At 45.1% G+C, this 288358-nt stretch overlaps 6 protein-coding genes across 6 annotated transcripts; 3 read left to right on the forward strand and 3 right to left on the reverse strand.

Moving 5' to 3' along the window:
- Window positions 1–101699: 101699 nt before the first annotated feature.
- On the forward strand, window positions 101700–105581 carry LOC107187726. The gene is made up of 5 exons (XM_015575884.1): window positions 101700–102089; window positions 103026–103358; window positions 104081–104629; window positions 104995–105331; window positions 105410–105581. Exons 2-5 carry the CDS (start codon window positions 103152–103154, stop codon window positions 105532–105534), a joined length of 1218 nt encoding a protein of 405 aa, XP_015431370.1. The 5' UTR covers window positions 101700–102089; window positions 103026–103151; the 3' UTR covers window positions 105535–105581.
- Window positions 105582–107016: 1435 nt separating this feature from the next.
- Window positions 107017–108000, reverse strand: LOC107187746. The gene is made up of 3 exons (XM_015575911.1): window positions 107927–108000; window positions 107507–107668; window positions 107017–107417 (listed from the first exon to the last, which is right to left on the reverse strand). Exons 1-3 carry the CDS (start codon window positions 107991–107993, stop codon window positions 107188–107190), a joined length of 459 nt encoding a protein of 152 aa, XP_015431397.1. The 5' UTR covers window positions 107994–108000; the 3' UTR covers window positions 107017–107187.
- Window positions 108001–113412: 5412 nt separating this feature from the next.
- LOC107187761 (venom prothrombin activator porpharin-D) lies at window positions 113413–130449 on the forward strand. Its single transcript, XM_015575926.1, has 10 exons — window positions 113413–113613; window positions 127794–127890; window positions 128046–128167; window positions 128251–128352; window positions 128435–128568; window positions 128649–128779; window positions 128858–129057; window positions 129125–129259; window positions 129509–129733; window positions 129910–130449. The coding sequence occupies exons 1-10, from the start codon at window positions 113413–113415 to the stop codon at window positions 130201–130203; spliced, it is 1641 nt and encodes a 546-aa protein (XP_015431412.1). The 3' UTR covers window positions 130204–130449.
- A 299-nt stretch (window positions 130450–130748) lies between these two features.
- On the reverse strand, window positions 130749–216715 carry LOC107187762 (nuclear migration protein nudC). The gene is made up of 7 exons (XM_015575927.1): window positions 216551–216715; window positions 216363–216440; window positions 216046–216246; window positions 215780–215971; window positions 131984–132178; window positions 131347–131549; window positions 130749–131239 (listed from the first exon to the last, which is right to left on the reverse strand). Exons 1-7 carry the CDS (start codon window positions 216623–216625, stop codon window positions 131188–131190), a joined length of 996 nt encoding a protein of 331 aa, XP_015431413.1. The 5' UTR covers window positions 216626–216715; the 3' UTR covers window positions 130749–131187.
- On the forward strand, window positions 198872–214621 carry LOC107187764. Its single transcript, XM_015575928.1, has 4 exons — window positions 198872–198937; window positions 212840–213025; window positions 213828–214092; window positions 214596–214621. Exons 1-4 carry the CDS (start codon window positions 198872–198874, stop codon window positions 214619–214621), a joined length of 543 nt encoding a protein of 180 aa, XP_015431414.1.
- A 59868-nt stretch (window positions 216716–276583) lies between the features above and the next one.
- On the reverse strand, window positions 276584–288079 carry LOC107187738 (netrin receptor UNC5C-like). The gene is made up of 13 exons (XM_015575900.1): window positions 288019–288079; window positions 285781–285995; window positions 284811–285024; window positions 280994–281332; window positions 279882–280049; window positions 279486–279650; window positions 278862–278897; window positions 278520–278790; window positions 278297–278445; window positions 277491–278221; window positions 277002–277390; window positions 276834–276935; window positions 276584–276755 (listed from the first exon to the last, which is right to left on the reverse strand). Exons 1-13 carry the CDS (start codon window positions 288077–288079, stop codon window positions 276584–276586), a joined length of 3012 nt encoding a protein of 1003 aa, XP_015431386.1.
- Window positions 288080–288358: the final 279 nt, after the last annotated feature.

Genomic DNA, 288358 nt, shown 5'->3' on the forward strand with positions numbered 1-288358 from the left:
TGCCAAAGTTAGATACTAACCGGCGATAGAATTTGACGCACTTTTAAAATGAGTGGTGCAACACAGGAAAAGTTAAGCAGTTGCTTCAGCCACAAATGTTCCTCATGCGTGCCTGCATAGACCGAGCATGTACTTTCTTTATAAGTATAATGCACCTGTTCTTCCGTTTCAAATGAAACGCCCCGATTCCTTTCCTCCAACAACCCGCGAGCGACACGAAACAACAGAACGTAAACTTGATTCCATGCCACGGCTTCGAAGTTTCACTTCTGAATGCCGCGTTCGTGTGACGCGAAGAAGTCAATAAGACGGTTTAAGACAGCCGTAAAAAAAAAAAAAGGTAACCTGCTGAAACAGTGGCACCGCGTCGGATACAAATTTTATTCGTGCGGCACGCAAGATACGCGGGGAACAGGAGTCATTTCATTTTTATCGAAATGTTCGTGTATTTTTTCTTTTTTTTCTTTTACGGCGTGATTCACATGGGAATAACAGAAAACGGGGACACGCGTATCCGGTATTCCTATCGGTGGACGCGTCCACGGTATACGTATATATCGATATTCGCGACACGTAAACGGAATTAAATTTCCCGTCGCGTGGAAATAAGGAATGTCTAAATGAAAATCGACATTCCACCGGGGGCGTCGTAAAAGTGGATAGGGCAATCCCGGCAGACCTGTGTGGAAATCAGGGTAGACTCGCCTTCAATATATATGTATACATATATAGTAGTACTAGCGCGGTGATCACTCACACATTCCTCTCGAGGTAACCCTTTTCTCCTCCTGTTCATGTGGGTCACGCCGACCCAACTGGATTCTGGGTCGTTGGAATTTCCGGCGAGCGATCGAGTAAACGCTCGCTCGTGGCTGTCGTGACACGATAATGGACCGTCAAAGACGTTCAAAAATTCCGGAATGGAGGGGAGGCTTCTACGACGACAGAGTGCATCGATAATTCCGTCGATGTTATCGTATGGCGGTGTTAATAAATGTTTTCGAGCGTGTCGACATGGTTTTTAACGCAAAATGTGCATTCTCCTCGACGCGGTGAATATCAAAAGGTCTTTTAGCCATAGGCGTTTGCTTTCACGATATTAGAAAGCGTTTCGAGAAGTGTCTGAATTGAAATCGACAGCTCAGATCCAAGGATAATTGGTATTGAGATAATTTATACGGGACATGGCCACATTGGTCAGGAATCGAAATTTGACAGCTGAAATGGTCAAAAACAAATTTCTTTTTACTATACTTTCCCCCCAAAAAAATCATACGAACTTATTAACCATGCAGTTTTACCCATGCGTTAGTGTTCTGCCCAAACTTTTCCTTATCACTGAGCTCGGTCAAAAATAGATAGTAAATTAACACTTAACACTAAAACTCATTAGCGTTGAATGTATACTGCATTAAATTGTATACATAATATAGCAATCCTATATATAATACAATCTAGCTTAATGTAGTATAATATAAAATGTATAGTAAATTAATAATCAACATAAATTCGGACGAAAGCACTATTGCAATATCATTAATCGCAATTTGCAATCCATTATTTTGACGGGTTTGGTGGTTCTAGTGTTAAAGTAGTCGTACCAAATACAACACCGGTGATATTAAAACTATGTTTAACTAAATTGAATCTTACTGCAATATGTAACTACCATCTGTCTTTACGTGTATCGTTACGTGTCTACTCGAATGTCACAATCCCCTAGGTGCCCTAACATACAATCTGTCACCCCGAACTTATCGAATATAAAATTTGCAACGGTAAACAATACCCACCCTGCATCAAAGAAGAAAGCCCTGAAAGTAACAAACACGAGTCGGAAATAAATCACCCCGTACTTTATCGCCGCCGGATACCACGAGTGGCCGCACCTTCGGCCCGCCGCAGCGTCTTCACAGTCTTTTGTTTCCCGAGAGTTCGCGAAAGTTACCGGCAATTTTCCCCTCCTTTGGTTCGACGGGGATGCACCGGCGCCTTCACGCATATTGTATATCGGCGCCGGCCGCTTCGAGCACCCTCCAAGCACGCGTCGTTTTCTTCGCCCTCGTTGTCCCGCAGCCACGGTTCGCGCCCCCTGCTACCATAGCTTGTTTCGGGGGTTGCTGCCAAGTTCGACGTCGCCGCCGCCACAACAATGCGCCGAAAAGTTGCCGGAACTTCTGTTCGATCTACCCCACCGTCGTTCGACCTCCCCCCTGGTTCGAGGAGGGTCAAAAGAGATCCAACGGGGGTGGGGAAGAAGAAATGCCCTCGAGTTGGCCGCGATCCACCCTCCACGGCCGCGAACACAGCATCGTAAATCGAGAGGCGAAGTTCCGTTCGCGCGCTCCGCCTCCTTTTATCCTGCACAGTCCCTGTACCACCCCCCCACTCCCCTTGGAAGACTGTAAAAGTTAAATTAATTAGAGAAATCTATCGCCGGCGAGCGCGTTCGGAAAAGGATCCGCCATGTTTTTGAACGGCGGAGTTTGATCGATGCCTTGGACCTCTTCGCTCGTGAAATTAATTTCGCTCCCTCCCCTGGTCACGTCGGAGAATTAATAAACGAGGCTCTCTGTGTTCTAGGGGTTCTCTGCCACGATTACTCCTGATTCAGTCTATACATTTTTGATCGTGTAAGAAAATATAATATTCGGCTGTGGAATGTTTCGATCGTGACACGAGGGTCGATCGAATGGTACTTTGCTCTCGTTCGTTCGCGAGTTCGTTGGTAGTTCTAGACACGACTGGAAAGTTTGGGGTAGTTTTCTGGGTTTCTTATTGTAGGAAGTTGACCTATGGATTTGCAAGGAGGAAATATAGGGAGGATCAGCTAAATCAGATCACCTAAGTATCTATCTTATTTGTTGAGGTGTATGAACAAATTTGTCATGACAAAGTTACTATATTTCCAGGGGCATATCTAACGGTGGAAAGAATTGCTTTTTCAACCAAGTCATCGGTGTTTTTTTCATTGGAACCGTACATTTATTTTCGATATCCTCATAGAGTGTGAACAAAAATTATTACATTTAATCTCAAGATATTTGTGTCCAGAGATAATTAAAATTCCCTGAAGATTCCTAAGAAAGAATTATTTTAGATAATCCCATTTAGCTGGTCCACCCTGTACAGGAAAACAAGAGGGCGTAGTAACGTTCATTTTTCCAAGTGTCATACATGAAATTAAATGACAAAGCCCAGTTTAAATATTGCATCGAAAATATATAATATCTATTTTTTTAACATTTTATTTATGAATATATATATATATGTACTATTTAATGTACATTGTTGGTAGGAAGGTCCAAGTAACCAGTTTTCTAGTACAGAGAGAAGACAAGAATAAAGAATGACGGCCATCAGTTCGAGTACCACTGAAATTGTTTCGAAACACGTTGCCCGTGACGCGTGTACCCCCTGGACGATTGCGCCGCACGTCCGTGGTTCCGCTCGTAAAGTTCCTTCGCGGTTCGCTTCGGAGCATGATTTAGAACCCCTGGTAATTCTCCCCGAAACGCTTGGCAAAAATTTTTTCTCTACCCAGGCGGCGCACCCTGCGACGGAATTTATCGCGCTGTAACTTACGAGAAGTAATGCGCGTTAAAGACGCTCCCGGCGAAGGAGGAACGCTCTCGTACGTTTTCGCGTGTTAATTTCCTCGTTTTTTTTCTCTTCACGACGGTAGTTACCGGTCTAATTTATTATTTGACTACGGTGTATGCCTCCTTCCCCCTACGTTTTTAATCCACGTACAAACAGCGGTGCCTGGGTCCGTTTGTACCCCAATGATACCTTTTTATTCAAACGTATCTTCCATAGCAATCATCAAGGAAGATCTTCCATAGTATTTGATTTAATACGAATAACTCCTGACAGAGATAAAATTAGTAACCCGATGAGTTAGATGGAGCTTCTGAAAACTCGGTTCCAAATTGGACCCAGGCACTACCTGGTTCTCGAGACAAGACACGTTAACGCGAATATCTCCGTATGTTGGTACCAAATTGTTCGAGGTTTATCATTATTTTCCAGCTAGGAGGAACAGCGAATAAATTCGTCGGATAGAAGGGCGCGAGAACTCGGTTGGCTCCTCTCTTTTTTAATTTCCACGATGTTCAGGGAGCAGAGGAGGTCGCCCCACTAATAGGAATTTTCGACCCTCGACGAAACCCAGTCATGGAAATGGTAGAAGAAGACGCGTAATGAGGCTGGGGAGCCGGTTTCACGAGGACGGAGAGTAGACGTGCTCCTCGCGTCGGTGCTAAGAAACTCTCCTTGATGATTCAAGTCAAATTACCCTCGAAGCGGCGTGTAAGCACGCCAAGACACATTTTTCCCCTCCACTGCCGCTGGTTATTTTGCTCAGGAGTTGACGCGGACCTCGGGATACGTTCGCCGGGATTTCGCGTACAATTTTATCCGAGTTAATTTCCTTCCTGGCGGGTACGTCTCGCGAAAGAGGCGAAGAAGAAAAAAAAGAAGAAGAAGAAAAGTTCACCAGACACTGACGTCGCAGCGGCTAGCAGGAGGTGGGGGAACGTAATAAAACGTGAAAGCAGCGAACAGCGAAATACGCGACGAGGATTGCCCCGCAGTCGCGGAATGCTCGAGGCTTCGGAGCTAACCGCGATGGCTTGGAGAGAGAATCTTGTCTCGTTTGACAATGTGACTTTAAACATCGTTAAAACAATCTTTGTTTTTTTTTTCAAGGTTATATGTAGGGTAAATGCTTAAGAGATTTTATAACTATTATTGTTGAATTTTAAATGATAATTATATTTATAAATATTTGGCACATAGAAATTAGAGTCTTTGATGGGTATAAATATAGGTAAGTTCAGACTCATCGTGATCTGAGAGTGCCTTTGACCGCTAGTGTGAATCTGGCGAATGAAATCTGCAAGAATTTAAAACTGTTCAAATAATCTTCTCTCAACGACCACTTTAATCTAACCTCGTTAGATCATAAAGACCGTTTCACCCTTTCAGTACAAGACAAATTTTCACAGGAATGCAGAATGACTTTTCGTGGCGCCGCAACAATATATTTAAAATTTTCTTCAAACCACCCGGAGAGAAAGGACTAATCCAGGACCTAAATCTGTCAACTAAGTCGTTCAATCATCGACGAAAAGGGGGGTGGGGGGGGTGAACTTCGATACGACCCATCCAGAAACCGTTTCTGGCCCGGTTCCAAATCGTCGCTCGATCGACCGAGGATCGTCGAAAAGTTGAACAATATTCGCAAACGATCCCTCGACGATCCTCTCGCGCGCTGAGGCTCATTATCGCCTCGCCCCCTGGTTCCCCGTGCGTTGGCAGCGGCAGCCGATCGTTCTCCAATAATTACCCAAGGTGAAATTCTCGAAACAGAATTAGCGGCTACGTAGTCTAGCGAGAGGCTGCGGGAAGAGAGAGAGAGAGAGAGAGAGAGTGAGAGAGTACATTAACGAGGAAAACGCAGGGGGGTGGTGGTTGGGTTCGTTCACCCGGGAATTAATTAACGAGACCGGTGCGCGACGTAATGAAGACTCGACGAAGAGAGGCGCTGCCGTAAATAGTGGAGCAATTAACGAAACGTTTATCTCCCGGCGTGACGAGGACAAAAAGGAAAGAAACTGGGTGCAGTGAAGGGGGTGGGTGGACGAAACATGTCAGTCGCGCGGCATGCGTGCCTCTACTCCGTTGGAAACCCTTCTCGTCTTCGTAAGCTTACAGTCTCTTCCCTCGGTGCTCCTAAACGCATCACGGAGGGATAGGGGGTGAACACCCCGTGTGGCTTTCTTCGTCTTCGACCCTCCCCCGACCGTGGAACCAGCGACAAGCTTCACTTACCCGCCACTTCTTTCCACGAAACCCCCGCCGCCCCACGTCGCTCAGGCTGCTACCCTTAAAGCGCAACGGTACGCGCCCCCTCGACCGAACCAGCCCTCCGTTTTTACGCGAAGATCGCAAGCCATGCGCGTAACGAGCTTCCGGACTGTGCGCCGACAAGAATCTCGCGATTTCTCGCTCGGCCGGACCTGTGGAATAACGTCGGGTCGGATTCAACGCGTACCTATTCGTGAGTCTGGAGCGATTTGATCCCGTGGGGTTGATAGTAACTGGCAGAAATGGTTAGATTAGACTCGACGTAGTCCTGAAGACTTTCGTGCGACTAAAGGGGGATTACACGTGAATTTGGAGATCTGAATGTGTCGGGAGGTTTTGATGACCTCGAGTGGATATATCGTGGCTGATGATCTAGTATGTTACGTGGAACAATAAGCATTTTTTTTTTTTTGCGTATGAAATGTTATGAGGTATTACGAAATTGCTGACAGTCTGAAATAATGTTTAAGGGATATGAAATCTCGATTGACAATATTTATACTATGTAAAAGTATGTAAGTTTTACGAATCGTTGCAATTTTCTTCGTACAGACCACGTAACCTGTTAATTATGAGTGGTAATGTAGAATTTATTTCAAGTGGAATGTTGCAATGATAGTTTATATCGTTAACTCTTTAATATCTGTCAAGATTAATTCATGACCAATTTCTGTAGTCTTTTCACTGAAATTCCACTTGATATTAGTGCCCTCAATCGAAATAGCTTCTTGGTAAACCAGTATCGTAACTTGACATGTTACAAATTATTCGAAACGAACGTCTATTCAGTTGCTTATCCCCCTGAAACCTCTAAAATTTAAATGAACCCGTCAGACATTCAAATTCTGTCTCGATCCTCGTTATTCCGAACGAACAGCCAAGGATCTACGATTTCGTTACCTGCGCGAGTCTGGATTATTGAGCGCGTTTCCACGGAAGATCGGAAAATCTGGGAGCCGTGCGTAGCCGGAGATCTCGCAACGCAGCCGGGAGATTTGAAATCTGGGTTAAACAGGTGTCAGGATAAATTTACGACGATAACGTCAGCGAGAAATTGCATTTCATTGCGGCACCGACAGGGAGAGCTCGTGTTATTATCATTTATCGATCGAACGGCGTGCGGTTGTCACAAGCAAAAAATCGGACGTTTCAGCGAGCGTCGGCGCTACGGTCGAATCGATAACGACGATTCGTCGATCATCGTGCTGAACTGGAAGCTTCTTTCTGCATGAGCAGACACTCTGATAAAACCACTGATGCGTCGAGGAGAATACCTATATTACCCATAATCTTCTAGGTATGATCTCGTAATAATTTATCATGAGCAAAAATAATACTGTAGAAGTAGAAGAAATTAACAATAGTCAGACACATTGGTTTATGTCTCAATCTACTGGAAAATAAACGAGAATTCTGAAATTTATTATAAATATTTCTAGTAGACTCCTCAACAAGTGGATGTTGACGATCAAGAAGACAAGACAAAGAATTCAATAATTCAGAAGTTCTATTAATCAAACTTGCAGTCTAAATAAAAATCAAGCCTCATCCGTCCATTGTGTAAATTTCATACATTTTTCGCCTGAATAAATTCAGCTGAGGCCACGTGACTTTTAGTTTAAAGAGTTTGCAAATTTATTTCTCTTATCATTATATCATTTTTTTACCACTATTGTCTATTTCACACCGAGGGACAAACTAAGTTAGGAAAATGAGGGATCGCTGAGGGTTAAAGTATGACCGCCCGATGTCTGTCTATAACTTGCTGTATCTACTTGAAGAAAAGACAAAAAGTAGTACGGTACAGTCTGATACACCGTCACCGATGTCACACCATGTACTTTAGATCATTTACAAGTCTCCTCGAAACCATCAGCTCGAACGTTCAAGAAACCTCGAACTAACCCACTCTATCAAAGCTCGCGCGTCCAACGAGCTCGAAAGCTGTCCTTTCCAAGCTTTTGCCCCAGGGCAATCCCCAAGAAATTCCCTCTCCAGCGTGACATTAATTATCACCGACAGATTTCGAAAAATCCTAGCGGTGTGCATTGATGTTCCAGGTGCCAAGGGAATAACAAACGGCATGAGTGATGACATCATTTGTATTTTCCGTGGCTAGGGGAGACAGAGAAACATCTAAGTGGGATGGAATTAAAAAAAACATTGCCGTACAGAGAATCGTCGGCGTTTAGCCGGAAGATTCACGACGCGATAGCAGGGGATTACCATAATACGATTAGAGGGAAGACGTGGTCGGCTGGCGAACGTGCGTCCAATCAAGAGTGACGCCGGGTGAACGGGAGGGAAAAGGGAAACGAAAGCGACGGAGACGAGGAGGTCGAAGGGCGCAATAAAATATCCCCGCCGACATAAAGAGCGGCCGTAAAATGCAGCACAGGCGTTCGCTCTAACGGGTACGCGAGTTTAGTTCCTCTGTTTCCTTCGTTCCCTCTCCCATTGGCCCCCGCGATAGATCCCGAATCGAAGCAGTTCGCCGATCGTACGGGATTTTGTTGAATTAAAAGTGCACCCCTATTGATCTTCCACGAACCTTTCGGTGAGATACTCGTGTCTCTGGTTCGGTGCTTCTGTTGGGATACTGTGCATCTAATTTTCATCCTTCTGGTTTTATAACCGGCGGATACTTCCGAACTTCGAGCTTTTCTATCGTTAAATTTTGTCGGATGAATCACACGTTGAGTTGAATTCATCCTATCGGTGGAATTTTCTGAGGATTCTTACAAATTTATCCGAAAAAGGATACTCTTCGTTAAAATAGAGTGATATCTACGATGTCTACGATACACAATTTTAACGAAGGGTATACTTTGTTTTTACGATACATTTTTAAGAATACTCACAACTTTTTGATAACTTAGTAATTAGGTTATAATGAGGATTAAAGTCCATTGAAATTACCTAGACCAGATAACTATCTGCGGAAATTTCAAATCAGGTGGAATATAAGCATTCGAAGTCACCAGTCAACTTTCGAGATATCGAAACGTCGACGATTAGGGTTTGTAATATGCGATCGAATAATAGATTCGATGAACGTGTTTGGAACATTGTCGACGATAACGCCGGCGAAATTGACAGAGCACTTTTTACGGTACAATTGACAGGGTTTTGATTCATTGGACCCCGTTCGAACGGAAACAGAAGCTGAATATTTGGTTACAAGGTGTGTGTTTTTTAATTTGGTCTCGAAACTCGATCCATTATACGCTGCGATTATTCGAGACCTCGAAATGTTCTATCGACCGAGACGTGAGAGAACAAAAAAACATTTTGAAACATAGTCGGTTTGAAAAAAACACCGTTTCGGGGAACAGTTCGCTCGACCCGGTATCGTATTTCGCATCGGTGCCGGATGATGAAAGTTCCAAACGAAAAATTTACACGGAACAGAGAGTGCGTGTACACGCTCAACTTTTTCTCCGTTCGTGCGGATAGGGTGGTTAAAAGATCTATGGGGGTTGAATGCATTCCTCGCTGATTGCCATCGCGTAATTAGCCGACCACGCAACTACAGAGTAATTATTTATCACGACCGTTATTGAGTGTTTGTCGAACTGTGTCCCTGAAAAAACAAGGGAATTTTAGCCTGTAGAATTTCTGTTTGCTGTACCATCGTCTGCCCCAAAAAGGAAGCAACTCGAATGGATTGTACAAAGTTTGTAAATATGGGAAAACTTGTGATGGAGAAGCTAGAACGTTCTCCGAGTGCATTCGAATATGAAGGGTCTAAGAATTCGACCTAAACTCTTCAAGTTTTAACGTAATTAAATTACACAAAGTTCCCGGTGGAAAGAGAACTAAATAATGAATTAAGGTCTTTATTCTGAAAAAGATCCAAACCTAAAACTTGTGACGTGGATACGCTAGAGATGACTTACCCAACGTGTCTGATCACTACAGGCTTAATCTACTAGGCACCTACTACTTCTCGTAATTCTCAAGAATGAAGTTTCGTACAGAAAAATTCGTTGCACATTTTCTATTTATTTTTTCATGAAGAATCATCTGTGATGATCGTTGTTACATTTACCAACTCATCCTCTATATTATCGGTATATTTATTAATATATAAAGAAGAATAAATTAATCCAGAAGAAGTTTCAATTTATCCGGTGAATTCCCTTGAAATTCGGGTGATCTAGCGGATCTATTGCGCCAGGGAGGTACCGAAGGGGGTGGCGGAGGGTGGCGAGGGGACAATGAACGTTGGGGGGTGGGTGCAATTTAAAAACGTTAAAACGTTGCAACGACGCGATTGAGGGGAAATAAAATTAAACGAGTACCGGCTAGAAAATAGAAATAAAACGAAGTGTCGCCACCAGTACGCGGATGGAAGGGTAGGCGAGGGCGGAAGGGGATGGGGCATCCCCCAGGGAGGGCAGCCGTGTACCGCGGCTCTGTTCGGCCTCTATTTATCGTCCGACGTTTCTGCCAGTCGTATTTGCAATTTTTCCCCGAGCATCTTCGGCCCGAACGGGCACACTTACTCCGCTGTTCAAACAACCCCGGCAAACTTTCCACCCCCAGCCCTTCGAAAAATAACCGAGAACCTGGGACTGGAAACGTCAACGAGATGCTTCTCTGTTTGCGACCTCTCCTTTTAGAGAGGACCGAGGATGTTTTTACTTTATAAACAGTGTAGCTGTTCGGTGTGTTGGCACGGACCGTGAAACAGAAAGTTCAAATGTAACATACAAATAGAAAGAAGGGATTGCTTTGACGGAGTTTGCTTGAACAATGGGAAATGATTTGACGTGCCCCTTCAAAGAGATCTTTGGTTTGTCTTCTCTAAAGTGCCTTGCCACCATTGCTTTATAAAATATTCCTTTTCTAGGTCACTGAAGGACATTCGTGGGGCTTGTTTTTTAATGGGGTCTAGTAGTCTTTATAGTATCAGTACACCGACGTTGGGGTTTTATAGCGTCGTGACTATTCAAGTGAATGGAAATTTGTGGTAATGAATAGTTCATGGAGCACAGGACCAGCAATATTAATAATTTCATTACTTTTAGTTTCATATCTCATGACTGTATCCAATTTTGCAATTAACATTCACAGGAATACTTCCTTCAAGAAGAACCTGACTCAACGAGAGTCAATCTATAATATTTCTTCGAAAGTGTATTTAACAAAAACGGTAACATATCATCGAATGACCGATATCGTAATGTTGTTTACGGGGAAAACCTGTATTAGAAAGCGCATTATCCCGATAGACTTTTCACCTAATGCTCAAGGTCATTAAATCGCGGATATCCGAGAGTTCACGGAGGACAGGTCCGCGATTCACCATTCGCCGATGCCGTGTAACGAGCGTTCAAAGAAAAAAAATCACCGATTCCACTCGCAATCGTTCCACGAACGATTTTTCAAGTCGCTCGGTTGACTTATCTATTCGTAACTCCTCGGGTTTCCACTTGCCCGCATATTTGAAAAATGTGCCGTATAAAATGGATCGGGCAAAACACCGGCCGTTATACGGGGAAGAATAATGGCGAGCCGTCACAATACTCCACAAGCCGTTACTTCGCTATCGATGGAACCCCAGCACGCAGAAAACGTACGGCTTTTTATCCATTCCGACTCGAGACTCCTCCGGTACTCGTGAGAAGACGAGACCTATCAAAATGGATATTCGATTTTCGGAAAGACTTGTTCTTCATTGTAATGAATCTAAGACGCGAGAGAAAAACTCTCTGTTGTTGGCTATAGCCTAACATTGCAAGAATTAAGTAAACTCTAAGGATGTATTAATATATGGGCTGAATAGGCGAAAATACAGCAATTCATGAAAAAGTATCGAACGAAGAATCGCTACCTTGATTCGAAAGAATGTTACATCCAGGAATAATTAAATTTCATCTCAACATTCATAACTTTTACGTCAATTCAAGGAATCTTTACTCGAAATTATCGTTAGTACGAGATAATAAAATATAAGCAGCCATACGTTCAGATGCTGTGAATTACAAACGAATTTCACAACCTAGTAGTAGATTCAGTCAGCCACAAATCAGACACGTCTTCCAGTCCGCAATAAGCGCATCTCCCTTCAACCTCATAATTAATACGTTCACCCTGTATATCATTAGAATCTTTTTCCCTAAAAAAAGGTAAAAAAAATTGATGTAAAACAGAATCCAGAATATCCAACAGTACGGTAAACATTTCTTTTAAAGAGCGGACCGAGAGAAATGGGTGGAAAGAAAAAATGCTAGGACAAAAATGGGACCGGAACAATACCTTCGCAATCGGGTCACCGAAAACCGATATAGGCTCAGCTGTGGTCGCCTCCATCCTTTCGATACACGCTCGCAAGTTTCCGCCATCGAATGAACATTCGCTGATCGTTCCAGTATCTCCCGAGATCATTTTTTTCCCAACGATCCCAGCCGGCGCAAACGCCATGGCGATTTTGTTCGTTGATCCTCGATCCATGTCGCGCGTTATTACGAGACCAGCCGGGATTATTCAGACCGAACGGAATTTAAGCGGCTGTGTCTTCGTGTCGAGAACGCGCGGCTGTTTGCCCTGGAAATACGATACTCCAGCCCACTTCCGGCACACGCGTGTACGTGTCGGTTCGGCCGAATCGACGGCGGTTCGGTTGCCGTGTACACTGATCCCTTTATTTACAATTTTTATTGCGCCCCGGATCAATCCGACTGCGTTTTCCGAATGCAAACACATCGAAGGGAAGAGCGATGGGAGATAAAGTTCGCATTCGCCCTTTGATCTTCTACGTTCGGGAGGTATTTATTTATTGTAGACGCGGCGGGAATTTGTTTTTGTGCCTGACGCTGCTTGCTTTGGATTAACTGAGGCGTGTTTTACTGATCGATGGACATAGAGGATTATGAGGTATGTGACTGTTTTAAAGGAAACGTGCATTACGATGGTGATATGAACTTTGGCAGATATTAATCTAGACAAATTCATCAATTTTTGAACAATTTTCTTAAGAAATTATCAACAAATTCGTCCTTTCTATATCCAAAAACCATCTTCCAATATTCTAATAACGGACCTTAATACGGACGGATAATTAACCGTTTATTAAACTTCCAGTTTCCCGTTACCATCCGCATCTTCAGAACCAACAGAATCACCATTTCCGTATTCCAAGATCCCTCCGAAACAGGTTACCGAATCTTCGCCGCCATCAAAGTTCTGGAACGTTCATCGCCGCCGGAAGCCCCCCGTCCGTATGCACGAAGGTCAAATCTAATCCGGGCATGGTGTGCATCGACCATCGTCGGCCGTGTGCATAGTCTGCACCCGGGGGGTAGGTGTATACGCGGTGGGACGACGTCACGAGCTATCTCGAGTGTGTCAGGTCGTCGGTTCTTGCTCGCGTCAGAAGCTAGGCGGTCTGTACGAGCGTTCACCGAGACGAGGTCACCGCTATGCATATTCATGAAGGCGTTCGCGGCGCTCAAAGGAGAGAGATGGGCGAGGGAACGAACAAACACGGTGGTATGGGGAAGGTGGGCGGAATAGGGGCTGGAAAAACCGTGGATAAAGAATCAAAAAGCTTGGGGGTCTGGAAACGAATCCAAACTAGCATGGAGGAGGAACAAGATAAAGGAAGAAGCACGAAGCATAGGGATGAAAGGTCGTTGATGGACAGGTAAAAAAAGGGGGAAGGAGAACACGGTGATTTTTTTCAGTCAGATTAAAAGTGAAGCTTCATCCTGGAGGCGGATCAGCAGTGGGAGTGGAGGAGCGCACACAAACGTCCTGGCACGTGGGTACTCGCGGAAGGAAACGACCGGACGAAGGTAAGGACGATAATAACAGGGCCGTCGTCGTCGGTGGAACCGCGCAGCAGTCGGGAGAGGAACAATAATCGTGAAAGCGCGCCGGGAACACGGCCAAAAGGCAAAAATGTCGGCCCCGGCCCGCGCCAAGCTACGCGAGGGAACCAGCTCTTTTTTTGCTCGGTCTCCGCTGTTGCTCGCCGCGGCGTACGCGATGCACACGGGTCGATGGACCGTTCCCGGCTGTATGCTGTTTTCTTTTTTTTTTTTTTCATTCTGGGCATCGAGGGACATCGCGTCGCAGAGAGTTCCGAGCGGTGAAAGCATGGAATCGTAGGATCTTGCGAATCGACGGGCTTTCCGGAATTACTGGATACACGAACGTTTCGTCGTGTTTGAACGTGGTTTGGAGATTTCGACAGTTTCAAGCGATTTTTTCGAATTTACTTCTACGTTAGATCCTTAACTCTCCGTGAAACCTTGGGTCTTTTAGGACACAAGGAAATTTTGCGCTCGAAATGAAGGAAGTGATATTTTAAAAGGAACCTTTTAACATTTAACTTTAGAAAATATTGGATCGTGTTATAGAGACCCTGGGAGGATCCTTGAATTTGTTCAGATTTTTGGAAACCTATAAGACCAGGTCTGGACATAAAAGACCAGGAGGTGACGCAAGTAGTATAAATAACGGAGGTCACGTAGGGTGAAAAACATCTTATGATACAAGACTGCCTATTGTAAAAATTGATATTATTATTTAATGTTATACTACATAGCGTTTAGTAAACAGGAAGGGTCAATTTCAAAGTTGAGTGTAAGGAAGGGTTAATTTCATATTTTAAATCTAAATACACGTCATTTTTATACAGATCACAGTCAATGGTGGAGGAGTTCGTGTCACTCCGCCCTCTGGACGTTAACGTTGCCAGCGTGGGCCCCGCGATCTATCAGTAAAACATCCGAGCGTTTTAACGACGGACTCCCAACAGGAACCGATGCGCCTCGATCCGAACGGTGACAATAAAAGAAATACGAAATCGGGTTGCCGGTCGCGTCCGAAGTATAAAAGTGAACGACGACAGATATTTCGCAGAAAGGAGACGGGGTCCGACTGCTGATTTTAGCGATGTCAACGGTGGGGTTTATGACGTTCAGCCGCGCCGGGACGAACGCTTTACGGGCGAGACGCCCTTCTTTCGGTATCAGACGGAGGAACGCCAGGCGAAAGGTAGACGCGCAGCGTCACGACCGTGCTTTGAAGGGATGTTTGAGAATGCATGGAATTTTTCGCCGTACCGGATTGGCCGCGCGGGTGTATCGAATTTTTTTATGAACAGCGTCTCTTGGCACGGTATGAATGATCGTGAGACAGACGAACGACAACGGGGGAATCGCGAAAAAGAGGACTAAAGACGATGAAATCGTGAGCAAGTAAGTTTTTAATCATTTACTTGTGGATATGTTGAAATGTTTATCGTAAATATCTTTAAAGAATTAGTTTTGTGGTTTGAAGAAGAGCCTGATGTGGATTATCTGTGATTCAGTAGTATAAGAGTGTATGTGGTCAGACCAGGATTTACTGCTATAAATTCTTTCTGTATTCAACCTCTGTCGTTTGATCTTTTCTGTTTTTATGTATGCACATAGGTGTTCAATTTTGTATGACACATTTCTATTGAATTAGATAATAGTATATAGTAATAGTAGCCAAACTTTGTTTGGACGGGAGCAGTATATCGTCTATCAGAAATACTTGAGAGCCGCATCCTCTATTGGAACAGTATTAAATTGTGAGTTACGCTTATATTGTGTGTATATCACACTGTATAATAGAGTCAGCAAACTTTCAAAAATATCATTTTACAGTCGTGTACGTGGTACGTATCAGGGTTGTAAAAAAATATTATATAAGTATATGGGAACCGCGGTGAGGGTTAAAAGAGCGGTGTGCGGTTCGTGAGCCATAGTTTGGCCACCCTGTATATAGCATATACAGGGTTAATATAAAAGCACATGTAAAACCACGTCTGACACGAGTAAACGATTTCAACTGAACGTCTAACACCCCGTTTACAATGTACCGGACATAGTGTACGGTCTGACCCTTGCCGTCTGTTTCTACTAAACGTCTATCTCTTGTCATACAACCTACATGCACGGACAGTGCCTGGCTCTCACGTACCTCTTCTACTGCATATTTAATCCATCTAATATAACCATACAAAACTAATATCCGACCTGCATCAATTCTTTCTACTGAATATTGAAAAGACACACCAAATAATTTCCACGAAAATGCATATTTAATCTATCTAATACAAGTACATAAAACCCATGTTCGACTTGCATCAAATTTCTTCTACAGAATATTAAAATTAGTCTCCACTATCTGTACACGAAAAATCGTGTTTCAAAGAGGCAGCAGATAGGAACAAGGCAGTCGAACGCGCTACAATATGAAAATTGTATCCGCTTTGTCCAGCTGGTGCGCGTCTGACAAAAGGCTCGCGTATCTCGACGCGCCAATGTAAGCGCGGTAATCCGGTTTACCGTGGTATTGGATAACAGGCTTTCCCGGCACGCGCGCGCGCGCGACTGAACGCTCTGTAACTCTGAAATGTGGGCCGTCGATTCATTAGCGGATAGGACAAGGGTCCTATCGTATTTCGTAATCCGGGCGTAATTTTTAATCCAGCCAGAAATAATCCGCTGTCGATGCATTCTGCCAATTAATGCCTCGATATTCATTGAATACCGACCCTGCCCGATACACGCTGTCGTAATTATACAATTCATCCGTTTTATATCTGACTCTCGATCTCACGTTCTTTTCCCCTCATTATTTTTCTGTCCGTCCTCTTCGTTTCGAGACTAATAGGGAACATGCGCAGCGAGCAACAATTAATCCAGGTATCATCCCCTGGCCGCCCACGATCTCATTTCATGGGCCACTTCTTCGTGCTTTTGCTCTTGCACAGCCTCCTCCCCCTGTCATTTTTACTTCTTTCGTTTCAGCCGGACATCGAGACGGTAACTAGCCGTCGTCCACGGTTATAAATTGTTATTATCTCCCGCGTAATAACCGGTAACGTTCGTTAACGAACGTGCGCCCTGTCTGAGAAACAATGCTGGACATCGAGCTTCCGGTAAATTATCTCGCGTCAATTGCGTAAGCAACAAGTGCTCATTATGCGTTTATTCCAGCGAGATACGGCCGTTGTAGAGAGGTCAGGTGGCAAACGATCGCTGACGGGGTCGCTGTGCTCACAGTAGGGAGTTTGAGACCTTAAACCTTCGTGGCAGGTGACGTTTAGGTGTTTACACTAATTGCAGATTGGAGTTGATCGTAATTGATATAATTGCACGTTGTAGATTTTGTGGGTCATAATTGTGGGTTCTAGTTGATCGTAAAATTAACATAATTGCAGGTTGTAGTTGACGAACCAGAGGAATAATTGTTCCTGAGGAAAAAAACTGATAACACCGACCTGTTCGGTTGAGAAAAACTGGGGCAGTCGTATAGAAATAATTACGCGATATATTTACAAGGAACTCTAATACTGTCTCAATAAGCATTTTGTATTTTATATGCTAACCTCCTGCACGAAATGCACATAATTACTACATTCAATTACGTTCCAGGCTTACTCAAGTAGGAAACCCTTCCTCCAACAAAGTCTGGATCATAAACTATCTATTCCACAGTGTCTCCTGTCCCATCAGTTCAACTTATTTAAAAAAATACAAAATCTTCCAAGGTAACCATAATCTACATACATACCAATCTACCTGATATCAGTCTCATTCATCAAAATCTTCACCCTCATAGTAACCTCCTATTCAAGGTCCAAAAACCTACATTTCAGATGAATCAAACATTACCCTCTGCGATCTAAATCAAAACCATTCGTTCGAGTAATTCGAACCCAGACGTCTCCGATCAAGTAAATGTATTCCCATACTCCCATAGCCCGGTCACGATGGAAAAATCGGTGGATGCATCGTCGCCGCGAGATGCACGTCAGTAGAGGAGGGGAAAGAAATTCGAGAATGAAAAATGCTGATGAAAAACGGGAGGGGGTTGGATGCGAGACGCGCGATCCGGCCTTTGGATAACCATGTCCCATATCACGGAGCGTTAATGTATTGAAATGCATGTACATTTCGGCGGGACGTCCAGTGTGTCCGCGCGTCGGTACATTGCAGCGTTGGCTGTGGACGGAGAAAGGAAGACGCGTCAGCAGTGTTCCTCTTACCCCCGGGGAATTATGCATTTTTGCTGCTTCACGCTTTTGAATATTTTTCATAAATATTCCGTCCTGTCGTGATTCCGTTCCCTTTATTCCAAACGTGGTGGTCCACGTTTAATAACCCTTATGGCGATGGTGGACTCCCCCATTTGCGAACGACTCGCTGTCGGGCAAATAAGCTTGCTTCGATATTGCTTTGGAAATTGGAAAAATTCTAATTCGAGGTTAAACAAAATTAGAGACTCGATATTGTTTCCTAACTAGATTTGAAAGAAGTTGCAGTTTAGGAATATTTTCCACTGCTTTAAGAAAATCTAATGGCTCTTTACATGCTCATTGAACACTAGTCTACCATTTTATTGATTACACCTATTACACTGTACTTTAAATTACGTCGTACAGCCCACTCTTTTTTCAACTGTAATCGCAGTTACTTTCTTATGCTGGGTACGGAATCACCGGTTACACGTCACTATCTATAGAGAGAACGCTATAAATGGAAACAAAATCGATCCAGCTTGTCGGACGTCGTGGAAGCGCATAATATTGCGTCAGAGGTCTATTATCGTTCCATAATATCGATCGGATCCTTCATTAGAACGACTGTATCCTCACCGGCCCGTGTCACTAAACTCACGAACACAGTTAATTTTAATCGGCGTGTTACTTGTCGTTAACATCGTCTAATTCAAAATCAACCCGGAATCACATTCGGGCGAAACTATCCTCTCAAAATGGCTGCGATCGATGCTCTCACCACACTACACAAAGAATCTCAACTTCGATTCATTCTCGAGGAACTTTTCATCCCGACCAAACACATTTCGAGCATCCTCTCTGGTCGTTTTCCTTCGCACTCGTGGCAGTGGCCTCATCCCCAGCCGATACCGAAACGTCTGCGTTGGCTACTTCAGAACATCCTTGGTCGAACAGCGAGTCACGGAAATACCAACGGACGGTGGTCCCCCCTTTTATTCGACTGTTCGAGTATTCAAGAATTGCCGGCTGGCTTAAATCCCTCGAATCGAACCCACCCCTCGAGCAGATTCGAGCGGAAAACCACAGCGGATTCCGGGAGTCGATGGCCTCTCTTCTTTCGAATTGACGGAAACTTTCTTCCCCTTCTTGTTCCACGTCTTTTCTTCGTCGTTTCGAGGCTGGGCGGGACGGTAATGCCGGATAGGAGGATTGCCTATGTGTCATTTCGACGCCGGATAACTGTCAAATATCCATCGGTTCACCTGCATCGCTGTCTTCCGCTCCACGCGGTTGACCTTGTCGCGGAAGGGAAATCGGATTCGCGGCTCTTCTTCCGGATGATGCACCTGCATTCGGTATCGCCGCTACTGGATGCAGATTTCTGTCTAGATGGATTCTCTGATATTCTACTCTCTTTAATCATTTGACAGTAGTGTCTTCAATTCGATGGTCGATTTATCGGTGATTTTTTTTGTACTTGGATCCGATGGTATTAGTAATTGTACCAGGTGTACAAACTTCTTGGATAAATTTAACAATTACTTTGTGAGTTGAAACTTGTACTATTTCAATAGTTTTTACGACCTGCAATTTTATCTATCCTTGTTAAGCAAAAAAAAAAAAACTTAAGAGTTCGAAAGTGGAAATTAATGAATAAACTTATGTTTATTAATTATTAAACTTAAACAGTTTGAAAGTGGAAGTCTTGCGTGCCTTAGTAAACAGACATCTACGATTACATTGTTTCAAGCCGTTCTCGTAAATCAATATAATACACAGGTGTGTAACATCTATCGTATCTACTGCCAAAGTTCCAATGAGCGAGCCTGTAAACTATACAGTGGTTACCAAAAGTTCCTGGCCGTACTGTAATTTCACCATGTCTTTGTCATAACTTTTGTCAGGCCTTATCTGTTGGAACAGGGGAACAGAATATTTTTTATGCAAGCAAAATTTATAACATCACCAAATCTAAAAAAAGCAATGTATCCTCAATACGTGTATATCAACAATTCATTCGTATTATACATTTCTAAAAAGATATGTTGAAAAATTACACTTTAGCCGGAATTATACAGGCTCGCGTATCCAACATTAGTAATTATTCCCAATTATTAAAAAAAACCAACGAAGACTATATTTTTAGCAAAATCACACAGAACAATACAGTTCATAAATACATCAATCACCAGCAAATCCTTCCAAAATAATACCTTCATTCGACATCTACCGTCCAGAACAACATCCCTATTTCTCCTCATTATCTTTCAATAACATCTCCGGACCATTAAACCAGCCAGACACCGCAACGATCCCAGATTATTCACCCCAAATTCCCCAGCCATAAGAAGTCCGTCCACGTCCAGGGAACTTAATCCACACGTCAAGGAAAGTTTGCCGGGGCTCCCGGCGATCCACCGTCGCCAGGCCAGTTTACTCGTGTTTTCGTTGGTGGCCGTCGCCGCGTCGAAAACAAAAATCCAACTGGTCCGGCCGAAACGAGCCATCGGAAGTTCTGACGATATACGCGTGTGTGTGTGTGTGCGCGCGCGTGGTCGCGGTGGGCGTTACGGCCTCGAGGAATCAGTTTCCATCCGGGGTGGATGGAAGGGAAAAGTTTCACCGAGCTGGACACCTCTTGGACGTATCCACGGTTTTCTTTCGGTCTGGGGGACGGGGTAGGAAAAGTTTCGCCGGATTTGCGGTGCGGAAGATTCTCTGTCCGGGTGTTCCGGCCGCGAAATGGCTTTTCGGGGTTCCCCGTCGCAAAAAACAACCCTATCGAGTAACGAGATATTGTCCAACGTCCGCGTGAAAGCTGTCTCTTGCCGGGCCGAGAGTTCCCTTAGCTCGTAGTTGTGTGTGTCTACGGGTCGTTTGCCGGGTCGAAAGACGATTTCGCACTGGTGCCACTGGTGGTTACTACTAAGACTCGTATTTTTCGGTTCAAGACCGCGTTACTTTGATTTTTTAACCCTTATAGTACCTTATAAGTTTTACGGGTACAGTCCAAAAATCTATAAAAATTAACATATTTCTCTTACAAATGAAGATACTTTAATTTTTGTTTTCAATTTTATTATTCCTATCCCGTAAACGTATATTCCACTATATAGACTTATTTATAAAAATAAAGTGTCATCACATGTGTTTGACCAAAAGAGTGTCTCTTTAGATATATCATGATTTCAGCAATTTTCTAAAAATCATTACACTCTGCTCCATCTGTGCACTCAATAATGGAGTCCGAAAATCTCATGGAAACGCGACCGAAAAATGAATATGATCGTCGGGGCAACCTTTACGAATGGGAGACGCTATCATTGAATTATATCAATGGCGCGCTCCGTCGCTGGAAGCAATGAGCCGTCGCAATCATTTTCCGCGCGAGGATTTGACCCGCGGGACTCGTAAAGAAAACGTCGTTAACCCTGCAGGATTTCAGAACTCGGATACGGCCAGACACTTCGAAAACTTTTCCACTATGTCACCGACACGCGCGCACACATATACACGCGATCCGGTGTGCCGCAGTTGCGCCAAGTGACGCCGTTTTACGCCTTTCGAACTGTCTGGCAAGTTCCTTTTTATGCATCATCCTCTCTCTCTCTCTCTCTCTCTCCCCTGGCTCCGTTCCTCCCTTCGGCCTGTCCCTGGAAAGCCGGACGACGGACTTTTAGTGGAGTATCGCGGTGGCAGCGGTTGACCGCCGAATGCGCACGATAATTCTCCGCAGTGGCGAAAGAGTGACAGTTTGGCCGGAGTTCGGCGACAGTACGGCCGGAAAATCGCGTCGTCGGGGTACGTACCGTCGACTTTTTAAGTCCATCGTTTTTCTCGTAACGCACGTGACAACCGGCACCGCCAACTGCTCGCGACGTCGGCGAAATCAACCGTTGGTCACTTGCTCTAGCAGTTTTGTCGGTTTAGTAGGGAGAGGGGGAAGGATCCTTCGAGAGTTGTTTAATAGAGGTAAAATTTATGTACGGTTGAAATTGAAGAGTGGCAAAGCGAGGGGTGGAAAGACTTGTTAACACCGTAACTGCCACAGTGAAAAAGGCCATACGTAGCCAGACACGCTTTAGTTTTTTTTTCAGTCACAAATTGTCGAAAGCGTATGTGTTTAGTTGATACAAGCTGTTGTTTTCATGTTAATTTTACGCAAAATTTAAATAATCCAGTAGATACATAATACGTGTCACTCATGTTTGGGTGACGTGGCAGTCAAAGTGTTAATTAGAGATTTGTTCCACCATTCACCTGAAGATTTTTCATTAAATCAATTGTAGTTCCATGATCATTGAATTTATTACAGGAAAAGATGGAACTTTGACAAGATTCATCGAATCCAAAGGTAAACTGGTCGATGGTGGTTATGTTCCATGGAGACTAATTAAACTCAACTGTACCTCAGGATTATTTCTTGTATTCGTATCTTATCTACCCAAAGATTCTTACATACAACTGTATCATAATACATATGTAATAATACAAATCACATCCTTAATCAATTCGTGGAATAACATGGTGGACAGATTAACCGTACCGATACAGGTATTTTTACCGAGAGAACGTTCGGTAAACAGGACTACACTAGAGAAAGAAAATCCATGAAACACCAATGAAAGAGGACTCTAAAAGTTCCAGAGTAATTATTGGAATTGAACGGACAGTTCGACGCGGTGAAAAGTTCCGGCGCGAACTCGTCCAGAGAGGGGCGAAGTCGTTTTTCGGTTTATACGAGCCGTGTAAAGTCCGGAATGCTCCCCCGGTGAAATACGGGAACGACTGGCGGCGTGGAGACGTAACGTCCCGGCCACCGGCCAGAAATAACGCAACTGACATAACCGTAACGCGGTTTAATTGTACGGCCACCTGTTAGGGCCAGGGGAGGGAGATGCTAGAAATGTTGCGCATGCAGGCCAGCCATTAACTGGCCTGTCCCATCCTAAACCATTTTACAGGGTTACAACCGCCCAGCCGTTCCCCGTGACCACGGAAAGTAAAAGACGCGCGCGCGGTTATATTACTAAACCACCGCTGTGAACCGATGCGGTGCGCCACGGGCACCGATTTTGACATTTTGACGTAATACAGAGACGCTTAAAGCCAATTTACGATACATTCGAGGACGTTTAAAAGGATCCTATAACTGTACGTCTCTTGGAAATAAAATTAAGAGTGCGTTTATTTTAATACTTTGCTGGCGGGAAGATTTTTGTGTTTGCAAATATACAACTTCGGGTGTTGTAAAAATATTTAGAAACTACTGCTTCATTTTTATTTTGGAAACTTTACATATAGGAAACGTGATTTTTCCCTATTTTTTACTATTCTAGTTCTTATTTTGAAGACGTACTACTACGTTATTTGACGTGAAAGTGTTAATATGGTGTGCAGAAGATACACTGCTTATTAATATTTAAAGTAATTAATATAAATTATGCATATTATTTGTAAAAGAAGTTCATTGTGACTTTTGCAGATATACTATATACATGTTATTAAATATGATTTGTATAACATGTCATTGTTGACTGATTCTACTTAACCCGGGAATATTAACGTGAGTAATATTGACTCACCGAGTCTATCTTATTCCAGCACCGTTACCCAAAGTGAGAAGACAGTAACCAGTTTATGTCAAGGCAATAAATAATAAGGGAACACTACAATTACCGGTGACAAAACAGTCCTCCGAAGCAGCCCCGTTGCGGATCGAAACTTTCCCCCGAAAAGGTGCAAGTTGGTAAGCAAACCTCGTGCCTTGCACTTTTCCGACTCCGTAAATCCTCAAAGGGTTAAATATTCCGCGAGGGTAGAAACTAAGCAATCCAATTTGCCCCGGTTCGCGGGGAAAATTTATGCGTCCTGCGCTATTTAAAGTCGGAACGAGGTAATCCCGATTTCGGGAAGGCAGAAAACGAGATAGAAAGAGATCGGTAAAACCATCGAAACCAAGACGATGATATAGGTATAAACCAATCTGAAACAGACGCGAATCGCTCGTGTCTCGTTCGCGAAGTGGGTTACTCGATCGATCGACGCGATATACTGGGGCTCGCCCTCCGGATAAACAATGGAGCGCAAGGAAAATTGAAATAAAAGCTGGAGATACGAGGGTGGATTCCGGTGCGCCTGGTCCATTCAGGGAACTCGAATCGAAAAGAGGAAATCGTAACGGAGGTAACACAAAACAAAAAAAAAAAATAAGAAGAACAGGGGGGGGGGAGGGCGAGAGGGATCAACCGACGAATGCGTATCTCTGGGCCCGTATGATGGCGAATTTTTTCACGCGTATTGCACGTTGGCATAGAAATATTTATATCCCCCGCAGATAAGCGCGACGGGCACCAGACAAGTCTGGCGTAAAATACGGCCCATAATCGGCCCCTTACTCGATGATCCGTAATCGTACCCACCCCTTTTGATGCTGGTTCGCTGAAAAATTTTCGAGCGTGACATCCCGCCGGAGCTTCATCGTTCGAGGAGCCTGTTTTGTTAACCGTCGACCGAGAAAAAAACTGTGGCACTGGGAAACGAGCAGATTTTGTCAGGCGAGAGCAAACTGAGACAATAAGAAATCCATAGAATCCAGTTCGCTGCTCTGTAAATGCCATTCTGGGACATTATACATTTTGTGTCATCGATAAAGACTAGGTACCTACTATTCATTTTTGTCTTCATGCCTTTGGTGGCTGACGACGTGGTTCATTCAAAGCTAAAATTGGTTGCTGGTTATCCGTAACATTTTAAGCTAGACGTTCCAGATTTCTTAAAATATACGGGAATTTTACTTTAGGGGACTAAGCACGTAGATTTGATTCAAATGTGACTATTATCGAGAATTAATTATAAGGAAATGAATATAATTAAAGTCCAAAAAAAAAAGTTACATTTTTACCAAATCCTGTTTAGTCCCCTTAATCAGTCGAGCTCGAATCTACGTCCCAGAATTACAGGTTACGTAAGCATATAGCATAACAAACGTTGAAACGAGGAAAGGACCAAACGACAGTAACTGTATAGCAATTTGATACTGTTGAAAATTATCCGCTCTAAATTACCGTAATTGCATTAGAGGGGCGGCGTTAATTTTATTTCAAGCTATAAAGCAACCGCACACCGGTCAACGCGCATAATTCCCCGGATAGTCCATCGAGCGGAGCCGTAACCCAGAGGGACGCAACGGGACGAGGACATCTTTACATCCGCGGGACACCAGTTTCAAACGCGCCATCACCGTCCACGGGTATTGCGAACAATTGCACTCAAAGGTATTACATTCGTAACGATACTCAACCCGTCGCGTTACTACGTTCCGCGATCGCCGCCCCTGTGCACCATCCGTGAAACAGCTTTTAACCCTTAGCAATCGGAAGTATTTTTGGTAGCACCTTTTGGCCTTGGATAAATAAGAGATAATATAATTACATTTAATACGTTGATTGGATAATATATACATCTATACAATTTAAAATAGTACTTACACGATGCAGATGGAATATTACGAAATATACCAAAGACTACTAGAGTACGTAGTGATTGCACTAAAATTGAATGTCAAGTCAGTATCGACATAGGACCGTAAAGAGTTAAATCGCTGCTCCCGGATTTGTCCAATCAACAAACAAGCAAACGGGAGGGGCAAACAATAGGAAAGAAATAATCAAACGTCCGAGCAAACACAGCGTTTTTCCCGCCCTCGGGAGATATGGCGTTAAAACGGGAAAGACGACAAAGATGATTCCTTGGTCACGGCCACAGCTGCGGGTCACCAAACCTCGCGTTTCATGGCTCCAAATAAATAGGGCAATTAGAAGACTCGCGATTTATTCTAATTGCCCAGACCTGTAATTACTGTCGCGGTCCTGGAATGTCTATTTTAGCGGGTGATCGGTCGCCTTGGACCGACCGAGTGACCAATCGTATGCTCGAGTCTAGAGATCCTGTACAGAATTTTTCTACGAGTTCGCCGTCCACAAATGGATAGGTAAGATAAACATTTAGCGACTGAAATGGTAGAAAATAAATTTTTTTTATCTTCCAAAAAACTCAGATCAACCATTAACAATAAACCATAAAAACAAATCTCCATTAACCATGGAAGATTTGTTTCATGTATTATTGTTTTCCTCAGATCCTTTCGTATCATCAGTCAAAAATAAGAAGAATTCCTAAGAATGCAGACTTTCATGAAGATATTAAAAATTGATCAAATATGTTCATGTAGCTACTTCCACTTGAATAAATATTATAAGTTTCAAAATTTTGGATTCCTTTAACTAAATAAGCGTACGAGCTGTTAAATGTTGATTCCCAACTATACGCTGCTTCCCGCGAGCAAACATCTCCAGAAATCTCTCTTAGACTGAAATCTGCATACTAACAAAGACTATAATTAGCATTTATCGTCACAAACCAAACCACAACCAAAGTGTCTGTCCCGAATGGAGGATTCCAGGCGGAATCTCTTTCAAGAGTGTCTACCATCATCCAGCCACGGAAAGACACGCGATATCGTCGAGAAACTCGTGAAACGTTATTAGACTTCCAGCCAATTTCCTGGCGGCTCCTCCGCGGTGGCGTGAAACATTTAAAATGGGGAAATCGGCGGAGCGGAGAGAACGATATCGTTCGAGCGTGGGGTCTCGCGGTCGCATCCGTGGCGCCGTCCGTGAATAAATAACGAGCCCTCTCCCCTCCCTCTGCGCGGTTTTATCTCACCGGTAACATTCGGCCTTTAACATTTTCCAGTCGCATTAGCGCTTGGGGATGACAGTGGCGTAACGGGCGCGCGAGCTGATTTTCCGCGCGTCGCCGAGCGGAATGGCTGCCAGCCCCATTGCCCCGCATCGTTGACCGAACGAAGAGACCGAACGGGGGTGAGTTACCCAAGAGGGGATGGTTTGGGGGAGGCGTTTCGTTTACGAGGAATTCCAGCTGGCGAAACGGAGGTCTGAACGAACGATTATTGGAGGCTTTGATATATTTCAACGGCCCTGTACGCCCGTTCGAAAGTGTCTCACACTTTTTCTAACTATCACCCCGAAATTCTGTTATCGGAATCCGAACGTCCTCTGTTCGGAGTGACTCGGTACAATCTTTGTTGTCGTTGTAGAACAGTCTGGTTTCAATTGGATTCGCTGGAGACAATTTCTAGTCGATCTAGAAGAGCCTGTGTTATATTGGTTTGAAGGTTTCTGTTCTGTTCGGTGCACTTTGAACGATTTTTAGACTTGTAAGAAGAGTGGCAGACGCAATACGGATAAGAAAAGTAAGTTTCATAAACTGCTGACTTTTGCCTTCGGGTGAGAATTCTGGTTTCGATATTAGAGGAAGTTTTCTACCGTGGGAATCAAGATTTCTATTGAGGCATAAGCGAATGCAGCAGATAAATCTAAAGGAAAGAGAATAAATTGTTTTCGGGTAATGCTTCGTTTTCGAGATAATCGAATTTGACAATTTGTTAGATACACGAGCAGTAGAATAAGATTTGGCTAACGTGTCTGGTCACTGCAGTCTGTTTCTACTGATTGACAGCATAAAGACACCTGATTTTGATGAACTTTAAAATTCATTCTTCGCGAAAAGTTAAATGAACAATGTTATCTTTTTTTGGATTTATTTTTGCATGTAGAATCACCACTCGGCCGAGCATACCACGATTTTGGTGACACTGTTATCAATTCTTAACACGGTGTAACACCAAGAATACTACACAGAATGAAAAGAATAATCAAATATCGATAGAGGTCTTACCGAAATCCCTCCGAGTAAGTGGCAAGCTGTATCTAAAATAACGTTCCCTGCCTCCCTTAATCTGAATATAACTAGGGTCTCGCTACAAATTGTCTTCGGATCGAGGGAAAAGGGGGCGGAAGAACCGCAAAAAACGTCGAGATCCTCGTCTTCCGAGCTATTTCATTCGTGAACAAGATTCCCCCGGAAAATGGTACTCGCGCAGGATAATGAGTGGAAACGAAGGGATGGAAAAAGGGTTCAAGGGAAAGGGGAAGACTTCCGTCTCTGTCGACTGATCGATGAAAATGTGAATGGGGGAGGGGCCTGGAGTAAACCAAAGTGTAAGGAAGAAATGCCTCCGAGTTAGCGAAGAATGAACGCGGTTGTCAGTGTTCCATGGAAGGTGAGTGTCGGTCGTCGGAGAGAAGGGGTTGCTTTCGAACGGGGGAGAGTCGGATGCGAAGCAGGGTTGGGAAATCAGCGTCTGGTATATCGCGGAGGGTTGGAAAATTCGATTTGCCCCCGGCTGGCTGAAGTTTGCAAAATCATTGACGAGGTTACGCTCGGAGATTCCCGAGTCGATTGAGACGAGGGGTGGTGGAAAAAGGGGGGTTGAAATGAATCGGAGTCGAGAGTAAAAAAAAAAAGGAAGAAGAAAGAAAATGTTACACCGCGGAAATAGCCAACTTAATTCCTACCGCACCGCCACCGTCCATCTCGCTTCTTTCCTTGCGGCGGCGTCCCCTTGGTACCAGGCGACGCTCGAATAAAATATGCGTTTTAATTTGCAATTTAATTGGGACCTCCCCACGGCGCTGAGCGGTCCGCGCTCGAGAGGACCGCTCGCCCCTCGTGCCCTGTTCTGGGATTCTTTTGGAGAACATCTCTCGGTTGTATCGGGAGGATTCGTAATGACCGTCTTTGGGACTAATATCCGGCGTCGTCTGGGAAACCTTAGTTCGTGAATTTTGCAAAATTAAGGAAAAGGGAAGTTTCATTGTAGAATAACGCGACTGTGGTCTTGTAACTTTTCTTTGTATCTTGATCTTTTGTCTTGATGTTTTCTATCTTTTACAATTTTTTGCGAGGGAGGGAGAAGAGTATAAGTACTCTGATTAGCAGCGATCTGATCGTAACTCTGTGGAATGCGATGACCAGAGCGTGTGTAATTACGAAAGACATTCAGTTAGTGAATTGAACACGTTCATAATATATCGAACAGAAATGAATCGGGTATCCAGAAGAAGGGCGTATGTTACAAGTTTTTCGAAAGGTGTTATTCGTGATTCAAAAGCCAGTGTAATGTAAAAGACGTTTTTGCAAAGCTTTTTTTAATACTTAATGGCACTAGAGGTAAAAAACAGCACAGAAAAATTTAATTATTATTATTTCTTAAGTGCTATATTGAGTAATGAATTGTTTTTACAGTTTTCATGTGAATTTTATGAAATGTAACATATACTGTTCTTTTAGCCACCCCCTTTCAATTAATTTAATTAACCTCCCTTTACGGTAACAGTGATGACTGTAATTTTTGGCATCAAACAATGTGCGAGTTATTACGATTCTGATTCGAGGAAACAACGGATACATTTGAGTACCAATAATTAGGATTGTTTGTTCATTGTCGGTTTCGTTTTTGTATGAAACGCGAATAAACAGTTCGATGCAATATCCGTCGATCGACGGGACCGAATTCTCGACTCGTTCCGACCGGTGCCCGACGCACACGCTTTAAATATTTAGTATAGCAAATATTTGCTTGACCAAATAAATTCTGTTCTTTCGTTGCGGCGCGTACGCGCGTGGCGCCAATAAAACGATCTGTTTCGTTGATTTTTAAATGCGAACGATACAGCCCGGCTAGCGGATTCGTTTCGATATTCAAAAACCACCGTTGAGAATTTAATTTCTGCGAAAACGAAGCTTTATCGTCGAACGCGCAAGGCGCGGCGCGCGCGTTTTTCGCGGGTTCGTTGGACTGCGAAAATTTCCCCCGGATATTCGAATATACTCGTCAGTCGAGCTAGTAACACCTGGAAAACTGAAGCGTTTGAGTCGATGAATGTGTAATTACAAAGGCAACAAACATCGAAATTTGATAAACGTGTGAAGAAAAATGAAATGTTAACTGACTAAGAAAATTCGTGGCTTTTGTTAAATCCTTGGGAAAAGGCAACAGAAGCCGAAGGTAATTTTTTTGAATAAAATATCGTTGATCCCTATCGATTAAAATGGTAGAAACTTTCTTGGTCACCTGATATTTGCATAATTTCTTCGTTTCACTTGGCAAACACTAAGAGCTGCTATCGTGAAAAACGTTACATTATTCCAAATCAACCGTATTAATAAACAGAAATTTCGCAACGATCATGGAGAGAAACTTTCTAAGAATCCTACCTCAGAAAAACTCGTCCCTCAGAATTCTCGTGGTCCCACTAATTCACCAAAAGAAACACCTGGACCAATTCACGTGCAATTTCGACAAGGAAACCGTCGTCCCTAATTATTCTCCGCTCCTAATTCCTCAAAGCGCGAAACTCCCACCAACGTGAGTCCCCCTTCGAACCATCTATCCTTTCACGTTTCTCCATTCCCTGGCTGCGAAAAAGGCAGCGGAGAAAAACGGAGCCTGGACTTTTGAAAACCTGCGCCCGAATTTAACCGGCCCCCGTTGGCTAACTTCCGCAATTAAAATCCGGATTCGGTGGACGCGACCGGGATGGATAACTGGAGCGCGAGGAAAGTATACGTAGCGCCTTTAAATTGCGGGATTACTTTCTAAGGGTGGACGACTTTCGAAACTGCCGAATGAGCGGCTGGGGGGCCATCGTTCTGAATCGAAAGGAATTCGTTAGAAAGTAGACACGCTTGGAACGTTTGCATCGCGCACACCGCTCTGTCCCTGTTCAAAGCCCCCTTTTCGACCACCATGAATCATTCCCTTTCGCGATCCAGTCGGTAATTAACGCTCACTGGCGCGCGCGCGTTCCGTTCGAGTAATGGGGACCTCCAGCCACACACGCGAATTCGTGCCGACACATGGGTGCGCGTTTCCCCTCTGTCTGTCTTTTTCGTCTGGTCGCGAGGGACACGGTGCTGTTCGTTTGTTAGAATCCGTGGCGCGCACGTGCTGCACGACATTGGAGGACTCTGATTGATAGAGGAGACTCTGGCGGGCTTTCTTTGTGAATTCGGTGACGGGATAGCCGGCTCGAGCAGAACGAAGGGTTCGAACGTTTACTTTGGGTGGACACTGGAGAGTGTACTATTGGTGTTTAGACTGGGTATATTGATCGACAGACACTGGAGATGATCGAACGTATACACTTGAAACTGGAATGTCTGGAAGTGTGATCATTTAACCCTTGGTGGTAGTATTTATTTTTTCGTATCGTATCGAAACAATTGATTTTCTTATTATTTCTACTTTTCCTGGGCACAGAAGGTTCTCTACAATTTTTATTAGCTTTTTACAATTTTCTCTATCGTTTCTAACCGAAACGAAAAATGGTTTATAACTATGAAAATATTACTTTTTTCATTAGACATTAGAATACTATCTACCCTAGAAGTTATGAACCCTCTTTTATATTACCCTGTATAACTAGCTGAGTATAATGCCTAGAATACTTCGGCCCGCAAAGGGTTAAAAAATCTGCTCCAAAAAAAATCCTCGTCGTCTATCCTCGTACAAGCCGTTGATCCGTACGAGCGTTTAATTCGCCCCGAACATATACGGCTCGTGTATCGTCGCGCTTTATCGCGCCGTTTTAATCACGGGGAAAGTTCACCGCGGCTAGGGCGAACGCTGATGTATTAAAGCGTCTAGGACACGTGACGTTCGTATTTTCGGACGGTCCTTGGCGCGACGACGGACTACATAAGAGTGCAGACACAGGAGGGAGGGGACAAGGGACGAGGGGGTTCATATGCTCGGCCTACTTCGCAGGCTGGCTCGTATTCAAAAGGCAAAAGTAGCTGAAAACCCGGCCGGCGGCCATTAGGCGGATATTTAGCCAGGGCCACGAATTCGCGATTACGTTCTATCCTCCACCCTCCCCAAAAGCCACGGGTCGTCCGGCTAAAGTAATCCCTTTGAAAGACGAACGAGAATACCGACGGGGGCGCGCTCGATTCACGGTGAGTGGCCGCCGATAAAAGCGACTCCGTGTAATTTTGTGTCACTGCAGGACTCCATGTTCAATTTACTGTCTGGGAAAAACTTTGTTTCCACGGGGCACTGGCTACATTACTTCCTACCATCGTCCGGCGACCAACCTATCTCTCTTCCTCTGTCTCATTCTCCATCTCTGTTCCCCTATTTCCGCCGAGCTAGTAATAAGTACTCGGCCACGGCGCGAAACTGTTCCGCCGGTGGCGGATTAATTCAGCCTGCTTTATTACAACATCCTCGCGCATTTATACTCGCGGAAAGTTCGTCGCGTACACCCCTCGACCCTCCTGGAAAAGAGGGTACAGGCGTACACCGGACCGTGGCGATCGTCGCAAATTTTTAACCGGGAAAATGGCTTCACGGAAACTTTTCTTCTCCCATCCCCCTCTTTCTGGCCAAGCGAAAACATTTGAGGCTAGGGCGAATTTCCGGGTACGGTGTGTGCTCGATCGTTTAGACTCACGGGGGTATGGGAGAGCTGGGTGAATTACCGGAAACTGGGGGCGATATGGAAGCGTTTTTTATATTCGTTGATGAGAGGGGATTAAGGGAGAGAGCAAAGTAACCGCAGAGTTGACCGTACACGAGGTGAAACAATGTAATGTTTTGAGAATAATTTCGTTTCTGTCAAGGTGGACGTGACTGTTTACGTTCCTGCCACTTTGATGGGGACGATATTTTTCTCAAAAGTTTGTTGTCACACCTTGTACCTGAAATGTAATGTAGTACATAGAAAGTCTGCGTCGCTCCTGCGGGTTAATGGTTAACTCTTTGAAGCATAGTGGTAAGAAAAACAAACCACATTTTTTAATCGTTCGTGTTGGAGCTTTACGAATATTCTGTGAAATACTATGAATACTAGAATAATGAAGTTGTGAATACGAAAGGAGAACAAGTCACCGAATAACTCGGGCGAAAGATCTCCCCAGTCCAAGTAGGTATATTTATCCTAATACAAAGCTTCGATAACCCACTACTTCGTAAGTTCCCCGGTTCCTATTTACCATTTAAACGGATTCTCCGCGGTAGACAGTAAATATCAACGGTTTCACGGAAAGAGAGACGAGCTGGAGGCACCGAGAGCTTCCCAGTCTCTGGTGTACACCCCTTTTTCCAATCTTACACGAGGCTACACCTACTTTCGGGGGCTGCCGTGACGCTTCGTATTTCGTTCGCTCGTTCGAGAGATGGAGGGAAAAAGAGAAGAAGCCCAAGCTCCCTCCTGTGTCTAGGTGTGCAAGCCCCACGGCATTACCACTTTTGCCGAGCCACAGGGGCCAGAACTCCGATGGAAATGCTCGTTGAAGTCGTCAGAAGGAAAATCTCCGGAGAGAAAGAGGTCTGGCGGGCACGGGGCGGTGTTCTTCTAAGGGTTCTGTGCTTCGTGGAAGTCAAGGGCAACGGGGGACAGAATTTGAATAATTCAATCGAGACGGGGTCGGACGCGGGGGTTAAATAAAATAACGTTGGAAAAATGTTGGAATAAATTCGACTCCGAAGTCGGAGCGAAGGAAGACTACGGGCCACCGGGCGCGATCCAATTTTCTCATAGCTGGAAACACCATTTCCTGCGGCTACTCGAAAAGTGAACCGGTTGTTAAACGATGGCTTTGGGCGACAAGACACACTCGGTGTGAAATACCTCGCTCGTGGACGAATCGTATGTTCTTATTGCTTTACTTCACCGAGACTTGGAAAATAGTCGAGTGTGGATTATGACGTGGAATACTTGGATTATGAGAAACTTCCGTCTAGAATACTTTCATTTCCGATTTTCCGTTGACTTGTTATGATACACCTGTTTAATCCCCGATAATTTTGAATATACTAGGTGATTGTAGTAACTGGGCTGGACTACAGCTCTGTTCTAAGTTAGAATAGGATCGTAGTGGAAAATTTTGCATTCTTTAACAAACTCTGTCATCCGAATAAGTAATTTGCTGCTTGGCACTGGTCGTGGCTTTTTAAAATTTATACATTTGCATAGCTAAGGCCTACTTGACAGCGACATAACTGCCCTTTGACGCAAAACTGATAGAATTACAAACATACTGTTCTAGAAATGAAAATAGAAACACAACATAAACCTTGTATTCAATAAAATGAAATTTGAAATTTCTTGAGATCTGCCACTATCAATGTCAAACGGCGATATATTCCCATTACACAATACGTTAACAAATCTATGGAAATTAACGGATCACCCTGTATATCCACCGAAAGATCCGCGAATCCATTACAGGCCGTGCTGTTTTCAGACGGAATGACGATGATGGAACGGGTTAATTCTCCGAGTTCCTTGTTTCGACAAGTGCGCCCGGACATTCCGACGAAATTCACGACGGCCAGGAATCCGTGGGTACGGGACACGTTTCCCCTATAATTTCAAATTTCCCCGGGACGAGGTCGCGGCGTAGGAGTTCTTTACGGGCGCGTCGTCATTCGGCGCACGCGGCACACGTAAAATGTGGACCGTCGCGACGACGTGCGAATGTCTTACATATTTCGGAAATATTAGAAAATACGGGGGGTCTTGAACGTCTCGACGAGAGGCCACCCTCTACGAATCGAGTATACGTCGCCTCCACGCGAGGAACACGTGGTCGCTGGGCGACACGTTTTCATCTCACTCTCCGCATGAAAAATTCCGCTGTCCCCTTCCCTTTGCCTGGATTGCACCGCGAATTTATATTTCTCCGTCGACCGTCCCTTTTCACACGGGCTTTCCGCGCGACTTGAGCCGTGTTTTATGGGACCCGGAGAAATTATAGCTCGCAGGGCCGCGTCAAAGGCTCGCTCGCAATTTCCCTCGGATCCGCTCGAGCAATCGGGATATACGCGGGTACATCGATACCTGTCCCGTTCCCTTGAAAAATTTGGAAACAGGACAAAACCGCGCAGATAACGGTCCGTTGCGCACCGTTCCGAGGCGACCTTTAACGATTCCCTGATAGTGCGACAGGGACGAAACAGGAAGCGAGGTAGATCGTAACAGTCGTGTGGAGCTTCCATGTGTCGTAAAAATCGTGTGTTTCCCTCGAACGCGTAAAACGAACCCGGTTCGTCATAACGAACCGTGGCCATGGGACGGACGAAGCTGGAATCCGCTTGTGCTGCGAGCACGATCCGAACGCGTATTAACGCCGGCGAACGTTGGATTTCCAATGCCTGTTCGGCCGTGGGGTTTTCTCTGGGACTGGTCTGTGCAACCTAGAAACGATCGAATACACCGTCCGGAATGGAACTATCTAGCTGGTAAACTCGACGCTGGTGGACCTGGACTGGTTATTTAAACCGTTCGTTGCTCGTGAACTACACCGGTGACTGGTGGCAGATTTTCTTTGTACATTTATACTGAGAAATAAACCAAATTCAATATTGATTTTATTGCGAGAAATTATTCTAATACGTAGACGTACCATTAAAAGAAAATATTATACAGACTCTTGTCGATTATCGTCTCGAACTTGGGTTTGCGCCGGGACAATAATCGTGTAGGATATGCGATTGACAGGTTTCACGGACTCCCTCCACCCAGTGGTAGGGGTAACACCTGACAATAATCGTGTAGAACAAGCCAGACGATAATCGAGAGGAGTCTGTAAGCTGAAAATCCAATACACTAAATCCTCGATGAGTGTACAAACGTTCCTCGACTGACAAGGACAAATCCCCACGTGTAACGCTGACTGTTTAATGAGGTTTATCACAGTAATAAAGCCTGGAATTCTGATGCCATTTTTTCACGACGAGTATATTCGACATAAACATCAAAAGGGTTAAGCCATACAGGCAAAAAATCTGGCGCCAACGTGTTAGAGTGTGTCAATAGACAGGTAATAGGTACAGTTCGAACGAACCCAAAACCTTACCAATCGGCTAGAGTTGATTCTAAAAATTAACTCTATCCAGATGGAACTATATCGAGTATCTCTACAGCACGCTCAATTTATACGCCGCGAATTCAAGGTCCATAACTATTCCAGCTCACTACACCATTCCCGAACAACTCTCCAACAACTTAATACCACAATCTGCGCCCTCGCCCTCCAGAATAAACAAAAAGTTACCCATCCGCCAAACAAAATCGCACCCAGACCTCCCGGCATTGTCTCGCTACCGTGACTCATACCCCGTACAATGAAACACGCAGCACGACCTTTCCAATAAAAATGCCTCGCTGTCGGCGTAAAAATGTATTACTCGGAAGGGGGTGGTCGTCGAATAGTCGAACGCATATCTGAAGGGGAAAAAGGGAGCCAGAGGGCCGGCGTTATTTTCGCGTCGATTTTTGTCCACAGACGACCGTCCGATCGTACGTTACACGTTTACGCGCGCTGCATTATCATGAAAATTAGGAGACCCCCCTCGCGACCACCCGTTCTCCTCCCATCGGCGGTACATTAATTTTTCATAATTCAACCGGCTTTAATCGGCGCCCAGCAATTTCCGTGGAAAAAATCCTGGCGAAAAAATGGGGGCCACTGGCGCCTCGCGTTGGTCAAAATTGAAATTCCACGGGACGTCCGTTCGCCCGATCGATCGCGGTTTAATTGCCAGCCCCGCGACCCGTTTCGACGCGTGTACCCTTCCCCTGTTCCCCCCTCTCGGTTAATCCCCGAATATCATTCCACCGTCCCTTCGCTTACGTTCCATTTTTCGGGTCGCTCGAATGGTATCGTCCCAGACACCGTATCCGGAATGAACGCCCGAGGCTCCCGGAATTCCAAGTGATTTCGGGGGTCCCGGGGGAAAATCCGTTGCAACAAAGGAAGCACGTAAATTACATGTGAATTCCTTTGACATAACTTCGCGGGGAGAGTAATTGCGCCACGGGAGGACACGGCCCGGGCTTGTCTCGGTGCGCGCGAAGTTCAATGCCAGATTTCCCAGGGAAAAGTGGCCTAGGGGAATGCGCGTAACGGAAATGACTCTTACCGCGGTGAACACTGGTGGGAAGGGTCTGTTGAGATCTTGGCTCATACTTTCGGGTAATTGAATATACACCGAGTTGCAAACAATTCGATGTGGTTCAAGTATCTTGTTTAATCTTCTACGGTGGAGTCTTTGAGATTCCAAGTAGTAGGGTTCTACCATTTAAATATGATACCTCGACAGTAACGGATTAGTATTTTGATACTCTGATATCGATATCGATACTGCAATATTATTAACAATTCGAGGTATGTGCCAATAAGTCATGGACAATGCACTTTAAATTCTAATTATCTACCTATCTTGTGTTTAGGGACGTTCGAAGATAATAGAGACAAACAATGATTATTATCGAGACACTATAAGGATATAAAAGTACTCCGGAACAAAAATATAGAATTTCACAAAAACCAGTGAACTACTTATTAGTGTATCTAGTACAAGTCAGGGATAATACGATCCTCAACTATGTCATGATAATCGATCCGTTCCCCCAACAATCCCTCTCCCGAAGATCTAAGCGCCGGCAAGCAACATCGTTCACAAAACCTCGGCTCACGGATCCACAATAGCTCGATGAAATACAACCCCGCCGGAAGGTTGTACCTCGGAACAGGTCGCGGACTATGGCTCGAGGTAGCCGGAAGATCCCTTTTAATTCGTGTCAAAGTCACCAGCGAACGGGCCTGGTATCCGCAAGCTCGACCTCGGTTGGATGCGTATCCTGTTCCGTGGCAACAATGACTACGTAGAATTTGCGATTCAAATGCTGCCAGGAAGCGCGGGATAGGCCAAGACTTCTGTCATTCTGTTAGCTCGTTGTGCAACCCCTGTGGCCGCTGACACACGGCTGCACAACGGCCCCGTCGACCATTTTCTCTCCTGGATGCATCGTGTCGAGCTTGTGACTGGGCCCCGTGCCCGTGAAACTCGCTCGGTTTCGAATGTCCTGGGCCAAACCCCCAACGTCAGCAATCAGACGTCAGCGTAGTAGCGTTCACGCCACGTGTTACGGTGGCGGGTAGGCGTCGCGGCGGCGGCGTCAGCGTCGCCGGCACCCGCTGCGGTCGGAGCTGACGCGGTCGCCGGACCTCGACGCTTTGATACCGTCCCCCGTCGGACAATGTTGCCAGGGCGTGTGGAAATGCACGAAACTCGTGACAACGCTCTATCACGGGAACTGGGAACGGTGTAACTGCGACTATGTGCACGCTTCGGTACGCGTGTGAGGGATGTCGGTGAGAGGAACGACGAGGGCTGTGGCGGGTTGCTAGAATTTGTCGGGCTGTTAGTTACGGGATAAGGGATCCGGTGGCTAGACAGCGGGTGAAGTGATGGAATGGTGTTGGGAATGAGTATTCGATCATTCTTTTGAGAGTTGTATAGTTTTGTTAACCCTTTAACGGTTAGACCCCTAAATCTGTATTTCAAAATTACAGTGACTCATACGTACGTTCTTATATTTCTGAAATAACAACTAAGTGTAAAAATTTGTATGTAATTTCTGTTGTATGATTTTTTAGATACGACGTAACGTCACACTGCGCGTTAAAGGGTTTTAAGTAGTTAGAGTCTGGTACGAATAGATAATCAGACTTGGAAATCGCGTAGAAATTTCTGGGATTTTTCCTGTACCTATTGACTTTACGTGGAAAATATTTCTATTAAAAATACATGCCATAAGGTTGTGAAAATGTATGGCAATTGACTACTTTGACGGGGTGAAGCTTGGTCTGGAACTGTAGTTAGATCGCAGTAGTATTAGACCGTTCGTAGCCAGACATGGTCTATTCCCTCTCTATTTCGACAGGAATGTATATTACTTTCAAAACTATTTTAAAAGCGAATGATTACACTTACTACCGAACAATTGTAAATGTTTTAAATTCCGAATAATTTTTTGGTCCACAATTCGACGAAATTTCTGTTACAATAATGGAACGTAACAGCGTCGAAATGCGGCTGTAGCAACCATTCCCATCGACTGTAATCTACTTAAGTACTTAAAATTGAAACAAGATACAGTAGTGACTCAAAAATTCCGGGATGGCGGACCGCGGTTATTCTTTATTCGATTATTTCACGCGGGAAAATACGCAACCGCACGGTAATCCGTGAAATGAATTGTTAAAAACTGTGCGCGAACCCGTTATAAATGAATGAAAACCATACGCATAAATTTACGCATGGGGGTGTAGATACTGGCGACCGATACACCGGAAGTGTCTCGTAATTTCGCCGGTTTTCGCACGGTATGAAAAAGCCGTTTTGGCCAATGAGAGAGAGAGAGTGGTAACGGCGCCGTGATAACAGAGCGACCGAGGTGGTTGGAGCGGCATAGGCGAGTCCATGATAATAATTAAACGAAAGTTAAATGGGAAATCTCGAATTCCGCGATAACGGCATGTGCATCGAGACCGGTAGCAGCTTCGGAAACTAGTTTCGATTCTGTCACGTAATTCGCCATCCTCCATGCCCACCCTCTCCGCTCCTACAACTGCTGGAACCACCCCACTTTCTGTCTGGCTCACGGAGAATAACGCGAAATTAATTTTCGCTTCCCTGGATTTAATGACTTCGCGTTTCGATGCGTCGCCCGTTCCTTCTGCGCGGTTTCGACCGTTTCCAGGATAATCGACGATTTATTAGTCGCGAAACGCGCGTTGACTGTTATCTATCCGACGAAGAAATCGTGTGATCGATGTTTAATCGTTTCGAACTCAAAAATTCGATCCTTATGACTCGTTAATGACGATCGGTCGCTTTCGAAACTTCTTGTGAGATTGTTGAGTTTGTATTTCGTAATTATTCAGATTCGTAACAATGTAATATCATACGCAATGCAAATAGAAAAATCCGAAATGTGCTTTTTATAACTCAGTTAAAAGTTCTCTTGGTCAAGGGTCCACTGCAATTCGAACATTCGATGCTCCACACATCGTCATCGTATCACGCTTTTAATTTTATTACGAAAAGTTCCTCCACCTTTGTATTCGCTACCAGAGAAATCTGCGATACAGTATCTAGAGCGTCCATACCACAAATTCAGTCAGAGACGGACACCATCATCGATCGATCCCGACGTAAGTTAGCGCGCTTGGTCTCGTTGTTTCGACGATACATTAGTATTTTACCTGTTGCCCCAGGGGGAAGTGTCTGATGTGATTCGAGACCAGCTGGCATCGTTTCAATTCCCGACCGCGGATTATAACTTCGTAAAAGTGAATAACCGCTCCGTTGCGTCGCGTTTTGACGATTTCCCGCAACGTTATTCCGCCGTAGTCGTCGTCCGAATGATTATCGCGTCTGACGAGCGATGGTGGTTCGTCGACCAAACGAAACAGCCTTTTTCTTCGCAAGGGACGGAGAAAAACCGTGGATTGTCCCCCTCTCGTTTGAAAGAGTATTCCTTGCTGCTGCCGCGAGCTTCAAATTCTTTTTCTTTCTACGGGCGCTAATTAAAGATACGAAAAGGAAAAGTAATGAGACACCGCAGGGACCATTTCGCGTTATTAATGGCCACTTCGTTTACGTCGGTTACGTCGTCTACCACCGGGGCTCGCCGCCGTACGTACTCACGGCCAGAATTTCATTAAATCGACCGACTAACTACCGCATGGGCAACTCTTTTTTCATTTTTTTTTTCTTTTAATTTTTCCTCTCCTCGACGCCTCGTCGTCACGGATTACGATTCGCGCGAGTAACGAACCGGGATAATTACGTCGGGGCCCTCCGTAATTTTCGATGTCGCGCCTCTTCACGTTGTTCGCGTGGATCGTTGTTGCACGGCATCGCGAAGACTGTGCACACTGGTGATTGCGTGTTTCTTTAGAACGTTCTAGTAGTGCTAGCTGACTCCCACTGGTATTTTGCACTTTGAATATGAAAGAGAAGATTCTCTTGAATTCCATCTAGGAAATTATGGGTTGTTAGAACCAATTACTGTCGCCGTAGTCTTAAGAATTTTATGCAATTACGGTTTAATTACTGTGTAGGGATGGCTGACATATGTTAGGCTGTTCTACTTGTACGAAAGAGGTTCGATTTATCGTTTATAAATATAACGGTATTGGAGTAGAGACTCTAGTATCCGAATACGAACGTTCTGTTATGCGAACAGAGTATCCCCTCGCAATAGATACATTCTTCTGTTTTAAATACAATAGAGTGCTTACAGATAATGTAAACTTCTCTCTGTTCGATCGAAACCAATTCTGATCAGAAGGATTCAAAATATAATCAACATTCTACGGATACCCAAAAAGGTATGGGATCTATAAATATTTGAACAAAGTGCAATTTTTCTTGATTTCCATTGAAATGAATAAAGTTTAATATCGGAAAACTGTTCTATTCTTTGAAAATTCCTTTATCCGAAAAATCAATCTCCCTATTAGTTCGGATACAGGATACTGTACTAAGATTTTTTTATACAATAACTGTATGAGCAGACATCAATCCGGTGAACGGTAAAAAAAATGATCCACAGATCCAGGGTCTAGAAACAACATCTCCGTTTTGTAGCCCATAGAAGTCGAAAAGAACCGGCGTAACAGTTCCCAGAACCTGCTTTTAAGAAGCTTATTTATTCGAAGGAACATACAGAGAGTGGTTGGAGCGCAGTACCGAGCATCTGCTTCCAGCCTGATATACATTTCCCGAAAAAGTCTCCGACAGCAAGTTTCCACGGTCCCAAAAAGAAAATTAAAACTCACGATAGAGGCCAAGGGGGAGGAACTCGTTTAAGTATACATTTAGTTAGTTTTAGTTTTAGTTATGTATAGGTAGCACGTCTACTAGACCCTCTTCCTTCCCGCCATTAGAATTCACTGTTATTTGTCGTTAGCAGCCATTTGTTCGCTGCACAGCGAAAACGTTTGTTGCTTCCTGTAGGACCCCTTGTCACGGGGAAAAAGAACCGTTGTCACGTACCCACCTCGGAATCTCGCTCTTCGAAACGATCGCGCGTGTCACGTGTACGCTTTCGAGTTCCGCCTACTGACTCGAAGCGAGTACCGTCCCGAAAGTAAACGAAACTGCACACCATCGCCAACTAATTATTTATTCATCGCCAGGCACGCAATCGAGACTATAATGGTTCATTTCGACGGATTTAGTTCCTGTGTTCGCCAATTACCCAACGGTTATTCCCTTCCCCGAATTGTTCGCAGTCGAATTATTTTCGGGCCGTAACGTCGGTCGTTTTGCGTTTTTCCTGTTTCGTCGTGATACGAGGTTATCCAACGAAACCGGTATTTATGAAATTTCTCTCCCGTCACTTCGTCGAGAAACACGCGGGATAATAATCACAATCCTCTCTCTATCTCTTGTGAAACGACGAGCATCCCCGATGTTTCGTGTTATTATACGCCAGTCTGTCGATTTAACGCGCGTATACTCGCAACGTGAATGACTCGATAAAATGAAGTCTTTCATGAAGATTAATGGAGTTCATACACAGACCCGAGTTTAATCGAATGAAACACCTGAAAAATAAAGAACAGTTAAGTGTCCGTTGAATCTCCACGTTTTATGAATAATTACTTTTATGGGCAGTCATTGTATTCACAATCATCATCATTCGCGCCTACTGATGCTCTAATTGGACGGGAGATTTTAGTTTTTTTTTTTTTGTTGCGATACCCAGGACACGGAAATTTGACAGGGCAAGGGAATTATTAGTCAGCCACGGGAATTCGATTCACCGTGCCGCGAGACGGAAACCATTTTTCCGCGATAACGAGAACTATCGAGAGTTGGGGGACAATCGACGCAAGGGCGGGCGAAATAACGCGTGACAGAGAGTAACGATTATCGCGTACTTTCGGGCAATCAGCGGCGGGAAACGCGGGTCCCGTTCGAAATTTCGTCATGGAAATTGGCCAGGAGGAACGGTTTATACGGTCACGAACTTCGATGACATTATTATTCCATACCCGCGTAATCCGGCCGTTCGAAACGCGCGCGCACTGTTTGACGAATATTTGACGCAGCCGGCACTCGATTCGATTGCATTTAAAATACTTCATTCGATCGGCAAAGAAGGAAGGCACAGCACGAGGAAGGTACAAGGGAGAAAGAAAAAAATACGTTTCGGGATTGTTTATGAATATCGCTGATCCGAACGGCCTTGTTTCCGCGATAAAAATAAATTGGAACACGGCACGACCGGATAAAAATCTATTTAATCGGAAATTCTTCCACGGAATCGGCCGTAAAACGAACTTCATAAATCTTCCTCCTTTTAGTGCTCTCCGGGCTGAATTTTGTTTCAAATGGAATTGATTATAGAATTAAATTATTATATATGTAGTTTAGACAGGAAATCGATTAATTAGACGAACATTCACTTACACCAATTACATCTTACATCGAATGTAAACATACAACGTGTCGAAGCGTCAAAGTTAACCCTCTTTTGTTTAAAGTTGTATTTTCAGTAATTGTAACGGAGTAGACTCGTTCACCAGAACCGTACGAATTTCACCTCGACTGTTTACGGAACGTCATATAGTGAATATCTTAATTCCATTATTCTCGAGCCATTCTGTTTCGCTCTTGCGAAAACTGCCGCTCGTTCCCCCGAGTGGCTTTGATTTACAAATTCATTACAACGGGAATTCACTGGCTACTGTAATGAAACGAGAATGAGTTTATTCGGTATGAATTGCAGATGGTAATTTAGATTTAATTAATGTACTCCGGGGGTGCTGTTTCTGGTTCGCTAGAAAATTCCATGATTTATTGAAACGTACAAGAGCAATACGAAATCCAAGGCACAGACAATAGAATTTGAAAGTACCGATACACATCTAACGAAACGAAATTACAGAACGGTCGATATTCAACCAACAATTCCGTTTGTATTACCGTTCAAAGTCTCTTCGTGATAAACGAAAAGCGATACAATCGATTCCCTGCCGCTGAAATTCAGGAGACACTGCGAAATCGTAAGGTAGGTGGATTGTGGGGGAGAACGGGGAAAACCGCGAAACAGAGAGCAAGGATAAAAATCCTCGGGGTGAGAAATAAAAAACGTCTCCACGAAACCGTTCTTCCCCTGTTTTTTCTGCTCCACGCCGGCCACCACCGCTTCGTAATTACGGAGCAATTAACTCGGCGACAATGAGAACATGTTTCGCGAAGCGAATTCGGCGGTCGCGGCAACCAGAACTAGAAAACGGTGAAACGAAGAGGTTTGAATTTCAATTCTCCGCGAAATTAACCGGAGTCCACGATCAGGGCCGACTACGACGTCCCTTTAAAAATTCCCTTCGAGTTCCACGCGTAACGAGCCGCGAATGGCCGGAAATTCTTTGCTGGCGCGTTTCTTCCCAGTCTCGCGAACAAAGCATTTTTAATTAAGAAGAAACGCTGAATACCGCGCGCGTCCTGACTGAATCGTTTTGTCGTGATAGTTATCAACGGTAAGCATCCTGACGGAACGCTCGGAATATTTGCTGATCGAAATTTTACTGGCATTAAAGAATAATGGAAGAGTTATTATGTTTTAGACGAGGGCAGGTTCTGTGAAAAGTGTTTGTATAAATAAATTTGAACAATGTTATCAATATAATTTGTAACTTAAATATAACACACAAAGACAAAAATCTAAGATATCATGGCTTCCTTTAAATTCGTCATTTTGTTTTGAATACACGCGACAGGACCTCCATTTTAAATAATTCTTTGCATAATAATCGTTCGTTCTTTCATCCGCAATTAAAGTTTCAAGAACGGTATCTATGTCATTTCCCTCCACCTTCTCACTTGAAATGAAAAGGTGATTCAAACGGAACAGTACCCAGTATTCTACAAACCTGCAAAGTTCTGTAAAGCCTGTTTCGTTTAATGGATAATACGAGTCCGCACGCAACGGAAATAAAAGTCGAGAAGAGTATCGAAACTAACGAAGAAACTAGAAAAACGCTCGAGCCTTGATCACTCCGGGACACGGGCTCGTTACAACGAAGTGGAACAGAAGTAACGTAATTAGATACTTCGGCCTGTAAATGCGAGAGTGGCAGCCAGGAGGTAGAGAGAAAGAGCTCGTGAAAGAGGAACGGGGTGAACGACGAAGAAAAATGAACGAAACGGTATACCCTCGTTAATTAACAGTTAAAATTGTCCGAGTCGTGTCTCTTGCGGAATAATTGTTTGATTCTGCGATTCGCCTTCTACTCGTCGTTTAAAGGGCAATTTTCAAGCACTCCGATTAATTAAGTGGGAGTGTCCTTGGTCTGCGAAACGTATGGGAAATCGATTCCGGCAAATCGACCGAAATAATTCGGTCGAGGAGTCGCTGAGATATTAAACTAAATGAACGAACTTGGTCGAATCGATGCGTGGCATGATTGAGGAAACAGATGCATTATGAGCCATATTTAATCTATAATAAATTCTTTTTTCTATACACTCGTGCTATCATTCGCAAAGAATTTTGAGTTAATAAAAACGTTTCTGGATGTAATAACGCTCAATGTGAAAATTGTGCATTTTTACTCAAAAGAGAGATTCAACTTTGTTTAAGGATAAAAAGCTACAAATGCCAAGTTTTTATCGGTCAGTCCAAAAAGCGAGCATTAATTTGCAGGTTCATCGAGTTTAAAAAGTAGTATGGGATTTAAAATAGCTCTATTAATTTTCAAATAAATTTGTAACCGAGGTTATACCAGCCGTTAATTAAAGTCACAAATATCCACGTCGAGGCGCAGGCAAAGTCGATGTATCGCTATTGGCGGTTCACGGACCGCATCGTACTGCATTTAGCCATGTTTTGTCGGTTCTCGGCCACGCCGCGATAGAATCGTCGTCCATATTGGGCCACGAATAAACACGGGGCGGTGATTAACACGCAAAACAAATAGCAATAATAAACTCGTAACCTGGGCTCGACTGACGTAACATTGACTCTTACTACTGGCGTCGACGATTCACCACGATATTCCATCGATCTTCCCCGTTAGAGTTTAACGTTTCGCAACAAATACTGTGTACCGACGTGAACTTATAATTGAGACCCGAATGGACGGTCGTCAAGTCGAATGCTGACTACTAAAAGCTAAGAACGGTTGACGTAGAAGGTAGCACATCTTTCCCAAATAAAACTAGAATAGTAAAAAATAGGAAAAAATCGCTATTCCATTATGAAAAGTTTGACAAATAAAAGTTAAGTAGTAGTTTATAAATATTTTAACACACCTGAAATTGTATATGTGCAAACACGAAAACTCTCCAACCAGCAAAGTGTTAATTAACATCCACTTACGGTCAAACATTGTAGGGGCTGTTCAATCGACGCTTAATTATTGCCTCGAATGGTGCTTGTTCAGGGAATTCGTTTATGGAAAGTACTACTGAATTCTACGCAATAAATCAACTCTGATTTATTTTTAGCGTAATATCATCGACCATTGGTAATTATATTTTTCATTTTACATTTCCCTTTATTTGCTCTCTCGGAAGGTCCCAATAAGATACCATCGCGTATCACCAAGACACCCAATATATTGCTCGCTTCCGAGGTTTCCAAGGAACTCGTTAAAACACAATCTGCCTCGGTCCCTCTCCATTCGAATTAATTCTTCAGCCTCGACGATGTCCAATACCGGCGGGATCGAGTTTCGCCATCGTCTCGCTGGACGCGACGTTTCCCGCTACTTCAAAGAGTTTATTAAAACAGAAGTCTACTATGCATTTTCATTCTTCGAAAACCGGGCGAGGGGATCGAGTGTTCTTCAATTGTACTGCCAGTAAACCGTAACCGGATGTCGCGAACGCGCGCCGAGTGGTTTCACCGTAGCAGTCGAAACGGTTCAGATTGCTGGGACTCGAATTAATGTCGGAGCGTGGCGCCCACGCGTGCACGAACAGACCAAGCAAGTTCGCCAGCCGCGAGATTTCGCACGAGTTTTGACTACGGTTCCGGTTCCCGAGACCCGTTTCCATCCCCCGTTGTGTATATCGCGCAGGGCGTCTCGCAGTTGTTACGCGTTTAATGCAACTCCCGCTTGTACTCGCAACCTCGGAATCCAAATAAACCCCTCCCTGTCCCGAGATTCAGCAGACGTTTGTCTTCGGTGTCCTGGTTACGAGATTAATTGTTCGTTCGTCGAAGTGACGTTAAATAAGTTAATTAATTCGGTTCGTTGACCCGGAAGAATCGTCTCTAGGGAAATTGTAGTCAATACTCAAAGTCGATTTACTCAAACATTGAGCCAAATATGACAGAATTTTATGGTATCTATATTTTTTTCTTATCTTTTCATAAGGAATCACGGTCATGCCCTCTTTTACCTATTATTCGGTCGGGCCCTGTATATAGTTTTTTTTAATTTTAATATCATCAACTTTACCAAAGCTGTATTTGAAACGCCGATTTGAAGCGGTATTTTTAATTCTATATTCGTTGAAAATCAACCGTCCGGCTGGCAAAATATCCCCATTCAATCATCCAGCGAAATGTTGGGAACAGGATAGACATAATCCACCGGTTAATAAGGCATTAACACGGTCCATGTCACTGAATCGCGGAATTTTCATCGACGAGGAGCACACTAATTTATGAAATCAGGGAGCCAAATTCGACGCCCAACCCATCCAGTCTATCGATTCACGTTTCCTCCTGAAATTTTTAATCCGATAGACGTGCTTGCCTCCCCATCTGATAATACAAGAAAAAAAAAGAGGGCGAGGGTAAAATCCATTGAGTAATTGATCGACGCCAACGATCGGTTCCCTATTAGACGGGCGTATTCAATCAGGACCCAGCAGCCAACCGATTCATGCCGGTGAATAATAAGAGGCTTAATAGGTTCGGATGCGGAAGAAGCATTCAGAGCATCATCGATGATCTAAATCCCTCCGGCGGCACGGCGCGTCGGGGAACGCGTAAACCGTTCTGGCGTCGCGACGGACGTTGACATACAAACGAGGCGACCGGGCCTAATTTAATTGGCCAATCACGATACCCAGCCCCACGGTATGGACGTCCATCGTGATATTCGCGAAGCAGTTGATGACACTATATAGGCAACGTCGAGGCTCGTTGTGCACGCGGTTTGACGGCCTGACCGGCCGGCTGGGCCTACGATTTATCCTCGGCGGACGGTAAATTGCGAAACGAGGGGGAAACGGCGGTTCCGTGAAACCCGATGATCCGCATTAGACAACAATACCGCGCGACCCAATCACGAAGCCCTACCGCAAAATACACAACATTGTAAGCCACAGGCGAAATTTCAGGGCCTGTCGGGGAAAATATCAGGTATGTCGTAATAGTGGTTTACCTGCACCGCGATATGTTTATTTGAATAGTTAATATTAAAAACAATGTTTACAGGATTGAGAAAAATGGTGTGATGGAACTATTTCCAAGTAAAATATATAGAATATTGGGAGGGGAGATAATTGAGAGGAGTCGTTGGAAAGAATGATCAAAAGGCGATGGTACCTTTAATGAATTTACGACACCTGTGTGACTATTACAGTAGTGCTTTAAACATAGACGAAGATAAACAGTAACACGAACTACATCTATGGTCGCAGCTTTCATTGCCAATTGTTACGAGGGAAGTTATATCGAAGCCTTGTCGTGGTTTAATTAAATCACCGGCAGGGGAACGTGACGTTTTGCGGGGCTGGAAAATTAACAGGGGGCCGGGACGATGGAAGATGCGGGACACGCGTGATTTCAAGTAGAAACAGAAATCCATCGGGCGTAATTTACCTGTAATTAACATTATCGATTTCCCGCCGCCACCGCCGCCGCCGTATACCGGTAATTATACAGAGGCATCGCGAGCATATTTACGCGGGAAAATACAGTAGATCGTAATTACACACAACAAACGCGACGGAGTATGTTAATCAGTTCGGACGATTCGTCCCCAGTCGATCGCGTTTGCCAAACAATAACACTTCGCAACCCACGGCGGCCGATTCGTGACGATACTTTTTAATTGATTACCTACTAAATTATTATCGTACAATTCCGGCTGGAAACGACAGGTAAAAAAAATATTTAAACACTCTCCTAATTTAGTTCGAACGAAATAATTATTGTTACATGATCAGTTATGAATACGTCGTATGGATTCCTACACGCTGGTACCATAAAATCTACGACCTCAATTTATTCAGATTTTCATCACCTAGGGCTGTTTTCGAACATGAATTGTTTATAATTTCTAAGATATCTTCCACCCTTCCTCATTTACTAGTAGTACAATCCAATTATAAAACTACAGTCACTCACAACTTGATCCTTCTTCAACCTCATTTTACTGTTCAGACCTATCTCCCAACAAACCAGATATTCACCTCTCAGATATTACACACATTTTCCTTCCTCGTTTATCCCGACGTCTTCCATAAAGTCAATTATATTCAACACCGTATTACCATAGACTACACAGAACGGTATTCCTCCTCGTCAATTAATCTTCATCCATCTACAAGGCGAATCATTAAAGGGAAAGCACGAAGAAAGATTATCTTGCGATCGTAACGACGCCGCCGTATCACACCCACCCTTGTGAAACGATTTTTTCCTCCCATCGTTCTACCAGGCTGCCGATAACTTCCGGCGGAAACGCGGCCGGGAAAAGAATTTCACGCGCGCCGCCCCACAGAGCGTTCTCGCGCTTTATCGCGAACGCAAGGACACGCGTCGTCGCGACGAGGGAAACGAGTCGTGGCACAGGCCACACGGGACCATGCTAGGGTAGATAAAAAAAGAAAAAGGAGGGAACGTGGTGGTGGAAAGCGACACAGAATTTTCCGTAGAGCGCGTGAAACGTATCACGGGGCGGTAAATTCAACAGACGACTTTTCCTGGGGAAATTATAATTTTCCCCCTCGTAAAGAGCGACTCTCTCTCTCTCTCACTCTCTCTCCACTCGTTGACGCTAATGCGAGCGTGCATTAGGCGAGAAAAATAGCCGGGACTGCCGCGGAGACGAGGAAATTTGTATGAAGGCAAGACCGCCCGCGGGTTAATCGCCGGGAAAATGGCGACAATGGCATCCCGTCGCGAATTAAGAATCGACGATGCGAAACCGCCGGGAATTGAGGCCAGGTGAGAGCCAAGTTCGGTTGCCGGGGGGGGGACATGATGATTCGTCTGGTGGCAGATAACTGGGAGCATTTTAACCCTTTTTACTGGGGTCGAGTCAATGGTATAAAATAAGCAGCCTGGGAAATTTCTGATCCCATTAGAAAAAGTGATCAATGTACGTACAGGCAATTTTTTTCTCTGTCGATGGATATATTTCGTACAGGATATTAGGATGTTCCAGAGAAGATTAACCACTTGGAACATTTGTCGTTATTTATCAACATTTAAAAATAATTTACCGTCTCTATCTTATACTGTTCTCATATTGCTGTACTAGATACATCGTCTATTTCCATAGACAAGAAATCTGGGATACCTTCGTGTAAATATTCAGATCAATATAACAAATCTTAATAGTATGAACAGAGTTATAAATTCTGGATAATCAAAAACAGAGAGGGTATAGTCATTCCAATATAGTCTTCTAATGGCAATTGAACTGATAATACATCTACTTAAGATTTAAACTGAAATCACAGCGAACTCAGTCGAGGTTTTACTACCCCCTGATCCACATTATTATTTTTCTCAATCCTTCCACTCTTATAGAAAAAGAATGCACAACCCTTAAAAGGTCTGAATTATCCCTCTACGACAGATTGCACACCATACTTTATACTTATTGCTTCCATCGTGATCCCTCTGACGTGATCCTGATGAACCCACCCCTCATTCTTTTTTTCCCAGCCAGGGCAAAAACCACGCGTAGGGATGCTGTACACGCCGTATCCTATTCGATTAATGATCGTCACGTTGCCACGATAAACCATCGCGTTTTTTTTTTCGCTGGATATCAACCATCCCCCGTGGTCGCAGATAGGAATTGTTGGAGGGGGATTGATCATCTCTCCAGGCCTTGGTTGCAAAGCCCCGAGATTCGTCGCGTTGGGCGGATGGAAAGGGGTAGAGGGCGGGAACAAACGACTATTCGAAAAGTAAGTGGATCGGGTAAGGTCGAGCACGTTCTCGTTTCCCTGTCGGCGCATCGACTCGCGCGGGAGCCGCTTACCTTCGAGAAGTAATTGAAGTGGTTTATCGATCGCGATGCAATGAGCAAGCACGCGCCCGCGAGGCCTCGAAACAGCTTAGAGCATGAACTACGGGACCATCTTCGAAGCGGCCCTCTTCCCCCCTATAAAAGAGACTTAAGGCACGAGTGGATCATTTCTGTGCATGAAGCACGTACTTGTTTAGGAGACAAATTGGCTTAACTCTTCCGCCGTTGCCTGTCCCTACGGGTTACGTCGGGCAACTCGATAACTCTCCTCCCCCCTGCCCTCCCCACTATACAACCAGCTCCAAAAGTACCACTCAAGTCCCTGCGGCGAGTTTTGCAATAAACAAAGTAACGCAAGCATTACATCGTCCCACGACTCTCGTACCGCAGAGTTTCGTTATCAATGGAGTTCCTTTTGCGGTGAACCGAAACGATGTCATGAGCAGTTCGAAAATATTTCTATGAAAAGGGTAATATGAGAGGAACACGGTAATGTAGGAGAAAAAAAAATAGTTCGGATTTCTTTTTCTCTTGATTCGTATAACATAAATGTTTATACTTATAATACAAGGTTATTTAGAGTCCTAGACTGGTCCACTAGGTTATTCAGTCTTGAATAAGTACACCTTGCTAGCGGGTGCACAATCTTTTTTCACGCAGTTGGCCGATAGGCCAAAGAAATTATTTTCTGTAAACTGGTGAAGAAAGAAGCAGCAGTAACATTTGATGTTTAATCGACAACCAGTTCCAAACATTAATTCTAACCAGTCACCACCATAAAACCAAAGAGCAACACAAAGAAAAAGAAGCTACTTACGGAGTCAGCCTAATATATTCCATTGGAGCTGGATGAAAAATGTAGTGTCGTTCTCCGAAGATATGACTCATCGATCAATCCGTTCGACGAGCGTCTAAAAACGCGACGCCCGCGTTAAAGCGCGGCAGGGTAGTTAACGATATCGCGGTCCTGGGTTTCCCCTTCTGGAAAGCAGATACACAGAGGGAGGGAGGGAAGAGGAGGTCGAGTCACGGCGATCTTTCCAGGAAAAATCCACGGAGATCGAGTACACGGGACCGCTGGACAAAAAAGTCGTCTGCCCTCGCCGATGCTGATAGATTCCTGATGTGCTTCCCGGGGATAGGGGTTTTTGCTCTAGCGGCTCACTCTCGAAACCTCTCGCATCGGGACCGCCGGGACGGAAGAGATAAGAAGCCGTATATAATTCGACGGATATATCGGAGCCCGGAAAGATGTACGCGTAAACGAGATTTTAATAGCCTTCGTATCCATGGGTCGCTTGGCTTCTCGTTACTATTCGAATAGGTATGTCTGAATTCGAAGAATTTTCAAAAAGAGGTGAGACCGAATAAATGTACAAATTGATCGAATCTCTGGTAACCTGCGATATTTATGGTATTTCGATGTCTTTGAAACGAATTATTCTTGAATGAATTATTATCATATGAAGAGATAATTGACACTTCGATAATTGAGTTTCATTTTAAGAATGAGTTTCAAGTCTATCTGTCCTGTTACGTGATCAAAGCCGAAAATATGATGTCAGTTCGGAATGGTTTAACGCGTAATTACAGCGAGACTGGTAAAATTGCAAATCGCGGAATTGTGTCATGGAGATGGTTGGTTTTAGTCCGACAAAAACACGGCGATCACACAATGGAACAGCATTTAAAATCACGTAAAGACCCGTGCTTTCTCTTCCGTCGAGCGGCGCTTTAATTTATTCGTCAGCCATTAGTTTCGTTAATCTTCTTTGCCAAATCTCCGCGAGAGGAGGACAGGCCATAAAGGCCATTATTCAGTCGATTCGATAAAACGCGTATTATTTACCGTAAAATTATCGCATTACAGAATATAAATTGAATCCCTCCCCCTTCATGCCGTGGAATATTTTATTTCGTTAAGCCGGGCGCGCCGATAGTGTTCGGAATAAATGATCACGTTTGGAGTCCTTTCGATGCTTTTTACCTGATCGGAAACAGAAGAGATGAAAAAAAAGCGTACTTTCAGAGGTGGAAGAACCGACGGAAATGAAGCGAATATAAACATGAAAAGCATCGCTCAATTACCCTGCATACTTAATATGATTGATATTCTATGAAAACAAAGTTTATTATTCAACGGTCTCCAAGTCCTGTCTGTTTTCTTTTAATTTTACAATCTCCATTTATGAACAAGTACGAGCTACTATTCCCATATTACTGAAATTACCAATTGTCTCGTGAATACAGTGACGATGTACCAATGCAAGGTAATGTAAAAACGAAATCAGAAACTGAATCGGTTAAAATCACCTTTTTTTGACCGAATAGAGCAGAATGGCCTCGTTTTCGAACAAATCTCGATCCCTCCCTCCAAACAGTCTGGACATAATCCGACCGGAATGCTGAGTGAGCCATGAATTTCGAAAGAAGTTGCCAGGGAATGGAAAGTTTCATGGCTGTTGGAATGCCATTTAATCGTTTCGCCCTCCGACTTCCTTAACCCCTTTCCTCTCTCGATAGTTCGCGATGCTGGAATTCGCGCAGCAGGAAGTTCCCTTCGGATCGCGGCAAGTGTTCCATCGAACGAACGCGGAAAGAAGTCCGCGTTACTCCGCGAACTTTCGACGAGCTGCGGAAATCGTCGTTTCAGAACGATGGCTCCTCGGTCGATCTATCGAGTACTCGTGCCACCCGTGCGCAGTGAATTATAAATAATATTAAGAAATATTACAGACTCACTGTATAGGATGTGTCACACTTCAACTCCTTCGTAGTGTTCAGATGGATTGCAATATTACAAGCACTGATCGACAATAGACACAATACACTACACCGACAGTAAGTAATATAGCGTGGCACAAAAATTCAAGAAACTACAAAAGTATATAAGAAACAAATTCTCCGCGCGAAAGTTCGTGAGCAACTGACTGTCCGTAGAGCTTCAAGGACCACCGCAGGTAGTCACGGTCAGAAGAGACCGACGAGTATATTTACCACTCGACTGTCGATTGTTTGCATGACCTCGACTCTTGATCTACACAAAATACATCTAAAACGGAGAAACAAGCTTCTAGAGGACATTCGAATGTCCACGAGGGATCATTTTCTTATACTTAAATCGTGAACCGACTATTGAAATAGACTTTACCTTTCAGTACACACCGAAGTCGAAATTAACACCGTCACGAAACAGAATAATAGATTTGGAATAACGAGAAGTTAGAAGAAGAGGGAACCGATTCGTCAAGGGAGCCTACGCAAACCTTCCGTGGAACGTCGGTTAACGAAGGAGGATTGGTACTTGGATCGGCTGGAATATCAACGGCCCCCGCGGAAGAAAGGCAGAGCAAATCACCCAGGGCTGGAAAGTTTTCAGATCGGATATTTAAGCCTAGACATACTTGCACGTAAAGGGACCGCGCGAAGGGCTGAGAAATCGAGGAGAGGGAGGAAATCGGCGGGGTAGACAAGGGGGACGTTTCTTTGGTGTTTTAACGGTCGGAACAGGAAGGACGGGATCGCGGGTCGCCGGTGGAAGGTCGCGAGTACTTTCCGATAGTTCTCCGTCATAGAACGTCGGGGAAGGGGGGCGGTGCGCTCGTTTTCGAAGTAAAATATAAGGTTGATTCTGGGAGCGGGTAGTTAGAGCGCAAGTCAAACAGCGGAACACAAAGCGCCACGGTAGTTTCAGAGCTTTCGTGAGGATTTGAGAGCGAGCAGAGCGGATGGAAAAGAAAGCTGAAGGAATGGCGCACCGGGCATCTACGGGACGGAGGGAGAAGTATCATTGACAGACGCGTACATCGCAGGAATAGGTACCGTTTTCTTGAGCGGTGGTCTTTATGATCGTATTACTACTGTTACATTGTACATTTCAATCGGTTTTCCTTTATACTTCGAATTTCGTAATATATTGTAAGAAATTCACAATGTTTAGTCGGTTGTTTCTTTAGTCGAATGTGGACATTTAATGTACTTGTTCATTTCCTTAATCTGTAGTCAATATTTCCGTATACTTTTTTTCAGAAAGCAGAGTATCTTCGTTGCCAGTTTACTGGACGAAGGAAGACTTAAAAGCAGGTTCGAGTTTTTTTTAGCCAAAACAATAGAATTTGTGTACAACTGGTACAGTGAAACGAATTCAAAAATAGAAGAAATAACAATAGTAAAAAAAGTAATGAATAGAAATATGCCCTTATAAAACGCTACGCTTTCCGAACAACCCAATATATTATGTTTTTGTCAAGTAGCTGAAAAGAGTTCCAACTACTCGAAATTACAATTTCGACTGAACACATGGGTAACTAGTTGGCTTTAAAACAGAATAAAATATGAAACAGATACTTAGTAATGGAATTATGTGTTACAAAGCGTGCTATATGCATCTATAGCTGAGTCGAAGAAAATCTAGAGTTCACACGATTGCACTACAATCCGATTACAATTTCCAATCTTTCGACGTAAGGAGTTTCTCTCCGAATCTGATGTACGAGTCTTGGCCAGTGATTCTGATACTTTTCCAAAATGGAAAAGGACTACAGCGTCCGCGTCGACCGGATCCAAGCCAATCTTGTCCTTCGAACAGCGCAAAGTGTCCTTATCTCGGCTCGCGTTTGCAAACCGTCCTACGGTTCGTCCACCCAACGAACATGCTTTATCGGAAACCGATTACAGAGGCTGTTTCGCGAGACATTTTATGGTCGTCTCCGAACAATAAATTACCAGCTGTTGCCTCGTCCATACGACAGAATCGTGTCTCCGACGTGGTCTGATCGTCGTCGCGGGAAGATCACAGGTGACATTTTTTTTTATTCCGGTTGTTCGCCCGATTCGTCGGTTCGAATCTATCCACAGGAGGGGAATCTATCTTCCCGCCGTTAGTAATTCCGCCGGATACTATTATTCGGAATAATGCCCGGTCGGCCGGCACAGCCGCAACATGGCCGCGAAATTGATAACCGAGAAACAATGACCGTTTATATATCCTCCGGTTGACGTGCGGTTTTTTAAGAGAAATAAAAATACGGTTACGTAGACAACGGAGAAAATTGATGGCCGCGTCTCGTAGGTGCACGCGAACGGGTCTCGGCGGTGGAAAAATGGAAAAAGTCGATCCCCTTTCCCCCCTCCGTTGGCAACAATGCTGCCACGGTCGCGTCTTTCAAATCGCTGGTGTATACGCCACGCTGGCTGGATATTTAAGGATTTTATTCCGGGCCGTCATAATTCACAAGTTAAATATTTGGGAACTGCGAAAAATAAACAATCCCTCTGGAGCCTGAAGATAGGCTTTCCATCCTCTCCAAGTTAACAAGAAATTTTTATTGCCTTAATCGGACACAATCTATAGCAGCAAAACAAACTGCATACATAAATCCAGCAATCCCAGAAATCCCATCCGATAGCAACAAACTGGTTGAAAATTCCACCTGATCCAATGAAAACGTGTCGTCGTTTTATTATTTCACTTACCCGGAAGTGTTTGAAACTTCAGATCCACTAGTAATGTCCCCGTGAATACACGTTCCGTTAAATGTTGAAACGGACACAAGGGGCTTGTGTGTGCGTCGATCGTAATAAATTTTCAGCGAACCGGGTTCGTTACCGATACATCGATACCCCGCACGCGATACACCCTAACTACGCTTTGCGCGATGAAAATCATAAAATTTCGTGTGGCCGGATTAAATCAACAAGTCAAATTGCACGAGGTTCGTTGCACATCGCGCGTTCGATGATTGCCCGTGGCGATCACCGATTGGTCCGGCCGATCCGCGTACCAAATATTTCGTTAATGATGTTTTCGTTTCTCGATCAAAGGATCGGGGCAACACACGCGTCGTACCTATAAAATACCGATCGTTGCTCGTGAGGGGAACGGAATGGTTTTGTTAATCGGCTTGGAAAGATTCGGTCGGAGAGGATTAAATTTTATTGTCGGCGAGAAAGAAATACAGGGCCGTTTCGTTTTGGAGCACGGAATAAAAGTCCTACGGTATGAACGGTACATTCATATTACAGCTGCGGGGAACGCGGTGAACAAAATAAAAAAAAAAAAAGAGGAGAAAAAATAGCGTGTTGGCGGTCGCAGCCCCCCCCTCCCCTTCCCCACCAATCGACGTTCGCCGAAAGCGTGGGGATTAAGCGGAGCAATGACACTTTCAAAAAAGCCCCCGGGCTATTCGCGGTCGCGTGGGGCTTTTACAATAAATATCCAAATTATCGATCGCAACCGTTATAAATTAACCGGACACAGACGCGGGTGGTTCGTTCTCGGCGGGGAACGCCTACTGGCGGCAACAGCGCGCTGCGCAGCACGGTGGGACGAACAGTATAAAAACTGCGACATGGACGTAAATTTAAATTTTGGATTTTGATTTTGCTAACTATCTCAATGTAATCATTAGACGTTAGGCAACAAGGAATCGTAAAGAAAAAATTTGTCTAAGTTGTTTAAAACCTGATTTTTTTATTAAAACAACTAATATTTGAATACAAAGAAATTATTTTCGTTTATACCATACCACGATAATCCCCAAAGTATCTATTTTAAGAAATTGACTCCTGTTTAAATAAACGGAGAGAGTCCGTAACGCGCTTAATTTATGTTTTGCACAATTTTTACAATTTTGTTGTACAAATTATATGGATTCAGACGAATTTTTATTTTACATATCAGTCTTTTAATTTCAGAAATGTTACCCTCTAGATACACACAACATTAGAGGCGCATCGTCTATACAATAACATCGTTTTAGAGCTGCCACATATTTGACACCATGGAAAAACTCAGGTTCAATTATTTAACAATGAAAGCTAAAGAAAAAACTAAAATATTTAATATATCATTGAAACAAGTGATTCTTTTTAAAAATATTTATATGGTTGAATTCCTCAGTCGAAAGCACACAATTTAAAAAGAAATTAATAAAGACATGATTAGTCGTTTAGAAGAAAATTGGATGTCTATTGATTTACCCGTTTCGTCCCACTGCGTGCCGCTCCGGCTAAATTCGCGTCACGAGGAGAGGGAGGAGGCCAGCCGGAAGAATGGAGAGAGGTCTCGTCGTGTCGACGAGCCGGCTCGTATTCACAGGTTTTTTAGCAGCTTTGTGCGTGAGACAGGACCCTATCAGGGTCTAGCACCCTTGTCCCTACGCGTGCCCGTGCTCCTGCGACCGAACGGGAATGAATAGCAACGAAGCGTTTCAGGGAGCCGGCGGGGAAAGAACTTGGGGGACCTCGAGGACAATGTCGCGGGGGCCGTCTCGATGACGACATCTGTAATCAACGGGTGTTCTCTGGGTGCTTGAAAAAAAATCCGTGAGGTTCTAGAATCCTTTGTTGTGCGTCGGGCGCACTTTCTCTCCTCGTCGCCTGCGTTTGATCCGGGTCCCAGGACTTCGTTTCGTAAGTTTCTGAGTAACCGATTTGTCATGATGTGTCAAGCTATTATTGATTATTTCGAATTGTGTTTACTTGTTATGGTATTACTCATTTCCGTAACGATTGGATATCAATTTATTATCAGGCGACTGGACCAATAAAAGGAAACATACTTGTGGTATCACCGTCTGTAGAACTGTCTATTTTAAGTAGAAATGGTGAGCAATGGCTAGACATGGGAAATAAATCTTTAAGTCCCATTTTTTCGAATAACGGAGATAATATTTTGACTTGTTTCGCTACTGGTTACCACATAGTCCTCGTTTATATCATAAATTTTGGCACACTATATAATAGTTTTAATGGTGGAAGAATACAATAGGTGTTTTATAAATTCATACTCGAGAATCTACCATCTATATTACTCAAAGGAGAAATCAGAGATGAAAGTAGATTTAGTTCGTGCATGTACAGGTTCGTAGGAGTATATAATTGTTCGGTGACTTCAAAGCGTCTTCAAGTTCAATTACTTGCACCATTCGCTAACAATTTAATAATATTGCACGATTACGGGGCCGAGCCTTGTAAAGCGTCGCGCGATCCTTCCGTGAACGTAGCGTCGTTAATAAAGACGTTGTTCGATAAACGCCGAAGCAGAAAATAAAATTAAGGCGCAATCTTTATAGCCGTCGTTGGTGCTCCACGGAGCAGGAGGAGGGTGGGGGAGAGGAGTGTCCCAATCGAATTTCAGGGTGGCCCCGTAATGACGTTACTCGATCGCAGAATTGGTAGCAATCAGAGAACTTTAATGACGTTAACGAGGCTATTAGATAACCGGCTCCAAGGCAAAAAAACCTCCCCTTTGTGCTCTGTCGATTGACAAACAGATGTCCGATTCGCGCAGCCGACATCCCACCGACATCGCTGTCGTCGTTCTGGGGGAGCAAAATCTCGGGCTCGGAAAATGAGATCGGGTTTTTCTCCGTCGTCGTCCCTTCAAAGAGACATGTAGACGTAGATTCTTCGAGTGCAACGTGAATCGAAATGCTCGTGTGCACGAAATAGAAATATGCAACACGTCTTCTTTGCCCTGTCACGCGGAAAAAGTGCAAATATCCGTAGAAGGTGGAAGAAATATTCTGTTTCCGAAGCTGAAAGAGATTTATGTATAAATTTATTGCGATTTTTATTTTACACGATCATCGTGGCGTATTATTCTATCATTTCTAAGCTGTTTATTCTTACAGCATACGGTCTCATTCTACTGCTTTCATTTCTGAATCATTTTGAAAATTCTATTTAAATTTGTCTCGTTGCGTTTCTGAATTCTTACAATTCATAGATTCTTTAACAGTAATGATTACTCGAGTAACAAATGGAAATGTCGCTGAATAGGCTGGAACAGCCGGTAAAGGGTTAACCAAGGAATTAATATCTTGGCAACGCGGCTGTTTGCCGGAATCGGCGACAGGGGTTGGCAGAGGGGTCGCAGCTTTCCATTATACACTCTTTTTTTTTTTAATCCTCCATTTCTCCTGTACTCGCGAGGGCACGTGATAAATGAATTGGATGTAATCCGAATGCCCATTGTTTCGGTTTAACGAGGGTCCCGGGGAACGCGTTATGCTGGAGAAAATACGTGAAAGCGTCGACGCCTTTAAACGAGATATCACGGCCCATTAGGAGCGTCTGTGTGACGACAACTGAATGAAATTCACGACAAAAACGCCTGAACACTTTGCCGCTCTCTCGCTTGTATTCATTCAGGGTCTTGATCGTGAATGCAGGCAGAAAGCGCCTTGACTTTCCACAAATTGATATTTCCTTAATAAAAAGACAACACCACACTGGTCTCTTGAAAGATATTGCCTTCTGTATTTATGACTGTAACTTGAACTAATATTATACATCGTGTTTGATCACTGGATGTGTACGATTAACATTTGATAAGACTGAAGTTCCAATCGTATTTAACCAAATTTTAATTGTATTTGTATTCTAGTCGAAAGGACGTGACTCTATAAACAAAAATAAGTTGAAAATGTAGACTAATATTTTTTCATACGACGCTTTGTTTTTGACACAAATTTTGCCATCTGCTGGAGAGGCGTGCAATTGAATAGGACTTCGCCGACGCGTCTGTTCATTACATACCGTTTCTACTTACTATCAGAGTGAATGCACACGTGTTCAGTTTCCGCATATCCTTCATTTTTGACAATATTTTTGCACGTAGCATGACATCTTTTCGGGTTGTACCACCAGTTCGAAAACACTCTGCATATACTTCAGGAATTTTTGTCATAAAGATTCCATGAAACGTAGAAAAAAACACCTGTCATTCTCATTGTTCTACAAGGTGAATTTAAACAATAAATTATCAGAAAATCGAATTAATTCCGTGAATAGATCGAAGATATAATTGACAACTGGAAAAAACGATATTTATCAAGCGGATATTGAATTCTGTTCATCTTGAGCCCCGGACCGATGTTAAATCGTCGGGTGTCGAAAGGCCGAGTCGGGGCGCGGAATGGCGGAACGATGGCCGATAATAAATGAACGTTTGTTTCTGGGCTACGTGTCCCGCGTCACCGGCACGCAATTTCGATGAGCACGCCAATTCCCACCGTGAAAGTTGTTTACGAGGCCGCCGAAAAATAGCCAGGCCCGGTGGCTGGTTATCGTTCGAGAATAAAATATTTTCGGTGAGCAGAGACAGGCGGGTGTGCTGTCCCAGCCGAACCCGTCGCGATTTATTGGTTTTTCGCGGTTCCCGCGAAATTTCGTGGTAGCACGCCGCTGTTTTCTGTTCGAGCGTCGTTCCGATTCATTAGAACGATCCACGGCAAAGGATAAAATAAAATTACGAAATTAAGAGGAGACCAAACGATCGTATCTGAACCGACATTTTCAACGATGAACCGGCTACAGGATGTGATTATCATGAACATCGTGCATCTTTTTCCCGCGAAAGTGGGTCCTGACATCGCGTGGCTACCGATAAATGTCATCATTTCGTCCTGGAGGCTTAATACGAAAGAAGTCGTAGGGCTGGTACCGACCGTAATTCCTCGAAACTAGTCGCCGACGACCATTAGGGAGGATTTTATGGCGATCGACGATTTCCTACGGCAACCACCGATAGCCACCCTTTCATTACCAGTCGAATACTGTCATCACCGGGAATCTATAAACGAACTACACGAACGATTACTTATTAACGACTGGTTTCAGTGCCAGGCACGAGGGGCATACGTTCTGCTCGTTTGATCGATGACGATTTTCGGGGGTGAGGAGAACCAAGAAACAGCACGATTGCAATAGACGATTAATATCAGCATTCACGAATAGTACCCGTCTACAGTTATTCGTATTGCAATTATTTTGTTGTAATGTACATTCGTACCACCTTTATCGATCTAGTAGTGATACAGAAGTTAAGTTAAAATTCAGAAGTACTTCTCCGATCTTCTGTTTCGACAAAGTCGCACAGAGTGATGAAAAAAACAAAACACAAACGTTAATAACATAACGTAAGTATTCCAGCGCTCTCGAAACAAGTACGAAACCTACCAAAAAAAATAATTATTTTGCTATTCAGTTTACTTTAAGTTTGCCAACAATAACTTACAATAAACTTTTTATCTCACATTTTCAGTTCACGACAATTATTGCTTAAGCGGCCACAAATTACACACCCTCTTACCCTACTCATGACTAAATCTTACACCTCAACGATTAAAGTCACGTGCCACCCAGAAACTTTCCGCAACAGACACACACGTGCAGAAATCCGCGTCGGATACTCCACTTTAGCCCGCACCTCGATCGAACTGCACCGATCAGCATCGCCCCTCCCCCAAAGAAAGATGCGCCGGAACGCAATAAAGTCTCGTAGCTCGTCCCCACGACAAGGAAATCGGCCAGGAAAGGGGGTGGGGAGTCCAACGCGTGCGTCAGCTATTATCAGAGGCAGAACGCTCCAGTGGAGTCGCACAGGTGTTCCCGCCGCGGTGTAATATTCGGTCTCGAGTAGGCACTTATTAATAACAAGATTCGCGGAGGCGTTACGGCGAAAGTGCGGGCGCGGCTTCCCGTAAACGTGCCAGCCCTGATAAGCGTCGAATTAGCGACGCCGCCGCTGCCTCCTCCTCGGAGCTTAGCAATTAGTCAGGGGATGTGGATGGGTGGGCCACGGACGTGCCCAAAAAGCCCCACGTGAACTCGTGCCCCGGAACTTCGCGGCGACTTCGCACGTAAATCACACGGTGGCCCTCTTCGAACGGGACACCCGGTGTACATCCAACCCTGGGAGTGGGATGGAGAACTATGGTGGGGGTGGTTCGCCGCGCGGCGAGTTGCCCGCGGATTAATATCCCTATCTTCTGTTCGTCTCCATCCGTACCCCCTTTTCAGGAGCGCACGACCGTGCAACCCCGCCGCACCGGTGCATTTTGCGTGCATAGAACCAGCTTACCCGACCGTTGGTGCTCCGTGGAACGCGGAGCCTTCGATTTATGGCTCCCCGCGCACGCAGGGTAATTTCGATGGCTCTGTACACCATTCAGGGCCTCCTTTTCCCCGTTCTTCTGTTTGTACTTCGACACTTCAGCCTCGGAGCACTCTTTCGACCGGGTCTTTCATCTTTCCGCGTGCTGTTTTCTTTCGGCCTTTGGGGTGGAGGGTACCCTGAGGGATTCACGGAGCAGGGGGTAACACGTGTGATCAATGAAAGGGGATTGATTCTTGGGTGTATTTTTCTGTGGTCCAGGGTTCTTGTGATACGATGATAGTGTGTTGTTAATGGTGATGAAGAAGTATGACTGTTTTCTGTCGGGAAGCAATTTTTTGATGTTATCGCCGTCGTCAAAGGATTATCTCCGAAGTAGGTGCATGGTTTTGGTTTCTTGTAAAAGTAATAAACGTTAATTATCAAAATGATTCGTTCTGACTTTTTCATACCTCTTGGTTTTTCGTTTAATTCTACAAGCGCAGGGCTTTTTTTTTATTTAAAAAAGATTTTGCCAGTGCGTCTACATAAGAGTTAACAGTTTCGTTTCACTATTGACACCACATATTTTGCTGTGATAAGGGCAGTTCATATTTTAATAGTTTAATATTGTCGGGAATATCGCAAAGTGGTACGCAATAGTTAAGAAACAAAGCTCCAATGTTCCCCTGGTCCTCTTTCTATCAGCTTTAATGGCAGCTTCTATTCGGGCTGACAGCCTCTGGCCTTGACGTCCTTCACAAGTGCCGACCACTCGGGAGTCCGTTTTAATGGACACGCCGGAAAACGAATATCCCCTTACATCCGTTTTATGGAAGTGCCCAGGGGGATGACTGCTTATCACCGCCGCATTGTAACCGTGTTTTCCTTGCGCATTGTCCATCGACCTGACAATCGGTGTTACGCCACAAGGCGACTCAAAGCTATCGCGTCTGCTGCCCAACTGAATTCTAACGAGACACGATTATTCCATTGGAAGCGAACAAAAGCAACAATAATTTCCCTATTTTCACGGCTAACCAATTAACTACCTAATGAGGTTTAGCACGATGACAGAGCATGGAATTCTGAAGCCAATCTTATTCCATTCAGCATCATAGGGCCATTACTTTATGAAATATTTATTGTTCAGTACCAAGGACCCTTCGAGCACTCATCGACGCTTCACTGTACTATACCCCGGCAATAAAACAATTTCGAGCTAGTCGATACCCTCCTGATCTCGTTCGCCAAAATTCCCCAGGCTAGTACCAAGCAACGAAACTTTCCAGAGGATTAAAGGCCCGAGAGTCAATGAGTCCCTCGCCACGAAAACTCGTGATGGACCGATTCCGTGAAACGGTGATGTAGCCGAGCACAGGGCGCGAGTGTTTTTCCGACAAGGCGCGGATCGATAAACCGTACACACGCGGACGGACGTGCAAATCACGATACGAGCCATTTGCAAAGTTCCACCATCGGGAGAGGCCCCGTGTGCTTGTTGTCAAATTAATCGGCAAACTCATACGGTGGCTCAGCAAACCGTACGTCTCCAACGTTTCCAGATTGTCCGCCACGAGCTGCCGATCGCAATGTTCTAAACCACTTAACCGCGGCCGCGGCGGCGGTTAGACGAGCATCGAAAACCCGGCCAAAAGCGCGCGCGCACACGAACAGAGCTGGCGCGTACCCGAAACTACCGAAACGCTGCTAAATCCTGGGGGACTTCCGGAATTCGCGGTATCAACCGTTCATCCCAGCCATCCCGAATTCGGGGATTAGCAGAGACTCCGCGGCGTATGACTGCGGACCTCGCCAGTGTCGCGCGACGATTCCGTGTTCGTTATCCATCGTTAGAGGGATAGAGAAGAACGGTGGGTGTTTGTTAGTTGCCAGAGGAGTTAACGTTAATCCACGTGAAGAGCGAAACGCCGCGGATAATTTCTGACTTATTACGACCGCGTAACCCGATGGTACGCGGAATTAGATAGATTAACTTCGGCTATAAACTCTGGGCTTCTCTGTTCCCCTATGTTATTCACTCTTGAATGAGTAGGCCTTGCTGGCAGGTGCTCAATCTTTTTTCACGCAGTTAGCAAATAACGGAGAATACAGTCAATCATCGAGGAGTGTTCGAAAGCTCCTCGGCAGTGACAAGGATAGGTCTTTATGAGGTATTTAGAGCTTGGAATTTTGAAGCCGATAGTATTTGTTTCAATCGGATATGGTTATCAGTTGATGAAATATTTAATGTTCAGTGCCGATGAGCCTTCGAACACTCATCGATGATTTACCGTAGAAATTTTCACCTTGATATTTTTACGTATAACAGACTATCCAGGGATTTTGGACACCGGTATTAGCAACGGAATGAAGAGGTTTCGTATCTCGCCTTTCTGGTGCTCTCAGTCGTGAATTATCGTCAAGGGCACACAATACCAACCGGTTAACTCCACTCGACGAGTCCGCAGAACTTCATTAAAATCGACGTTTGACCACTTCGCGGACCCGTGCCCCTCGCAGACTCGTCGCCTCGAAGCACAAGGTACACAGACGTCGTTATCAAGGTAATAGACATCACCGTCGATTGCTCTTTGCCGAGTGTCGCGTAGCGGAGTATCACTTAATTTCTCGTGGAAAGGAGGATAACAGAGGGGGAGAGAGAGAGAAGGAGAGGGTCTCCTCAGTATTGCGGCAGGGTCAGGTGTATCCATGACGACGCGATGACAGCGTCTTCGAGCCAGGGACATCAAAGAGCCCCGGTCGGGCATTAGTCTCCGAGAGGACGGCAAGAATCGAAGCGAACCCTCGGTTGGAGAAAGATGGACGAATCCGGTGGGGCGAAACGCGACGACGTGTGAGCGGGAACTGGCGAACGACAGGCAAGAAGGACAAAGAGGGCCAGGGGATCGACGGGGCACCCCCTTAAGCTATTGATCAACGACCAGCCACCGACAACACGCCCTCTTAATTAAACCCTCTGGGAATCCGAGAATCACGTCTCTGCCGCTTCTAAGTAGACGGACATTCTCGGACGTCCTGCGAACCAACTCGTTCGGCAAAGAAACTGTCCATCCGTACAAACTTTCGAGAGTCCTGGCCCCTTTGGCTTGGACGAACTACCGTCCTCTGTCAGCCCGTGGACCGAAATTAATATTCTTTTCTGACGATGCTTGCGGAGATTTAATCGTGAATACTTGCGTATACATGTCGATCGAAAGATTTCTATTTCATGGTATTGGACGTCGATTATTGTCTGGTATGGACATAGAGGTGTGAACCTAGAGGTCCTATAGGCTGTCTAGATGAAGATAGAAAGGTGGTGAGGATACGTTACCACTTCTTAAAGATAGAAGACGAAATTTCTTATCTAACAGTGTAACGGCGATGAATGTTCAATATTTATTGCTGGCAGAGTACATCAAAGAAAATTTACGTTTTCGCATAATATAGAATCACCTTGCATAAGAAAAGCAAGTCTAACAGTAGTATTCTACTTCCAGGACATGATTCCTTCCGCAGCCGACACGATGCAAAGTTTCCCGAACGATCGAGCGAAATTTTTTAATAACTCTCGGGGGTGGTTTGTCCGTGGGGGTGGTTTCAGTTTCTTCCGGGGGCACGCGCACCAGGTATCCCGAAACTCGGACTTCTTCATAATACGTAACTTTGGCGCGAAAGGAAATTAGCAGGGGAGTGGTGATCCCTTTTCTCTTTCACCGGCGACTGAATTTAATATTAACGAGCGCATCGTACCGAATTAAAGGTACCCGCTGCCTCTCGCTACCCTTAATTATTCGAGTTGAACGTCTTCCGCTCGTACTCTCTAATTTCTATTTCCCCATTCCCGACCAACTCTTGTTCCGTTCTTCTTGCGCGCCAGGACGAAACTTCTGACTCGCCGCACCGACCCAACGATAACTTTCCGAAGAGATTGTGGTTTGAAGCAATGCTGATCATTCGACGATAGACCGGTCTTGGGTATCGATAATTTGTTATTCACCTAAAACGTCTTAACCTTCAAAGACCGCACTATACACATGGGTTGGCGTAACCTAGAGCGTTATTGTGCCTGTGTCTCAAATATATAAATAATTTAAAAATCTTTTGATAAAACACCACAGCCCTAATTTCCCACCCTTTATTTTTGTTTACTGTTCGGAAATACCAGATGTCTTGCGGACGAACTGGATTACCGTAACTCAATATGACCTTAGAGTGTTCAACAAATTTCGAATTTTCCAAAACACCCTGACGTATTTCCTATTTACGAAACATACATCCATATCCACGCACCATTAACGCACAATATCCATGCGAAACCTTCAATCTCCCATTCGATTCAATTAGCGTACCACCTATGAACGACGGAATACGCACAAACGCAGTATTCGCCCTGAAACCGAAACCCCCTCTAGAATCCCACAATTTTCCCATCGTCTAGGCAACTACCCTAACTTTGGAGGAGGCGCGCACGACTAGAGAACGTCGGTGGTGAAACCATCCGACTGATTAGCGCGGTAATCATCGGCTTTGTTCTCCCTTCCTGTAAAAGACAGCGAGCCAGCCATTACTGGGGGTATAAAGGGGGTGGAGGGGCGTTGTCGGTTTGGAGAACGGAGAGAAATTGTCGGGAATATCTTCGTATCCGTCGGTAAGGAGTAGGTAAGACGGTTCACGAGCTCAAAGGGACGCAGGATTCGAAGGGAGAAACGGCGATGCTTCGGATGGCGGCGCTCGGCAAGGGGCTGGGTGAAGGTCGTTTCCGGGGGTTCGTAGGGTTCGTTCGTCGAGTAATTAGCGACGGTGGCTGGGGGAACGGTTTATTAGCGCGGAAAGCGGCGAACACTGCTCGGGTAAATATTCTCGCGCGACGCAGCCACAGGGGATGGGCGAACCAAAGGGAGAATGGGGGTGGAGGGGGATGAGTTTCCGTCAGGTATCCTGCTTCGCGCCCGACTAATAATGGATGCGCGTCGTGTCGAGGATCCTGGTAACCGTCGCCCGCTACCGATGCACCATACCGGAAGCAAAGGCCAATTATGGATCCAGAAGGGAGGCCCGCCCGCGTTCATTTATTCGCCCCGCGATAAGGGCACAATTGGCTGCACCGTTCCACTGTTACATGGATGGAAATCGAGGAAACACTTTGCCTTTGGCAGAACCATATTTCTTTACTGCTGGCGAGGCGGAATACTTTCTGACCTTCTTATTTCATTATAATTGAGTTCGATAGAGAAAACAAAAACTGTAGTGCTGAGGGAGGTTTCGTTAGATATAGTATTCAAGAAGTTACTGCCCTGCTAAGGCTAACTGATGTATCTACAATTTCAACATATTTTTGGTTATGAGCAATTCGGTTACTATATGTTATTTTTTAACTTATTTCTAAAGCAGATCTGTTGTTGCCGTGTTCTCTGATACGAAGTTCAAAATTCTGTGTCATATTTCAATTATCAAATATTAGTGTTTCAAACTGTGAATTTGCATAAATGTCCACAGTCTAGCAATAACTCTAACTTTGAATAAAATACTAAAGAATCGTCAGAACTGCATCAAAATGCACTTGCATTCGTCTAAGAGGCCGACACTGACGTCTCGATCTAATTCATTTTTCCACAACTAACACGGAGTTACTACACGTTTCCGGCTGAAGTCTGATATGCAAGTAAGATGAATCGCGGACAATTACCAGCCCTTTCGGTCTCGGACCAGGTGCTCTCTGTTTTCACAGCGAGATATTCCATTATGCAGATGCGGTAAGAACCGCAGGTTTAAAAGAAGGGATCGCCTGGGCACTTGTTGCCCGTGAAATTTTTTCCCGGCTAAGTGTCTCAAGTAACTCAAGATTATACCATGAAGTGTGGCGTATCTGTCATGTAACTACTAATACGGTTTAAGAAACCTTCCGTTCTATTGTCGAATCGCTGAATTCAGACTGAATTTTGACTCAAACAGCGCTAAATGCTTGTTCAGAGAAAGTTTTTTCCGAGTGCTCTGACCCGGTACTACTCACCCTTTTCACCCCATCGCGATGCCGGTCCCCGTTCGCTTCCTCCGCTGTGAATATAACTCAAGCCATTCAGTCTGGAACAGAAAAAGAGAGAAAAAAAAACACGATCAACCATCTCTCGTCGCACGTGTCGCTGGTAACGCGCGTGTGTGTTTCAAGTATCAAGCCCGGTGAAACGCGCTCGGCATGGAATACCTCGTCAGAAGGAGCCAAACCTCGCGGCGAGAAGGGAGAGGGAGGGTGGGGTGAAAATGAAGCGGAGCATGACGCATTAGAATCTCGTACGGTAACCCTCCCCCTGGTAGCGAAGGGGTGAATTTCATAAAAGTTCGTTTCCTCCGTAACCCCGTGGAACCAAGTAGAAGACCGTGGCGCTCGGTAACCACGAATGAGTTTTACATGAATCCTCTTTTTCCCGTTGGGCCGCGAGCGACGAAGTTAATAGCTGGCAAAAAGAACTTCGTCGCTCGACCGTCTCGTTAAACGAAGCTCGCGATATCACCACTGCCATACCCTGATACGATGTCAGGGAAGTCTCTTAACATTTTTCCAACTCCTCATTGCCTCTCGTTCGATTTTATTTCGCGTCCTCGAGCCTAACCAAGTGGCGAGGGTGAACGGTAGCGCGAGCCTTTGGCCCCGATCCCTCCGGGGCGCCCTCGAAACCAACCCTACGTACTGGGGCACGTTCAGGGCCGGCACCCGAAGGGAGCAAATAAAAGGATTTCCAAGTTTCCGGCAGGTAGAATTCCCTCCCTTCAGATTAGAGGGGGAACACACCCTCCTTCCGTTCGTTTCTTCCTTTCACCGCCCCCCTCCTCCCTCTATCACGTTCAACGAGTCGATGAAAGAATGGTAAATTCTACCCATCACCCCTTTCGATATCGATCTGACCTACGCTTCGTTATCGGCCACGTTTGTATCTGGCTGATGGTCTTGTGTACACACGTATATCCTCGTGATAAGGGAAAAAGAATATTAAAAAACTAGTAGTCGACGCAGCGCGTGCTTTGTTGCGACTCGCGCCTTTCGTTCCAACCGTTTCGCCGCGTGTTTCATATTTATTTTCTGAACGACACCTTTTTCCTCTGCGCTCTTGTCGATTTAGAGAAGTCGGTACAATACAAGACCTTTGTATTGTACCGATGGCAGGATGACCGGTATGATTTTATTTCGCCTCTGTACATTTCAATCGCGAAAGTACTCTTGTGAAGAAGTAATAATCGTAATTGTTGTGTATTTTTGCGATTGCGATGCTCTCCCATTAAAGAGATAGAATTAAGATAAAAGAGATTACAGAGAAAGAGAGATAGAGGTAGAATAATATATCAAGAAACTCTTTTTTTTCTTGGGTAATTAACGATAGTACCGCGCTACAGTGCCCTTTTTAACCTAATTTTAATGTTCCAAGGGAAGCCCTAAATATCACGAAGTACCATGGTTAGATTAAGAACGATTAATCGTGATGCACAACGTCCATCGGTTACCAGTCTTTTTTTTTTAACCCCCGATCGGCACGCAATTAGTCGGATTACCCGAGCGTCCTTGCGTCAAGGGGTTACTTTTCGGTATAATGGGATTTATTTAATTGCGTTTGCTGGAACAGGACCGGGGACATCGCTGCCGCACATTTTTTATCACCGTGCGAAAATCGCCGGGGCTGCGGTTTATTTTTTATCGGTTCGGCTTCTCTTTCTTTCGTTTGTTTTTTTTTCCAGCGCTGTTAAAAAAGAATTTTAACGAGACACTGGCACACGCTAACGATGCCATATGCGTCCAATTACTTTCACACCTCACGCCCCCCGTAATTGTTAATCTCGTTTGTATTTGCCGCAATTAAATGTTTAAACCCGGGCACAGTCGCGGATTTTTCCCGCTAATTTTTTGTCGCAGAAGGTTTCTCACATTTCAAACGCATGCGACTCTGCGTACCAGAAAATCTGCAACTCGTGTTAACCATAGGTTACTAAACTACCATGTAATTTACGTTATTAACAATTATTCGTAAAAATTACGACCGAAAGAAAACACGTAACATTTTTGAAAAGTAAAATGTTTCAAATAAACAAACAACATTACACTCATTTTACACGAACCTGTCGTTATCAATAGGAATTCACACTCTACGATGACAGAATTTCAATTTATAACGAATGGGACAAGTTCCATTTCGCGTCAAGATTGCCACGCATTGTTTCCCCCTCTCATTAAGCGTCACGCGTTAATCTCAACTGACGCCTCCGACCTTTTGCACGGTTCAGTGATCCAGCAACAAGTACTCGCGATCGCGACGAGGCTGCGGAGCTTCCCAGGGAATCGGTCCGGATTGCCGAGCATAATAAAACAGATACAAATCGTCTGTAAGTGTGTATAGATGTTAGACGAAGTCGCATGCAGTTGTTCGATACTCACGAAAACGGTTCTCGAGGGCGTGCATTATTAAGAGCAACCCCTCCCACCCACTACTACCCCCTCCCCCCTCGCCGGTTATCCGGCTCGGAATTGAACCAGTCGAATTCATGAGACAACTTTCGTCGAAGTTCCCGGCGACGGCGGACCTCCGCGAAGTTTCGGCGCGCTAAGCATCGAAATTTTGCAATTGGAAAACTGTCGTTTCCCCGCTCGCCACCCCGTGCCGCTACTTTTTCCCCCGTATTTATCCTCCCCACCCCCACGATGAATGCAACCACCACTAGCACATTTCCGCAAAATTGCCTCATTAAAATTTAACTACGCGTCCTCCTTCCGGCGATGCTGGGAAATGTCACTCAAACGCGAGGAATTTCCTTTTTTTCCTTCGCATAAAAACGATCCTACCTTCCGTCGAGCATTTCCCAGTGCTATCGAATGGACACAGATTGCTGTCTTACCACTCGTCTTATCGATTCTTGTTCTTTCCTTCACGCTTCTCATTCTCATCCACGATTCCGGTAGGTCCAAATATTCCGAGGTGTGATATAACAAGCAAGTGGTATCGAACCATCACTAGTCAGCCACAGGACGGACCATACGGTATATCACCAAGAGGTAGGCCACAGACCATTACAGTCCGTCAATAATCGAACGATGGTCACGGAGCGATGATTCTCCAGCCGAAATAGGACGACACTTATGACCATTCGAGACGGTTATTACGATCCAGACTGCCTGGACTACAATTATACGCTGATCAGCGTAGATAGTCACGATTTACTAGCGTTCCGATCGGTTGACAATCGGTCGTGTGCGTTGAACAAACAACGTCCGAAGGAAAGTGGCCGGTCAGTGTGGGGAAAGCTCGACTTGAGCACGTCCAAGAAGCCCTGCCCTCCGAGTTTCAATCGAGCGAACGTGGCCTGAACACTGCGCGGGGGGCGGGACTAGACCTCCACCGATTTCCTTCTTTCCTTTTTATTGGACCTTCGGCCGTTTAAATAAGCCCGACGTTGTGATAAGGATCGCAGGCGAAGTAAAATAAATTACATTCGTAATACCGAGTGGCCAAACCCTATTACCCCCGGGGGCTGCTGCGAGCCACTCTCTTGCCACCGTGTCCGTTCCCCCCTCTTCTTCAACCCTCAGGGTCCGTTCGGCGGAAATAGCGGAAGCGGAACGGACTCGAACGTTGAAACGACGAGATATTTTTTCTCAATTTCCTCCTGGCCGACCCTGCGCCGAGCCCAGAATCTCGTTTGATTCCGCGCCGAACGAGAGGGTTGTTTTTTTTCTTGCGTTATTGGTTTCCCTTAAACGAACCCATGCGCCGGCTTATATTCTACAACCGTATTTAACCACGATCGTTTCGTGATTGCGCAGGGGAGTATTTTGCGTGTTCGATGCACACTTCGCCGAATCGAATAATACCCATTCCGTTCGTGGACAAACAGGAAGTGAAAAACGTGATCGTTTGTATCGCGAGCGGTTCGATGTGCTGCCGATTTATTCGTCAACCGTCGAGAATTCCCGAATTTCTGTAGGAACTCACGTCGAGATCGTACACAAAGAAGATCGTAAGATTCAGGAGACCAGTTCCCGTCACGAATCGTGAAAACATCGCAAGGACATGCAGGACGCCCGAACTTATGCAAGATTCAAGAAATGTTTGAGAAATCTTCGTCGTGGCGACACGCGGTGAACCTTCTTCGAGGCGGAACGCGAGTTTCGACGTTGCGTTTACTTAGTCAAGATTAGGGCGATTCGAGGAACCCCCGCTGGAACTCGGTTGCCGATCGAACTCACCGTGAATCAGAACTTGTTCGACTCCTCCAACTACCGTAACATTGAACTTAGTGTCGTGCCCTTGAACTCTGTATCTACAGTGTTCTTGGTGTTAATCGGAGAAGTTTGATCGCTGACGCTTTAGCGGACGATCAGATTTGAATATTAAGCAAATATCGATGTACCAGTGGGGAATTTGTATTCTTAATTCACAATAAATATTCTCCTCTTTCCTACATCCATTCAGCAGAGGATCAAAGAGCAAGCACAACGATATGCAAGGAGGTCAATGACGATTATACAGGGTGGTCGGTAACTGGTGGTAAAATATACAATAAAATTTTTCATTTGAGGCTTCGTTTTCGAGATAATCGAATTTGAAAATCTATTGGCATGCAATTGAATAGGACTTGGCTAGGGCGTCTGTTCATTACATTCCATTTCAACTTACTATCAAAATGAATACAGTTTCAGATTAATTTTGAATGTCGATTGTTTCGAGAACAAAGCCTCATATGAATGCTATTCTACATTTTCGAGTTCTTTTTTTACATAGAATCAAACCCCCAGTCCGGTTGTAGCACCAGTTACCAACCCCCTGTATAGAAAAATGGAATGATCGAGTGAAAATTTGTACTCTGCAGTAAAAAATTTAGTAATTCCATCACTTTTCAATAATTACCAAACAAACCATTCTCTCCAGACGTACCTGGTATGTTACAGACCCCCATTCCATCATCGGAACTCCTGTATCGCGTGTCTCGTAACCCATTCAAATCCATCCTGACACTCTAAATCCTTCCCCAGGAGTGTTATCTCGTGATCTCCGGGAGAGGGGTTGGCCAGGCCCACGAACGTCCGTTACAACTTGTAATTACGACGCGGCGTTAAGCATTTCTCCGTTCTCACGACGACGTCGAGGTGTGTACACACGTCTCGGCGGTTAATGGACCGCGGCAATAAAGCGGGCGCGGTGTTACATCGATTACAACTACGGAGCGGAAGTTTCCGCGATCGGGCAATAACTCTAAATATCGAGGTATCGACCCGTGTGGCCCCGTTTCTACGGACTAACTGCCGCGTGAATAACGCTCGACGGATATCACGGGAAGGGATCGTTCGGTGCTTCGAGGGTAGAAGAATTGCGTCCGAGAATTACCTATTGCCGTGATGACCATTGTAGAAATTTGTACACTATTCGTGTCGGTTAGGACAGTTATTTTAGAATCGATATTTCACATTTGATTATACCTTCAATCTACGTATGTATGTATTATAATATCTGAGTTTCATGAGAGAAACCTCGTAGACTATACTTGCAAAAACTAACAAAAGAGCCACTCAATGACTCAACCCCATTCGATAAGTAGAAATGAAATAAGATTTCATAAGAAAGCCAAAAAAGTAGGTGTGTATCTAGACCAGGTACTCCTCCTATTCAATTATCAAAAATTCCGCCTTCCTATGACTTAATGTCGATGTTATAATATTTATAAGAAAACCGAGAGTGCAGCACAAAAATTTTATCCCCCGAATTCAATTGCATGGTGGGGTAAAAATCATAAAAATCATCTGACCGCTGCGATGTTTTTCTTTCAATCGAAAATTCACGATATGTCGGCCAGTCGATTTTGAGTCGCACGGCGTATCGTAACACGCCGCCATTAAATGAGATATTTCCCGTTCGCGTAGCCACGTAGTCAAATGGATAGAAAGCAGCAGCAGCCGGGCACACAGATCAAGACTTTGCTCCATAGGCAATGGTTGGGAGCGTCGACGATATTTGCCGCGCGCTAATATTGGTCTTTGCTATCGGCTGTTTGCCGGTAAATAGGAATTTTCTCGTGGACGCCGGATACTTGGTCGACGTGCACCGGCAACGGGATTCGGCGACCTCCTCCTGCCCCCCACCGATAGTTTTTCGCGAGCGTTCGACTGCGACGAAAAGCAGAGAACCGGGCGAGGAAATGTGCTGGCAAGAGCGACCGTCGGAAAATCGATGCGGAAACGACCCTTTAACACGATAATACGAGCGGGGATTCTCTCTTCAACTGGGCTGGCCGAGAATGACATCGCGCCGCGTGCTTTTCCGTATCGCGGTTTAATCTTCGACTCGCTCTACTTTTTTTTTCTTTCATTCTCTTTCTCCCCGACGATTCTCATCGCCACTTCTTTTGTTGTCTTTTGTCGTCTTTTGTCGTCGTTCACGGCACGCCGATCCTTTTTTTCCCACCAACAGCTCCGAGGTGTTTCCCCGTGGCTATGTGTATTCAGCGATCGGTCATCGGAAAGTTATTAAAAACACGGAAATCCGCTCGCGTGTGGCTTTCAATGACTCAACCCACGGTTCGACGGAAGAACGAAGGAAAAAAAACGATTGGAGGACCGGTTATATTGTACTTTCGCGTATATGTCGCCATGACATGCAGCCATGTTAGGCGACTTCGGTCACGTGATATACGAAGTCTCTCGTCCACCCCCCCCCCCCGCACGTTGAATGTCTTTATCTGACCCGTTAACCGTAATGCTTCCGTGCCACGCATTAAAGGCTGAGCAATTTTCTTCTCGAGAACGAAGACAGTCCCCCGTCTCGAAGGGGTGGGAGGACATGGAAATTAATCGTCCGCGTAAAACGACGTGATTAACGAGACTGCCACCACCCGAACGATAAATCATTCTTTGGCACTGTTTGCCGGCAGCGGTAACAGGACGATTGCGATCGGAACGACATTGTAAGTAGTCGAGGTCGAGTTCGGTCAGACGTCGACCGTTTACGGTCTGTTAAAACCACGTTCGATGGAAACTTTACTAATATTGTCCCGTTAACGCTACAGTGTAGAATTATGTCTATTATAACGGGTGATTTATAAATGTTGGTTCCTACAATATTGTGGAATTTTAATGGGCTTTGTGAATCAAGGCTAGTCAGGTGTAGTATAAAATAAAATATATCTAACTCTCGAACAATCGAGCTGAGACTTCATGATAAATTTGTCTTAATTTTGCATTAAGATTCCTGGTTTGTTACGTAATCTGGTGAAATAAATGTGACAGCCTTCCGTGAACAAATTTGTGGGTCACTGTAAGTATTTTAAAGATAATTCGAAGCTTGAGAATTCAATTAAGATATCAGAATCCGTCAAGTCGTGGGGACATTCTCGGTCACTCTTCAAACGAGCAAATAAAGAAACCAAGTCGCGCTCACATCAGTCCGTGCTCTTCCGCTCGAAAATTACAATCGCGTGACCGCTGCTCGTCCATCCCGAGCGGCGAAGCGGGGCCACCCCGCTGAAAAATGAAGCCGCATCGGCGAGGATCGCCGCCGATAACGTTGTGCCAATGTACAGTCGTTAGCCGTGACGATGGTGTCCCATTATTTACACGAGATTGTGGGATAAAGGCAGATATGACGTGCATCTCGAATCAATCGGTGGGCGACAAGACGAAATAGCTTTCGACCGGTTACGAGCGGCTGTTTCGGATCGAAGCAGTCGTTTCTTACGGGTTGTTAGCCCCGATCCGACGAGCCATTACCGACATTACGTTATCTCGCCATGGCTATGAATGTTATCGCCACTGTCCCCCCTCTAGACGGCTCACGGTACTCGTCGAACGTCTCCCAGAGCTATTGCTCGAAAGCTCCGAGATAATCTCGGTTGCATGACTGGAGGCTCGTCATAAAGCAGCCGCGCACACATGAAAGGCACGCACGAAACTCGGGTGTCTGGGGCTGGCTTGAAAGGCTGGAATTCTAGAAGGGATTGGGATAGATTTGGGTCTCGAGTCTAACTTGGAAGATGGACTCCGAAATACTTCTCCAGTTCAGACCTAGTTTCGTTTCGATTTCTGTCCCGTGACTATTTTCAGGTCAGACAATAGGCTTGGAATGGAACATAGGTTTAGGTTGGAAGATAAATTTAGGTCAGAACATAGTTTCATGCTCGGTTTCGGATAATAATGATCATATAATCTTTGGAGGCAGCCGTAAGATAAAAACTCTTTGCTCCCCGTAAATTCTCGTATAGGAGACGGTGGCATTAGTGGTTGGTGTTTCCCTAGGACCCCCTGGGCAGATGCAATCTGCTGCGCCCCTGTGTCGCATTCACGCTGCCTTAAGTAAGACCGTTCTCGTGTCAATGGACGATGAATCTATCCACGGGTGCTTTATCTCACCGACACGCCCCTAGGTATATCCTGCGTGCAGGTTGTATCCCTTTTATGATATACGCCACGCCGCCGGACCCTGATGTCTTTCGTTATTATTGCGTTGTATCAGCAGTTTTGCCCGTAAGTTAGAGGATCGTGGAGAGTGATAGGTTGGGAGCAGGGTGCTTGTTCGGTGTTATCGGACCGCGTATCGGGTCATCCTGTGACAAATTCATGACCCGAGGGTGATTTCGATGGGTCGAGGGATGGGATGACTGGCTGAAATTTCACTGACAGGAAATTTAGACCACATTCTGACCTATTACGATAAATTTGAATGATGATTTAACTATAATGAATTTCTTGCTCGTCGTTTAACATTTGAAGCAGTAGTTAGAAAATAAATTATATAAAAGAAAATTCTCAGTTTCTCGTCAAAGAAAGACGTGACTCGAAACTCGAACGTTTGAGGCGCATCATGCGTCGCTGGTATCGACGATTTAATGTAACACGAATAGCCCACGGGAAATTAGATTATACGTTAATTATCAACATACTCGTACGGCAACAAATGAATAACGCAGCAGGATATGTCCTTCCTTTTCGACCGACAATCAATAACCCATTAACGGTCTAGGAACATTAATTAACGCTCGATGCGTCTGATCAATACATACCGCACTGATAGCACAATCCACCTATAATGTAACACCGTGTACAATGTCCGCCGATCGGGATTTATTGTATTACAATGAACGTCATTTGTTCCGAGCAATGCTCGCGAAGCTTCTCTAAAACGGAACTACCGAGCATGATACACAATTTTTGTTTCCTTGGATCAGAATTAACCCCGTGCACAGTCTTTCGAGCATTATAAATAATACACCCTTTCCCCTGTTTCATTCTCCATCGGCTTTATACGATCTCCCTACTTGCGTGGACCGTTTCTGAACCACTTTCTTTCTCAGTTTTTGCCGGGGGATGAAAAGAAAGGGGTCCGCCACAGAGCCCGACGATTAAAGGGAAGTTTACAAGCCTGAGAACTGGGGTGTATTAAAAACATGGATGCTTCAAAGGGGGACTGAAAACTTGGATCGCCTTCAGGTACCAATCACTGTTTGTTTTTTTTAAATTTTCAGATAAACCAAACGATATCTCTAGTTCATATCATAGTGTCCTACAACCGTTAAGAACTCTTAAGAATCTGTACCAACGCCTCGCAAGAAGATGGAACGTATTCTGAAAAACTTTTCCAATAAATTATTTCTCATGAGCGAAGAATGGTCTCCCGCTTCATTTATCACAGTTTCCTTGGCTTCCCAGGGTGTAAAATTCCGGTAGTAACTCCTTAATGTATGTCTATCAGGCTCGTTCTTTAAAAAAATAAAGCTACTCTTCATTTTTACGAGCATCGTTACTTCGCCGAGAGAAATTAAATCGAACAGCACAAAAAAATCAATGTAAAGTTTCAAGATTACTATAAAGAACCACGCGTTAAGTGGTTAATTAAACATGCTCGAACTGAAACACGGCGCAGCTGTGGCTCAGTCGGAAGCTATCCTGATTACGTTTCTGTCCGACCGAGAACGGCCGCCCAGAGATAGCACTTAGCATTACAGATTGAATCGCTTAGGCATTAGGCATAAACTCCAGTCACTGTCGGCCGATCCGCGTACACACACACACACACACACACACATATACGCATGCAAGCTGTCCAAGACGCATCGATCCGGCCGTGGGGCCGCGTTTGCATTCGTGCACTGATGTTGACCATCGGCCGCGGTCTTGAGTAATTAGAACGGATGAGGCGTCGTCTTCTTGCCGCGCGGCATAATGATTATCGATGCCCCAACCGGATCGACGCGATCGGTCTACGTCGCTCGACAGCCAACCCGACAAATCGACGATTAAAAAAGAAATGGGGTCGATACGCGACGCGTGAACCTCCTTCGAAAGCGTGGTGTACCTCGTCGATCAAATCGGTGGGAGGGGGAGAGTCGCTGAAAGACGTTCGCGTTATTGTGAAACACAGAGATCAACAACGCGAGCGCGGCACGGTCAACGGGGTGCGAAACATTCCCGCGATATGAAACGACCGAGCGTGAACGATCAATCTCAATTTACGGGGAAAACGTGAGGCGGGCAGAATTCTGTGCCACCGCGACGATACCGATCGGGGAAAGACACGCACGTGGAAATAGTACATGAAAATATAGTTCAGATTGTTCGAGAACTCACATAGTAATTTTGGATAAATACTCGCTGTACTCTGGTTTAAACGCTTGCGAAGACCTCCAAATGATTGCAAAGAGTTCCACGTTAAATGCTTATCCCCATTATTAGGCGGGACCTGCTTGGAACCAATCAAGCGATTAAAAGACGTGCATAATTTATGTGAGATAGAAATCGTGTCCGTACAATCGAGCCCTTGGCAAGATTTTACTGTACTACGATTTTACCAAGCGTAGAATTATTATAATTCCTATTACTACTCTGTAATTAATACTGTTACTTTCATTATTGTGTAATATCTGAATTATTTATATTATCCTGCCATGTATAGGAACGCCTTACACCAGCAGTTCTAAAACAAACAAGTATTGAACGATCATTTCACATCGATCGTGGAATAGTATAAAATGTCTCCCGGAATGACATATCGTAAAAGCTCTTCGAGCACCCGATAGAAATTGTAGAAATTCGCAGCCAGAATTACCATGAAGTTCATACCACTGATTTCTCAGGAGGTCCAGAAAAGGTGAACAGGCAAGATTCGCCCGGTGAAGACACTCCGCCGGATTCAATATTCCCCGGCGTGGCGTTGGGGAACAACATGTTACAGTGATAAAACGCGGGAATACGAAGCAGAGCGACGCGTTAAAAGTAATACTCGGCGTCATCTCACGCGTGATCGTATTCAACCGGTGTGGCGAATACGCGACGCAACGAGTACGCCCGCGACAGTGACAAATCGCTCCGAAAGACGGTACAATCGCGTTATCGCGTGGTAAATCATAGCGATACTCTCGAAGATATATCCGTGGAGGCTTATTGCGGGTCGTTACTCGCGGCTGCCGTTGCCAGTGTCATTACTCTCGCGAGATTCTATTATGCCGGTCGCGGGCTTATCAAATGCTCCCATCCCCCGTTAAAAAAAAAAAAAAAACGACGCCTCACTCTCTCTGCGTTTCGTTTCCCACGAAATAGTCGTGGCCCCCAGCGCACAGACACCAGCTCCTCGGGGCTGCATCAATGAGGTGGGATTCCCGACCTCCTCTCGCTCGAGCCACTTTCTCGACGAAAGTACGCGCCGGAGGTGGGCAGGGAGGAAACGAACGGACCCGCTACAAGAGACTCCGGGGGTAAATGGTCTCCATTGTACTTTTAAACGCCCCTGCCGCGCGTTGACTTCGGCCCCACCCTCCCGACACCACCGACGACATTCAACCTCCTTCAACCGTCCCTCCATCTCCATTCGCCCAGTCCTCCGCGATTATTCAGCGATGACAAACGACTAGCCCATCCTGCGAGGCTCGCCTGTTACCAAGACTACACGCTTCTGTTACCTGCAGCGATCTCCGACTTCACCCTCGGATAACCAACCCTCCACGCTCTTAGGATCTCGTATATACGCGCGCCCCGTTCCCCTCGCTGCGTCCAACAGGCTCCGTATTTTTGCTCCCGTGGAAGATAAATTGGCGCGAGACGCGGCAAGTTGAGACACCGGGGAAAAAGGAGGACCGGGAGGAAAAACCAGACCAGAGGAGGGGGATGGAGGACTCTAGCTGGAAGCGAAACCGATGTTTCAGTTACCGGGGGGACAGAAGGTGGCGGTGATTAACATGTTCCTTTACAGCTCGTTGGCCCCGTGAATTCGTCGGGGCGCTTGGATTTACGGGGGAGTTCGGAAGTATGAGAACAAGCAGCTTGTACAGTCCTGTCAACTGATCATCCAACGATTTGGAAATTCTTCGATGTCCCCAACTATTTAATTATTCGTACGTGATCTATGATAGAAATCTACGCGTGAAGTTCCAGCAGATCATAAACCCTTTAGGAAAACCAGGAACATAAAACACCAGACACCGCGGTACACATCAACATTCAGGTCATATCTTTCCACTACCCTTCCTGTTTTCATTTCCCCATCTACCAGCACTCTTCACCCACTTCCTAACTCCCTTAAAAATTCCTGACAACACAAGTCATCAAAAAACTTTTACATCTGCGTTTTCATCTGTATTTCATCCAAAGTGATCAATGAACAAAGTAGAGCCAGTAAAATCTAAATTCGTCTTAACTGTTTGTAAATGAAAATAACTATTGTAGCGCATAGTATCCTTAATAAAAAAAAAAAACGATTCTGTTAACTCCTCGGTAAATTTTGTGCAAGAATTCTGCGAGCTACGTGTACTGCTTGCACAGCCCAGTTTTATGGAACAATTAACCTAACGTAAAACTCCAGTAGACTACCTACCTATCCGCATGTAACGAGTATCAACAAAATCTGCTCGCGCCGCGGCATCCGTGGCCCCGATAAACCAGCAATTTCCTTATCGCCCGAGCACACGAGCGAAAACACGTGTAAGAACCGTTACCGTGGAGACAGAGAGTGGAGTGGGGCTGTTCCTCATTTTTCGGGAAACTGCTCCATTTCCATCGAGCATAATTCTCCTGCGGGACGGTAGGAAAGCTGCCCCGGGTTCCACGGAAAATTTCCCAGCCGTCTGTAACAGGGAATCGGTAACGCTGGGACACCGAGATAAGCCGCGGCGGCCGGGGGATCGATCGATATCGAACGACGTTGGATAACGCGGGACCAGTTCTCTCGCACGTGCAATTTTCGTGCTCGCGAATAGGTACACAGAGAGATAGAGGTGGAGAGGACCCGATTCGGCAACCGTGCGCGTACCTAGATTCCCGTAAAGAGATACGACCGGTTGGGCTGCCTACATAATTGTAACGTTTGATCGCGGGCCCGCGAGCTTGGCAAATTCTCTCCCCTTTGCGTTTTACGTACAACTTCGGCTCCACGGAACTGGTGGAGCTTCGCCTCTAGCTGGAGCGTTACCATAAATTAGCACCCGCAGGTAGGATAGGGACGGACACACGACGACTGTACTTACGGATTTCGTGTGCTCTGTAATTGGTAGGTTATCTCGTACGGCGACCGCTGCTTGAAGATTGTTACCCATCCCCCACCCAGTTCCCCCGAGGAAAACTGGAACCGCTGGCAGCTTCAGTGGCCATAAGAAGCTTGGACCTTTTAAGCATCGAGTAGTCGGAAACATTGGAAATTCTTGCTCTCGGGCATATTAGCGCCTGGGAGCTTCTTGAATGGCTCTGAAGTGTTTAGAGCTTAGGTTTCAGGGGGCAATGGGCAAACATTGAAATGTTTAGAGCTTAGGTTTTAGGGGGCAATGGACAAACATTGAAGTGTTTAGAACTTAGCGTGTACCAGGAATGTGTAGGATGAGTCACGGTGACTGAATGTTGGGCTATATCGTGCAAGGAGTTCAGGGGGGAATTGAGGGAGAACGGGAGGATAGAGCTTGGTGTCGACATTTTAGAGAGAACGTTAATGTACGAGGAACGGCTTGTTTCTGTACTTTTTTACCTGAGAACGTGTGAGACTGGGTCAATTTGTTGCCAATTGTTGAAAATGTTTAGTACCGTTCGAATGTACTGTTAGAAGTGAAAGGGGATTATTACCGGAAGGGACTCGGTTTTATTGAATTCTCGGGACAGTAGAAGGTGTCTGGTTCATAATTTATCGCGACTATAAAGGCTGAAGGTGACTTGAATTAATGGAAATATATTATAATCGAAAGACACTGAATACTGAGCGTGTCCGACTATGGTCGTCTGAATCTCCTTATTCAGACTCACCGATCGGTTTATTGCGAAAGGATACGGCAGCCACGGTTGTAAACCAACTAAAATACGAATTGTTTCGAGATTATCGAATTCATAAATATATACCTTCGATAGTTCCATATACTCGAATGAAGTGTTCTTTATGAGAACAGTAGACACTCTCCTCGCAGATACCTAGGCTAACAAGCGAGCTAAACATTCCGGACACGCTCGCAGCCCAGTTTAGATAAACTCGCGCGAAATACGCGCAACGATAGGTGTTTATTCCAAATTGGGAGCCGTTCGCGTAAGTAGGTGTGCGCGGAATTTGTATCAACGGGAACGTTGCAATTGGTCCCCGTAAGGCTCCTTGGCACTGAACATTAAATATTTTATAAATTAATGGCCATATACGGCTGAAACAAATATTTCTTTCTTCAGAATTCCAAGCTCTATTACTGTGGTAAATCTCATTAAAAAGACAGCGTTACACCTGAGGATCACTCCTTGTCAATGCCGAGGAGGCTTCGAACACTGATCGATGATTTACTGTATTGGGGAGTGGGGGAGATACTTTGGAGAAAATTTGGTTTAACGTTCCGTTGTGTACCGAGGAGATTGTACGACGGACTATGATCGTTCTTGAATCTCTTAACTGTTTTTTTTCCGCGAACAAAGCCGCCACCGCGATATCTACGCGTCGCCGTTCTCGTTCCATCTTTCTGCTCCTCCTCGCTATTCACCCAGTTGTACTTCGCAATTTTTCCATGTGCATATACACACGGATTTTTATATACAGCTGCCGCGGGCGAAATAGAATGGCCGACAATAGGAGCCGGGAGAGGTCGATGGACGAAAGAAAGGCCAGGTAGGCAAGTAGGAAGAGAAATGACGGTAAGCGTCTCTCTGCGATCCTAGAGCTGCGCGTTTCACTTCCACTCCGCCCAACCGGCGAATTTATACGAGTATATACACGTACGGTCACAACGTGTGAGCGTGCAGTTTTCAAGCAGCCCGTGCACACGGTTCCTCGGTCGGGCTGAAAGAAAAGCCCTAAATTGCAACGACTCCTCTGTCGTTATCGACGATAGAATCGTGGAACGACATTTCGCGAAAGTGACGATCGACTGGCTTGATTCCGCCGCCGGTCTTGATGGAACCACCGGGGGAAAAAGAGCGAAAAAGAGGATTCGTCGCGGAGGGTGTGCTGGATTGCTCGACCTTGCACGAGTGACAGAGATCGAATTCCGGTTTCGTGGAAGATAGAAGATTTCTGTAAGTCTTACGATAGAAAAGAAATAACGCCGTTTGTTGCTTAAATCGTTATGAAGTATATTTTTCATTCAGATCTGTGCTTTAAAAAATTCGAATTATAATTAACTGTAGAAATATAACTGGCGCGATATGCAAACGGTACGTTGGCAACTACTTGAATCAATTCGAAATACATATGAGGTGTCTGATTCTATAAAAAAAAATACGTTGAAAAAAAAGAATAAAATTGTCTCATTTGTAACTTCGTTTTCGAGATAATCGAACATGAAAAGTTGTTGGCTATACAAATAATACAATAGGACTTGGCTAATGCGTTTGTTCATTGCAGGCTGTTTCTACTTATTGACAGTACGAATGTCAGATGAATTCTCAAACCCAATTTTCTCTAACACGAATTAAAAAAACGAATAAACATTTTTTTTTACTTATTCTTTCTTATAGAATCACCTCCTACCCGGTTGTGTTACCAGAAATTAGGAACGATCATTTCACGGAAAGCGAAGTTACTATTTCATCGTTAGGATCGCGAAGCCGAGCGTCATATCTCGCGATCCCCTGCGACACGAATAGGATAGGGCAAGACATCGTCCAACGTTTTTGCCAGCACGAGGATGGGCGTGCACTCATGTCGTAAAGGAGTCGCCGGGCGAAGTGACAAATTACTCGAGTTTATCCGGCAGCCCTCTTTTTAAGGGGGGTATAGCATTCCACCCCCTCTGGAATCAAGGGACAGACTCGAAGCCATGGAATTCCTTTCGTCCATCCATCATAAACCTGCGGCGACAATGCTTACAATGTCCTTCCGTCACGTCCTCGAGGATCTCGGAGCGAAGCCGAGGATCATTTTGTCCACCACCCCTATCCGCCCTAAAAATTTACGACGCATTCCATCGCCAACTCGAGTCCCGGACGTCGATCGTTTGCATGTCCGAAAAAACTGCCCGCCAGATTGTCAGCGTTCGTCATCCACCTCGACGTATGTCCAGCAGGTTAAATTCCAGAGTATCATCGAGATTTATCAGCTCCCATAACCAGTCAGGAGTTGTTAAACAATTCGTCCAGATAATAATTTTTTGTCGCGATAATTTTAACCCCCATGGGAAATGTGGATCGTTAACGATCCAAGCGAAATTCTATTTTTCCCGGGACGTAATTCTGAATTTTTAATTTTACTGAAAACATTTCAAAGAATTGATTTATCCAACGAGCGTACGATGTAGTAGAGACTTCGGTAAATACTCCAGAATATTTTCAGATTTTTCGAAAGTACAAAATAGTAAAAAAAAATTCGTTTTGAACATGAACCACTCGGTTTGCCTACGGAATGTGAATAAATACGTCTGCCTACCGGAGGGTTAAATATGTTCAGCAATAACTTTCCCGAAAATCTCTATGAAATCGCGAACAGTTTAATGGTTCGTACTCTCGTCACACATTCATCGCTGAAATTGCAGGGAACTGCTCGCGGTAACCACGGTTACATTTCACCGGGTTCCTTCTCGCCGCGCGCAGAAATATCGTTTCCGCGACGGCCGAAGTGCCCATAATCGTGAAAACCGTCCCTCGCGCACAGAATCTCTCTCGGCGTGCTCGCGGTGGCCTCTATTGACAATGGGTCACAGGGCAGAGCCCAGCTTAACCCGCAAGTGTATACCGAGTTTATCTTCCGCGAACGAACGGTGGGGAAGGGGAATAGGTGGAGGGACGTTTGCCTCGAGTTGCACGAGGTATTTCCACGGGAAAATCCCAACCTCGATAACGATCTCTACGGGTTCGAATCGAAGTGGAGCCCACGCCGTTGTTTCTCGGCCGGCGGATCGATCGTCGACCTACGTCTCGTCGTTGTTTCAGTGCCCAGAAGAGGGTAGGGGGTGGACCACTGGCAGTTTAATGCCGTGCAGTTTAAGGAAAGCTGAAGTTTTGTAAAGTTTCGAGGCGTCACGTGCAGTGGTTTACGGTGATCTACGGCCCGGGGCAAAAGTTCCGTGCGATCGTGTGACACGATTACACACACTCCCTACCTTTCTCTCTGTCTCGCGACGGACAGAAGTTCCGGGGTTGTCTCGTGAGGCGGAGCATTATCGGCGGTGCGAAACGATAAGCGCCGCGTCGGTTCGTTCGTCTTGGCGCCTATTGTGCTGCGACGAGCATCGATCGGCCATTATTAAAACGTCAGGATAACGGTGACGATCGATAATCTAAACGCCGCTATACAATCGCCCGAGGCTGTTCGAAGAAAAGCCTCTTAGACCTCCCCCTCCCCTGGAGGAATTAGAACTCCTGGGAATATATCCTTCGAACGAAATTCGATCGGGGATTAAACGATACCAGGAAAGACTTTCTCACAACCATCGATTTTTTTAAACTCGAATATTCGAGATCTTCTAATTCACCCAAGCGTGATATCATCGATCGCCCCTACCCAGGGTCAATATTCAATTTTTCTTGGTAATCCTGAGAAACTATTATCAGAAATGACTGTCGAGTCGAAGTCGAGTCGAGTCGAGAAAAGATTATCGAGTCAGTCGACTTTCTTCCAGCATCCCCTAACTCCGTCCCGGAGCTAACTCCTTTTGGGGGGGCTCGGCTTTTATCCCGTTCCTTTCTCTTTTTCCCCCAGCCCGCTGTCGGATCTACTCGGTGTAACGAGGTCTAGCAGCCACCTTCCGCGCTCTCGAGATTAATTACTGGGTATCGAAGTAATTGAGGACGAAGGTAGCCGGACAAAGTCGCGTGTTCCGAGTGAGTGGGGTGTGGAGAGTATGGGGCAGGCGAGACGAAGGGGCGTAGGGGGGCGACAGGGAGTCTTCCTCTATTGTCTCTGACCCTTGCGGCACCTGCCCCCCGGCCGGCCATTCATTTCTAACGAGTTGGCAACGTTATCGGTTAGAACGGACAGCGGCACGGCGTGTCCACTGAGACGTTAACACCGATACCCGACCCAGCTATCCCAGAGCGGTAGAATCCAAACGGTGTTCCTCTATGCACGTACATCCACGCACACCGTTCGTTCTCTCGTTCCCTCCCACCCATCTCGCCCCATGGAACGGATGTGTGCGTTCGGCTCTATATAATACACCAGCTATAACCGTCCAATGAGCAACCGCAGTTCGGCCAGTTCAGTCTGGGCCAGCGGCACACATTCGAGCGATTTTCAAGCTGGCTACAATTGGGCACCCACACCCCTTCGCCAATGCCTCGTGCTGCATCGGTTAACCCGGAAAACCACCCACGGGAATGACGACCGCTGCTGACCAGTCGTGGAGACCACCATAACCCGAACAACGACGACGACGACTTGCCTGGTTCTCTATTCCCGACGTCCGATGTTTATGAGCGTCTCCCTGGCACCCTTTTCCCGCTTCTCGTTACGCGTTCTCGCGTCGTTATTACCCCCCAACCTCATCCTCCTGCTCGTGACAAATGGAAAACAACCGCGGCGACGGAATTCACCGGGTTCGTTAGAGCGAGGCTCGCGCGTCCCGCTCGTATAATGGCCCACGGTCATCTCGTGAGGATGGCCCCCGCGACCGTGTCCACGAACGAAACCGCGATGCAAACACAATTCTCTCGGTACGTCCCCCAGGGGAGAATTTGGTATGCAAAAGAAGCGCGCGTACCGCCCGGCGAAGGGTCATGGCTCCGGGGGTAATTGGGATGAGTGGGGAATACGTGTCGCTCATTTGCTGTTACGGCGACGTTGTGTGAAACAAAAAAAGATATGTGTATATTTAGAACTTCTTGAAATAGTGGCTGCAGCAATACGTAATTCACTGTTGCTCCAGTTTTGGGACCATTTATCACTTAACTAGTCGCGAGAAATAATTTTTTTCCCAGGAAGAGGTGTTTGGGCGTTAAAGTGTTAAAGATAAAGGAAAAGAAATTTTCAATAGGTTTCAGACTGCTATGGTAGTACTACCTAAAAGAGGATTAAAATAATTTCGAAATAACGAGTTAAGGGTCCGGGCGTTAAAGGGTTGAATGTAACACCACGATATTTTTTATCATTGAACACAGAATGCGTAAAATTTTCTTCTACCATTTGTCTCTAACTGCACTTGGAACAGATTATTATTCGCTCCAGTTACTAGAATTACCCTGTACATATAATACAGAATTGGGCGTAGCTATCGGTATTATTACAAGGAGTCTATCTTTAAAATTTCCGACACGTGAAACAGACGAAGTAATTTATCGTTTCGGTGGTTTCGACCCAGATTCCATAAATAACATCGCGCTGGTAGATTGTTAACGGTAAAGTGCACCGATTCCAGACGGCCAAAACCGCAGCAATCAATCAGACGCAACAGCGTGGATCATTTTGTCCCCGCCCAACCGGGTCCACGATTAATTGCCGAATCCCCAAAGTGGATCCCCGCCGACAAAGAAACATCGCGTACAAGCCGCCACCACGCGTGTATTTTGTACGATCTGTTCCCCGAGGTGAATCTGTCTGTTAACGGGCGCGAAAGCGTGAACTTTACGGACCGATGCATTCCCAGCCAGTCTTTATTCCGTGATGTTTTGAAGCCGTGGCACAGTCCAAGGGGGAATAAACAGCAGAAATCCCCCTGAGGGGGGGGGTTGGCGTTATCGTCTGTTTCGAAAGTTTCTCCCCCCGTTTCAGTCTTTTATTACACGAAAATATCGAAGGAGCGGCTAAACCAAGTAGATAAGTTGGAAGTCTATTTTACGAGCGGCACCATATTGCGGATTTTCCGCGGCATGGGAATCCTCTCTTCGAAAGATCCTCCATCCCCCCCGCCACGTTTATATCGACGTCCCTCGGCTCGTTCCGCGGAATCTCCGCGCACCACGTTCACGGATTGAAAATCTCGAATCCTCAAAGCGGCTGACAAACGCCGGTTCGCCGAGTTATAGATCGGCTGGCGCCGGGGGAATACTCCGCCCGTCGCCCCTCACCGATCCAAGGAACCCCCGTCACCAAGAAATTACTTTCGAACCCGGGAACATTATCAAAAAAGAGAGCCGATCCATCTCGAGAACGGTTTCAACCGTTTCCCGAGGCCAACCACCCCGAGCGAAATAATTTAAATTACGATCGGGAACGATTCACCGTGCCCGAAAATAAATCCTCGCCTAGAACCGCTAGGAACTTCATCCGTTCCCCTACCGCCCACACGGAATCTTCCGAAAAGCGAACCATCGACCGAGACCGAATCCTGAGAGGAAGACAACCACCCCCTAATCTTTCCTTGTTATCGTGATCCACGTGGATGCTCTCCGAGATGACGAGGGGATGAGAAATCCCTCGGACGAAGATTGAAGGATTGATGCCTAGCCAAGCTGATGCGTCGTCGATGCTTAGCGGTGCATCGTGAGAAGGTGAGGGGGGATGGCGGCAGAGGATGAGGCGCAGATTAAAATGGTGTCTAGATACGACCGTAGGGGTTATCCGTGCAAATAGAGATTCCTCTCCCGTTCGCTCTCCACCTTCACACCTTCTATTCGTCCTCTCTGTATATCTCTGTTCCGCTTTCACCTCAATTTCTCCCTTTCCCCTCTCCCCTTTGAACGCACCCCGCTTAGCAGGCAGAGGTTCTTTCTCTCCGTCTAACAGAACGGAGGTTGGCCTGGCGCCAGGGAGCAGCAATATTGTAGCAGCAGGCAACCCCGAGGGAATCTCGTGACTTCAGCCTGCTGGCATTCTCTACCCACCTCTAAACCCCCTCTATGCGCACATACACGCCACACCGTCTCTAACGTGGCAACACACAGAGACACATACCCCCGTCACCAACGGTATCATACTGTCTTACTTACTAAGCACTAGCGCCGACCGCCGACCGACACCACCGTGTGCCAGCCTGATTTATCGCCGACGGTCTAATATACTGTTTTAAAGGCGACGTTGTCGGAGAGGAATCTCGATGGATGTCGGGAAGCATCGTCCGCGGGGCGACTTCCGGCCGCGGGACCGACGGCTCGTGAGGATGCCTTCGGCAGGAAGTCGTTATCGGGCCCCGTCTGTATCCATTAATGCACGTTCATAAGGAGGGAATGGGGCGGCCTCTTTTCAGGCAATAATGTCCGTCATAAAGATGACGTAGGCTCGCAAGTGCACCGTACCCTCGAATCTTTCATCGTTTCGTGACGCTATCCGTGACGTTACGAGTCTAATTCGGGAGTCGATCAGCCAGTCGGCGTCGAAATTTTTCTAGAGAAATTGAGGATAATCTCGGTAAACTTCTTATAATGACAAAAATTAAAATTCCCAGCGAGGACAATCGACTCGAAGTTTTAATACGATCAAGTAATCGAGACGTAGTCGGGATAACGAAATCCTTTACTATGAATTTCAAAGTTCCGATTCCGGCGTACGAGGTAACCGGCCAGACTGAATAGAGCAATTGAATTCCCCGGAATAGAAGCCAGATTTGAATTCTAATTCGGCCATTCGATGGACCAAGATGATCCTCTCCTTGCCTTCCAACGCGAAAGTGATAAAACCGGTCGCGTGTCGGGTCCAAAGACGCGTGGTGGTTCGGGTCAGAGAGTTTTCGACGAACGCGAAATGGTTTTTAATATTCCCCGGATCCGATCGGATCCCGCAGCACGTGAACGTATAAAGGAGTTCGCAGTTGCTCCCGGTGCGGTCCCTCCATCCCCAACCTGGAGCCTCTCGTGCTCCACGGAGCGGAATCGATATTGTTCTTCGTGAGGGCACGTTAGCCCGACCCCGTGCAAGCAAGTTTTTGAATTTTCCCGGAGAAATACATTCGGCGGATGCCGGTTTATAGAACGGGAGACGAGGTGGGGTTGGTCTTTGTTTGCTAAATCTTAAATCGGTGGGATTTCTTGTGTACATACAGACGACGGTATTTTCTAAAGTCTCTCCTTCCTGGACCGGCCCGATAGGAAATCGATATTCCGACGGCGGCGGTGAATTGAATCGAAAGTTTCGCGCGCTCGCGGGCCGCGAGACAAGAAACGCGGAAACTCGATAAACGACAAATCTGCCGGCTTCGGTTTTTCAAAACTTTAACACTCTCGTGACGCGCGAAACTGATGTGAAACTGGAAATGCAAATATCAGTTCGCACGCTCCGTGAACGTGACAATGGGGAATTCTCGACAGACACACGTATGAAAAGGAACTAACGTTGGTTCCGTGTTAAACCGTATCGACAGGATGTTAATAGAAATGTGGGAGACTTCTACAGGGTGGATTGTACATGTCAAACTAAGATCAACACCAAAAACAACGAAATGGCGTTCGAGGTTTCGTTTCTGAATTATTAACAGGTATGAGGTGACAGGTTATTCTACTTAAGAGAAGCGCCCTTCAGTTGTTTTACGAGTTGGTTTCATTCATTTTATTTTATTTTATTCGCTGAATTTAATTATGACGTTGATCGAGCTCGTGTATCAGCGGGGATCACCTATTCAAGTATATTTCACATGTATATTGCCCATATTTTTAATTAATAACTCAGAAATGTAGAATCCACCCTGTGATAATATGTCATATTTTTATTAACACCCTGTATGGATTCCTTCGAACATTTAATGTGGCACCAAAAATCGAAGGGTGTCCCAAGTGGCGGAAATAGATTTTTCGATAAAATGTACCTCTTTATGCTGATGATATTTTAGAACATTTTAAACTGAAATAAAATGAGTTTTCATAAAAACAAAAGCATGACACGAACATACACGTCACCTGCCATACGATAGGACATATCCATGATCCATACGTTCACGTCCTCCACATTCAATGTGTTAATATCATCAACACACTCGAGTGTGCCCCTTCCACATGTCTAGCGCGTTATTTCCATTCATCAATGACTAAATTACCGTCAATTAACATGTTGACGGCCACAGTGAAAAAGGCCGTACGTAGCCAGACACGCTTTATTTCATGTTTAAGTCATAAATCGTCGAAAATATATGCGTCTGGTTAATAGAGGCTGTTGGTATTGCTTTAAATTATACTGCGATATTAGTTTCACGCAAAACTTTGTAACACAATTTAAACAATCCATCCTCTTTGCAATATATATCGCGTCACCAACATTTGGATAACGTGGCAGTCAAAGTGTTAAATATACAAATTAAACTTTATCTATCTCAATCGGTACCTTAATCCACTAATCAGAATAATCTTCCATATTTTTCTCTGCCTCTATAGATCGTTTCATATCACAGTATCATCAGTGCACCTCGATGCTCTTAGACAGTTCTCCAAAAATCTACATTTCGAAATTACCATGAACCGTAGCTAATGTGTATATTCTGAATCCGTTTCGATGTTTTCAAGGAAATTGTAGGAATCGAAGCAAGGCGAGAAAGTATACAGTAATGCAAACGCGAATCACCGTGTCGTGTAGCGATCGAGAGAGAGAACTCCTCAGCTTGTCTATCTCCGGCTCCGTGACTTAAATCACTCACGCTCGACGGAATGAAATCGATATAGCGAGGCGAACGGCCCGGCCGTGTACGCGTTTCCCTCCTTCGGCGTTCCGATTTCCAACGTCGGTCCCTGGGAAATCTCAGGAGTGCGCTTAAATAATCGAGCGTGCCTCTCGATCGTTCACGCTCGCTCGAACGGCCACTCGGTCCAGATAGGATTTGCACACGTCGACTTTCACCATGGACTACGAGAGACTCCTGCTGAGTCTCCCACACGCCCACAGGGAGGAGAGAGAGAGAGAGACGCGTTGGGAATTCGCGAAGCGTCGATCGCGTTAGAAGTTCAACCTCGACGCCTCCTACGGAGACACGTTTCGATCGGTTCGAACGTCGCTCCCGTGGTTTCGAAGACCGAAAGAGATTGTCTGCGAACGAATGCTCGCCCCCGGGTGTAATCGAGGACTCTCGATTGAACGATTTCAGCTGTTGAACAATTGCAAGCGCGTTTCGTGGGAGTAAACGTTCTCTTATGTAGGCAATTTTGCGCGTTGGGACTTTGGATTGATCTGTTGACCCGTTCCATTTAAAATACTATTCTGTTAAGTAAAATGTTAATGGAAGATGGTTGGAAAATGTTTCAATATAGGTAGGTTCAATGAACAATAAGAACACGAAATGTTTGGAGATGGAACAATTTCTAATACTTGAGAAATTATATTTTCGAACCACGAAACGTTTTCTAGTACAGTAAGTGAAATGTTCGACGATGCCAGACGACGTTTCGCGTATATATTTGCAATCTAGGGTTCGCCTCCGATTCCGCACGGAAGCAATTTCGAGGCGGAGAGCAGAGGGAACGAAAGTAGAAAATCGCTACGGGCCGGACAGATTGCCCCGAGCTAGAGAGAACCCAGTGCACGACACTGATCCAGCTTTAAGCCCCGATACGATTCCTCGACGAAGTTCATAGATGCCGCGGGGGGTCTCTGATGACATCGTGCAAATGCATTCGACTTCTTCTACGGTTAATATCGACGTGTTATAGTATCCGGTAGAAGATTACCAGGTTGAAACTACCGAACAATACTCCACTTAGATTCATATTCTCTAACAAGAAAATAAATTGATGCTTGAATCACGAAACAATAATTTAATGCTACATATTTCACATTTTTATGTACGTATTTCTATGATATCCTATTTATTACTTTCCTATTTATTGATATCCAATTTACATGTGCTACTTTTATTGTCAAAAAGATACAGGAGTCAATACGAGTGATGAATTTACGAGAAACAAACATGTTGGTTCAATAGAAAGAACACAAATTTATCAATCACACCCCGGATTATGAAGGATCGACATTCACGGAAAATCCCGTTTTCCACTGAGCAATCACGAATGATTTAAACGCGATGCGGAAAATTAATACCTCCAGTTTTTCGACGAGAAACACCACCACGCGTGGTTCCACCGCAAGGGCCGGACTAATAGGTAACAAGGAGGAAGAGCTGTTACAACAAACAGTATCGCATCGATGGGAAAAGGGCCTCCCGGTGATGAATTGCAGTGGATAATGGGATTAAGGCAGATGGCGTCCATTAAGCAATGTGGTTTTAGTCTAATATGATTTCCATGTTCATACCGGCCGGCCGGTTTTGGCATTGGTGCAGATTGTCACGTACTGGCCACTACTTGTCCACGATAATATGATTTATCTCATCGAGTGTCTGGTGTCCTGGGAGAGCCGGCCGAACGATAAATATCGACAAGCGCTCGATTGAATAAATCATCGACGATAGAGCAGGAAACGGGACAGGCTCACCTGTGGCGGAGGATTTTGTAAATGTTACTTTCAAAGCTGGGAAGAGCACCCAGTCGCATCTGCCCGACGAGAATCTCCCCTAAGGTTGACGAGCATTAACCGATCACTGAAGATTGGCAAACTGTAATTAAAATTACAAGAACTTGTCTTGTTTGTTCCAGAACGAAATTCAAGGACAGTTTGACCCAGAAGACCATTTTTTAACTTTACGTGGATCAAAATGAAATAATTTTACAAGACAGTGATGAAATTTCTGTGTATCTTAAAATATAACGTTATTCAAACAAATATAAAAAGAAATTGCCTGGAATCTCTAATTACAAGATCATCGAGCACTAACGCTAGAGCATTCAAACTTAATTAAACATTCCAATCCCACCTAGGCGAAAGACCATTCTGACGTTTGAACTTTGTAGTTCCGGCAAGTCGATAATCCGGAGAGCAATGTCTGCGATTATTTATTTAAATCGAGAGAAATCACCGTGGCGGGAGGGGGGATTTCCAACTGTGAAATTTAATCAGACCCGCTGGCAGAAACTAGATGGTACCGTCGACTCAATCAGCGTTCTCTTTGAGACGAATAATTCCCGCTAATCAATTTTGTTCCGAACTTACGAGGCTTCCGAACGACAAACTGGACCCAACGTTTTCGATCACGATAAATACACCACGCCCTTATCGCATTCCTTGCTTTAAACGATTTTAAAACGAACACTGGACAAGTGACGACGCGGGAAGGTCGGACAGGCGAGCAGAACAGAATGAATTTTCACTGTTCGAAAATTTCGAATAACGTTTAGCCGGTGGACGAGGAGGGAGAAGGGACATGAAAGAGTGCGATTCAACGACGCCGGTGACGAAACGAGTTCCAATTGGCTTTTGGTGGAATCGAAACGGCCGGTCACAGTTGCGGCACAGGTGAGTAATGGCGGTTTGATTTAAACTTTCTCGATAAATGAAATTTCTGTCTGAGCACTGCTGGCGACGATTGATGAGCCACGTTTCAACCGGGTGCTCCCCGCCTTCATTACTACCGATTGTTTATTTGCGATAATTGTCATCTATCAACGTTATGAACGCCGGCCGAATCTGGCAGCCCTGACATTCCAATAAAAATCTAAAAGAAGCGAACGTTCTATTAAATCGACAAACTATCCGACGATATTTCTCGAAATTTATTAACGCTTCAAAGTTTACCATTACAGATTCTAAAAAACAATTCCAGATCTGTGCAAACGTGAAACGAACGACAAGTACATTCTTTGTATACATTCACGCTGGCTGATCCGAAAACGTAGAGTTCCGATTTTCCCAGAAAATCTACCTTCCCTCCGCGAAAGCCTGTTTTTCCTAAAAACACCGGGACCCTGTTTAGTCAGTATTCTGCTCACGCTCGAACCATCATCCGCCAGCTCCCATTTAAACTTTCGTGCCGGCTAAGTAAACACCCGGAATTCCGGCGTTCCGGGCGATATATTTATCCATTCATATATTCATTAGCGACATTCAGAGGCGTACGGCGCGCGGTCTCGTTCCCATTCGACGCGGAAACTGGGCCAAAGTGTCGGCGGAACGACGGAAACTTAGGCACCGGCGATATTGACAGTCGCGCGGCGACATTTAAAAGCGAACGGGAAAGGGGATGCAAATACCACGAGTTATAATCAAACTCTCATCTCTGCGGTGCATAAAAGAACAGAAATAGTCGATGATATTAATGAGAATATTAATGAAAAAAAAGTCTGTTGCCTAGTTTATGTAATTTAAAATTATTATCATCTACTAGATCGGTGATACGATGTAAACTGAGAATTTCGGTTATAATTTTTTCCTGTTAACATAGGTCCCATAATCGTCACTGACATACCACAAGTTTTCAGTTTCCTTAACACGTTGACTGCCACAGTAAAAAAGGTTGTACGTAGCCAGACACAAGTTATTTCGTTTTTGAATCATAAATCCTCGAAAATATTTGCGTTTAGTCAACAGACGATGTTGGTCTTGTTTGAAGTTGTACTGCGATATTAATTTTACTGAAAAATTTTGTAACGTTATTTAAATAATCCAGCCTCTGTGCAATGTAGGTACGTGTTACCCATATTTGCGTAACAGTTAAAGTGTTAAAGATAAACGCTGACCATGGCGAAAGAATCTATAACTCCAATAACTAGAAAATTTCTCAGCAAAAAAGAGTGTGCGTACACTGAACAAATTATAACCAGTTTTACGAAAGATACTGCGTTGCATTTAGATTCTTCGTCCAATTCTTCAGAGACGAGGCACGGAGCAAGAATAAAAGGGACAAGAAGAAAACAATCTGCGAAAGTCACAGGCGGAACACGAGGTAGTTTGCAATTCATTTTGTTCAGACGATGGGTGCACAGTGGAGAGAGTGGGGAAGAGTTGCGCGCGGATGCTGCCACGTGAATCCCGGTCGACACAAAAGGGAATAGGTAATGATGCACTTAAAGAGCTGCTGGATTCAAAGAGGAACTAAATATCCTGTGAGTACGCGCGACTAATAAATACAGAGAATGGCAAACTAGTAGCAGAGTCCGTATTTTTCATGGAGCATCTCCGTCGTCGTCGTCGTATAGGATATCACGATCGGCGAACGGTTCCTCTCGCGGTGGAAAAATTTCGCTGGACCGGCCAATTGCCACAGGCCGGTTAATTAAACGAGAGCATTCTGTCGAGGGGATCGAAACGGCGGGCGTTTTTAATTTCACGCGAATTAAATACACGCCCCCGCGAGTATTTCGAAGTTTCATCGGAGCCTCGTATTCTCACCCCGCTTACTCGATACAACCCCCTTCCTATCGAACTTTCTACTCCCGCGTGTAACTAATAACGTTACCGTCCGCGCAGCTGAATAACATGTCTCGTGTAACGAAATCATTTTTCACCGGCGCTTAATGCACTTGAAGGGCCACCCTGCGATCAAAGGAGGAGCTGAACGGTCCGTAACAACCGACGGGCTGCGCCACGCGATAAATGCGGAAAATGACCTGAAGCGAACCACCCGGCTGAAACACTTTCCAGTGTAATTTTCCAACTTCTCTGGATGTTCGAGTTATGCGGCTCCAACTAGACCCCCTATTGTTACCCGTAATATCGTTATTTGAACGAGTTTTATTCTACGAACGACTGGATCTGAAATCTTCTAACCCCTCTGTTAGTATTAGCTGAAACTACTGGATTTGAAATGCGTCGAGACTTATTTTCTTATGACACATTCGCATGAGTTATAATTTGAACCGATACCGACACGTTTGAGAAATAAAAAGCGTATATATTTCTAATTCTGACGAGCCTACACAACTTGTTAATGGTTAATGCAGAGTAAAAAGTGAGGTGAGTTACGTTTCTAGTTTTTAGTTTGTATCCGCCAATTTTAATTTCAGCGGGTATCGTTACTGTTGTTGAAACTCCGCGAAAGGTTAACGGCTAATTAAATCATGCGCCAGCCACGCCCACCGACCGATGAAAAACGACCGTTTAAACTTCCCCGATAGTTTCAGGGATTCCCCAAGGCTGGAGAATCGAGGCATAATACGCGGAGCATCGCTCTGAAGAAGTGGGCTAGGAAGGAGGGTTAGGGGTTGAACTTTTAAATTGCGCTACACAAAGGAGACCATAATAAGGCGAACGCGAGAAATTCATCGTCGAAGCACTCGGAGGGTTACGGAGAACGCGAGGAGGGAGGAAAACAGGGGCATTACGTTCATTAAATTACAAAGGGTGAAACGAGGAAGACAGGCGCCGATTGCTGGAGAGATGCGATTGTGATTAAAGTTTTTCGGATTATTAGACAAGACAATAAATAGATAGGAAAATAAGTAAGGTCGATGCTGGCTGAAAAGTGTATGGATAAGGTGGTGTGTACCTGAGGAAGTAAGAAATAGGGGTTATATAAAGAAACTTTTTTCTTCGCTCTCGATGACGGTGTATGAAAAATTCTACAGAAAGCAGACATAATACGATTTAAATTATTACCACGGATCGCGATTCTGCACTTGTTTTTTAGAAACGTTTTCCTCTTATCCAATCCTTTCTCATACTACGCTGTTAGGAAATATAAAGAGAGAAACCTACGATTACAAAAATTACCCACTAGTAATTTTTAGAAAAATCGAAAAAACAGGTATAGAAAAACGTGTGCAGTAATGAATATTGTTATTAAGAAAAATTAGCGGTAACGACGGTCTACTAATTCGAACTTATAACCACGTGCTGCCACCTGACGTCAGAATTGAAGAATATGTGATACAAGATTGGCCAAAGCGTTAAGGGTAGTGCTACTTTTCTCGTACATATGCCTTCGAAAAAATTATTTTCTTGAACCAAAACATATACCGAAAGACCTAGTTTGTTGTCCATGGTACACACCTATCGATCTTTACGACTGTCACGATGCAGGGGCTATCCACGAACCGACAATATTTCTCTCCACACAAAATTTATGGACGTCCGTAAACAAAACATGGGACAATAAAGTCAAACATGACTACGTACGACGCTGTCAACAACTGCAGGAATTCATGTTTCTTTTAAATTTCAATAGTAAAACTTGCACACATCACACAATTCATTACAAGCCAGTTGGAAACCTAATTCTGCTTACATTTTGATCAAAGTGTACAATGCGGGATGTCATTTTTCATATACCATTTTGTTGGACATTTCATTCACGGAGATGTGTGACAAAATTCATAAACAATCGACTGGTGTATAGACAATTAAGGTCGTAGATAAATAAAAACAATAGAAAATAGTATATCACTTACCTGTTACGATGTGACAGCAATACCGGTGAGGCCTGCGGGGATGAAAAAAAAAGCTTCGGAAGTTCTCACTTGGACACAACACACGAGCACATTTCTCCCGCACACATTATACGCGAGGACCGTTCTACCATCGGAAATTCGCGACGAAACGCGTTGACACGGGCCGCGTAAACATTCCTCGGAACCGGTAAACTCGAGAAGGTCGAAAGCGTTTTTGATACGACGGAGTCGCGTGCGCCATGTCGGTGCAGAACAGCTGTTCGCTGAAGGGTGGCTCGTTATTGGGGTTGGAAGGGGGTTTTAAATGCACGTTTCGCCATCTACCGATCATCCAGGCAAACATTCTCCACCGGTGGAAGATCCTTCGAGGACAATGACGAGACCTGCGGTACCACAATTTTATTGATTTTTATAATATTAATTAAACAATAATTCAAATAATAATTTACATACAATAGTCTATCCATAATTGCTATTAATTTAAAATTTCAACAAAAGCACTAATGTATTTATTTTTGGTTTTTTTGTAGTATTGTGGGTAGTTATATTTAATACTTTAAACAGGAAATACAAAACGAAACCTGTCTTTTGTGCAGGCCTTATCAGAATATAAAAAGAAAACGTATGGATATATGCGCGTTATTGTACTACATTTTAGAAGCAACAAGGAATAGTTGAACTTCCTCGATAGTTCTAAAGCATAACAACAAAAGTAAGTTGCTCAACAACGAAGGTCAAACTGTCTATCAAACCTATCCTTGCATATCATCACGTGCAATCACTGTAGTTTGTTATGCGTGGAACAACATTCTAAGTGCGTATTGGAAAATAGAAGAGTGGAGCTGTAGATAATCTAAATAAATCAGCATTCAATCGAACAATCACAAAATATTGAAAACAAAAATAAAAATGTAAACAATTATTATCTGTTACAATCACAATCAACTGTATCCTATCATATAAACAGAAGGAATCGAAAAGTCGTAATAGATTGGCGCCCACGTGTAACGCTCCGATTCTTTCTCCTCAAAGTCACGTAACGCCTAACACAGATTTATACCATTTCGAGAAAATCAATAGGAAAACTGCGCCGATCAAACTGAAAGATGCATCTACCCATTGCGAATAATCTGACATGTCTATGCAAATGTCTGCTCCGTTGATTCGTTTTTTATGCAAGACAATGCACTGCGCTGCATTCCATTCTGTTGCTTATTCGATATTGTTAATCATTACAATTAGATCTGCTGCGCATCAGAAGACGTCAATCTCGACCGCAAAGTCTTTTATTCTCTGTTACAGTGATTCCATTAGCGACGAAAATTATAAATAAATATCGGTGTGCCTTAGATGTTACATAATATACTCTTTATTTTGTTGATGTTTCTTTAGCATCTGCTTTACATAATTTTCAGGTGAAATCTGTCGTCGTGTTTTGGATAAATTCGTGGTTCTACAGGAACAGGGCGACTTTCCGGTAGCGACGTTACTGCGACCAACACTCTCATTCACTACGGCGTATTTACTCGCTGGCAGATTGTGTGTACGTACAGGCACATGATCGTATACAACCATGGGCACATGAATGCGCGACCTTGCGTGCGCAACAGGCGTCAGGATCCAAGCAGAGCCCATAAAGATTATACGATGAAGTGTACGAGTGGTGCCCCTACTTCGGGTTAGAACGGCCAGTTTTTGCGACAGTGGCGTAATTACCTGCGTGGATCCTTTTTTTTCTGTTCCATAATATATTTCATAAATTATAGATTTTATTACAATTTCAATCTTTAGACCACTGAATAAGTCATAACGATTATCGTATTCTGATTTTCATTCTCTCAAAGTCACAACTTGTATTAAACTATTTATTTACCTATTTCATTTATTACAATATTGATAATACACGTACATGTTTTCTTGGTAAACACTTTAACAAGAAAGTAGTGAGAACATTCCAAAGGTAGCTATATTTACAGCATAAATCATTTTTACGAACACACAACTGTACTCCAAATTATACAGTACGAAATGAAGCTCCAAAAACACGTCCAGTTATATATATTCTAACTACAGACTATTTCAATATACCTCGAACTATTTCAAACAATATACAAATAAACATTTTCTTACACTCACAACTATAAACACTTAATCACACAATCACTAGAGACAATTAAAAATTTCCTCACCTACTTATTCACATATCCTCTCCAAAATCCAATCAAGCAATTCTTGATCCGAATTTCCCACGAAACTTCAAAGTAACGAAACTCACTCCATTTCTGGGAGCCCCGCGGATCAGCGCCCCCAAGTTGCATCCGCTCCTGGCATGCAGTTGAGTCGAGCTCTTATAAAGGGAACCCACGCTGGAGCGCGGGTCGCATACCACGGCAGCGCGTCGTTCGAAGCTCGAGGTGACGATCGTGCGCGCGTCAGATCGCGGTTGGATTCGTAGCACGCGCGTGTCCAGGTTTCCGAGAAAATTTTATCGTTTCCCGCGCGTACGGCGAGAACACGGCGACGTCTCTCTTTCGTCAAGCAAATCGTCGTCCACGATGCTCAACAGATCTGACGCGATCGTCTGGGAGACGCATGTCGAAGTTGTTCGCAGACCGTGAACAAGGAAAACAAACCAATAATTCCTACTACGTGTTTACGAATCGCGGCCTGGTGGCCATGGATACGGTGGTCTGACGCTGTCTCTTGGATACACGAAGTGAACCATTTAGACGCGCCCCAGCATCTATAGGCGTGTTGCTCCGAAGCAAAACCGGCCGTCGTTGCCAGTCGACGTCGTCGTCCCGTCTCCGCGCGCAGGAAGAGCCGTTTCCCCCTCTGATCTACCGCGCAGCCGGCCCGAAAACGCCGCCGTTATTATGGTACGTGTACTTTGGTCTTGTTTCCAAGCGGCTGTTTCTACGCCGAAGGTAGAGGATCGATCGGAACAGGTGACAACGCCTCGCGACCGGACATTCCTGTCGCGGTCAAGAGAAAGTTCCGATGAGAAACTTCCTCGAACGTTCGGGATTCGTCTCTGTGTTTGTCGGGGGGAACGGTTCAATGCCGACAAACGGGGGCCCCGTAATCACCTGCCCGTTAGAGACGAAATGGTATACCTGGGTTAATGCGCTCCGGTATATACCGGCGATGGCTTCGCAGTATTACGATCCCCATTGATATTTACCGTTAACCGTCCATGTCGAGCACCGTTTTCCCAACTCTTACGTCTATTATCGCTTCCCATTGCGTGATTCGTGAACGAGAATTTGTTACTGTGGCTTTATTCTTATAAACACCGAGCTGAATGTACACGGTCGACTGTTTATCGATTAACCGCGCACGCGGTGATAACCGGCGTAACGCGATTCGGAGACGCTCGAAATATGTCTCTGGTGCAGGTTTCGCGCCGAAAATACGCGGACAACTGAAATCCCGTGGACTGCATTTGCGATTTATTAATAGTTCAGCCTAGTTCGCGACGACGCGAATAGTTTATCGTGATCGTAAAATATAGATAAAAGCGAAGCTTCATAATCTTAGTAGTTTAAAATCGTTTAGCTTCAATACCTTTTCGAGTTGATATACTAGAATTTTAGTATCTCTGAGGTCACATTGCCGATAGATTCATTTATCCTATTCCTTTTCCGGTAAGAACTATTAAGACGATAATTCTAAATGCTGCAGTAATAGTTTTCGACGAATTTGATATACTAGAAAGAAACTTTGGACTACTCAAACATCGTGATACTCCTTTCATAACTTCCCGCAATGTCGACAAATGCCCTGGAAACTACTTTGTTTTTCTTTGTTCACAGTGAGCACCACCGTGCAGCCTGTATAATATGATATATCCGTCACTATCTGAAAGATCGTTCGTGAACGATAAGTGAAGCACGCAGTCGCTGTCGAGAAGTAATCCGAAAAACGAGTCAGTCGCGAGAATGGCGTTAGCGAAGATCAAGAGTTTCATCGACACGGGCTTGAAAACGGTGTCCACGCCGTTGGATCGTACCGTGAATTTGGAACCGGAAGTGGGCATTAGGATCGTTCATTCGAACGACGAGAAGACGTTGAATGTGACGGTACTCGGGGCTCGTCACTTGCCGCAGAATTTCGGCTTCACTAGAGTCAACAGCTACGTCGTCAAGGTAGATAATACGGGGAGTCTAGGTCTATGTAATATTTCACGTTGTTATCTTGTATTGCGTAACACGGTACGGAATGAACGCGCGAAGGCACCACTTTAGCCTCTGTGTCTGACCGACGAATCTTTGCGGACGATGGACGCGCCCGCGTGTGGGAACCGCGCGCGATGAACACGATTATCTGACGGGAGACTCGTAGAACTAATTACGGCGATTAAAATTAGATTGATCTACCAGTGTCGGAATTATCCTTATGGTTTTAGGATTGCCGAAGAGAAATTGGACGTAAATGAATAATGTTTAACGTTGACGCACCTCTGACTTAATTCGCTGTCGACATTTGACAAATTAATTCTAAAGACGTCAATTCGAAATGATGTAAAAAGATTGCATAGTGATTTAATGATGTACGCTGTGCGTAGCAGTAAGAAACAAAGAACTCTCGCTTGAATGATCTTGAATAGTAAATTACGAAAGAAGCGCATGTTTGCATTCGGACACCCTGTGAATTGGAAAGAACGCAAAGGAGTGGATCATGACTCATTCGTGATGGTCAGACTCTAAATAAGGAAATATCTCGTGGACACGCCCAAAATGTATTAACAAGAGGGATTCCATTTAGACAAGAAATTGTAAAACAAACAACGAAAGATTCCTTACTTTACAATTAACTGTTCATTCAGGAATTCATTACCAGGAAAGAAAGTAACCCGGTTCTATTACAGGTGAAGCTGATACCGGGAAAGGAGAAGTTCGAGACCACGTCGAAGAACGAGTCCTGGCCGCAATGGAACGAGGAATTCACATTCCCTCTGCGCAAAGAGACAAAGGTGAAATTCGGCAAGTCGAAAGTCGTAGAGGAGGAGATCAACGGATCCAGATTCATCGTGGCCACTCTGTACGCCATTCTCGAGGATAAACCTCTGATAGCTACCGAGAAGAAAGAAGCCGACAAGGAGAAGACAGAATCGCCGAAGAAAGCGGGCAAGAAAAAGGATGGCCAGGGTGCTTCGTCGGAGAACCAAGAATCAACGAAGAACAAACTGTTCAGCCAATTTTTCGGCAAAGGATCCGACAAAGTCGCCGAAACCACGGTAAGCGAGAGAAAAATGTACGAGAAAAGACGCACCGTTGGCGCCACCACGATTTCCCTAGACCCGAAGAACTTCACCTCGAAACCACCGAAACCAAAGCACCCCAGCGACGTGTCCACAGGCGACATGTGGCGGCCATTGCGGCCTATCGCGAGTGGCATTTCTGGAGCGGAAGAGAGGGTAAATATTCGTAACCAGACGTTCCTCTATTCAGGAAGTTCAAAACCATTCTTCAAAAAGATTCCAACTAATCCCTTCCACCTCTTCAATGCAATCAAACTCATTTTCAATTCAATTCTAGAGATACATGTATCAAAATCATTCGGGGGACAAAACAGTTCGAATAAATGTTCGTCTGAAAATATTATTAGAACTGTTACCAGGAAGCAATTAGATATACAGGAAAAATTCATTCAAGTAGGAGTTCTTCGGAATACATAGAGGTGGAGGGACATTCCATAACCTTATTGAGGAGACAAAGACAATATAATTACATTGTAAGAGAATGTATTGTTTTTAATCATTTTCATGTTACTCGTTTACAGAGGGAAAACAAGAAGGGTCAGCTCGAACTGTCCCTGTGCCAAGAAAAGACCGACAAGAGGGAGGAAGGTAGTGAGAAGCTAATTCTATCTCTGCATCGTCTGAGATGCTCTTTGCAGACGATGCACGAGCACGAGACCCTCAAAGGGCAAATGTATTTGAAGATGTCGGTGGTGGACAACGGCAGAGTCACTCATTTCTGGAAGAGCGATCGTTTCGCGCCGTGCGTATCGATGAAATTTGCGCCGGATATGGCGAGAGTGGCCGCTGACAATCCTTATCAGGGAGCGTTAAAAGATGTCAGTTTCGTAATTAAATTCGTTTCGAAAAATAAGATGGGTAAGAGACAAAGGAATTGCTTATACGTTGTGAATCATTATTGGGCCTGGCAATTTTATAAACGTCTCATGATTTCAGGAAAGAAAACGACCGTCGGTCATTTTGTGATCGGACCGGACGTAGGAGGACCCTATGGCGAACAATGGAAACAAGCTCTGGCGAAACCGGGGCAACAGATAACGAAATGGCAATCATTCGAATGAGAACATTGATTCGATGAACATCGATTTTTCATTCGATTTCTCTTCACGTGCAGACCAACCTTGGGTCTGCGCGGGTATTATAAATATTTGAACGTACCATTAAACGATCGATGGTACCATTCCAAAGAATTCTTACAAGATCCGCGCGAATGACTGTCTGTCGCGGAATTTTGCTCAGATTTTGTTACACGGAATTACTAATCACTTTTTAAAGTATATTGAACGTATGAGAATACGCACATATGTTTGTATATATTTATTATCTAGACTGTGTAACCGTCCTCGATTCCTTGGAGAAGGACGGAATTTTCTGCCAAGAATGTGAATAATAGTACCGTCCAATAAAATAATTGCCTGTCGACGTAAGATACGCGAAATTTATGAATCGTTATGTAAAAATGTTAATTCTACTGTTTTTACTGTCGACATCTCGAAATGGAAAAACGAAACTATGCTAAACTTGTGCCAGACGAAATTAAGACTAATAATGAAACGATTTTTACTTTTGTACTAGCTGTAGGTGAATAACTCTAAATCTTTAATGCGACTTGCAAAAACAAGAAGTGTTTTGTATGTAACTTTGATGTAGTATTTTACACTAGCAACGATAAACTTTGCTCATTGCTTGACCAAAATTTTTACGAAATCTGTGTATAAGTATGTATGTATTAAAAGTACTATATCACGCATTATTTTACGATAAATTAATCAATGGAAAATCTGTAAAGAATTATTTATATCGATGTAAGTACGTGTATAAGTATTTTGTAGAACTGATTATCATTCAAGGAATATTTGTAAGATCTAAACGATTACACCAAAAACATACGTATTAACGATGTTATTAACACACGTAACTGTATAATAAATATATATTTTATATCAAATACACCTATTCCTATATCTAAGGATAATATTAACTCTTATACACGTTGTTTTTAATAGATCTTTATTTATCACTCTCATACACATGTAACAGAACACATAATGGAATGGTGCGTTTCTGTACTCAACGGTACTTTATTGTCGTGCTGTTTTATAACTAACAACACTCACAGAAAGTACATATAAAAATATAAAAAGCGCCATAATTTTACACTATTTCCTAACTTCACAAGTTCATAACGGACGGTATTGACAGTCTTATCTATAAAGTGATTGTCCATAACATCAATCAACTACAAATGATGTTGTAGCATCGATCTTTTGTACTAAGCCATTTTAGATCGAAAAGTAAGTCTGGTACAAGGATACGTTTTTATATTAATAAAAATATACTTCTATAAAAAGTAATAGTATATGGAAATATAATACCGTTAAAAAAGATAAAAAGTAGTATAGTACAAGGTACAATTATTAAAAAATCTTTTATAAATATTCTCTTATTTATCTCTAATTTTTCCTAGCAAGGCACAAAGAGTCACTTCTGCGTATTCGTAACAAAAAATGTTGAGAGATATAAAATTGATTTCAAGCAACATCCTGCAATATCAATCTAATTTGCAAATTCTACTTCCCTGAAGATCAGATCATAAAATTATCAAAGAAAGTCTCCTTAGTAAGTACGGACGGATCTCTATACTGTAAAAATATATGTTCAAAATATTTGCTGTTCAGTTTGTCAGTTCTAATGGTAACCTTTGGTTAACTTTGTTAAGTGTAGACAAGTACATATCGTAGTGAAACTATAGCAGCTATTATAGAAACAATTAAACTGCCATGATTATAAGCAGCTGCATTGCAGCCATCCTTGCTATTGCAAGTACAATATTCCATAAATATGTTGTATGTCCCAGTTCTCATGAGACAAAATCTCTCATCCCCCTGAATGCCTGGTTCACCCATGTATGCGCAACTACGAAAGTACCTCCATACCCCATTGACTAAGAATGATAAAATCCATAGGATAAGTATGCCTGTTGAATATTACCTGAACTACCTAAAAAGTAACGTATTCACAATATTCACATACCTTTTTGACGAATCTTACGACACATAGTTGGCCTCACACCTGGTATATGCTCTAGATCAGGCTCTTGTTTGCAATCAGTAATTGGTACAGTTGTATTGTCAAAAGGATCTGCACATTTTGGATCTGAATCTGATCTGCATACCCAGCACTTAATAGATAAACCTGTAACAATGTATAAGCCCAGTGGTAATCATTGTTTACTGTTTCAGACTCCATAATTTTAAGGTTTGTACAATGAGACATTGTTTATTTAAAAACAGAAGTTTAATAAGTTAAAGTGAACTCTGTTGGCTATCATTTATGAATTCATTAATGAAACAATATATACAAAAACCATTCTAAAGAAATAAGGCTTCGAAAATGCTATTTAAAGGTTAAGATCTAAAGCATAAACGATCGATGCAGTGAAGTGATAGTTACCTTGATGCACACAAAAGAGAAGAAACAAGCCTGTGATTAATACACGAATACTGACTTCCTGGGCCATTTTACCAGGAGTGAACGATCACTTAATGAGAACTGAAAATAACTTCTGTCAAGACGCAACGTTAATTACTCCAACTGCCCACGCCTACGACTGACCACGCCACACGCCACTGAAAGGACCGCATCAGGGCTGACCCAATGGTGTATATATATATATATTTTTCACATCAGTTTAAAAACAAACTTTTATTTACTTCTTTTTAAATTACCACTAATTAAATGTTAAATTGATCTTAAGTTATTTATATAATTAATCGACTTAAAATAATAAATCAAAAAAATTTGTCTGTAAATGTATGTCTTAAACTACATCTTAAGAGATGTTCAACGTTTGCTTGTGTAAATTAGTGGATGAATTTTGGCTGGTCAATTGTTTGCTAAGGAAATTGTATGAAATTACGGTTACATTTACAAACAGTTAAATATGTACGGGGGGCACACTGAAGCGGTACCATTCTTCCTACGTTACTGAGATCTTCGGTTCCATTCGGCCTCGATCGGATCACGTGACTTGGTCCCGATTTGAGACCGCGCCCGATCTGCAAGATATTCAATAATATGCACCCACAATTCGATAGTTGCAATTGAAGTCACGAAATAAAAGACGATACTACATAGTCTATTAAAATACAAACGATGCACGATCGACTTAAATGACATCACTAGCACGTGACAATTTTGTCGTCCCGATAATCTTGCAACTCGTCGAATCAAAAATAACTGCGATTATTCTTATCTTAGTTAGATAGACACAACATTGGAAAAATAAGATAACACATTTACTACTACACATACACTACTATGAATTTTCAATTTCAAACTTTCATTTCTTACCAAGTTCCTTTTATGTTCTTCAAGTCATATACATTTCAAAAACTGAAAAATTTCGTTGCCTTTCATTCTTCCAATATTTCTTAATTTCTTACAGTGACAACACAAACATTTTAAAAAAAGCAAAAAAAATCTGAAACCTTTTTACAGGCTTAAAATAGCCATTTAAATATTTGAAGACTCTTTGGGTTTACCTTTTTACTTTTACTTGATCCTTACGTTAAATCATCCGCTCTGGCATTCACATAAATTTTCAACTTACTCCTTTATCGTCGCCATTTCTAAAATGGAATTCTAATACCCGCAACAAAGTGGCCATAAAACTCACGTTAATTTCTTTTTCAAGGTTCCATGACGAAAATGATCAGCGGATTAAACGAAACACTATTTCATTACCTAAGAATGAAACTAAATAACAACAGTATTCGCTGAAAAACTCCCAAAGAATAGCTCTTCGAGGATTGGTGGCCGAAATCGGGTTCAAAGACGCGCAAAGCAACGCGCCAACCGAGCATTGTACCGATTTCTGCGTCAGTCTTACAAGCTGGGGCCCCACCGAACCCGTGGCCCACAGCTGAATCGATTCGCTTTTGCGGGTGGTCCGTGACCGGAACGAGGCGCAGGCCGGGTCCCGAGGAAACATTTGAATGCTATAAATAAATATAAATAAATTGATTTGCCGGCATTAGCATAAGTAGCTGGGAGAGCCCCAGCTTGCCCCGTCTGCGGCTCGCGTCTCTTTGCTGTCTGCCTCTCTCTATCGCTCTCGCGGGGCCGGACGTTGATTTATACGCGATGTCCCTTAGGTTCCTTGCGGCATTCACCGTCCCTTTAACTTAAAAGGACACGAAGCTACGATCGGGACGCGCGTCCATCTCGTCTCGTGGTTGTACGCGTGGGAATTAATTCGAAAACCATGAGATTCTTCTTCCCCCGCCCCCCTGCCCATCGAGTGGCACTGTTTAAATGAAACGATAAGAACCACAAGGTGTGCGTGTCCAGACTTAATACAAGGGGTGTACGTATAACATTAAGAATCACGGGGAAATTAATCCGTTCAGTAGATGCTTTTTAATTCTTGATTTTTCAATAGAAGTAAGACGACGGCAGTGTTCCCAGAGGAGGTAGAGAGTTTACTCGCCCTTGGTCCTGGTCGACAGATTTATTTCAATATGAATAACGAAATTCCTGGAAATAAGCGATCAGGACCAACGGAGCCAGGATCAATGCCGCTTACGAGAGAAAACATGGTTTCCGCTATAAAATCACGGGGGCCTTTTAAGAGCCGCGCTCCGCGGTTCATTCTTGTTTTCGAAAAAATCCTGGTAATTTCGTGTAATCTTCTTGGAGAAGTTGGGCGTGGCCGGGACCGCAGAGAGATACTCCTTGGTACGGGAATCCGGCCGTGTGTCATTAACCGAATCTTCCAAACGACCCTGTCCTTCCTTTCTCCGCTGTCGGGAAGAATGGGATGGTCCCTGTGTTATGTGGCCGCTTTAAGGATCATCTTGTTGCGCAAAATTGATATACCGGACGAGCTGGCACCCTTCGTCGATTACCACGAGTGAAACGTTAGCGTGCGGCACGAAGACCACCGATCGGTTTCACGCTAAATCCCCTGCTTCGTTCGTTTCCGCGTATTCCGCCTCCGATAAAAAAAAACCGTCGCGATATCAAGGTTCAATTAAGAAACCAAGTCGCGCTTATCGATAACGCGGTGTATTTTTCTGAACGGAAAGATTTGCTTAAGATTATGGTCGACATCGTCATCGAATCATCTTTGCTATTTCTAGACACGGCGTCACGTTACTTCCACTTTTGTCGTGCTCAAGTCTCATTGTAATTTCAGAAGAGCCGCGCTCACGCGGCCTATATCGTTCGAATCGAGAACGACAGTAAAATACACAGCCAGTGCGAACGTGACCATTCGCGAGGAAAATTATTCCCTCCGGTCGGAGACACTCCTAAAACGATAACACAACGAGGATCGGTCGAAGCGACAAGAACAGAACAGCCAGTCCACTCGCGGTTTCATCGTCGGGCCCTCGGAACACAAACAGTCAGGACAAACGTTCTCCTTATTAGAGATAAAACGTAAAACCCTGTCGAAAGGACCATCTTCGGACAAAAGGCATCCTCGTCCCCCGGGCGTACGTTCCTCTGTCCGCAGACGAGAGGGATCGAACGACAGTACCCCCTATCAGAGACATGCAACCCCACCACCTCAGAAACACCCTCCACTTCCGCTTCGCTTGGTAGCCACTCCTCTCAGCCTCCGTTGATACTTCCTCGCGCGTGTATCTCGTCAGTCGGCCCGGAGCCACGTGCGTGTGCTCGAGAAGCTCCGCTAGAAGAGTCGTGCCCGCCAGGCGAAACTCGCGATCGAGGCCGGACTTCCTGGTTCGTTAATTGATCATAAGCTTTCTCGACGATCTAAATAGAAATTCCTGGAAGTTTCTGTCCACGAACGGGAAACAAACGATCCTCGAATGAAAAAAAAAAGAGACTCCATAATACGAAAAATGGGTACAGTGTTCTCCGTTGTACCAAAAAGGGCAAGAAAGTGACTGAAATGATTCGTGAGTGACCGATTACCAAGAATTTCTCCGATTCTTCATCGGCTAGTCGAAGAGACGACAGTTTAACTGAACGTCAAGGAAGAATAATGGAGTGTACCACGAAAGGCGTGAAGTGTCTACAGTAATATGTACCGATCCGTCCGCACCGTGCCGCCGAACGTACCGCGCCGTCTCGAGCGGGCGACGTCGCCCGTCTAAAACGACCAGGAAACCCAAACTCGAAGACAGATGGTGGAAGCAGGGAGGACTAAAAATATCGTCCGCTGGCACGCCGTTGGCTCGCTGTACTTGAACAATTTCTCCGACTGGAGAACGGACCGTTCCATGCTCTCTCGAGCTGAGAGCTCGCTGAGACGTTAGACAGTCGAAGGGAACGATCGCGTGGCTGACGTTTCCCTGTCGAATACCTGGTGCCCAGTTTTCGATCTCCGTCCATTGTACACTACACAGCGAAATTAAGGTGGTGAACGTCAAGAAAAATAACTGAGACCATTGTCTCATCACGACCTTGAAAAATTGTTGTGTCTGCGTATCTTCAAGCTGTTTGTCACGCTGTGAAAGAGGACGAACACAGTGCACGGGGTAAGTTTTATTACGGAACTTTAGCGGAGTTCGATATCTCGTGACCAGGGCTCGATAGTCCGTTCCCCGATGAAACAGGAGAGACACGCCAGCCGTGAATCGTATCCACTTTCGCGGTGTTACATAAAGAATCGGCAACGTAACGTATACTACTTTGCGTGGAGGCTCATATAATATCCTGGTGTACCTTTTTCCGAGGGAACGTGCCTCGCCACCTGTACATATATCCCACTCTCGACCATTTCTCGCGCGATCCTCCTACTGTAATCCTACACACCCGACTACTTCCGCCCGATTCATCGATTCCAACCGCTTATCGATCGTCTCTGCACGCTGGTTTTACGGTCTCTGTACGGAATCGTTGCCCGGTTTAATCTCGTATCCGCCTTGAGTCAAGGCTATCGTAAGTCAGTAGCCTGACATTTATCTCATCGGGATCACCTATTGAAACTGGAAGGGAAAAAAAGGAAAAGAAAAGTAAATGCCAGTGAATTACAGTGGTCGTGGCATTCTCATTCTACTTGTCGTTGATCCGTAACAATTTCCGAGTTGTCGGGCTCATTCGCGCAATTAGCAGGGAACTGTACCTGATTGCTTATCAAGGTCCTCGGCGACCGTGTAAACGAACACATCGCGAGAAATAGTATCCCCTCGGTTTAATTAACCCGTATGAAGCAAGGTAAAAAATTGTCTACCCATAAAAATTTAGTCAATCCTTTTTTCCTAAAACTCAAACCAATCAAACCCGACCAAAGAATCTCTCTATAACAATCAACCTCGACGAAATTACTTTCGCAAAGTTCGCGTAAGTCCATCAACGGGTCACGCGCGACGAGCCGATCCCTCGGAACCACCGATACGCGTCCATCACCGCAGAGTCTCCGCCGCCACCGGTTGATTATCCGGCCCACGAAATTAGCCCCATTGAACGCGAGCTTGGACCGCAGGCATCCGGAAAAAGGGTTAAATAACAGTTCTGATTCTGATCGATGGTTTCAGCGTTTGTAACCCGAAGGGAAATCCAGGAAACCAAGTCCTCGAGGGATCGCGTTAAAACGCCCGTAGCTGTCGTCGTCTTCGTGGATGATGCTCTACCATCGTCACACCGGGGGGAGCGAGTTTAGCCTCTACTCGAGGCCAAGTTCTTCCACTCATGGTGTTTTACGGCGCGCGGTTGTTTGAAATTCTTCGCGCGCGAGTCGCGGCCGTATTTATAGAGCCCCGGTGTGTGTGTGTCGGTACGCGAGTTCACGCACATAGAATCTTCAGCCACGGGGGCTGAAGGGAACACACTCGTGTAACGAAGAGGAACGGACGGAGAGACGAGGCTGCTGGTGGAAACGAGAAAACGTAGCTGCTTGCGTGTTCCGTCGACGGGAGTACACACGGAGGGACGAGCACGCGGCACGTCGCGATCATCATGAAGCGATGCATCCGCGACAGGAGCACCGGCCCGCTTCGTCGTCGAGCACGTCCTCGACGTCGTCGAACTGTCTGCGCTGGCTGCCCCCACTGGGAGGCAACGATTCACCGGGCATGATCGCCCGGCTGCCACGACCGAACGCCGCCGCGGCCCTCTTCGTTCTTGTTCTAACCATCGGGACCGCCGTTTGCGCCGATGACACTGTGGTGAGTACGTTTGATACATGTTTATCGACCACCTTTTGGTTGTGACAGCATGGTGAAATATGAATCACTCGTTGTTTTATGTACTGTGCTAATTTTCTGGGCAAGAATGTGGAACCGGATTTGCTAATTAATGAACGGGGGAAACATTCTACGAAGATTTAATAGAATGAGATAATAAGACTGATTGGAAACGATTTTATTAGACTGCGGATGTTTATGCATTTATATGTAGCATCCCTTAACTTGGAAAACGGAAGAAAGATTTTAATAACGTTGTGTACTATTTATGTGTTATTACGTGGGTAGTAAAGCCTCTAGTAAAAAATTCAAAATTCTATGCCATTTTAATTTTTAGATATTCGTGTCTGAAACTGAACTGTCATAAACTTCCGTAGTCTAGTAATGAGTTACTGTTCCATCAAACATGAACTCTGGTCCCATACTATTGGTCGGTAGGGTACGATCGAAAGAAATATTTGTTGCCAATAATTCATGATCAAGACGTTTCCTTACGTAGATACGCATGTGATGTATTAGGAACAGTAACAGCTGTTTATAAAAAATTATTTTAGTTCTCGACTTGTCCCCGATTTGTTTTAATTTCACTCTCGATCAAAGAAATTCAAGTCAACGTATCGTTTCCACATCGGTGCACGCGTAATTGTGCAATCATCCCAGGGTAAAATATTAATGAATACCACGGGGGGCGAGAGAGATAGAGAGAGAGAAAAAAAGAAGGAGTTCTGCAAATCACGGGAACGAGGTAGCCCTATCTGAACGCATATTAATCTGTTTAATTAAAGACAAGATACCCGCAGACCGGCGAGAACCATACTTTTCGCGAAGATTAAGAGCAATCCGGGACGTCGTTAAACGAAAGAGAGTTTCGTCTCGGCTGGATACACTGGTGGGACCCGACAATTCTTTTCACGGTTTCGACGTGTTTCCCGTTTATGGCCGCGATACTATTGGTCCCCCGCCGAGAGTCGAGTTACCGAACCGGGAGAACCGAGGCAGATCGATCTGGTGGATCGTAAAATCGTTTGGCGGGACAGGAGGGGATATTACGTGCGCCTAATGCGCCGTAATTTCGATATTTATCGGCTGCGTGATCTCGATACTTCTTGGACCGTTTTGCTTAACCCTTTCATTCCCAAGATATTTAACAATTACAAAGATACAAGGGACAATAATGTTTTATTTTATTGATAAACTTCTGAATGCGTGTTCTCAGATCGCACATGACGCCCAATAACGCCTTGAAGACGGCTTAAAGGCGTCTTAGACTTAAAATAGCAGTAAAATGGAGGTCTTCAAGGCGTCATGTGCTATCTGGGTTAAAGTGAGTTGCACCATCCATACATGACTAGGAAAAAACTATTACACACTCAGAGATATGAAAAAATACGATACTAATAGCTGTAGTGGGAACGAAAGGGTTAAATGCAACGGTAAGAAAAGGAAAGGAACCACGCGAGGGTTGAAAAACAATAAAGGTAGACGCGCGCAGTTTGCACACGTTGCTACGAATTCGGCGAACAGAGATGCACGACACGCAAGACGAGCACCTAATGGAAAACTAAAAATGTGCATTTAACCGTCGCGTCGCTCGCCGCCGTCGCGTTCTTTTCCGCCGACGCGCGCAGTGTGTAATTTCATTCGTCGCAGCGACTCGACGTCCCGCGAAATTGCTTGGTGATCGATGAGTGTGTGGATTTTACACTCGCGAACAGAATTTGTATGGTTAATCCTTCTAGCCTCTCGGGGTTCCTTTTCACGCGAGTTTCGATTGAGAAGCGTACAGAATGACTCAAATATCAATGGATACGTGATAAAGGAATTGTTGGAGAGAAAAATGGTAATTCAAGTTATGAGTTTTACCTACGATCATCATCTGTGAGAATCTTTTTTAATTCATGCCTTTATGATAGCTATTAATAGCTGTAACAGGATTCGTAGCGATTGTGTAAGTTCTACGGTGAAAGTTCACGCTAGAGTTAGGTGCTATACAAAACTTACTTTTTTTCTGGCTGAAAAGGGGATCCCTATTCAACAGAAGATATAAACGATTAAACCACTGTTAATTAATGACATTAAGTGTTGTTATCACGGTTACATTCTTGCGAGAATATAGTAGTCTAATGTCGAAGTCAGTAATGTTACGCATTCAATTCTGTGGAATACACATTTTATCCGTTTCGTCAGTGGAATCGGAATCGATCCCGTTCTACCAGTTTCGTGACAAGTATTCCGCCCTATTAGGCCGAGATTAAAGTCGACGGAACGTTTACGCGCCGGCAATAAACCCACAAATAGAATTCCTAGACGAGCCTGTAGGCACGTGTTTAGGAACCAGTTCCGTGGAAGCGCCGATCATCACTTGTCCAGATCAACGGAACAATGTTCTTCCGCAAATGCCAGACAATTTGTGCCGATTCATCGGGCAGAAATTGGCCATGTGCCGTTTAGTGGGTAGTTTAGAGGATCACGGAAAGCCTCGAGGAGACCGGGTCGTACGATAAAGCATTGTGTAGACACGAACCTAGTAATACCGACGCAATCCTAAGCGGAGAAACTCTGGTTCGGCTATGCTGCCCGTGGTAATTACTATAATTTCATTTAGCGGCTATCTTCGAATTCCCGACGATCCTGCATTCCAGGATCCTTTCTGGCGTGTGTGAAATTGCTTAAGAGTCTGAAATAACGGATCCTCCACGGACCGTAATAATATTGGGTCGAATTATCGCTCTGAGACATCCGGTGAAGCTCACAAAATACGGGTCTAAACAGTCTGGGAACTGATGCTGTAACTAATTCCATTCTACCGAACAAAATCTATAAACTCTGTCCAAAGATTTCACAACGTACTTCTAATCGTTGATAATTATTTTAGCTGAGATTGTAGCAAAGAATGAAGTTAGAATTTCCAATCACGTGGAAGTTTTCTATAAACGATCTTCACAAGTTCTATCCGTTTTCTCGTCTCATCTACTACTTCAAACGTCCACCTATTCATCTTCGCCTTCCTCTCCACTAAAGTTCGTACAATTAAAAACTGTCAAGTTATCCCTGTTAAATAACGGCACAGAATGTATTCGTGTTCAGAATTCGCAGCTGCAGCTCTCAGGTTACCACCCACAGACCCCAGGGGACATCAAAGACCGACGGCATTCGAGCACGACACTTACACCGAACTTTTTCGTTCCTCCGGTTCCGATGGTCCCGATAACATCTTCCCGCGAACCACGGCAGTCGTGGTTTATATTTAGGATGTCGTTTCTGTCTCGATCGCGGTGTTTTCGTGTGCAAACGGACACGGGATCGCGTCCCCCCACGGACCGTAAATCCGCGGGAAACTGGCGGTTACCGCCGGTTATCAAACGCGCCGGATTCGCAGCCGTGGACGACCACCAAACCGGTAAACACGATATAGCTCGTCACGTCAGAAATCCCTGTATGAAGAACCATCCAGAACGGGGAAAAATAGGGGCGGAGGAGGACGAGTGTGTTCGGATAAAGGATAAGCATTTATTTGAGTTCGTCCCTTATCTGGACTAACAGGCCAATTTATGTTTCGATACTTGGTCAGACGCACAGATAGCGGACAGATGTTGGACCGATGCTTCTTCCTTTCCCGCTGTTCGGCGTACTGTTATCGTAAAGTATACGTGGGAATGGCCGTGGAGTGGATGGTCGTTTCTGTAGAATATTTGAGGGGACGATACCCATATGTGACTGCTAAGAGTACAATCAAATGTACAGAGTGCGTTCCGTGGTGTGCATGACTCAATTCAGGAGTCGCTTTGGTAAAACAAAACCTTAATTCATTTTCATTCTTACATTTTCTGGCAGTTTATGCATGCAGAGTATCCTGTTGATTTTGTGAAGGACTGACAGTCCAAACTAGTGGGTATTCACTTTTGAATTCTATTAACCTTCATTCAAACAAACCTAATATCTAGGATATACTCAATACATCATCCAATGTCCCTTGATTAATACACCAGTCTCGATCATTAACGATATATCATGGTAGAACCGAATCCGTTGTTTTTCGATGAAAAATGACACAGTTGATAGATTATTCTCTTGAAAAACGCGAAGAGTAGATTATCTACTATCTCTTACAAACGTTCAAGTTATTCTTTAATTAATAGTTGTCTGTCGGTGAGTACCATGTAGGCGCGACGAAAGAAAGATGACGTGTCCCGTCGGTGACTATCCAGCAGCGGAAAAATGGCGGCTGACCCCGGGTGTACGCGAAGGCGAACTCTTGCCGCCCTCTTGGACACCCCGCGGCGAAACTTCCTGTCGCGAGGGATTCACAGAGGTCCTCTTGTCTGTTATTCTATTAGCGTGCCGGGATCGACGGAATAATTTACCGCTATCCAGACGAGATGGTCTCAGCGTTGAGACAATGCGGAGACTCGCAGAGTGGATTACGGTGATGGTACTTCTGACGTTGAAGATTAATAACCATGGCGATTCTTTATTTCGGAGCACCCTCGAAGCTTTATAGTTCGATTAACGGTCATTAATGACCACATTGGTCGGTTGATCATAGTTAATGATAAAGAGGGAATTGTTCGGTGTCCTTGAACGATCTCTGGTATTGCATTTGGACTTGGCTAATCACGAAACGTTGAGGCCAATTGCAAACTGAAATGAATGTCCATTATCCAGATCTACTTCGAACTCTGACATCGGACGAGTTACAAGTCTCGTTTCGGCGATTTTGTTCCGGCCACACTGGCGCAGATTCGGCACAATCTTTGTGTTATTAGGTCACACGACATTGACGCGTTATTTTTATTATTGTCGGTAAAGTCATTTTTAGGCACTACAAGTTAAGTGTCTCCTCTCAATGTCTGTTATGACAAGATATTCGTTCTAAAAGGTGTTTCGATACGGTCCTAGTAAGAGACGGTTGACCTGAACTTTTCGAGAGAAACTATTCGATACACGAATGATAAATGTTATTTGTCTACCGGTACAGCACGAGAAGATAACGGGTGTCACGGTTTGTATAAATTTTTGGTGTCCACTTTCGAGGCTGGTTTACAAAAATCGTGGCGCACACCGTCGGTGATCATTCGTATCACGTGATTTTTCAGAGGGAACTCGTAAAACAAGTGATAGTAGCCGTAGATAAGTGAGGGCAACATTAGGTACTAATGAGATCGATAACTCAAACCATTGACCGCAGATTCGAAAAGAGAAAGACGGTTCTTCGAGGCTGAACGAGCACGGCAAAACAAACTCGGTTTGGTAAACATCGGGATATCCGATTCGCGGGAATCGTTAAATCGGCCGACGGGCAGAAAACGAGTTGTATTTAATACACACAATATTAATGGGGACAGTTCTTTGTATGCGGGCAAGTTATACCGGAATAACTTGTTCCGATAGGTTTCCACTCGTTGCAGAACGATTGCTAAACCCCCTAAGTAAAGGTACAATGTCACGTGCACCGGTTACCAATACCGATTTCTCCCTGTCCACGATCCCGTCGAATCGAAAATGTTCGCGCCAATCGAAAACGAACTTTCTAATGGATCGACCCCTTGGGAATAAACGACACGCCCCATTTCATTAACGTTACTTCCGTCACGATCAGATACTCGATCTGTCACAACCTTTGAACAAGCAAAGGTAATTTATAATTTTTTTCGGTCGAAAGAAATCCGTAAACATGAGGAAAACATAGTATGCAAATTTCCTCTTCTCGATAAATCAACTTTTCCCCGTCACTTCGAGACGGGTACAGTTGGAATCGTTAACCGACTAACAGCGCGACGAAGAATCTGTTTCCCCGATCTCGCTCCGAGACCAGGCGCAGAATTCTAATCGCACGCTGACCGTTTCTCCGCGTACGAGACAATGGAATGGCGATCGCGCGGAATACGAAAAAGAAACGAGGAGGAAAAGCGACAGGCGGAGGGGGTGAGAGCGAAGCGTCCCAACGATTCACGGAGCTCTTCGAGACCGAGCGAACGGGAACGGCTCTCGATCGTCAGGACACCGTCCAGAAGAACTGTATAGTTTGTAGAATAAACACGGTGACTTTCTTGGGATCCGTTCAAGTCAGTAAATAATATCCTTGTCGCGTACAAAATTAATTTGCCGATTCGTACAAAAAATTAATGAACTTTGTATTTGCTGTATATTTCAAAATTCTATTGAACTTTGTATTGTTGAGTTACGGAACGATCAGAAAACTTACTACAATACATCACAAATTTCTTGAGTAGGATTAGAATCCAAGGTACGAGGTATTCAATTATTTCTTTTAATGGAATTTTGTTCAGGATTTATGCCTCCTGTTTCCTGTTCATCGAGCTTAAGGTTAAAAAATAGTTCAAGGATCACAGACCAAGTGTATTAAAAGAAAAAAGTTAATGAACGCTCGAAGAACCCTGTTGTTCGACATCTCGATGACGTTTCACGAACACACTGTATTTGTTCCGCCGAGTATACGCCGGCGTTTCTACTCGTCCTCTTCGTCCTGGCCGTCCTCCCTTCGTGCCCCCTTTCAATCCTCCCCGTCGCGACGACAACTTTTTGCCCACCGCGAGGTTAACATACTTCCTGCCCCGCAACGGGCTGAAATTCCACGCGATAGTCGTCACGATACGCAGTAAGAAGCTAATCGAGCTGCCTTGGAGCGGTCCCGTGGGAGAAGGAATCTCCACGGGGTGCCAAAGGGAACGCTCAGCCTTTCCCAGTTCCACTCCGGTGTTATACGATGAAAATCGTACGATGTGCCACTTTTAGTCCCTATCTACGACTGTTTAACGAACAGACGACGACGCTAGGGGAAGAAATTCTGTGTCTGATGAAAGTGCTGCAGATGGTGCTCCGGAGGATTAACACCCGATAAAACGAAGTTTTAATTTCTTGTTCCTGTAATAGGAGCAGATAATCCAGGGGCCACAGCTTTGGTCGAGTCGTTTGTCGAGATAAACCAGGAAACACTAAATGATCCCTCGCAAATGCAACCCCTAATATTGAATTCGTTCAATACCTATAAATATTACAGGAAATTATCGATGAGTGTTCAGGCGTCATCCCCACCACTGGAGAAGTCTCCCGTGGAAGTCAAGCGCCCAGTAGTGGGGATGACGTCTGAACACTCAGTGCTTACAGGCTTCGAACAGTCATCGATGACTTCCTGTACTCCTTGCTCGAATGAAAGAAACGTTAAGAAAACCCCTGCAATTCTTCGTGTATTTTTCTTCTAGAAAAACGTCCCCACAGTTTCATAAGCAACTATAAATCAGTTGATTCTAGATCCCCGGACGAAGGGACGATCAACTTCTGCGAGGACAGCCTCTTCTCGCTTCACGATGCACTAAACTGGATGCTTTAGTGCGCGCGTAGTATCATTCGTCGCCTGTACCTGCTCGTCTTTCGAATCATTCGACGCGTGTGCAACTGTTGCCTGGTCTAATGAAGAGCAATGCTACGGCCAATGCTGTAGCACGACGATGAAGATGTGCCCGATCCGCAAATAACCCTCGGCAGTAAACCACGAAGTCGAACGTCGTTCGTCCGAGGTAGAAAAAAAGAGGGGACAGGTGCCGTTTAACGGCGTTCGCTGTTTGAAAAACGCACAGCCAGGTGTGATTATACTCTCGGGGTGGCTTGGTCCCTTCGAGCCATTGCGACGGCGCAGCGCTTTACGGTTCGAGCCTCTTCCGAGCCTCGAACTAATCCCGCGAATTAAGGCTCGTTAATACCCCAGGCCAGAAATAGCGGCTCCTTCTGGAACGCGAAGTTCGAAGCGTCGCTGGAACGGCTGTAGCGAAATCGAGCGAACCTATGGTACAAGGCAGAACCACCGACGAATTAATTATCATCTCGTTCGCCGGCCATACGCGATCCCGAGATACCTCTGATCGGCCGTCGAACGTTAATCGATGGATGCCACTCGTATACGCGGGTCTGTCAGCGATTTGTCTTGTTTTTCGCTGCGTTACGTAACTATTATCGGCGATTTCTTCCTCATAGCTCGGGTAGATCGAGAAACGACCCAGTTGCAATCGTTAATTGTCGAACAAATTCCGAAATCCCTTTCACTCGCAAGGTAAATGTTTACAATACCATCTCTATTTTTAATCGAGTGATCACAGAGTCGAATGGACGCGATGTTTCCTCGGAATCGACTAAAACTGTGCTCGTTTAAAGAAACGTTTCTCGAAACGGGCGAAGACGAACGGTAGCCAGATAGGGTCGGCGACGGGGAAAATAAATACACGCGGGGTGGTATCTCACGGTGGGGAGGGAAGACGCCTATTTTTACCTCGATTCCCTTCAACGAGGTCAAGCAATCTCTGTAGAGGCGAAGTTCATCGCGACATGAAGCCTCAGGCGTCTCGGTGTGTTCAATGATTCTAATTTAAACTCGGCGATCGGACTCTAATCTCGGACACAATGCGCACACGGCAATATAGGGAGTTTTTTTTTTCCCCCGAGCTGATACACGGGGACAGGCACACTCGGCCACTCCTCGCCGCGGAACTGAGTTTCATTGGTCGCATCCGTTTCGCAAAGCACACCGGGGGGAACAGGAAAGTAACAAGTCGGCCGGGGTACACACCGTTTCATTAGATTCTGCGCACAAGTGGGCGGACAATCGCCGTCGTGTGTGCTCCTCATCGTACAAGGGAGACAGTAAATCACGCGATGATCTCATCACGGCATTAAGATATTACACACGGGCGAAAGAGAGAGATGCACGTGGTGGTTCCGTTGGGTGTATACTGTATACACGATAAACAAGCAGGACCGCTACCGTTGCCAGCAATAAATTCCGTGGGAGTTCTTGTTCACCGACGTTCTTCCGACACGTGGCATGTTAAGGCGGGGATAGGGACCGGGAACAGCGCAACGGTTTCGGGTTATCGTTTTTCAGTGTAAATCTGCTGCTGGATGTCGCCCCCGGTGGCTGTGGGAGTCCCCGTAGATCCCCTTGTAATCTTGTAAATAGAAGGTCCGCGGAGGTAGGACTGGTTCTGACGATCGATCTTCGTGCATTTCACCTCGGGTTCAGGCAAATTGTAGAGGTTGCGATGCTTTATTTTGGGCCACGGACACTTACGGCTATGCTTTCTGAGTATAATACGGGAAAAACGTTTCAATTAATACAACCGATCGCTCAGTTACTTCTGAGAAAACTGATATGACCGATCCATCACTTGGGATTACTGGAAGGTACTGATGTTTGTGAAGTGCTTTGTCAGTGGGAGTGAAATCAATCGACTGTTCCAAGTTGCTCCTCCCACTTGCAATTACTTCTCACGAAACGGGAAGAATATAAATTGCACGACTTGAGATCAGACTTCAATCTATTTCATAACCAGGGAAATATATTTTATTGTCTCTTTTAAAAGTATATCAGTATAATCGGGGAAATCTATTTTATTGCCTCTTTTCAAGTTCTGAAAAGGCTTAAGAATTAAGACGATATACTCGAGTCGTCTAATGACCGCGCACACGTGACAGGCCAACACAACGGATCGTTTAGATCAGTCGACCCACGGATCGTGAATCTCGAAGCGTCGTTCGGGGCCGAGCGCGTTCTTTCGCAAAACGCTCGAAGTCTTCGCGGAAGAGACGAGCATTGCATGACGAGCTCGTTCCGCTGAATCGTCGCGGACGGGATAAGCGTAAAGAGATCCGTGCAACATCGCGCGGAACATTATGACGACGACCTTCCCGATGCTCTTCTGACCGTGTCGTCACGATTGAAAGACCATTAGGCCTTTAAGGAGGAGCACGAAATCTATTTCCACTTAACGGTTACCTCATTCCTCATCCAAATACTCATCCATGCCGGAAGTGATTTAACCATTCGATACGGGAGAAGATTTAGTTGCATACATACAGTAAATCCTGGATGAGTGTTCGAAGGCACCTCAGTACTAACCAGGAGAGGTCCCCAGGTGTAACGCTGACTTTTCAACAAGGTTTAGCAAAGCGCTAGAGTTTGGAATTCAGAAGCCAATGATATTTCTTTCAGCCGCATACGGCCAGTAGTTTATGAAATATTCAATTGTTCAGTGCCGAGGAGCCTTCGAAATACTCATCGAGGATTTATCGTACAACACACTATCAAGAACAAAAAAAAACTTTCAAAGCTCATTAAAAAACTGAAATAGATTCCAGATTTCTCTGTCCAATCAAAGTCTCTACGGTCGACAAGTGGCAAGCTCCAGACGTTCCGGCAATTTCGAAGCCGTTGTTCCGTCTCGCGATTGTTGCTCCCACCTGGACGAAGAACCGTGAACAGAAAGTGAAGTAAACGTTCGCTCGCGGCGGCGTTCATTCGCGGAATTCTCATGAAGCGGACATACGCGGCAGGATTTACGCGATGTCGCGCCGCGGCCCGAGACTTCATCCTGACCATAGTAGGTGGACGGAGGACCTTGGCCTTCGGATCGCGCGCGCGCAAACGGGGAACATAAATCAGACCGGGATCTCGCCATAGCGAGCAGCGTTCCATCGAGCCCAGAAGTCCGTATTAAATCCGTGGTGTAGTCCACCAGTCGAAGAAATCCCCGGCCATTTTCGGACATTGGACACTCCGGCCGCGCTACCATCTACGGTATAGTCGGGGCGTCAGCCCGCGAAACGAATGTCATTGCTTCCGAACCTTATCCATCTTCTTCGGCATGTGTTGCCTGCACGGTTCTCCTGGCTGGCCACCCCATCCTCTCCATCGTCGGTCCGCAAGAATCCGTTTTTTCTACCATCGCCTCCTCCATCCTCTTTTTTTGCCCGATCTTCTTTGCGGCGGGTCGCTCTGCTTTGTCGAGCACGTCCCGGCGAAAATGGTTTCATCGCGGGTTTTTGGTCGCCTAAGATGGGATGCTTTATACAGTTACTGCTCCCTTCGCGGAGGTTGTTACCGGCTGATGTACTCCCTTATTGCCACTTTGTTGAATCTTGATTAAATTGCCGCCGCGTAAAATATCGTTTCTCGGCGGTACTGGCCATAAGGGTATACATGGCTTTTTTCTCTGAAATTTCTTGTATTGCGTTTTGATTTACTTCGTGTGCCATCTTTCGCTTTTTTGTTGACGATGACAGGCCTTTACCTACTACTGCAAGAAATAGATTATTGGAATCTGATGGTGATTCTTTGGAAAAATTAATATATTTACTCTGAAATAGTAACCATGATTTATTTTACTACAAAAACACTTGGTAGAGAATGTATCCTCAAAAGGTGTCCTTGGATCTTCAACGTTAATTCGATAGAAGCTGCTAAAGCAGGGTTCCAGCTCTCGAAACTCGAAAAGAATCCCGTCTCGTTCTGCTCCGAGGCCCAATTTGTCGCTTCTTCCGTGGCCAGCGTGAACAAAGAAAAAAGGTACTGGAGAGGAGGAGTCAGGCTCTTCCCTGTGGAGACAGGTAGAAGACAACAGGAATTTGTATGCGGTATGGTGGACATGGCCAAACTAAGCTGAAGTCAGCGGTGCCCTTGCATCTTCTTGTTTCCCCCGCAAAAACCGCGTGCCATGTAAAAGGGAAGTAATTCCGAGGGATGAAGCACGCAGGGTGACTGTGGCTGGTCGAATACACTCGATCGAAGACGTGGTTCACGGACGAAAGATTTCGAAAAATTTTAACGAAGATCGACCGACGGTGTCGCGTAAGGGGTGGCTTGCGCATTCGACGCGGCTCACAGTGAATTCCTGAATGCTGTGCCGCAAATGATTCACAGGCATTACGTATGCAAGTTTAATACCGTTTCGCATTCAATGCGCTGCATCCCTGAACGGCACCCTACCAAGGCACATTCCACCGGGTCCCTGGACTGTGCTCTGGCCTAGGCACATTTGCTCGTAGTTTATGTACACGTGGTAACTGTACTTAAGTGCAGAGTGTCTTTTGGTCCCGCAATATGGCGTTCGTTCCCACGGGAATTGTCCTAGAAGCGAAAGAACGTTCGAATATATTTTATTGTGGCATTCATGAAAAACATTTCCTACTGTTCGTAGGAAGAATTAGAATTTACTTGGAAAAAAGGTGCTTCGAGACGGTGAACTACTTGCACACTATGGAAGAGAATCGACTGAGGAACCTGTTTCTTTTTATAGCACCAGTGGAGAAATTAATTGTGCAATACGGGAACATCGTTAACCCTGAACTCTCTCAGACTCCGTGGATTCAAGACGCGCGTGTTTCCTCTCCGTAGAGAGCCAACCAGATCATAAACTCGAGGGGAACAACAAAATTATCGTGGCTCGTTTAAATGAATTCAACGCGACTTACAAGACCGGCGCCGTAAAATCCATCGTTCTGGAGATCTCGCATCCCATTAGCGTCTGTAGCGACAAATCGAGTATCCGTTTATCTCGAATATCATTTTTCGTTTATAACGAACTAACGATCTATCACGTTTAGGTCGTAGAACCGGGCTTTGCTTTACGATCTCTGAACAGAGAGAAAAGAAAATACATATTTAGCCTCTCTTCAACATTAGTAATATCTCTTCTTGATAAATGAGTATCTCCTCATAGAATTATCTACAACAATCTAAGAACTTTTAGAAACGTTAACCATTTACACTTATTATCATAAATGCCACAATCCCTCGAATAAAATAGTCCAAAAGGATCAAGATACTAATATTCCCGATAATAACAGACCTAGAGGACTTAGAATCTCTAACGATGCAAATACTGAAATTGGACCCTAATTAAAGAGAAAAATCCAGCCCATGATCCGTATTACAGAGACACATCAAAGGAGACCTAACAATTTTCTTTCATCCGTCCATCTAAAGGAGACAATTAGGTGTTCTGTTTCTGTTGGACCATCGCGTGCGCAATATATATTCACTATCATCATTCTCCATTCAGTCTCCGATTTCTCAAGCAGCCCGACCTCGATGAGGTAACTGGTCGCCGTGTTTCGCGTTTCCATTGTCTAGGATAATAAGGGTACGTGTGGGCCGTTCGACGGAGGGTGTGATCTGTGCCAGTTCCACTTTCGACCGAACGGCCAGATCTCTACTCGAACCCTCTCTCATAGGGCCACGGAGGCGGGGAAGGAACGACTGCGATTTCGCGGTGCCTACGCGCGTGAACACGGTGACATTGTGTAACGGATGATTAGCGACCGAGGTGGGTTACGTCGCGATGCCATTTACGAGCTAGCAAATTGAGTTTAGCGCCGTCGCGTGCTGAACGTTACAGCCTTGGAGGAATGCTGGACGCGATACTCGAGACGTCCTCTCGCTGAGACGCTGCTCTATTAACTCTTTCCTGAAGACCGGGTAATTGCGCAGGCGTTTTTTTTTCGCGACGATTCTTCTTTGCTAACGGCAATCCACTCGAGAAAACGTGATTAGTACGGGACATTCGAGTTAGAATGTATCTTTGTGAAAGAAGAGAAATCTTGGGGTTTGTTAGTGGATTGTCGTGGGTTCTTTTGATGATTTTTTGATAGTGATTTTTTTTCCGAGTAGAACGGCAAAACACAGTATTTTTTTCCAGTTATATTGGATGAGTGTTCCTTTCACTTTAGGGAGACTTGTGACCCGAAGAAGTAGAAAAACCCTGTGGTTAGGAGACTTTTTCGACGTATAATTTGTTCAAACTATATAACCTTATTACACGGTTAATCGTGGGGAACCAATTGTTTTACTAGTATTTGCTCAAGTAAGTAGAACCTGTCATCGCTGCCATCCACGAAAGACATTTTCCCGAGGTTTGAGGTAAATTCGTACGGCGTTGCGTTGGCAGGCTGCCCTGTTTGTGTCCATCAAACGATCGTCGGTTTACAGACGTTAATAACGCGTGTCCACTGCGCAAATTACGAAAATCATCGTTAACGCGTTCAATTGGAATCCACGCAACACTTCAGGCGTGCTGCGTCCATTACTTCGGTTCGCAGCTGTTAATCCCAGGTCGTTTTTGCAACGATCTGCCTACGTGACGGACGTGCACTTCGTGGCGGAATTACTTTTCCTCGTGCTTAATGTCTTGTCCGCGTCTGGAGACCACTGTCACGGATACTTTTATAAACGAGGATGGATTTTTTTATTAGATCCCCCCCCCCCTAGCGTGAAATGGTTTCAGCTTTTTAAGAAACAAATATGCAAAGTCACGCTTCGAAACTGTCGTCGCGGTGTAAATGATTAATTACGGCTGCCTTTGTGCTAATTTTAGAGCGGGAACAGGACGCTCGTGACCGACGGGAACAATAATTCGAGCTGGGTACGCGTGCTCGACGGAGACTCTGTCCTGGAACAATTACCAAATAACAGTGAGTAGTTTTGAAAATATTCTGCTATTAATTACGGAATAGTTTTCGTAAAATCGTTCGACAAACGAAGAAGAATATCAGAACTTTGTTTTGACTTAAAACTCATTCCGTTTCGATTACTGATTTATATTATCGAGAGAAATTATTTTTTACAGAGTCCTCGAGATTGTCCTTCTTCACGAACTGGAGCGAATGGTCCGTGTGCGACCGCCATTGCACGCAGAACCGCGTTCGAAGGTGTCGAGTGAAGAAGAAATGTGGAACCACGCTACACAGGGTGGGTTTAGGAAAAAAAAAATTCATTTCTAAATTCACTGCTGGTAAAACGAGTATGACATAAAATGTATTTTTTAATCGTAGGAGGAGCGTACCTGTCAGCACAACAGAAAAGGTAGATGGAGACGATGCAAGCAACGACAGAGACGGGGACATCGACGGAAGGACAAGTTTCACGTTGTACAGGTGGAATTTTAATATCCTCAACCTTCAGATTCAACAATTATTTATTATACATTAATTTTCAACAATTTTTATACTACATCAGGTACCGAAAAAAGATGCCGAGCCCAGGCAAGGGGAAAGAAGGGGGAAAGACGTCAAGGACAAGTCTGTGGGACATTATGGGAAGTGGAGCAAGTGGTCACCTTGCACAAGGCTGTGCACGACTCAACGTCACAGGTAAAACTAGTTCAAACTTCTTATAAACAAAACGAATATCGTATGAGAATAGATAATTATTCACCGAATTTTTTATGAAGGTGGTGCAAGAAGCCCGGAATTTGCGGTCGTGACGTAATAAGGGAGAGCGCCTATTGCTACGTGGAGGGTAGCTTCTGCCAAAGATGGATCCATCGGAAGATCCGTGGGAGCCAAGAAGAAGACAGTGACGGTAAGCCCAATAATAATTAAACAAATTCTACGTTCCTTGATTTTCGGTAAATAAAGCAATCCATTGAATCGTTTACAGATATGGTATTGGACGAATTCGAATTGAACCCCAATACCGTCGACAGTTTCATCCCCGAAAAAAATTCTCATGCTTGGAAGTGTGGACTTGCCAGTACCCACAAGAATTCTCGGCTCTCGTATTTCACAAGAATTATAGGCGGACGTCCAGCAACCCGGGGAAGTTGGCCCTGGCAAGTTGCAGTATTGAACAGATTTCATGTATGTATTTCTAATGGTTTAAAATATCAATAATTTGTCATTCTTACTGATAGATGAATTTTTATAGGAAGCTTTTTGCGGAGGTACACTGATCTCGCCAAGGTGGGTGTTGACTGCAGCACACTGCATCAGGAGGCGTCTTTATGTTCGTATTGGGGAACACGATTTGACTGTGAAGGAAGGCACGGAGCTGGAGATGAGGGTACTTATTACTGACAAATTCAAGAGTTCCAACAATACTACAGTCAATAGTATACCTATATCTAAAAAGTTATATTTACCACGTAACCCGACAGAATCACCAATATATCGATCATTCTTTTTCACGATTGAGCCCCATTTCTATAGAATTTTGTAAATCTTCAACACCAGTCAGATTCAGAGAAATAGAGTGTTTATTTTTTAAAGTAGATTCTAGCGTTCCTAATACATCTTTTCTTTCGAAATTCAGGTAGACTCATTCAAGGTACACCCTGAATATGACCCGGACACTGTGGACAATGACATAGCGATGCTGCACCTTCCAATCAGTTTGACCGCGTCTCCGTCGAGAGGTATCGCTTGTCTACCAGCGCCTAACCAACCTTTACCCGCCAATCAGCTGTGCACGATCATCGGCTGGGGAAAGTCGCGAGTCACCGATGACTTCGGTACCGACGTTTTGCATCAGGCTCAGGTATCGTCCAACATAAGCACAATTTATCTTCGCAGATGTAACCAAACAAAGAATTCTAATTCAGAGTTTTTGTGAAGTCAAAAATTCTGCTAAAAGGAAACTATGAATAAAAATTATCCTTAAACTATCGTTTGTTGTCTGATGGAAATAATTAATACCATTCATTTGCGTTTCAGATACCGATAGTATCCTCCGAAGCCTGCCGTGACGTTTACATGGATTACAGGATCACTGACAATATGTTCTGCGCGGGATATCGACGCGGAAAGATGGATTCTTGCGCCGGTGACAGCGGAGGTCCGCTTCTCTGTCGAGATCCCAAAAGACCCGATCATCCGTGGACCATTTTCGGGATCACCAGTTTCGGCGAAGGCTGTGGGAAACGCGGGAAATTCGGAATATACGCGAAACTGTCGAACTACGTTCGCTGGATCAGTCGAGTGATGAAGGAAACCAACGACTCTGATTAACGAACTACGGACACCTGTGTGTGCCTCAGCGTTTAATTACCGTGTTATTAATCGTTGAGAGATTGTTGCGAATTTATAATTAATTTCTTAACGAGAACAATCACCGAAATTCGATCGCGTGATAAATAAGAATAGAACCTCTTCGTGTAAGCGTTAAATCGATCGTCGTGATCTCTTAACCCTAGAATGATGTTATCAGCTCGCCAGACGACAATTCTCTTTAATAACCAGTGTAAACTTACCAACGCAAGTTGCTGTCAAGCTTCATAATTTCAGCGGTAGTTTCCATCTTTTAATTCATTTCACATTGTATTTCACCATTCAGCTCGAGAATTGGGTTTCATACGAGATCACCGGTGATCCTATGCCGTTCTCGGGTTGATACTATCGTAATGTATTATTACCACCGAACACATCAGCATCACTTTGTATACGATCGAAAAAATACCATTTCATAGAATTCGATAACATAAAGAGACTGACAGAAACGGGACAAGGTTTATGTTCATCGTAAGGTGGTAGTTCATCCCCAATGGAATCCTTGGAACACATACATGAACGCCCCTCGTAAATTGTTTTCTCGAAACTTTTTTATTCCATGATACGAAAACTTAATGTGGAAAAATCGTGAAAATACACTTGTGCTACGCGACTCTGCTCCCCGTTCCGTGAACCGACGGTGAAACTAAAGACGTCAACTGCTGGCGAATAAGAAAAAGGAATACGGCTAAGCGAGCGAGCGAGGAAAATGGAATCGGTTCGACGGCGGAGCGTGGTGTACCCATTCGGCTGCGACTGGCACAGCAACACAACACGCCTGAAAATAAGTTGCAGAGAAAGTTAAGACGCCACGAGGTGATAATTAACGAGAGACAGAGTTTTTCTGGATCTGGCTGCCTCTGACGTATCGATCGATCGATTCGTTTCATCCCAGATGATAACGACTCCCCCCAAACACACACCCCTCGATCGGAACACCAAGATTTAATTGAATTTGCACTTGGAGAAGTCCATCTCTGGATGCTGCTCCATGAACCTGCGAAAGGATTCGAGAGAACGTTTCCGATTAATATCTCGAAACCGTATATCCTTACGACGTTGATACATGGAACCATCCGCCGATTCGCAATTGTTGTGTCGTACTTTTTAATGACGTCCTGCTTTTTCTGCTCGTCGGAGGTCGGCAGACCTAGCTGTTTCTGTCGTTGATCGTACATCATCTTCTCCACCAGGCCCCTGGTTTCACCGTCGAGATCGGATAGCTTGCTCGGCTCCGGATTCACTTTCTTCGTGCTGATTTCCGGATCGCTGGTTACCACGTGAGCCCACCATTGCATTTTGTTTACCTGGGAGTAAAAGTCGGAGATGAGTTCTAGGAGAATTCGTGCGCGGGAAACCCGACGCCTCCGACGATCTTCCTGGCGTTAAAACGTGTCTGCAGCGGGATCATAGGCTCCAAAAGAACACGATTAAATCTGGTCCGATCGCTACCAGCCTGTGAAAGGCTCGGTAATAAAATAAGACCGAATGAACATCGTTAATTAAATTAGGAGTAAACGGACGGTCGTTAAACGGTCACGGCTCGGCTAGACCTTCGGCAGAATCTTCGTACATTATTTTGATCGTTCATGGCCACGTCAAGCCACCGAATTCCTCGCGATTTCGTATCTTCGGTCGGGATCTATGGTAGGAACGGCGACAGCATCTTTGGAATCATTCTACAGGCAAGGTCGTGTAGCTCTAGCGGAGGCCACGAAAAAAAGCAGACCCGATCGCTCACCTTTTCCAGATTGATCAGCAACATTTTCCCGTCTTCAATCACCCAGGTGGACTCCTCGAGTTTGACATCGTGCGGAAAATCACCGTCGATGATTGGTGGCTGGCCCTTCACGCCACAGGTGAGATGCTTCTTCGAGATCGACACCGTGACATCTCTGGGCCTGGCCGAGAAGTTCACTTTCAGTGGTACTTTGAGCTGCAATCATGAAACGAATCGAGTTCTTAGATATTTCTCCATTTTTACATATCACGTAAATGAAATTTTCATTGTTCTATTACAAATGAACTGCGGAAGTTTATGGAAATTAACAAATTTAGATACCAATGTCTCAAAATCAAAATGTAGCAGACCTTTGAAATCTCTGCTAGAGGCTTTACTATGCTGATAGTAACATATAATAGTGTTAAACTTTATTAAAACTTTGATTTTACTACATTTACAAAGTTAAAAGATGCTACAAATGCATAAACATCCGCAGTCTAATTATAAGTTACATCGGTGTATCTCAATTTTCAAAGACAAAGAATCGAAGAATCACTTTCGACGATGACAGAATATAAATCGAACGAATCGTACTTAATGCTCCAGTATACTACATAAACATTATTTTTCGAACGTGTCCTACATTATGCATTATTACACGCCGGACTGGTGTTACGACACAATCTGGGGGAAAAAAATTATCGGAGGAGATACCGAAAGTTGTACAAATGTTCATTAACGGGTTAAAAAGTCCTTCTCCCGATTACGATCTCACATTAAGTGAACCAACTGGTTACCGCTAAATGGGACTCTCTCGATCGAGCCAAGCAAAGGCCTATCTTAATCAGAGACTATCACCAGACATCGCTGAAACCACGTATGTACACCGTTCCTCCAGTTCAAGGATCGGACCGATACATATTTTTCTTCAATCTTAATCACAACCGATGGTTTCACAACATCATCATCATCACGATGTCCATTCGAAATTCACGAGTAGACATAGCCTACCACAATGCCCGCGATTCATTCGAGTGAATCGGTTCGTTGTTCCGCACGATTGACCCTTCAGTCCTCGGGATCGCGAGATCTCGGTCGCGATGATGACCTCGCGATTCGGAAGGGACCCGTGGCGTGACCTTGACGTTGGACCTTGGACAATTTAGAATCGGGCGAACGCAAGATCGAAAGGCTTTCCGCGATGGTAAAGAATGGGGCCTGGCCCGTGCAAGGCGACTCGGTCTCTCCAGAGGTCGCGCATTCCTCGCGTAACTCGTCTGATCGCGCTCGTTTTAATTGATCCACCGTATCGCTGGATCTCGACGTTGGGTCACTGTCGGGCTCGAACAGGGTCAAGAGTGGACCAGTTGCGAGTGAACGTTGAGACAGGACGCGGGCCCATGATGACTTTTCAGTGAGGACTGGAGGGATCTATCCTAGGATCTTTGGTCCTAGAAAGAATCGAGTGGTACAGGCAGCCTAGAAATGGGGCAAAAGATCGTTCCGTAATAAAAGCACGATTTTTATTATCCTTTTTATTGTGTGGACGACTCGAAATCAGGTATTTTGAATGAGAATCGGATGGACCATGGCCGACGATCGAACGTCGATCGTAATCGATTTATTCCTCGTTCGAGGATGCATCGTTCGGGCTGCATGATATTATTAATTTATGTACAACGGCAGGTCGCATTGTTGTGTCTAGTGTGTTTGCATTCCTATTTTCAAGGACTGTTTTGAGAGCCGATGGAAAGTCCGGGCCCCGAAGTCGCGATCGGTCCCCGGAGTCTGATACCACATGGCGTGTAGCTAAATATTCATGATAAACTTTGGAAAAAAATATCATTACGAAAGGAACTCGACGGTGAATGAAATTTGAATGGCAAATCGAAGCAAAAGCATAACATATCGGCAGACTCTCGGCGGCCTTCACTTATATTTGTATATATATACCGTATAAAAGATACAGCGTCGAGGAAAAACCGATGCAAGAGGGTGGTGCATTTGCGTCATTTCACGTGGAAGAATACTGTGTCCGTGGGAAAGTGATCCTCGTCTAATCGACCTAGACACTTCAAGAACAATAGTATTTTTAGAGCTTACAATCAACTGCATTCCTTCCTACAGTTCCTACACATTCAGCAATATCTAATTTCAATTTTATCAAGCAAGATGTCCTACGATTTGACTAAACTTGAAGTACTTGATTAACTCGAATTTGTAAAATTTGCTCTCATCCACTGTCTACACCAAACTGTGGCTCGTGAGTCGCATGCGGCACTCAAAGCTCCACTGCGCGGCTCCCGACACAATATTGGGTTTCATTGCCATTTTTCTTTAGTCGAAATTGATAATAATAAATTAATGATAACTACATATAATCACTGAAAAAAAGTTACTTCACGTGTAAAAACTTAATAAGTTCACCAAGGTCGACCAAGCGAGAATCTATAACGTGCACACCTCTCTCGAGCGTCCCTTCAATCTATCACTATATTCGATGTCCTCCGTCGACCATCGTAAGGGAACAATTAAATCCAAACGATTAAATCCAAAATCCCAGATGATCCATCGAGCGTGGCCGGTCGCGTGTGTCGCAACAACCGGCGACCGATCCGTTCACGTCCCAAGGAGGCAGGGCGGGAATTAACGGCTGTGAATCGTCGGTTGGTTAGTACGCGAGATACAAGTCGGGATCATCATCCTCGGGACGGACGTGTTCTTGGATTTCCAGCGTGACGATGACGGCGACGTTAGGCCGCGCGCACCGGTGCGTGGAAACGGATCATGGCTACCGAGTTTGTGCCCGTCGTTAACAAAGTGGAATATCATTACGGGGATGGAGGGAAGGAACGACAAAGGAGACTGTGGAAGATTATCCTCGATCTCGCGGGCCCCTACACCGGCGAACTAGACTGTGACACGCGTACCAGTGAATATTTCGGGGACAAGGGACTTCTTCTTTTGCAACGAGACGGTTCACGAAGCGATCGTCCAGTTTTACGACCCGGTCCCTGGATCGCCGATAAGCCGCTTTTACTTTGAATCGTGAACGTGTACGACCGAGATAAGCGACCGTTTTACGATAATTTTACGCGCCCTCGGCGGTCAGATAAAACCTTTTAACTTCGAGCTTAACGCTGCCGTGCAGACGACGAGTTAATTCGTCTCGATAGGATCGTGTTTCTTTTTTTTTTATTTTTTTTTTTTGTTCGTTGCACAATCCTTGCGGTAGACAAGCATATGATACAAACATATTTAATCGTTGATTGTTAAGTTGCTACAAGATGATTTCCCCGATTGCCGATTACGTGAATTCTTACAAGTCACGGATGATCATCGGTTATTATTGCCCGCGGTTAGTTAACGTAGGTAGTGGATTTTACGATTGGGAGGAAAGGACTGGTCACACGGGAGGTAGCTTATTTTATGGAGGTGCCGACAAGCCATCAAGAGGCTCCTGGTTTTCAGTTCGGATATTTTATGGTTATCCTTTACTTTGTCTCTGGTTCTTCTTCACGATCAAACGTTTCCGTTATGTTTACAGACGGTAAGAATATGCGGAGTTCATTATCATCCAGAGGCTGTATCTCTTCGCCGTAACGATTCTCGCAGATTTCCGTCGATACATCTTACACGATCAAGTATCATAGATCAAAGGAGTCGGTGATTTCTACTAATTCGATTGGACATTGGAATTTATCCAGAGTCTCACGAAAAAATTTCTGACACACCTACAGAGGACGCGTTTAGACACCAGTGGTCGGAGTCGTAACATTCCTGACACTTCTTCAGCAGCTTCCATAATATCAATAATAATCATGGCGTGGCTAATGACCTCCGTGGTCGAGAAGGGAACAAAAAAAATTATAATAATATCCCTCGCGTGAATAATGAAATGTTTCCGTCACTCTCAGGCACGTCAGAGGCGACTATCGAAGCCATCGACGATCCGAGGTCCCGGAGAAACTTGCGAAATCCGCGCGCGCTTGAGCGTTCCTTCCACCTGTAACCGCTCCGAGATCATACGCACGCTGCTGTTTGCCCATATGCACGTCGGGGTCCCGGGCATCATTATGTATGGTTACCGCATACGGACGACTGGGAACGATGGAACGCCGTCGACGATTCGCAGGCCGAAGGGGAGATCCTGTAATTTTCAATCGACGCTCCCTCGTGCCCATTATCCCCACCCCCGCCACCCTCGGCGAGGAGTCATCATAAGCGTTTGTTTCCCGCGTTTTTCCGAACTTGTATCATCGTGGCCTGCATCCGTGGATGCCGCGATCGAGGACAAGATGATGCGGCATCTCCTGTTCCATCGGTCGAGTTCAGGTAAAGCTTGAAAGATGTCGAGGAGAATTCTTGGAGAACTGGTGGACAGGGGTAGGATTTAAGGGAAAATTTGAGGGGTTCTAGATAGTTATGAATGAGAAATTTTGTAAAGTAGGATTTAAAGAGTCTGACAGATGAGGGTTTTGCCAGTTTTAGTTTTATATTAATAGTCCTGAGTAACCTTTGTAGCCAAAATTTGATGGAAGGACTTTAAGGGGTGAATCTGTCAGAAGAGAATTGTTTTCTGAACTTGACAATGTATAGATAGTGTATCTTGATTATAAGGAATACGATTCAGCGTGTAATAATAGATGGAAATTTCTCTGAAGCTTAATTCGATCAAATCCGAGTTGTCAGTCCGCACAGGAAGCTTGATGTATCCGAGGATAAAGATGTGGCTCGAGAACAATAAATTCCATCTGCGGAGAAGACGGTTAAGGTGGCAGCGCCGTGTCAGATTCGTCGCGGTACTGAAACGTAGCCTTGAATTTAAGAGAACAAAAGAAGTGATTACGTTAACGAAACGTACATGATACGAGAAAGTTACTTCGTCTCGCTTCGCGTCATCCTCGAATTAAACGTTTCGTGACACTGAAATGATTCCGAGGTGGGCAGATAACTTTTAGTACCGTTCGACGACTCGTTTCTGCTTGACCACGGTATTGCCTGGCGAACCGAGACGATGGAGAAACCGCAGAAATCTTCGACGCTCGTAAATTCATTACGATAATATGTATACGAGTACAAATACAGTCTTGTATAAAACTGGTTCAACCTTCCAATGCATAAACCTCATATAAAAGTGTCCTATGAATTGACAGACCCAAGAAAATAATCGATGGATCTATGACATTGTCAAAGACATTTCAACATCAATCTCGAACTGTTTAAAGAAAATCAATAATACAAACAAATGCAATATAGCATTAACATCGCGTGCATGCCACATTATTTGACAAGTTCTTATTTAAAAAAAAAAACGAAAGTGAATTGAAGTTTCGGTAAAATCGAACCATCCGGTCATAACGAACGCCGATAATAGCAAGCGTATCGTGAAGTTCGCAGTCGTTCTAAACAGCACCCCCACCAATTCTTTGAATTCTTTCTATGCTTTCCTGCATGTATATTTCTTATTTCATCTACAAAAAAAATGGACCACCCCATACAAGATGAATAATCCTAGTTCTTCAACCCCTGACGTCATTCCTTCTCCTGGTGGATGACTCAAGAAACTAGGATAATCATCGTGTAACGTTGAAATCGTGATTGTGAATATGTACAGAAGTTTTCGCGAGAAGTCTAGCAATTTCAGCGGTATATCACGCGAACGAGAGTCGCCGCGTCATCGTGGAACATAGAGCAAGGACCCATCCGTTCAACGGCCGATACTCGAAGGTTCCAGTGTCGGGGAACCGATTTATTCGGCGCTTCGCCGGAATCCTTGATAATCGAGCACTGGCGCCCGAGCTCTGCCCGATCGTTGCGCAATCGAATAGTTCGTTCGTTACTCACTACACCAACGAACCAAACAACATGTTTTTTCGCACGGCCGTTATTCATCGAGGAGACCCTTAACAGTCCAGAGGTCGTTGTGCATTCCCTTTTATATCTGCAACAACGACGACGCTTTTTGTCATGGTCGAAAAAATACCCAAAGTGGAATATGTACGTTGGCTTGCGAGGACGCGACAAAACCGACGGGCAGCGTTCTAAACCTAAAAGTCATCCCGATGATCGACTCAATGGCGAAACATTGACTTCTCTATCGCCTGTTTTGATTAATGATGCCTCGAACGCTTCGAGGTAGCGGAACTTGAATAGAGTCGGTGAGGATCTTGTTAATAATGTTTGGACAGCGTGAATAAGATTATGTGGTTCCAGCTGTCCTGAAAAGCGTAACTGCGATGGAAGAGAAATTGTCGAAATGGATAATTCTTCTGAAAAAAGGAATTAAGCATTATTAAGTTTATTTTGATGAAAAGATAGTTTTAGATTAAATCGGGTACGCTGGAGAACATTTTGTACGAAGATAAGAGCTTCGAGGTAATTATTCCATTACTTGAGAGGTAAACAAGATTCTGTCGAAAACCGTCCTTGACCGAACGTGTATTATAATGATTATCGAAATATGTAGCGATGGAAAAGGATGAGGCTTTCTTCAGGGCCCCGACACGAGGCCAACTCGAGTCGAGAACATCAAAGCAGAAGCGCAAATAAGACCAGTCGACAGGTGGATACCGTTTAAGAAGCTTTGGCAGGTTTAACGTAAGCAAACCTTATCCAGATAAGACAGATTCGAGAATATATTGTAATTGAAAACACGGCTGCAAAGGTTACATCGACGAGATTCGCATGCTTGGTTACTGTTTTCAGGAGGCATTCGATATTAGGCACGAATCGATTAGGTCGGACCAAGGCTCATGGAAGAGTTTTAACACTTTGGCTGCCATGTGATCCGTCAGCTAGTCATCTTTTTTTATATTCTAATTTTCGCATCAACAAAATACGATAAGTTGTTTTGACGGTTACATGGCATATCAGAAATGTTTATTCTTCACTACACATATAAAACGATTTCTTTTAATTTGATTGAAGAAGAGAGTGAATTTTTATTCTTTATTGAAGAATTAATGATTGGTGTAGAATAAATGGAGTAACTTTATTTATAGTTAACTAGTTATTCTAACAAAAAAGACTCTAACAATAAAAATACATCTATGGTATAATAATAAAATAAAATGAAACAATCAACCATAAAGAAGTGTGTTCCCTTAAGTATTATTAAGAAAATTAAAGTCAGAAATTAAGTATAGGAAGAAAATTAAAATCAGCTCCGGCAGCCACCGTGTTAATATTCATGGCATAGGTACACGGTGAATGAATAGTACTACGTTTAGACGCCGCTTTAAGAAGACATTGACACAGTAACACGACTACCTTAAAGGCCCATAAAATTACTTGAAGGTTTCAATCGCTGGTATTATATTGTATATTCGTTTTTATCTATGAATCTCTGTTTCATTCGTGACAGAGTACACGATCCTGTTCGACAGAGACGTTTGTATTATTTCTGATGAAAAGCGGAGGTCGCGAGTCCAACAATGTAAAAAATGTAACACTACGAATTCACATTTACGTTTTTTTCACGAAGACTTAATTTCAAAGTAATTGAGATAGTTTTTTCTCCTTCTAAAGAGATCGTTGTACAGTTCCTCTGATCTACAAGGACGCAATTTTGCTCCCCTTCACGCGAATAAATCACGATAAATACCTGCGGCAGGGGAACCAATCGTGGCGAGGACAAAAAAACCGATTCAAGCCACGACGTTAATTGGATCATTACACCGATGTTAGCAATATCAATTCATCCGGACTTATTTGAATTTAAAGGGGATTCATGATACAATGTAGTAGTCTTTAGATGAATTCGTTTATTGTCCGCTGATACTCGTTCATTGCCGACGATCGCAGGGATGAACCAGCCGAAAGAAGTACGAATCCTTTCACGGAAGAAGCGAACGCGATAAGGAACGAACCCGCAACGAATACAAGACTATCGTTAACGTCGATCGTATTCTTATCAGCACGATCGTTAGATCCCGTTCCATTCAAGGCGACCCACTGCTCTCGAATGACGGTGCATTTGCATTTATCGGGACAATCGTTCGTGCGGCCTCACGGCCGATAACGAAGTCATCGGTGCATCGTGAACTCTTTGTATTCTGAAGAGCATAAATATAATAGCATTATGCACTTTCCCCTTCGTTGGTTACGCATCTAACCTCCGTTAAAGTACCCATTATTTCACGGACATCTGCGGAGGTTAGAAAAAATTGTAATACAAGCGAGAGTAAAACGATTGATTACGAAATAATTCGCGAAACAATTGATTGATAAATATTTAGTTTCTGTCAATAGGATAAAAATGCAATTATTTAACCAGTACTTTATCCAGATAGGTAGTCAATACAAGTACTGATAAGGTGATTTCAACATACAGAAAGAAATATTATTTGGTCCGAATTCTGTGATACCAACGAGTGACCCAAGTGACTTGAATGCATGGTAGGCGCTATCGTCGCAGCCCAGAATCATTTCACCGCGTGACTAATCCTAGAATTTCAATTCCAATTTATAACTTCGATTTAAATACTCATCAAATATTCCACTTTGAGCGTTCCACGAGACAAAGTTCTTGCACCGTTACAATTACTACCAGGACAATTATCGATGATTCAGACGAGCATTTCGTAGGCGGTGAGATCACCGGCGATTCCCTCATAAAATCCCGATGGTCCGTAACGGAATCCACGAGGGAGGTAAGAGGAGAGAAGAAAAAAAGCTCGGCGATTTACGATTCCCAGAGCCAGGCCTCATTAGGAGTGCAAATGTCCGGTTGCCGCGCGCGCGGTAGACGGCCATTTAAATATCGTTAAATATCGATATGGAAACGTGACTTCTGCCCGATGCGCCGACACGGTGCATCGTGCATTTTCACTCGACGTGGACGGTAGGAGCGCAGAATGATCGTGTGGCGAGGTAAAAGCGAGAATAAAACGGAGGACAGGGGGAAGATCGATGAGCCTAGCCGTGTGCGCGCGCGTTCGACCGAGCTCTCGGTAGTTCTAACACACAGGTGCAGGCGCGACGGCGCGGCACAGGTGAACACACCACGTTTCTACGAAAGCACGTGCACACCGTGAACAACGAGGCACCAGGGAAGGGAGGAGGGGATTGAGAGAAGTGAATAGGAGAGATGCAAGGCCCAGATAGAAGCGACGCGTGCGCCTATGCATCCGGCTTAAGGTGAGCCTGAAGAGATCCGACGATCTATAGACGGCGTATAATGGTAGCTCTAGCAAAAGGGAACCCGTGGTGTTTATGTAACGTGTATGTCTAGCGGGGTGCAAATTAGAAATTTGCATCTCGGTATTCGACGATCGGGCAAACGGATAAGTTTTGTTGTTTTCCTTCGGGCTCCGATTTACAACAGCGAACGCGCGCGAGCGGCTGATTTTGTAATTTCGTTAATCGTTCGAGCGAGCGTTGGTTCAACGATACGCGGGGGATTAAGTAATGATGGAAAGCCCGGTTGCAATATCTCGCGATTTTTGTTAGATAGAGGTCGACGCAGCCTTCAGGAGTTACAGCCACAGGATGCTCGTATATATTATTTTTCATTTCTTTAACTGGGTAATCGTTCGATCGTACACACCCGACTAGGCATGATTAGAGGTGAATAGAAACGATTTAATGCATCCTGTCTGGGAATCAAAGATGAATACGATCGAAACGAACAAAGAAATTATATTCGTAGCGTTTCGAGCACAGTGTCTGATATATTTTTACTGGACGAAGGAAATGTCCTTTAATTTGGCATGTAGGTATTATTTCTAAATTTAATGTATTTGCTATACAAGTTACTCCCCGTTTTTTATTCTGTTTTCTGTGAGGAACACCGACGAAACATGTGTACAACTACAAAGTCCATTTTCATTACGTTCTGCCAAACTTGTATAAATATTACACTACTTCGGCTGGAAGATTTCATGACATCTACTTATTCTTTTAAGTCACTAGAATATTCTGTATCAAGATAAAACGTCGAAAACGAAATCCATGTACAAACAGGTTGCAGAGTTTTTCTTAGCTAATTCAATAGAAGTTATATATAACTGGTGCACTGAAATTAATTGAAAAATGAAAAGAAAGTGTATAAAAAGTCGTAAATAAGAATATGATATAAATAAAAAAATATAGATTGGAATTCTGTCCTGAAAAACGCTACGAACTTTCCGGACGACCCACTAGTATTCGATCAAAACGAACGCTCGTAGCGTATAAAGAACATTCTCAGATATGGATTATCGATACGGTACCGATGAGCGTTAAAAAGTGCCGATCGACAGGCAAGCTTGTTTTTTTTTAGGGGGGCGGACATCGATTTACCCGTGATCGACGAGCGTCGACGAGGACGCTGGTTGCAATCGATGACGTTAATCGATGGAAACCTTATAGCCGAACGATATATTAGCAAAAGGCAGGTGTTGGTGTCGGCGGCGGCGTCGGTTTCTCGGCGAAACCGTGGTAGCGGTTCGCCGGTTAAAAATTCCAGGGGGCCCGAGGACCGGTTCCTCCCGAAAAATTGGCGCCGAGCAGACCACGTTTCGGGTCAAAGAACGGCCTTGCCACCGCGTTCGTCCCTCCCTTCTTCGTCGCACGTCGTGGGTCCCATCGGGCCGCACTTTTTCGCGTCCTCGTGGTCCCTTCCCCTACTCCCGTGGATCGTTTCGCATCGCCACCTCGACGCCAGTGGCGTAACGTTACGATCGCCTCGACGATGAAGGGAGACAAAGAAACGAGAGGGGTACGACGAGAAGAGACGGAAAAAGAAAAAGGAACGATTCGATCGACTCGCGATTCATCATCGATCCATCGTCTCTATTCTGGAAATATACACGAATACGGAATCAGGCCCCTTAAATTTGGCCGACCTCTCAGGGACAGACTTCGTCGATTTCCTGATTTCTTTCGCGGCTATAATGTACACGATTACTCCGGAATTACGCTAATCGCCAGTTCGTCACCACGTAAATTCCAGCTGAATGGCAGATCGACGAGTATTGGGTAAATAGTACTTTATATGAAATCATGACGATCGTGAAGAAGCAAGGATGCACGAGCTCGAACAATAACTGCACGTATGTACTTCTGTTCGAGAAAGCGCATGTGTGTTGTAATCACGTGTAATTTCGCAGCGCGACAGAGCCTCTCTTGACCTACAGCCTTCGACATTACTAATCCCTCGCCTATGCATAGTTATTTGTCGACGTCTAATTGGATAAGGTTTGAATATAAAAAAAAAACCATCGGACTCGAGTGTTTTAACATCGTGTACCCCCTGTCTGTTTCCTTATCGAATCCATCTGAAATTATACGACACGAGAGACAAGGCAACCACAATTAATAACTACTTATTTACCTTGAAGCCTTCGTAATATATGAGGTTCGCGAAAAAAAAAAAAAAAAAAAATAGAAGCAAATAACCGAGAACAAACATTTCGAGCACCGTGCTACAAACTCGATCGTATCGGTAACACGTGTTCCGTGCCGCGCGGAATAAAGCGATACAAACATACAATCGATGAGGCATTTTTCCCTTCTCAGCACATTACGCCAGTGCCTGATACACATATTGGGCACGCGTTTGCTTCTCTGTGCCGCGTAACAGCGCAAGCGCAGATCTCGGAGGAGTCGCGTTGCGCTCGAGCCGCGCGCACAACAGGGCAAATTGCGCAACCGAGAGACGCCGCGACGAGGAGAACGAGGCGAAGCGTCGATCGGTGGCGCGGCCGCCAAAAGTGAAATCGAGAGGTGGAACATGACGGAACGAAGGAAGAGAGGGGAGGTGGGGGGGGATTTGATCGCCTGGAGGTATGAAATGAAAACACCGGGATTAAGGGTAAACCAGGAGCTAGGCGGAACGATGATCGTCTTCACGCTGATTTACTCCTTTTCGATAACCATTCTGTCAACTTAAATTACACTTTTTCGACTATCGCTACTTGGGATAACGCGGGTATACGAGAAAGAGAGAGAGCCAACGAGAATCGAGAAGATCGATGCTCTCGTAAGCGGATTTCAAGTGTGATGGGAATATTAAAATTATACTGAGAGTCGGCCACCGGACCAATGTCAATAAAAATTCTTTCGAAATCATCTCACGGTTAAATTTACAACGATTGATTTTTCTGGCTTCGCGCCGAAGGTTGCGTAAAGAGACTCTGATAGACAGGAAGCTGTCCCATCGCGATTAACTCCGACTCGGCTTAAGTGTTTCGGGGTCCCGAAACAATATAACCCAGAAGCATATCCTTAATTTCACCAGGGGGCCTGTCTGTGTGATCACCGTGACTTTCGGAAGATCCACGCGTCAGGATAGGACACCGACTGGATGACTGGTTGCGCAACCGACCCTCTGATTACGTACGTATATGTAGTTTGTGTACGATATACATGCATAGTACACTTTGGTAGCAGTGAATAGGAGCAGCACGGGAGAACGACCGGGGTTATCGCCGTTTAGAATCACGGAGAATGGCTCCCTGGGCTCGTTAAAGGACCACCGACGTGTGCAACCAGCGGCAAACAGCACGAAATGCGCGCGAGTCTGGGCCAACCGTAACTGACCGTGAGATTCGTAATTTATTTCACTGCGTCCCGTCGAAGAGATTATTTCGCTCCCTTCGTTCGCAACTTCGAATCAACCTTTCGGAATACGAAACCGGGAAAAGGAAACAAAGTGAACGAAAAAAGAAGAAAATGTCCGCGTCGATTTCCATTGTTACCATGGAACGTTATGCAAAACGCGAAGAGCAGCGCTCATTGCTAGACGCAATTTTGTCCGACGTTCCTTGACACGAATGCGCGTGGTAACGCCAGGTGAGGAGACTACGATAAATTTTTAGATAGGCTTTAATCGCGCCGCTTCTCGCCGCTCTCCACCGGTGAAATATCACCGTTATTGCATACCCTGTCGTAATTAAATACATAATAATTCTCCGCGATTGGGAGTATCGCCGCGATTACTGCGTTTACACGGTAATACGCAAGACTGACTGTACGTGGAATGCATCGAACCGTTCACGTTGGAGCTCCTCGCTTCGACGCGGTGTCTATTTATGAACCATTACGGTAATTGCACTCGCGTTTAAACAGCATGCTTCCGAAAGCGGCCAAGACAATAGCTTCTGAATCGATTTTGAACTGGAGGGATGATGATGTTTTACTGAAGGGCTTTACCTACAGGATGCCCTAAACATTTCATCGTTTCAGGTTCACTGGAAGGTTCTTATTTTGTAAGGTCTGAATAGAAGGTACTCAACTAATTTAATAAGGTTTGAATAAAGTCTGAACGGAGTTAAGGTCAGAGCTCCCCATTTCTATAATCATCTAACACAGGTTGCTATGTCTCTGTTAGTCTTGGATCGTTCGGCCGATCGCAAATCATAAAATGATCACGGCCTACCCAATTGTGTAACGATCGATATACGTGGTACAATGGTGGTACAGCCCAGAATGCTTCCACCATCAAGCAGTTACTTAAAAGCAATTTCATGTCTGTTCAAACGTTCTATTCTTCCATACGCTCGTTCCGAGCAGCTATTCACTTAACCATCTCGATTCTTGCGCCAGAGTCGTCGTCGCGGCGCATCGGCTACTTAGCCTTCTGGCCACAACCGCCATTGACATCATAATCATTACCATCATCCTCATTACGTTTACGAGAGCCGTGTGTATCGCAAGACCAACGGATTCCAGTGTATTACGACCTGGTCCATCGATCGGTTCGGCAACTCTGACCTCTCATCTCTCGATAAACTCGTGGTGATATTATGTTAATTGATAATCGAACGGGTGAATTGGGAAACGTTGTTGATCACTGGGTCAGCGATTATCACACGGTCGCCGATCGTAATCTCCGGTGATCCCTCAATACCATCGATACTTCTGAGAATTTCTCGCCGTAGAAGGCGTTCCGCCGAGAGACACGTAGATTGAGAAAGAAATCATCACCAGGTCGCGGTAGCCAAATGGAGGATTTCAAGATTTACGCAATGAATATCACCCGTATGCTATTGTGCGACGCAGAAAATAATTCGCCATTAAGGAGAAACTAAATTCCACGGTGTTACGAGGTCAGACACGTTGACCAATATCAGTTCTTATCAAAAACCGTAATGTAACGCCCATTGACAAGTCGAGGCTGTCTCGAAGATACCACCAGTGGAAAGTGGTTGACTCGAACGACAGACATGAATTGCAAATACGTGGGATGTGACAAAATAGAACCGATAAATATTTCTAGTTACTCAACGCTAGATTATTCTTGCCAGTTTCCCTGTGTCCATTTTGAAGAAGAATCTGTTACCGATTTGTTACGTCGTAAACGCGAATATTGCAGTTTCGCTGCTGTTTTAGTCCAGACCTCGGTGTCTTAATGCACACACACACACATAGACGTTTCTCACCTCGACGGACAATTCACCTAATTTTGCAACGCGTGAATCATAGACGCTATCGTTCCACGCGTTGCTCGCTCTTCTTCCTTTCGAACTCTCTCATGCCGATCTCGTCAACGAATTCATCCGCGGAACGAGACCAAGGCAAAGGTAGGTGTTACCGTAAACTGCATAAATAAAGATTAGACGTGTAACAACACTCTCCCGAGAGTGTATAAACACTTCAGTCCGGGGATGGTGCTTAACGCGGCGTTGAAGTCGCTCGGCGATGGTACTTTGCCACGCGTTGAAATCACCGGACGATACCGCTTACCGCGCGCACTGGAATCACCCAGCAGCGTTTGTACCGACATCACGTACACGATTTTTATTATTCAAGTACCAATTACAGTACACTTGAACATTTCAGATATTCTTTTTGGAAGGTTGACACAGAGAGGTTAATCGTTCTTAAAGCCTCGGAAGATTCGCTGACATTAGGGACGCGCTAAATTGTTCATGATTTCAATGATATCAGTGGAACAGAGATTCCCAACTTTTTACAGGCACTTTAACCCTTTAAGGCTTGAATTATATCAGCGTTACTTTATTTCAGATATTTGAAAACTGTTCACATGTTTTTTATTTAAAAAAAGTAATAAATACTTATAAGTCCTAGTTAGGTTCTAAGCATATTAGTTTATGACAGCATTTAATTGTAATATAAATGGCACCTACTACAAAATACTGTCATGACATAAAGGGTTCTACAAAAAACATTATTTCTTAATACATCCGGATGTTTCACGAACCATAATCGAAGAAGCATCGCCGACGAAGAAACTCTAACAAAGTTTCTCCCACATTGTATGAAATGTCCTGTAAAACAACTGAAATACATACATATGTATATATTTGTCAAATTATACCATTCCCACCTGTATCTCCCATAGACCATTGCAACCTTCGATGCAGAATCCTTGCACCATCGTATTCTCACGCCTAATACCAAACTCATAGAATACACAGAGAGACTGTTGCACGTCGGAGAACAGAAGAATCGCAAAGAAAACTGGATAGATACTCACCAGCCGGTCAGTAACATCTAAGGATCATTAACGCATCCCCGTTCTCGAGGGGGGAGAAAAGTGACGCACGACGACTGGTCGGTGAACACCATTCTTATTGGGAAACCAACTTTGATCCGGCTCCGCTTGTACGCGTTATCGTGTCGTCCCTCCTTTACGGCTCGATCGGTCGCTCGACGAGGATACCACGCGTGAGCCGGTGACACTACGTCGTCGTCGGTGTCAAGGATTCCGAAGGATGCGCAGCAGCTAGCCTATACCGAGATTTATTGGGTTATTTGCGTATATGTTACAAGGCTACGGAGCGCCAAGTGACACCGTGAATCCTGGACGATCCCTCGCGTTCGTCTTCCGCTGTGCCGATCAACAATGATGCTATTTGTTATTTTTAACATGCCGGATGGAACGGACGCCTGGGTAACCTTAATGGGTAGTGTTGCCAAACGAAAGTTTGTAAGACGAACGAAAATTGTGATTTGACAGAAAAAAAGCACATTCTACGATAACAGTCGATTCCAAATGTGTCTTTGAATTTGCCTTGAATTGGAACTTGGACTTTCCAACCGAGGCAAGAATAGGTTGGATTATATTTTCCTGATACTGCAACCTGATTTTGCCATCCAGTATTTTATTAAAGTATCCATTACAGAATACCCGAAGAATTCATTACGATGCAGTCACCGATGTGTGAAAGACAGATGTTTAACGTTCTTCGATCACCGCTGCATTCGCGTCCGCGGCAAAAACTACAGTCATTTTTATATGGTTCTTTATCTAGGAGAACACAAGCGGGATTAACTCGTCAGTACAAAGGTTAAGGCAACCACGCTCGCGCGGTTAATTAAGTGATAAATGATGATTTATGACGCAGGCTTGAGTAAGTCCTATCGAAAAGAATGATGTATGAGGCTGGAGTGCTGATAATTTTTATTAATGCGTTGGAATTAGTCGAGGGACGGGGACTTTTGTACATGTAAATATCGCAGGGGAAGGGATCGAACAAGTGTAAGTCGAATGAAATTTAAATGAACGGTAGCTAAGTTCGCGTCGTTAAGATTACACGACTCGCGAGCGGACATGTGTTTCACGCTGACCATCGGGTAATGTAGAAACATAAAATATGAATAAAATTGCCATTTCTGTGGCGGTTACGCAAAACGTCGGGAATGTTGATTATTAGATAATTTTTATAACACGAAGTGTATTGTGTAGCAATTCTGCTCGAGACATACTCTTTTTCTAAGAGGAACGTTTGTCGCGAAATGAAGAAAACAATTATATAATTTGCAATTTAATTTCTAGTACGAGGTTCTCCCGCGGAAGTCGGCAAGAAACGCGCGTGGAACACCATGCGACCAGGAATAATTCCAGTAATTAATAGTGTGTATATACTGAAAATTTAAATGATTTCGATTAAACGGACAACCGGATATTTCGAGAAAAAGCACTTACAACTTTGCTACAGCTATCATTACATGTAATTTTATTGCTTCCATTCAATTACATTCAAGGTGACCCGCTTTAGACATGCATATTCCTCGGAGAACGAATTCAATTGAACGAATCGAACGTGGAGGTCTCTTAAGGGTTCGATGAGTTTCCGGTCAGAAATTGCTAGCTTCTGTCCTTGAAGGTTATTTCAAGGTCCTGCATCTGTTTTTTTTTTTTGTTAAAATGTATTTACCGCGGTATATTAATCGATACATTCAGCATTTATTACTCGGTGTAATCAAAACAAACGTATTATCTCCTGACAATAAAAAAAAAGTAGATTTTTTACATCATTAAAAACACTGTGATTTCGAGTAATAGCGTATATTACCGTGATCCACGTCGACAATGCCAGTCTCCGTGGAATTTAATTTAACAATAATCGCGGGTCATTAGCCATTCTCGCGTAGACGGTAACCCCGTAGTCAATGTCGTTGCAAAACGGCTGGTTCTGGTGTCGAAATTAACCATTGAATGCATGGTCTAATTGCGTGGATAATTGTCAGAATAACCTTCCTGTCCTGACCTTCCTATTCCGGCGTTTCACAATTTCGTGGGGTAAAGAACAGAGAAGATATTCCAATTTACGATGGTTTCGTGTGAACCGAAAATTCGGTATCCCAGACTTCCTCGTGGTGCAACACACAGAATTCGTTGTCCCGAACGCGTTCCTCAAGGGCGTCCAAACGTTCTAAACGATGAACACTGTCTAACATCGTGGTCACGAACACAGAAACGCTGTTAAAGGCAAAACGGGTGGTCGACCGTACGTTCGCCACTGCGACCCCGTGGTGTGTCACGGCTAACCTCACCACGATTCCTGTATTTCGTAATCGACAGACACCGAGCGAAATTATAAATGGATCAACTTCTGGCCCGGCCTTTTTGCGCCACGATCGAAACATAATTACCCAGATAAGCGGGACAGCGAATCACCATAATAATCGCGCGGCTAAAAGGTCCACGTGATCTGTGCGCCTCGTCCTAGCGCTAACTGATCATTCGGTTGACGACGGAATACAGAAAACGACCGACCTTCGATTTCATCGAGGACTTCTTTCAGCGATCACCTGGTATTTTGGAATTCAGCATTCCCTTGGTCTATTAAACTTCTTGTACTTACGATGGCCGATGACATTGGACAAATGACACTCACGAAGATTCGTCCTTTCATTTTCAATGACGTTTGATCTTCAGCTATCGGATGTTAATATAAAATCTACGGTATACTCCAACTGAATAATAATGGTTAGATGACTCTAGGCATATTCCCTTTACCTCATAGTAAGTACCTCCACGATCCAACATACTTCTATCACGAACTGGTCATTACCTCAAAAACCAACTTCTCAACCGATCACTGGATCCTCAAGATCAAGGTCTTTACAAACCTAATGTCTACAACTGAAGGTCTACCTCCAAAGTCAAGCAATCACCCGGAAGACGGTCATTCGTTCTGGCCATGAACGCCTAACTCCCGACTAACCCACTAATCGACATTTCGTTTGTTCCCTCGAATGTCATTCTCCGTTCCAGTCACCCGGGGGAAAAACACGCCGTCACGAAATCCAGGGACGGTACACACCGTCTTCGTTCGTGAACGCGTTCCGTAACTGCGTGGCAATTACCGTCGACGACCCCGGGCCTGAGTGACCTTACCGGGAATGCTCCTTTGAATTCCTGCATTTCGCAATTGGCGGATGCGCGGTTGTACGCGCACCTGGCCACGTAAGTACCTACCTAGCTAGAGAGAACCAGTCGTTTTTGACGCGCGCTATGGGTCCGTATTTCAGCGGCGTATGAGACGTGACCGTCGGAGGGACAAAGATGGACGTATACAGAAACGACGAGGAGGAACAATGCGGGGGAAAAGGGGAGGGAAGGAAGACGAGCGGCCTCCTCCGGTTGCTCGGGTCCGTTGGAACGCGATACGCATACGGAAAATGTGAGTCCAATGTCAAGCCAATGGATGGATGATACGACACCGCCCCCGCCAGGCCTCCTGGAATAGTTTTTTTTTTTTCATCCGTCGACTTTGACGGCCGTGCGTCCGGAAAAAAAGGTTACGTAACGCAAGGCCTAAATACCAATCGACGGTGTCCCGAGTCGTCCGGATGCCCGACGGAGCATCTCTGCATCTGGATGCAGATCGTCTTTCCTCGATCGATCGCGTGAATCACGCCCCCGGATCGCCGTACACGATTAGAGATCGATAAACGAGGTGTCGATTGCCAGAGCGTGGACTGGAATCGCGAACGAGTAGATTAGATATTCGTTGATCGTAATGAGCACTGAGAATCCTCTGGAAGGAATCGAGGTCGGTTGATGAGGTGGACTAAGTCGTCTTCTGGCGGACAAACTTTGGTGACATCTTTTCTGAGGTATTTTTCTGCGTGTTAAGTACAGAAGAAGAAAGAATCAACCCCCGAGGTATAAACGATGTCATATAATCTTAAAAATTCGTGTAAGAAGATATTGGTAACTGTAAAGGTCGCAATAGGATAAACACAGAATATTGTGCATCCGAAATCGATACACCGGAAGACGATACACGGTCGCCAGACGACACCGATACCAATTAGGATTGCAAAACAAGGGGATCGAATCAATATCCGAAACATAATCGTCGGTGGATCGCGTGCTCTCGGCGTAACGTCGATACGACATCTCTGACGTTACATAAAAAGCGAAGAGATCGCGCGTGGAGTCGTCGCGTGTAACAGGCGTGAAAACAGGGTGTCGAGGCACCGAGACTGCCGAAACTGGACCAGCTCGCGAGCTGGAGGCGGTGAGTGCCGCGAAAATTGCAAAACCGGTTAAATTAGAATCGTGGACACGCGACATCGGGTTTGGAGATTGACACCACAGAAAGAGAGAGAGGAACAATACGGAGGATCGGGTTTCAAAGCTGAAGTTGTCTTTCGGTGGACGACTCTCTTTAGTGTCTAATCTTTCAACTGATAGATGATAGTTTTGATACAATCTCCAACCAATGATGTTAAAGCACAGAACTCGAGGAAGTAAAAAGTAAGATCGACTTCGTTCTACTTCGTGAAACTGCAAAATGAAGAACTTATCGAGGGATCCACAGTTGGATCCTTCTGGACACCCCTAACTGGTCGAACTACCTAGTCGATCGATCATCCTCCCAAAATTCAACAAAGGTCAGTACAGATTCGCGAAACAATGGTGTTTCGCTTTTCTAAAAATACACCTTGCATCAGAATTTCACTTAATTTCCAGGGTGCCCAGTTCAAACCTTCCGATCTAACGCGTTCACGAATGTTAGATCGTATCAGGCGCTGGGGTACTTGTATCGAGATAAGGCAGGGAGGTTCCTGGCGAGGAGAAAATAATTTCACGCTGAAAGCTCTGTTAAGAGACGGTAATTCGCCGGCGCTTTTGAACGCGGCCCCCGAGGACCGAATCGAATCCGTCGCCCTGGCCCTGAAGATCATCGAACCATCGTGGGGCCGTAACTTTATTAAATTACATAGTCTTAAATAATTTAAAACGCCTCTCGAGCGATAATTCTTTCCCGTTGAACGCGGCGAAACGCGAGCTGACCGCTTGACAGGCACCAGCGCGCAATTGATATTACGAAACGTTGCGAAACATTTTATCCAGCGGGGGTGGGACGGGGAGGATCGAAAGGGGAGGGAAACGCCGGAGAGTTTCTTAATTTCGCAGGGATTTCGGGCGAAACAATTAGCGACCTGTACGCGCGCAGCACGGCGAGGAGACATAAGAAGTACATACGACACCCTCGGGCAGTTGGCAATCATTCTCCAGGTTGATTCCTCTCCCCGGACGGCCATACGTCGGCTGTACGAAATTTCTGCGTGACAGTTTATTCCGTTCGATCGCGCCACGGCCGCAGGAAAAGAGAAACGACTCACACGGTACGAACGGTAAAGAACCATTTGTTGATACGCCGGTTGTTCGCGATATCCTCGAGTCGCGTGAAATCGAAATCGTTCCTGCAAGCGCAACACGGTTAAAAGAGGTGGTGGTGGTCCTGGGGTAAATGAAATTAATTATTGAATTAATCGAATCGTGGAACACACGGAAGAGATTTTCCCTTGGCTTGTTTAATTCTACAGTTTGGTTTGCCACTAGAATTGTACGACTTTCTCAGAAGATTCCAGGTGATTTGAAAAATTATGCCGAGCAACAGATTGCTCGCAATTTCTCAATCTTAAATCGATGATATTACACGAGCATATATTGGATTTCTTGCACATGCGTATATCATACGGTACAATGGACGCAGTAAGTTCGGCAATAAATAATACGGGAGCCCGATGACAATGTTTTCAGGATCGGTCAGCGGATTGCGCAAGAACAATTCATAAAGGACACGCATAAATCGGCCGCGTACAAATTAGTATCAATTGCGCCAGTAATTGCAGGCCACGAAAACTCAATTACGGTGTCCCGCGTCGATCGGCTAGGTCTTCCACTGTGGCATATACAACGCGCACCGGAGTCTTTTCTGGAGCACGAGTCAATCGATCGTTCTCCGTACCCTTTCATCATTGTGCAAAATAAAAATCAACGAAACAGAGAGATAGGGAGGGAAGGGAAGACAGTCCGCTGAATCGAGCACGGCAATCGTAGCGAATCTCCCCTCTGGCCCCTACCTGAATCGAGAGCTGCACCTTTTCTTAATCGGTGAACCGCGAAAACGTCGAGGACGTTCGTCTGTGCCAACTGACCCGTGATCGAGATCGGATTGATGGCTATCTCCGCAATTGAACGGTCTATCGAAATCACTTACACGGTCAGTCCGAAGCGGTTAACTGAATCGCCGATCCTGACGTTGAGCGACGATTTGCGAGACCGTGCAACGTAAGAAACGATTCCCCTTGGCCGTGGGTGATGTGGTTAGATATCTATCTTGGTTTTTCAGACACTGGACAGTCGATCGTGATCTATGTATATTAGTTAATTTGTATCTCGCAACTATTGTGTACCTGTTCAGTTATGTAAGGTTCTCAGGAAACAAATAGAATGGAAGTTGGATCAGTCTACCAGACCTTCCACTGACGTTGTTGTAATACTATTTTCTGTCTTTGGTAACTAAACAGAACGAACTTCAAGCTGATCAAGTTCAACGTCACAAAATCAATATTTTCTTTTAATATTTAGTGGATACGACTGGTCCGGAACATGAAGTTCACGGAACAAAAAACATCAGTAGGCATTTGATCTTTGAGAAAAATGTATTTTTGAATGAGAACGTGATTAGCATGGAACCTTTTATTATGTTCTTACACAAGGGCTTCCATGACGTGTCTAGACTAGAAAAATGAGGCATGGGAACCGTGACCAACATTCTGACGAACACATCCATAGGAAAATTACCTCTAGGAAAGCAATTTCCTGAAGCAGCTATTTGTTTTTTTTAGCACTATAATAAATTATGAACCTAATGATCAGCTTTAAATTGAATGCCTGTCACTTCCTTATTAACTTTGTTTTTCACGATGTATTCCTCGAACCTCCAGGGATATATAATTTGTAATTTAAATTGAACGTGCATCGATGGCACTTAGAGAACTACCTTATTGCTACCCGCAATGTCATATTCTATAAATAATTTGTGCAGTGTTTTCACTCAATGACGCCTACATTTTCCAGCCTTGCGAAGCTATGTAACCACTCCAGGAAGAGAGGACATATGTCGAGAAACAATCGGTGATCCTCGCGTCGCGTGTTTCACAAATGGATTTAGAAATCGAGTCGAATTAAACCCCTGGCAAATTAATTTTCAAGAGAAACAACTAAGGAATATCTATTCCAAAAATGTTGCGTTGCTTGAATTTCCTAAGCCAGGAAGATAGTTTAGACCTAAGTGAGGCCCAAGTCGCCACGTAGGTATCACATATTTCTGTCAAAACAATTTTTTTATCTATATGTATACACTGCGAACCAGTTGAACACGCGTAATTTGAATTTTCAATTGTTTAAGGTATTATTTTTCACAAAATAGATTTATGACTTAAAAACCACACTAGGTTCTAGCGCTTTGTAAATGAACAGCCAGAAAAAAATGTTTATTTGCTTAATAATAATAAAACTGGTATGTGATTTTACAATTACATTGGGTTTCTATTTAATCCGTAATTAAAAGTACGTAGCCACACAGCAATAGTGGGAACAAAAGGCTTAATATCTTGACGGTAGAATCCCCGAGTCCAGGTTCAAAGTTTGCCTCCCGCGCCAGTCCCGTAAAACCAAGCGACTCGTATAACGAAACGCATCTTCTTTCAAGCAGGCCCACCATCCATGACCCAGATACCAGCTGGTCGAACGTTTTGGATCGACGAAAAACAACCGCTGCACGGAAGGATCATCTCTCCCATGGGGAACCAGCTGGCCCCTTATCAGGGCTCGTATTTCGTCGCGGATTCTCGCGCTCGCGCGTCGGATGGGCGCGCACGAGCACGCTACTGGGACAAGGTTGCCAGGGGTCCATAACTATCGTGCGCTGACACACAAGAATGCGCGCTTCTTACCCGCAGCGATTCACTTCTCTTGGACACGGTGTAGCCTATGGTGCTCTTCCTCTGTTACACAGGCGTGAGCGTTGCGTCGTTGTCGCTCTGTTGGGTCCTCGCCGAATTCCCCCCTCTACCAGGTGTCCCAGAGGGTTCGGGGATCTCCCCTCTTCGAAAAAAAGGATCGCGGGGGGGCCCTCTTCGGGCATGATCCCCCTCCTCGTGACCCCCCGACGCACCTCTCCCAGTCCCGAGTTGGCCCCCCCTGTGGTTACCATCATGACGCGCCTCCCGCTGGATCGCCGCGACGCGTTTCGATCTTTGAATACCCTCGCGTCGTCACCGCGATGACCAGTCTTCGAATTACGGGCGAATCCCGCATACGTCTCCGTGATTAACCGAACCAGCACCTGGTGTCAGTTGCCGCTGGTTTTCGTGTCTGGGCTGTTCGTTTCTCGGTCACCACGGATCGATTCGAACGACAATCAAGTTTTGATATTCACCACCCCGTGCTTTTGTTTCTTCTTTCTCTTATTCGAGAGATAGATCCGCGTACTGGACCGGATGGAACAGTGAGAATTCAAGTTAGCTGGCGCGACCCTCGACCCTCTGGTGATCGTTCGTTAAGCGACTAGGGATCGACGGGTTTCTTGTTTGTGCGGCTGTGGTGTTTTATTTTCCAGATCTTGACTGCCTGCTGATCGCACCATGACGGTGAGTAACGACTCTTTTTTTCGATTTTGCTTTTTAGGCACACTTGCTGCGTGGAAAAATTCGTCTGAGATCAGTGGAATGAAAGTTTCGCGTGTTTTTTTTTTTTCGTTATCGTTTGTATGGATCGAACTTATTAGGATAATTAAGCAGGATACGCGGCTTGTTATGGGCGCAACAGTTTTTTGGGGAGTTCACACTTGTTTAGTTCGTGTTTCGGTGATTCTTTTATCTTGGACCTGTAGACATCCGATGGCAGTTAGAGATATTTATGTACCAGGACATTTTATGGGCTAATTTTAGACAGACTTTCTTGTTTTTATAGATCCTATGAATTATTATTGGTGACTGCATTTCTGCAGCCTTCTATCCTCTTTCACTGTAGTTGATTTATAATCGGTAGGGCTGTAGGATGAGAACGTATCCACATTCTAATTTACACCAAAAAGTGTAGGTGGATACTAGCTACTTTGAACTGTCTAGGTCAACTAGATATAAATTTATAAATAGCGAAATCGAAACTACCTCTATTATTTTGTGAAATTCCGATCGTCGATCCTTGTCACGGTCTGATACAAAGCTGAGGAATTTCAGCGAGGTTACCGTGTCATCGGGATGTTCATCGACACCGGTGCTCGAAACGACAATACGCGAGGCAGCTGGGTCAATCACACGTCGGTAGTGACGTAGCCGAGCGACGTGTGCGTCCGTGACGCTTGCTTAATCGGAAACAATGCGAGTCACATAATGTCAGCGGCGTTGATTGACATTGCCATGCGATTCGTTACGTGGCCGCGTGTGGCATCGGTTTTCCTTAAACAACTGGGTCGAAAGGGGAAAAAAATCGCGCGCAGTGAAACGCGATGCCGTGCAAAAAACGGAACCGCGACAAATCGCGTTCCGGCTTAGAACGGTTAAGCAACCGTGACAGATTACTGTCCGTAACTTAATCCACCACGATGAAAGCACACAACAATACACGCGTAAGAAAATGAAAGTGAATCGTATGGATCCCTCGTTGCGAAACATGAAAAAGAGTACGAATTCATCGAGACGCACTTCGGTGACCGATATACTTGTCTATGTCGCCGCAGAACCGTTCGCTGGCCGACAGAATGCAGCAACAACAAAGGGAAACGAATTTCTATTCGCGTTGGCTCATAAATTATTCCATTGCAAAACGCGGAGATCTCAATCTTTGGGGTAGGAACGTTGAATGGTTTTTATTTCTCCTCGCTAATTTCGCCCCACATTCGTTCTATCGTTATCCTTGCTAACTCTGTAACTCCTTGCACGAGCGTGAAAGTCAGACCATTAACGTGCTTTTTCACTAACTCTGTCGCGTGCCTCGTGAGGCGATTCGGTTCCTACCAGCCGTACGATTCGTTGTTGACTACGTGTGCCACGCGAAAGAAACACTCAGACACTTGTACCGGTCTTGAGGAAGAGGACAGTGAAAAAGGATTCAATGGTTGCGTAACTCGCGTAACGTTGATCACCGTGCGATCTCTCTGAAACATCTGTTCTTTCCTTTAACGATTCGATCGCGAAATTTTAGACGAAGATACAACTGTCATAAGATTAGTCGATCGAATGGTTATTCCGTAATACCTTATCATGGGAATAATTGCATTTAGGGCTTCAATTCTGGGTCAAATTTTACTCTTGTAATATTGATGAATCATCTGTTTACTATGTTAAATAACAAAAAAAAAAAAAAGAAGAATAAACGCATGACATAAACGTACCTCGTTTGTGGTCTCAAGTCCACAAACTTCGACATATTGAAGCGTATACGTTATCTCATTAAGTCGTTTAAGCAGCAAGAGAGAAAAATCCTTAATCTCCGACGGAGCCAGCCGTAAAATCTGTCGGGTAAAAAGTGCCGGATAAAGATCAAAAAGTAGGGCCCACCAAGTATCGATGTGGCCCCCCTTATAAATACGAGCGTCGCGTTTTACCCGCATTATGCAACTATCGGATCTGGAAGTAGGCTGACCGCACGAAAAGTCGGCTGAATCGCCGCGTCGCTTTTGTGGACGCCGTTCCCCGTGCATATCGTGGAAACATCGAAGTCACATTAAGACCTGGCTGGGACACGCCATTAACCGAGTCTCTCTCTTTCTCTTGCGAGAGAGAGAGAGAGAGAAAGAGAGCCTTCGTTAGCTGTGTCGAAAAGTCGCCCCGAAATCCTGCCACCGCCTACATTTTAATTTGTCCGCCATTCATCGACAGATCCCGTGTATCGCTCCTCGATTTTCTTACGAATCATGCCTTCGAGCCTCGTAATACCGATCATCGACTATATTTGTAACTTGTGACACGTTTCGATACTTCGGAAGAAGATCCTTTTTTAACCCGCACAGTAGCTCCCCCGTCTACACGTGTGTATACATCGTTTATTTTTTTTTTTAACCTTCAAATTGATTTTTGTGGGTACGAATGGTCAGTGCTAAGAACCGTCTGTTGCACTGGCTATACGAAACCACGGCTAAAAAGAGGAACAGCACGACGATGCGACTCGTTTATAATCATCGAATCTCCATATATGTATATATGTTCGCCTAATGAACAGAAGTTTCTCTCACCAGTTTTAATTGTATGATATTGAAAATTATTAAAATCAAACATTCAGAGGAACAAAGTTATCGTTATATTGGTCTCCAAAACGGACGTGGACTCGTGCAAAAGAACGGACGTTTCTTTGTTAGAACTGGAGTCAGACCGCCACGCGTAATCCGGTTATTTCTCGAAACCGCGACTGGGTATGCGTTCGCCGGGGTTGTGACACAATCCGTGTCATTGCTGCGGGAGGAGGAATTTGAATATGTAGATCACGCGGGACGGGGGCAGATTAAGAAAAAAAAAAAACATAGCGAGCCTCCACGCCTATCGACTTTGAAACACACGCTGCCACCAGATTTGCATCACGTGCGCATAATTCGCCACGGTACCAGCGGAGATCTCGTTCGAGCTCATTAGGCTGGATCCAGTTCTCTGTAACTCGTTAATTTCTCGGAAAGAAACGAAAACATAAGTTGACGGAACAAATGTTTCCGCCGTAGAAATAGTCGATCGATTGGCCGAACGATACTAAAGATTTTACGCGTCCCATGGTTGCTTCCTTGATCGATAATAACAGAGCTCCAGTTCTTTCATTCCTCCATCTTGTGGCGGGTTTGTTTCTTCTTTCCAGACGCTGGTCCAGCGTCACGGTGATAAATCGTGCTAACGAACCGTGTACCGGTATCGAGTTATTATATCCCTATATCCACGGAAAGTGATTAGAATAGCAGCGGGGGGAGAACGCAGAAAAGGCACGCGAGCGTCCAGTCGGCTCGTTACGACAGTTGTTCGACTAGTCTGAAAATGGAAGGGTGCACGCGCTGATGCCAAGGCTAAATTCCATTTCCATTGCAACCTCCGTTTCAAATAGTTGAATTAATGCTTTTGATTCGTGCCCGATGCCTGGTGGAGTACTTATCGTTAATGACTCGAAGGTGACTCGATGGAGTTGTTAATTGCAATTTCAATTTCACCGTTCTGTTTATCTTTACGAATGGTTTTTTTTTTCTCGTCGTATCGAAAATCTTCCGTAAGATTTTCCTTTTATCGATGATCGTAGTGGAAATGTAATTTTTGGGAACGTCGACGCTCGATTCTTCACGATCGAGAGACTATCACTCGCGGCGAATTGGAACGGCTGAACGAAGCTGTGGCCGTTACCAGAACCAACGAAGCGTGCACGCGACTTTTCCACAGTCACTTTCATAATACAAGCCACTTCCGAAAGTGAATTGACTTATCCGAAGTCGGGAGAAGGTTACACGCGTAATATTCAGCCTTACGTGTGCACCCGATCGGTTTCGCGTGAAACGCTTCGTGAGTGTGACGACCTTCTTCCGAAAGCTTGGAACGTTTTCTACTGTCGAAACGGAGGAGGTAGTTCTTTTCAAGAAGAACCATTTGACAGTTCAGTATTCATAAATAGATTCTGTAAAATCGAAATTCCATCTTAACGAACTGAGTCTGTAATTAAATTCGTTATCTTCAAATCTCCGTTTCAGACAAGACTAATTATATTTAATATTTCACAACTCTTAGGATTTATGAAATTTAGGGTCATGGGAGTCCATGTGATACTGAAAATTACAAACCTCTCCAAGTAGAACTATTACTCTTTTTATTGTACAAAGATCATTTTTTCCCCTTTTTTAAAGACACTTTTCCCGAAGAAATTCGTCCGATAATAACGTTGGCGTATTTTTAGAGCAAATCAATCGCTCGTGAGACAGAAAAGGGCACACAGAGTGGGCTTCTTACGAAATTGAATAATAAACGGGGCGATAATTAATCATAACCGAGCTCATTCTGGTCGCTCGCGCGCTCCCCTCGAAAATCTTGTACTTTACTCTCGCGATCATCGTTTTATCACATTCTTGCGTGAACAGTGTTCCCAAGGAGCCCCGTTTCAAAGTGTGCTTATTTCCAGCGATCGCGCGCGCGCGTTGAGTAACCGATTTTATGCCGGTACAACGGCGATTTATTTAACCTGCATATACCTCGCGGGATATTTAAAGTGCGGGGCCAGATTTCGAGCGTCGCCAGAGGACCCGCCAGCCGCGTCTACCGAGGGGACGAGTGAATTTTTCGTGGCCGATCAGCAAACCGAGAGCTTCGTGTGTGCTTCTGTCGTTTGCAGAGAATCTCGTCCGTACGAATCCCATGGCATAATAAAAAGTCACGATTCCACGCTGGTGCTCGCCCACGGCTCTCGCGGTTGTTTATTTGGCCAGATGCCATGACCAGATTACCCAGCCGCGTTGCACTTGGCGACTTTTAATGTCGGTCACTCCCTCCGTGTACTCTCTTATCCATCCCGAAGAGGGGGCGGGGGGCACCGACGATCGATTAGAACTCCGTTGAATGAAGCAATCGGCGAGCAACCGCCGCCGCGCCAAGAGAAACTTTTCTCTAACGTGTTATCTCTGATGAAATGCCCGAGTCTATTGTCTTTGGAATCTTTTCAAACTTTGTTCGAGAAGAGGACACGCGTTGACAAACAACTTCAAACGGATTAGGTTAGAGGGTAATGAACTTCTTGGCGATAGGCTTGGAATTGCCTTTGAAACCGTTTCAAAGGTTGGTCAGGAAGAGGACACGACAGATGACTTCAAGCAGACTAGGTTAGGGGACGATAAGTTTCTCGATGGTAGCGCTGAGTGTGTAAACAGACTTCTAAATTAAAAGTTTACACCATTTCTGTTAAAGAATTCGAGTTCTTTTGCGAATTTCTCAATTTCTATGACACACCGCAGAATGCAGGAAAAAAGAGGAAATCTTTGGTTACGTGGGTGGCCACGATCCCGTCGCAGATGCAAGTGAGCATTAAGGGAGAGCGTTGTTGCAGCACTGTATTAATGAAATCGACGTAACGGTCGAGAAACGTGGTAATCGACGCAAGATTTCAGTTGAAAACCGCCAACGAAACGGTTATAACTGCGTTTGAATCGGCAGAGGCGAAGAGAAGCGCGTTAAAGCAAATGTTTCTACGAGATTTATTGAGTCGATTAGCCGAGTGCCGCGCCGTAATTGGCGTAGAAAATGCAGTTCGGTTCTATATAACGCTCGGAAAAACTGGGCGGCCTGCGGTGAACGCGCACGTGGGTGGCTACGATTGTAGTTGTTCAACGAGTGGACAAGTGGGAGGTAAGGTCGATGGAACGAGTATGGCTAGGATTACCGCGATTTTTCTTTCTATCGTGGAATCGAGTTTAACAGATTACTCACTCGAGGACATTTTATATAGAAAAGTGATTTATCTGATGCTGGTTGTCGTAACACCAACCGTTACAAACTGAATTTTTAATATAGAGCATTTGAAACCGAAAGTTATTAGTAGGAAAGGCTAAAACATTTTCATTCTTGCTCATTAACATTGAAATGTTTAATACTAAAATAATACTTCTTTTGGAATGAGTAGACCCTGGTCAAACAATTATACAAGGTGGTCGGTAATCGATGGTACAACCGGAAAAGGGGTGATACTACATCAAAAAGTAAGTCGAGAAAGTAGAATAAAATTTGTTTGTATGAAGCTCTGTTTTCGAGAAACTTGACTTTGAAAATTAGTCTGAAACGCATACATTCATCATGGTGGTAGTCAACTCCTATTATACAGTCAATAGATTTCCAAAGTCGCTTTTTTCAAAAACGGAGTCTCAAATGAAAACATGTTATTCTATTCTTTCGATTTACATATGTATATATTTTTTTGTATGTAAAATCACCCCCTTTCTGGTTGTACCACCAGTTACCATCCACAATGTATGTATAATACAATATAATTTGCCATTAGTATAATATAACTGGTATAATAAATGAAAGGTCAACATAAACTGCAATGAAAGTGTCTTCAGGATTTCAGTAACTGTAAAATAAAAAATCTGAAGTCGGTCATTTTTATGGGCTCGGTAGTTCTACTGTCACGGTAAAGGATGAACAAATAATAAATTGCGCAACGAAGATGACGAATCAATTATGTAATTAGTTGTAGTGTAACGATAGTATAATAGTACCGCTGCGGTGATTTCAACGCGTGGCGAGTAGAATCGTCGTGTGACTTCAACGCGCACGGTTCACGATAATCAGGCGTCGAACTGACATTGATATTATCGGATTCAACTAGCAAATGCTAAAATTAAATATTCCTTCATAAGAAACACGGGATTATTTCCAAATCCTCCCAGCAAAAGTTCACGATCGCCCGAGATGTATTCACGATATTCCGCGAAATTTTGTCGATTACCTCACCTCTGGTATTTTTCTGTTTCACCTGTCTGTCAACGGCCCACTCGGATGAGGATTCTTCATCCGCGACTTGCCCCAACGGACAGGCAGCAGTATCCCGTCGTTGCGTCGGTTGCATATAAAAATATAAATAGCGACAGAGAAGACAGCCACGTTCGCGTGTGTGTGTGTTCGCGCACTCGTCGTAAAGATACACTCGTTCGCCAGCTTTATAGCTTTGCGGGTCGAACAACGTTCATTACGCGAATTTGTCATAATAATGCGCGTAAAATCTTCCCGAACAATCTGTTTCGCCCGTGTAAAAACCTCTTTCATCAAAAAATCCGCCGTGTTACGTAAGCGAAACGACGATTATGATTCGACTGGAGAGGGGAAGATTAGGTCGCGAGCGCGCACGCCACGTACTACAAAACGTCGAATGCAAATCAGGAAGGTAATAAGAGGTTACAAGTGTAACAGAGCAATTAATGACGACTGGTTCAACTTATCTTTCTCAATCGGATCGCCGCACCACGTTGGGAACTAGGAATTTCGCAAGGAACTCGGGATAGAAAGAGAACGCGTCGTAGATCGTATCTTTCTTGATTCGGTTTGCAGAATAAAACGAGTTCAATAGAGAAGATGGACAGCTATTTAATCATTCTGTAAAGATATAAAAAAGAAACAGCTGTAACCGGTGAGTGATCTTTCTTTCATTTGTCAAACCAGCAGGGATCATGGTTCCCAAAACTCGGTCACTCGTTTATAAAATACTTTACAAGCTTTTTTGTTGCTCCCAGAATTCCATTAGCATCCTAATTCCATGGGCATTATGTCAGGTAAACAAATATTTTTTTCTTCGCCTTCATCGCACGGTGCATCCGATACATCTAGTCGGAAGGTTACGACCAGGATGTCGTCGACGAAGTGCACTTCTACCAATAGTGGTTTTATCTAACTGTTACCGTTCTTCGACGGTCTTCGAGAGCAAACACTCGGTTATCAATGTCGGTTCCAGGTACAATTACAGTGCAAACTTTCGTCGGATGGTTTCTAAGCGAACGCTTTGTTCTCGCGTCGTTGTAGGCTCGAGCAGGATGCATTGTCTCGTCGTGCTACAACAAGGATACAGCCAAACGGAAAAGTGTTCAGGGGTCATTATGATCCCACGTCACCGCCGATTAAACGCTATCCGTTAAGAAGTCACGTCAACAAGGCCCGCGCCAATGGGCTATTGCTTCTCTTCGGCTGTTTTGTCCCACCCATCGTATTTATCCAGGTATTCACCTCGGTGCCTCCCCATCGTGCACCTTTGCTGTCTCGAAAGGGCAGATGGGAAATCGCATTCACCGACGTCTGCAGCCTACGGTGTATCTTGCGTAGAGAGAAGACTTTGGCTCATCGAATTATAATACTCGCAATTATGCATCCACTTGGGAAAATCCGAAACCTTGGTGAGAGAGTTTTTAGATTCTACACGCTATTTATGACGTCTTAAATTCTGTATATTGCTCGCCGATGTTTCGTGCAAGATTGCAACATCCTTCGAAGACATTAGTGTCCATCAGAAATCTTCAGGTACCCATACTTCACTGTTTCAAAGGTACACGAGGGAAAAGAAAACGAAAGATAATGCTGCATGGTATTTCGTGTCTCTGGTATTACCGATTGTCAGTACCTACTTATAAAACCAGTTGCCCAACTAAATGACTTTAAATTGCCACTCGTAAATACATTGCTCTGTAAAAAGTACAATCAACTTCCTAAGCTGTCTCTATTATGTACAGAGAACTCCTGCAGTCGAGATACAATTCTAAACGCGAAACATTACGTTTCATTCTCGAAGAATAATCCAAATGTTTAAGTAAGAAGTGTATACCCAAGATCCTCGGTGGAATCGACTTTCCAAGTATCGGATCGACGAAAGGACATTCTGCATATTCCATCGGTAATGACCGAAGCCCTATTAATATCCCCCTCGTGTGTCGATCGTACTACGCAATTGGTGGGCACGTTACAGAAAACGTGTGTCGCCGGACGACGATCGTTAGCGTTCACCTAGCATTTTCTTCGCGCCGTTGGGAAAGTCTTCCAGCAAAAATTCTCCAACGCTAGACAAGCTGTCATCGTCATCTGCCCGGCTGACGCGTGGAAAAACGTGCGTTGTTAATGCCTAGCAAAACTCGCAGCGTACAGAAACAGTCGGGGCGAGGAGCTCGCAGAGAAAGGGAAGAAGAGCGAGCGAGCAGCGAGGCCTCTCGAGGGCAGCAGGGAGACGGGACACGTCGTAGAATACCGTCGAAGGCTTCGTTGTTGCCCATCCCGGGATTACGTACCTTGGTCGTAGACCTTACTCTAGGCGAGCTCGTGCTCCGCAGGTAGTTGCATAACACTCGTGGCTACACGGTGGCCGCTCATTGCCGCGGACGATTCACAATAATGCGTGGTAGCTCCCTTCGTGGGCATCCCACTTCAGTTGACGAAAGGTTACTAGGATCGCGACAGATAACGCGTTATCCACGGCACACTTTAACGCCTGGAATCATCTTGGTGGTCTGGAGCAACAGGGTGATTGTTTCATCAGCGAATTCCAGTTGGTAGGGATTCAACACTATGACTGCCACGTCACTTAACATTGTCATGTACATAGTACGGAGGGTGGATTATTTGAATACTAAATTTTGTTGTAAAATTAATATAGCAGTATAATTTAACCAGCTCACTGTCTTTGTCCACTAAACAGGACACCAGCTTTTTTTCAGTGGGTTAGATAGAACCAACAACGTCGGTTAACTGAACGCATATATTGTCAAGGATTTATGACTTTAAAAAAAATCAAATAAAGAGTGTCTGACTACGTACGGCTTTTTCCACTGTGACAGTCAACGTCTGTAATTGATCGAAATTAGGGTTCACGTAGGCTGTTGTAGGGCTTTATAGGCTTGTGAACCTGAATTGTTGTTACTGAATATATAAGATAATTTGCAAGACTATATAGTTTATGGGTCTGGAGTCCTGTGAAGCAACGGAGCGACAGGAATTTAACGGGAGGAGAATGAACGTTGAGACGCCTCTTCCGAAGAGGAAACAAAACTGTACATAAATTTTTGACGAAACTGTCACCACAGGGTTCCAGTATAAAGAAATCCGTAAGATGACCCATTTTCTTGAAGTCTAAATCAAGAGGTCCCTCAAGTTGTGTAGGCAGATATACTGAATCAGTGAGTCTCGAACCCGGATCTTCCGTTCATTGGACCAAGCTGCTCTAACCAAGCTATTCGGGTCAACGGTGGATTCCTTCGACACGATCTCGAATATGCCAAACATCTGCCACCCACAAGGGGCATCCTCCATTTGACCGCATACAATATCCTATTTCACACCGAGGAGCGAAATCAGGAACGAACAATCCCTCTGTTCTTCCGAACAACTCCGTATCCACGGGCCGAGAATCCTCGATTACCTCGATTTCCCAAGAAAGTGTGGACGAGGTGTTTCTCAAATAACCTTTCCACATCGCCGAAGGTAAACGTAGCCAACCGTTACGCAGGAGGGGAGTTGGCCTAACGCGAACGAGCGAATAAAAGTTACCTCCTCGATGAGGACACAGAATACAAGAAGCAGCATCAACAGCTAAGCTCTTGATCGTTTTCCAACTAGCGGAATGCCATCGTATTCTTTCCTTTCGTCTTCGAGCCTGGCGCGCCATAAACGTGTGTATACACCGCCTCACACTCCAAGGGAACTTGAAACCGTGAGCAGGAGGACCTTTCGTCTTCTCGCGCGATAATAGACAGCTTGAAAACCTGTAGTCGACGACCCGGTTTACTCCGGCGCATTGTCCACGGAGACCGAGATCGCCCGTGTAAATACGGATTACAGCAGAGGATCACGTAAGGAACAAGTTCAAGCCGAAGCACGCCCGCGATAAGTCGACTAACGAAGGTCCTTCTACGTTTCGCCCGACCTCAGTCGCGACGATCATTCTCGTTTAATCGCTTTCTCTCATTCGCGAATGAAATTCCTCTCAGAGCTGGTGTCGGCGAACCTGCCAGATCACCACCGATTTCATCGTCGCCGTAGCGATTCCGCGGGAAGATTAGAATCGGGAACGATACCACGAGATTACCGGTTGACACTGACTATACGGGGGGACTGGACGAGTTTCGTAGAGGCGTCGGGGCCAACGTAAACGCCGGACGAAACGTCGTCGCATTTACATGCGACACAATGTAAATTCGCGCGGTGTAAGAGAGAGAAAGAAAAGTCGGGTCCACAGTCGCGTTTAAAATTATACAAATCGGGTGTTTGTTACGTCAGAGATGGAATGCGACACGAAAGGATAACCGTGGGCGCCACCAAGATGGCGGCTCGTCGGACCCCGTAAAAATGTTTCGTGTTGACTCACTAATCGACAAGATAAATCTCCCGTGCATTTCTGATCAGTTTTTACAAATTACGAATGAAATATCGAAAATTCCACTCGGTTACGGGGAATAATGGCCGGGGAGACAAAGTGAATACATTATAACGAAGTTGTGTCGGTGTTGCCACATTCTTTTTCTTTTTTTCTTCATCGAACGGCAAAGTAGACGAGCAAATTCATTAATTCGTCGAGACAGCAATAAAAGGTAACAGATAGTGTACCGAACTCACACGAGAGTAACGAATAAATGTCCTTAATCCTTATTGAAAACGCGAATCGGGACTCGATGTTAAGCATGTTCGATTTTATGGTTCCTCGATTATCCGTGGCGCAGTTATCCACTCGTATTAAGACTGCACGCATATAAGGATGACGCCGTTGCGAGAGTATAATCGCATTACACGAGACGTTCCTCTGTTTCCAAATACGATATTCCGAAGCGATTCCTTCAGTCATCCACGGAAACACGCGCGAACTGACAAACAAAACAATACGTGGCTTGTTTGACGATAATTCGGTGAAATGAATACGATTTTAATCATTTCTCACGAGGACCCTCGATTATCCTCGATGAACCGGCCAGCCTCGGTCCCGATTTAGCGTGTTTAATCGAGGCTGCGCGCCTCCACCAGCCCATCGTGCAACCGCGAAATATAAAATACACCTTCTGCACGCGCACGATCTCAGAGCCCCACCGGGAATAACGTAAAGGCAGGGTTGCACACGTGCAACGCCCATTGCTGAACACTCTTGAAAGGATCGATTTTAATCCCCACACGCAATGAACGACTTCCCGCAACATTCTTACATGTATCGTAGATAATATCCGAAGGAATATCCATTTCTTGACATACCTACCTGAACGTTAATTATTATGTTAAAAAAAAAAAAGAAAATGATGTATCTATGGCAGGTCGTTAAAATCGATCCCGTTTCAGGGTCTCAAATGGAAATTCGGTTGCACGTTGCACAAGTGTACATGTAATTTTGGCTGTACCTGTCGTGCTAGCTGTTGCCCGTGTGCAACCCTGACTTTACCCAGAACCGTTCTCGAAAACGCCCCGGCCCCGAATCACGGGGCTGATTTATCGTCGTTCCGCGCCTGTCGACAGACGGGCATCTCGCGCCGTTTAAAGAAACCGCAGTGGCATTCCGCGATGTTAACGTCGCGTCATCGCGATATCTCTTCGCCTCGTTTCTCTATGGTTCGCGCGCGCGCGCACCGCATAAATCCTTCCTTTAATTACGAACCGTCGTCACGGCGAAATGGATCGCGATGGGATCGCACATCATCGCCAGGGAGGACAACCACGCGTGCGAAACGCGTTATATCGAGCGAAAGATGTCGTGGGTGAGCAAAATGCAGGAGGTACGAGACGACGTGTGTCCAGGCCACTACTGGCGAGCCACTTTCCTGCGATTAACCTCGTTTCGAGGTGGCGTCCTCGCCCCCGGGGGCAAGTGGCGAACGATTATTGTCGCGGACAATAAAGCCGAGTCTCGCGCGCGTGTCGTTCCGAGTCAATTAACGACCCGGAGAACGATCCACGGTTGGTTTGTTGCCGGACTTGCCTCCCACGCGAACAACGTTAACGGGACGCGCATCTGAAATGATCATTTCTGGCCGTGGCTGACCAACGAAAATACCTCCACGGATCGCCGTACGACGGGACGATGGGATCTCGCTTTAATTGGCGCGATACGGGTATCGTCGGTGGAATCGCTACTGGTTTTTGGTATTCCGGTCTTCGCCTTGGAAGGGATCGTCCTCGAGGAGGATGATCTGCACTTGGCTGAAGAGGTCTAATTCTTTGGGTATGTTTCATGGTGCGAGTAGCGCTGAATCATTCAGGGGGGGAATGATTCGATAAGTGTATTGAGTCGATTACGATCGAGTGGATTTAATAGTTTGTATTAATGTTTGTTTTCTGTAATAACTGTAGGGTATGAAAGATGGGTGTGGAATGTTTGTGGTAAGGGTAAATTGTAGGTGGATGAAATCGGAGAATGTTTAGGCCTGATCTCATTGAGATACAGGTGCGAACGAAGGGGTAGAGGACAGAGTTTTGTACAAGATAGTAACATATATTCATTGCGAATATACAGGGGGTTGGTAACTGGTGTACAGTCGGAGAGGGGATGATTCTATATAAAAACAATAAGTCGAAAATATAGAAGAAAATTTCTGTTACTAACGTACGAAAAAATATCATGTTCATTCGTCGATAACATTGTCAATGTGTTACAAACGTTTTTCCTCGAAAAATGTGTCACTGAAATCATCGGAACTCCGGCGTAATTTATTGGAATCTTCCGATTGTCGTCGACGATAAGTCATCGAGTTACGGTTAATTCCGTACAAAGAATGGAATTACTCGCGGGCGCAAAGGAACGTGCGATTGGACTTTCAGATTGACAAACTGACTTTCACATTCACGTTAGGAACCCGAATTGCATGCGGGCGCGCGCGAGCGATCGTCCATTTCCATCGGTGGCCGGGGTGAAGTTTCGAGAATGCACGGAATGCGAATGATCCAGATCGGATACCAAGGTCGGCCCATTACAGCGGCGATCGTTTATTACTTTTCCTGATCTTGTATTTTGAGATTAAGGCCGCGCAATGAGTTATGGCGATGTAAGCGGCGCATATAATTGATTTAAGACAGCGTCGAGCGTTTTTTTGCGCGGTGCATGATTTCGTGGCGAACACGAAGATTGCAGGGGAAAACGCATTAATTGACGAGTCAATTAAATAAATGCTCGAAAAGCGCGACTGGCGCTGGCTCTCGTGAAATCGAGCCAGTGTTTCGACGAACTAGACTCGATTAAAAAAGGAAAATATCATGGAACATAAATTATTCTTCTTCGACCTAAAATCTTCGCCCAGTGATTCCAGATTTCTATTACCATCTTTATTCTCGAACCATTTCCAGACTACAAAATATCTCGAAGTAATAATTAATTGTACGTATCTTTAAAATTATCGAACGTCTACACCTAATATTTCACACGTATGATTAGTAACCTGTATACTATCCTCTCACAAAACCTCATTAAAATCGAAGTCTGACAGTTAGGGTCCTTATTAGGTGTTAGTTTCACAAAAATCAAAGACAAAGGCTCGTTCTGCTCCCCCGTCTGGTGAAACAAGAAATTCCAGAAAACACAAGCGTAAAAACGACGCAATGACAGTCTCACAAATTCCACATTACGACCGAGCTATACCGAAGGCGATGGTCAGCAGCCACGAAACCACTCCGGCGGTGCTATTTATAAAACTCAATTACGATTTTCCTCCCGCGGAGACGACCGGCTCCACCAACCTTCGGTCCGTGCCTTTGTGTCCCAGGCACCTGTTGTTACACGAGTACCACACAGCACAGGCGGCGGGAATGCGAATGCATCCGTTATCCAGGTTTCGCTAACACCCTGGCCGGACGAAGGTGCGTTTACCTTCGTCCTCGAAACGGTCAAAGAAGACCGATCCTCCGCTCTGGACCCGTCCGGTCTCCCTTTGTTTTGCGCGCGCGCGCACACGCAGAGCGGGTTCGTTGGAACACGGATGCCCGCGTGGTTTCTTTCCTCCTCCTCTGTATCCCCCTGCGGCCAGCCAGCCACACGAGGTGGGGAATAACCGGGCAAAAAAAGCCTTGCCCTTGCACGCGTTTTTAACCGCTAAAAATCCACATTCCGGGGGCTGGGCAAGCTGGAATTTATAGGCATTCTACGGACCACCGTCTGTATGCCAAGGACCAGGCCGAAGTATGAATTAATTAACGGGAGGGAGAAGGATCGGTAACACGGCTGCTGAGCACAAGTTTTCGCGTCCACGATCGGCGAACGATCGTGGGCGAGCTTTTTCTAGTACTTTTTCATCCCACGATGCGAACGTCTTCGTACCAAGGTGACGGAACGACCGTGCCTTATCGATCGAGGAATTGAGTTAGTTCCGTCTTCCATGCTTCTGATGTCATATTGGGAAAAGCGGTAGGGGGAGTTTAGAACTATTACAAATTGAAAATGTGAATACGTACGCGAATAATAGACGAACTGTAAGTAGTTACAAGGTTAATAAGGGAATGAACGTAGCACATAAGCCGATCGATTGATTTTGACGCGTGGTAAGCAGTAACGTCGAGTGATTTCGATGCACGGTAAGCGGTATCGTCCGGTGATTTCAATGCGCGCTGAGGGCTATCGTTAGACGATTTCAACTGGACCTCTCAATTACTATAATTTTGTAAAAAAGGAATAATCTTTCGATAAATGCAATAACCATCAATGTGATTGCAACAATTTTTACATAGTTCTGTATTAAAATTTTTCATTCCTTTGTTCGATCCTCTAGCTTTACCCTCCTACCCCCTCCCACCTAGTTGTGTCTAGGCGAAGAACACAAGTTCCGTGTTGTCTCGCTCATTGTACATACTAAACGACACCGCCTCGTAGGCGTAAGAAAAATGATCACGAGGAAGAGAAGTCGTTCGTTCGAGCACCGATCACCGGCTACACGAGCATCGATTCTTCGTTTGTTTTTATTCCAACATGCGTCACCATGATGTTCTCGTGTTTTTCTTCCGTCTCTTCTGTCGGGAAGATTTCCGTGTTAATTGTACACCATCTACACTGTACTCCTAATCATCATCAATCGAAACCGCAACGACCTTCTGGAGCGGTATACTACACTCGGTTTACTTAAGTGACATTTTGTATTGTCGTTCGATCTTTCATCCGAACGGCATTGAAATCGACACGATGTGAAACTGAAAGTGATACGATTATGTAATAACATTGCTTGGAAATTCTGGAATTAGGATTTTTGTTGGCGACGCATGTTACCCCTGTAACTCATTGATTGATGTCGATTTCTCGAGAAAACGTGATTTACGCGGAGCTAATTGAGTACATATACGGTAGTTTGTCTATCAGATCGATGAAGTAATGACTCGCAATAAAACGACTTGTTCCGGATATCGGATCAGATTTTCACCGACGATCAATTAAACGGTAACGATTTTCCTGTCGCTGTTTAAGTGACCGTAAAACGTCGCTTGTAACCGCCATCTCCAATTTGCTAAACGTCCCGGTGATCGAGTAGAAAAAACGAAACTTCCTGGTGGGTATGCATGTACTCTGAATTCGCTTTCGAACAACCTTCGGGAGAACATCGCGAGCAATCGAGGAAGAATAAATCGTGTAATTACGCATAAATTTCAATGAGTGCGACACGCTGATCGTGAACGGGAATTACCGATTTATCGCGTCACCTTCGACGATCTCCGCGAGAAACACACGTACCTACCGTCGAAACAATTACCTCCGGGGCTGGACCCCTCTCAATGACGATAGTTGGCGGGCAGGTCGAATGCAAATTGAATCGTGTTCACGGAAAACATTTTAAAATAGACTGGATCCCTTCACTTCGTCGATGATCGACGGATCAGGCGTTAAGGCCAGCCGGAAAATGTCGGATCTTCCGCAATCTTTTGTCACCGCGACTTTTCCTGTTCAGCTGATGCTAACAGTTGCGAAGATGAGCTTTATAAATATCAACATTATATATATTCTACACCTCGATTTAGGTATGAAATTATAATAAATCCTTGTGTTTCTACGTGTAAATCGCGTTTACACAAGGTATTAAACTATTGGTACCGATGGAACGTTACGCGAATTACAATTTCTCCATCGCCACGTTGTTCACGATTACGATACGTCCATAATAAAACCTCGTCGAATCCACAACTTGCGTGCAATCGGACGCATTAAGATACGTTGCGGCATATCAACTTGTAAAAGTTCACTGGACCACTCGTTTAGCCAAGCCTCCTGCTACATTAACTCTCGTTCGACGGCCGCGACATTAGAGAAGAATATCCCTGGACTCTCGTGGCTCGACAGATATTTGTCATGGCGTGTGTTGCGTCCGTGATTTGCGTAAGAATCGCCGTGTACGTGGCGCAACCTTGCAATAAACCGTGGAATGCTGATGATTTTCCGTTGGAAAAAGGAGGCAAGGTCTTCTCGTCGCAACCCGATTCGTGATCTGGCGCACGGACTTGTCCGCTGTGTTTGACCGTCGAAGACGCCGATGGTTGCGTGTGAACATCTTTAAAATGCAACATTCAGACCGCACGAAGTCTCGATCCGGTGCTGAAGAAATATCATAAATAAAAGATCGAGAGAGTGAAGTAAGAGTCGATGATATTATTTTAATGGTTTCATTAATTTCACACATTCAACGTCGATAATCTTGTATTATTACACGTTGCAACGGAGAACATTGCAGAGTTGCAACATAACGATGATTAACATTTACAGAACCGAAGGCTGAAGTTTAGAAGAAATGACAGCAATCGATAACTACTTGGGTTAATCCCAAAAGTGGCCTAGTTTATTCACAGAAAAAGATAGTTCAACGTTTCTACCTCGTTTATTTGAAACAATGACTAATCAGAGTCACGACAATCGGACAAACTGATCGGACTCCAGCCGGATTTAACATTTAAGTTTGCCGTCACACAATTCCCAGGTGGTTTGTTGCATTTACGTGTGGTGCGGTCGAGAATAGTCGTGAAAAATCTGGGCAAGTTACGAAACCCTGGATAATCGACGGACGAGATGCACAGGGAAGAAATCACCAACGAAACGTGATTATTCTCCCGGGAAGTTTCTTCCGTTAAACCACAGCAGGCCCGCACCAGTGCGTCTTGAAATCACGAAACCGGACGTACTTAGGGCGTCAACGGAGAGTTATAACCGTCATTACAGCCGACTTATAGTTGCGATTCGACGCGGCGACGTTGATTATTTCAACGCGTTCACACCGCCGGGGGTGGAGATTAAAGAAGCCTAGACTCTAGTCAACATGGAGGGAAATATCTAGCTTTCGAACGAACCTGGACGGATCCACGAATTTCGGGTATGCAAATGTTTGTAAACATCAAATCCTGCGAAGGACAAAGTCGTATCTCTTTGAAAAATATAGATACCAGAGGGTGGCACGTCATCAACCCCGCTGATAATAATCGCTCGATCTCGATCCTCCAACGCAGGTGTTACCTTCCCCAAATTTCTCCAAAGACACCCACAGACCCAAGTCTTTCTGAAAGACTCCACGAAATCCGATTAAAAATTTATCACCGTCTTTCCCAGATCACCTAAAAACAGTTTTCATCATCGTTCGGACCGGTTTGACCGTCCTCCAAGTCTTTGTGTCGCGACGCCCTAAAGTGTTTACGATCACCCGTCGGCAAATCGTTCGCAAATAACCCGTGAAACGGATTCTGTGGTTTTATGGGAACCATAGTACGAACAATCGTCCAGAGGGTTTCCAAGGTCATGGTCGCGAGAGAGGCGAAGGAACGTGACGCAACGGTCGAGCTTAATCCGAGAGCTGGAGAAGGATGTTCGTTGGACGTCGGTCGCTTTTCACGCAGATGTCTTTTGTGCCGTACCACGTTCCAAGGCCTGTGATTAGCTACCTCGGAACCGCGACACGCAAAGGATGACGCTGATACACCGCGGCCAGTCACAGTTCGTAAATCGAAGGACGTCGTTTGGTCGAAAGCGAACAGGCCCCGTAACCAGGCGACGCAGCAGCCGCTGCTCATAATCCAGGATCCGTCCACCCGTTTCCACGAAGGTCGTGCGACGACCAGGTGTTTCGAGATCTCTTCAGGATTCCCCGAAAGGATGCCGTATGTCCAGGTGATTTTGATCAGTCTCATCGACGCCTGGATGATCGTAAAAAAATTTTTTTTCGGGAAGAAACTCGTTCGTATACGTACGGGTTCATCCGAGAGTCTCGTAGTCCCCACGTATACGCCCGTCGAGGCGGTTATGCTAGGTCGGGGAGCTTCCAACTGATCCATCCCCTCCCTTAAATCCCCAGCCATCCGCCCTCCTTCGTTATACCTTTCACTTTTCGTCGTTGTGCTCGTGTGCTTTTCGTGGGTCGAGGCGGTTCGCCTTCGGCCTCAAACTCACCTGAACTGGTCCGCGATCGAACGTGAATACGGGCTCATAACGCCGCGGCTGCCTTTCGCGGCACAATACCGGATTTGCATCCACTCGGCGCTGCGCTCGAGACGAGCCCCTCTGTACAATACGGCTTATTGATGGCTCTAATAGATGTACTCGGCTGGCGTTCCGTGAGAATGATAAACTTTGGAGCACAGACACTCGGGGCGTGAATATCCATCAATTAGGTGGGAAGCATGTACAGTGAATCCTCGATGAGTGTACAAAGGCCCCTCGGAAATGAACATTAAATATTTCATAAACTAATGGTTGTATGCGAATGAAACAAATATCATCGGGTTCAGAATTCGAAGCTCTGTCACTGTACTGAACATAATTAAAAAGTCTGCGTTAAACCTTGGGACCTCTCCTTGTCAGTGCTGAGGAGCCTTGGAACACTTATCGAGAATCTATTGTAACTCTGTTTAGGTAATAATGGCAGCTGATTCGTTTAAATATGTAGAAATGGTGGTCTTTGTTACGGATCGATCGTCACGGCAAATTACCAATTAAAACGTAACACCGTCGAAATCGGGCCAGAACCTGCATTATTAACGTGTTACCATTAGCCTTCGCTGTAGTTACAACAGCTTTTTGCATCATCGTATATTATTACGCCAGCAGTTATACCGGTGTAATTGATATTCTAAGATCCGTTCGTTTAGTTAAGACCGAAGCTGGTGATTAAGGTTCAACGTTCACCGTCGAACCTTGCTGGTTTTCCTTTCTTCGATCGAACTTCTGGTCTGCCTACCACCGAGAACAAGATCGCAGATGACGAATAGAGCTACATGTAACGAAAAAAAGTGATAAACAAGGGTATGAAAAACGCAGTGTGATCGAGGTCGCGTGAAGAAACGCCTATGAATTCTGCACGGTTTATTGTACATAGTTATTTATGCCGAGGTGTTGCGCAATCGATAAACTCGGCCTCTCACGTTTTTCGGGAATGGTACCACAAGTTTTTTCGCCTCCTACTGGCAAAACCGCCCGGACCACTGGATCCCCCCCCCCCCGGTGCCTGTTTCCATTAACCGTATTAAATTTGATTATGTACAGTGTTTGTTACGACACGTATCATCACTCTTTATGAACGTTATCACACCGCGACTCTCAATTAAAAAAATATGTAATAATTTTCAGCCTCCCCCTCCCCCTTCCCCGTCACCAATGGCGGCTGACTCGCCGCTCGAGCGCATAAAATATAGCCCGAACGGTTCGTTTATTAATATCGTTGATCACATTTATCGTCGCGTGATACGACCGATCGGTAAACGCGGTGGACATTGTATTTTAAAGACCCTCTAAGATGAACGGGATAAAGTTTATGAAGTTGGGTACGGTTATTATTTTTGACATTATACGTTGCTTTTAATCTAATCGTTGATTTTGTGAATAGACAGTGACGTTCGATCGTACAAAATTTTTGAAATTTCAGGGCCGAATATGATATTAATATCTGATTACAAAAAACAACTGCAAATCGAAAACAAGGTCAGACGGAGAAAACGATCGCCATAAATCTCTTCATTGTTTTCGTTGCCAGAAGAGAAGATGAGCGTTCTATCGTGAACAATGACCATCTCGAGGAATTCAAATTGATTTCACAGCTCAAGGGACGACAAAAAACCGTTAAAAGCTTTAGAACCCGAAAGAAGATCAAAACAATCCTATAGAACAACAACGTTTATAAAAATGATTCCATCGATCAATCTCCAACAGAAGAAACTAATAATAGATTTGACATAAGAAATATTTTATAACTTCTCGAAACAATTTGAGTGTATGAATTTTACGATAACCTTAAAAAAAAAAACACCGTGATTCTGCGACAAAAATATTACAGCTAAATATTTCCCCCTTCGTACGGGATTTTGCTTCGCGACAATCCAACACGGAGCCTATTTAATCACGAATTAATCGTGGCAATTAAATATCACTTAAATGCGATAATGGCTCTCAGTCATGCTCGTGGTATTCTCAACTGAAACAAAGACGATATACGACGCACCACAATAAAACGCCTTAATACAAATCCCAGTCGCGCGGTTCGTTTTATTCCTCGAGGCGGGTAGTTCATGAGTCAGAAGGTGCATTGACCGGTATTTAAAATGGTCATCGTGTGCAGCCCTGTGTCCTTCGAGATCCTTCTCTGTTCGTTAAAGGCGGATCTACAAAGGGGAGAAAAAGCACAAACAACACGATCGCTGCATCGGCATCACGCAGACTCTCGACTTCATTCCGTTTTTGCATTCTGTAATTATTGGTCGTGCGAAGAATAACTCGAGAAACAAGCGATTCTCGCGGTACGCTTCGCACGAGAACATTTCTTGATCGTTATTAATACATTGAAGAAAAATAAAAAAAAAAAAAAAAGAAAAACAGATTCACCTGGTATCGATCCTTGGGCTTTCACTCTTGTAGAAAATTACCGGTGTCGCGTAACGAGCTAACAAGCCGCTGGATATTTTGCTCGCGCGCTCGTTATCAATTTTTTTCCACTCTCGACCTCCAATTGTTAGGTCCTTCGACCGTGTTACGTAAATATTATCTCTTCGTGAATGAAGTCACCAATCGAGATTCCGGTCCCTGTATCTTTCTACGAGGGAGGATAAACAGTTTCTGGAGAAAGTCTCGACCACGCGTTCAATTCACCGATCGGGGCGATGTTACCTCTAATCCACGCGTCAAAATCACTCGACCGGTGTGTGCATCCGTTAATATTCATAATGTCATTACGCGTAAACCGAGTCGTATTATCTATCTCGAATGTTTACTTTAATACCGTTACAGATCTACTATCGAATGCGAGATAGCGGATCATTTAAATATTAAACGACTCTGCACGGTTGGTTTTCACTGCACAATTTCTGAACGAACATAATTGCAATGAGTTTATATGAATTTTCGCGTGCGTGCGCGGGAAAAAATTTATGGCGATACCACGTTATTAAATGTTTTAATCAAAGAGGCGGTGGTTAATTGGAAACAGAAATCACGATTGTAACTGGTTTTCTGGTGAGTGATTAACCCTTTCTTTCTCACTGTTATCATATGGCGACGTATTTTAAATTATGAACTAAAATATTAGTATAATGCATTTTTGCAAAATAATTCTCTGGTAATTCTTAAATAATTTGGGTATAAAAGAGTTAACGCGGTAGCTGGAATGCAGGGACAAATATATATGAAAACAGTAAATGACATCGTGTTCCACCTGTTCGTATGATTACATATTCACTCGCGATTCGTGCGAGCGCATGCTCTCCACCTTTTCCTCTCACGGTCACGAAATCCGCAAAGAAGGTCGAGTCGCAATCTTACGTTCGCAGTTTTAGGACGTCGAACGGGGGAGACCCGTTCATTTTGCATAACGATCCTCATCCGTCAGCGATGGATTAAGGGAAACGAGGTGGTTCGCGGGGTACTTTGATCATGATAAATGCGACCACTCGATTCGATAGACGGTAATTGAACCAACGTTGGTATATACACCTATATTTCGTAGGTGTTTACAGGTTCTCAAGAATGTTTCCTGCGCGCGGTTTCACTTCCTGCGAATTGAAATGTATACCCCACGGCGATTGCACCGTTTAATATTCATTCGACAATTATACAATTTCTTATTGTATCGATCGTTCACGAAAAAATATCGCGAAGGAGATTGTAATTTTGTATGAGGAGTATTATGAAGCTATCACTCGTTAACACTTTCCGTGACGACCAACGTCCTTGCACGCTAATCAACGACTATCGCCCCGTGTAATATAAATGATTCGAGAGTTGCATCGATTAAAACGATCCATTCCGCATTGTGAAACGAACTGACCTTTCTCTTTTTCATTTTTTCCCCCCTGCAGCGACCGTAAATATGTTACCGAGCGAAGAACGTGGCATTCGTTACAGTTATCCAACTATCTAATACGTCTCTAATACAGTTCTCGTTAACCATATTCGTTGTTACACTTCCTTATTCAGGCGTTCGTAAATCAGCCTCGATAGAAAGAATTTCGCTGACAATAATATCGAACCCACATCGTGTTTCTCGAGCTCTTCTGGCAACAAACTTCATTTGTGCATTGCTATAAAAATCGTTAGCATAATCACGGTGAAACAAAAACGCCATTACAAGAATATGGATCTGATTTTCGAAGCAAAACACCAATTTCGCGTCGGTTCGTATAATCGGACAAGGAAAATCCTTTCGTGCGCGAAAGTTTCCTCGTGCTTGGTATTATGTAAATTTATGTATACTTAGAATAACCTGTTTTAGTCTGTCAAGACCATACGGTGACCATGTTTCGCGAGCTCATGAGTCATTTAGAACACCATCGATTACTTGGAATCCTGCACGAATGATCTATTTCCGCGATAAGAAGATTGGACCCGAAGCTTTCGGTCTCGTTCTGAACAAAAAAGATTAATATTTTTAAGCGCATACGAGGATTGACAGAGCTGTCGCATGAACATCCCCGCTTGTTTGAAACGTTGTCAGTCGCAGGTAGTCCGAGCAAGCCAAGTGTTTCACTCGGCTACCGCCTTTGATTCCTCCTTCGACGATGTCCTCGCGGCCAGATAAACGTGATTTGTGGCCGGCCACGGATTCGCGTTAACATCCTTATCTCTCTTACAGATAAGGAGAACACGCGTGAAACGTGTATTCAGTTACAGAATGAGAGAGACAGAGATAATACAATAATGCATAATTATAACAGCCGAGTTCCGGGTTGGCTGGGTAGGAGCCGGTGAGTAACCGGTACACGGTTGGCGAGATAATAAATCGGCGTGAACGACTAAAGTGGACGTAAAACTGCATCGTCGCGGTCTCGTGCGGCGTGACGCATCGCGGAACAAATGAAAATGCAACTCCGCCGACGCGATCGTACGGAAAAAACGACTTCATCCCGGACGATGTGATTAACTCGGTGCACGTAGCGTAGCTCGTCTTATTTTTTTCGTCTTTATTTGCCCTGGTTCTTGGTGCAGCACCTCGTTTCTCTGTCGAACTTAAAAGCCGTTTCGTGTATGAATCGCGTGACAATTAATGCGGGGCTGCACCTCGAAATACGACTGTTATTAATACGTTCGGACGCGTTTAGAAAGGAAGAGTGTCCGAGAACTGACCTCAACCTCGACGTGTTTTTGCTGACGGTCGAACAGGTGTCCATTTTGCAGGACCACACCTAAAGGTGCGTATCCATTTGTTGCGTATCATCGTGTCGTATCACCATACGATACATTCTCATACGCAACGATGCAACAAGTGAATATGCACCTTAATGATTCTGCGCGCGCGTCAGTATTAACCCGTACCGGTCACACTTCATTCCAGCACCCATGCATACTCGTTGTGAATCGGGATTTTCAAACTTCGATGTCTTCTAACTAGACCGTGGATGTTTATGCAGGTATAATATGTTGGAATATACAAAATATACGCAACATATATGTAAAATATACGGGAAGAATATGTTGAAAATATGTTTACATATAGAGGAAATATTAATCGCTTTACTGTTTTATTATCATTTAATAATGTAATATACTATAATAGTTTTTTTATGTCACGGAATGCAAATTAATGGCTCTTATCTGATACAATTAATTTACACGCCGAAAAAGAGGATTCTACGTCATACGACGTTATTGGGGCATATTTAAATTTACACTAATGACGTGCAGGAACCGCTTGTGGTTCTTGAACGTGCGCGCCTTTCAAAATCTTACCAATTTTAGATATTATATTCAAATTAACGTTTCGTTGTGGTACAGCTATAATCTTATATGTAAAATAAAAAATATATTTTTAAAACCCTTCGATCATAAAACAAATCGCTGTCCAGATCCCATTACTTTACCGACATTCTATAAAAATATGCATTTGCATAAACATCCGCAGTCTACTAATACCTTCTCAAAATAAATAGTAGTGTTTAAATAAAACGTATGTTTCTGGTAGAAAATTTCCTCAGGAATCGATCGGTGGGGACTTTCATATATTTCATAAATGTTAATTAAAGGAAGTAAGATTTTGAAAATCCTCAACACCTGAAATGTTTCAGATGCGTATTCACACAACTCTGCCAACTACTACGGGGTTAAAATTACAATCGAATAATCCCACTAGCCACCCCAATCAATAATACCTCGTGTATATCAGGGAACGCATAAAACGAGTCTCGGATATCTCCAGGGACGCCTTGTAAATCAGAATTTTAACAAGCATCCGTACGGAGAGGTGCCGCCTCGCGGGGATTATCGGATTCCGGAACGATCCCAGCGGCGCTTCCAGTTACGTCGTGTAATTCATAATTAATTACCGGACACCTCTGACGCGATATTTCACCGGGGGCCCACGTTCAGCACGACCTTGCGTACACGGAATATATCCGGCCGGGTCCGGATGAGGCGAGACGGGCTGCGTCCCCATAGAGGGTGAGACACGAACCAGACGATTGAAAAAAGAAGCAACCAAACGGGACGCACGGTGCTGCAGTATGCGTGTGGCTTATCGTTAACCCGATGGGACAGGTTTGCCCGTATGTCCGTATATATAAAACGCGGCGCGCATATAAATTTGTTATAGCTATCTCACCGCCGTTATCCTTCTCGTGCAAACGGTGGTAGAGCAGAGAAACCGCGATCGGCGTACACTCGCCCGTATAGAGAGAGAATCGCAGCCGTGCACCCGCGTTGCAATTAGACATTTTTCTGGCAACCCAGACGCGGCGGGATAGTTGCCGCACGAGGGGAAAACGACGATGAAGAAGGGTTTCGAGAAGGTGCAGCAGCTCCGGGATACACTGGTAAACGAACACAGTAGAGAAGGGAGGGGCAGATTGAAGGTTACAGGTGAAAAGAGAAGAACAAACCAGATTGGCGACCTTGTCATTGGGTCAGCGTAGAGAAACTTCTTTGAAGCAACGAAGAAACAGAGAGAGATCGCAGTTGTGGGTTAGATAATGCATCGTGTATACCGGTTCGCGATAACTCTGATTACATCTTGGGAATCAGGGCAGGACCTGTTTCTCTGCACTTTTATCGCTGGGCCTTATACCCAGGAGTGGGGGGTGAGAGAAAGAGACAAAGAGTCGATCGAGCCGTCCGAGTATTGAAGTACGAACCCGGATCTCTGGTTCTCCGGACAACGAGTTTTATTGAGCTATTCGAATCGTCTGTGAATTCGTCATCCCCGGTGTGTATCGTTCCGATGAAATTTGATGATGATGGCTAAAACAGGTCCAAGGGCTTTAAGTCCCGATCGTATGAGAAACGAGAAGATTCACGTCTATAAAATTACAAGACAGTGGAATTTCTGACGGCATCGTTCATCAACTGCACTTTTATTTGGCCCTGGTGATATATCGTTCGCTGTTCAAACTGTCAATTCCGCATTTTTATTACGAACAACGCCGTTTCTGCAGTAAGTAATCCGATAAAAAGTTTGATCGTTGGCCTTGGAAGGTTCAACGCGCCTCTCGCGACTGCCATAAAGCAAACAAGAATCCCCTAATAAAAGTCGTGTCGGGTGTACAATTGGGATTAGCAGAGCAGTAAACGCCGCGAACCGGTATACGAATACTTATTGCGGAAACGAAATTTCGTCGCGAATTATCCTGAATCCGTGTACGATCGTGTATATCCAACATGTACAAAAAGACATTGTCGGTCCGCGAGGAGCCGTTGATGCGTATCTCCGGAAGGCGGCTGAAATAAAGGCGTAGGCCATTCTTTCCTGAGGATACACGTCTGCTCCAAGGTCGCGGATTCGCGGTATGTTCTGAACCACGGCGAGCACGAAGGTCGTCCGTGGTACCGATCGGGCGGGATCGGTCGCTCGAGAGGAAACGTCGACCTCGTTTAGAATTCCCGCTACGAGATAAGAGGGAAAACCCCATGCTTATAATCTATCACAGCTAGCCAATGCGCCAGGTGACTTTCTCACACAATTCTAACGGGGACCAACCGCGTGCTTCAAGGTGTCGAAACGGTTTTTAGAACGCGTTGAAATACTACAACTACGAAACGATCCGGATAACAGATCGGGGGTGGCAACGGGGGACCAAACGTCACCAAGCGGAATTAGGATTTGTCGTCTTCTCCCCACCTGTGTATCGAACAAGAAAAGCGGAATTCATGTTTCGTAAAACACCCGTCACCAGGCCGTGTGTCTGCTTAACAGAGTAGAAAAACGGGCCGAGAAAGGGCCTGAAGAACACTGGCCGAGGAGAAAGACCACGCGTCGTATCTACGCGCTGCGACGTCGAATAAAACGCTCGTTCACCTTGCCGTGGACGGTGAATAGCAGGTTCTCCCGCGCATTGTGCTCTCCGTGTTTTTCGGGGAATTATACGAGCGGGGAATGAGAAATAAGGAGAGAGATACGCAGAGGCAATCGCTGTCACCGGTTGTTCGCGAGTCTCGGCGACAAAAAGACTCCTCGCGGAGACGACTGCGCGCGGGGTCAAAGAACCTGCGTCGAAAAAGAGCGGCTTTTTCGCGGGGTGATACGCAAATATTCGGGTCAACGCACCGTATCCTGTTCTGCAATTGGTTTTTCGAACGATGTTTCGTGAATCTTTAGTTTTCGTTTTTTTTTTTGGAACCACGTTGCAGGAATTTTTATAGTGAAATTTCGAATGGTTGGTGGCAGGAGACTTTCCTGTAGGGTCAACGGCCGATTATGATCGTCTGAATGCTTTTGTACCGATGTTATGTCTACGGAATGGTACACAGTACTCGTACGCAGCGGAGATCCATTCACTCGGTTCCAAAGCACGCGCAGGTATCGTCGATGACCCGTCTGAAAAACAATCGCGGGAGACTGGTTGGGCGTCGTAATGCGACGCCCTGTTACGCTGGCGATGCGACGTGCATGGAATTCGCGGCACGTGAGTCTGTACGAAGAGGGCTCGGTTATATTGTCTTCCTTTCTCTGAATCTTTTCCAATCGGATGAAATTGCAATCGATCTCACGTGGCGCATTTCCCATTCCGTTATGTTTCGATAATAGAATTTAAAATCTAGCTACTCGCTGTTTTACACGATGATTCGCTTACCACGCGTTGAAATCACCCGAGCTGTAGGCGCTTTTTCAAACCAATATTGCCTCGTCCATGTCACATATTACTTATTGACAATCAAATTTAATAAAGGACAAATGTACACAGCCGAATTCTTAGTATATCAAATACAATCCGATACCCCTCATAGATTAATGGAGAATTATCCATAGCACTCAATCAGACACCGGTGAGCATGATCGAGGAAGAGCCGAACGAGTGAAAGAGTAGCTTGCAAAACTCGAGCAGACCAGGATCCTCTAATTAGATCTCGGCTCGTCCCACACGCCGGCCCCGTTACGCTATGAGGATGGCAATTTATTTTCAAGACACGGTAGTCTCTTTTTTTTCTTCACAGCTTCGTTACGGAGCCGCTTCGCGCTGCCTAGGGAAGCCATCGTCGTATCGAGAACATAGATGGTACATAATCGTTTCGTGTATACTCCCGTCCGTAAATCATCGGACACTTACATGTGCAGAATCTTAAATATGCGTTTAATTCAGTAATTTTATTCAGAAATATTTATGTAAATGAATCGTGGCGGTTTAGCAGAGAATTTTTTAAAATAATTATTATTCTTGTAATTCCTGTTAAGTAATTCTGGATGTTGTTCGAGGTATGATAAAGATGATTATCTCGTACAGAAATGCAAGTTACTGAAACCGCTTCAAGAAATTCAATTTTCGTTTCGATTTCCATTTTCCACACGCGAGGCTTCTCTTCTCAATCGAAGTGTCGATAATGTCTGTACGGAAATACGTTTTTATCGAAAAGACAGGGCGTTCAACAGGCGGTAGAGACATCGTTTTTCTGAGTGTCAGAGTGATCGATGCATACGGAGGTCGGTCGATTTTTGCGCGTACGAGAACCTTATCCCAGGTACCGTCGGAATTCCGTTCGCAGAAACCAGGCAGGTTTATTAACATCGATGAAGAAGTTATTTCAGTTCGGTGGGAATTTACATATATGTATACCGTCCACGGCCTGTCGTCCGGGTGTATTAACACGCATGTGTGAATCAGCCAAAAGATTAATTATCGCTGATAAAGGACAATCATCGCGTGATCGTTTCAATCCGCGAGGAGGGCCCCGTGTGAACGACAATTTCCCCGCGTCAACCTCCACACGCGGAAGATATATAAAAGAAATCGGTCCCGTGTACACATTTGTTGCACGAACAACGTAATAACAGGATGCAATGTCCTCGGAACAGAAGATAATAGACGTTTGTTAAGGTTAACGTGCAACGAGACGCGAAGCTGTTTCGAGCGTGTACACGTAGTAAATCGTCTCCAGGACACGAAACACCGGTGACGTGCTGTACACGGAGATTCTGACGGGGAACAGGTACACAGACGGTGTGTTCACGTAAAAGCCAGAATTTTGTACTCTCCCGAAGGGAGGTGTCGTTTGCATAATCCGAACGATCAGTCGCGACAACGCGGCCCGCTTTCAAAGCGGGGCCCGACCCGGGCTAAAATCGACTCTAGAAAACAACATTCCTGGCCGGTTGTGTCAGATCGGATCTGCTCCGAAAAAAGGTGCAGATCGATGTGAGTTACGGTGTTATTCTCGTATTACCATTTCGTAGCATTGACCACCTCTGTATAACGGTATCGAGCAAAATTTCGATACGGGAACCGGATACACGTCTCCGGACAGATTAGGGCAATATGTCTGTACTGGCCTTCGAACCATTGACCGAAGAACATACGTTCGTGATGTTTTTGGAAACAGGAAGGCTCTCAGAAGGACAGATTCAAGTGTATCTAAAGGATAGACGATACGATTTGTCGAACGACATATATCGCTGCAACGACGAGATAAAAGAATAGACCTAACATGCGATGTAATTCTCGAACCAGCGTGATTTTCGTGGGACACAAAGTCTCATAAGATGTTAAGTCTATTCTTATATCTCGTCTGTGGTATCGTCTACGGCCCGCTTAAATGAGAACTTTTCATTTCGAACGATGAATCTCTTCGTGTACCATTATTACGGCACTTAAGGCAGGAGACTAATATGTACATCTTTCATGATACTGGAAACTGAATGGTACATTTCAGATAAAAGTGAAGGGCAGCTTATACCAACGTTGCTTTATTAGTGCGTGAACCGTTAATGATTAAGATCACTCTGTCTTTCAGTGGCTGACAGACTCACTAAAGACGAGTTCAACGACACCGTGGATCCATATGCTTCAAGGTCTGTTTTCCAGAGTTTATAGAAAGTCGCGGTTCCTTCTACGAAGTCTAACTGTACTTTAGGAACGGTCTTCGTATATTCGGTTGTCCGCGCTACCACGACTCGTCGAGGACTCGCCCAAAGGATCCGCTTGAGTCTGGTCAGTGTACACTCCGACGACCATAACCGTCCTGGTTCGAGCGGTTTTTGCATCGCGCTGAAATTAGCGATGACAGCTTTGTATATCCTCTCGCGAGCCGACGCATAAACCTTGGGGAAACTTGTAGCACATGTCGTTAAGGCCGTCTTAAAAGCGACTACTAAATATCGATGAGACAAGGTATGACGGTCTATTTGAAATGAAAAAAAAAACCAGAAGCCTCCTCAACATCCTGTTCAAAGGCTCTTATCTCGAAGGCAGTTATTTTTACAATGGGATTTGTATAGAAGAAACTAATATCAATTCTTTTAGCCAAATTTAGATCTTACAATGTCAGAGGAATGTCCCTAATTACTAAAAAAATTTAAATTACTTATTACATGAAAAATAAGCTTTCTGCTGACGGTAGAATATTCCGATAATAAGACCATCCCAGACATTTTCTGGGCGAAGAATACCGTCCCAAGGTCCAATCGATTTTACTCGAATCATTCATTCGTCACCCACATGTCCCGGTAGATCCGTCGGTTCCGTCAGTCTTTCTAGAAGCAACGGAACAATTCCATGCACAAGATTAAACCGAGAACGGCCAAGAGACGTCCGCGAAGACTTACGAGCGGTAATTTCGTCGCGTTTCGAGAACGACCCGCGCGTTTTCTCCAGCGACTCTTATCCGGCCAGGGCGTCGAGGACACGCTGTCCGGCCACGAACTCGTTAATCATCGGGCCAAGAATCGGTTCGAGGAAGCTGGGGGCTGTGTCGTGCCCTATAACCGAAACTGAACGACGATCCACCTCCGGCCTACTCCAAAAAGGTGTGTCGATGCACCGTATTCGCGAGCACGGCCTGCGAAAACGCTTAATTGCGCTGGTACCAGAGAGGATCGTTAGTCACGAATCGCTACACGAGCCGTAATTATAATTCGCTACCGAAGGTCGGCTATGAGTTACAGCCACCTGGATCGTAATTTATACGGTTTCTGTGTGTGTACCACGGTGAAATTATGATACGGAATATGGGTCGTAACTCGGGCGTTGCTCGTCGTGCCCAGGCACGGTCTCGCGTTCTCCCGCTATCTGGCTGGGCGTGTAATTATTATACCCCGGCGCGGTTTTGCGCGGATTTGGCCCGGTAATTGACTGGTCGCCCGTGAAATCGATATCCCCTGGGAGAGATATAAGGGGCCCACACCGTTGACAATGAATATGGATTTATAAAGACCTCGTGTCGACGCGCGGCTCTTTCTTCGTTGTGAAACGTACACGGGGGCCCTGCCCGGTGCAACCGATGAATTCGACGTGTCACGCCCACCAGAGCTCTCACGGAGAGAGACCCGAACGCCGATTAATAAAATTGATTTCCGTGTTAATAACTTTTTGCTCCTTTTCATTATATCGGGGATCGATTTGAGATTCCTGAATGACTGCGTTCGCGTACAGTGTCGGAACGGAGATTGAAAAGAAAGGCGTGACAATTAACTTGGGTGTAGAAATCATTAGGAAGAGTGAAAAACTGACTGGTCATTGCAATAATGTTTGCCGATTGACGGTAGTGTAAGATACTTGGTTGCCTAGAAAAATCGTAAATAATTGGCACGATTCTTATCAGTTTTCACTTGTGCCTTAGAATTAAAATCATAAAAAAACTTCTATAACAGAACAGTAAAAAGAGTGCGAACAGAATGTGTGGCTTGAATAATCGTCGAAGTCATTACTTCTTCGTACGCAGATCAGATGTAATGAACATGTGATCGTATGCAAGGGAGAATAGTACTTTTGGGCCCCTTGAGGACCTTTGAGAGTCTCTTGGTTCCTTGCAGTGTAATTTGTATTTGCAGTGTAAATGTAAATTGTTTCAACGATATAATAATTATCGTTTTAAACGTCGTTGTCCTCCCATTGAGTCCCCCAGGCCCGACAGTACTAATTTCTAATTATATAATAAAAGATGTTCGCTAAAAATAGTCCGACACTTGTCGTAAGGAAACGTTTTTCAGAGCAACGAGCTTTTGCGTTGTGCAAGTCCTCGGTTCCCGGGGAAACGCTATCTCCGACGTGTCGCGAAACACGTGGACGATCCGAATCTTAGGCAAGCCGAAAAGAAAGTGGCCATCGGAAAGAGCCGCGCCTTCGTAACGCCTGTGTATACACGTGAGTTTAACGTCGTCGCTAACATTTTCCACGTGCTTCGTGGAACTCGTTGCACAATCGTCCGCAGACTCCGCGGCTGTGTCAGTGTATGTGCGCGCCTCTTTGCTCGCTATCGATCTCATCGGACGTTAAACGAGTCGCAAGGAGGAATATCATCGATCGCGACGAGATAACGGACGACTCGATATCCTTCTCAACGAACGTGAAACTGGAGCACAGAACGTGTGGAGGTGTCTGTCGAGTGGTTAAATTAAGACCGATCAATCGAGATCGAGGAAACTCTATCGCGCATCTTAAGGTGCGTATGCATTTATTGCGTGTTCTCCTATCGTATCACTGTTGCGTATCATCGTATCATATCACTATACGAATCATTTTCTTCATACGCAACCAAGCAATGCTTGATCCACTACTCTAAAAAGTGGATACGCACCCTTAACACTAACCGTACCTCAATAACTGGTTTTAAATACGGTACGAATAGGTATATAAAAGTAGTTAGTGTTAATGATTTTTAACCCTTATTCAGATTTCCAAGTTTAGATGGTTTTCTAGATCCATTATTTCTGGAACTGGTAAGTAGAAACGAATTTGCTTTGCAACGTTTAAAAAGTCGACAAAATAATAGAGGAATACATACATTTTCAAATAATACCATCAGCACCTCTTAAAGCGTGCTTATATTCCCATTTTGGGGAGGGTTGCTGCGGCTCCCATAATTCGAAGAAAGGTTAATCTTCAACAAGCAATATATAGTGACAATCCTATGAATATGGAGTATTATTTATTACGTGAACTAATGGCTATTGATAATTCCGTGTCTCTCATAGGGAGTCCACGTGTACCACTCGATTACGACGATTATACAACTGGTTACGCGTAACGCGTCTTAATCTCCTAGATCTCCATCGGTTAGATGTACCGGACGTATGTATATATGTGTGCAACAGTTTAATTAAATGCAGAGTCGAAGAGGGGCAGTTACGGAAAAGTCCGTTTACGTATTAATTCGCAACTTTCCTTCATTGTTCCCGTTTCCGCTTTCACTTTCGCGACGATTCTCATTCGCCGTATTCCCGTTCGACCTAAGTCCGTAAACAGACCTATAATTCGGGGACCAGATGATTCGTACATGCGCACATTAAACGTATTCCCTTTTGTTCTTGTGATTCTGGTCCAGATTTTCATAATAACAAATGTTTCATCGTTACGTCGTCTTCTCTACGCACCGCTTTTTTTTCCGCGAAAACAATTTCACGAGGTTCACCCGAATTCCGTTCCCCGGTAACCGTCATCCCGGGGATTTTCCGCTTGAGGACGAGTACAAATACGTGGGAAATCAGTTTTCTGATCTCACGTGTTTTCAACGCGGCTGATCGTCTGATACGTAGATCCTGAAGATCGATCGTTTGGAAAACAAACGAGACACCGCCTATCGAGAAGCAATTAGTCGAAATTAGTATACTATTTGCTCCGAACGGAACGCAATAAAACCTGGGAAGAATGGGACCAATTCGCAGACTCGCGAAGATAAAATGGCCAAGTGTATTTGATTCATGGTTCGGACGCGATTGCACGTTCGCGTGCTTCGTATCGCGAGGAATTACATATACGTGGGTACCAGTTCCGAGAAAAATCGTCCCGAATAAAGGGACCAACGCTTTTACGACCGATCGAGTTATCGACTTCTTCGATCGTGCTATCGCTTCAACGATAACCAACCGTTAACTAACCATTTAATGACAAACGATAGCTCGGGCACGTAACACGCTGAAGCGGTAATTGCAGCAGCAACCGTGGCCAGATATCTCTCGGTATATATTTGTAAATGAAATCGGAGCCGGGCACTTTCAATCTGCGTGCGATCGGGTATACGCTCTCTACCTCGCCGTGAATTTGCTAAGCGTAGTACTGATTAATTAAGCATTTCCGTCCGCCGTATAACGATCTCCGATATAAATTACTTCGTAAAGGAGATTCGTGTGGAAGATCCCTCGGACTTCTAACCCCTATCGCGAGGATGTACATAATTGCGATACCGTGAAGAATCTATTCGTTTGAATTCAGGCTGATGATTAATTAACTCGAATATCGTATCGTATGTACAGTGCACTGGCGAATAATGCAACATCATCCACTAGTCGTTCCAATGATTCCCAAGATCATCACCGACACGCGATAATTACCGATTCCACAGATCCCAACGTAAGCTATTCAGCGTGAAAAGGATCTCCAGAAACTCCGGTCAAAATTAGTCACACGTTGCTTCGTTCCCGTCGATCCTCCCTCTCTCTTATCCAGAACCTATTCATCGGCTGTATGCGGATCCGGTTCAACGAACGACGATCGTATCCGAGAATAAATTCGCGTTTATAGGCGGCTACGTTTGACTATACCGAGAGCCCGTGTACGGATGACGTGTAGAACGGTTCACGGGCACGGATCTACCGGTGGTTCTGGGTCAGACGATCGGATCCGTGCCCAGTACGTAATAACGGAATGCACAGCAGCATTCGTGTCCGGGTTCGCTAGACAGGGTCCGTTTCCCGCGGCGGACCCATTCACGAACCGCTGGGATCGAGGGTTTCTCCACGTCCTGGTAGATCAGACGTGGATCGAGGCTCACGTGGAACGGAGCTGGTCGACTGGTGGAGGCGGTCGTGAAACCTCTATACATGGATTATGTCTGTGCTCGGGGGATCGCTGGGGCCTGGTGACAGGTGTTCCGCGTACAGTGGGTGATCAAATTAATTGTGAACAGATGGAGAAATTACATTCATATTTTTTTCAGTAAAATTATTACGTGTCCCTTTTTTTCTTAACATACAGACACACAATTTAACTATATCTTGGTATATTCAGTAATTATAGTATATTTATACAATAACAAGCCACCAAATTGTGCTACCATTGATAATTCGTAAATACAACTTGTTACTGCCGATTTATACGTTTCTGTTGATTTTTGGTTTCTTTGATTATTATATATTCTAATACTATTGAATTATATTGTGTCCAAAAAAATGTTGAATGTATGCCGAGAAGAATTCAATCAATTCCAGATGCGAAGGGTGGCGTGACGAAATATTTGTACAAATATTCTTTGAAAAATTATAATCGTTGTCATATGTCATTAAAAACATAACGATATTTTTTGTAATAAAGAAGGTAGCATTATAAGTGTATTTTCAGTATTGTTCTTGATCAAAATTCAAATGGGTGGTACTTCGAAGTGTTCATAATAATTTGATCACCCACTATGTGCGGACCAGACCCCGCGTGCGCTTAACTGCTTTACGGACTACAATCTACCAGGGGCACGGTTGCTGTATTCGACGATCTAAATATTCGTCTGGTTAGCGGCACGCGGATATCCGCGTCGCGTACACAGAACGACCGTTCTCAGATCTGCCCTCGATCCTGCGCACGATCCAGAGACCAGTTTCGGTTCACTTCAAACCATACTTCCTGTTCGCGTAAAAATGTATTGGTCGTCACGACGAAATATCGAGGTTTCACACCTGACGATGCGACCCACCCAGTTTCGTTTCGTCACCTGAATGTCTTCCCAGCGGTCGTCGATAGGGAAAGTTCGTCGTAATGGCTTCATCGTTGCGACGGCGGAGGCAGGGGTCCCGCGGACACTCGACAGAACAATAGATTACGCTAAATTGGGAACCATTGTTGCCGATTTTTTCGCGAGATGGATGCAGAAGAGGCTCATTATTTATTGTTTAGATTATACGCGGTGAATCGTGAGGTGTGAGCTGTACTTACTGAATAAATTACTGACAGAACATTATAATGCCTCGCTAGATAGTTTCAGTCAATTACAATCTCTGTTTATGAAACATAGGTAGAAAATATTTTAATTGTTTCTACTGATGTTAAGAAATTAATAAACTGACAATACTTTGGAGAAAGGAACTATATACCCGTTTAATTCTCCCTTCTGTATATTCACCTATGTACATGCGTATTTGCATAACCATATTCAGGTGAGACATTCTCCTGATAGGTTACAACAGTCCACTACAAGAATTTCTTTCACCTTCAACTTGGAAGTAGGTGGTTCGTTTCCTAGGATCTTCTCCGAGAAAATCTCTAAGCTGATTTCAAACACACCTGTTACGTGACAGGACCGCCTATAATAGTTACGCAATCGTGACTTTGGGAATATCTTATAGAAACGATCCTCGTGGTCCCATACAAACCACGAACATGAATATTCATGGAGTTACGATGACGATGCACTCGCGAGTCGCCGGAGTCGACGTAATCTTCGCGAACGTTATCGAGGATATTCGTACGCGTAGAAACAATAAGCGTTCAGAGGATGTTATTTCCGCACCTGTCCAAGGAGATTGCTCATCCTCGCTGGACACAGCAGGCGACGTCGTCGAGCACCGTGGAAAATGTTCCGAGGACACACGACGTCTCGATGCACCCTGAGCATCCTGCCATTGTAACTGCATTTTGCGTGTCGCGCGTGTAACAGCGAACTGACACGAGGATATACGACGATACTTTCCATACACGTTTCTAAACAATCTCTCGATGATTGCTAAAAAAATTCGAAGCTACGGTGACCACAGATTTAAGTGTAGATTTGCTTTCGACCATGTTTACTGTATACGGTCATCCCAAGCGACAAGGAGCTTTTTCTCGATACGACCTGATCGTAACGAATTTCTGTAAATAACGGACGATTCTCCTACCGGCTGCTCGAAGACCTTCGCGTTCCACTATTAACGGAAACATTAGCCGTGATCCCTTCGTGGTGGTCACCGGTCGTTTCTCTTCCCTAATCAGTTCCATCGATTGCCGCACGCCAACCGGATTCTATCTCAAACACGGAGCGTTTAGTTCATTCAGAAACTACGACGCGACATTCGGAGTGGATTGCGCGGGCTGCTCGATCATCGGTGGCTATAAAACGCGAGTAATTAATGGCTGAATGGTAGCACCGCTGTGATAGGAGGTCGAGACAGGGACGAAGAGAACAGAGATGGTAAATCGAACGGGGCGGAGGGACGTGGAGAGGAAGGATCGGCGTGGCCAATCCCTTTCGACCTTGCTCGCGATCGGAAATGATCGACACACGAACAGCCGAGAGGCGTACCGAGTAAGTTCCTCACGCACACAAGACGGTAGATCGCGCGGGGCTGCACGAAGCCCAGAGGCGCGCGCGACATGGATCAGGAAGCTGTCGAAAGCTTGACCTTGCTACGCTAAAAGGAGCCGAATAGGAGCAGGTAGAGAGAATAAAAAAACCTGCTAAAGGGAACGACGAATTGACTTCCGCCATGATCGACAAGCAACTCGGCCTCCCTTGGATTTAACTATGGAACGATTGTAGCACTTGGTGGCACGGAAGTGTTCGCTGAGATCAAAATTAGAACCAGATCGATGTTAATCAATCACGCCAGGTGAACTGATCGTGCTATTTTTCCTGGAACTGTGTCGTTTTAACCAATCTGTATTGTTCGAATAAATTAAATACAGTATTTACGAAATTTGTACGTGAAAATGTCATTAGCCTGGACAAGGGCACCGGGGTTAATTGAATCTTCATATTGATTGTTTTAGAAAGTTTCATTCATGATTTTGTCTCGGGAAAGTTTTGTTAATACTCCAGGAATGAGGAAGGAAAATACATAGTTATGAAACGTGTGTATACCTGCGTTTCTGCATCGTATTTGCTGTTTCTGACGGCGAGAAAATATGTTTTCTGACACGTTTGCCTGGAGTTTCAATAGTTTCTGACAGAAATCATTGTTGAACGGTTCAACAGTTCCACACCAACAATTAGTTATTCAAGTGAAACGTACATTATCATTTTCTCTGTTGCGAACAAGCGAAGTGAATTCTTTAAAATGCCTGTTTTATCGAAGCATATTCTTTTCCTCATTAAACATTCTAACAGTAAAACCTAACATTCTTCGACAAGTTTCTTCCAGCGTCTCGTGACATTACCTATGCCCGTCGTTCCATCCAGAATTCAAGAATTTCTTAAACATTTCACACGTGTAAATCGTACGATGAAAAAAAGCTACACATACGCGATGTAATTAATTATCGTGAAAAAGACAAATCGCCATTAGAAGCGAAAGGTTAAATCAACGGAGAACCAATGCTGAGCTAGAAAAAGGATCGAAAGAATCGGCCCAATGAGCGAAACCAATTTTCATACGATGAGTACGTACACGAGACACGACAAACGCGGGCACGACGATTAATCGTGAAATTACGAAACCCGGCTAATAACTTTAATTACGTTTCCCGTTGACAAGCGGGAATTACACTTCGCTCGGCACAATATGGATTTACGAGGCGCTGAAACGAAGAAAAGAAGAATCGCGCGCGCCTGGGAATCTGTGTGGTGGATCGGTGCCTCGAGAAACGAGATTACGGGAATCACGATAGGTATTTTCTTACACGCGACCCGTAAACCCCGTCGAATATATATTTTTTATCCGTTGTAATCGCACAGGAAACGAGCGTACTCGCGTAAAAAAAAAACACGCTTTTTCCTGGTATCCTCCCGCGCATCCTGATGAACGGATCGCGGGAAAAATTTCCACAAATTTCTCCTCCGCGACGCACAAACCCCACGGAAAACAGAACGCGACAGGTTAACCGGTCCCCCTTGTGTTTTATCATCACGGATCAACACGCCACCACCATCACCTTTCTCCAGCGTCCGATTAAGTAACGGGTTATTCGCTGATCATACCGATTATCTTTATGCCCGCGATTCCCGCAGCCTTGCCTCCGCGATTACTCAATAATACCTGGCGCACGCCTTTCTCTTTATTATGAAAAATCCACGCAGAATCGGCCGCGGCGGAAGGTCACACACAGCGTAGGCCCCGGAGCCGACACAGAGGATCGAGAACTTGCTTGCAACGCGAGCAAGAACGCACGCGCCACACGTTCCCCCTGTTTCGAAGACGAATTTCATTCTGTTAAACGACGTCCGTGATCGGTTTCACGTACGATCGACACAGAGACGAGCGTTTCCCCTCGCCTTGGAGTTAGCCGGAGGCTGCGCGATGCAGAGAGTAGCTACATACTTAGCTTCAATGATTCGAGATCGTTCGGCTAGATTTACGGCCTCGGTGGAAACGAGCGCGACGCGTCAGGACGGAAGCTACGAGAGTCAAGTCAGACACACACATGTATAGCCAGTCCTTGCCGGAAACAGAGCGAACCACGCGCTGGATGGCTCCTGATCGGAATATTTAATCACGGTAGTAGGACCCCGATCTAGTTCGGCGACGTCACCACGCAAATGGAATGGGGTTCTCCGTTTCTGTCCTCGTAGTCGCGGAAAACGTATATACCGGACCGTGCTAGTGACTCAGCCTCCAAGATCCACCTGACGCCGAGAGAAGCTTCCGAGAAGCGATTAAAGTTCGAGGGGTTTATGGGGGCCGAGCAGTTCCGACTCCAGCGTGGAGGCTATCCAGGTGGGGCTCAAGGTTACGGAACTAGTCGGACAGAGGATCGACAAACATTACGCAAAACCGCGTTTCCTCGTGATGCGTTCGGGTTTCGTGGGCACCGGTAGTTTTGGCTTTTCAGCTTGAGATGACGCAGCGAAACGATTGCATTTCACCGATCGAGAAAGGGGGGACCGGTAATTTCCAGGCTGATGCGTCTCGGTTATTCAAAGCACGACGGCTGATGTTGCTTGGGGCACGACGACGGTAGTATTAAGACGTAAATCCAGTTCCCGTATCGAGTCGGCACGCGATCATCCGCGGGTGCCTCTTTTCGTGACCCGGATTCGAGAAGTCGTGAATCCTGTCGTAATGGGACGTTATCGTGATAGAGGAGATTACCTGCATGGGAATCCGACTCCCACGCGATCCACGCGGCGCAACTTGGATCGGTGACGAGCGGGGATTATGAAACGTAAAGTAATTCTCCGATGTCCGGTGACAGTAATCGCCCTGACGGACGACTGCGCTTGATCTCGATCGTCGTGGAAAAGAGTCCAGTGGAATCAAACTGATTACCGGGGGTTAGGAAGAAAGAGAAGATTTTAAGAAATGGAATTTATCTAATGTTGAGATTTTCTTTCCTTGTGATTATATTATTCCCTACGTGTTAATATAAATTTAGCAGTTAAGCAGCTGAAAGACAAATTCAAGAAATAACACGAGAATTATGTAAAATGGTGTACGATGACCTGTATTTAAATCCTAATTGGGGAGGAAGTTCGAGTCCGATCGCAATTTTTCACAACTTGATACTACCACAAAGCATCCAAGTCGTTTACTATTCATCTATCCTGAGTTTATTCCGAACGTCGTACCCGTATTTCGTTGAACACCCTATACCCAGCATCCCCAAGAACCGGTGTTCAAGGGTGAACAAAGAAGTGACGCGCATCTTTCGAGGGAGATCAGGCGCACACGGTCGCCACCCTTCTTCGACGTTCTTTTCTTTCCCCAAACAAATCAACCGGAGACGAGACCAAACCGACGAGAAAAGACCGCAACTTTGAGAACCCTCCTACTTCTCCGTGCCTACGCATACCTGGCCGGAAACGGGGGAACAGGTTTGCAACGAGGAGGATCGGATGCGGAGGAACCAACGTTACTTGGATGCCCACGTAAAAAAGAAAGAAAGAAAAAAAAGATGAAACCAACGCTGACTTGAACTCGATCCGGTAACCACCAAGAAAATGAATTAATTCAGCCTAGGCGACGACTCGAGCGGATAAGAAAGCGTCGACCGCGCGTATCGAAATCTCCGTCTCGACGCAGAAAGCGTTTCAGGCATCAAGCGTCAGTTGTAAATCCGTCGGTCGTCGACTAATCTCGTGGAATATACCAGCGTTCACCATGGACGACGAGCAGGAAAGTCTGCGAAACGTTAATAGCTCTGTTCGACGCGTTGTATGTAATACGAGTTACGATACAGATAAAAGGTGTCAGACAAGGCGGTCCTCGGTTTCCTCTATTCAGGTACATAAAACCGAGAAAGACGAGTAAGATAAGCGTTCGTCCGGCTGAGAGGATCGAACCATTCGGACAACGGAATCGTGGATAGGGTACAAGATCGTGTCCCTTTCCTTATTCCGTGGCTCGTCCTTGCGCCTAAATCGGCCAGCCAGCGCACCTACCTGTCTGCGTGTTCCTGGTAAAACACAGTACACGTATACGGGGAGGAAGGAAGCAGAAAAGAAAAAGGATCGATCCTCTCCTCGGCCGTGGTGGTGCTGGTGGCGAGCTGCTGCTTGCCGCGTGCAGGATCGACGTGCCGTGAGCGCGCTCGCTCGTCACCCTGGGTGGGAGATACGAAGGTATAAAACCGATCTGGCCGTGTGCTGGCAGCCAGTCCAAAGGCCAGATGTGACGGCGACTCTAGTCGCACGCGTGCGAGAGAGACGATCCATCCACGGGCAAAACGGCACCGCGCGCGGTTACTTACCCGCGTACAGATACGTAACAGACACGGGGAATCATCTCTGATGGTTTTAGGGTCTGCACGGTGATCAGACCTAAGCCAGTGAATTCGTGTACGATTTTTCATCGGAAGGATAAACGGACCAGAGGGAGATCATCCAGGGCGGAGGGACACCACCGTTTGTCCTGCTCTCGATAGGGAGAGAAAGGACAACGAACTCTTGCTCGTGGACATTCTTAGCTCCCTGGGTACTCCTTGGTTGACCCAACTCCTCTCCGGGGATAGTCGCACGAAGCACAAATATACCGTGACCCGAGTGGGTTTCTTGTGGAGTTACGTGAACATCAACCGGGGACCATATCAGCCCGAAGTTTCACGGGAGTGGTGGTAACCCGGGGAAAATAGAAGACAGTGTGATAGGGGTTCCTAGGTGCGAAGTTTCTTTTTTTTTTTTTTGGTACGGTAGAGACCTAGGAACTCTAATCCCCCATTCGAGTATTCTCGAAGGGTGTGCATTGTCGATTACTGGAGTGGTTTCGCGAGGGAGAGACACCCCGGAACATGTCGGGAATCCGGATCAACGTGGAAGAGGCCTCCAACGACGAACACGAGGATTTCGTTCGAGACGTAAGTTCCTGTTGTCCAACGATTTTCTTTCTCTTTCTTGCTGTGTGTTCGACTCGCAGGTGTATACTCTTGCTGGCAGCGATTTCGAGGCGGCACACACGCGGTGTTTGGCTGCCGGTCGAAGAGCCGGTTGCATCGCGGAACTACGGACGCGCTTCTTTCTCTCCGTCTCGCTGTCTCTCGCTTTCTATTCGATGATCCTTCCGCCATCGGGAGGCCTCGATTCCCCGCGCGCAGATGTAACCGTGATTACACGACACTGATGGATTCGACAGACTTTCACGATCCGTGGTAGTGGGTCCTTGTTTGGCGGGAAACACCGCCGGACAAAAAAGTCTCATCCGCGAGGTGATCATCGATCGATGAAAAAGGAACTGGAACTTCGGAGAGATAATTAAATGGAATCGCGTTACGTTACTACAGGCCGACGTTTGCTTCCTCACGACCAGACACTTCGAATACCCGTTACATAAAATCTTCAATAAAATTTCGAGAAAGTCCGAGGAAAAATTTCACCAGATGTTATCTAACAGGAACTAGATTTTTCTGTGCCTAATGTTTCGCCGATAATTACAGAACGTTCGTGCGCACTGTGTATCGTTTGTTCTCGTTTCGGCGTCAAGTTTACCACGGAGAACGCGGTTCAACGATCGGCCGATTATACCGGGGAGGGGAACGATTCGTTATAACTCTCGGTGCGGTCTCGATAATCGAGTTGTTCTGGTATAAGACGGCGCGAACAACTTTAGGTTCACGGGCAATATACGCGTACGCGTATACCGTAACACACCGTTCACCGGGAATACTTAATATGCCTGACACCCATCTACGGTTTATGTAATGCAAAAACGAGCCGCCGTTGCGGCGACCACTTGGGAAACGAAGGACAATATTGTTCCCATATTATTTGTATAAGATAACAAATGAAAGTAATGCTGAAACTGAACCGTGTACAGATTGCAATAGGAATGGTCTGTGTGGAACAGTCTGTAGCTATCGTGAATCTGTGGAGATGTCTGACATAGGACGGTGCATATTCTACTGAATACTGGCTGAATGAAGAACAGGCAAAATTAGTAACCAGATGAAAGATCTCGTGTAATCTATGGTCTATTGTCTGCGGAATGAACATGTATAATTATAGAATAATATAATATTCCATGCTGAATAAACGTCATCAAGTTCTTATACACCTTTGCTGTATATCTGTTAGGCGAACAAAATCTCACCTTTTGTTCCAAAGTTTTCAAAGTCACCTTCAATTTTTTTATAACAAACCTACAATTTTTGTACGCCCATCTTTTAGCGGATACTGAGATTATAGTAGTATATTATATACCAGTATCAGAATATTTTATTTCTGTGGCTCTTGATCATTCGAAAATGTATGAAAAGTATTATTATTTCTATGTAGATCTTATTATCGAAGAACTTGCCCACCCCTGATATAGATGGTTGAAATTGCCTCTGACATAAAATATCGAGTTAACGGAAGGGACAGGTGTGCCACCATTTGATTAAACATTGATTGAGATTAAACTGAACTGACTCCAGCATAATAGAAAACGTCATCGGGATCGCGTTGCTGTTGACTTGTCTGAAAAGTAGCCAGTTTCTCCTGGCCTCTAGCGGGGTCTAAACTTTAAACGCGGTTTCCTAGCCAGGATTCCTGGTTATTACGTCGAAGGAAAAAGGACAGGCTGCCACGCAGCTAGACGAGTGGGCGTCGTGCAATAAAAGTAGATTGTACGTCTCGCTGAAAAACGATTTCCATGGTTCTGTGGTAGCTCCGGGTTGAATCTCGGGTAGCTGTTAAGCAGCCACCTGTAGGCCATTTCTCACATTCCCGTTTCATAATTCCTTCGCGTCCTATCGTTTACGACCTTAGCCGAGACAGCCCCGCACGTAGGAGCTGCGCGCCGGCCGAAGCTCGCGAATAATTTTTTTAAACGGCTCCTCCCCACCCCAAGCTCGCCCGATCGGCTTTATCCGAGGGAATTTACGACCAGGAACGGAGCCGAAAGTAAACGATGACTTTATAATATTTAAAGTTTCTACAGGCTCTCCGGGGGGACTTTGATCGGCACTCCAGATTTACGAATCATGTACAAGTAGGTCCAAAGTCACAGCAACTGTTCAGAATTTGTTTTCGCGAAAATTCAACAACACCAGGAATATCGTCAATATAAATTAAATTTCTTTTTTCGTTCCTTAATTGACGGACCGTGGAAGGTATTTGAATCAAGGACGCAGGAACGTTTGCTAACGCAATCAGACTTTCTAACTTTTCGATCAGTCGAACGATTCTTTCTTCCGATTACAACAGGTCGTATCAGCACATTTTCTATCCGAACTAGCTACCCAGAATTTTAATACCCGACCTGCTAATCATCTTCTACATTCAGGAACCTCTTTCCAAAAGTTTCACTGAAAACTAAGATTAATAGGAAACATAGTTTCAGTAAATATCATCGAGTACGCATACTTTGCAACGGCCTGTACATCATCGACGCAGCGAACCATTTCAGCGAGAGGGGGAATTATCCTGATTTATGTACTGCGTTCACCTTGTACAGTTTCGGCAGTGAAACTCGCGTTACCGGACAGAAAGCGAATCGTTTCCGAAAGGTCAAAAAATAAAGGAAAAAACGGCTGCTCGGCAGACACGGCTTGCTCGCGCGCCCGATCGTCGGATAGATATCGATCATCGATCGACATGTGTTTGCCGTGTACGGTCGCGAGGGGATGTCTTGTAAACGCGAAACTGCATACAAGCGAAGTGGAAAACGAAGGTTTGGGTCGTTTTCAAAGGGAGATTTCGTCGCCTCCGTTATCGATCATTCGCCCTGACAACGCGCCGGTGTTTCGCGGAACTGCGACCGCGATCTTTTGATCTCGGGGGAGCGCGATCTTTCGCGCGCACCTACAATTTAGAAGGCGTGGAGGCGCGTGTTTCATCATCGGCTTCTAAAGCGGGGATCGTGATAGTTACATGTGCGTGCACCAGAGACTTCAGGGTTGGACTATTATCCAGTCGAGTGGAACGCGTTGATCGCGGGCTTAATCATGCACAACGCTATTCCGAACCGAAGTATTGAGAGCAACATGGCGGTGAAGCGATTGAAAATCTTTTAACCCTTTAACGCCTAAACCAGACATGACGAACGTATGACACACGTGCTAGTGGTGGTACCTATGAAAATTTTGCTGGCACGTGATATACCGGTGATATTTTATGCAATTATAAATTATTCTGACTCTTTTTTCAATTGTTTTAAACTAAGGAAACGAATAAGAAATCTCATTAATATATAATTGATATCGATTTTTACAGGTTAAAGTTCATGAAATTTTATGTTAATTTTCAAAATTCATTCAGTACAAGTCTCCAATAATTATTTCTTTTATTAGATTTATCTCTATTAAAAATTGCTCGACACGTCAGCAACTAAATAAATATTGTTTATAAATTTTTGGAACGCGCATTTACAAAGGATCGCCACTACTGGCCTAGACCTTGTGATTATACTATTCTGTAGAGTTAAATACAGGTGATAATACAGTCCAAGCAAACATAACGCAGCGTTTAATTTCTTTTTTAAATATTCGGAGGCACCCGAGGATTTATTTCCTACGTGTTGATTCTTTCGAAAAACGAAAGTTCCTATAGAAGATTCAGCTTCCGGGTTTTGCCATACATTTCGAAAGACACCGCGTGTATGCCAAAATCTCACCCGATGAGACGCTGTTTCGTGAAAAATAACAGCTTCACAACCGAAACATCAAAACTGGCCGGTAGCCTTCGCATGCCGGTGGCAGCATTTCAAAAATAAATAAATAAATAATCAACGATATATTTCCCTGGATGTCGAATTTTTAATTCTCCTGACCGTCCTTTATCTCGCGGATGCGACCAGAATGGCCTTCGTGTCACGGGAACAAGAATAGCTTGCGCCATCGTTCAACGGTAGGGAAATATAGCGATCCGTACAGGATGGAAGGATCCAGTGTGGCCCTGGCGGATTAGAGTACTAATTAATCAGTGTGCGAAAACAATTTTCAGTCGTTGACCTTAAGAGACCACGCAGCTACCGCGTCGTTGGATTTCACTTTCCGCCTTGATGACTCGAACGCCGAGCCACGAGAGGCTCGTTTATCTCTGGGACGGGAGGAATACGTTCGTCGACCAGATGACGGATCGTTACGTGTGCGGTTTAGGAAAGCTCTAGGGTAACATTAACGGGAGACCGCTAAGAGGGAAACGTCTGCTCACAAATCGGCCGAATCTCTTTTCGAACCAAGGTCCAATTATCGGGTCACACACTACGTAAGAGACATGGCGGCGGTTTTGTTTGGTCTAAGATCGAATCAGTGAAATTGATTTTGTAATGTAGAGTGCTTTCTCCTGTTGCATGCAAATTACTTTCGCGGGGGGGGGGGGAAAGAACGCGACAGGATCGCGATAATTTATGCGACATTTGTATTTTGTATGGGTTACGATAGAAACTGGATGGTCCTTTTTGATGATTATTCCCATGAAAAGTGACATTCTCGTGGTTCTGACATGACTGCTAGATAGCTGGGAAACAATTTTCCATTCGACAAAGGACAGAATCAAGTTTCTAGGAATCATTGTATAGTTGTATTTAATATGGAATTACCTTACGCACGTGCTGCTCCAATTTCAGCGTTAACAGAGTGATCGGTAAGAGCAAGTTCACGAAAAAGGAAGTAGTGGAAAACGATTCGAGTAATAATAAAGATTACATTAACTTCGTGAGTAAGTAAAAAGGAGCGATTTTATTGAAGCGGTCAATATGCGGACCTTGATCCTCGGAAGTGATACGGATCTAGACCCATAACAGTTTACTTCGATCATTCTCATGCCGGGAATATAATTTTGTACCGCTCGACAACGCTGTAATCAAGCCCTCAACGTCTCCATTAAGTGCACCGTAAATTGACACTTATCGTGCAGGATCTAATGTTCCTTCTTACGCACTGATCGCTATCGCTTCCACTTGGGCGTGTCGGTTCCACCGCCCAGTCGAAAGAACCGAAATCCCGATGACTAAACGATGATGACACAGAGAGACGCTAAAATTCCTAACCATCCTGGTAATTACGTAATTCACTCTTACGCGACTTGCCGGTTTATCGAGGAGACATTCCGTTAGGTTACGTGATAGATACAATGTGTGTCAAACTTTCATTCCGTATACCAAAGTACCGTGACAATTTTTTTTTTCTACCCAAAAAATCAGTTCCTCGTTCACCGAGAGGGTGAACCTTGTTGGCCAACTATCTCATCGATCTTCGAATGGAATACGGCCGAACGTGTCTCGGAAATGGCTCGTCGAAAAAAGAAACAATCGTTTCCAATGATCCCACAAGGCTCGCTGTGTCGAGATACATGTACATTGCGTTATCCTTGCCCGCGTCATCTGCATAAGGACTCGATCTGACGGATCGTGACACATTTGTCGGACCTGGCGCGTTTGTGAACGATCGACACCATATTAGATAAATCATTTAACGTGTCGACGATAGGGGACAGGCGAAAGAAGGCGAGACAGATGCAATGAGAAAGGCAAACTGTGTAACACGAGCGCCTCGTTTAGCCCGGTGGCACGCGAGTCGGACGTAATTCCGCGCGGTGTCGCAATTTCGGGGCGCCGCCGCCACGGCAGATTCTTTATTTACGTTGTAAATGCAAATTGGCCAGAGGCGGTGTCGGTTCCGAACGACCTAGAGAAGGTTTCTCGGAGCAAGATCCTGTGGAACGCGCGCTCGTGATATTTCACGTCGATGACTGGAGAACGTGACGCGACGATGCGTTTGGCTGTTGCACACAAACCTGGGAGGATTTCATCGTACGTTTAACTGTATTTTTACGAATGCAAAAACGGCTAATACCGTGGTCACAGCTTGCAGGTTAACGGATGAAAAAAAAGTGCATTCTATCGACGATAAAATGGTAAATAAATACCTGTAACTTGTGCCTCGATCTCGGTTCGACTAATAACATTAATCCACCGTTTCAGCAACCTATACTTTATCGTAGGAATCGATCGACTCGTGACAGCGTAGACTGAGAGACGCGCGTCAATAATTTGCAAAACAGAATTGCCCGGGCGTTATGAAATCAATATATTCTCGGCTCGCTTTATTTATAGCTTCGATCGGGGTTCGTTGATTTATCGAAGCCTCGCGTCGGCTTTTCGCGGGAGGAAAATACCGGCTGGAATCGATCGGTTTCGTGGATCGACGGGGCTTGTTCGATCTCGGTGACTGACGCTCCAGGCTATACGGGGAACGATAAATGAACGTTGGCTCGCGGTATTATCGACGCCGATAGCGGTAAATCTTATATATGTATACACGTTCGGCGTCCCGCTGACTCGCTCCTAAGCGCGTGGCTCGAATTTTGCGCAAGGAAAGAAAGCGAACGAAAGTTCGGCGGACACGAATGAGTTTCGGGGACAGCCTCCGTGTCAAGAGGCTTGTTAAACGGGCGAAAGTTTTGTTTACGCGTAGAAATCGAAAGGCGGACAATCTTTACCTTATAATAATAGTAAGCACCGAAGAACAGACCTCGAAGAAAGGTGACAAATTCAGAGATACGAAAATAAATAAGAGAAAATAAAGAATAATTAAAAACGAAGCCTGAATAGCGATTTAGCCAAGTTAAAAACCTCCAAGAAATTGAACGAAGAATCGATCTGAGAGCGTAAAGCATCTCATAAACAACGCATCGGAAATATAAACGACATCCTCGAAGACCGGCAATTAAAAGGAATTCTTCTATATACAGCCAATTAGAAGCTCGTGAAAACTGAGGTTCCAGCGTTAAAATGGTCACTAGCCATAGAGGAAAATGGTAGCGTTGCGCTGCCGGAGTTAAATCTCTCGTTACACTTGACGAAATAGCCAGCGGCGATACTGGAGGGTTTCCACCGAAGGCTAATGAAGATAAACGAGTATATACAGCGAATTCTTCGACGGATCGTAAAGGGAACGCGAAGGAGTAGTCGAGCGTGCAAATCACAGGGACTAATTAAATTTCCGCTACTAGATCCCCGATGACATAACGCCGACGAGCCTCCTCGAGTGGTTCACGACTCACCCGGAAAGGTGGAACTGAATTGTACGCGGAACCGGAGGTTAAAATGTTCGCTCGCGTACCTAGCAATTTCGCAGCCCACGAGATGTTATCCACGGCGAATGGGAAGGCGTTTCGTGGTATGGTGGCGTGAAATATCTGATACGCGCCCACTGCAATTATCGATGACGAAGGACATGAGACAATACAGAGATATAACATATTATTCGAAATTTCAGCGGAAGTTAAAATGGACTAGGTCTATTCGGAGGATTGACAGAACCCTTTCAAAAGTAATTCAACGTAAGACAGTCTGTAACCATTAATGAGAATTTACTCCAGTTACCAGATTAAAATCGATAAAGGTTCAAGGAATACGGACAAAACGTTCGAAAAGAATCTACAGTAAATCTTGGAATAGTTATCGTAGAGGGACACTACTTCCACACGTCAGAAATTTCAGGCCGAGCTTCAGTAGCTCGCCTTTGTATTTCGCCGATGGCCGACAAAGATTAAAAGCAGTAGTGGGGATGAAACAGAAACATTAAACGTAGAGATTTTTCCGAGCATTCATCGAGAATTTACTGTACCGCTCTCGGTTCCACTCGAATTCCAGCAAAAGTGTAAGTACGTTTGTTTAATAACCCCAACGATCATTTAACCGTAATGACGACCGCGATTTAATTATCCGAATAATAACTATTACGGTGATCGCTCCGAAACGTCCTAATGATCCCGGATACAATTAACTCTATAGCATCCTCTATACATCGATCAATCCTAACTTCCGTAGCGACATTACGCGATAAAGTCCCATCTCTGTCCACAGTTTTCTTTTTTCCCTCGCGTCGAGAGCGATCCCAGCGGCGAAGAAGCGTGAAAACTATAACGTAAATTGGCGTCTGTCTAAATGTCCTTCTCGCCTTCCTCTTTCCGTGCGTCGTCGAGGTCGGTCTGATTGCCAATTAGTAGATACCAGGTCAATTTGCAAGGAAAAAACGGCCGCTCGAAACGCCGGCAAAAGGTTTCTACGATGAATCGAAGTCCGATATATATTGTACATCAACGTGGTGAGGCGCCTTATTGGTAATCATCCGTCATTATCGGAGAACGCTTCTGTGCTCGTTAAGGCGATCGGAACGTTTAGCCTGTGATCGAATACAGCGTGGTACGATCAAGGTGAATCGATTCACCGATAAATTTCGTCGATCGTTTAAAACGACAGTGGCCATATTCTTAGACGTTGTTCCTTTAGTAAAGGTCTCCCTTCGATCGCAACGGCGGATTATTTTTCGCGTACGAACGCTTGGCAAACACTCGACTCGGCTTACCGGTTAACAGACGATCGGCGCGGCAGCGGGAGAACGAAAGTCCTCGGGTTACCGCGGCGTGAATCTTCGAGAGTTGAAAGGAAGAATCGTCCGTAGAAGAGGAAGAAAGCCGTTTCCTGAATCGGTCGGTGTGCATCGCCGCGTCTCCGTGCGCGCACACGTTCTCCTATTTACCTGTATGTACGAGTGTGCGTTCCGAGAGTTTTCACCGGGACTCTCTTTCAACCGTAACCCGCGGAACGAACTCTGTTATCTTGCGACGCGGTTACATGAACGACGAGGTCTTAAAACCGAAATGCGCCTCGCTGGAACTTACGCCTATAGGCGGTGTATTCGACTTCCGTGAATAAGGGGAACGCCGATACCCGTGAACTTTATTTGCAAATCTATGGAATTCGTGTTGTAACGATGGCCAGCGGTGGACCACAACTTTCTTACGGAGACTCTTTTCTAGAATTTCAAATAGGATTTTAAACACCGGGAAGTTCGTATGTATGGATTTCTATAGAAGATATACAGATCGTTTCAATTGAAAGAGTCTACTATTTTTGGTATTATTCGCAAGATGAGATTGCAGTAAATGGTACAGCGCAGAGCAGTGGGCAACGTAGGTCGTTGACGACCCAAGTGAAATCCTATTGTTCCCGGACTTTCCTCCGTATTCGTGCTTTTATTGAAAAAAGTTTTAAACGTTTGACTTAACGAAATATTATTTAATATGGTACAGGCTTTCGTGAGTATCTCAGAATTTTTTCAGATCTTTTTATGTCCTGAAACAGTAAAAAAACTAGACTTGGATATAAACAACCCAGTTAGCCTACGAAGTATAAAGAAATACGTTTGCCTGCGGAGGGTTAATAACAGAACACCGGACGACACGTTCCCAATGGTTATCCAATGTTCAAATATTTCATACGTCGACTTCTCTCAAGTCAACGCGGCGCCATACACGATTTAATAACCGATCCCGCCGATAAAACAAGATAATAGGACAAGATCGTAAACATTGGACAGTTGGTAAGATCGCGAAGCTCGACAGGAGGCATGCAGCCGATTTCACGAGCTGTAAAAAGCTCCCCTCGTTCCCGAATCCGTTTCGTAACTCCGTGCAACACGTTCGTGTTCGATTCAGAGTCTAGACTTTAGACGGAACAGAGTTGTTTCAAGGACTTTTCGTCGACGTGTCCGCGAAGTGTCGATTATAAATGATGCCAGATGATACGGATCGAACGCGAGAGGATTCGCCTAGCAGATGATCGCAATCGAACGACTCCGATTCTTTCTCAGCTCGGCGCGAGACCGGTAAACATAACGCGCGCTAGCGCACGGAGTGCAATAGTCGATATAATGAGCCAGGCACGTTGCAAAATATGTAGACGATCGCGCGGCAAAAGGGGGCCTTAGATTTATGTTTTCAGTGTGGCAACGTTTACCCGTGACGAGGATCGAGCCGCGAAAACCGGGCCGACTAGCGCGCGAAGATGCCGGAATGTGTCGAAACTCGCGCATTACTAAAATTATTGCCTCCTCATCTTTAATAGTGGTAAATAATAGGTTGCACGATTCATAAAATCGCTGCTTACTATGCGTCGCGAGACGTTGTTACATTCATTTTTTTCACTTCAGTTTTTCTCGCGAGGGAGGATACGGTCGATCCGGATCGAAGTGGTTACGTTCGCGCGCGATTTTGATTGCGTTCACCTTAACTAGCCTGGCCGGTGTAATGACTCCCTCTGATTGTTACCTGACACCGACGTAACTAAGGCGTTACATTATATCAACCGAGAGAACGTAATGTCGGCTGTTATTAGAGACATCCTTGAACGAAGTCTAGAGGGACAACGAGCTTTGTCTATGATAGGCACTGCGATCTGTCGGTCGAAAGAAACTCGAGTAAACTGGTATCTAACGTTTAATGGATCCGTGTGTTTTATATGGAGAGACATTGTAGTCGATGGAACAATAGAAATGTCAATGACAAAACTGAAACGACCTGTGCAGGTTGATTTCGCGTAATAAAATCGTGAGTAATGCGATACGAACGAGAGGTGATTTGAACGCGTGGCTAGGAGTAGAATCATCGGACGGCGAAATATTAAGGTCGACGTACACGGAAAGGGTGAACGCGCCGCGACAGTATAGAAAATCCGGTTTGCTCGATCGTAGGTGTGTCCAGGAAAAAAGAAGCTTACTGTCCAGACATCGGACAGCGTGCGTGGAGAGGGGGACTTGCACAGTTCTCTAGTCGGAGCTGGGAATCCCCGACTATAAAAGCATTCTTACATAAAGTACTCTGTTCATTTTCGACATTTAAGCGACGAAGAAAGAAACTGTTTGGAACTTTGAACCATCCGTGTATGGAGAAGGGATTGTATTTCTAAAGTTTCTCGCGACAAAAAATTTCAAAATCGAAGGTACGCAATAAGGGAACGAACCAGAAAGAAGGGACGAGTTCAAAAGGATCCGTCGACCGAACTCTTAGCTCTCAATTTAATTATTCCATTCAAACTGTCGAAAACCTTTCTTTCTTTAAAAATTCAAGAATACTACCGCCTCTATTAACATATTTATATATCGAAGCTCCATAGAAGGCGTACAATGGCCACAAATCAAAGACAAGGAAACATTTTCACGAACTACATTCCTATGCCCCTCGAGTCTCATTGACGAACGAAAGCCATCCGTGCCTCCGAATGAACAAGGTGAAACCACGGAGTCTGTTATCGGCTACCTTGTAACATATATCTTTTTATGATCATATGTTCACGCACCCGTTCGGACGATGTTCATTAGTGCCGCGCGCTAATCCGCGGCAAACCTCAAGCGTTCCGACTTGTAACGAGAAAACGTAGCCCGAGGGTGGTGGGTACTGACGTGTCCGTTCCCGGATGAATCTTCTCGATTCGCGCGCAATCGAACCTAATGCAACCGGTTAACGAATTAAATTGCTCCGAGTTAAATTCCAATCGAGTCACCGGCTTCCACTGGCGAACGGGAATTTTTGCATAAATGATCGGGACCGAGCAAACAAAAAGCGAATGGACCGGCAAAAAGAGACACGGACACTTCAGTCTACTTAAATTCGCCGAATCATGGTTATTTAAAAACCAGAAGAGAGTAATGCGATCCGGCAGAATGAGGCGAATATCGATTAACTAATGAATTTAATACTTCCTGATCCCACCATCCCGAAGGGGTTTTTTGTTTAACTTTGCTCTTTTCGACGATGATTGCTCACGACTCTGTCTTCCCGTTGTTAACACACTCGACCAACCTACCAAACACGGTGGGAAGACGATCGAGGCCAGAATAACTGTTCGAATCTCCCGCGCGCGCACAGTCCCGGAGAGAAATAAGCGGTCAGCGTAAAAAATCAAGAGTGTCGCATTACGTGGGCCCGGCACAGGTGCGGCGCTTCGAGGCTGACCACTGTATTGAATTCCACAAAAATTTTTCACGACGCCTCTCTTTGAGCGTCGGCCATTCTCTCCTTCTCGTTTCTGGGCCGAGCAACAGCGTCTCTATCTCCCACCGACAGGGCTGAGACCTCTCGTGTCGGGCAAAAATTTCGAGACATACCCGAGCGCCGCGCAACGAATACCTGTCACCGGCGACACAGCGCTCTGTCGAGTATCGGGATTCAGTTATGAAACTTCGGTTCCCGACGGATTCGTTGCCGTTCTACTTCTCCATTGTCTAGGATCTGTTGCGCCAGATGCAGGTCGCGGCATTTAATTTCAATATACTCGATGCAATTCAATCATTTTAAACTTGAAAATTCTACGATGAACAATATATCATCGAAAACATCCCTTCTCACAATAATCATTAGACGAACTTGGCCACAAGGTTAATCGAAGGGTTAACGATACCATGGTCGAAGGTTCCCGATCGATCTGCGTCATCGGATCGATCGGAATTGTTCGCAAAGATCAGCGGCCCGATCGAGCCGACGCTTTGCCCTCGGCCCTCGTTTCGTGCAAGTACCGGAAGATCGGGATCGGCAAAAATGCACCGGACAAGGCTGCTTCCACGTTATTCTCTGTGTATCGGCCACGCCCGGACAGGACGCATAAATCCTGTCTCGGACGGTCTCCGGGCCCCAATGCTGGGTTCCATTAGAGCCGATACACCTTCGATCTGGAGCATAGGCCCGCTTGAAAAACCGATCGCGCGGGGGGGGGGGGACGAAAAAGAAGGCAGAGAGAGAGACCTCGGACCTTGGGCGGCGGCCGGTGGGCAACGGCGAAGGTAGGCCACCGCGGTGCGAAACGCGGCTGATTTACGTGCGAAAATGGCCAATTAACCGGCGTAATCGGTGTGTACGCGCACGCGTACGTACGTGGTCAATGAGGGGGAGGTAGGGGGGGGAGAACTTCCAGTGTCAGAGAATCACGGAAATGGTCCGCAGGTTTGGCGCCTGGCCCTGAAAATGTTCGCGGCCGTGCACCTTGGGACCGTGCTTCGCTGAACCGAGGAAACGCGCAACGACGACGACAACAACGACGAAACGCAAAAAATAACGTAGAACGTTACCAGCAACGGGTCCAACAGCAGAATTCGAGAGTATATCGCGTCGTTGTGCAACGAGCAAACCGGAATGTCGAGAGACCGGGCCCCCGGCGTGGGCCCACTGGACCGACGAAATTCTTCCTTCGTGGAAAAGTGGGAGCGATCCCGAAACCACTCGTTCCTCTATACGTCATACTCGATTGATCCCAACTCGCGTGCGCAATCGTTGTGTTACAAAGAATGGACGATTGGTACCAATGATCTATCGTTCTAATGCCCTGGAATATCGTGAAGGGATACGACTCTCTCTTCTCTCTCTTTCTCACTACGGACAAGATTCTAGAAGGGACGACACGTGGTTTCGTTCGGTGCATCATCCGCCGTGTATTTCGTCGTCGTTGAAACAGACAATAAGGCTACCCGCAGATGGGACCAGGCTAGAACAATGAACGGGGTTGCGACACTCTTTAGAACGTTTGAATACAATGCTTTCTTACTCTCTCCCGGCTCATTGGCGCGCTTTATTATCGCGTAAAATCGCGTAAGCTGGGTTTCCAGTGGCGACGACGTTCATGTGGCTAATTAATTTCGCGACGTTTACATTTTTTCGACGTTTAAATTCGCGCGGTAGAGACCAGGGAAAGATGTGTCAGGGAACTCTAAAAGGTAATGGGCCGCGGAGGGTGTTCGGTTTTGCTTAAAATACACCGTTTTAAGTGGCCACTTAATCTGCTTATTGGTCAATCCCGATCGCTCGCGGTCGGTGCTCGCGTCGAACAGATGGAACGGCGATACCCTGGCCGCGTATAACTGCATGTAGAGTAATGTTCGAACGGCGACAGATAAACGACACGCGGTCGCAGGTGGAAGGACATGCGGGCGAAGGCAGAAGTGTAATCGGCGCGACATTATCGCTTATGCAATCAAAAGCTTCACGTCGATTTACGTTGGTTTCAGATCGAGGCGACGGCGGCCACGACGGCGGTAGCGGGTAGCCCGCTTTCCTGGCACATACCAAGGCCGTCCTTGGTCGGACGAAGCGAGAGGGACAGCGAGAATGGTAGCTGGGCTCATCATCATCTCCACCCGAACTCTCCTTCCCGGGGATCCACGTCCTCGCAAGGCTCGACCGCCAGTACACACGTAAGCGAGAGTCTCCACGTCCAACGAGATCACGATTGGGGATAGTCCAAGCAACGGAATTCATACGACGGACAACGAATTGTCTGACGAACGTAGACCTGACGGACTAACCGATTTACGGATCACGGTTCTTTTGTTCCGTTTATGTACTACCGACGAGCGGTGGAAATGCTCTCTCGGTGGAATAGCTGACTACTTGCCAGAACAACCGTCTTACACAACGAAACGAAGACATACTGCTACAGGTTTACGAGGATTTAGAGAAAACGCGAGTGCAATGGGTTTGTTGGATATCAAGTATGATTCTTGGAAAAGTTTTGAGTATTCCAAATCTGTTTTGGTAACGTTAAGGTCATTTCTGTTCGAACAAGGTTCATAGGATCGTCTCTGATCCCACGAACCCATCAGAAGTTGTCCAGCGTCATTTAAATAGGTTTGTATCTTCTTTGTATTATCATTAATGGAGCAACAGGACTCAAACTGCTGCACTGGAGTCTTCCAAGACTTTAGAAGTAATGTTAAACAGTTTGTACCAAAGGAGTATCACGATTACGAAGACCTCCTGGACTGTACAAGACGTTTCAGATTTCCCCGAAGAAATTTCTCACGTTACCGTGAACCACCGACAAGACTCCAACAAGGTTCGACGGTACATCAACTTTCACGACTCTCACACGTGTCCATAAATTCATCAATTACAATTTGACCGCGATCGTGTCGAGGAGGACCGCAGGCGTTTCGCGCGATTTCGACTCGAAAATTCGCTGACCGTTCGTTACATCGTCACCCTCGTCTGTTGCAGAGTGCCGCGTCGGGCACGTTGCTATTGACAGCTGCGAACCTGGCCAATCTCGCAGCTATTCATCCGCCCACGGTGACGGCGCCGAAACAGACGGACACCGCATCGGTCGCGAGCAGCACCCACTTCACCGTCGTGAACGGTCTAGGCAGACCCACCACCGTCTATAGGAAGTCCTGCTGCGCGAGACACCAGCTCACCGTGCTCGTATGCACGATGAGCTTCCTGTTCATGGTCGGCCTGCTTCTTGGGATCCTTTACATGGAAAGTGAGTATTCTCCAGTCACTGTTCCCTAATTGAAGAGCTTCCTTAGGTAGATTTGATCTTCTCGGAATTCGTGTCCAATTAGAACTGTTGTGACGTGGATGAGAGTTTACTGAATGGACACAAATGAATTTGTGTATGTCTTATCACACATTGTCTTCATAAGTTCGAGCCAAAAGATTCGTGGTTTCTATAATAGTATTTTGTTAATATATGTTTCAAGATTTCTTTCTAATAATTAACCATTGTACACTAAGTTGTACAGCATACAAAAACTGATCATCATCTTCATGGTCTTCTGGAGTCCAGTGGTAATGTTCTTACCACGCACTGAAATCACCAGAGCGACGACTTTACGAATGTTCACGGTTCTGTTACACTAGGTTTGACACAACTATGTTAAAATTCTGTATTTGATTAAAACTGAGCTCTTCAATTCCTCATTAACGTCGCTGTGTTTAAATGAATCCTCCACCGGTCTCCGTGTTATTTCCTTTTGGTTCCAGTGAGAATTCGCGACAAGTATCACTAGGCCGAAGCCGAGGTTAGCAGTCGGGTGACCGTGGACGTTTGGATCTACTGCGAGACAGCGAACAAAACGGAAGAACACGCGGACAACGAAACATGGGGACCGTAAATCGTTCCCCTAGTAGACGCGGATGAACTGAAACCGAACGTCCCTGATCAGAAGCGACCGATTTATTCGTATTATACCACTGTACATGTATATTCTGACCACTTAGAGCGTTAGGGTAAAAAAAAAAGCTCGATTAGACGTTCTCGATTCGAGATAATGTTTCAAAGGCTGTATTGCACCGTGTTCGACGTGCGGTACGTGAAAACTCAGTAATTACATTCATGTAATGAACTTAGTTTTAGTATGCGCGGATACACAGATAGCTCAACGCGGATCCTATCTCGTTGGAGCCCTCGAGTATTCCACGTGAGGGCTGGCGAGCCCTCTAACTTCGACGAGTATTGTAGAACCTTTATATCACCATGTTTCCTTTCTCTTTTTAAATAAGATTCGATGCGTGTATAGGCTACAGCTTTCTCGTTCCATTCGGATCGGTTCTCCCCGAACGATCTTGAGATCGTGAACAAAGCCAATGGAGCGATTCGAACAGAGTTAAGTGGAGAACCGACACGATGCAGTTGTAACGCGTTAGATGGTTACGGTATCGTCGTTATCAACGAAATTTCGAAAGTCTCGTGCGCGAGACACACATAAATAGTACTTCTTCGATTAACGTTGACGGACAGTGAGGAGCAATCGACGAGGCGGGAGTAAGATATAAGCGGATGTTAACTTAGGGATCGTTATTTAATTGTTACTAACAAAACGCCTGAATCAAACCTGGATTCCGTCGGGGTGTCGTTCTAGGAATTGTACGGAAAAAGCAACGAGGAGCGATCGCGCCGGTCGCTTTTCGCAACTGTGATATTACTTGCGTATTAATTAATCGTCGATTCAACAAGAAACTGTCAAAACCATAAGGAATGAGAACGTTGTTTTATTTCACCTGTTCCCTATCCTCGCCCGGATAAATAAAACGTATGTGAAATCACTAACTGAGCATGACTTGTCAATAGTAAAAATATACTTTGGTCCAGTATTATATTGGTTAATAAATGAAATTAAGAAATTACAAACCCTAAAATTCTCATGCATAGTCTTAAAAGTACTCACCTCCAGTTCCTGCAGGGTCTGAGTCCATCTATAATTCGGCAGGTCCGCGCCATTTCCACTATTAGGCCTAAGTTTGTTCTTTTCTTTCTCATCCTCTTCTTCGTCCTCCTCCATGTTCTCCTCCTTCTTCTTCTCAGCATCAGCATTGTCACCGCTAGGCCCAGGAACTGCGGGTGCTTCTTCCTCTGTTTTCTAAGACAAGAGGACAAATAAAATTAAGAAGAATATACATATGCACGAATCATAGTCAGCAGTATTAAACAAACCTTATTTATTTCTTCTTGTAACTTAGCAGCCTGTTCATCTGTCAGTTCGACAATCTTAGATTCAAAATTAATTTTTTCCTCCTCATCCTTCTCTTTTCGCTTCTTCTTTTCCAACGCTTCTTTGTGTCCGGATGTTGTTCTTTCAATGACAGCTTTTGTACGAGCAGTGGGTACATGTTTTTCGAATGTATTAAGGAGAAGCTGAAATATAATAGAGGCAAAGCATCTATAACTATACTACGTATTTCACATGTTACTAATATCACAGATAAGGTGTAATATGTAACATTATTGTCTATGGCTGACAAAGGATTTACCTTTTCCGCACCATTTACGCCGCCACCCGTATAAAAATCCGTTTTTCTCGCGAGGAAATTGAAGATCGTGTCTAACAGCTGTGAATCAAACAATGGTTTTTTTTTAAGTAATTCGTGACTTATTCTCAAATTAACGTTGATCACACGAATGAAACATAACCTAAACCGGCAAACAAACAGTCACTCACATCTTGTACACCACCTTCGTGCTGCTGGGCCAAAGCCAACAACATCCCGTCGAACCTTTCCTTATCATTCCACATTGTTCGTCGAGTTTCACACAAAAACGAACCTCAAATCACTGAATTACACACGATAAACGTTTCTCACTGACGTTAAAAAACAGCGTACCTTGTTACCACACCTCGTTTCCAGTGCGAAACATCTCGAATTATCGACCAAACACGCTTACGAATGGTACACGTGGTGCCCTCTGACATACTGCGAACTCATCGCTAGAGAAATAAGGCTAGTGATCTATAGATCATCTTTTTCATCTATACAAAATAATAATTAAATGTAATTATATTCATTGTACTCGAATAAAATTTCTATGCACGAAAAACTTCTATAAGTGATTAGTTTTATTTATGTTACTGGAGGAGCTATCGGATCAATGAAATTTAACGAATAGATCAGTGATCGGCAACCGAGGCAGATTTATCGCAGACATATTTGCGTATTGGGATTCTTGAGTTTGACGAGCGCTGAGTTACCCATCACTGGAATAGATTGCAGCGCCAAGAGAAACGTTGTCGTTACGTGAAACGATAATTCTTCACGGTCGCTCTTTGATACGTTCATCGTTCATCGAATGATGCAATAAAACGCGATATCACTTGCAAAACACTCCAGTTAATTCGTCGTAGAAACCTCCACTCCAGTTTCAGCCGCGCGCACACGCATTTCCCAGATGTATTCGAGCGCGCGTGTATATGGCGTTTTCAATTTGATGCAAACGATAATCTCTTATTTCAGCGTCAAAAATGCGAATGGGTTTCGCATAACGAGTACGAAATTATTAACTGGCCCGGCCGAAAATTTATGCAAGGTGAAGGCTGTAAAAAAGTAGGTTAAAGAAGTGAAAACAGCGTCCTTCGAGGCGCGAACGCAACGCCGTTACAATTATCGTAAACAAATAACGTTTTTTCGCGCCGAAATGATTCATTAGTGAAAGCAGTCAGTCCGTACCAATCCTATCTGATGCGCTTTGCCATGCAAGACCACTTTCTTGTTGCGTGCCTCTTCGATCGTGATGCAATGCGAATAATGAACTTCAATTCGGTGAACGGGACGATAATACATCGAAATGCCACCATGAAATAAAGGGAAATTGCAGATTATTACGGTCAAGAGAGACGTCGATCATCGAAGAATTAGGTTGTCCATTGTCTTTCCTCTTCTCTTAGCATGAATGCACGAATAGGTTATAAATTCCATCTAAATCACATTCTGGTAGAATATGGCTTACGATAAGGTTGAAAGATTTTCAAAACTGACCTCCCAAACGCCTGCCGATATTGGTCCAGGAACCTATGATCCAACAAATCTATCTTGCCCACCTAGACTTCTAAGTACGGTTATGAATCATCCAGAACGCCTTTAAACATAACGAAGCATGGTGTAATTTGTTTTTAGCTGAAAATTATCCCTTTCTCTGTGGAGCAAAAAGGGAAACCTTGGCAATATCGAAGGATGCAGAGCGAACGCCGGGTCCTGGCTCTTACACCATAAAAGGACCACGAAAACACATACCAGAAAGTAGTTTTTGAAAATTTTATGAATTAAATTTGAACAGTGTTTAACAAGAATACCAATAATCTTAGGGTGGTGTCAGTATTGACTTCACCGATGTCAGGTTCAAATACAGACTACACGAAGGACCTGGTCCAGTATATGATTTGTCCGAGGATTTGTTCAAGCCTCAGAAAACAAGATCTCATCCTTGTAAATTCAGAGGATCTGTTGGAAAAGTAATTGTTCCAATTCCAGAATAATTCATTCATTTTTTGGAAGCTTCTAATTAATGGTTTTCGCCAGCTTTGGGTAATTCCGCCACCTCGTTCCTCTTTACCCCGATCTACGACGATCCCAGGAAAATTTGACACCGGTTACGATATCAACCAATACGGTGTTCTCATAAAAAATCCTCCAATCAGACATGAGCCGCCTGAATTTTACAATATTCCTCGCGGGGTACTCACGGTTTATTAACTAAAATAATTTAAGAAAACCCATTCTGTGATATAGAAAACACCATAAAGAATGAAATGTTAAGTGACATTAATATATCGATACAATTCTTAGGAAACGTGTTATACTACACTGAAGTATAAAGGAAACTTCTGGAGCAGAATGACAGGCAAAACCGAACCACGACCCTCTTTGACTCCTAGTCCAGGAGATTACGAGCACGACACGAAGAAAACTGCGGCTCAGATACGTGACGAGAAAGTAAGGGAGGCAAAAAGGGGCGCTTCCAAACAGCTACGCTACCTCGACAGCCTGTACAGAAGAAAAATGCTCGAAGTAACTTTTAACCGTGACTAAATTCGTCGCGTGGTAACTTTTTGGAAGTTGTTTGTAATTGAAAATGTTCAGGGTGAATTTTTACGCGCAGAACATTCCAGCCCCGAACAGCTACAACGTGAAAGGTGCGTTTGACAGATACCTCAAGACAGTCTGCAAATGTGACCCTTATCTAGTTGAATCACCCGCATTCGCACAAACTGCAAAAGTAATACACCCGAGGAAATTTGTTTTAAAGATATTGAATGCCTGTGTCTGAAACAAAATTTTGTTTTAGAGATTCCACGATAAGGTGAAATCAGACACACCAGGTCCTGGAGCGTACGACCCCGAGGATCGAATGAAATGCGTAACATCTATTTGTAATGCCCCATTCGATTCTTATGCTGGCCGTTTTCAGAAAATTACTGTAGAACCTGGACCGAGTAATACATTATTAACATTTAGAGAATAATATTGTATCAGTTTTTTTACAAGAAAATCGTACATGTAACGTCAGTATATTAATTAGTGTATGAATTTCATTTGCTTTTGAAATATTAATTTTAGTGTTGTCATTAGATGCAATTTTGTGTGTTTCATATGAAACGTTGTCGGTTAATCAATTAAATGATACAAGTTTATTGAATTAGTAGAGTAGGATTTTTCAAAGTAGAATAAGACCACTTGTGTCAGACACGCGTGTAAAGGAAAGAATATGCGAAGGATAAGAACGTTTTAATAGTTTTTCCTTTATTTTAACGTTTCGTTTCACAATAAAGTAGAACTGGTGATACTGTATTAAGCAAGCACGTTTACCTTCCAGCTCCCAGCGATTATCAAACAGACGTTGGAAACTTGGCCTATGAGTCGCAGAAACGTTTCAAGCGAACATGTAAAGAATCGAATCCTTACAAATATTACAAGAACGTTTTTGTATTTGATGACTATGAGGGAGATTATACAAACATTCCCAAAAAGGATGAAGAGAAGAAGTGCAAAATCTATCATGCTGCTTTTAAGTCACGAACGGAAAGATTCCCCACGCAAAAGGTACAAACATTTTATGTATATTACTAAACGTCCCTCTTCTACATACAATTATATAACCGGAAATAGTTGGCGCCGAATGTTAACGTATCTTAACGATTTATATCTCAAAAAATTGCTCCCAATTTCCTCCTTCCGAATCTGAAATTGCTCCCCCAACACTGTTAATAGTTAATGAGATATTCGCAAAAGAAAAAGTAACAATTTGTTGTTAACAAAATAGGTAGTAAATGACCTTTTTACACAAATATTATGGCGCCCAAAAATTGCTCCTGATCTGTTTTATAATAATCAATAGTCAGATATCTCAATAACTTTGCTCGCGAGGGTATAACTCATACACACGGGGACCCTGGCGCCTCCACCGGGGGTTGTATGACCCCACGCTCGCACCAAAACAGGATCACTGACATCTCCGGCGGGGGCTCTGTGACCCCACGGTCTCACCATACGGGGTCCCTGGTGCCACCTGCGGGATTCTAGGACACCACGATGACACCACTTGAGGTCTCTGTAGCCACCTGCGGGGGTTCTATGACCCCACGATCTCTCCACACGGGATCACGGACGTCTATTATTATAAAATAATAGATTATTATAAAACAGATCAGGAGCAATTTTTTGGTGCCATAATATTTGTCTTAAAAAGCCGTTTACTACCTATTTTGTTAACAATAAATTTTTACTTTTTCTTTTGCGAATATCTCATTAACTGTTAACGGTGCTGTGGAAGCAATACCAGGTTCGGAAGGAGCAAATTGGGAGCAATTTTTTGAGATAAAAATCGTTAAGATACGTTAACATTCGGCGCCTACTATTTTTCCGGTAGACGTAATATGTAGAAAGGGATCTTGGGTTCGAGTCCCGACGGACCTATTGGTTTTTTTTTTTGCGTACAAAAAAGTTATTGCGTTTAATATTGTTTTTATGAATATGTGTATGTATTATTATGTATATTTGAGTAAATTATTTTATTATTCCATTGTTATCACAACAGTTTAACAGTGACAACGAACGCATGTATATTTTCAATTATCGGACTAACAGTATATTTTTATTCTCTATTATTATATATAAGTGAGTAATACGTATCAAAAACGTAATCGAAACAGATTTTTATTACACCACAAACATCGCATAAAAGATATTTCGTTATATTGACATTTGTAATAATTATGAATGTTGCGGGGAAATCAATATTATTGAAATTATGGAACATATAAAGAAATATCAGTGTAACACTTCAAAAAGTTTTAAAGTTCCATTTATATCATTCTCCTGTGAAAATGTTCATACTTCCAGCAGCATTCATATTCCAATCAAAGACTCGTCACGCATTAAATTCGAAGTTTGAACAACGTAGATTAGTTCTCTCTAGCGACTGGAAACCAGTGATTACAAGAACATTGTTAAAATCACATTTATTTGCAACGGTTGACATTGTATCTCGTCATGCGTACCCCGGTTTAGTTCACTTTGAACAACTCTCACAACGTCATACTAACAGCTTTCGGGTTGAGCAAGCATTCTATTTGTAGCTTAAAGATCGTAGATTAATGCCCTGTCGTTGACAGCAACAATAAACGACGAGAACATTGTTAAAATCAAATTTAAACGCGGAATACCATTATTTTTTGACTGGTGGCGCCATCCGTGGCGAATCGCTGAAACTGCTACCCAATTATATGGCTAGCAGTTTCAGCGATTCGCCACGGGTGGCGCCACCAGTTAAAAAAATAGTGGTATTCCGCGATTAAATGCGATTTTAACAGCGTTCTCGTCGTTTATTGTTATTTTCAATGACAGGAAATTAATCTACGTTCTTTTAGCTTCAAACTGAATGCTTGATCAAGACGTAACTTGTCCATAGAACGTTGGAAGAGCTATTTAAAGTGAACTAAACGGGGTACGCATCGCGAGATAGAGTGTCAACGTTGCAAACAATTGAGAATTTAACAATGTTCTTGTAATTACTGTTACCTAGTTAAAGGTAACACAGACTGATTCCATCGGTACCACGCTGCAATACACTGTGTGCAGTCGGTCATAGATGTCACCACCATTACAAAGTATCACCTCAGCACCATGAATTTAAACGTAAAACTAATAAATACATGAAAATAACCCACTGCCATTAATAAAAAAGGACACAATTTAAAAATACCCAATCTACAATATCCAATTATTTTAAAAGAAATGTCCAGTGACTCATCGATAAAGTTTTACCCATTAAACCCATCCTTCTTCCCTGATTTCTCACCAAAACTCAGGAACACCCTCCACGAAAGCTGACTCAGTTTGTTCCCTACCCACCAAAAGGTCAGATTGAAAATGTTAACCAGGAGCGAGCAATCCTCTTAATGAGGTCGCGAGTAGGGATGGGATTCGAGCCAGTAGTCACAATAAGTCTGCGGTCGGACTGTGGTGGAATGATTCTTTCCGACCGGTCGGCATCCGTAGGTAGGACTCGGAGAAGCCCAGGTAATCCATGGGAGCGCAGGGTATTCAGGAGAGGCAGAGACGAAATTAATGGCAACGGATCGAACCGATGCATCTGTACCCGGGGCGGTTCGAGGCCCGGGATCCAATTTGGCCCGTTAATCGAGACGACCGTCGAGGAGGGATTCGACGGTGCACCCGTAGATAGGCCAGAATCGAACACGGAACAACGTGTTTTCGGTCCTGTCACGACACCCCCGTATTCAGGAACGTCTCCTTTGACGTTACCAGCGAAATGCTTTCCTCCAGTTGAAAGGTAGAAACCTTCCTGTAGCCAGGCGCCATTTAGTCCGCACCACGGAAAGTTCTCCATTCGAGGAATGGAACCGTGGAACTTCCGTTTTTCTGGGTTTAGGGAAATTTCATACGGTTTTGGTTTCTCCGCTCTGGCAATTACAGTGAAAGAGGAAGTGGAACGGGCGAGATTTTGGGAATGATGAGTACGTATGAAAGTGCAGGATGTAACGAAGATCAAAGGGCAAAGTCGTAATAGCTGACATACTGATGTTTCCACCTTTCTGATCCTTGCGCTTTATTATAACCTAACCTTACAATTATCCATCAAACACAAGGCTATCCCAATTTGTATTACAACTCAGACTATTGTTAACCTTCGACGTCCAGGTCAAACTCCATACTTCCTCTGTCTCTGCAGAGTTACGGTTTCATATTTTAATCGATTCCAATTTTAACCGACTATCTCTCGCGTCACGAGGTTTACAGCCGCGTCAACGGGATTTTATTCGTGTCCTACGCGTCCCTCCGGGGTTTATCGCGACGGTGACAATAAAAGGCAGGAAGTAGGTGTCGTCGGAATTCTTATTTTTCCCGTGGGACAAGAACGCCGAAAGACGTCTACGACGAGCGTCGTCGTCGTCGCCGGAATTTGCAGCGGCGCGTATTTACATAACGTAGGGAACCGTCGTAACTCGACAGCGCCGGAAATGACGTCCCGCCATATTCTGCAGGTCATTTCCACGTAGAGGCGCGTGGCCGATGTAGCCAGGAGAAATCACTTCCGGCTCGCTGAGCCGGAAATTCGAGCCAATCCCTGGGCCCGGTGTCCTATCCCCCCTCCCCCCAACCCTTCACCAACCCTCGTAATACGGAAACGCGAGGGCCATCGGCGCTTGTATTCGTTTCTGGATCGACGTTGTCTCAAGAGATCGGATTATCGTGAAGACGTCGCTTAATTGACGAAGCCGGTAAAGCGGAGAGAATGGATTTATGCGCCGTGATTCGAGCGTAATCGATTATACGGCGAATAAGTTACGGATGACTCCGGGAAAGACGGCTTTCTTACGCAAATAGCTTTAAAATCACTTTAGATCTCAGACATCTAATGGAACGTTCTTTGCACATTAACGATTCTGCAGATTTAAATGATGTAATATAATGAAGGGATAGTTAATTGAACGTTTTTAAAAATTGAACAGAGCGGATAACATCTTTGTTGTGTCTCATACAAGACACTTTTCATCAAGATTGAATGAACTTCAGAGAAAAGAGAGTGGTGTATAAATCTAATCGACCGTCGTGCACGAAATCTTAATACCGTTATTATTCAATATTTATAGGCGGACGTCCCAGATCCGGGTGCTTACGACGTCTCACCGGCTTTCAAGGCGAATCGTGATAAATGCAATTTCCCCTCCCGCCGATTACCTGCCCCCTTCGGATCACGTGCCAATCGATTCCAGAAGATGTTGCGGTCCGATGATGTTCAGAGGCCTGGTACGACCGTCACAAATCATTCTGATCCTTGAATCTCGTTCATAAGTATCGAATCTAAAATAAATCTGACGTACAGAGTGTTTCTGAAATGGTGGTACAACCTTAAAGGATGCGATCCTACATGCAAAAATAACTCGAAAATGTGGAATAACATTTTTTTTCATACAATGTTTAGTGTTTGAGAAAATTGAATTTGAAAATCTGTTGGATTCACATGTAACAGGACTTGGCCCCTATCAGTACATACACCAGTCAGATGAATTTGAAAAATTAATTATCCCAGAAACAAAGCATTGTACAAGAAAATTTTCGACTTACTTTTGCGCTTAGAATCACATCCTTTCGTGTTGTACCACCATTTCGGAAGCGTCCTGTATATTGCTTAACCACTTGAACTCTCCGAAGCATTCATTTGCATCTGTCTTTTTTTACAATTCATTATATACATAAAATCAATTTACATACCTACGTATTTTCTGTACCTGATTTTTTTTATATATTTTCCAGAGCCGGGGACGTATGATATAACCGTGGACATAGGCAAGGGCGTCGTAGGTGGCGTGATATCGCTGCCCCGAGAGGATTCGAACAAGACTAGAGTCCCAGGACCAGCTCACTACTGTGTAAGAAGTCGTCGTTAAATGTCCGGTCGACGACGGTAGAATTAACGTGGCGTGATAACGGAAATGGATTCGGTGACGATTCAGGGGCACGCCCTGTTATTTCGCGCGATACTTCTGCGGAGGGACAGACGAGAATGAAAATCGAACCGGCCCGGGGATACACAGTATTTTCACGTTGAAATTTCTATTCTGTTCTGCACCGTTCACGTAGTATACGGTATTTACTTTGTTGTCACGGGCCAGGATATTGCGTGCTCGGTGCGCGCGGGAATAATACCGGATACTTCAGATGGTGATGTATGAGCCAACGGGCGGGCGTTACGAGATGGTTAGATGGGCCCTGGCGGTCGGTATTACTCTGTCCAACGGTAGCTTCCAACCGGTATACGTGCCCAAAGTGGCTTCATAAATAGTCCGAATTGTAGCGGAGTCACTTCTTTTTTTATCGTCTTTTTCATGGACCACGTCTGAAACGAATTTTTTAAATTTCACTTGCAACGACGGTCGTACCGTGAATATAAATTCGTAGTTTTATTTGGAGTTACTCTGGAACAACTTGTAGGATTATTTAATCGAATCTCGACACTCTTATCGATAGTAGTTTCATTCCGAGAATAATATTGAAATTTTCGTAATTTTGTACTGTCTATAATGTTCTTTAATATTGTTTACAGATTCATCCTTACTTATCGTCATCGATATTAAAAAAATCGTTCAACGCCGGCTTGTCGAAACCGAAGGTAATCGTGGATTTGGAGACGAAGCAAACAGCAGAACCGCGCTGTCCGTGCACGAAGAAAAAACTTCGCTGGTTTGTGAAGCCTTTAGCAAACTACCAGCATTGTCCACCATCTTGTACTCATATATAGTAACGTAATTTTACTCTATACTATATCCTTTTTATTGAAATTTTGCTGTATATACCTTTAGTAAATGTTTACACAACTTCAAGTAAATATCGGTTATCCGTTTGCTTACAATCGTGGTTCGATTCATATCGATCGTGAAGAAGACCATCGATACTCGTGTGGCACGAGTGAAATTAATAATGTTTCTCTTGGAAACGTTCCCGGTGCAATTTATTAATACGTCATTACGCGTTCACCGTTGACACGTCACCGAAAATCGTTTTCGAAGCGCTGCACTCGAACAACAGGTAGTCCGAAGATTTTTACTTTCGAGTGTCTGGCTCAAGGGTGCTTCGGATCGACGAGAGAATTCAATGATCCGCAAAAGCGTACGGGTTTGGAACCACGCGAAATATAGAGAATTTCGATTGTAATTTCGCGTTGACGTTCGGTTTTCATAAATTCGCGCTGCGCCCCCCCCCCCTGTCGCGGGTTATCCGCGTAAATTATTCGACGATGCTCGGGCCAAAAACGCTGATCGACACCCGGCCAAATTTATTCGATTACAATGTATAATAAAATCGCCGGGAGAGCTTCGACCGCGCGAGATTACATGACGCGGGTGGATCCAAATCTGATTGCTGACGGAAGCAACGGGTCCGTCGAAGCGCGTTACAAATACGAAGTGGATATTCGGTTCGTTGAAAGTATTGGTGTCGTGCAACCATGGTGAAACGAAAGAAAAAAAAAACAGTGGAAAATATTGTGGAAAATATTTTGGAAAATGGAGCCTATTATCCGTGATTTTTTTGTGGATGAAATTGTAGAGGATTCTGTTAGTGGCATGTAAATATTTTATCGATCGGTTATTTCAATGTTACGAACGAAAATTGATGCATCGAATGTCATTCTATGATATTAAGTTGTTAGAAGGGTTTCGAATTTTTGTTCCGATGGGTGATTTTGAATAGTTCAGCCAGCGAACACGCTTCAGTTGAAATCTTCACCGTATAAAACGGTTACGGCGATACGCGCAACATTATGGGCATAAATAGAGCGATATATTATCATCAGAATGTCTACGAAACGCTAAGGGTCATGCAAAAGAGCGTTCCCATTCGAAGTTACTTGGCGTTGACTTTGATCGATGACTTCGAATGGGAACTCGGTTACTCGCGAGTTACGGCTCCCTCGCGCGTTATTTATACCTTTCATTCTCTGAACGTTGGACACTCGTATTTTCTTGAAATTCTGCACACAGAACCGCCGACCACAGGGCCAATGGCTGTCGCAAACGTATTGTTCGCAATTCTTTTTATTGGCTTTCACGGCTCGAAAGGAACTCTCGCCCGAGGAAGAGGAATATCCTCGTTCTCTGAGCAAGAGAAAATGCAGCTGCAATTTAAGACACTTCTGTGACATTCTTTCTAACAATTCATTAATTAACACAGAGACATAGTCCTTAAATTAATGTACACGCAAAGAATCTGTTCGCAGGTGCTGATTCGGAAGTGTGTCTGACAACATACAGTCTGTTTCTCCTTAGTCGCCGTTCATTACAAATTCTGAAGCTCGCTTTACGTTGTGCTATATGTGTCACTTTGAAATTGTTTCCTAAATTCAATGAATTTAAATAATTAACCTCTTCTTATCGAGCTATCGAAATTGTTAAGAAATATTCCCTATGAAAAATCAAAATCATTGGATACCAAATCGAAATCGTTAAAAGTTCTTGTGTACTGGGTGTTTTTTTCAATTCGTCGTCCGTGGTCGCTGCAAGAAGAAAGGCTTGAAATTTATGTCAGTTTTATATCGTCGTCTCGGCATTGCTTTTGTCCCGCGTCGCGCGGCAATAAATACTTTAATTGCAACCCGAAGCTTCTCTTTTTATCTCCTCGGCGGCTCCCTTCCGGCGAAAAGAATCCTCCGAGGGTATTTAACGTCTCGTAGTTACTTTCGTAATTACTCTTCGTTTCACCCGGCAAGAGAGAAGAGAAGAAAAAAAAAAAAAGCGAGAACCGAGAGCCGTCGGAGTTATAATGTCTTTCTCTCCCCGTGGGACGTGAATATTTATGTACTTCTTACCGACGAGCAAAGCGCGAGCACAGGGAACCACTGCGATTCGCCGCAGATATCTATCCTGTATACCATCGACATCGACAGCAAACGAAATGCATTATTAACGCCTGTTTTAATTGACAAATTCCACCTGAACGTCGAACAATAACGAAGTCACGATGTCCAAAATGACGTATTTGCCTCCGTGAATGTCCATATTTTTAGACAGATCATGAATAAATAAACTCGACCCGAATATAAGCGAATATATCCGGATAACATTAATTAATCAATCCGAGGATTATTTCTTACGGGTTTAGCACGACCGAAATAGAGTCATCATCTTGCAATCCCTCAATCTACTACCATGAATATTTCAAATTCAATTCCTTTTCCGTCGAATCTGTGGCATGGTGAGATTTAATAATTAACGTATTTCTAACGGAAATAGAAATAACAGGAATAACGAAAACGGTATAAGAGTCGAGCACAAAACGGGCCACGAAAGTTCGCGTTTCACGCTCTGGATGTCAGAGGAATAAAATGAAACCGTTCTCTCTCTGCTGGCGCAGTCTTCCACCGGTAAGACGATTAAGATTGTTTAACCAGAGATTTCCGATGATTAAGAGCGACAACGGAATTACCATCGTCGTCTGACTTCTTTTTTACACTGTCCATAAAACAAGCTCCATGTTTCGCTTCGTAATCCTGTCAAACCATTCATAAATAAAATAATTCCGTTATTCAATTCCGTGGTACGGTACGAAAACGCAAGGGGTTAAAGCGATAAAAACGGTTCAAAAGAGACTAACCTCGAAACAGTCTTTTTCGGTCATTTTGAACGTCGACCAGCGGAAGATTCTTTATCTCCCCAATGGAAAAACCACGAGGAATCCGTTGGCAGTACGGTCGGCGGTCGGATAAAAGAGGGAGGCAAGTTCAAGTATGAAATTCTTGCCGCGAGTCGTTCCAGCGTCTCTTTATACCGGTAATCGGAGAGGAGCTCTGGCATTCTTTTGGTGCGCGCGCGTCGCGTGCCTTCGGAACCCGGGGGATGCGATTTAAGCACGCAAACCTCCTGTACGCGCAGCGTCGACGTCGTGGTATCGTCGTCGGCGACATCGGCGACGAAGAAGACCGGCGACCCGCTAATTTCCACGCGGAATCGTCACACTCGGCTTGTCACCGCGTCCGGGAAGCAATTCCGTAGATTCTTGCCACCGTGGAATGCTCCCTTTGATCGTCACTCGCGAACATCACTCTAACAAGAACCGACGCATAACTCGCCGCCCCGTATCAGCGGATTCTCCCGTTATAGCTCGGCCCCCGTGGGATCCTTTGAAACACCTCCCGAAACCCGACGGGACCAACAGACGAAAACGACATTTGTCAAAAGTTCCATCGCCGCTACGTCGGCGAAACCCCGGTCCAAGTCCCCTCCACCACTTTCCTCCAGATTGTACTTCTCTCCTTGAACGGTGGTGGGATCGTGACGGCGTGGATACGTGCCGTGGAACGCGACAGATGCATCGGCGCGTTATACGCTCGGGATGCGGTTGTCCGACGATTGACGCGGGTCATTTTGCGGTCCGGGAACAATGGTGCCTGCCAGTGAGTCTTGTTGACGCGAGCACCGAGATGTCATCTCGTGACTGCCCGACCCGAACGGATGGGAATACCGTTTCTCCTTGGAAATTGCGACTTGGACCGTGATGGTTCTAATAGCGACATTATGGAAAAATATTGCGGTGATTTTCGGAACGTCCGTCTGGAGATTCGATATTCTTCCACGAGGGAAATTAACGCTAGAACTATTGAGTGAGTTAAGATGACGCGTTAATTAAAATGTTATGACAATACATTTTCTCGGATATTTTGCAACTTTCGTACATTTGTAAATTTTAAAAAGTTTGTCGTGTTTATCGAAAGATCGAAATAGATATGTGTTTATCGTCGATAGTTCTGGTATATATACTTCCTAACTATAGTAAATACTCCATGAGTGTCCGAAAGCTCCTCGGCACTGACAAGGAAAGGTACCACAGTGTAACGCTGACTTTTTAACGGGGTTCAGTTTTATTTTTATTTTAAACCAATAATATTTGTTTCAGCCGCATATAGCCACTAGTTTATAAAATATTTAATGTTCAGTATGAGGAGCGTTCGAGCACTCATCGATGATTTACAGTACTTCTGTAAGAATACTACAATTTTCCAGTCATTATCGTCACAAAACAAATAATATCCCACGTCATTAACAATTATACATTAACGCTTTCCATTGTTTTCAGCCCTGTTCGCCCGCATCTACTTCTCCTGCATCGCATGACACAAACGTCCATGATGTTCGCCTTCGACTATCGCTCGCAGAACGAACACACATAGATATCCGATCGGCGAACGTGTTGACTCTCCTTGTAAACAATTTTCCCAGCCATCCGCGAGATATTAGGAAGGGGTCCCTGTTAATCGACTCATCTCCCGAGCCGCGTTCGCATTGATAACGCGGCGATGGCGCCGGGGAACGAGGACGACATTACCGTCGCGACCAACCCCACGTCGGACAGGACCAAGGGTATCAATCAGCGGTACATGAAAGGGGCGCGGTTCGGCCACGTCTGTCGTCGGATCTCGCATTGTCTGTCCCCGACAGATAGACAGAACCCGACGCTGGAGTTTCGATGTGTATCTCTCTATCTGATGACGCCTCCACCAGTGGAAACGCCGTCACCGTTACTTTGTTCGCCACCCCCCAATCCCCATCGACGACGGGATTCTGCGGGGTGTTAATAAATTTTCATGTGGGGTCGATAACTCGAACGAGGGAACACTAATAGGACACACAGAAATTCTGCGAACGAACGGTATACACGTAGAGATTTTAATTCTCGTTGGTTTTAATGAAAAGGTTAAAAAATAGTAGGTGAATCTTCAGGGACAATCACCAAAACGTTTCTCGAGCGATGCAGTCGCATTGTCATCGAAGGAGTTTCTAGACGGTGTCCAGCAAACATCTGGTAGGCTTTTCAAGAAAGACTAAGTGTGATTGGAGAACTTCCATTGGCAGGAACTTTCAAAGTCCCGACACTGCGACAACAATGTCGCGACTCGAATGTTTTATAATTCGATGATTCCTGGAAGGACGCTTTTACGGGGCGGGAATAGGAGATGTCTGAAATTATTTGTTTCTTCGGATCCAGTGCTGGATGGGGGAAGATATTTTCTCGGACAAAGAGGAGGAAGTTCCTGGGCGAGACGGGATCCTTTCTCGTCCAGGAGCAGGGGCCTCGGCCTTTTAAAAGCTACCGGGAAAACAAAGGACCCTTCCATCCGGGTGTTTCTGTTTTTTTCCACGGGAGGGGGTACTCGTTCGCGCAAAATCCTCCATTGTTCCCTCGCACGGGAACGACGAACGACGAAATTCACCATGGAGAAACACGAAGGAGGTACATCCAGTGATAAAAGTGGTCATGCCCCCCGTGCCTCCCTATACCTTTTGACTTCTCTATTCACTTTGCAACGAGAGCAGATCGCGGGTGGAACTCTCCTCGAGACGTGGCCCTGGCGAGACCGTGGTAGCTTTCGCTCGCGAACGTTGTACTATGCTATTCGCGAGCGTGACCTCACGAGGACGCTCGAGTTGCATTTCGTCCGCATTCTTAAGTCGACGTCTGCCAGGTTCCCCGGCACGTCACGTGAAACAACGGAAGGGAAGCGGAAGGGGGGGTGCAGGTTGACATCGGTTGACGTCGAATTTACTCAGTGACAAGTGAACCGTCACGAGGGGGCATTAACGTCCGTCCGAAATGAAGCTCTGGAATCGTGTTTTGCAGCACGTTTATACACGGGCGCAATAACGCGCACGCCTGGCGAAACTGTTCCTTGTTGCCAGTTGATTCCAGGGAAGGATATTGGACTGAATAAGAAATAAAGCTTGGGGATGCTCTTTGTATTTGCTGCCTGTCGTTTCATTCGTATTGCAGTGATAGTTGTACTTTGGGGGGACTAGTATTGTGATTATTATCTTCTATTATTGTTTCGACCATTTAGAGCGATGTAAGACCTTCCAGGTGGAAAGGGACTTACGGTACTCTCACTTTCGTTATTAGTAAATCAGTAAAATTTTATGGTAACTAGACCGGGGATATTTATGCAAATATTGAAATTTATGGACACAAAGAAATATTTGTTTACCCTTCCGAGGGTCCTAATAGTTTCGGAATAAAAAAGAAGGCCTCCTATACCGAAGTTTACTGTACTGAAGTTTAGACAATCGTCTAATAATAACGGACGACACAAGACATCGAGACCAACGGAGAAAATCCATTTTCGTGACGAGCTATCTCAATGATTAAATTAGTAAAAATTATACAGCTGAATAAGTCGCGGTTGAACCTGTATGTATAAACATTCCACCGTTCACGGACACTGTTGTCCATCTCCTGTTTCATTTACGGCTCTTCGCCCGTCGAGGTTCGCAACGGTAACACAACAGGGACATCGCGCTCGCGAAAGAAGGGCACAATAGAATCATACGAAGGTATTTAATTTCGCGTGAAACAAGGGGCCAGTATTTTCGACGGAACACGCGCCTCTGCCCCGGCACTTTGAATGCGTCGGGGGACGCCCCCATTCGCAAAGAGGAACGTAACAAAGCGGTGCGCCATGGCACGCCGGTGTCCTTTCTCGTGTGTCGCGTTTCCAGGCGGGATCTCTCTCTTCGCGTTTCACGAGTGAACAAAATGCACACGCATGGAAGTCGTCGTCGCGATATGGGGGAGACGAACCTTCTTTTCCTTTCTTTCTTTTTTTCAACGAGCCCGAGCGCCATGATCCCTGGCCATTTAGCCAACGAGCCGCGCGGGATGTGAGTCATCTTTCCCTTTCGTCGGCGCAACGCCTCCTCCCTCACCCAGGGCACTGCATTCGATGCGTCGTCGTCGTCGTCGTAACTCTTGTCCCATTCAGTTCGAGGCGACCGTAAAATCGAGCGTTTCTTCGGCCCCCGGTGTCGACCGACAAGGGTGATTTATGCCGCCCAGAGGATCCGCGACATCTCACTTCCGTCGATCCACACGCTTCTTCCACTACGGCTTTCCATCGATCGAAACGCACGGAGGCGCAGAACGGTGTATCCGACGCGGGCTGGAACAGATTGAAAGCCGGCGAACCGGTATTTTTTTATGACACCCCGATTCCGGGTTACACGGCGCGGAAAAAATCCTCGATCGTGGCCGTTGCAATGGTTTCCAAATAAAAAAGACACGACCGTCGAACATTGTCAGGGGTGTCGAAGAAGAGGGTGCAAGTCACAGGGGATGAATAGTACTCTTGTGCATCGTGAATTGGTGGAAAATACTGCTACCGATAAATTACGAACTCTTCCATCTGTCATTACTAGTGATTACTTGACTGTGGAGTATATTACCTATCTTGTGGGTCTCAAATCCTTTTCATCGGGATAATATACGAATAATTATAGGATATTATATCTAGATCTCCAAGAAAATAAATCCAACATAATTGAAATTTTTCGGAAGATCGATAAACCTCTATGAATAGGCCTATTCCACTTGTCTGACCACGCACAGGGTCTATTCTACTAATCGGTCGCAAGAGTATGAAATCCGGAGGGGATAATTTTGAACAGGATTAAATGCAATACACAGGTAGTAAATGTTCATTTAACTACATCTTTTCTACAATTCGCTAGTTCCTTAGTGTCATTACTCCTTCTGGAACGAATAACCAGATAAAATAGAATGGTAATCCGTTAGATCGACACAATCCCGCGAACACCACGCGCACGGGATTTTCCCATTCGAAATTGACAAAGTGTCGTTCATAATCGTTACAAAGCGGATCGCCGGTGATTCCCGGTTCTATCGGGCATCCGCGAAATCGAGAAAGCCGCGATTCCCGAGTCGAGGCGCGGCGATAACGTCGTCGTAACGACGCGGTTATTGCTACGGCGGGCGGTCCACCGTATCGTATTATGCATAATCCACGTCAGAGTCGCATAAATTCCCGGTCCAGAACGGTATTAATTTCCCGACTAATCGCGATTGGGATCTACAGGCAATTACGAGAAGGATAGGCCAATCAGATTGGCGGGCGGACGGTTCTCCCGCTTTCGCCGAGGCGGAAGGGACGCGCCGGGCATCCAGTCACGCACACGCAACGCTGCAGCAATCTCCCCTCCTCTTCGTGGTCCACCTTCAACGCGTACAAAACAGTCAAGGGTGCCTTTATGAATTGTCCATGGAGATATCGCGATCGAACCGCGTGGAAATCGATCCTCGACCCTCGCGAAAACGTTTCCGTGAACGGAGTTCTCGATTCCGCGCGGAAATAAATTGCACGGGCAATTGCCGTGGCCGTAACTGTACCGATTGCTCAACTGCGTATGAGTAATGCGTTGATGGGCATCGGACGACTACCGGTTGTTGTTTGTTACCGCGTGTAACGAGTCGCGACATGTAACCCGGCGGTGTAATCGTTAATCGTGTTAATTCACCGGCCGCATTGTGAACAACTCGTTAATGAGGATCGATTCAGTGCGGCGGTGCTGTTTGTAATTCTGCGATTACGAACTTGGAGGGTCGTTCGGGAGGAAAGAGGCTTTATTAGGAAACAAATTTTCTGTGACTCGTTTGTGGGAAACGGAGTAGAGGGGGATGATTCGTTTGCGAAGAATATGAAAAATCTGAATGTAAATACAGTTAGCGTGTTACAGTAAATCGTCGATAAGTGCTCGATCTTGGAATTTTGAAGCCAATGATATTTGTTTCTGCCACGTATGGCCATTATTTTATGAAATGTTTCGGGTTCAATGCCGTGGAGCTTTCGAGCACTCATCGAGGATTTAATGCATTAGTATTGTAACGTTAGGTCGTAGGTCGCCTTCGGAATAATTACATCGCGTCGAGGGGTGTGGTGAGCAAGTGAAAAGAGAATCTGGAGAATAAGTCATCGGGTTCGCTTCAAAAAGAACGTTACTGCCCCGAGTAATGAAAAAAAAGATTCGAAAGAATGAGAACGGAGTTGTTGTCGAGGATCAGCTTAGCCGGGAATCGCGTCGTTGACCACAAGGACGGAATTTGAGACTCGACACACTCTGGTTACATGGAAAAATCAGGTCGGCAATTATTCTAAGAAATTATTCCACCTTCGTTGGAAATGGAACAAGCTTCGCGAGAAGAAAATTCAAGAGGCAAACAGTTACAATTCCATTATAGAAAAAAGAGGGCAGCCCGGCAATTGCACGGAACAAGCGTGTGCACACACTGGGCGGTGGCTAAATGAGGGTGAACAGAATAAAAAAAAAAAACAATGAACGAAAGCGTTTCTAAAACGGCGTCGAAAGGAAACGGCGTATTTTTCCGCTGTCCTCCGGAGCGGATTTTTGCCGCGTCGCGGAAACAAAAACCCCGTGGCCGCATAGTTCCGAAACAATTCCGTCCGTGGAATTTCACGACATCCGCGGCTAAAGGGCAATAAATTTCCCGCGCATTTTACGCGGGGTATTCGCCAGGGTATACAGTCCTTGTAAAAAATAACATCCTGTAATGTCTCCGCGACTAATCGACAAATTAATCTGAATCGGAAAAATTAGCAGATTCGTAGATTTACCACGACGATCATTATCTTGACTTTAAATTTTCGTTAGGTTGGATATTCTTTGTACAGAGTAACTAGCTAAAACTGTTCAACGTTTTGAAAACGTAAATTTCAACTTGTTATACTTTTAAATAGGAGAACCTTGCGGTATTCAGATAGGGTAAATGTCCCAATTACTGCCACTTTATTTATCTTACTTAATAAAAACGTAAAGTGTAAAGTATTGTGTGCAAAAAAATGTTCTTATTAAATTGGGACTCTGATTCACATATTTGTGCGTGCCTGGTATTTAACAATCAATGTTGAAAAATGAAAGTGCACTTTGAGCGTCAAAAACTTGGAGGTGATAGCGAAGTCATACTAAAGAAGGAGCAATAATTTTACTATTCGACCTATACTGCGTGGTATAACTATAAAATCAACCTATAATTTTCAATTCTTACGTATTGTGGTTAAAATAAAAACGAACTAAGTATGCCACGTCCGAAATCGTGTTGAGAAATAGTTCCTACAGAAAAGAAGAAACTATATTCCCTGGAAAAAAGTAGTTCGTTTTTATTTTAACCACAATACATAAGGATAAAAATTTTATAGCGGTTTTATAGTTATGCCACGCAGTCTATATCTATTGTACAAAGTGGATTGTAATGTATATAGCAACTTTTGTTAATGTACCAGATGTTAAATAATTCTAAAGATTTTCAGGTTACCCAACACGTAATAATAATTAAATAAACTTACGCAACAACGTTAAACTGGCAGTAATTGGGAAATCTACCCAATATTTTGGAAAATTATACTCGGTGTTCAGTCAACGAACTCGCCTCAAAAGTTAATCGTGTCCGGGTGGTCTTCGATAAATCCGTGCAGCTTTCCAAGTTCAATTCCGACGTCGTTCGTTCCCTCTAAATATTAAATCAAACCCGTACTACGACGAACACTCCTCTAACAGCTCCTTCAATTTCTCCGCCGGTGCTCCGTCGTCAAAATCTAAACACATACTCAATCTGCATACATTTTCTTACCCGGCTGTTGCTAACACCCCCCTCTACAGTCGAAGCCGAACCATAAACCAATCCACCCGGGGCTCTACCCCCGCCGGTGACTTTACAAATTGCGATGCAGCCGGGTACAAGTCACCGAACGGACGTAAATAGCGTGCGACGCGGCGAAAACAGCCGAGCATTATTTCCGCGCGTGTACACAGTGTCGCTGCGTCGCGTCGTGTCGGTTCTGGCAAACCAGCCGACGAATTTGCACGGAACGGAACGGTCTCGATCTTCTTGTTCTCTCACCCCGCCCGGTTGAACGAGTATCAATGTCCCTCGATACGACCTGCGTCGTCGTCGTCGTACTCCTCCTCGTCGTAGTCGTCGTGGTACGTTCCTTCGACTCGGTTGCAAGCGGAATCTAGCACGGACGCGGCCTCCGCGACATTTGCATGGGAACCGCCCGGCTTTAATCCGCGAGGCACACGTTGAATTATGCGACCGGCTCGATTTGCATAACGCTCGGCAGGCCAGCCCGATAAATGACGATTCGCGGAAAATTGGCCCCTGCCTGCCCCCATCCCACAGTGGGGGGAATTAAATCCGCGGGCTTAATTAAGCGAACTTTACAACGGCGACGAGAGAGTCACCAGGGCAATTCTCTTGGCTTCTCTTTCTCTCTTCGTGCTGCTCTTCCGTGGACGATCATCGTTCCGAGACGGGTGTACACGGACAAATCGTTTTGGGTTATGTTCCTCTTGCTTCCTTCCTCTTCTTTAACTCTTCTGCAACTACAGTCCACGGTCTCGTTAACTTACGAACGACGACGAAACATTCCTGCGTCGTCCGTTTATTGCGCCGACACTTTGATGGCTTTCGCGTAATTAGGAGGATCTCCTTATCGCCGGATCTGGATTTAACGAGCCGTGCGGGGCTGATCGAAACGCGTAACATCGGGCGAAAAATATTGTCCGACAGGTTGGTTTGTGGTGTTGATTGTTCGATATACGAGAACGGTTTTTCGACGCTTTTGTCTGGATAGGTTCTAGGGCGACGGGTTGTAATACATCGAGCATCAGACGACAGCAATCAGTCGCGCGATCAACGGCAGGAAGATTTCTGCTCGAGCTTGTGTAATACATCGGTCTTGTGCAAACGGTACACGTGCCGGAGTCGGTGGAAAAAGAATGGAAAAGCCCCCCCGGGGACCTGTTCGAGATTCGTATCTGGGTCTAGCAATACTATAGGGGCTGTATCTGGAGCATCATTGTCCGCTGGCTGGTGTCCCTTGGATACCAGATACTACGCTTATAGAAATATCAATTTTCGATTATATTTCTGTCAATTAACTTCAATTTGTGCAAAAACTTTCAGTATTCACCTAGTTAAATGGTTTGGATATCAGATACCTTGCTTATAGAAACATCAATACTCGATTACGTTTCCGTCAATTAACTTAAATTATTGCAAAATCTTTCACTATTCATCCTGTTAGATAAGATACTAAAATAGCAGTTTCCTGCATTACAAAATCTCAGTACTCCGTCAGTATCCATTTGTCTATCCAACCGAGACCTAAATCATTAGCTCTCGCCGCCTTCCCAAGATCGCCGAGAAGGTTGCAACAGAGGGAGAGAGAGAGAGAGAGAGAGAGCGTTGATCTCGCTAAAAAGAAAAAAACGGTATAATCAATTCCCCGTTCCCAAAGCTTGCGATCACCCAGATAGCTCCGGTTATCCGTATAATCGTGGGCCCTGGATCGGCCTGGTCGAAAGATCAGCCGCGGCGTTGCGCTTGGAAAGGTCAAGAAAGGAGTGGGATCGCACGGAAACGGAGAGGTGAAAGTCGGCGGGCTCTACGAAGCGACCGCGCGCGCGCACTGTCTGAGTTCGCGCATACATTAAGAAGGCGAAGGTGAGAGGGTAATTTGTTAATACGATAAATTGCACCACCGCGGCGCCGTTGGCAGGGCCTCGAAGGGTGGAAAGTCGGGACAGATTGGTGAGGGGTGGGGGAGTGAGAACGGTGAGAGGAGGCGTTCGAGTCTCGGAGGGGTCGAAGAGCGCGGGGCAGACATAAGGCGGGTAATCGGCTTTTGATTCAGGCTTTAAGTTATGGGCCACGTCGATCGTACGTCATTGCTGGTGCCGCGGCGAACTATCGGCTTCGTGGAGGATTTATAGCGGGTTCACGCGACCGGCGTGGCCCTGGCCCCCCGCGAAAGGGGAAACACGAGGGGAAAAAAAAGGGGGGCGGAGGAGACGCCGCCGCCACCGCGATTACCGTCTAATGACCGCAGACCGTTTGCCTCGAGGATAGGAAGGCAAACGGCCACGATTCGGCTCGACACGCCGCGATCGCACGCTCTACGCTCGTTTAATGGCTCCCCTGGCTGCGATAAAGTGATTTTTTTTTTTTTTTCGTTCTTTCCGAGCCGGGGTCAACCGTTCACCGTTCGAGTCGTGGCTGAGAACCGGGGGCTGTTGTTCGGAATATAATTAGCGGGGCGGGGGGATCCTTTTATCTGTAGGCAATTTTTCAAGATCCCGGCGATGAGTCGGATAGGTTCGGGCAAGGGTTCGTCGCGATCGCCGTCAACCGTGAAAACCATTTTACCTTGGGTCTCGTTTCACGTGATAATCGATCGATGGCGGGAACGGTGACGGGGAAAGATTAATTGCGCGGACAGTGTATTCTGGGGTCGGTATTTAATTTACGCCTGTGTAGATTGTCCGTAGAATTATTAGTTGTACCTGTATGTACAGGTAGGATAGCTTGTTATTAAATTAAAAGTACATAATGTTATGGGTATGGGTCTTGAAAGGTCGTTGAAGGTACGTTTTAAATATTAGGATAGAAGGGGGGACCCGTGTACCTGGGTCCGTGATACCTGGGTACCTGGATGAAACCGGGACGTACTATTTCTTTTCTTAAAGTCGTTTCAAGTTTTCCCACGTTGTCGCTTCTACGTACCGCAGTCATTCGCATCAGTTCATTATGAAACGCCGATCGGGATACACGTAGGCTGTGTTGTGAAGTTCTCTATAAATATTGAGTGCTCCAATCTACTTTTAAAACTTCATTACTATTGCTGATGCGAAGTACGTACTTTTTTTTATATAAATTAAGCTATTCGTCGTATATTAAAACACCGGCCGATGCCGGTAAATGTATTCCAAGATACGGCGGGCGACAAGAACAAATTGAACCGCAAACAGTCAATCGATGCGTGTTATATTTTAATGGGCGTGGCCATGAATATTCATTTTTAATCTGGCCGCGGTCGGAGAATAAACCTCTCCCTCGGCCGTGATTTTCGTCGTTGGTTCCTCGGCGCGCTCGATTCTAATCGGTTCCTCTTCTTTATTGAACGGCCGCGTATCATATTAACGAATCGCCGGTACGTCTAGCCTCGCGCCGCATACATTCCCAGCCAGTTCAAACTTTAAAGTTTCCGTGCACGTGCATGCTAATTCGCTCGGTTCCTCCGGTCGTACGCCGCATTTCGTCCTCCCCCCGGAATCGCCTGTCCAGATAAATGTTTTTACGACGGCCAAGAAGGAGGAAGGGAGAATCGCGTACGTACATCGGTTTCCGTCGCGATACATTTTTTACCGTCGTGGGACGGGCCACGCTAGGAGAATGTGTACACACCGATGGTTTATGAAGCGGCGGTATGGTTCTGGTTAAGCGATAGCGGCTTTAAAGTGGATCTTCTGGCGTTAGCCCCCGGAATCCATGGGCGTTACTCCACGGGGCGGAACGGGAAACCGAGGGGAAACGTTTGTGAAAAATGTGTGCCCTTTCCTTTCTTCCAAACGGTACGTTTTATGTTCACTGCGCCCGTGGTCGTCCGAGGTAATTTTTCGGAGCTTACTGTGCCACATCGATATCTTCTTTGTTATAACGTAATTTTTTTTCAGACCAGAGACGGAAGTAGAAGACACATCAACCTTTGTTAGGAATTAAGGGGAACTTACATTTTTTCACTTTAGATGTACATCGCGAATGATTCGTCTATAATTCATTCAATTCATCAAAAATAGACTGACTTTACTTTGTTTATTGCAAATGAAAAGAATTTTTGCGCTTTTTAGTGTGGCTAATCCATTCGTGCCAAGTCTAAATTTACTTTTACCAATGAACGATGAAATACGTGCAAGTTTAATAGGTCCTAAGAATTCCTATCCTGTGCTTTTCCAGAAAGTAGAATATTCAATCATACACAGACCTGTTCCATCGAACGTCTGCACTCCATACATTATCAATTGTACAATTATACCTTTATAAATTATTGTTCTTCCCAAGATAAGAGTCAAGTTACTCGAGAGATGATCCAATAAGATTCCTTTCCGAGGTCGTCCATTATTTCTTCATCTCGTTGATCAAAGATCTCGGCTCGAGCACTTTGTCAAGATTGTTCCAGATGCTTACGAATGGTCTCGGTTCGCGATTCGATTTTCATCAAGCCCTCCCGCGTCGGCTTTCACCAGCAGGCCGCGTAAGATTTCCGTGTGGCGAACGACGCTCGATTCTTCAGCGGCCGAAACTAATCTTCGTGGCACGGCGGACGGTACCTCACTGTCAGCGACCGTGACAATACAATGCCGGATCGACGCTTCATTTCTTTCGAGCCTTCCGTCGCGCTCCCTTCATCTGTCAACATCAGAACGCTCGGTTTTTTCAGCTATTCGTCTTCTCTGGGGTTCCCTCTGGGTGTACTACACTGGGATTTATTTAGGGTTGCCAACTCTTTTAATTCAGCCATTTATCTAGTTATTTCTGCATCTTAGGTATCAGCAAATTTGAAGATCACCTCGCTATTCTTTTTTCACTGATTCCTCTTGCTTGGGTTCCTATGGTCACTACATAGGGATTTACTTAGGGTTCAAACTCTTTTTAATTTAATCATCCATGTATCTAGTTATTCCTACATTGTGGGTATTAGTAGATTTTAGAAGCACGTCCGTAAGCATACCTCACTAACAACTGTATAGTATATGAAACTTAACATTTCTGGAGTACTGAATTACTTCAACGCTTGCGAACCAAGGCTGAAAAGAGGATTACTGTTCGCTACAGAAATGTATTTCGAAATGAACAATTATTACAATATTGACGAGGAAATTTGTAATTATCGCAAAATTCCTCATCACCTCGTACAATTGTCAAATATGCTGATTTATCAGAGTAGCAGATTGTCAGTGGTATGTACAGTAATCGACTGAATGCGAATCAAGCGGCGTCAATGGATTTCTATGGCTTCCGCGGGGGATGCGTCGTGTCTCCTTCCGCAAGAAACGCCATGTGACGTTAAATCGTGGCCGGCCCAACGGCGGACCCGTATAATTTCTCGTTTGTATTCGAGGGATTAAGCCGTTCGTGGTATCGCGGGGTCTTGCTTACGGTCACGCTGCCATGCAAATCTGGCCGAGACGAAAAAATATGATAGCGCGCGCGCGGGCTACCACAGGGTACACCACCGACTTCCAGGAATGATAATACAATCGAGATTTCCGGGGGATGCCCGGTGGTTCATTGAAGAAACACGCTTAGTCACGAGCAAGTGTGTGGCGCGAGCGCCGTACCGCTCGCGGCGGGTGCGTTATCGCACTTAATGCACGAGTCTGATAGCTTCACTGGCCATTTCTTTCGGGTTTCACCGACCGTGTTGTACTCTGATCGTGTGCCTCTCTCATTTCGCCTGCACGATGATACAGAGTTTGATATATTCACGAATACTCCATTGAAAGCCTCCTTCTGTGAGTAGCATACTGAGGTCTTGTTAACAATCGGATGCTCTGTGAATGGTTATGTGGTATTTGTGATGTATGCAAGAAAGGGAAATTAGTTGTTAGTTCTTACAATATTTGGGTATTAGCCTAATATTAACTAGTTTAGTTAAGAAGTTAATGAGAAAGAAAAACAGTATATGAACCACTGAGTTAATGCACCTGGTAATCGTGGTGATTCCAAAGTATCCAAAACCGAGGTATAACATCTGCAGTAAGAAATCTCCCAAACAGGAAGAAACGTCCTGTGGTCAAAAGAAATTTGACCCTTAATCGTTCTCGTTGCTAAAAATCCCATTCATCCGCGGGTACAAAGCGATTTTCCTAAATCCCATTTATCCCCCGATGTCCACTCGTGCATTTCGACATCGGTCGGATTCCCTGATGGTCAGAGGCTCTCCGTCGACGGACAATAGAGGCTTTCGATTTCGGTTCGAAAGCCCGTTACAGATCGAGAGAGATCGTCGGGCTGCGAGGTTGCTAGGGCGATCAACAACGAGGTGGCCCAGCCGCCAGACGATCTTCAAGGTGGAGTGCACCGAAGGGGTCTGGATCGGGTCGCGTCCTATCAGCTAACAAGATCAAGGGGCCCGATCTGAACTCCTCGAGGCTTCGATACACACGGCCACGACGTGTCTGCGTTCGAGGTAACAAGAGCGTTATCGTGGCACCCTCTCTCCCTTCTCCCTTCGTCGCAGCCTCTTATGGAAACGCGCCCATGCGTCCCGTCGTCCTACACGTAGCGGGGGTGTACGGTGTCTCTCCCCCTCTGCGTTTCTCGATCGGGGGATCCCCCTTTCTACACGGCCCCCTTTTTTTTTTTCTCCTCGCCACGGTGCGCGCCGTTGGCCGCCTCTTTGTCGAGCTGTTCGTCCTCGTCGACGTCGACGACGCTCCGGATTCAAGCCTCGATCCGATAGCGCGGCGACAACGATATCGATACCGGCCACGGGTAACAAAGCCAGCGATTTATGGCGGCGATTTATTGCCGTATTTATAGCGACACCTTGAGCCAGTGCCCCCTTACAGATGTGGACAGGGGGGAACCGGCGCTGTTCAAGTTCGCGCCGGGCGCATTCGGTTGCACCGCGATAAGGAGTGCAATTTTTGGGCGATCGCGCGAGCTCGCTGCACAGGGAGTGGAGTGCCCACACGTTCGGGGGCACTTGGACACCTCTTTCGGGGAGAGATCTACGGTCCCTCGTTTTCGGATACGGAAGGAGCTCGGCCTTTAACTCTTTTGAGGCACGGTGATAAGAAAAAGCGTATCGCGTTTTCAACTGGATATCTGGACTCCTGAGGTAGACTGTATTAAGTTGTACTTTTCGATTTTTAGAGGAGAAAAGTTAAACGAATTAGAACGAAATAATTTTTACCATCGGAAAGAGACTCCAGCATTAGAAATCTTTCATATAAAATGTGCTGTGTTTTTCTTAGCGTCATGCTTTAAAGTTTCTTTTAGTCTCAATGAACAATTCCCTTCTCTATAATCATCGATGGAAGCTATTTTTTATTCCGTTACGATTAAATATACAATCCCACCAAAATACTTTCGTTCGTATCCAGAAAAAGGTTGAATTCACCGGATCGGAATCAATTATTTCGACTGAACCGTGCACAAAGAATCTTCTCTGGAAATACAGAAATGGAGATCAAACTCTTTTATAATATTCATAAACCGTTCCAATTCAGGAGATATCGAGGGCTCATTTTCTATTTATCACGTTCACCGTATTTAATCCCGTATTGAACCTTGCGCCGTGTTCTCGGCATCTGGTGGAGCACGAGCCTCCCCACCCCAATGAGGCGCGTATTATCATTCGATGCATTCAACGTCGCGCTATCGTATTCTCCCGTCCGGCGTGGGTCTGCCTGCACGGTTACCCGCGGTACCGCCGGCGACGGCTTAATCCGTTGAATACGGGACGATAAATCGTGCTCCTTCGGCGACGCGGCGCCGTCGAACAGGACCGGGCGGCGCAGAGAGGAGAAAAATGCGGCGATTCATCGTTAAGTCCGGCATCGCGTATTTATCTTCGTTCGCAATCAATACACTTTACCACTTGCAGGTTGAATGAGTCCGCATTCAATCGGCCGTTCCCGCTTCTTCCGCGTTCCGTCGCGGCGGCAATTCCATTTTGTTTCGAGACCTCGGAACCCCACCGATAGCCCCAGCCATAGAAAAATTGTGCCGCGAAGCGAGGGGGAGAAAAGTGTACGAAAGCCTGGGAAGGATCGTAATTACCCAGTGCCGAGATTACGCGATTCCGCGGCGGCAAGGATTACCGTATGTATCGGAATATAAAATTATGCGACGCGGTATTATCGACGGAACGGAAGCTAAAACGTTCCAGCGTTATAGGAAATCTTTCGTTGGATTATTTTACTTCGCGATGCTATAGCTTAATTAACATACTGAGCATCGAGCTAATGTCGCGGGTACACACCTGTATGCATGGCGATCAATTTCCAACCGGACATACTACACTATTTGTATGTGATCAAAAAGTCGCGGGAGTGATGCATTTAAATAGCCCTTTTTAATTGAATCTGAAATACTTCTCATAATTGGGAGAACTGCTCCTAATATCTGTTGGAAGTTTCACATAATTGCCATTTTAGGTTTGTAAACAAACGACTATTTTGGTGACCGAAAGAAAGTGCTTTCAGAGAATACCATGATCACAAGCCCCTACCATTCGATTAATGCAAGAACTGTACGACTTTTTCTTATTTCCCTAAGATGAAATTAAGGCTACGTGAATCGATTCCATGAAACGCCGCGAGTCCGAAAATAATCATCCATGCGCTGTGGGAATTCCAGCAACAACTTGTCCGCGGGTTGTCCGCGAATACCACGGCGCGGACAAGACGTTAAAACGGCTAATTAAGATGACAAACTACACCGGGCAGAAATTAGCCGAGTCCCGAGGGAGGGACGAAGGGGTCGCAGGGGGTGGAATAACGCGGGTCCGGCCAAGAGGGAAGCTGAACGCGCGTACGGTCGTAGCCGCCTGGTATAATGAAGAAGAAGAGGGCAACATCACCAGCCAGCGTCAGCCCCGGAAGAGAGAGCCTCTCTTCGGTTGAAGGCTGGCTTCTCCCCTCCTCCAGCTCTGTACGTGTCCCCTGGCCGTGTACACATCCGAGCGCGGTTAGTTGCGGCACGGATTAACGGTTACGGCCTGGTCGGACGAGTGGGAGCGAGATGGCGGCCAGTTTAAATGCATTTGTATTTGCATTTACATCGGCCACGAGCGAGCGACCAACACGGGGCCGTAGCGACGAAATTGCCACCGAGAGAGCGCTCGCGCTGGGGCCAGCTCATGGGGGCGAGCGGGCGCTCTTGGTGGATTCCTCGGAAATAACGTCGTAAATAAACCGCGTCCAGACCGTCGACCCACCCTCTCTGGCCACACGGCGGGCCTTTTTTTTTCTGGCTTCCTCCTCCTTTGCCTCGGCCGTTTCCGGTCCCCGTAATCTGCGGAACCCCTCTTCTCGCGGGGAGTAGACACGCCTACGAGACGCGAGACCGTTCCGGCGGGTGATTGATCGCGGGCAGATTGCGCTCCCGCCCGGCGATTCCGCGCGATAACGCTCGGGCCTGTCTCCCTCTTTCTCTCTCCCCGATAACGTTTCCGGTGTATGCTGGTTGAATTTATCGCGGAATCGATGCTGATTCCGGAACGATGCCGCTTGTGCGGTTTCGTCGTAGAGATTCGGCGAGGTTTGCTCGTGGACCGATCGGGGGTGGGTTTGCTGTGTGGTTCTTCGATCGGCGTACGCAAATCGGACGAGGCGTGTAAACGAAGACAACGGTAACTGATTAAACAAGTTTGGATGTTGCTTACGGGGTGGTGTTCGGAGTCAGGTTGACTTTGAATTGTCAAGGGGCGTGGAGGGTCGAAGGTAGCTGTCGGGCTTGCAAGACGAATTGTCCCCTTTCGATTCTCTTGTGGTTGTTGGTCCCTAGAGCGATCTAACGTGGATTCATGTGTTTTTTTTTATGGTCACTAAATTGGTCCAGCAACGGTGTGGAAATGTTGCTACCAAAGGTGACTACGTAGATATATGTTTCATACGGTTCACCAGTCTATTTTCCACTCGCGACGCGAATTCATTACGAACACCCAGCTCCCACAGGAGTAAAACAATCCCCAGGTTTCTTCGTAAATTTACGTTCATCCGGCGGAACGGATCCCGCTTGAATTATCACGTACATTTCAATTATCATTCCAGCGGGAAATACTTGTTAACCAGTCCCGGGCGGACTGCCCGCCGCGGCGGCGAGTAAACAAGACCGAGAGCGTAGCCGCGACGGAGATTTCGCCGTTACAATGATTTATTCTGGTGAACCGGGGGGCGGACAACAAATAATCGGCGATTTCACCGATTTCTCCTGAACACGGGAATCCAATTAACGTGCGGTCAGGGCGATCATTTAAATCCCCACCCCTTGAATAAGCTCACTTTCCACGTATCGTACACGAACGTCAACGTCGGGCCTAACAAGACTCTTCGAATAAACCGAAGGAAATCTGGCAGCCGTCAGAAACGTACGGGTCACCTAGCCAGCCCGTTCACGAAAACTCTATTTCATCGAGGCCGTCCCCTGGAAAAGAAACTTTCCATCCCTCCCTCTATTCGTCCCCGCGACGCGTCTGCTCTCGCCAGCACTGAAAGCGCTTCCCTCGCCTAAGAATCCGACGTGTCTGCCGACGACAGGATAAAGAGCCGCTCCTACACGCACTTACGTCCGCGTCCTTCGACACTCCACCTTCTTCACCTTCCCCCCTGTACCCTCACCCCTTCTCCGTACGTTCTTTTCCCTCTTCTCTGCACAGCGGGCATCCGGTTGCGAGAGACCGTTCGCTTCGCCTTCTTATCAGGTAGGAGGTCGCGCGCTGAGATAAGGCACGTCGGACCTGGTGCGCGCCGAGCAGCATAAATTGTTTCGAGAGCACTCGCGCCGATCCCGCGAGCGATTCGCGAACGAAACGAACGAGCACAGTATCTGCTGTATGCTCGCGCGCACGCGCGGTTACGTGTGCGATATTTTCACGGACGTAACCACGGGGTGGCGAGAAAGAAGCGGTGGGGTGAGAAGGGGTAGGTCGCTCTTTAAGAAGCGTTTGGAGTACCCGAAATGGCGGAGAGACTGTCGAGGCTTTATTGGGAACTGGTCCAGGGGGGATCGTCTCGACAACATTGTCTGAGAATGGTCTTGTGTTTAGTGTTAGTTGGAGGGGTTTTATGAAAAACACGATGTGTACGACGGATTTTACGAAGAAGATAATGGACGAATGTTGAAGGTATATGGGAAACGCACGGTAAATAGTTTATTTTTTATTTCTCTTCGGATTGATTTTAAAATAGACTTCCGTATGGTTTTTGGATCTTGTAAAGTAACTGCTGAAAATGTGTACAGGGTTGTTGGCAAAAGGGATCTAAGGCTTTAGGTGTTTATACTACTTTCGAGTTGAGTAAAAAATGTCTGACTAGTGTAGGTCTTGAAATCAATCCTTTCGGTGTGAAAGTATGTATTCCTTCTATAAGAAATCAAAAATGTATGAAACAGCAACGACCTTCTACGTCTTTCGATCCCGTAGTTCTTTCTTTCGCCTACACAAAACGCCCCTACCGAACAAAAAATAATTACCCCACCCACGAGGACGGTTGATCTATAGATCCACATTCCCCAGGACCTGGTCCCTCTTAATAGATACAATCTCCCCCGAATTTATCGCTACACTTTCGGATCACCCTGTATACATGCTCACATATCGCAGCGTCTCACGGAGGCGACGATTCTCCGGCTCCTCTCGCCACCGTCACGAAACAAATGTCTCCTTGTCCTCTCTTTCTCCGTCTCCCCCCTCCTTCAATCCTCCACACCCCTGGATTCCTTCCTCCGCTCGAGTTTCCCCCTTTCCGTTTGTTCTCACGGGGGTGGAGGGTATTCCGTCCTCTACGGGTTCCTATCCGAAAAGAAAAGCGAAGCTGTGCGACGTCGTTGCACACAACCTTTTACGCGCACTCGAGGGTTTGTTCTTGGTCGTTCAAGCGTGTCGGGGAACGCTGTTGACGATTTCGATGGCGAAACGGCGGAACGAATGACACGCGGCGTTGCATGGGGTGGTGATGGTGGCAATCGAACGAGAAGAGACGCCGATTCGAATAAAGTTCGGAATTTTATTCGGTTTTCATCGTGGTTCACGGCTAGCAACGAGGAAAAAGAGAGAAGGTAGGATGAGGGTGGATAGACAAGGGTTGGGGCGAGGGAGGGTTCGTTAGCCGATGTAATTTCAAACTTGCTGACTGGTCGCGAGTATGAATGGGATCCAGAGTGGGGAGGGGAACAGTCCAGGGAAAATCGGCTCGCGAAAAACCCTCCCTGGGTGGTTATTGCCGTGTACTCGTTCCTCCTGTCTATGCCGGACAGATCGGGGCCACGATTGACCGGACCGCAAGATTTTTTTTTCAGCCAGCAATTCGATCGCTACCCGTCGCCGCGGAAAAACTCTCGAATACGAACCACTCTCTACTCCTTGCCCCCTCCTTTGAAGAGTCCTCCCGGAGCGTGTTCTTTTCGGAAAAACTTTTCCCTCCTGTGGTCTCGCGCCGATCAATGGCTCGGAGATTTTCGCCGACTCGTTGAAAACGTTGATGTAACGCGATTTGGATGAAAGACGATCAGCGTCTTTCGTGGAACTTCGGTAGATAGAGTATTTCTATCTACCCACGCCCCGTCTGGCGAGGGAAATACTTTCGATAAATCGTTAAGGTTTCCCGAGGGAGTATTGGATAAGATTCTGCGTACGATGTCGCGGTTAACTCTCTGTTATCAGATTCGATCGGGTTCTTGGAGAGAATTGTGCGAAAGATCAGAATTCTTGAATTCGGTGATTGAGTGAAGACGAAGATGGTGACGGGAGATCGGTAACTGAACGGTAAATAGAATAGAATAAGAATCTTCTGCACAGATTGTGATTTGAATTTCTGTATGGTTCAACAACAGAAAACGGTACTATATTATCATTCATCCATTTGTCAGTAGAGTTTCTGTGAAATGAAGAGGGTGAAGTGGTCCAGTGCAAGAGGGAGCTATGCTACAACTTTAGCATCGTAAAATATTAATTCTATATAATATTAACTATAATTTTCCCACGTAGTTATAAATTAAGAAATAACGAAGAATCTAGTGCTAGAATTAATATAAATCACATGCTCCGACATTTTGTGGCATATATCTCCCTCTCACACTGGCCCCCTCGAGTCACACTTACCGTAACGATCTTATACGAAGGAATCGTTTTATTTTTCCGTCATCGTTAAGTCACCAAGATGGTCGAGAATTGTTGTACGGTCGGGGTTCACGATCGGCCATAAAATGTGTCGCGGCCTCGAATTTAAGTCTGATCGCGATCACCGTGGAGATTACGCTAGATCCTTCGCCCTGAAGCCGGTCGATCGATAGCCAGCGGACTACGGGGATCGTTTGTGTTACAGTGAGACAACCACCTTCGCGTTTAGAATCCCTGACCATTGGCGTGGGCGACAAACAGTCCCGGGCTCTCGGAAACCGCACGGGACAACCAATATGCGGTAAATTGTCTCTGACAACTAGTTCTCCAACACCTGCCAACACCCGGCGATAATTAAATTTGCCGCCCGAATTAATTCCAATGTTGGCCGGCGTAGCTTCCGGAACGGTCGACTTCGCTGATTACGCGGAGTAAACGTCGCCGTTTCGCTTAGGAAACGGCCACGACTTTCGGCAGGAAGCTAGGAGATGATTTATGGGAGAAGGGATTGTTCATCGACTGGACGACTGGAGAACTTTATAGGAGAATCGCAGAGATCTGTGATGCGTGTCTCCTGCGGTGGATGAGTTTTGCTTTGTCCAGCCACTGTTTCTATACTTTGAAATCGAAAAGTTGTTCCGAGGGAAACCTGACTAGTTAAGAAGGAATGGAAGACGTAACTGGGAAGCTTTGAGAAAAGTAACTTTATAAATTGATCACCCGGAAAATGTAAATCTTGAATAAATTATTACATAGGCAAAATTGAAATAGTGTAAAGCAAACTAAAAATTAATAGTACATAAAATGAAAGGACCTTACGTTTTTATTGTTCTAAAATGAAATAAAATCCGTGGAATATTCTATTGTATTGGATAAAATTTGTTTATTTAGTTCCGTGTAATATAAAATTCGTATAACGCAGAACGTATCTTCCGCGTATTGAAAAATTGGAACGGAAAGTCGCAGGAACTATAACCCGAAAATATACAGCTCACGAATGAGTATAAGGAGCGTTGTAGAACTCAAACAATTAGTTAAAAGGCATTGCAATACAATTATCGATTGGTCGAAGAGAGAGGAAGTAGCAAAGGCTGCTCGAGGGAAACAATTTCGTCGGAGGGTAACGAAGTTCGTAGCGCAGAAGGGTGGTGGGGGTGGGAGGCAGACTTTTTCCTAGTTGTTTCAGGCTTTTGCACGGTCGACACAGGTCAGAAACTCTGCGTAATACCACGGCTGCTCGCCCATCTATTGTAACAGCCCGCCGTCACGAATCCGTCGTTTCAGAAAGGCCTTCATCCGTGTAAAAGCCTCGGCGATTCGCCGCTAATTATGAGTAACGACAAGCCTTTAACGCGCCCCGCGCACGCCAACCCTTTTCACGCAGACACCCACGGCGCCCCATTATTTTTTTCGCTAGAATTTCTCCGACTGCCCCGGAGCTTATTTTAAACGCAAGTTGTTAGCGGTAGCTTTTGTTAACGTAGCCACAAGGCTCCGGTCGGGGAGAGAGTACACGTTGGGTATGTGTCACGCGGGACGAAGGATCTTGATAGTTGGTTAGTTAACAGTAAGTTTGCCACCGTTTGTCCATATCCGTGTGTAAATAATCTCAATTTCACCTTATTCACTTACTAAGGAAGGACCCCAACTGTCCTACTTAGATTTTAACGGAGTTTTGTAAGAAGATAGTATATAGGTTTCTGGTGATATATGTATGTAAAATATTAGGTGTAGACACTCGATAATTGGAAAGATATAAAGAATCAAGTCACTAATTTATGTACTTTTAAGATGTACCTACTATGAATATATCTAAGCCATACTTATCAAATTGTAAGGTTGTTCGACTGCCAACGCTACCTCGATAACTTTGACTTATATTCATAATATATCTCGAAGATTCATATCTTTAATTCTTTATATCTGTGAAATTATTCAGTGCTTACACTTAATATTTCACATGTATCATTTGTCGTATATTAGACAAGTCTCTGGCACTTGGGACATATGTAAATTATTATGTGACTTACAATTGGTAGCTGTGAATGGATTACAGAATGAAACACGTAGGTTAGATTTCTCTTGCCTTCAAGATATTTAACCTACAGTCTCTCGATTCAAAGATATCGCAGTAGATCCTCCAAGCCCAGTGGTCCAGTGATTCCTGAACCATAGAAAGACACGTTAACAAACCCCCTTTGGTTTCCATACCCAAAAGGGGGAGAAAAAAGCGTGTCCCGGTGAATTACGTATCGAGAAAGAGCGTGTTTCCCCCCGGTTTTTTTTCCCGCCCTTCCATTCCGCGTCGTCCAATTTACCGTCTTCATTTGTTCCCCGGGCCGGCTTTTAATGAATACCGCTACCACGGTGTTCGCCCAGTCTCTCGCTCTTCTTACAAATGGCTGGGCGTGACTCGTTTATTTGCGGGTGGATTTCCACCGGACAGAAAGGCCGGTTCCGCGACCGCCATTCGGTTCCCGCGGTGGACGGCTTTGTGATCCAGAGAAGAAAATTTCCAAGAAAGAGAAACTGCTAGATCCGGAACGATTAATTTGCATCCATTTACATCGCGTTTCGCGAAGGCAAGGGCAGCGCCAAGCCACACGGAACAAAATGATAACAGCACGACACGGAAAAGTTATTACTCTCGAGTTGCAGCTTCTTTACAAGAGAGGCGATCTCTCGTTTAACGAGCGTTACCGATACCCCCGCGACTCTTGATGCTCCCCATGCATCCCGGTGCATTTCCGCCAGAGGAATCTTTCAGCATCTCTTGGTAATTCTACCTTTCAATTTCTCATGATATCCTCCAGTTGCTATATTCTGTACTTCTACCTTTAAACACATTTCAGTCCTGTTCTCTTCCAGTATAATGTCGGTCGTCTTTGATACTTTGTGGCTCTCTCTTCAGTATTCCTACATCGATTTCCAGGCTAATGCCTCCTTCGAGACTCGTTTCTACCTTTCCACGTACGACGATGTCGCGAACGAGAAAAGAGACTGTACGGTCCTCCGTGTTGTAAAATTACAGTTTCAACTATGGGTAGTTCTCTAGAATTTATATCTACGGTGCTTAGATTTTGCATAACACGTTCCGATTCTAGCGGAAAGACAAAGTTTCTGACTTCCGTCTGTGCGGTGTAATGCAGCCACGTTGCTTAATGTAATAATTCAACGCGTTATCAGCGCGGTTTTCGGGGGTTGTGAAGGGGGTGGGGGGAGGTAGGAGGGCGAAATTTCGCCAAAGGTTAGCCCGGGGAAACAAAGAGGACGATTTCTAAAGGCGCTTCGTTACCTCGACAACGACGTCAACCGCCGTCGACATCCGCGAGAGGCCGTAACAAAGGAGCGGACATGCACAAAGAGGAATATTATTCCTGCCGGGCGTAATCCAGCGGGAGAGTGCGAATATTTATTACGCGGGCCACGCTTAAAACGGCCGGCTAAAGTGAAAACAATGGCGGATTTTCTGCAAACTAACTGGGCCGGGGCGCTAGTACGCCGCGGACCAGCCTGATTTAGGGCGCGTTCTTTTTCCATTTGCATCTTTCTTTCTCTCTCTCTCTCTCTCTCTCTCTCTCTCTCTCTCTCTCTTTCTCTGGTTTCTCTCCTCCTCCTACTCCTCGCGCGTGCTCCTCGTTTTGTCTTTCGCGCGTGGAAAAAAGTTTTCCACGCGGTTGGAAGAAACGACACTGTCGCGACACTGTTGCATCGTAAAAATGGTAGAACCGGGACATAGGTCGGGAATTAATAGCCCGCTGACTTTTTAACTCGCCCCGGCAACTTCGTCGATTAATAAAACCTGTCTGCGACTGAATACCTTTCTCAGAGCGATTATTGAAATTTCACCGGGAATATTTCAGCGATTTTTCAACCGGCGACAACGTTTTCGGGGGGTGCACAATAGCGCAAGAGTACGGCGATTAAAGAGCAATTACGACGACCACTGCTCACGGTTTCGTTGCGGATCTGTCTCGTACTTGTGACACGACCCTCATTCGTGACAAATTAATACCCTGAAATTAGTTATTTTTATTCTCTTTGTTAAATGTACGTTCAGACATCGTCTGCATTTGGTATTCTAGATATTTTAATGATACATTTTCAGTTCCTAAAATTTCTTATACCTTCTTCCTTCACTTGCACTGTTGTTGATAAGAATTAGGACACCTGGTCTGTATTCAGAAATTGTGATGTTTCGTAACAATTGCATATTTCAGGCTGCGTTTATTATTTCGTTCTAGCATAAATCTATCAATGGAAAATTTCTGTGGTATCCCCCTTCCCCTGATGCCCTAAGCAAAGTTTTATTTTACTTAACGGTTACTCCAGCCCTGCTAGTAACATTTACCTATGGAATATTCAAAAGTGTCTTAATACTTCTGATCGGGAGTGTACATCTCCTCATTGTCACATAGTATAGTATCATTTCAGCAGGTGTAAAACTTCCTCGTTGAGTGTCATACCTTCCACATAAACGCGGTTGCCTGCAACTAAGAATGCATAAACGACCCGTTTGTAGACACGTGTAGACTCTTCAAGAATCCCAATTTACGATCCTCCATTCACCGAATAGTCTCTGTGTTGCTACAGAGTGCACGGAGCATTTATTTATACGAGTATCAAAGAACGCGTTCTCGGTAATGAAAAACTTCAAAAGAGGCCAGCCGCCCAGAAAATTGATCTTCCGAAGAGAAACATCGTCGCGGTCGGTGCATCGACAATCGTCTCATCCGTGGAGTACGGAAAATCTGTCTGCAACGAAGGGAAACAAAAGCGGGGAAAGAAGTCGTCCTTGGAGCCCTTTTGTCGTCTGGGAAACAGGCTCTTGATTCCGTCCCGGTAATGCGGTCCTACCGCGTAACGGGTATTCCGCGCGCTCCGTCACCATCAGGCTTTCTGCTCTTATGCTCTTGTTTTAAAATATTTGGGGCTTTATGAACGGGGCCACGGGGTGCATAAATTATACGGTGTACCGCGCTCGCCCGCGCGACAGAGACGCAAAGGCGAGGCCCTCCAGGAATATAATGTCCCGTCGGCTTTTCCCCCCCCCCCCCTCCAGCCCCTCCGGAGCGGAAAATACCGCCGATAAAGCACACAAATTGCGGGACGTAGGGCGGAACGACAGGAGGACTTGTCCGATGAGTTCCGACGTCGCATCGAATATTCCTTGAATACGTTTTTCCCCACCTTCCCATCCTCCTCCCTTGTTCGTGTTCGACGCGGCAAAATGTCCTCCTCTTTTTTGTTCGTGCTCTGTTCGATTGCCGCGCGTAAAACGAACGATACGCGCGAAAACGCGGGCTGGAAGAATGCTTAACGCTTGGGGGCTGTGCGCTGTCGACGGACGGGATATAAAATTTTTTGGGGAAATAATCCTCCCTCCAGGCACCAAGGTACAATATATTAATATATGATTTATTTAATTTTTTGTTTAACGGTTTTGTCTTTTTATGGGAGACCGACAGGGTGGATTGGTTAAGCTTGTCGGATTTTTCTGCGCTCCTTGAATATATATCGTTGGCCGAAAGTATTTGAGGATATTGTTTCTTTGAGACTTTAGTATTGTTCGTCATTCTTTGTCGGGCAAGTCAAATGGAATTTTTAAAACGGGTGACAAGTATCATTAGTGGTAGTTAAAGCCATTGAGCGGTCCATAGTCAATAATTGATTTTGAATTTCAATGGTTTGATTTTGTCCTAGCACAAAAACATTTTTACAAAATTTCAGATTTTGTGGGGTGCCTAGGCTGTATATTGTAGGTTGTTGGATATTTTTTAAATAATTCGATTAGATTAGAAATATCGAAATGAATGAGGAATGATAAAATAAATCTTTCTATAGCAAATGGCGTGGAACTAATGGACGACGAGTCTGAATCCTGGACTTTATAATTCAGGATACGACGTTGGTGAAAGCAGAACACTTTATGATACTGTACGCCGCGTAATTTGCATACATAGGGTCTTCCGCAAATGTATGGCAAAACTTTAGCGTCCTGATTATTCCCTCCATTTCACAGTAAAGCAATATATTTCCTCTGAATAATGGAAGTAAACTTTTCTTCAATTCCTATCATTGTAATTTACTCTATAAAATACGATCCTGAACAAGTAATCAGCTTTACTCGTTACATTTCCATTTTTAACGTTAGAATATCTCAGGAACGATTGATATGAAACAGCTCGAGTTTCTCCAGCAAAAAAATGTTGAGTTCCAGATTAATCCAACTAACTTTCACCTCAGGGCGAAAGGAATGACTACAATCGACGATATGTCTCGAGCACAGGCTTTCTCCGCGATTGCAGAGCAATAAATAAAAAAAAGTCGTCGATATTAAAGGTAGATATTGAAAACTCGAGGCAGAGTCGAAGACAGGAAATCGTTGGAACCGGCCCTTCGCTACAGGGGGTGAGAAAACAGGATCTACGGGACCTCCCTTCATATACGTGAAAACGGAGCGAAACGCATTTATCTTCGTTTCAGGTGAATCGAATGCGAATAACCCGAACACCGATAACCCTCGTGCACCTGGGACGTCGATCGACTTATTTCCAACAAATCGGCAGGAATGACGTCGGGGTTTTCGATTGATCGAACGGAACACGCTCGACCCGTCGCCGGTATCCTCCCTTGGGGATTTTCGGTTTTCCCTTCGAGTCCCATCCTTGTGCCGCGGAAACCGTCGACTATTCTCGTGTCTTCGAGCATTTCCTGCTGTTGCTGCAGGTGCAATCGTTTGGTTCCGCCGTAAAAACGATGTACACGCGTCATAGGTTGTCACGTTGCCCTGTAGGATGTTTTTCATCGATCCTACACGAGTTTTATTTTTTTTTAATATGTTCTTACTCGAACAGTTAAATGTTAAAATTAACGAAAGAGTTTTTCACTTCGGCTTAAAGGGAATTAAATAATATTTGTTTTGTTAATCTTAGTTTGAAGTTGCCAGAAATCCGACGCGATATTACAAGGCAAGGGGTTGATCTAGTATAACATTTACAAAGTGTAGAAGAAAAAGCCTAATTTCACACATTGTAGATTGTTATCGATACTCGACCTATAACTACAAATAATAGTTCTCTAATTCCTCACAACATGCAATAACTTTCAAATAGAGCAAATGTATATTCGTACAACTATTTACCACGACATCCACCGAATATTCAAACGCAACGAAAATATCAATGTTCTCCGTATTTAATTACCGCTAACTATAACATTGTTACAGTCCAGGAGAGTTGTCCCCCGAATTACTTCACCGCGACAAATGTGTTCGTCTCGTAGAGAGAGCTGGGACACGCATTCCCAGCGTGTCGTCCGCCCCGCGTTTTTTCCTTTGTTTACGGTGCAAGCGGGAACAGGCTACAGAATAATTCGGATGCTTCGAGGAACAATTAAACGGGGTTAAAACAGTTCACGCGTCCCTCCCTCCCATCCTCCGCCCAGCTTAATTGTCGCGTGCTTTTTTTCTTTCGCTGGACCGTGCGTCGTGGGGGCATTCTTTCAGAAGACTCTGAGACCAGAAATTTCGACTCGTTTTATTCCCCGTGAGCTCGTTCCCGTCAGCTCACGCCGCAGACACGGTTGTGTACCGGAGATATTTTAATTGTCGGCTCAAAGCAACGCTACTCCCAGCCTCCTCCGATCCAGGAATTCTTCGTCAACCGCGTGAAATATGGCGGGACTTGACGACTCGCTAATAACCTTCCTGGCAGGTCGCTCGAGTCAAATTTAAAGTTCGCCGACCTTAATTCTTCGAGCCGGCCGAATTTTGCACGGTTCTGGCCAACACGCGCCGCGACTACGGGCGTACCAGCTCGTAAACGGAGCGTTCATTCGTTGGCGCCGAGTGCAAAGCATCAACATTCCGTGAAAATATTTAGGTGCCCCTGTTTTATAAGGATAATTTTCGAGACAAGGGAAATACTTTATTTTCCGCGCTGGAAGCTTCGAGACTGTTGTACTTTCATTCTATATACTCTGGCATTATTTCCTTTGCATAATTTTTTTCTTCTCTTCTAGCCATTATTTTTTGCACGGAGATACTTTATTTAATGCTTATCTTTCTAGAACATTCGAAATACCTGTAACCAACGGCGTCTTATTATTATTCCGACGCAGGGTCTTTAACCGATCGATCCAGAGCCCACAGAGGATAACGAACGGTAGCCGGTTCCGCGGACGGCCAAGATAAGCAAGGACGAAGGGAATAGGAAGGAACAGAATGGTCCGCTAGACGGTGAGCATACGAAGTGGCTGCTAGTCGCGACATTAAAGTAAATCCACTAAGCTGGCAGCGCGAACAAATTGCTGGAAGTGGTCTGAAATTATTTTTCCCCGTCAAGCCATGACTTTTACATGGAGAGCACGAGTTCTGAATCTACCGAGCGGGGATTACGTACGTCCGATGGCCTTCGAACGGCAATAAAAGTGATTAAGTTAATGTAAATCGACCAATTAATTCGAACGAATGTGATAAAACGTCCTGGGCTGTAATTTCGAAGGGGTTGAAAATATTTATTGGAATTCTCCTATCATGATCAAAATTCGTTCTCATTGTTATTCCACCGTGGACGTTCGATTTACCAATTCGAGCCTGGTCTCTGATCTAAAACTATATGGAGCACTTCGTCCTCCATTTTTCAAATTTCTTCAGAACCCCGAACAGGATGAAATTTCATCCAAAACCAGGAAAGTTTCTCCATGATCGAGTCCTTCGATAAATGTGTTAGTAATAAGTTTCACTGGCACGAATTGGGAACGACGATCCTCGTCGACGTTTTGGTCCCTACCCGTTCGCCCTGTAAATTTCCGGGCTGGATGCACCCTCTTTCTTTAGGAGACACCTGAGCCCCGGAAATCAGAGCGTGACTATCGTGAAATGGAATCCCCGTCGCCTGTGACATTTCCAGCCCTCCTTCGGCACCCCTGAATTACTCGGCCAATGTTCCATCACCTTCGTTCGGGCACTAAAATGGAGTTCCGTTATCCGGATTCGATCGTATTATAGGATTGGATTAGTCGATGCTAAATACACCGTGGCAATTTTATACCTTCTCTTCTTCGGACGCTGCTCATTTTTTATTCTTTTCGTTAAATTAATCAACGTATATTCTTTCACCCAGTAGAATGTTTGTGAAAATGTACATGCTCTTGTAATAATAGTCAGTGTTCCTGCACTCTTTGTCATATCGAGCACAGAGGTGGAAAAATATACTGGATTTATGTTACATTACTATTACCCTAGGAGTACTCAACACTGTTAGATATTAATATTAAGTACATAAGGAAAATTTAATAGTGAAGTTAAACTTGTTCCATGAAGATAGTGAATTACCCATCCATGCACTCAATAATGATTTGTTATTCCCCATTCGTTACTCGAAACTGTTTATCTGGACGATAACTCTGTCCGTCTCAGACTGCTTTCTGCAACAGGGAAGTATATATTCTGCAAAATCAGTTCAGCCAGAGAGAAGGGGAGAAGGAGAAAAAGTAAAAAGAGATCCCTTAAGATCTCCCCTCAGTAAGATCGAGACCAAAGAAGTATTTCCTGTACACGCACGACGATGTAGATCGGCGCAATCGATACGGAAAAGACAGCCTCCCCCGACCGTGGAGGGATTAATAAATAATAGAGCGCCGAAGTCGACTCGATCGAGTTTCAGACGGTTGCATCAAAGCGTATACGCATCCTTTAATAAAGGATACGATACGCCGGGGCAGACATCGGTAAATAATACAGGACGCTTTCTCTTTTTCCGGGGTTGCGTGGAGGGTCTACGCCGAGGAGTAAAGATGATGCAGTAAACTCTACAGTTATTGGCACTCTAAGCGCAGGTGTTCCGAATGATTTCTCTGGGGACCCAGACAGACCCGTGAAAGCGACTCCTTGATTCCCGACGCGGATCGCGCGAAGCATGGGAAATCAGACGAAGAAGGATTAAAGGACGTCTTTGAGATTGCCCGCGAGACGGATGATTAAAACGATTCGAAGGGGACGGCGAAACTTTCGAAGTCTTCCGACTTTCACCGTCATAGATTTGAGGGAACAAGGGTTCGAATGCAGTTACCAATCCTTTGATTCTGAATTTCGACGACGAAACGTGAATGGAAATTAATTTTTCAGGTGAAAATATGGTCTTAATGTACCTGAGAAATTTCTGTCTTCGAATATCCTTGCAGATTTCAATTACAGCTTCAGAATTCAATATTCTAGATATCGTTTGGGGTAAAAGACCGTGGTTCTTTACTAAAACAGTAGTTCCTAGTGTCGTTAAAATTTATGAATACAGACATTACAACAAACGACGAGTCAATTCAAATCGTCCTCGGTGAACAGATTAAATAAGCTACAAAGAATCGACAATCATGGTGAATGAATGCATTCCGTGCCCCATGTGTACCTTCAGAAACTACAAAAACCCGAATCAAATTTATCATCGTCCCATGGTTGAAAGATCGCCGAGTGGACCGAGGCGCGCGCGCGACTCTGAATTGAATAAAAATGAAATCGAGTGGGAGGCAATTACAGAGACAACGGTGGACGAGGCGCCGGAGATATGTACGTCCGCGTAATTTATACGAAACACCGTCGCGCACGCGGCTTGCATACGAAAGAAACCTTCGAGAAAGAGAGAGACAAAGAGTGCAAGAGAGCGCGGGGCCCTCTAATTATTTTTTTCGCATGCGGAGCACCGCGGACCGTCCACCGTAGCAATCTTCGATCTAAGATTTTATGAAGACACGTTCCACGGTGCTCGCATGCTGTGAATTTATGATCGTGACCGCGTCTATACAACGAGCCGCGGCCACGAGCGCGAAACCAGAGTGAGACGACCGTACACGCTATTCCTTTGGAAGTTCGTGTTTCCACCTACGTCTTCCACCTTTCTCCGTCGCCACCCGCCATGCCAGAAGGGGGGAGGGTGAGGGTGGAGGACAGGAAAACGAATCGTCCGAAATGACACCGTTCCCCTGTCCGGGCAATAATGTCGCCGCTCGGGTTCCTACCTACGCGTTTCGTTCGACCACGCCGCCGCTCGCGGAAGGATCCAGCCTCCTCTCGGTTATGGCTTCCGTCGAATTATGTTAACGGTGACGCGTGAATTCGCAAGGTGATATGGCAGCTCGTGGAAGAGATCGCGTTGGGGGAGTGTTACGTTATGAGGATTGGGAGGAGAATACTAGAAAAATTTCGACTGAGGTACACCGAGGATTTGAAGAAATTTAGAGGCGATATCTTGTGGTTCAGGTGATCTAGGTAGCAGTAATATATGTTGGAATTGAATTTTAAGAGATAGCCGGGAGTTAATGAAGGGTTTGGAATATAGTTTAATTACATATCAGTGAAAATTACCTTGGTGTTGGAAATAAATATAGGTTCGAAAGGGTAAATACCTGTGACAGGATAGAAATTGATGGAATTACGCTGTTGCATTTTGGTCATTCGTTTTAAAAGGTAGCAACGAAGCTTGGAGTGTCACGAACAGTTTTTCGATCGAAGCTAACGAGCGCGGCCGAGATTATAATAGCGTGGGGACGACGGATCGCGGTTACGAATTTTTCGGCAGGCGTGGAGAGATGTAAAAATGTAAATCGCTGAAATTCGAATGTAAATCCGCGGGAACAGGTAGCGAGACGTAAGCCCACGGGGGGATTACGATAATTTATTCTCGTTGCCGTAGGGTTACTTTGTTCCCTCCCCCCAGGAACGAGATAAATTCTCGTCCCTTTTTGGGGAGCGCGTGAAGCGACGTCCACACAACGATTACACCGTAGTCAGAATCCAAAAAATTGAAAAGATCCCGGTTTCATCAGCCGGGCATTCAGCGAGGCGGAGGTGAATCTCCTTGCTTGTTCTTTTCTTCGTGAGAATGAATCTTTTGTGACTTGACACGGTAATGAATAATCTTCGCGTGGTAGAGTTCCGATGAAAATAATCTTTTAAGGTAAGACGATTTCAAAAAAGAGGCTCACGAAGTAATGCAAAAGACTTGAAAGAATCTTCAACTTACAGTCTTGATTATACTTTCGGAAAAAGAATTAAAACTTCTTATATTCGCTCATGCCTCGAATGTAATGGATCTTTTTATCCTTTCGAGACGGATTTTTATTTCAACGATAAACTCAAGAATAGAATAGTAAGAGCTACAATATACTAAAATATAATGAAAAAAATAGGTTTTAAAAATGGGATAAATATTATGAATGGTGAGATGTAAAAAATTTTTCCACCTCAGCTGCTGAACATCTGATAAGATATGAAGATAAATAATTGAAACAATAATCTATAAAAATTAATCATTACATTTAGGAGCATACATCTCAACAGACACTGTATAATTTACCTTGAGTCATATTATACTGTCAGTCTCAAAAGGGTTAAATCGTAAGCAACAACACGCGTCACTCCACTAGACCAAGGTAAACTAGAGAAGAAAGTTAATTTCGATGTATAAATACTATCGGTAAATAATCTTAACAGACGTTAAGGCGCAATGAAAGAAACGCTACACATTCATTCTACTTGTCGCCTCGACTACAGTGATGTGACACGCAATTAAAATGGCTGAATTTCGGATAAAATGGTATAATCCGTCGAAGTGAATTTCTTTTTTTTTTCGAAACGCGTACAACTGGATAGAACGTGTACATTACAGCGCGTGCAGGAAGGTGGTCATGCGCGAAAACAATTTCGCGTTGTGTGAAAAATATCGTGAGGCAGGCGCTCCCCAGGTGAAATTGCGGATGGCGGTGGAGATGATCAATCGGCGCCACGGAAGAGGGAGGAAGAAGGCTGCGGGTGGTAGTAAACATATCCACCGGAAGGACGGCTGAACAGGCCGAGATATACGAGCCCACTCTCGCCGAATGGAAACGCGACTTTAAGCTCCGAATACGATGAAAATTAAGAATAACTGTTTCGTGAAGCATGGTGTTTTCTGGCTGGAAACGTTTTACCAATGGTGATCTAAATCTTCGGTATTTACGTTGTTATCATTAAAGTGGAGATATACGGTACTCCTTTTACGGTGTTTACCTCAGGTTATATATTGAAATCGGTAATACGTGTGGTTAGAAATCTGGAAATGAAGAAGATACGCACTATTGAAATTTCAATGATAAACTATACTTCCAAACGGGCACAAGAAATTCCTAGGACTATTTTGTAGTCGTTGATTTGTCAAATTATTAGTATTATTATTATTACTACCGCCTTTATTATTCAAATGTAATATAAAAATATATACTTCTTGTTAAAACACGTGACTGATATTGAAATCTTGACAGATACGATTTCCAACAATATTTCATATAACTTTGACCGTGTCGGCCTTAATGTATGTACCCATGACTCAAAACCGTACGTGTACGCCCTTTAACCGGAGAATCCACCTATCCTCGCGATCTTGTTCATCGTCAAAAACCGATACGGCTAGGCTCGTCGAAACTCGAATCCCTATCGCGGCATCGTGCACAAAATCGTGTACCAATTTTTCTTCGTCCCGTTGTAAAAACAACAACGCCGACGGGGACAGTTTTTCCCATCGACAACAGAAGTGCCACGAGCAAAGAGACGTACGCTGACAAACGACAACAAGATCAACGAAATCCCATGCAGCATGGGAACGCACTTTACGAATCAAAATCACCTCAGTGACTGACCGCGGTGTCTCCATTCATCAGGCTTCCCGAAGTTTCGGCCGTACGTACCTACCGGGTTCTTCCTTCTTCTTCCACTTCCACCTCGCGTACTGATTAATGATCACAGGAGAGAGAGAGAGATTCGTCCGAGATCGGGACAATCTTCCCGTGTTCGAAACTTCCTTCATCGAACAGCGAAACGGCCGTTAATTCGCGAGATCCGGTCGACGTCTGTCCGCCAGCCGTTCTACTTCTTCTTCTCTTTCGTCGTCGTCTTCGTCGCCTTTCTTTTCGTTCGAGGAACCACGGATGCCTCCGCGCAGCTTCTTTCAATCAACGTCGATTAATCTCGATTTGGGCCTGTCTATCGTCCCTTCGTTCTCCTAACCCCACCACCTCTTCTCTCCACGGAATCTCTCTTTCGTTTTTTCTCCTACCCGCTCGTTCCACGGTTGTTCGTTCCTTTTTACCCTCCGGCGTGCGCGTGTACGCCGGACTTTCTTGGCTGCCGGGACGCTGGGAGCGAGCGGATAATTATTCATCAGGGTCTTTGCCTAATTCTCGCTCGTTAATCACCGTCGTCGGGGGCGACGCGACGGATCCGGGTCCTCGGTCAATGACTCGTACGAGATCGACGCTTTAAGCTCCTTTATTGAATCGTCGAGCGTGTATCGGCGATATCGTTCCATCACCGGTCCACCGCAGGTGTCGCTTTATTTTCCACCGCCTCCACCTGTCCGTCCCCGTACACACGCACGCTACGGAGAGGAATCGCTTAACCCCCGGACACGGCTAAAGCCTCTCTGGTAACTTGGGACTATCGATGGAGGGAATTAAATTATCCGGAAGCAAATGTGATGTATATCGTAACCGTGTATACAGGTCAGAATGTTCTGCTTGTTAGGTTAAAACATCCCCTTGTTTTTCTTGTCTTTCCGACGTTAAAACAAGCGCCTATTACTGAAACGATTTTCTAGTTCACGCAGAGTACTATCAGGGGAATCGTTCTCGCGATTAGTTGGATCATCGATGCAACGGATGTTCATATATACGGATGGCTATTAATTGAATCCGACCCGTGGTCCGTGTTATGCAGTGATGGGCAACTCAGCGCCAGCCAAACTCACTAACAGGCAACACCGTGCAGCATGCGGGCATATGGCAGTGGTGGGTGAAATGTGCGAATGAGAGCGCGTATCTATCGTTTTCTTCACACACAAATATGTCGTGAATCACGACTCGTGATGTGTCCTGCTTCGCAATTCCTCCAAAGGAGTCCGACATCTATCGTATGTCCTCAAGAATGAAAAGAAACATAAATGATTATTAATCTATACGAGTGATACGCTAGTTTAGATTAAAATGTGCGAGAAGGGCCAAGGAATCCCAATACGCAAATACGTCGTTACGTTTCCTGCTTCGCGTCGCTTTCACAGGAGCCCGCAGTAGATGAACGGGCTCGGTTGCCCATCACTGGTGTTATGTAACCGATATGCAAATAGATTGTCCGTTTTGCAGTGTGTCGCGCACGGAATTAATTCCGGGGATTGTTTAACGAACGGGGCTGCGCCGATCGGGAAACGGAAAAAAGAGGGAGGGTTCGGTGGAAATGAACAGGCAGGTGCAAACAAAAAGTGCTAAACTTGCTCGCAGCGCGGTACGTTGAACTTAATTGAAAAAAGTTATTACCGAACCTCTATAGAAGTCGTTTCACAAGTGAATATATCAATCCCTCTGTTGACTATTTAAAGTTCGTGTCGTTCTTAATTTGTTCATATTCACCCTCTCCTATTTCTTTTATACATACATTCACGTATGAAACCTCAAACTAGATTGTGTATATTACAAGATGAAACAAGAACTTGAAAAATCACTTAGAAGAGATGATCCAAGTATAAGGTAGAAGTCTAAAATGAGCTAGTTGAAGTATAGGGCCATGTTAGGTGCTTTATCCTGGCGGAAAATAAATAAGCTTATATTAGGTCTCTATCATAATACAAACATGTTTTAGATAAGAAATACTTAGCTCCGTATCATAAAAAAACGTGTCTTAGAAACAAACTTGTTAAGATTCAAGACTTCTTTTGAAGATTTTTAATATGTTTGTTTTACGATATGGACCTAAAATAAGCTTTTTTTCTTGAAGATGACTTCGCAGGTTTGTTGATGATTTTTAAGATGTAGGTAACATTTATTGTTTAAAAAGTACTAGCCCGTATTTGAGACCACCTCCCCTACCGTTAAGTATCGTATAACGTTTAATAAGTCAGACTAAGAGAGTTGCATGTAACTTGGATCTCATTCGTCTTCGCCAACCGAGCGTTAATAAGAATGACGTACGTTGCGCGAAGAATACATTAACGAAAACGAACGGGGATTTTTGTCCACGTCGAACGGACGACGGCAGATTCGCATCTACGAGCGACGAACTCCGTTTATTGCTCCGTATCTGACCGTGCTACCGAATCGTTTCGACGCGAACGCCAGGCCCGCCACAGTCGGAGATTCGTATCGAGCTACGAAACCGGATCGAAACCGCCCTGGGACGGGTGTATCGGGACGTCGTATCGGAATAAAAGCATAGGGACCACGATTTTCGCGCTGATCGTTCCATAATTTTTATGCCAGCCGAGGAAGGACGAATTTTATTCCATCGCGACGTCGAGATGCTGCTGTCCACGGTCGCATCGCGTTCACAATCTTCGGGCCGGATGTGTCGGCTCGGTTGCTTAATTACCCATTAATTATGCAAATTGAGGGATTACCTTGTTTACGGGCGCGAAACGTGCCTCCAACAGACTGTGTTCGGGCTTCGAGTGCAAATGACGGACGGAAAAGACGTGTGAGAAATTTTTAGAATAACGACAGAGACAGCTAACCGTCGAATAGATTGTCGTTAATATAATGAAATCTTTAGGCACCTGCCTCGTAATATTGTAGAACCTTCAACCACCTGCCTTGTAATATTATCAGAGTCGTGGTGATGGTTTCGATGTGGAATTCAATAGACACGAATATTATTCGTTTTCTTTCTCTTGTAACAGTTAACGAGATTAAATAATTGTTCGACAAATGTCGAATCATTCATAAACAATTATTATATTATTATAATAATGGAAATTTCCACGTATAAACAACTAAAAATGAGAATATATTTTCTTGAACTTTCATTCGTTATTCGAAACTTTTTATCTAGATAACGAGTTTGCCCATCTCTGCTCCAAACACCCTAATTTCTCTTCGTCGAAGAAGAAGGAGCCCCGATGGCCCGGAAGGGGATGCGTCCTATCGATCAGTGGCTCGTTCGGTCCGCATCGGGTCGCTCGTGTCCTCGCGTAATACCGGACCCCGCGCGCCGTTCGTCCCCTAAATTCCCTCTCTTCCACTTTTATTTCGTGGCGTCCGTTAAACCGTCAGCCGGAAATGTATTTGGCCGGGAGGACTGTCGGTAATTGACGCGGGCTCGATCCGATCGCGTACCGTCGATAGATCCTCGAACAGTTCCGACCAGCCAAGCTTTCGTCTCCCACCCTCCTCCTGATTACCCGTCCGACCGTAAAAACCGGCAACTCGTTAGTTCTCATTCCTCTCGACGGACTAATTAATTCCTGGACCGAGTCCGTTTTCAACCGTGAAAAGGTGACGGCGACCGAGTCGCGCTAGACGGTGTGTATGTGTCGCGAGTAAGAGGCGAGGGGTACGGGGAGGGGGACGCTTTTAGGCGTTCTCCAATTAGACACGGATACGTAAGCTTACCCCGCGGTAAATTAACTCCGCGAGGTCTCGGTGTCATGCGTGAGATTGATCGTCGCGGTTCTCGGAGCGAGACGTGTGTCTCGGGGAATCGTTTTCTTGACGGAGATACAGCCGCGTGAAATACAGAAACGACGCTTTGTGCGACGGACAGGCAGAGAAATTGTCCAACGTGCTGCCAGGGGTGAGGGGGGAACGCGGAGGAAAAAATGTTCATTGGAGCGTCATTGGACAACACGGGGGATGGAAAGATCACGGTCGCTGTCCCGTGGAACCGTGATGGATTCATGCCCCGAGCATCTGGACCGCGTTTCGGGGTTAATGCGCGGGTGGGACCTTGGGGGCGTGGGAGTTCTTCTATTGTGTGGAGAAAAGAAATCTCGCTGGAAGAGAAATATGCGTTTCTAATACGTTGTAGCTGAAACTGCATGTAAAGCCAGAGAAGATGGTGAGGATTTTTTCAAAATGTTAGTAGTACAATTTTTGAAATTTCAGCCTTAGTAGACCTTCATTCAAAATACAACCGCATTCATTGCTCGCGAATCATCGCGATCGATTTTCAATTTTAGTGAGATGATTTTATTTAATACACTGTGTGGTATAACTGTCCTTCAAAAAAGGATAGATTATATTCCTTGGATAAAAAATGGTTTGGTTTTATTTTGACCACAATATGTAAGGCTTGAAAATTTTAGGCTGGCTTGATAGTTATGCCACGCAGTGTAATATAGAATGAATTGCCTCTTCCTGGGAAAAACGAACAAACAATGGTACCTTAGATAATCATGAAACAAGAATCAATATATCGACACGTTTCTTCTCCTCTCGGTGTCACTTTTATCGTATGATTAACTTCCACAGAAGTAGGAGACATCGAACCATCGACCACTTTAACGTCAACATTCTTCAAAAGGAAAGAATCCATATGTCCCATCGGAATCGCCGAAAGAAGGGTAATACCTCGAACCTATTCACCAGCGTCGTTACGGTCCAATAAGAGTCGAATACTTCGGATTATTCTTACATAAATTCCGGTTCGATTCGTCGAGCGAGGGGGGACATCGTCGGAGAAGCAGCGTATTCGTTTTGCCGGAGTACGATTTCTTTGGGAACCACCACGGAAAGAAGACGTTGCAAATTGCGGTGAAGGAACGGGCATAACCATAACCGAAGCCACGGACAATGCCGGGAATTCCATTTCTTCCTTTCCCGATGCGGTCGACGTTTAGACGTGTACACGCGAAAGAGAGGGGGACAGAGAGACAGAGAATGGAGGAGAAGGAGAATACAAAAGGGCTGCGTCATGTTTGGTCTCGCCGGTTGCGCGAAAGAGACTCCATGGGAAGAGAAGCGGAGTCGTGCAGACCCTGATTACACCATAAATCGAATCTCGGCCGACCGCGCGGAACCTCGGATTAAATGAAATTCCTATGCCATCTCGTATATCTTTCGCCTGGGACTGGTCGCTTCGGTAACGAGTATTACGCCGATGTTACGTTTTCCATTTGGAATCGTTGCTTCTTGATCCACTGCTACGGTCCACCCCGCTGTGCACGGTTGGTTCACCGTAACCGAGGGTAACATTCAATCCCGTGAATTGGAAAGCCAGCCTGGTATAATCTGTAATTTACGCTCGTGATACAATTATCGCACGTCGTTAATAGCTGCTGTGTAAGAAATCGAAATTCGTGTTCAGGTAGGATCGTGTGTGTAGGCAGTAGAGACTATTGGTGAAGATCGTCGGGACTAAAAATTCAAGGGAATCCAGAGGCTATAGACAACACAAATGGTAGAGTGATTACGTATTACAGTAAATCATCGATGAGTGTTCAGAAGCTTCTCGGCACTGAACATTAAATATTTCATAAACTAATGACATTCGCTTCAGAATTCCAAGCTCTATCACTGTGCTAAACTCATTAAAAAGTCAACGTTACACCTGGGGACCGCTCCTTGTCAGTGTCGAGGTGCCTTCGGACAATCATCGATGATTTACTGTACTACGAAATTCTGGCTCTCTGAATCAAAAGTATAAGAAATAAATTGCGCTAGTCACCTTTTGTTGGATTATCAAGTAGGCAAAAGAAGAATCGCTGATGGCAATCCTCTCATATAGAATGGGCCCGTGAATATCCAGCGAGACGATAAGCCACAAACTTATCCGAGCTCTGGACATTCTAGGTATTCGTAGAAGCATCGACATTCAGCAAAAGAAAGAAAGGGCGCGGATTCCGATAGAAGCCAGACGAAGAATGAATGACACGCGGGCGCGCCGCGAAGCCGAAGCGTGGGCGGTAGCGCGAGAGATCGACAAGATCGATAAGTTCGTTCGGGCGTAGCGAATGCTAGCGCGCGGTTCAATCCGCGATGCGATTCGATCGGAATCTCTGGGGGGAACGTGAAACGACGATCAAGCCAGGCCTCAGAAATTTCACGAAAATCCAGACAGCCACTGACGACTATTCCGTGAATCTCTGACAAACCGGATCGATCGTAGAGGAATTATGGAATCGTGGTTGCGATAAGATAAACGTCGGTGAACATCGGGCTGCCTCGAAGTTCTTCCTTAACTGCGGCAGCACTGTTTGAATAATAATGCAAGCAAAAGCTTTGCTGAACGTGTTATCTTGGATTTTAGTTCGGTTGGTAACATCTACCAAAGTTCTGAGCCAAACGAACAGTTCCTCAAGTATTTGTCTACTATTATATCGCGTACTTTGGGTACCATTATATTTTAATCCCTCGAATTGTTTCCTGTTTAAACCCTCGAGACATTTCTGAAACGTATACTGAAGATTCTGGAAATATCAGAATATTTTTTCAATTGCCACAACTTCCACATCGCTACTATAGACACTGTATTAAAATTTCTAGACTCTGGAATAATTCTTTCAACCCACTAATATAGTAAATACACTGAATTTCATTTTCATCAGAAATACATCAACAAAATCATAGACAAGTACCGTTTCTGTTATTCTCGCGAAACATAAGGAGAATCCAGAGCATCCGAGGCATCGAACCGGAAATAATTCTTCCAAAGCGAAAGCGAGCAAACGCTGGTCACGCGATACCTCCATCGTAACACGTCGTAAAACATTCAGCCGCTGTTCTGTAATCCCCGTGGCCGCGGAGAAGCTTAACGTGCCTTTCTTGTCGCGGCGCAAAGACGACATTGGTTGCTCGGTGGGGGGTTAGAACGGTGGCGAACGGAGTTCTCTCGAACGGTAACCGAGACTCCCTTCTCCCACCTGGTAGCTCGCCACGGGGAAGTATCTGGCTTTGGAAAGTTTTTAACGAGCTTTCTCGCTGGTCTTTTCCGCGAGACCGGGCCTGGTCGACGGTATTTACTTTGCCCGGAAGTCCAGAGCGACGCTGGTACCCGTAGATGGGAAATCTTGCGGCTCGACGTCGTTTGTTATTTGTCTTCGTCTCCTCGGTTCTCGGTTTGGCGAAAAACCATGACGCCCGAAAACTAAAACGCGTTCGTTGGCTGCCGTACGATCGCCGTACCTCCCCGTTCTCTGTGTTTGACGCCCGCTCTCTGTGGGCCGATGTTAATTAAATCGCGAAATTGAATTCTGTCCAGGAATTAGTGTCAATTAAAATCGAATCGCCTTTGACGTTCCCGAGAGCCAGACAACAGGCATCAGAGTTCTTACCGTGCAATTATCGACGAGTTACTCGTTATTGCCCGAACACGCGCGCGCTTTATTGCGCTCCCTATTGGTTCGTTTATCAGTGAGAATTGTTTACTGCGTAAACGAACTTATAGATTAATTTTAATGTAACATCGTAATTTCTGGAATTGTATATACTGTATATTGTAATGGTTTGTTAGATAATTGTGGGGTACGTACAAGTTGGAGTTTACATTCTGATAGATTGTGTGTGTATATTGGAAGGAAGTTTCACACTGGAAATTAGCTGGAAAACCGGGCGATTACTCGCGAGATGATCCCATAAATCCTGCAGATCTAGCCACGGCGATTGTAGCTCATTAAGTGCTCGGAGTTCTTAATGGAAGTGGATTTCTTTCCAACTTCTTAATTGGTCTACGTATCCGTGAGACGTGTGTATGCCTGGCGGAGTACAAATTCGTTTCGAGGGAGTAAACTGCTAGCTGGCAAACCGAGCCGAAAACTTTGCTCGTTATAAGACCCGAAATGTATGTGGGAAGATCGAGGGATTACAATCATCCTTTGACAATGCGCTCTACAAGAGAGAATAACAAGCAGTATTCATTAAAGCATAAAAACAAACACTTTTTCTCTTATGCAGTTAGATCTTATGCATAAAAATACTTCTGTGATCAATTCCAAACGTTCCATTTCATACGAGTTTATATTTCACAGCTAAAGGGTAGATTTCTATATACGCGAAATCAAATCACGAGCTCTGCTTCCGTGACGGGCGGACCCCAAAGCGGAAGATGAAGCTACGACGTTAATCCTTTGACAGTTCGAGAACGACTATTTGTCGTGCTAATGTCACGCGAGAGAGCGGAAACCGAAGGACGGAGAAAGGAACGAGGAAGGGAGAAGGAAAGAGAGAGAGAGAGAGAGAGACCCAGGGTGGCGAGGCAGAAGATGACAGGGGTGACCCTCACGCGAGTGTCCCACCCTTTGTTTGAGCTTTGTCAGGCGAGATACATTTTCCGTTTCGCGCCGAGGGTGCAAAACGATTGTTCGACGCTGGAAGCCCCGGCACGTGAGAGCATCTTTCGGTTGCACTTACGCACATGACCGCACTCTACCGCTCCTAATTCTTCCATCGTCGGATATATACCCGAAAGAAATCGTACCGACAGCGGCGCGCGGAGATCATCCGGATCGCAGTCACGAAATGGCACCTACCGATCGCATCCCCATTACTTTCGCTCCGTTTCCCCTGTGACTCATAAAGCGGTGATTTCTGCCGGCGAAAGAAAAGTTAAATGGGGTAAGGGTTACACGTGTCGGCGGCTTTGATGGTACTACGGATCTTGCTGCGGTGGTAGAGAAGTCTGCAATAAATGGTCCATGAACGGACCGAGCGTATTTGTTAATGGTGGAATTCTTTTTGGAGAGGTTGAAGAAAGCCATCAGTTTTTCGTTATTGCCTTAAGACTTTGACTGCCACGTCATCTAGATTTGGGTGACACGTTACATTGTAAAGAGGCTGGGTTATTGAACTGCAAACAAGACCAATAGCCTCTATTAAACAAACCCATATTTAAGACCTAAAAACGAAATGAAGTTTGTCTGACTACGTACGACCTTTTTCACTGTGATAGTCAACGTGTTAATCAGACTCCCAGACATATTACTAGGATATTTTTGCGACGACATGAAAAGTCAACAATATCATTCGATTAAGATTGACCGTAACAATATCTGTACTTTTTATTAATATGATTTCTTTGACAGTCTATGCACGTCTATTACTTATCGACAGCCATAAATGTAATTTCTCAAGAGAAAATTCATCAACGCTAAATTTCGCAAATATTATCAATGATACAAATTTCTGTCGACCAAAGCGACCAATCTGTATTTTCCTGCACAGCCACCATCAGACAGCAGCAAGGAAAGAACAGACCCACAGAGTACAGACAGAATCCCGTCGATATATCGGACATTCCTTCGGGATTTAATTACCGTTACCCCGATAATCCGTCGCGTACGCGCAAAAAGCAAGGCAGTATCGCAAACGCCGTGCACAGAATCACCCCCCTCCCTTCCAACTCCCGTCGACACTTGGTCGTGTGCGCGCACCTGCGCCCGTGTCTCGATCGGCGTGCAGGTGTAATCCGTGCCGCTCAATCGCGGCGCGACCATGGCGAGAATCGGTTGTAGCGGGAATCGGTATTAGCACTCGCCGATTATGTAAAGCCCGAGCGATTATGGAGATCGAATTAAGCTCGTGGCGTGCGTTCGAGCACTCAACGAGCTTGACGCGTGAAGAGTGGGGCTCGTTCGGGCGCGACGGTGGACAGGGGACGAAAAGAGGGGTTTTCAGGGGATGGTGAGGGATGGAGAACGGTGAGTGCTTGCGGCGTTGGCAGTAGCGCGACGCGAACTGAGGCTGCTGGGGGTTGCAATTCCCGTAAATTAAAGGACAATCGAGCCGAGGTCACCCTTGCCCCACCATCGCCATCGCCACCAACCCTTGCGCCCGTTCACTCTATCTCTATCTCTCTATTGTTACTAGCTCCGCTTGAAACGGTGCGACCGGACAATGCGCATCCAGTGAGCTTCCACACTCGTATTTCATGTAACTGCCAAACGCTCGTGGCTTCCGACACGAAATAGAGGAGACGGATATATACGGGAACGTTGATGGAAAGGACAGAGAGGACGACAGTTGACGGCGTACACACAGAGGAACAGGGGGTAGGAGTGTGGGGAGGGGGTGGGGGTGAAGCGAATCGTGTTTTAAGCTCGTTACACCGTGGGTAAATCGACAAGTTCTGGAGCCGGCTTAACGCCACCACCTGCCACCTGCTGGGTCCTTGCGTTTACACAGCTCCGATGGTCTGGTCTCTCGAGTTAGACTGGATCTTCTTGGTTTACCTCGGAATCACGACGGTTTGCCTCGAGTTACTGGGCGCCCGCGCGCTTTGATCTTCGGCTTCGATAAGTCGCGAAAGGATCTCTCCGATCCCACCCTTTCCCCCTTCGGCAGTGCCGCCGATTGGCCGGGTAAACTCCGACAAGTTTCCAACGTCGGATTTCCGAACTCGCTTACTTTCCTGCCGCGGCGGATCGACCGGTAATATTTTAAATGAGCTCACGACGGGCGTCGTATCTACGGAATAAGGGCGGAACCGAGAGGCGAATCAATTTCAACCGACGATCCAGCCCCCGAGCCGAACACGGAGATTATTAATCGTTCGTCAATAATTCGAGGGATTTGTCCGGGACGGAGTAACAAGGAGGAATAATTTAGATTGCCAATTCATGATCGTGATTACCCGCGGGTCGTGGCCATTGAGCACTCAATTAGACGCGAGTCGTCGTTCCGGTGAGTCACCCACAAAATTGTTTTGATCACTGTCCTGTTATTCTTTCGTCGCACAAAAGTATACGAGATTGCCCCGACGGTCCCCTAAGTCATAATCCCTCCGCGTGAACTCAATCGTCCCCAATGAATGGTCCCGTGCCCTACTGCAATTCAACGGAATCTTGCCACGGAATTAATACCGTGAGAGAATGACAGGCGAACGGATCAAGGACACTATTACCCCTCAAAGGATAAACAAGAAAATCAATCAAACTTGTTTTTACTATTCTACATTCTTATCTATTCCAAAATTATCAGTCAGAAGCCCTAGAAACTCCTTTTACACGATCGCCACGTTTCGATCGTTAATCGAGCGTTGTATTGCATCACTTCGAGTATCCTATTTCGAGCACAACGAAAGAATCGACCGTTTCGACTTCACCCTGCCCTCGAGAAAACTCACCGGTCTCCAATTACATTCTCGTGTCCTATTAAAGTCCATCGAAGCCGTCGCGGGGCAATTAAGGCCGTGACGGGGCGCAGCCGTCAAATAAATCAGGGATCAATAAATTAGCGGACCGGCGAAGCTCGTGGCTGACATTATCTTCCCGGTGGCATCGTGGCGCGGCGGCAGCTGCCGGCTGTTGCGGGGGGAGGGAACGAGAAAACGGAAGCCGGCCCCAATAAAACACTTGCCACCCAACGCTCTTACGTTTACGTCTGCGTTTGCTTTCGCTTCCTCGGCCGCCAGCTCTCTAATCTGCATTTTAAATGCCCGTGCTCTAACCCTCCCGACCGGCCGTGGCGGCCCGATAACAGAGCTGGGAACCCACCGACGCTCCGCTGGTTTACCACCGGCTCGCGGCGGTACCTCCTTCAACCCCTTTCGGGGGGGTCGGGCGAACGCCGGATGTACAACCGGATACTTGGCGAGTACGTTTTCGCGCCCAACGTCGTAGATAAAATTGCCTCGACGCGGCAAGGACGAGGCACATTGCACGCGCTCGCGCTCGCTATGTCCAGAACCTGTCCGTGCCAAACCCCCGTGAATCTGAGGCCATTGTTTTACCCTTCTTTTTGTCGAGATTTCGCTGTTCCGCGAACGTTGAGTAAACTGTCGGTCGAATAAGTAGAATAGAGCCGTCTGTGGCCAGACAAGTAGAAAACTGCCAGTGTTGAGTATAAAGAGATATACGTACAGTAAATCATATATGAGGGGGTCTTGTGGGACGATTCTAGCGCTCAATGATGGGGATGACGTTTGAACAATCAAATACCGAGAAGCCTCCGAACACTTACCGATTTTTTACTGTACAAGGATGCTAAGGCTAGACTAGACTTTGCTGGAATATTTTCGAGAACCATACTCCGCAGGAATGTGTAACTCTTACTGAACCTATCGATCTACCATTAATGTATAGAGAACAGTGTTGTAGTATGAATCAATTAGAAGTTCTACAAAAATCCACGCTGGTCTTTCTAGTCTTCTAAACAAAAGCTGTTAATCAGTAATCACCGACAAATCCCCAATTCCACCCGAAGACCCCATTAGCTATCCCGAGCGACTCATTCCCCCTCGAAATCTAGGTCGATCCCATTGGCGAGAGCAAGGCTCAGGCATCACGGTATTTCGTGCGATCGATCGCACTCCCTCTTCCTCGATCAGGTCCAGCAGTTTTCGGCGAATGCCTACAGAAAGAAGATAGAAGCGTATCCGGACGGCGGGTGACCGACAAAGAGAAAACGAGTTCACGGGTATTAGCGTGAAAGGGGTGACCGGCGCTACGCCGCGTCCCCAGTGACGCAGGTCAACAGCCATTGTCCGACGGGAATTACCACCAGCGGCCTCCTGTGATTAAATGCTATATCCCTCCCCCCGATCCTCCAACCCCTAGATGCTTGGAAGAGAGGAAGGGGTGGCGGAGGGTAGGCAACATCGAGGGTAGGCAAAGGGATACACACGCATACCTATATGATGGCTGGCATCCTCGCATAGCTATAGGCCTCCTCGAGCCATGCCAGAATCCCAGGACCCTCACCCCCTCGTTCGGCCGGATAATGCCCATTGTTTCGAGCATCCCACGCATCCTTGCTCTTGGACGCGCGATACCTAGAGAAGCCCACCTGAAATGCTAGCGCCGCGATACCATGTGTCCGAATGCTGGTCAAATGGCCGCCTAAATATACTCCGCGGCTGCATCCCTTCGTCCTCTCCTTCCCCTTTCTAGAGGATCTAGGAACGCGCGGTCCAGGCATTCAGGTGCAAATTGCCCGACTAACGTCATTCGCTACTTCCGATCTTCCTGTCGGTAGGACAGCAGCATTGTGGTCAGGGATCACGAATGGACGAGAGAACTCGACGCCTGGGATTCTGCGAAGGGTTTACGCCCGCGATTATCGTGCTTTCATCGAGGGGATCACGGGGATGGGGTGTTCGAAAGACAACGGTGATTGTTCCCCCGGAATCGGTACTGTTAATGGGCTTTCGTGGGAATTCGAGGAAATCGAAGATTCAATGGGCACCATGCGGTCATTTAGGACGTGGAAGGGTGCTCGTTACAGGTATTAATTGTTACCATTCTTTCTGTATCTTCGGGTTAGTAGTGAAAGGTTCGAGAGAACGACACAGATGTTTGCTATAAACGAGCTTTATGTACAAACACGACTGTTGTTTCTATACAACGTGGTTCTACATCGACTTGTTTCTGGATGTTTTTGTGTTATGCACGGTTTTCTTATCTTGTTATTTACAAAACTTTGTAAAATTATAAACGACGGACCGGCTAGTTGGTAGGCAGTGTGGTCCGACGCCTCAGATCCACGGTCCGAGGCGACTTTCGAGAACATTGGCAGCGTCGACGCGTCCCATCAGTCTTAAGTGGTTCAGGAGGTCCGCGAGGGCAGTGGCCTCCTGATGTTTCGCCTCCCAGAGGTCCAGGATGTGCTCCGTGGGGCTCGCTTTCGTCGCGAAGTAATCGACGTATCTGAAATGGAATCGTGACGGATATTTTAGTCACGTACTCCTCTTTTGTCTGGGACCAAGATCGCTGACGATAACTGACCGGTCTACTTGCAGCCTTTGTGCTAACATTCTCCAATCATTGCCCCGAGCGCTTGGCGGATCGAGACACTGGCAGAGCTGTTTCCTCAGCGTTTTCGAGAATCTTGAACAAAATCTTCGTATGAGCAACATACAGTGAAATCTGATCGAACGGGGGGATATGAGGTACCTGAATGGTCTCGGAACGACAGATTCCGTCGACCTGTTGGAGTTCTTCCCGCGTAACACGATCGACGACTCTGTTTTGGTAGATCTCTTCCCGCTGGACCCGTTTCTTTTCATGAAATCGAGGTCGATCCTCAGGAACAATGCGTGCTCATCGAAACCGCATTGGCTAGCGCGTAGCTCGAAACTCAGTCTCATCTCGCCAACGGTTTTCTCGATCCTGAAGGATCGCTTTATACTGGTTCTCGTCGACGACCAGATTCGACGATGGGGAACCTCTTGGCGTTCTACGAATCCACTTTCTCTATCCTCTAGTTCGATACGAAGAGGCGATCCGCCTGCTCTGAAGCCTAGGGTTCCGTTGTCCACGCGAGTTCCGCCCAGACGACGTTCCTAGATGGATTAAAACGATCATGGAACGTCGTCAAACGTAGTATTACTGTATCGATCGGATTAACAAACTCCAAAGTCCGCGGAAAATTGAATCACTCACCCGATCCACCAGAAGCTTGAACGCAGCTTTTGTGTCTTCGATCAGATGACACCTGACGTGATCTCTCTCTCGCGACAAGAAGACAGCCACGCAGATCCTCTTCACCGCCAGTCCAGGAGCGACAGAAGAGTTCTCACCAGCTACTGCGTAGGCGCTGGGCGTCTCGGTGACCAAGAACACCCCGGTGTGATCAAGCTGTGCGAAAGGTTGTCCGGGAAGATTGATCGGTTCTCCGCCCAGCGTCAGGATCTTCCGCCACATCATCGTGGACGTAACGTTCGAGCTTGTGGACGAGTTCGTGGAGTTACTGGACCGTGTCTCCAGGTCGAGGTCCGTGGACCAGAGGCTCAGCTCCCAATTATCTGTCCTGAGTTCAGCGCAGTGCTCGAACTGAAGAATCACGGGCTTCACCAGGTCGACGTCACTCGGCCCGCAGGCTACCACAGCTGACAACAAAGTCAGACCAGGCGGAAGACCTGGCCTAAGATAGTCGTCTCCAAGAACAGCTAAGTGTAAACTGTGTCGACGACCTCGGGGAACTGCTCCTTCTGGGACAGACATGGAGACTCCAACCTCAGGAACCACCAACAGGGAACCTTGCTCGTCTACTATCGCTCTAACGATGAAACCACCCGAATCTCCTTGACTTTTATCATCATCTAGTAAATCGTCCTCGTCGTGATCGTCGTCGTCTTCATTGGTGCTCTCAGCGTTCGCGTGACACGTTGAACCTAGAGGCCAAACATTACCAAAGAGACGCTTCTACCTTGTTCGGTAGATTCAACGCGTTGACAATTATTCCTTACGGGACGATCGACCTTCCTCGTTGTCGGACAATCCTCGACCACGCTGGGAGTTCCTACAGGAAGACCTGGTCACGGATGAACTCGGTGACGGCCTGGTGGTAGAGGGCAAAGATAGCTGAGGCACGTCGTAATGGTGCTCCGAGCAAGACCTGCGTATCGTTAAAGGGACTTTTAACGGGCGACAAAGATCGATCGGGGCTCTATATCCTCGTAAGTCGTTTACCTAGGCATTCTGGCCGCGTTCGACTCGTCTATCACCTGCTCGAGACGTCTATCGACAGACAGAACCGACCGGTTGTTCTTCGAGACGACCGACTTTGTCAGGTCACCGGGTCGCCGGAAGTCTAATCTCGCGACGCCGTACAGTGGTTCCATTCTCTCTTTCCGACGCATCAGTCGAACGAAGAAGATGGTTGTCAACGCCAGAATGATCACAGCAAGGCTCAGTGTGATCCAGAGGGCGAGTATGTTTCTATGATCGATCGATCGAGCTGCTGCGGTACAAACACGATTTCAAAACGGGACACGTTCTACAAACGGGACGGAGGAATTCCGATGCATTTACCTTCCTTGAAGACTCGTGGGCCGTCTTGTCCGAGGGCTGCGTGCGATAATACAGGGTAAGAAATGTTACTGCACGGGACCGGACGACACACCGTCTCCGAAACACATGGTTACTTTATCGCGTTAACAAGCGGAACGTGCGCCGAGGGAACGTGCTCCTCCGTGTGCATCGTTAATCTTTCCGGTTACGGGGCCAACGATTTACTCCCCGAAAATTCGACACGACCACAAAGGGGCATGTCATGATTTAAGAGTGACAATGGAGGTATTCGAGGCCTCCAACGACCGGTTAATCGAAGACGATTACGGTGCAGCCTTGCAAGAAGGTTAAAGTCGCGGCGCAAATAAAAGATCAACGGGATGGAGTGTGGGGGGGGGGCATCTTTCTGCGAGTCATTATTAATTTAAATCGTATCGTCCCCGTCGGCGCGCATGCAACGCTCATCGAACGCGACGCGAGAGAGAAGAGGAGCCCGTTCGCTCGTAATAAATTGTCCGCCGCCGGGCCGAGTCACCGGGAACGAATACAAGAGAGAGAGAGAGAGAGAGAGAGAAAAAAATAGAAGAAGAAAGAAACAAGAAAGGAACGAAAATAAAACACTGAGAACCCACAGTTGGAGCTCACCATTACATCGATCCGCGGAACAAGACTCGACGATGACGTCCTTGCCCTGACAGGGACGACCACCATTGCTCGCCGGGGGGTCGTTGCAGGATCTCCTCCTCGCTCTGGAACAATCGGGACCGCATGCGGACCACGAGGACCAGCTTGACCATCTGCCGTCGACCGCTGAAAGCAACGTGGTGAACTTGAAAATCATGATTAAATCTCGGTTATCAGATTCGACTGGCCCCTGCGATAAGAGACGTTCGGTTGCATCTGGGTGCCGTAGCTGTTTTCGGGGGATCCTTAGTCTTTGTACGGGGATCGTAAGCGTTACAGGGGAAGTGGATTTAGATCCGGCTTGAAGTTAGGAACCGTTTGACCGGCCATTGTTAATTTTATAATTAAATCGCTTACCAGGACAGGAAGGATTGCATTCGACCCTTTGAGTGGCCGGCCCGGGACAGCTCTGCCCTCCGTTGATGGGCACCGGGTTCGTGCAAGCCCGTGTCCTCTTTTGTACACCTCGGCCGCAACGGACGCTGCAGTCCGACCATCCGGACCAGGAAGACCACCCGCCGTTCACTGGGAACGAGTCCGAAATAGAGGGGGAATTGTTATTGGAGAAGGAGAGATCCTCGTCTAGCGAAGAACCCGGTGTAATTGTGTATTTGGTAGTCGATGACCGGGCAGAAATCGAATCGATCGGAGAAATGCTTCAGCAATTCGCGAGATTGTTATGTACTCACGTGCTGAAGTATTAGATTACTTATCGAATGTACGGTAAATCTACTATGATAATTAGACTGCAAAAGTTTATGCTAATTCACAATTTCAAATACTTAGACACTCTACTCTACAAAATTCTGAAAATTGAAATGGGACAGAATATTGGATTCTGCACTGGAGACTTTACTATGTTCATAATACCACATAAAACGTATTAAACTGGATTAAAAATCCACAGTATACATACGTCTAGCAATAAACGTGACCCACTGTCATCATACAGACAAAGTGCCCTAATACTTCCGAACGGTAGAGTAGGTACGTAATCTAGGAACATTTTGAAATATTCTCAAGGGGTCGCACGTCATCTCGACTATAACAAAACGGAGGGCTTCCTCCCGAATAATTTTCAGATTCATTCGTATCCTTTCTAACTCCACAAGTTCATTTTAATTCGAACGTTTAGTTTCAAATAAGGGAATCAATCCTCGACTTTATTGCCCTCTTACATCGAACCACGATGCGGGAAAAAAACTGAACAATGATCGCACAGGTTACAATCTCCCGAGCCTCCTTGTAAGACCCAAATATTCCAAATTCCCTCGTTAAACAAATGGCTGAACCTCCAATTCGATGCAGCATCCTCGCGATCAGACTAATACACACACACACACCACAGGTAATTATCGGCGACCGCCGCGATTACCGTTTCTAATTACTACTAAGCGATCACACACGACCTTCTGCAATATTCATGCGCGGCGGTGGCCGGTCCCACGGAATTGGCAAGAGGGTCTCACCGTAAACCGTCAGCACCGCCGGTTCACTGACCCGCCTCGCAGCGATGTTCTCGGCGACGCAGGAGTAATTCCCTTGGTGCCTGAGCTCGGCCTCGCCGAGTATCAGGTGTCCTTCAACGGTTTGCAGGAAGTTCCCGGCGAACGACAGATCGTTCGGTATGCCACCTTGGACGGGGGAAGGTGTCGTCGAGGTGGTGATCGTCTCCAGGGGCGAGCCATTCTTCAGCCAGTAGACTTTCGGCTGTGGGATTCCCATGGGCGGCGAGCATCGCAGCTCAGCGTTCCGACCCGCCTCGACCGACAACGAATACGGCGGCGACAGGAAGTGCTTCTTCAGGTCTGTGTCGCGATTTTCATTTTAATTCTCTTTTTTTTTTTTTTTTAATATTCCCCAGAACCACGGGGTCGACAGGATAGAAGAGGGATGGGAGAGAAATGACGGTGAGGGAGATAGGGCACTCAGCGATATTAGGGCGCGTGTACAAATGCAAGGGCGCTTTCATAGGGCCGCGTCTCTATATGCCTCGCTCGAACGACCACGTTGCCTGGCAGGGGAACGCCAGAAAAAGATTTTCTCGATCCGCGGCCACGAGGGCGGCTATTCGTCCGGTTCGCGACTGGCTATGGTATATTACTCGGGTGTACGTCGTGTATACCCCGGCAAAAATACCCCGCTTTTATATCGTTCGTGAAGAGCAATGCACCAGGCCACCATCGATGCACCGGCTACATTCTTGCCCTCGGTCTAGACTGCACTCTCGAGCCGATATCACACCGACTGCCTTTTTTTTTTTTTTAATACCGACGTGAATGGAGAACGGGAAACGATTAGCCACGCGCGAATGGTTTATTGAAATATAACTGATTAGCGTTTCCGTGCTGGGAATCGACGCATCCTTGTTCCCAGGGATTTTCTAGCTGAGTCATTACATCTAATTAAAGCTGCACCGTTAACCACACCGTGGCCGACTGTACTCACAAGTCGTATGGTTAATACGGTGTTATTAGTTGAGAAAAAAGTCTCATTATACGAGTTCTAGGAAGTGTTTCATCGCTGGAACTAATCGTCATTTGTTTTCTTCGTGCGTCAATGTGGAAAGAATAAGCCTGTTCGTGTGCATGTCCGTAGAGAAGATGGTCCGAATAGAAACTACGGTCTAAATATGGTGTAATTGAAAATATATAGAGAATAGTGGTGAAGCTACGACTCGAGAGAAAAAGAAGCTTATTTTAATTGCATATCATAAAGCAAACATGTTTTAGACACGTTGAACTGTGTCGTGAAGTAAAAGTGCTAGCTCACATTTAAACCTCAATCTTAATTCTTCCGGGCAGGAAGTTTTGTCTGAAAAATTTAATTCTGCATTCTCAATTTTTTAATTTCTTGCAAGATAATTTTGGTATAATGCTCCAAGACAGTAGCTATCTCATTTCTCGGCGGTTTCGTTAACGGTCTTCAGGAATTTTCATCGGCTCCGACGGCCATTTAGTAGTGAAGATTAATTTGATGCGTTTCTACGGTTCTTCTGAAGAGGATCGTCTGCGTCCACGCGATACAACTGTTTCGACGACAATGGTCCCGCGATTAGAGACACCGCGTGACGATCGATACCGCGTATTCAATTTCGAAAGCACGTCCGTTTCCTGTTTGCGCGTAAATACGGATTTAATTCTGCTTCCTGTTTGCCCCGCGTGTTTGCCCGCCGTGCGGCGACGCGTCTGAATGAAAATTGCTCTTTCGACGCGCGCGAACGCGGTCCCCGACTCCCACCGCGGACGCCCCGGAGCGAAAACAATTCACTTCCGTTCGCCGAGCGCGATCCACAGAGTCCTTTTCGCGGTTCGAATGACTCGCAGACGGCGCAAACAGAAAGTTCGACGAGTGGCGCCGATTCCACGACGTGACGGATATGAATTTAAAAATCTTATAGAGGGTAACCCACTTAACGTGAACACCTTAAATATCTCTACTTTTGATTTGTAGAAAAATTATTTTAACAAATGCTCAAAATGATATCCAACTTCGACACATTTTTGTAATAATCACTGTGTCACAGTTGCTTTATTATTTATATATACTTCCTTACATTTGTGGATTTTTCGTAGTAAAGGTGAAATGAAAGTGACACGACTATAGGTCATTACATTGGTCTTGACCTCAACTATTACGCCACGATGATGAAAATATGCAATCCCGTTCAAAAAAAACACGGATGACCTAGAAAATTCGAAAAATATGACCTCACATTTATGTGTATCTTAAAAAATGAGTGAGATATTGAAGGTGACCACGTTATGTAGGACACCCTGTATTCCAGGAAATGAACTCCACGTTTTTCCTATTGACATGAAGTATCGAATCCAAGGGCTTTAACGGGTTCCAATGAATATGTGGGTAACATTTCAACGATAGAGTATCCCATTTCCTGTGCGGGCGATTCCAGGAACAATTCCGTTAACGTGCAAGATGACCAAGAACGAAGGGGTTCTTGGGTCTCTCCCTCGCCACCTGAATTTGAATTCGAAGGAGGGAACAGGGGTAATTAAACAGAACTGGGAGGGTCGATAGTTTCCATAATTTTGATTCGGTATAAACGGTTCCAGGAGGGTGGATCGACGTTGGACGCAGTAATTGTAGCGTATTCGTGCCCGCGGGGCGTGAAACGGGGGTGAACAGTAGCGGTAGAGATCGCAAAGGGAGGGAGAAAACGACCCGGAGCGACCGACACCTGGAATCGGTCATAAAACGTAACTTCATTAACCCGATTAGCCGGAGCTGACTCCCGGAACAGGGGTTTCCGAGACACCGGAACGCGAAATTCACTCTCGTAAGCTCGCTGTCGGCGAGGGTTAACCGGGCCCCGGGTGTGGCGGCCGCAACCCGTTTGTTTTCATCCGATATTTCGTGACGCGTGAACCGAGCCGAAAATCTAATCGATATTCTATTGCAAGGCAAACACCTGTGAATACAGAGAGCCCCGGTTCGTCTCCCTCCGACCGGGTATTGTTCGAGTTTTTTTTTTTTTTTTTCGACCCACGGAAGCAAACGCGTATCGCCGTCGTGCAAATTGGGAATGGTAACCTGCGAATTGGTTTAACGAAACCCCGCTGAACAATGCGGCCAGACTTTCAATTTTTCGGGGAAAAAAGCCGCCCGTAGGACTAATGTCGCTGTTCGTTGGAAGTAAAAGTTGAAATAAAGTGATTAAGGGAGAACGTGTTACCGATTTAATGTTCACCGCCCTTAAATGCATGATTTCTCGAAATTTAATAAAATATCTGGGGACCTCTCCTTGCCAGTGCTGAGTAGCCTTCGAACACTCATCGAGGATTTACTGTAATTCTTGCTAAATGGTAGTACCATAAATTTAAGGGTTAATTATGTAGAATTAAAGTAAAGATAATAATTGTCATGTGATATTCTCTGTTAACTGACCGGGTATTGAAAAAAACATAAAAATTCCCAGAATCGATAACACTTTAGTATCCGTTTACACTCAACATCCCTGCTATTCGCTCCCCCCAAGGATCATAAACTCCCCTCCTGACTCATGCCGCTATATATATGTTAATACACCCGAAAAATGTTCCCGCAACAACTTTCCAGGCTTCCGTTTCTCCAATGAAGAAGAACATTTTCCTTATCCACGGAATCTCACGAGAAGTAGAAGAAATGTTCGATGGATAAACGGTTTTGGCAGGATCCACGCGAGAGGAAGGAAACGGGACGACGTACTGGAGTAGAGAAACTGAGAGATAGGAGAGACAGAGAGAGAAGAAAATGGTAGTCGAGAGATGGGTGGCGTTCTCTACTTACAGGCGACCTCAACTGTGGCTGGCTGCCCTCGGATCTGACCTGGTCCCGACCATGCCACGCACTCGCACTTGAACCTCTCCCTGCCGAAGTACTCCTCGACCTCGTTCCTCGTCACGTTCAATTCGACCTCCACGACCCTCGTTCCGGTCCGAGGGTCGACGAAATCCTGGTGCTGCGATCGTTCCGCCTGGTCACCGTTGCACTGAAAATACACCTGTAACACCGAGCGACCGTAATTCGCGGCTATACGCGTAAAGAGGCCGACGTGTGTCCGCGTCAGGCGGAGCTTTGAGTGGTTAATAAGGCCTCGAGTGGAAAATGACGCTGGGGGGTGTCGACGACGTGGCGGTTAGACCCTATTTTGCGAACGCGTGAAACGGCACGGTCGGCCCGAAACAACGCTCTGTATACCCCGTTTCCACGGAGAAGTAACCCTATGAAGAGGGCTTTGTTTCTGGTTTTCGACGCAACTAGCCGGATCCCATTGTACACGCGGGAAACGAAAAACCGGGTGTGAAATGGACTTTAACGCGCCAGTGTTGTTGCGCGCATCCTAACCCCGGGTAATTTGGGGTCGAGAATCTTGGAACGTGGGACGACAGTGTTTTCATGCATATCTGTATCTATGATGGAAGAAGAATTTAGAAGTATTTTGTGTATAGAGGAGAGTTTGACCGTTCGTGATATTAAAAAGCTGGATAACATAAACTAGAGTTTTAACGTTTTAAATTGAAGATTTGTTCTACCCTGTTCGTTCAATTATGATAATAATGCGCGTAAAGTATTTTTGATAGCACTCTTTTAATCTTCGAAACGGTTAAAGTGAAACACGGTGAGTGGGGTTAGTTATTCATAGATCTTGCTCCATCAATCAAATAGATCCTTCTTTATTCATGACTCACAGCTATAAGTGCTTTCGGTTACTATAGCGAGGAAAGTTTTAGCATCCTCGAAATTGCGTGTTCCATACCACAAGAGCATGTGCAGCGCGGCAGTGTAGGGTAGCTGGTTTCCCCTTGACGACGAACGTGTCGACAGGCTCCGCCAAGAAGATCGGCAACGAGCCACCAGCGATAAGATCGGTGTCGCTGGTTCTAGTCGCGGTTTCATAGTCACCGTAGTCATAGTCATCCACCGGATAATTCTCCTCGTCGTCCTCCTCCGTGTCGTCCTCCTCGTTCGTGTCTGAAACAAAAGGGTGAGTTCACGCAACTTCAGATCGCAGATACAGAAACTTTCGTGTTAACTAGCCCCCCTTTCCTAAATTAATTCCGAACTATGCACCCCCTTCATGAGACAGTTTGAACTTTATTTCACGTGTCTCGTGCTACCTTATTAATCCATCAAGATACACCAATTAAGGATGTAATCGACTATGTAACTATTTCCTGAAGGAATAGATACAATGCATGCCATAATTATAAAACCATTATTTTATTGTCAATCCTTATAACCACTATTTTCTAGGAAATATAATCATTATTTCTCAATACGATTTCAAGCTTGGTATACTTGCATCGTTTTTATTTTAACGACAATACATAAGAATTGAAAATCCTACAAGCAAAGAACACCAACTGGCCGACTTCGATTTTAACGTGGTCTTCGATTACATTCATAATATATATCGAAGATTCGTAGACCTTTAATTGTTCGTGTCTTTAAAATTATCAAGTGTCTGTACCTAATATTTCACATAAATCCTCAGGAACCTATATACTATCATCTTAAAAATCCCAGTTAAAATCGAAGTCGCCCAATTCTGGTCCTCCCTTGTTATGATGATTTTACAATTACGCCACGCAGTATATTAAATCAAATCATCCCAAAAATATCGAAACCGTATCGCGATGAATCGCAGCTCAAACAACTCATCTCGACGGAACTTCCCCGATATCCCTCCTGAACATTGAATCCGCCGTCAACGCGTTAACTATTCCCCCAATCATCATCAATCTTCGCCCGAATCAGCAATTTCCTCCCGCGTTTACGCCAAGCGTTCAAATCCTCCGCCAACGGAACGCTCGAGTTCACCATCGGGTATCAAAACGGCACTCGTTTCACGCATTTCCCTGTTCATCCTCAGCTCCAAAACGGTTCCAATTTGCTCGATCATTATCCCGTTAAGTTATTACCCCGCGAACATCCGATAAAGATTGGACACAGCGTACATACGGAAGAGTAAAACGATGTGTGTCTGTGTGTATACATCGCATGGAGAACGAGAGAAAGAGAGAGCAAGGGGGGTTAATTCACCGAGCGAAACGAGCCACGGCCAAGGATAGATCCGTGGTACCGCGTGCGCGCTCGTTTCCTCGATCATCGTAACCGCGTTAACAAGCCGATCGGACGTTCCGTAGCGCGCGCGCGGACGGCGTGGCGGGGCCTGGCCGCGGTAAATTTAGTCGTCGAGGCGCGCGATGGAAACGGTAAAGCCCGGTTTAACGATGCGTACGGGATTTTACGTCGTGTATCAGTCAGCGGGATCCGCTCGCTTAGGAGATCTCTTAGTCTTTACACTTGGTGTACTCTGACCGTACGCTTCTATCTATCCGTTTCTCTCTTTCTCCTGTCGCGCGGGCACGGTGAAGCAGAGTCGTGCAGGAACTTTATTACCCTGCACGGCTAAGGGAACCGCGTCCCTCTTGTTTGACTCGAAAGCAGTAAACCGTCGGGGACTGGGTGAACGACGATTACCACCGCTGTCACGCGCTAGGAAAAACATGTCACGATTTTCGAGCCACGGGCTTCTCGAGGCATATCCGTCTGTCGCGGTAAATTCGCAGGCAGGAATTTATCTCTGTCGGGGGATGAGACTTTCGTGTGTCCCCTTTCCCTTCGATCGTCACGTGAAGTCGCAATGCCGTTGGGATTTAGCGTGATGTCGGCGCGAATGTCTTTGATATCCAAGGGTTGATGCGAGGGTAAAGATTTTCGGGATGTATAGATCTAAGATAATGCTTTTTTTTTCTTAGAATACCTTGACTTTGGTTATCGTATTTTTTTATTGTAACAAATAATTGCTATTTTGTGTATCGCAAAAAACAATGTTTGAGAGATTAATCTTTTGAAGCGTTCCGTTCGTATTTAAGTGTATAAGAAAATGTTAAAGATAATGTATGTATTATTTACTTTCGATACGAGAGTTGCAACAATCGTAGTGCTGAATGGTAAACCAAGGGGGATCTACGTATAAAACGATCCTTACTTTCGAGCGCGCTGGCGAGCCGAAGAAGGGCCAGAAGCAGTATGCTGGTCTTCATCTCCATCACATCTCACTGCGTCCTACGTAACAACCACCACCATGGCCAAATGAAAACAAGAAAAAGAAAAAAAGGGCAAGACTGTGAAAAAAATCAACGATCCACGTTTCTCTCGGAATCCCAAGTGTCATAACACGTGTCACCGTCCGTGTAACGAATCCTATCCTCTACGAATCAGCATAACTCTCCACGATTCGATCGACCGCGATCCATCGTCCATCCCAGACAGGTGCAATCGTTCCCCATCGAGTACCCACTGTACTCTAAACAAAAAGCACCCCTTCC

Source organism: Dufourea novaeangliae, unplaced genomic scaffold (genome assembly GCF_001272555.1).
Source record: "Dufourea novaeangliae isolate 0120121106 unplaced genomic scaffold, ASM127255v1 scaffold101, whole genome shotgun sequence".
Taxonomy (NCBI): Eukaryota; Metazoa; Arthropoda; class Insecta; order Hymenoptera; family Halictidae; genus Dufourea; species Dufourea novaeangliae.

What these genes read in the sequence shown, in the direction of transcription:
- LOC107187764 (XM_015575928.1), top strand. Translation starts at nt 198,872, where the DNA reads ATGTCGGGAATCCGGATCAACGTGGAAGAGGCCTCCAACGACGAACAC. An exon ending in ACGAGGATTTCGTTCGAGAC is followed by an intron (nt 198,938 to 212,839) that starts GTAAGTTCCTGT and finishes CGTTGGTTTCAG; the next exon opens with ATCGAGGCGACGGCGGCCAC. An exon ending in GCTCGACCGCCAGTACACAC is followed by an intron (nt 213,026 to 213,827) that starts GTAAGCGAGAGT and finishes CGTCTGTTGCAG; the next exon opens with AGTGCCGCGTCGGGCACGTT.
- LOC107187761 (XM_015575926.1), top strand. Translation starts at nt 113,413, where the DNA reads ATGCATCCGCGACAGGAGCACCGGCCCGCTTCGTCGTCGAGCACGTCC. An exon ending in GTGGAACCACGCTACACAGG is followed by an intron (nt 128,168 to 128,250) that starts GTGGGTTTAGGA and finishes TTTTAATCGTAG; the next exon opens with GAGGAGCGTACCTGTCAGCA. An exon ending in CAGTATTGAACAGATTTCAT is followed by an intron (nt 129,058 to 129,124) that starts GTATGTATTTCT and finishes GAATTTTTATAG; the next exon opens with GAAGCTTTTTGCGGAGGTAC.
- LOC107187726 (XM_015575884.1), top strand. Translation starts at nt 103,152, where the DNA reads ATGGCGTTAGCGAAGATCAAGAGTTTCATCGACACGGGCTTGAAAACG. An exon ending in TCAACAGCTACGTCGTCAAG is followed by an intron (nt 103,359 to 104,080) that starts GTAGATAATACG and finishes GTTCTATTACAG; the next exon opens with GTGAAGCTGATACCGGGAAA. An exon ending in CGTTTCGAAAAATAAGATGG is followed by an intron (nt 105,332 to 105,409) that starts GTAAGAGACAAA and finishes TCATGATTTCAG; the next exon opens with GAAAGAAAACGACCGTCGGT.
- LOC107187738 (XM_015575900.1), bottom strand. Translation starts at nt 288,079, where the DNA reads ATGGAGATGAAGACCAGCATACTGCTTCTGGCCCTTCTTCGGCTCGCC. An exon ending in GCTCGCCAGCGCGCTCGAAA is followed by an intron (nt 285,996 to 288,018) that starts GTAAGGATCGTT and finishes CTTTTGTTTCAG; the next exon opens with ACACGAACGAGGAGGACGAC. An exon ending in TTCCGCGGATCGATGTAATG is followed by an intron (nt 278,898 to 279,485) that starts GTGAGCTCCAAC and finishes TATCGCACGCAG; the next exon opens with CCCTCGGACAAGACGGCCCA.
- LOC107187762 (XM_015575927.1), bottom strand. Translation starts at nt 216,625, where the DNA reads ATGTGGAATGATAAGGAAAGGTTCGACGGGATGTTGTTGGCTTTGGCC. An exon ending in GCGTAAATGGTGCGGAAAAG is followed by an intron (nt 216,247 to 216,362) that starts GTAAATCCTTTG and finishes ATTATATTTCAG; the next exon opens with CTTCTCCTTAATACATTCGA. An exon ending in AAGCAGGACGTCATTAAAAA is followed by an intron (nt 131,240 to 131,346) that starts GTACGACACAAC and finishes ATCCTTTCGCAG; the next exon opens with GTTCATGGAGCAGCATCCAG.
- LOC107187746 (XM_015575911.1), bottom strand. Translation starts at nt 107,993, where the DNA reads ATGGCCCAGGAAGTCAGTATTCGTGTATTAATCACAGGCTTGTTTCTT. An exon ending in TCTCTTTTGTGTGCATCAAG is followed by an intron (nt 107,669 to 107,926) that starts GTAACTATCACT and finishes ACATTGTTACAG; the next exon opens with GTTTATCTATTAAGTGCTGG. An exon ending in TCGTAAGATTCGTCAAAAAG is followed by an intron (nt 107,418 to 107,506) that starts GTATGTGAATAT and finishes TATCATTCTTAG; the next exon opens with TCAATGGGGTATGGAGGTAC.